The sequence below is a fragment of the Cynocephalus volans genome, chromosome 8, assembly GCF_027409185.1.
Source record: "Cynocephalus volans isolate mCynVol1 chromosome 8, mCynVol1.pri, whole genome shotgun sequence".
In the NCBI taxonomy this organism is placed as follows: domain Eukaryota; kingdom Metazoa; phylum Chordata; class Mammalia; order Dermoptera; family Cynocephalidae; genus Cynocephalus; species Cynocephalus volans.
In genome coordinates this window covers 56,914,561-57,202,918 of record NC_084467.1, presented here as the reverse complement: position 1 = coordinate 57,202,918, position 288,358 = coordinate 56,914,561, and the positions used below count along the sequence as shown (strand labels likewise).

The window sequence follows — 288,358 nt, the reverse complement described above, 5'->3', positions numbered from 1 at the left end:
TGTACATTGTGGAATAGCTAAATCAAGCTAATTAACATATGTATTACCTCATGTATTTATCATTTTTTTGTGGTAAGGACACTTAAAATCTACTCTCCAATATTTTCAAGAGTACAATGTATTGTTACTAACTATAGTCACCATATTGTACAATAGATCTCTTGAACTTATTCCTCCTGTATAACTGAAATTTTGTATCCTTTAACCAACATCTTCCCAGACACCCCTCCTCTCCCAGTTCCTGGTAACCACCATTCTTTCCTACTTTTATGAGTTTGACTTTTTCAGATTCCAATATGAGTGAGATCATGCAGTATTTGTCTTTCTGTGTCTGGCTTCAGATTATATTTTAATGATTGGCTGTATTTGCTATTTTTATAATAAAAAGTTAAAAAAAGAAAATGATTACATAATAAATGTTGCAACCACATATATGATTGCAAAGGTTTCAATCTGGTTTAAATCGACCTTGATAAACAAAATATTTTAGAAAATGGCCCACAGTCTTCATATTTTGGTGGGCTAATGTCTTGAAAAATCATGAACTTACCACTATCATTACCACTTTAATAGGTTCACGTTACTAAATGTTAACAGAAATAATAAGCATTTTTAATCTTAGGAGAGTAAGGATAATTTACCAGAATTTACATCAGTCTCTGATATAGCAAACCAAAATATACTAGAAAAAAAAATTCATCTGGAATATCTCTGAAACATATGGGGCAGTGGAATGGATGTCTGTATAAGGCTATCTCTTTTTGACACCACTGAAATGATAATACTGTTTATTAAACAATCCACAGGTTTTCAGAGTGTTTTCCTATACATTATGTATCTGGTCAATTACTGGTTTACCAGCCAGAATTCATTCATCTAATTTTTCTTTGTGCTTGCTAGTGTGCTAAGGCACTGATAAGTAACTTTGAACTAAATTAAAGTGAGAAAGGCTTATATGTAGACCTTGGGAACAACATTCATAAACTGTGGAGCCCACTTTTAATTTTCAGATGTAGAGGTTTAAATTCCCCTTCCTTCCTTACTGATCAGCTTTGCAGGGCATACACAGGGTTATTTTTTGTTTATGTGGTTTTTGTTTATAGCACATAACTAATACCTTTGGAAGCTGTTGGTCATCAGGCAGAGGTATCCAGCAGAAGTCAAGCCCTGACTTGGCTCAAACTTTTGGCGTGACACTGGGTATGTCACTCCTTCTCTATGCACTCAAGTTTCCTCCCCTGTAAAATGAGGACAGTGGAGATAATTGAGCTCTCCCCCAAATGTCTAATCTCTCTGAAACCAGACCAACATGTAAAAAAACATTATGGAAGCAACAGAGTACACCCAGGTCCTGAGGCAGGAGCCAAGGGCCGCCGCCTGCCGACAACCAGGCAAGGAGCACACTGAAAACACCACTTCCACAAAAGTGGCCTGCCATAGCCACAGCTGCCACAAAAGTGGATTGATGCCATAGCAGTATCCACAGCTACCGTGCACGTGGCCCAGCATACACTAGACTGCATTGACACAAGGAGAGTCACCAGTGGAGGCCAGAAAAAGTACATCTATTTTTATCTCAAAAGTACTCTATATTTTCTTTTCTTTTTTTTTTTTTTGTCTTTTTTGTGACCGGCACTCAGCCAGTGAGTGCACCGGCCATTCCTATATAGGATCCGAACCCGCAGCGGCGGTGGGAGCGTCGCCGCGCTCCCAGCGCCACACTCTCCCGAGTGCGCCACAGGCTCGGCTCATACTCTATACTTTCCCTGTGATTTTTCTTTTTACACATTGTTTATTTAGGAGAGTGTTAATTTCCACACATTTGTGAATTTTCTAAATTTCCTTCTGTTATTGTGGTCAGAGAACAATTTTTCTATGATCTTAGTCTTTTTAAATGTATTAAGACTTGTTTTATGGCCAAAAATTTAAGAAAATAAAAAAGAAAGAAAAAACAAAGAAAGTTGAATGTCAAAAAAAGAATTAAAAAACATTATGTATAGGATTCAATTTCATTTCAGAAATCCAGTTCATTCCCCTAAGAGCAGAATGTGGTTGTTGCCTTCTTTGCTGGGGTTCTCTAAGGAAGTACTGTTTTTTCTTTTCCATACAGGTGAGAGAGAATACTTCCAGCTCCCAAATCAACATAGGGTTTCTGAGGAAAACACAGAACAAATCCTTCCGAAAGTGGATTTCTCAGGGGAGGAACGTCTTCAGAGTGGACAAATGCCCACTGAAGGACTTTGGAAGCCAAAGAAGCATTCAGTGATGTCCAGACAAGACTTACAGACTTTGTGCTGCACTGATGGCTGCTTCCTGACTGATTTGAGTGCTCTTTGTTAAAACAAGAGCAAATACCCAAAGGGTGGCAGAGCTTTAGCATATGTTTAATCACAGTGTTTTACTGCCTGGTATAATACTTATACTGTGTCATTAAAATGACGGCTTTTGGGTAAGCAATCCTTCTTTGCCAAATGATGTGGATGAATGGTGAAAACCACAGTGAAGTATTTTCTCTTTGCCAAGGTCAATGTACTGTTCTTTTCGAATTCTAACTAATGCTTTGAAATTTTGAATGCTGTGCAAAATTGCAATAAAAATGCCATAAACCAAGCTCAGTGATTTTTTCCTTTTTAAAAAAAGTTTAAATAACTTTTAAACAGTAAACAGAAAATGCTGATGGTAGAAAAACCTAAACAATATGCACACAAAGAAAATAAAAATCAGCTGTTATATCATCATTCAAAAATAACTATTCGCTCTGAACTTTTGTGTATTATTTTACCATGTATTATTACTGAAATTTTAAACATCGATTCATGGTCAAGTATAAGAATCTAAACAATATGCTTTCCTCAAAGGACCTTAGAGTGCTCAGTAAATGTTTCCTAATACTACACAGTCCCTTCAACATTCTACCTGAGAATAGCTGGGGGCATATATGTATCAATTAGTTCCCATAAACAGCTGAAACCCAAAATATGTTTGAGTAATAAGCTTATTTCTATAATCTAGGTCACCTTGGATTTGCCTATTTATGGCTGAGCCAAAAGGATATTCTCATTCTGGAAGTTGAGAAACCAAGACCCAGATAGCCAAGTCATTGTGATGCAACTGGATGTCTTCCCAGATAAAAAGACAAAGTAAGGACATCACAAGACTATGTTTTTATTTCTAACTGTGACAGCCAACTCCCACAGAGGGTTGTAACAATAGTCAGAATCTCTGTTCATCTAAGTGCTGCTCTTATTACTACTTTAGTCTGTATTTAAAATCTATCTACTACACATCAAGCACTGAAATTGGGTCAAGGCATTGTGGATAGCATTTAAACACTTTCCTTCATGCATTTGTTGCAGGAAATCTATGAGGGCAAGAAAGTTCTTTACCACCACTTTGCAGATGAGGAAACTAAGGCTTGGTAGAATTAGGTGAATGTGGGACTGGTTGATTAGCTCAGTTGATTAGAGTGTGGCATTATAATCAAGGGTTTGGATCCCAGTATAGACCAGCTACCCCGCCCCGACTCACTGCAAAAATGAATTAAGTAAATGGGTCCTAAGTTACATAGCTAAGTGAATGTTGTTACTGGACCTAAATTTAAGCTGCTTAGTATGAATCAAGGCAGTCACACCAAACTGTACTAGTAGTCAAACTATTCATTACTACCAGGTACTAACAGTTTAAAAAAAAAATGTCAGTTTCACCAAAGAATGTCCTTAATGAAGCAGTAAAAATTAATTACATTAATTCTCAACCCTTGAATACATGTCTTAGATTTTGGCATGTGCAACAAAATGAAATAAGATTTGACAAATGAATGAACCTGTCACTTCAGGAAAACAACTGACAGTATTTGCTGCCGATGATAAAATTCAAGCTTTCAAGCAGTTTTGGAAAACTTTCATCCACTACCATGAACATCAGTAGTGATACTAATGAACTTGAATTTTTAATATTGTATAATGAATTGTGTCAACATTTGGGAGACCTGCTGAACTCAGTGAACCAATATTTTCCCAAAGATCAATGCATGATGTTACAAAATCATGAATGGTAAAAGACTTATTCAAAGCGCAGAATAAAATTTTTAATTTAACCATGCAAAAAATTCATTGACGTGGTTTCAGATTCTGCATTGCAACTAACCTTTAATAAACAGCCAATTGTCAAGTTTTTGGATAGTATTTAAAAAATCAAAATTATCTAAAAAGTTCAAAATAATCTTCCCTTTTCAACTAAATATCTATATGAGGCTGGATTTCCTTAATATGTGTCAATCAATACAACACACACCAACAAAATGCAGAAGCCAGTATAAGAATCAAGTTGTATTTATTAAGCCAACCATTAGAAACTTGTAAAATATAAAACAATGTCACTCTTCTTACTAAATGTTTTTTGTTTTGTGAAAATATAGTTTTATTAAATATGTTATTTGTGTTAACGTGGTATATTTGTTATTTTTAAATGTTAATAAATTTAAATTTCGTTTTAAATTCCAGTGCAATAAATATTGGTAGATTCAACCCATATAAATAAAAGCTCTTTGCAGTTCTTAATAATTTTTAAGAGTGCAAAGGGGTTCTGGGACCAAAAACTTTGAGAACTGCTATTCTATAATATGTATTGCCACAATTTTTTTAGGTCTCACCATAGATATTCAGATTGTTTGCAATATTTTCCATTACAATAAAGATGCAATAAACAACTTTGTTCATATATCCTTATTTACTAACACTTTTACATCTGTGGAATAGCTTACCAAATTGCTGGGAGTGGGGGGGAAATTATGTATAATTTTTTAGTGTTTTTTTTTTTTTTTAGTAATTATTATACTTATTTGTTATATACTTACATTTACTAGTTATATAAATGTATCTATATGATTTAAGTACATAGAAAAACGAAGAAGAAAAATGGGGCCTAGTCTCCTTATTTAAATAAATCTTGTAGCCACTATTTTGGGGAAATAAAGATTATGTATGTATAAGTTTAGGAAATGTACAGACAAGAGAAGTATAAAATAAAATGAAAGCCTCACTCTTCTTTATTTGGTTCTAAAGTAATAACCCTTATTAAGAGTTTCTTATAACGTATGCTAGAAATAAAAATCATGTTTATACTGAATCTATGTGCTATAGCTGCAAACATTTAGTTTGATCGATCTATCATCTATCATCTATTTTCTATTATCTACCATCTCTCTCTCTCTCTATTACCTATATCTAATTCCAGCCAATTAAATGTGAGTAGTACGGATTATGTGCTACTTTCAAGACTAGTCCATAAAATCTCCCACCCTGTCCCTCAACTTAGCAAGCAATAATCTTTGAGTTGTTTTATATTTGAGTCTATTTTTATAGTAGTTAACCTACTCTAACTAGTACAATATCTACTAAATCTGTCATTCAGTTTTATGGAGAAAAGGATCATACGTACTCTCCAACATCTCATTTTTGTTGTTTTATTTATTTCAATATATTTTAATAACGTCTCAGTATGTCCATTTACCAAGAGATTACCATCTAAAACTTTTTCTAAATCCTCACCTGTCCATATAAAATTTGCAATTCTTATAGATGAAATATTAAATATCATTTTTGGTTTAATTCGCATTAGCTTGACTATGGAGTAATCCACATTTATTGGCCACTTGTATTTCCTCTTCAGTAAATTAGTCAGTCAATATCCTTTATCTATTTTTCTATTTATTTATAATAATTTTCCTGTCAACTTTTAAAGCTTTTTTATATTAAGGATATTTGCTTTTTAACTGTCATCTGAGAAAATATTTTCTCCCCAGCCCTTTGTATGTCTGGATTTTATTCAGGATTTTTTTGACATAAAATGTCTGTCTTTTCCTTAATGGTTTCTGGATTTCCCTGCTTTGCTTAGGAATCTCCCTTACTGCAAGGTTGTACAAAAATTCTCCTGTTTTATTCAAATAATTTTATTGTTTATCCTTTGCATTTAAATTTAACCCATGTTATATTTATTTTTGTATAGTATGAGATAGGTGTTTAATTTCTATTTTCTTTCAATGGATAGCAAATTTTGCCTGCATTACTTACTATATGAACCATCCCTTTCCCATGGAAATTTCATGTCACTTTAGTCATGTGTTGTTTCCATTATACTTGGAATTATAATAGGCTCTTTATTCTGTTCACTCATCTCTTTATCCTGGGTTAGCCTCATATTACCTTGATTGCAATAGCCTTATGGTAAATTTTAATATCTAGTAAGAAAAGCTGCCTGTCATTATAGCTTTTTCTTTTTTTGTAATTTTCATGACTACTATGAGACATATTCTTCCATATGAATTTTATAATCACTTATCCTGTACCAAAAAAACCTCATTGGAATTATGATTTTAATTGCATTATATATACACAGATAGGAAACATTTACATTCCATGATACTAAGAATTCTTATCCAGAATATATTACTATAATAACATAGTATTTTATTTTTAAAAAACTTTTTATAATTTTATTTATGCAAGTCTTGTAACTTTTTATTTAAATTTATGCCTAGGTTTTTTGCCACTGTAAGACATTTCTCCCATGTTCATTTCTAAATGCTTGCTGCAATAGCAAGAAAAAAAAAAATCATGATCCTTGTATATTCATCTTATCTCCAGCCACCTTGTTGAGTTAACTTACTAAGTTTAATGGCTACTTTACTAGTACATTTGGGTTTTCTAGGTATACAATAGTATCATCTACTAATAAAAAGGTAATTCTCTCTTTTCCAATATTTAATTTAGTTTCATATTCTTGTCTTATTACATTATTCATTATTCAGTAATTATTTATTGAGAGGTTAATGTGCCAGGCACTGTTTGGGTGCTAAGGATACAGCTGTGAATAAAACAGACAAAGTGCATATTCTAATGGAAGGCTCATGTAAAGAAGAGAAATACTAGGTAGTGACTGATGCTGAAAAGAAAATAAGCCATAGAAAGGGCTTAGGAAGGCTTGGATCGGGGGTAGAGGAATTAAATTTTAGAGAGTGTGTCCAGGGAAGGCCTCACTGGGAAGGGACCACTGAAAGAATCTTAATGATAGTGATAATAGTAGACATCTCTCCCATGTTCCTAATTTTAATGGAAATGACTCAGCATTCACTACTCAGCTTGATGTTTTCCAGTTAAAACATAAATAAAATAATAAACAATAAGGTAGTTTATACTATATATATGCATATATATAATACATAATAATCTCAATCATCTAAAGAGTTTTATTCCATTACGTATTTCTTATGGACTTTTTTTTTGCTAAAAATGGCTTCTAAATTTTATACACTACCTATTTAATTTCATAATATTATGTTTTTCTCTTTTGCTAATGTGAATTATTATATTGATAGCCTTCCATATGTTGAAATATCTCTGCATTCTCAGAATATAATATAATATTCTTTTAATACTCAAAAGGACTGAATTTGATAATATGTATTTTATTTAGAATTTTTGTACCTGTGCTTATAAATAAAACTGAAACCTAAATGTTTTGGCAATAAATATTATTCTAGCTTTATAAAATGAAGGCATTATCTGTTCTTTAAAAGTTTGGAAGAAAGGGTCAAGATGGCAGAATAGATGGTCCCCAGCATCACTCTCTCCCACAAATCAACCAATTTACAACTATAAAAAAGCAATGATAGCCGAGCTGGGGCTGCTAGAGCTCAAGGGAAGAGGAGGAGAGACTTACAGAGTGCATGAAGGTGGGAGAAGCCACAATGAGAGAAAGAAAAAAACTGCGTGGACCTTTTAGAGTCCTGGCCACTTCCAGGCTGGAGCTGCTGACTACATGGAGCAGGAGCTGGCAAAAGTGGTAGCTGTGCCCTTCAGATGGAGTTGCTTGGAGGCGGCAGTGGAGGAGAGGGCCTTGGTGGCCCCAAGGCCAGCAAGACCACTAATAGGGCTCCAGTGGACCCACATAGGAGCAAGGAGCCACACTGAAGTGTTTGGAGCCCAAGTGGTGGGGGAGAAAGTCCCACAGGGAGAACACTGGGGCACAGAAAGGACAGCTCATCTGCACTCCAATCAGTGTTGGAACACTCAGAGGAGACGGGTCAGGAATATAGAACTGCATGGAATGCAGTTTGATGAAAAGACTCAGGCCCAGACCAGAGTTTCTACACAACCCAAGTGTGCCGGATTTCACCAGATCCAGAAGTACCTATAAAGTCAATCATTAAAACCTGAGCTGCACAAAAAAGCCTTCCCTAGGAAATCAGCAGCAAAGCAGCAATTTAGCTCAACCACAGAGCTCAAGTACTGGTCCCCACAGGAAGTTCCCCCATTTTAGAAGTAAGCAAAGGACAACAAATTAGTTCCAACATGGAGTTTAAGTGATGGGAACAGCAAATAATCCAACACAGAACTGAAAGAAAAAACAAAGTACCTGCAACCAGAGACAAAGTTTGATATTAACTAGTAAAGGTCTCATGTCACCAAAGAACACCTATAACACCTAGAAGGACCAGAAGTCCCCTGGGCTACCAAGCCAGAAAGGGGGAAGGGCCAGGGGCCTCAGCAATGCCCTGGACACCCTCAACCAGTCAGTCCTGGGGGTGGGGGTGCCTCAGCCACACATCCCCTGACATGCGCAGCCAACCCAGTGATGACCACCAAGCTGCCACAGGAAGTGCCCTGTGGCTCTCTCCAGCCAGGGTGGTGGAGGGCCTTGGGTCTTGGCCACGCCCCCCAGACACATGCAGCCAGCCCAGTGGTGACCACTGAGCCACATCAAGAAGGGCCCTGGGTTCCTGAGGTGGGGTGGTGGGGGTGAGGGCTTTTGCCACACCCACCTGACATCTGTACCCAGCCTGGCAATGACGAAGCCACTACTGGAAGCCCCCGGTCTCCCCTGTGGGAATGTGGTGGGTGCCACAGACCTCAGTCCCACCCCTCCTCCTTCTGCCTTCTTCCATCACATTCCCCTCCCCCTCCCCCCCAAATGCTCTGCAACAACGTCATAGAATGTAAAAAATAATATTAATAAAATTACATTTTCTTCTAAAAAAATTTTTTGGAAGAAAAAAGCTGTAATGGTATCTTTGGCCTGGTGACTTGAAAAAAATTCACTGAAGTATAATATACATACAATCAAGCGCATAACTTTTAAGTGAATTTTTACTTATTTGTACACAAATGAATTGCTGGAATATATCCAGTTATTAATAATATATTCTCTTTTTTTACATATCACTGCATTTTATTTGCTAACATTTTCAGTAAGATTTTTGCATATATTTTCATAAAAAACATTTGCCTGTAATTTTCTTTATCTGTAATATCTTTAAGTGATTTTGATATCAGAGTTAAACTAGCCCCATAAAAGAGGTGGGAGGTATTCCCTCTCTCTAATCTCTGAATGTTTAAGATTAGTATTATTTCTTCTTTAAATGAGTGGGCCCTTAGATGACTTTTACTTGTGCTTGTGAACTGGGATGCAAGCAAGCAATTTAGCTATCTTTTTTATTTTTTATTTTTAAATATATCCTACCAAAGTAAAGTTCTTGTTATGGAATACATTTCCATAAAGGGAAATATAAAGATAAAATATTTTTATAATTAACTAACAACACATAGTTTTTTTGTTGTTGTTGTTTCAAAATGAAATGATTTGTTTCTAAGATTAATATTTCTCATATGAATTTAAAAAAAACAATTTCCCAGCACCCTCTAAACAAATTAGGCTGGATATGCTGTCTTTTTGGTAGATGATTCATCCTCATCATTGTCTGTGGGAAGCAACATCTTTTCTTTTTTTGATCACAAATGTAAAGCAAATTTTGATGCTTCCCATACTGGTTATACTGGTTCCTTGCCTTGCTATGTAGGGAAATAGCGTGGTGGGTGGGTGGAGAACCATAAGTTTCAAGTTATATCCTGCACTAAAATTAAAAAAAATTTGTGTACCCTAGTTAAATTGGTGAGGGAAGAAACTGAAAAGAGATTACAGGAGATTTTAATCAGATATTTAACATACTTAAGTCTTAATAAACCTTCTAGTAATATGTGTTTATGCATATGAAGAAGAAAAGAGAACATATAAGTTCAAAGTGGGCACTCACAGAAAAAACAGGTGGCAGTAAGCAAAAACCAGGAACCAAGAAAGTACTGAAGTGGGAGCCAAGGCCTATGAAAGAAACAAGTATAAAAACAGGTAAAGGTTAGAAAAAGAGGCTAAATTTGGGGACGAATAGGATTTTATAATAAATGTGGACTTGAGAAAATGTCATTCAAAGAAAGTGGTAGCAGATGATTAAAGGTTTAAAAAAAACACAAGTAATCTGGGGTATTATATTAAAATGGTAACTAGAAATTGCAAAAACATCTGCTCAATTTTTTAGGAAACATGTTCTGCAGGAAGAAATTAGAGATCCGGAGTAAGCTTCTCCTATGGGTCAGACATTTTATGTATACTTTCCCTTTCAGTCTTCATGACAATAACACAAGCAGTGATCATAATTATAATCACTTTTACCTTTGAAGAAACTGAGGCTCAAGACACTAAACACTTTGCCCAAATTCATGCAGATAGTAAGAGTTGGAAGCTAAAGCAGATGCTTGTCTGTCAAACCTATGCTTTAAAAAATACAACAAAACAAACAAACAAAAAACCCACCTATATTACAGTGCTGCTCAAAAGAAATGAATTCAGAAGAGATCTGAGGTAGAATGCAGATGGAGAAATGTTTCGCAGATTTGGCCCGAAGGACCCTTTTACCATTTATGAGAGTTGGTGGGGATGAGAACCTGACTGCAGAAAGTGAAAGCAAAAGAGAAAGAAAACAGCAGAGAAAACCAGAGATAGCAGATACAGGTCACTCTTTTAAAAAATTTGGGGAGCAAAAAGGCATAGCAAGTTATCAATAACTATTTAATGTTGAGTTTTCTTAACACATTTCGGTAATATCTAGAAAGACTTGTCAAGTGATGGTCCCAACAAGGAAAGTGCTCATTCACTAAAACAGCTAGATTTAAAAGATCTAATTTTCAACTACTGTTTTTTAAATCACTCCCATACAATTCTGAAGAGCTTTAAAGAATGAATGAACTGAAGTAGCACTTGATTTCCCAAGACATAACCTGTTAGATTGTCTTGCAGGGCCTCCTGTTACGTGTTTTCTCTAAAGTCCTTCCAATACCCGACATGTGCAACTAGCCCACCGATGACCACCAAGCCGCCACAGGAAGCACCCCAGGCTCTCCCCAGCTGGGATGGTGGGGACCTCAGGCCTCGGCTATGCCCCCCAACATGTGCAACCAGCCCAGCAATAACTGCTGAGTCATCACAGGAAGCACCCTGGGCTCTCTCTCCCAAGCCGGGGTGGTGGGGGGCTGAGGAACTCTGCCATTCCCCCATGACACCTGCAACCAGCCCAGCAACGACCACCGAGCCACCACAGGAAGTGCCCCAGGCTCTTCCAAGCTGGAGTGGTGGGGGGCTGAGGGTCTCAGCCATACCCCCGCCCCGACACGTGCCACCAGCTCAGCAATGACCACCAACCCGCAGCAAGAAGGGCCCTGGGTTCCTGAGCTGAGGTTGTTGGGGGCATGGGCTTTTGCCACACCCCCCTGACATCTGCACCTAGCTCAGCAATGACCAAGCCACTGCTGGAAGCCCCCTGGTCTCCCCTGTGGGAATGAGGGGGGTGCCACAGGCCTCAATCCCGCCGCTCCTCCTTCCTCCTTCTTCCACCCTATTTCCTTCCTTTTCCCTCCTTTCCCTCCCTCCCAGCTGCGCTGCAACATCATGGCATGTAAAAAATAATACTAATATTAATAAAATAAAAAAAGTCCTACCAATAACAATAACAGCAGATCACAGCATTGACACTTTCATTCAAGATGCTAACATATTTTTGAGAGAACCTTTACATTTCTTATGATATTTGCCAACAGAAAGGGCTTGTATAGGAATTTTTTAATGAAGAAAAAAAGGAAGGCACCATTTAATTTTGTTTTTTGGGAAAAAATTCCCTATTAATTTTGGGGGAAGGTTTCTGGCTGATATTCCCAGAGCTAACTGAATTTTCAGTAATTTGCTATTAGTAGTGACTATAGTTGCTGAACATTCTGCTAATGAATATTTTATAAAGTAGGAAGAAGAGATTAGGTCTCAATTTGGATGACTGCTAAGTCAAAATGTCTCACCTTGATGTAGCTTAGCTCCAGTCTCACTTTTTCAGCTGCCCGAGGCTATTTCCATCTTAAAGCTCCATTATTAACTTAAATTCAACAGCGTAAAATCTAACAAATTCTTCCTGATGACTTACTTACTTTTACTACCAGGACCATTGATCTAGTCATCCACACTCAAACTTTCAATTGAAATCATTGGAGCTACTATTTATCAAGTGCTTCCTCCTGGGGATTTTGCTAAGAGTTTAGCAAACATATGTATTTAATCCTCACCAGAATCCTCTAAGGTGGGTCCCAGCATCATCATTACTTATGGAGAAGTAATTACATCCATTACAATGGAGAAGCTGTAGCTTATGAGATTAGTAATTTACTTAAGGTTATTTAGCTAGTGTCTGGGACAGAAGGATCCAGATGTAAGTCTGTGAACATCCAGAGCTTGAAACTTTCAACTGCCTTGTCATATTGCCTTAGTGTCACATTTGACTCTCCCTTCCCCTTTGCCTAATCCAATAGACACTGTCCCTATAGTGTCCAATACAATTGTCCTCTCTTTTCCCTTTTCAATGCCACTGCCTAGTTCAGCCTCTCATTACCTGTCACCTCTCCTAAGTGGTCTTCCTGCTCTTTTCCAACAGATCTGTCTTCTTGGAGAGTCACTTCACTTATATTACTAGCCTAACTGAAAACCTTCAGTGACTACCCATGGGCTGAGTATAGTTTTCTTACCTGGACATTCACCACGTGCCCTTCCAATCTTAGTTCTAACCACTTATCTTCAAGAACAGTGTTTTTTTCCAGTCTAGACTTCTTCCCATATTCCTCTGCTTGTTGAAATTCTACTTACTTCACAGTCTAGATTAAATTGCTACTTCTCTTCATGAAGCCTTCCGTGATTCCCTCAATCAGATAAAGGTATTCTGGACTTATGACAACATAGCCTAGCTTGTGGCCGTTTATGTTTTTCTCTTATATCCCTATAGGATCCTAGTACTTCAATGGTTGAATTGTATATGGCTGTTATCTGTATAGCTGGGAGTTATGTGGCACAGTGCAATGCACATGATTATTGCTTTAAAAGTAAAAATGAATTAAGATTTATTGTTAGGAGCTGTCAGGATATGTGCTCTGTGTACTCAACATGTTTTCAGTCTAATAAGGAAAACAAAATATTCAAAAATTAGCTAGAGAACTCTCAGGAACTTAACTATGAGAGTGATCAGAGAAGAGAGAGAACAGGAGGGAAGCCATGCATAGAGAAGGACTTAGAGAAAAGGTGAGACCTGAGTTTGATGCTGAAAAGTGAAGAAGTTGCTCAAGTGAAGGCGGGTGTTCTGAGGTCAGGAAAAGCACGGGTGCAGGCTCCTAGGTAGGGATGGGCACGGCTGGTCTGGGAAGAAGGATGGCACTTTAGGAATAACTTTTGAGAGAGAAAAATGCCAGGGAAGTTCAGGGTGTTTCAAAGTAAAACACGTCCTTCAAATTTATAATGTCATTTCTTTAAGTTTCCTATCACAAGGCTTTGTGTGATAACTAGCATTCTCTCAGGCTAGTCACAATTAGTAACATTTTACTGTATATTGCTATATAATTTATAGAATTCATCATTGACTATCTGAATTATAATACATGACAATATGCTGGCAAACTGTTTTCTTTTTTTCTTTTCTTTCTTTTTTTTTTTTTAACCGACATTGTGTTTTAAGGTTTCAATTCATTGTGTTTTAAGCCTGGGGCAGATAGTAAGAAATTATCTCATAGATTAAAAATTAGAACTCTAAAACAATAAAGCCATTTTTATTTTTATAATAGACTTTCTACATTCTAAAGAAATTTCTTCATTCTAATTTATCCATGCAAAATTGCTATATGATTGCCCCTGCTATTTTCCCAACAGGTGAGATGTTCACAAATGTGTAATGAAAATATGAAGCTCATTTACTTACTTATAATCATTACTTACTTATAATCTAATATACTTATAATCTAATCCAGGTTCAAAACTGGCCTATGGAGATTGGCAAATATCGGTTGTGATAAATCATTACACAGACATATTTCCACTAAAGCACTAACAGAAAAAATAATGAAAATTGACGAAATCATTTTGAAAATTCACTTCAAAAGCCAGAACAAGGCAAAGAAAAGAGATTTAAAAAGTACCCATTTTTTATTACATGTCATTTTGGGAAAAAATAAGACACCGAAACATTTTAAAATTATAAAGCATTGACTGGTTTTCCATTTGTTATATTATTTTTGATATGAATTACACATCATTTTTTTCCTTAAGACTATAGCATTGCTAATTTTCTCCACATGTGTACAATGTGTCTTTGACCTCTAACAAATGTCCTCTAGGCAGTCCACTTACCATCCAAGAACAACGTCACAGCATCATTTTACATGCACACAAAGGCTTGAAAGCTCTATTAAAATAAATGATCCGTGGTCCAAGATACATTAACCAGCAGAATAATAAGCCATTTTAGCCCCGTAAATTTTAGTGCCCATACATTCAAAACCACACTGGATCACTTTAGTATTAAATTCATAGGAACAAAATGGTAAATACACATGTTTTATTTGTTAAGCTGCCAGCTATATAATTTACATAAAAGTTCATTAGCCTAGGAAAACCTATTCAAAAGCACATTAGGCAGTGTATATTTAAAAACAGTGTCTCCTTACAATATATGATTTTATGTTACAGATACATTTACTATTAAGCATCATGTATATTTAATATCACAACGTCTACTTCAGTGCCCTAAAAAGCCTTTGCTCACTTTATAGTTTCCATTATTGAAGAGCCAACATTCAGTTCTCCCATAATTTTGTAAAGTGCAGGCAACCTACAAGAGCTTCTAGATTTAGCTTGTGGTCCTGTGGGACCACAATAATTGTTATGAAGTCATTAATTCTACCTCGGCAGTTTCAACTGTCAGGTACATGTAACAATAATTGCAGTTAATGAATGCTGCTCAATTTATTAAGTGCAAAATGAAAACCAGTATCCTTTTATATGCAGCACTGAGGCATACTGACATTTATCATTTCTGTATACCTACCATGTTGTATACCTACTGTCATTTATTGGTCAGGGCATATAACCATATATATTTTTTAAAGCTTCTTTTTATTAAAAAGTAATAGAGGAAATTCTAACTCTCTAATTAAAGAGTAATTAAAATAATTAGTACCCAAAGTAATATTTATTAAGAATCTATGTCTATGATAATCAATCCAGCAGAACCAAGACTTAGTACCTGCTTTGGATAAACAAGATTCTTTCTTGAGCCACCCCACCCACCCCCATCCTTACAAGAGTGTGAAAAATTCTAAACACTTCCAGTTGTTTAAAATATTAGTGTTGTTTCTTTTTCAAATATTTTGTCAGTAAAGCTTTTGTGTACATAGATACAGCCTGTTTCATGATTTTAAAAAGAACTAGATTTCTTATTTTTACACACATACACAAAAGATTTCTTATTTTCAATCACTCAAAGTAAACTGCATAGACACCTGCAAGAGCAAAGAGAGAAGAATTTCGGAAAACATAAGATGAAAAGGTGTCACTTTTAGGATCCCAGAGACATCTGCTTCCAATAAATATGCTCTGACTGTCTAGTTGTCCAATGTGAATAATCACAATTAGTTTATATCGTGGAATCATCAAGTCCTTGACTTGGGCTTTAATAACCTAGAAATAAAAAAAAAAATGAGTTTCCTCATTTGAAACTCAAAAATCTTAACCTTTGTCTAAATACAGTGGATTTAATTTAAGAAAATACCATAATGTATTGTAGATACTTTCAGCAACTCTTGTATAACCATAATCATGATTTTCCTTCAAGCATGAGATAGGACATTCAGGGACAAAATGATAACACCAGCAATAAATCTACACTTTCTAAGGTACGTGGAAAAACTGTAATTCAGAATACAGAATTTAATGATTATTACATTGTCTGAAAAATCCAGGTTAAGATGGCTTCCCTTCAAAGAATGTTGGCATTAGTTACACTGTCTTGTTCATGTCTAATTAAGAGACCATAAATCTGGAGTCTCTTGTAATATGACTAATCATGAATGTTTATTAACAAGTGTTATAAAAAAGAAGGTAGAGAAAACCTTGATAAAATGCCAGCACTGAGGTTGATAAAAACATAAATGTACTTAAAGATCACAATGTCTGCATTTGATAGCACAAACACATGCAAATGATGCACATAATTATTGCAGTAGACAAAAGCTTTTTATACACAAACACATACACACACATATGGAATATGACCTAATAAATATTTTCATAAAATATAAATATGCATTTTAACTGCTACTGCAAATTAATTCCCTTCGTCAAAAAGCAGCGGGTGTTATGCTTTCAGCAAATATTCTAGTTACAGTTAACACTTTGGGAAATAACATACGTACCTCAGAAATCGTTTTAGTCATCTGTCTACAGAGTTCTGGTTCATATTTTTCTTCTTGTAGGTAGTTAGTTAACACATCTTTCAAAATATCATTGACAGCGACCACAGGAAAATGTTTGGTAGGACCTGAAAATATACACAGAATTTCTTTCTAAGAAGTAATTTCAAATTATATCTACCCATCCCATAGGCTAATCAAAAGAGTATTGAAACATACAGAGACATTAAATCTTCCAGGTGGCCTCTACTTAAGGAAAAAACAAGTCCTAATTAGGTTTCTAGTGAGGTTCTCTGGGAGGGACTACAAGACAACAGACTCCTACATTTACCAAATTACCTAAAAAGTGCGCTCAATACTACTGATGTTTGACATTCAAAGTCAACCTCACACCAACCTTCCCACTGCTAGGGACTACAAAGTCTCAACATGTTTCTAACTGGCTCCCCAACTCTTGTATCTGCCCCTCCAATCTATCTGCCAGATCTCACAGTGACATTCCCCTTAACAAAGTCTAGGATTTGGCTCCTACCCAACCTCTGCGCTCTCCTCCCATCCCCAAAGCCCCCATGTGCATGGGGCTCCAATCTCCTGGACTCTGTCTTTCAAAGCATGCTCATGTGTCCTTGTTCTTGCTCTTTTCTTCAAATGGAATGCTATTCCCCATCTTTTTCATCTGAGAAAAGCCACTCATGTTTCAAGTCCAGGTAGCCTTCCTTCTCCCTTCAAGTAAAAATCATCCCTCTCTTTTCCCTACTCCTGATACACCAGGTCCCACTGCAATCCTGGCTCCTAACCCACTTAATGAGAGCTAAGGCATAACTGCATTTCTGTCTAGTGAAATGTAAGCAAGATCAGACTTTATCCTTCTCAGAATCTACTACAATGCAGAAGGCATAAGGAATGTTAATGTATGATTTCTGAATTTAAATAGAATTAAATATTTTATAGATAATAATCATTGCACAAATAATGGCTACTTTTTGTTTAACATTTTCTATGTCAGGCACTATGATAAACACTTTATATTCATTTACCTTATATATATTCCATAGATCTCTGAGGTGAATTTCACTGTTATTCCCACTTCAGAGATGGAGAAACAGAGGTTTAAATACATTGAGTAACCTGCCCAGAATCACACAGTGACAGAGCTGGGATGCACAGGAGATTTATCTGATGCCAGAGCTTATATTCTCAACTACATTCAGTCCAAGTTCAGAGCAGAAGCTTCAGATGGATCTTCTTTATCCTGCACCCCAGGAATGCTAGCCTCATCATCCCTCTGGTTATATGCTCATGTCACTGTACGACATGAACATGGTGCCCAGGCCTGGCATACAGAGGCTCAACCATCACTTGTAGAGTTGATAAAGATGATGGAGTAAGATCAAGAATCATATCCAATTCTCTTTTAACGGTCATCAGGATCTATTAAGTGTTTACTTTCAGTGACTATATCAGTCAGGGTCAAAGGAAACATATGGCACACTAAAGTTAGGACAATTCCAGGAGGATTTAATAAAAAAACCTTTTAGGAAGGTCTGGGTAAGGTGCAGGAAATCACAGGGATAGTGCATACCCCTTGGCTAGTAGAAGGGAGGGTGTTACTCTCACCACACCGAGGCTTGAGGAATCTAGAAAGGGAGCTCATACCAGATCCCAGAAGAATTATTTAGACAGGGCTCCCTTGAGAGCAGCTTATGACCTGTGGTTGAGGGAAGTAACCTGTCTGAGATGAACCCACAGGCAGGGAGCCAGGGAAATAAACACACCAACCTCACACTTTTCTCTCCCTCTGCCTTCCTGTTGAGGTTTCCCATTGGCTGAACTTAACCAGCCTGTGACTGTAGTCCAGTTAGGTCAGCCTCCCAAGGCTCAATAAATAGCATTTTTATTTTGATGATAATTAGGAATTGTTCAATTTAATTTAAATCGGGGTGGGGGATAAATCTGAACATATAAAGTGGAGACATCTGACACAATGACTCTAATAATTAACCACAATATTTATTCAGCAGGAATCTCTGTTCTGTGGGACAGAGTCAAGCAGTTATAAACCTGTGAAGGGTAGGTCTTGCTTGTTCCTGCTTCTTGGGCTCAGAGATAGGGCAACAGATACAAGTACCCCTGTAAGCAAGCTCCTGGCTACTTACAGACCTCGGTGTCACCTTCCTGTGCATCTTTTAAAAGATTTCCACTTTCATGGTCTTGTGAAATGAAGCTAAATTTGAGGGTGATTTCCCCCCCTTTTTTAAAAAATGGTACCACTAGCTTTGACTAAATTAAACAGATTAGGTCCTTTAGATTGACACCCTTCTCTTTTTCACTGCCTCCTTCCAAGCACTCACATTGCACATACCTTGCCTGACCTACATCGTTCACCTGGAACTTAATTCTGCCCTGCATTATACCTACTCGCATGCTCTGTTCTCTTCAGAAAACAGTAACTTCCGTTAGTGCAAATATTTTGTCTGCCTAGTACTCCCCGCTTTCATTTGGGAACAGGATGTCCCTGTCTAGGAACCGGTCCTTTCCTACTCTAACCAGGTTGTTCTTTCAGATTTATGACTACGTCCCATGAGGTGAGTCCAAGACCAGGGCATGGTTGGTTGACTGGGGGTGAAGGACAGGCCAATTAGAAATTTTTATTTTAAACTGGAACTAGGTAAAAAGAATTAAACTCTTTCTGGTGGAAAAAGTTATGACATGTGACCCTTAAGAATTGCTGGAGGCCATGTTTTTCATGGTGGGAAGACAGCCAGGCCACAATGAGAGAAGGAAGCTACATATAGGTTAGTACTGGAAAGAGAATCCTGGTGGCACTTGAGTCCCTACTTCCAGTAGTTCCCGTGTTCCAGCTGTACCAGTGTCCTTCCCACACTTTGCTGTGTTTTTTAAAACTCATTCACCAGATTCTGTTTTGAAAATATTTTGAAATATAGCAGTGAAATTTTCTTATTTTACTTCTTCATGACCTTTCCCTTATATATCCAGAATCACCCACTGCCTTTCTCAGATTGGGCTGTTGAGATACAAAGAGTCAATGTTCAGCTTTTGACTTCCAAAATTAGCTCCTGAAGCTACCTTCAGAGTCAGCTAATGTGAATGGCAAAGCTGCTCTTCTTCTTCTTTTTAATTTTTGAATTATTATTATTATTATTATTTTCCTTAGGAGGGAAAAATTGTTTTAGAAATCAAAAGGCAAAGACCTGAAGGGTCAAGACAAAAAAAACCCCAAAACCCTAAAAAAACAAACAAAACTTGTCTTTATGAGATTTAAGAAAGGATAAAGATATAATTAACATAACTATGCCTCAACTGCCCCGAATTGGGGGTAATAATAAGAATTACAACATATTGGTTTTGTTAGGTTTAAATTAGGTAAAATATTAAAAATGTTTAGGATAGTGCCTGCCACACAATAAACACTCATTAGATATTTATTCTTATTAGAATTTTTCCTGTTATTGTGGTTGTTGCATTCTGCAGGAGGAGATGGCATTTGCCTTGCTGAGAAGGCAGCAAGATGGAAGAGGCTGTAAGGAGATGACAGTGAGGGCCCATGGTCGGGAAGGACCCCATGGGGTGCCACAGTCAACTGAGAGAGTGGCAGGTTCTGTCTACAAACACCTGACATCAGAGACAGGGCCTGAGCACCTCATGGAAGCTGAACTCAAATGATCTCTTTCTCTCCCTCAATATTTGGGATCTACTTTCCATTATGTTGGCTTCATTCTCAGGCAGGCTATCTCGACGTGGCAGCACAGATGGCCTCCAAAAGTTCTTGTCTGACCTGGTGCTTATAGTCTGTGTTTCTAAAGGATAACACATCGTCGTTCCAGAAAAAGTTCTGTGAAGCCCTTGTTCCACAATTAATAGGAAGTTACAGTGACTATCATGGGAGGCTTTTATTCTTAGTGATATATGGTAAGGTCCTAGAGTCACTCACTTTGGGGAGCAATAACATAATGAATGGAGAAGAAATTTGAATTTATTAATTCATTTGATTCTCACAGTATCCCTATGATGTACAGACTATTTTCCCAATTTACAGATGAAGAAACTGAGATTCAAGAATGCCAAACACCTTGCTCAAACATCATTTAACTAAGAAATGGCAAAACTAGTACTTGAATTCAGATATATCAGATCCCACAGCCTGTACTTTCTTCTATGCTCTTGTTTCAGTAATTAATTAATGAGAAAATGTAAATGATGCTTTATTACAAGAAATATAGCTTCTTTTTTCCATCCCTTTTTTCTTCTCATGAATTTTACTCATGTTTCATCTCAGTTTTGGTAGCTATAATTACTTAGATAAAGGGAGGACAAACATGCTACATATTTAAAAGGCGTTTAGATGATACAAACATTATTGGATAGAATGAAAAATTGATTAAACACAATAGTGCTAGTGATTTGACTTATCCCCCGCCCCCCATTCTTCTGGCCAGTGTTACATTGGGTATCTATGAGGAAATCTTTACCAAAGGCCCACAAAGTACCTTTCACATGCAAAATAAACCCAGAAGCAAGTGCAAGCGGAAACACAGTTTGGATTGAGTATTGATAAAATGGCCAGTTGAATGCTTATGAATGTATATTGTCAAGCATAAAAGATTTTAATCATTGAATAATCCACACAGACTTTTATAAGAAAATATGAAAATATTTTATCCATACTGAGCTATCTCTAAAATTGCTTTTCTAACTCAGTTTAACACAATATTTCTAAAACTGATAAGATGACTTGGTTAGTTTACTTGAGGAAATAAGTTGTGAAAACATAGCCTCATGAAGAAGAAACACAGGGATTCACATTTCATCTGCTTTATCTTGTTGAAATCTGCACAGCTCAAAGTCATAAGCACCCAATGGCTAAGAACTTTTAGTTGCAAGTGGGGAAAAACCTGACCCAAACTTGGCTTGCCTAACTGAAAAGTCTAAGGGTAGCTAGCTGGATTTAGGACTCAAATGATGACATCAGGATTCGATTGTTCTCTCTGTTTCAGGCTCCATGTAAGGGCAAGATGGCAGAAGCTGCTATAGCCCCTACATTTGTTTGGGTTCCTGGGTCTTATCTGCTTTTCCAGCAGGCCAAACATTTCCTGAATTTCATCTCAAAGGCTTTGATTGTATTAAACCAGGATTACATGCCATCCTAGAGTCAGTCACTACTTCATCTGTGAAGCCAGTGTAAGCTACAACATAATACTACAGATCAAAGGTGGTGGTGATGGTGATGGTGGGACTTCACCAAAGGAAATTGTGTGGGGCTACCAGAAGGAGGATAAAAGTATATTGGATGGCAGGAATATTAGTTGTCCATCAAAGGCACTATGAATATACCAGTAGATTGTCTAATCATGAAGCCCTGTAATCTGTGTAGTCTTCGTGATTACTGTAGAAAACTGGCTACAAGGCCTAATGGGTTATGCTGATGGTCTGTAATTTTCTTGGGGTTAACTGGCCACAGATGAATCACCCTGGCCCACAGAGTCTTACTTTGCCCCTTGGTAAGTCTCAGCGGAATTTCTATATAGCAGTAATTATATATGGATTCAGGTAACAGTGGGAAGGTACACATTTAGAGAAAACAACTAAGTCTAGGAGGAAACATGAATGGAAAAATATACTCGCCATGGACTCCACCTGGGAGTACAGGGGCAGGTGCAAAGATCTTTGTTTTCAAAGACCTGAAACCTCAGTGGTAATGGATAAACATCTCTGTCAACAGGGGACCATAAATCACTTCCTTGAGGTTTTTTCCCCCCTCCTGTCAACAACATTGGTTTTGTTGGATAAAACATTAATGCATATCTCTTTCCTTTAATACACACACACACACACACACACACACACACACACACACACACACACACACATATATCTCCACCTGGAAATACCCAATGAACTTCTTAATTCAGTAATTTACTATACATATCAGTGTCACTCAGTGAATTGCTTTTCCTATTCATGAAACACTGGTGAAGAAAACTAGGCAATGGATATTGCTCCCATTTTGCAGAGGAAAAAACTAAAGCAGCATATCATGCTAGGATTAAAGATAATGTTAGGTTATCAGATATAATTTTAAATAAACGTCAGTCACCAAAGTAGAAATTTAAAATAGGGGTGAAAGATAAAATTACACACCCAGCTGATAGGAGTTTTCCATCTGAACTGTAAGGTGAGAGACATCATCATGCTGGTTAGGTGCATCCATATAAGACACAGTACTCATGGAGCTAAGAGCAAGGGAGAAAATAAATTTTTAATCATTTTTATAACAATGATACAAAACACAGTATTGCTTTAAGCTAAAAGGTTATAAAGGTAAAGTTTTCTCTAAACAAATTTCAAGTCCTATGTAAATATCCCAGTGACATATTTAAAGTCTAAAACATTTTAGAGATGAAAATGCTAAGATGTAGAGAAATTACGTGGAACAGGTCTCAATGTAGTGGTTGAAGCCCAGTGCAGTTACCTAGGTCATCTGATTATCCAGAAAGTGTTTCTGGGTTGATCTATGTCTATAAGGTAACAGAGTACATGTTTCAAATGGCATTGCCTGTCATGTCTCTACCACAGATGCAAAGGCTCTCTTCAAAGTACACGAAGCTCAAAAATAAGACTGGAGAATATATGAGGAAGTTTAAAATGTTGGGAAACAATTCTATACATACATGGGATATTATAAAGAGTTCACGATTATATGTACCTCACAAAATCACCTTAGTATATAAAAAAAGAAAAACTCATCTACAAGGTGAAAAAAACTGCAATTCACCCAAACTATCATAAATCAATAAGCATCAATAACCCTTTTCAACATTAAGAAAGGGTTTTGGCTTGGTTACCAAGGCAATATGAGCTTTCCCAGGTGCTAAACAAGAGACCCAAGCAAAGAGGAGCCCATAATGTCCTTCCAGCACTACTTAATTCAACTTAGTTCAGAAGAAATTCAGTAACTAATGGCAGTCTCAGAAAGCTATACCCCCAATTTTCTCCACCTGTGAAAATGGAAGTTAAGACAGATGTCATTTCAAAGGAGATATAATAGTATGTGTGTGTTTTCAGAGTGACCACTTTTCTAAGCAGGCTATAGTTTTGCTTTAACTAAATGAGAAAGAGATATTTGTTCTTAATCTTTTGGGATCTTTTCCCTCTACAAGTAGTTTAAATACTTCATTCTCAGCTGTTTGGAATTAGTGAACTTCTTGCAAATTGATATACTGAGAAAACCATGGATAATCTATTTTCAAAAATCTTTTAATACAATACAATTTACATGATAAATTAAGGTTTACCCACCCAGCTCAAGAAACTGATGCAAGAAATTCTGATTGCTTTTTTCACAATGGATTTCTGGATTAGTGATTTAGTCTTCATTCTTATAACACCTGCCTTCCTCAATTATCTGCTGCTCTTTGAAGTAGCAACCAATCTGTTTGGCCATACTGGCTGCAGGTGTTGTGGGCAGTACCAAAGATGATAGCTTCTGCTTAAAAAACCCAACGTTGTATACCCCACTGATTCTAGGATAAGCCAGTCTGCCCCAGTATCATATATGCAACTTTTAATTTTGCAAAACATTTCCCATCAATTACCTCATTTTACCTTCACAATACCCTTTGAAGTAAGTAAAGGGGTCATTATTCCACCCATTTCAGAGATAAAGGGAATGAAGCAAGGGGCTTAACATCATACTTGTAGAAAAGACAGACTTCTGTTTCCAATATCTTATTTATCTCCCAGCGACAGTCTCACACATGAGTATATCTAACAGAATGAAATAGGGGCAATGACTACCTGAAATAATTAATTACTGTCATTAAAACTTACTTACCCAAACATGTAGAAGGTATTGATAAAAACCCTATTTCTTTTCTATTGAACACCATATTAAAATTCATAGAAAGAGAAATAGAGTTGGTACAAAACTCAAATTAGCTGGTGTTAGAAGTCTAAGACAAAAAAGCTAATAGGACTTTTACAAACAGTCTTCACTATTGCTTTGCTTAGTGTTATTAAAGATTGATAATCAGTGCACTTCATAATATGATTGCTATAAAATTGGTAAGTGTCATACAGGCAGCTTAAAAACTTCACTGGTTGAAGATTGGTGTGCAAATAGAAAGTTTTACAGGCTGACTTTTTTTTGAGTTATTGAAAATGATTTCATTTAGTGCTTTTTTATTTCCACAGTTATCATCTAAACGGTGTATGCTCATTGTAAAAATTTCAAAACATACAGAGAAGTATAAAGGAGGAAGTAAAATTATACAAAAAAATTACTAACCCCAGTGGGTTAGTTTTAACATTAAAAAAAATGTTAACATTAAAAAAAAATCTTTTCAAACATGATTTTACATATGGAACTATATTATAGATACTGGGCTTATTTTTTCACTCAAAAATGTATTGTGGATAACTTTCCATGTCAACAAACAGTAATGAATATTTTAAATAATAAAACAGTATTTAATATATGAACATTCTGTATTTTACTTAACCATTTGTTCTCCAGGCCATTATTTAGGTTATTTCAAATATTTCACTATTATAAAGAAAATTGTAATGAACATTGTGGCAGGGACTGCCATTTGCTTTCCAATGTTGTTCTCTCCTTCTTTGGTAATAGAACCCTAAATTTGTGGAAACATTTTTGTACAGATTAAAGATAAATTCTTAGTCTCTTTTTGTGCTATTGTGGCTATGTGGCTTATGCACTAATGAGATATAAATGGAACTGTTGGATGGAAATTCTTAGAGAGCTCCCTCAAAAGAATTAATTCAACCAGTAGGAGAGAATCTTTAGCCTTCTTGGTGACTGGAAAGTAGATATAATGGCAACAGTGGGCAGTATTTTGGATTTTGTGATAACTTCATGGATTACAAATTAAAAAAAAAAAAAATAGAAGCCTAGATCTCTGAACTACCTCCCTCTAGACTTTTATATGAGAGAAAAATAAATTTCTATTTTGTTTAAGCTACTGTTATATAACAGTATTTATTAAAAATTATTATAAGAAGCATTAGATATATGACACAAGTTCTAGCTGATACAGAGTTTGCTTCTTAGAAGTGGAACATCACAAGTAATAAAACATGATACCTGAAGTTAGTTTTGTGGAGAAGGGGCTTTGAGGAGTAAGGTGTTTCAGATATTTTCCTGGAAACCTGGCAACTTTTATCATGCAGAGGGAAAATATTTGGCTGGTCTATTGCTTTTCTGTACCTTGAAAGGCTGACCATGTATCAATCAAGATTATAACTTCATGGAAAACTGCAGGAAAATTTTGCTTTTATAAAACCATGTTTATGGCATTTTAAAAAACTGAGATATGATAATTCCCACATTAGAATTAAATGGGTTGGCAAATGGGAGAGAGAGAAAAGAGAATAAGTTGAATAGGAAAAATATTTCTTGAGAAAAAAACAAAAGGAAGAGATAAAAAAATTTAAATGCTTGCAGTGTGGGCAAATAGCATTAAACCAGAATATGGGCTTGGTAGATTTTAGAAATAAAAGAGTTCATATATTTTAAAACTGCAGTTTAGAATATGGGCTTAGAAGAGCTTGGCTATATTTACTATTGAGCTCCACTCAAGCTCTTTGAAACCTTTAAATAAAAACATTGGAAGATGATGGACTAGAGGTACATAAGGCACATTCCTCCCACAGGATAAGATGGAAATAGGCCCACCACCACCACTGCTGTAGTCATAGGAGCCATTGTCTGGTCCCAGCATCCATCACCCATCACAGAGCAGCTCCCCACAGAGCTACAGTCCTGCGAGTGACCCATTGCTGCAGCCACAAACTCTGCAGATGTCAGGGAGGGGGAGGCTGCAACCACCACTGCTACTACTGCTGCTGCAAGTTAACCCCACTGCTAACAAGGACACTGCAGATGTGGGGGAAAGGCTGTAGCTGCCAGCACTGCTGCCACTGCCACAAGATAACTCCACTGTTGCCAAGGACACTGCCGATGCAAGGAAGACAGCTGCAGCTGTCAGTGCCACTGCTGTTCCCACGAGGTAACTTTGCTGCTGCCATGGACACTGCAAATGTGACAGAGGCAGTTGCAGCCACCAATGCTACTGCTGCCACTGCTGCAAGATAATCCCACTGACACTGTGGACATTACAGCTGCACAGGCCACTGCTTCAGATGCCACAGCCAAGCAGGTAGCCGATGCAACCACTACTGCTGCAGTCACTGCCACTACCAGTGTTGCCAGGCAGCCACCATCATTGTGCGAGCAGCCGACTGATGCTGAAGCCACCATTGCCATGCAGGCAGCTGACCAAAGTCACTGCCACAGCCATCACCACTACAAGGGTGACCTGCTACCATAGAAGCAGCCACAGCAGCCACTGCCACTGTGCTGGTGGACTGCCAACCACTTGACTGCATTGACACAAGGAGGGTCACCAGCAGTGTCCAAGGAAGGAGAGTAATAGAAGAAGAAAGTACTGTACCAGATGACCAGGCATCAATGTAGAGCTAGCAGAGATATGAAAAAACAAGAAAATATGAGTCCAGCAAAGGTATACAATGACTCACAAGTACCAGAACCCATAGAGCAGGAGACCTTTTATATGACTGAAAAGGAATTCCAAGCAACAATCTTAAGGAAACACAATGAGATATGAGAAGACACAGTTAGCCAACACAATGAACTGAGCAAAACTATCTGGGACATGAAGAAGAAAATTTACAAAGAGATCAATACTTTAAAAAGAATGTAGCAGAACTCATGGAACTGAAGGAATCATTCAATGAAATAAAAAACAAAACTGAGAGCTTAAGCAGCAGACTAGAGCAAGCAGAAGAAAGAATTTCTGATCTTGAGGACAGTCTCTTTGAAATAACTCAGACAGACAAAAAGAAAAAGAAAAAAAAGGGAAAAGAATTTTTAAAAATGAAGAAAATGTAAGAGAGATAGCAGACAACCTTAAGCATACAAATATCCAAATCATGGGTGTTCCTGAAGGAGAGGAGAAAGGAAAAGGCATTAAGAACATATCCAATCAAATAGCAACAGAAAACTTCTCAGGTATAGGGAGAGACACGGCCCTTCAGATTCAGGAGGCTCAGAGATCCCCAAACAGATTCAATCCCAAAAGGTCCTCTCCAAGACAAATTATAGTCAAACTGGCAAAGCTCAAGGACAAAGAGAGAATCCTAACAATGGTGAGAAAATTGTCAAGTCACCTATAAGGAAGACCCATTCAGACTAACAACAGACTTCTCAACAGAAGCTCTACAGTTCAGAAGAGAATGGGATGATATATTCAAAATACTAAAAGAAAAAAACCTGCCAGCCAAAAATACTATACCCAGCAAGGCTATCCTTCAGAAATGAAGGAGAAATAGTATATTTCCCAGACAAACAAAAACTACAGGAGTTCACCACCACAAGACCAGCCCTACAAGAAATCCTCAAGGGAGTTCTGTATCTGGAAGCCAAAAAACTGTAACAAATACCACGAACACACAAAGAAAAACAAAACCCAGTGGTAAAACAAAAATGCACATGAGAAAGAGAAAGAAACTGTATTTTACCACCTCCCAAAACTAACAACCCCCAAAACAAACAATAAAAGGGAAAGAAAGAAACAAAATATATTTAAAACATCAAATGAAAATGTATAAAATAGCAGGAGTAAGACAATACCTTTCCGTATCAACTGTAAATGTAAATCAATTAAATTCCTACTCAAAAGACACAGACTGGCTAACTGGATTAAAAAGCTAGACCCAGGCATATGCTATCTACAAGAGACTCACCTCACCGGTAAAGACGAACACAGACTAAGAGTGGAGGGATGGAAAAAAATATACCACACAAATGGAAATAAAAAATGAGCAGAAATAGCTATTCTTGTATTAGATAAAATTGACTTTAAACCAAAAACTTATAAAAAGAGAAAAAGAAGGCCACTATATAATGATAAAGGGATCTATCCAGCAAGATGACATAACAATTGTAATTATATATGCACCCAACATCACAGCACCCAGATATGTAAAGCAAATACTATTAGACCTAAGAAAGAGACTCAAATACAATAATAGTTGGGGACCTGAACATCCTGCTCTCAACATTGGACCAATCATCTAGGCAACATATGAACAGAGAAACACAGGATTTAAATCACATTTCAGATCAATTGGACTTGGCAGATATCTACAGAACATTTCATCCAACAACTACAGCATATACATTTTCTCATCAGCATATGGAATATTCTTCAGGATAGACCACATGTTAAGTCACAAATAAAGTCTCAACAGATTATCAAAAAGTGAAATTATTTCAATTATCTTTTCAGATCACAATGGATTAAAACAAGAAATCACTAACAAGTGAAACTCTGGAAACCACACAAACACATGGAAACTAAACAACATGCTCCTGAATGACCTGTAGGTCCAAGAAGAAATTAAACAGGAAATCAAAAATTTTCTTGAAATTAATAAAAATAAAGACACGTCATACCAAAATCTGTGGGAAACTGCAAAAGTGGTACTAAGAGAGAAATTTATTGCAATAAATGTTAACATCATAAGAATAGAAAGATTTCAAATAACCAATCTGATGCTACACCTCAAAGAACTAGAAAAACAATAACAATTCAATTCTAAGATAGTAGATGGAAAGAAATAATTAAGATTGGAGCAGAACTAAATGAAATAGAGACACAGTAAATGATACAAAATATTAATGAAACAAAAAATTGTTTTTGTGAGAAGATAAGCAAAATAGACAAGCCATTAGCTAGGCTAACTAAAAAAGGAAGAGAGAAAATCCAAATACCGAAATCAGAAATGAGAAAGGAGACATTATAACTGAACCATAGGAAGACAAAGAATCATTAGAGACTATTATAAACAATTATAGACCAACAAATATGAAAACCTGGAGGAAACAGATACATTTCTGCACACATACAAACTACCAAGATTAAACCAAGAAGAAACAGAAAACCTGAACAGACCAATAACAAGCAGTGAGATTGTAGCAGTAATCAGCAATCACCCAACAAAGAAAAGCCCAAGACTGGATGGCTTTACTGCTGAATTCTATCAAACCTTTAAAGAGGAATTAATATCAATTCTCTTCAAACTATTCCAAAAAAAATGAAACAGAGGCCACTCTCCTAAACTCTTGCTTTGAGTCCAGCATCACCCTGATACCAAAACCAGGCAAAGATACAATAAGAAAAGAAAACTATACGCCAATATCTTTGATGAACATAGACACAAAAATCTCAGATAAAATATTAGCAAACAGAATACAGCAACACATCAAAAAAATTATACACTACGATCAAATGGGATTCATCCCGGGGATGCAAGAATGATTCAACATATGGAAATCAACAAATGTGATTTACCACATCAAGAAAATCAAGGACAAAAAACATACGATTATCTCAACAGAAGCAGAAAAAGCATTTGACAAACTTCAACATCCCTTCATAATAAAGAGTCTCAGCAAATTAGGTATAGAAGGAAAGTATCTAAACACAATAAAAGCCATATACGGCAAACACACCACCAATATCATCTTGAATGGGAAAAAGCTGAAAGCTTTTCCCTTAAGAACAGGAACAAGACAAGGATGCTCACTCTCACCACTCCTTTTTAACATAGTTTTGGAAGTACTAGCCAAAGCAATCAGGCAAGAAAAAAAAATAAAGGGCATCCAGATTAGAAAAGACAAACTGTCCCTATTTGCAGATGGCATGAACCTACGTATAGAAAAGCCTAAAGACTCTACAAAAAAAAAAAAAAGCTCTTTGAGTGGATAAACAACTTCAGTAAAGTTGCAGGATACAAAATTGACATGCAAAAATCATTAGCATTTTTATACTCCAACAATGAAATAGCAGAAAAAGAGAGCAAGAAATCTATCCCATTTAGAATAGTCACCAAAAAAATAAAATACCTAGAAATCAATTTAACCAAGAAGGTTAAAGGTCTCTACAACAAGAACTACAAATCACTGTTGAAAGAAATTCAGGAGGACACAAAAAGAAGGAAAGACATTCCATGCTCTTGGATTGGAAGAATTAGCATTGTGAAAATGTCCATATTACCCAAAGCGATCTACAGATTCAATGCAATCCCCATCAAAATACCAATGACATTCTTCACATGAATAGAAAAACAATCCTAACATTCATACAGAACAACAAAAGACCCTAAATAGCCAATGCAATCCTGAGCAAAAAAAATAAAATAAATAAAGCTGGAGGCACAACACTACCTGACTTCAAGTTATACTACAACACTATAGTAACCAATATAGCATTGTACTGGCATAAAAACAGATACTCAGACAAATGGAACAGAATAGAGAACCCAGAAATCAACCCACGTACTTACAACCAACTGATTTTCAACAAAGGCACTAAGAACATACATTGGGGAAAAGACTGCCTCTTCAATAAATGGTGCTGGGAAAACTGGATATCCATATGTGGAAGAATGAAGCTAGACCCATACTTCTTGCCATACACCGAGATCAACTCAAAATGCACTAAAGACTGAAGTATAAGACCTAAAACTACAAAACTAATAATAGAAAACATAGGGGAAACATTTCAAGAAGTAGGACTGGGCAAAAACTTTATGAATATGACCCCCTAAGCACAGGAAACAAAGGGAAAAACAAAGATATGGGATTATACCAAACTAAAAAGCTTCTGCCCAGCAAAAGAAACAATTTACAGAGCAAAATGACAACCTACAGAGTGAGAGAAAATATTTGCAAACTATGCATCAGACAAAGGATTAATATCCAGAATATACAAGGAATTCAAAAAAAGTAAAAAAAACCCAACCTGATTAAACAATGGGCAAAGGAGCTGAATAGGCCTTTTTCAAAGGAAGTTGTATAAAATGTTCAACAGACACATGAAAAAATGCTCAACATCATGAAGCATCAAGGAAATGCAAGTCAAAACCACACTGAGATATCATCTCACCCCAGTTAGACGGGCTATTATCAAGAAGACAGAGAATAATAAATGCTGGAGAGGTTGCAGAGAAAGGGGAACCCTGCTACATTGTTGGTGAGGCTGTAAATTAATGCAGCCATTATGGAAAATTCCACTGCTGGGTATATGCACAAGGTTGGAAATCGTCATGTGGAAGGGAAACCTGAGCTCCAATGTTTATCGCAGCTCTATTTACAGTAACCAAGAATTGAAACCAACCTAAATGTCCATCGTAACATGACTGGATAAGGAAAATGTGGTATATTTACACAATGAAATACTACTCTGCCATAAAAAGAATGAAATACTGACATTCACAGCAACATGGACAAACTTAGAGAAAATCACATTAAATAAAATAAGCCAGGCACAGAAAGAGAAATACCACATGTCCTCACTCGCAAGTGGAAGCTAAAAAAAAGAAATAAAAAAGAAAGATACAACGATCACAATAATCCGTTGATCTTTCAAAAGGACAGAACAGAACTGAGGTTACCAGAGGTGGGAAAGAGGAAGGGGCAAGGGGATTAAGAAGGAATTGGTAAAGGGCCACAAAAAATGATTACATTGTATAATGCTGAATATACTAATTATCCTAATTTGAGAATCACATATTGCACACAGGTATTGATATTCAACTCTGTTCCCTGCAGATATGTACAATCAACTATGTCTCAATAAAAAATAATAAAATAATAAATATAGTCAAAAATAAATTTAAAAAACATGTAAGATGCTCAAAAAGTAAATTTATAATTTGTTTTATTTTATTTTAATTTATCAATATACAATGTAGTTGATTTTCGTGTTCCTTAACCAATTCCTCTTTCCCCCTACCCGCCCTGCCATCAACATCACATCTGTTCATTTGTCTTAACAAGTTCAAGGAATTGCTGTGATTGTTGTGTCTTTGCCCCACCCCGCCCCCACCATTTAGTTGTTTGTATATTTATTTTTAGCTCTCACAAATAAGCGAGAGGCCGGCCTGTGGCTCACTCTGGAGAGTGCGGTGCTGATAACAAATAAGCGAGAACATGCAGTATTTCTCTTTCTGAGCCTGGCTTATTTCACTTAATAAAATTTTCTCTAAGTCTATCCATGTCACTGTGAATGGTAGTATTTCATTCTTTTTTATAGCACAGTAGTATTCCATTTTGCTAATTTATAATTTTAATTACCAGTGCTATATACACGGCACAATAAATTTATTTAGTATATATCATAACATTACAAATAGATGAGTTTCAGTTGTCATGGTCAGACTTTCCCTAGTTTGCAATGATAACTCTTCTATACATATGATCTCATTGCAAAGGGAAGACCATAGTTAATTTTTTTTAAAATGTGAAAAATATTCTTGTTGTCTAAGTGTTTTATCCCCTTTTGGCATTTGTAGAGAAAAAATTTCAAGTAGCAAAATTTATCCGAGAGTTGTAAAGTTTTAGAAAGAAGGGTAGATTAAAAGTAATGCAGGAAAACTCAAATTCTGGCATAAAATATTGGTGAAAACACTGAACAAATTAGTTAATATTATTGCAGGGGGAAGAGTACAATTTGTAACCCAATGCAAAATTCCGTTAATACTTGGAATTGCGTGTGCTATTGCTGAGGATAGACTTAGAATTAGCCTACCTGCAGAAATAGCTCTATGACACTGGTCCAACATAACAAAAGTAACCCTCTTATATTGTACCTGGCTGACACTGGAAATGTCCCGTGCTAAGCCAATAGCCTGTGTTCTGAAATACAGGCAAAAAAAAAAAAAAAAAAGTTAAGAAGTTAGAACATGTTTACTCTTTCATGAAATTCAGTTTTCTTAAAAACCTCTTACAAATTTGCTTGCTAACCAATCCTTGAATTACTTAGAATAAATACAAGGCATGTCTTATCGCTCTGACTGTTAGGGATAGTAACAATTATTTCAATTAAATCTCACCAGCCACAATAGCATCTAATCAGTATTGAGAACTCATTTCCAGACATTTTCTCTGCTATTATTACCTAGATCTTTTGAAATTACGGTAAGAGACTATTTGAATGCATAAACCGGCCTTGTAGCCATTGAAGTAGTAGGTTAAAAAGGTCAGAATATCATCTCTTTCTTCTATTCGTAACTATGAAATGCCTGGAATTACCATATTTCGAATGGTATTAAGTATGACTTTTAAAATTTTTTTGAAAAACTGTTACTAAAGTCATGTGCTGCCTCCCAGTGGAGATATTTCAGAGTGCACAGAAAAAAAGAAGGTTTTAGGGTATAAATTTGTACATTTGTTCTTTCTATTTTTTCTTCATTCTTCCAACAAATATTTATTGTCCACAATGTGTCAGGCTATTTGGAAACTACTGATAATACAAAGAAAAATTATAGCCTCTGTGCTTGAGAAACATGATGTAGAATATAAGATAAAATATGCATAGAAACCCCTTACTTGAGAACTTTCCACCTAACAGCTTCTTAGATATTTTTGATGAATGTTAAGCTTAAGAGCAAAAACATTCCAATGCTGTGGAGATCATCAAGGAGGGGTGGGGCCTAGAGCAACAGATTTCCACACAATAAAAGAGTTCTTCTACATTAAAAAAAAAATAGATACACAATGGAATGCTTCAGCAAGTAGGCAAAAGTGTACCTTGTATTAAAATTTTGCACATGCAATTTTCTATTTGCTGTAAATGTATCTTATGCCTACAAGATGAAAGCCCTTAGTCAACCTGGACTTAATGCATACATGGACCTGTGAACCTAACTTGTTTGGGAGCAAAAAAACTTGCTTGTTCAGGAATCAATATAATGCAATAATTACTCATTCAACAATCAAAATTTATTGAGTGACTACTATGTGCCAGACACAATTCTAAGTCTTTGGGATAGAGTACTGAAAAAGACCAAATTAAGGTCACAGCTTTCATGGAACTTACACTTTAGTGAGAGAAGACAGACAATAGACAATAAAATACTAAACAAGGGAAATTTTACATTCTGTTAAAAGGTGATACATGCTGTAAGAAAAAGTAGAGCAGGTTAAGGAAGTTTGAAAGTAGGTGGGTGAGAGGGTTCCATGTGCAATTTCAAATGAAGTGGTCAAGATAGGCCTCCATGAGCAAAGAATTGAAGGAGGTGAGGAAATGAGCCAGGTGGATGGCTGATGGAAAAGTATACCAGGAAGAGAGAACAGCTCCTGCAAAGGCTTTGAGACAGGAAGCTGCCTGCTGTGTTTGAGGAAGTGCGTAGAAGCCAGAATAGCTGGAGCAGAGGCAGCAGGAAGCAGGAGGTTGAAAGAAGATGAGGTTACAAAGGTGTCAGGTGGGTAGATCATGTAGGGCTTTCTGGGCCATTGTAAACACTTGGGCTTTTACTCTAAGAAAGCAGAGCCTATAGAGCACACACATACCTGTATTTTCTAAATACCCTTAGATTTCTTTGCTGAATGGCTATATCAGTTTTTATTATCACTTGCCTTGCCAACGTTTGGTATTGTTATCCCTTCCTATGTTTTGCCATTTGGATTGGTGCAAAATGGTATCTTGATGTTTTAATTTACATTTTTTTCTGATTTCAAGTGAAATTGAGCATCTCTTTGTATTCTGCTTAGCCATTTGGGCTTTGCTTTGTAAATTGCTAACATCTCCTCTGCCTATTTTTTAAATGGTTTTCCTGGTTTTTTAAATTTTTAATGTGCAAGATTTTTAAAAATATGTATCTTCTACCAGCCTGTTAGTTGTGTCTATTATATCTTTTGTTAAAAGAAATGCTAAATTTTACTGCATTATATTTATATTTATATTATAAACTATATTATAGTTATATTTATTAAAAACAATTTTTTTGCTTTATGGTTTCGTTTCTAATTTTGGGTTCTTATTTAAGACATCTTTCCTTACCCCTAGAACACAAAGATATTCTCCTATGCTTTCTTCTACCAGCTGTATAACTTTCCACAGTTCAGTTTTCCATCTGGAGTCTACCTATGCAAATGGTGTAAGGTAAGAGACCAGCTTTACTTTCCTCCATAAAGTGACCCAGTTTTCTCCCAACACAATTTATAAAAAAATCCATCAATTCCCTATTTATAAAAATAAATGGGGATTATAAAAATGTCTTCTCTATTTAACCCACAGGTTTTTTTATGGGAAGTACATGGATATCATATGTGAAATGGCTTAACAACTTATAAAGTACAATAATAATTAGTTATTATTAATAATTAGTTAATATTTAATAATTAATAGTTCATTAATAATTATTTTTTATTGTAGTTTAATTTGGGAACATGGCCATTTCAGTTTTCCTGAGCTTCTTTCTCTTTCAGGGAGATGCTGTATCTCAGCCAGATCCTGTAGGGGCTTTAGTTTGATGTAGACAGCAATGCAACTTATTCCCTAGCTTTGATCTTCTGACCTCTAGCCTTATCCTTCAGGTATCAAAATGAGGAAACAGGCTTGGCAATGTCATTTTTAACTGCCCATAAGCAGCTCACAGTAGTATAGCTTGTAATACTATAGGTTGGAATCATACAGTAAATTTACCACATTTAAAATTACTTGTTCACTGTCTTTCCCACCAGATTCTAAACTCCATAAGAGCAGGGATTGTTTGTATGGTTCACCACTTTGCACATAGAATGCTCTCTTTGTTCAATAAACGCCTCACATGAAGTAATGAATGCATTTCCATTTTGGTCACTTTTACTGGAAAAACCTATTCTAGTATGAGAAAAAGTTACCAGGTGGCTCTCAGTTTCCTTGAAAAATGAATTTCACTAGTTAGAACCTTACAGTTATTCATCTTTATATGTCTAACATTAGCGCAATAATTGACCCATAGTAGAAGCTCAATCAATTCTGGATAAATGAATAAGTGACAGAAGTAGATGAAGTGTGACTTAAATAGTGTTATAGTGTTAGTTACCATCAGTAGGTTCAAGTGGAGAGTGGTAGGATCCATACAGAAAGTTCTGGTAACATGACATTGCTGTAATTTTGGTTTAAGGCAAAAGAAATACTTTTCATTCCCCAACCTGAGCCCTAACCTACTAGTGGAACTGCTGCCCTCAAGGATAAGAAACCTGGATATCAAGTCACATTGTTCTGGGAAAGTAACTTGACCTCATGGCTTCTATGAGAAAACCGTATCTGTTCAAACACTGTTCAATGTCTGCCAGAGGCCGATCTTCCAACAAGAAAGACATCATTGTAAATACCTGCCCTTACCCATGGGTAGGAAACAGAAAGTTCTGGTGAATGAATAAAATAGTTTTATTCATGCAAATTACACACAAATTGCCAATTTTTAGCAAATGAAAATACTTGACTGGTAAACAAAAGCACATTTGCTATTTGCCAATTCTGTAGGTTTGCAGCCTCCATCTCTCTAAAATTCTGTTTTCTTCATTTGTAAAATGGTAATAATAATATCATCTATCTTTATAGAGCAGGAGACAGAAAACATTCCTGTAAAAGGCCAAATAGAAAGTATTTTTGGCTTTGCGGGGCCTATGGTTTCTATTGCAACTACTCAGCACTGCCGCTGTAGTGTGAAAGCAGCCAGAGACAATACATAGATGAATAGGCATGGCTGTGTTCTAATAAACTTTATTTATGGGTACTGAAATTTGAATTTTTTATCATTTTCACATGCCACATAATATTGTTCTCCTTTTGACTTTTTTTTTTAACCAGGCAAAAACCATACTTAGCTAAGGGACCATACCAAAGCAGGTAGCAGACTAGACTTGGCCCTTCGGTTATAATTTACCAGACCTTGCTACAGAACTTCCATGAGGCATAAATTAGGTCCACAGTAAGGGCTCAATAAATGACAGTGATTGCCATTCTTATAATTATAAATTATGTAAGTGAAAACAAGAAAAATTCAAAATAATAGATGGAGTATTATAATAACTATGCAGAAAGAAATATGCCAACATGGTAATAGTTATTATGTTAGGATGATAAAATCCAGCTTATGATTCTTCTTCTTTAATGAGACATAAAAATTACGTTGTAAAGAAAACATAACAAATAAAAAGACTAATTCTGAAAACAGTTAACAATAATTACATTGGATATAAATGCAATCTTCCTTTCACAATTCAGAAGGTACTTCAGATATTTATTATGCTTGGGGATCCGTTAAGCATGAGCTAAAACTTTAGAAGACTGCAGACATAGAAATCGAGACTGTAGAGCTAAGTGCTGATCTTATACCACACTCAAGAAGCAACTTTTCAAGTAGATCTACCTCTATTCTTCCTTGCCTTCCTTATCAGTATGATTACCACTATAAAGGCAAATAAGTCCACAATCTATTGAGGGAGCTGGGCAAGAAAACAGCCAAATACAGGTTCATGTACAAGGAAAAACCAGCAGAAGCAGAAAAGAAGATCATCCAACTCAGTCTGGAGGCGCAGGTGTTCGTAGTTGGGTAATTAGAGAGAGCTTCCTGGAGAGTGGAGATGGAGCTAAATTCCAAAGGAAGAGGAGAAGGAAGCCGGGAGAAGAGTGTTAAGAAGAGCATTCCAGGAAAGTGGCGGTACTGCATGGGGCAGCAATTTGAGGCAATGGCTGGAGGCCAGACAGAGCACTGAAGGATTATTGAGTGTGTATGCAGGCTAGTGCTACGGAAGTAAGCAGGGGTCTGTAGACCCTGTATATGATGCTCATGATTTGGAACTGTATCCTAGTCCAAATCAAGTTACTTGACCTGTAAGCCTCAGTTATTTCACAGTAAAATGGTAAGGATGACATCTACCTAGGAGGATTTATGCTAGGGAAATTAAATGAGATAATGTATTAGGTCATCGATATACCTCAGGATATGCTTTATACTATCTATTGACATTTGTCTTTTCAAAAACTGTTTTAAAATAATTTTCAAATGAAAAGTATATGCTTTTCCATAAAACATTGCATTTCAAAACGATGCCTGCATTTGATAGCCACTAAGCTGTCAGAACTTTTCTAGTAGTTGAAGACTCATTCATGATGGAGAATCACGCCTACAGCTTGATTCCAGACAGTGAGGAAGACAAAGGAAAGCAGGTACAGGTTAGAGCTGGGAGGCAGCCTCCTAAATAGCCTCTGCCATTGCAAGGGACATGGAAGCTGTTATTTGCTATTTAAGAAAAAATAGTACAGATAGAAGATCCATCCTGATATTTTGCTTAAGAGTCAAAAACCAAAATAATTATCATTTAAATGTTGTTGGTGAAAAATCCATACTAATGTGTTTATAAAAATGATTTTTTGTATTCTTGTTACTTTTAATCTGTATTTATATTTCATTAGTAATAGGTTACAAAACAGTAATCTCTAATTCTTCAAACGTGGCCAAACTTTCATTCTATATGACTTTCTAATTTGTTTTGGAAGGGAAGAGGTAAATGAAAATTATGCAAATAGAGATGATAGTTTAGTCTTTAGATGAGAACATTTAAAAAATTCATAAGAACATTTTTCATATCAGATTATTGTTGTAAATAGTTTCTTAGAAAAAGTAAGTTGGAAGATGGCGGCGGCTGCGGAGGCTGGTGCGGAGTAGCTGAGGTGGAAAAGGTGGCCACTGGGCCTCAGGCAGCTGGGAAACTTGTGGACCTTCCTCTCGCCATCTCTTAAGGGAGGACTGCTGCTGCTGGCCGGTCGTGGGGGCTGACCGCCACTTTGCCCCCGGCAGGAGAGGCTGCCTCATTTTCAGGCAACAGCTTTGAAGTGTGGAGCAGGAAAAGAACTGTTTCTTAGCTGCAAAAGCGAGTCTCGAAACAGGGAACACGGCACCAGGGCTGCTGCGGATGCAGACAGGACCCTGGAGGCCGGGGCCGCGCTGAAGGCGGCCAGCTGCCCTATTCAGGATTCGAGGTTTCAGGCCGGCATTAAAGAAGATTCCTGGGAGCGCCCGAGCCGCGCCGCGACTGAACAGCCCGAAGCGGCAGCGGCCGAGAACTGGGAAAGGCGGCAAACCAGAGACAGAGCGAGCGCCTGACCTGGCACAGCACTGTGAGTGACCTGTGGCACAGCTCTGTTCGGGGGGGGGGGGTGGATGCCCACGCGGCTCCCGCCTACACCACCAGGCCACTCACTGCCCCGGTGCTGCCTCCATTTTCCCAGGTGCGGGCAGCTCCGCCCTGCTCGGCCATCACTGAGCCCTCCCTCTTGCTTGGCCTGGCACGGGGCTTTCCGGAGCCTGCAGACCGGCCTCCGCTCCCACTCCCTCCGCGGTTCTCTGGCGGGGCTGGTGGTGTAGGGCGTCCCCGGCCAGTGTCGGGAGAGCAAGGAAGTACGGGCGGGCCAACTGTCACTCCACCACACCCTGGACTCCAGCCCCAGGTAAACTCCCTGTTACTGGGAGGCAGATACTATCTCTGCAGCCACCAGTTTGGAAAAAAGCCTAACGAATTTCTGGTTGGGAATAGTGTGGTAGGAGAGTTCCCAGGTCCGCTTGAACATGCTGGAGACCAGGCTGCAGGTGGGCGCTTGACTCGGTTTATACTGGGGGGGATACAAAGGTGAACAAGACCCGAGAAAGATCTACATAGTGCTACAAAGGCACCCAGAGAGACCAGTCGTCTGTGCCTAGCAGAAACCTGGTAGACTTCCTGGGTGAGGCAGTGCCGAGCAGGGTCTTGAAGGCCCAGCTGATAGACGAGGGGTGCAGAAGACACGACCCAGCCCAGCACAGTGTGCACAGAGTGGGGAGACGTGCGGCCAGGGAGGCGGAGACTCGACAGAAACAACACACCCGGTGGGGTCGCCACTGCACGATCTAACAGCCTGGGCCAGAGCACACGAAACAGGGAGAAGTCCTGCACAGGAAGTGAAAGCTCAACAGAGATCACACACCCTGTGGTACGTGATCCACCAGCCCAGCAGAGTCCAAGCTGACTAGAAAGGTGGCTCCCCGGAGAAGCGCAAGACCCGAGACAACCACACACACAAGGCACTATAGGCCAACTGAGCAGTCACGGAGGGAGCCATACAAAATTGGCAACCACAGCAACATCCTACTTAGTCATTAGTCTCAAACCGGTGGACTGTGAAACCCCCTGCCACAATGAATAAACACCAAAAAAAAGATACCAGAAATACAAAAAATCAAGAAAGTACACCACCAAAAGTTAATAAATCTCAAACTCTAGATCCTATAGAACAAGAAGCCCTTGAAATAACTGATAAGGAATTTTGAGTGATAATTCTAAGGAAACTGAATGAGATACAAGAAAACTCAGCTAGACATCATGATGAAATGAGGAAAAGTATACAGGATCTGAAAGAGGAAATGTACAAGGAAATCAATGTCCTGAAAAAAAATGTAGCAGAACTTGCTGAACTGAAGAAGTTATTCAACGAAATAAAAAACACAACGGAGAGTTTAACCAGCAGGCTTGTCGAAGTTGAAGAGAGAACCTCTGAACTTGAAGATGGGCTGTTTGAAATAACACAAGCAGACAAAAAGAAAAAAAAGAATCAAGGACACTGAAGAAAATCTGAGAGAGATATCAGACAACCATAAGCGATCAAATATCCGAGTCATGGGTATTCCAGAAGGGGAGGAAAATGGAGATTCCATTGAAAACATATTCAATAAAATAGTGGCAGAAAACTTCCCAGGTATAGGAAAAATCACAGATCTTCAGATCCAGGAAGCTCAACGATCTCCAAATGTATTCAACCCAAAAAGACCTTCTCCAAGACATGTCATAGTCAAATTGGCAAAACTCAGAGACAAAGAGAGAATCTTAAAAGCTGCAAGAGAGAAGCGTCAAATCACCTATAAGGGAGCCCCAATCAGGTTAACATCAGACTTTTCATCACAAACCCTAAAAGCTAGAAAGGAATGGGATGATATTTTCAAAATACTAAAAGACAAAGATTGCCAGCCAAGAATACTCTACCCTGCAAGGCTATCCTTCTGAAATGAGGGGTAAATAGTATATTTCTCAGACAAACAAAAACTGCGGGAGTTCACTACCACACGACCACCCTTGCAAGAAATCCTCAAGGTAGTACTGGGTTTGGTTCCTGAAAAATAACTACCACTGCCATAAAAACCCAAGAAAAATCTAAACCCGCTAGTATAATAAAAATGGCATTCATGAAGAGAAAACAAGCTAACAAAAACACTATCTACAACCTAAGGAACCAACAAACACAGAAAACAAACACTAAATCAGAAATCAAGGAACAAAAGACACCTAAGACAACCAAACAACCAATAAAATGCTAGGAATAAATCAACACCTTTCAATAACAACTCTTAATGTAAAAGGCTTAAATTCCCCAATTAAAAGACACAGACTGGCTGACTGGATCAAAAAGCAGGACCCAACTATATGCTGCCTACAAGAGACCCACCTCACCCATAAAGATTCACACAGACTAAGAGTGAAAGGATGGAAAAAGATTTACCATGCAAACAGAAAAGAAAAACGAGCTGGAGTAGCTATTCTTATATCTGACAAAATAGACTTTAAACTAAAAACCATAAAAAGAGACAATGAGGGACACTATTTAATGATAAAAGGACTGATCCATCAAGAAGACATAACAATCATAAATATGTACGCACCCAATGTTGGAGCAGCCAGATTTATTTATTTATTTTTATTTTTTTTAATTTTTTTTTCTTTGTAAATACAGCTTGTTTTTTGTTTGTTTGTTTTTTTAATTTTATTTTGTCGATATACATTGTAGCTGATTAATGCTCCCCATCACCAAAACCTCCCACCCTTCTCCCTCCCCCCCTCCCCCCCAACAATGTCCTTTCTGTTTGTTTGTTGTATCAACTTCAAATAATTGTGGTTGTTATATCTTCCTCCCCCCCCCGCCCCAGTTTGTGTGTGTGTGTGTGTATGTGTGTGTGTGAATTTATATATTAATTTTTAGCTCCCTCCAATAAGTGAGAACATGTGGTATTTCTCTTTCTGTGCCTGACTTGTTTCACTTAATATAATTCTCTCAAGGTCCATCCATGTTGTTGCAAATGGCAGTATTTCATTCGTTTTTATAGCTGAGTAGTATTCCATTGTGTAGATGTACCACATTTTCCGAATCCACTCATCTGATGATGGGCATTTGGGCTGGTTCCAACTCTTGGCTATTGTAAAGAGTGCTGCGATAAACATTGGTGAACAGGTATACCTTCGACTTGATGATTTCCATTCCTCTGGGTATATTCCCAACAGTGGGATGGCTGGGTCGTATGGTAGATCTATTTGCAATTGTTTAAGGAACCTCCATACCATTTTCCATAGAGGCTGCACCATTTTGCAGTCCCACCAACAATGTATGAGAGTTCCTTTTTCTCCGCAGCCTCGCCAGCATTTATCGTTCATAGTCTTTTGGATTTTAGCCATCCTAACTGGGGTTAGATGGTATCTCAATGGAGCAGCCAGATTTATAAAACAAACTCTATTAGACCTAAAGAAGGAAATAGACACTAATACCATAGTAGCAGGGGACCTGAACACCCCACTGTCAATATTAGACAGATCATCTAGGCAAAGAATCAGTAGAGAAACACAAGATCTAAACAAGACTCTAGACCAATTGGAATTGGCAGATATCTACAGAACATTCCACCCAACAACCTCAGAATATTCATTTTTCCCATCAGCACATGGATCATTCTCCAGAATAGATCACATATTAGGTCACAAATCAAGTCTCAATAAATTCAAAAAAATTGGAATTATCTCATGTATCTTCTCAGACCACAATGGATTAAAACTAGAAATTAATAACAAATGAAACTCTGGAAACTATACAAACACATGGAAATTAAACAGCATTCTACTTAACGACATATGGGTCCAAGAAGAAATCAAGCAGGAAATCAAAAAATTTATTGAAACTAATGAAAACAATGATACATCATACCAAAACCTGTGGGATACTGCAAAAGCAGTATTGAGGGGAAAATTTATTGCATTAAACGCTCACTTCAGAAGAATAGAAAGATGGCAAGTGAACAACCTAACACTTCACCTTAAAGAACTAGAAAAACAAGAACAATCCAAACCTAAAGTTAGCAGACAGAAAAAAATCATTAAGATCAGAGCAGAACTGAATGAAATTGAAAACCAAAAAACAATTCAAAAGATCAACGAATCAAAAAGTTGGTTTTTTGAAAAGATAAATAAAATTGACAAACCATTAGCATGGCTAACAAAAAAAAGAAGAGAGAAGACTCAAATAACAAAAATTAGAAATGAAAAAGGCGATATTACAACTGATTCATCTGAAATACAAGGAATCATTCGAGACTACTATAAACAACTATACGCCAACAAATTTGAAAATCTGGAGGAAATGGATAAATTTCTGGACACACACAAGCTCCCAAAACTGAACCGTGAAGATGTAGAAAATTTGAACAGACCAATAACAATAAAGGAGATTGAAGCTGTTATCAGAAGGCTCCCAACAAAGAAAAGCCCAGGACCAGATGGATTCACAGCAGAATTTTACCAAACATTCAAAGAGGAATTGACACCGATTCTTTACAAACTATTCCAAAAGATTGAAACGGACGCAAATCTCCCAAACTCATTCTATGAAGCAAACATCATCCTGATACCAAAACCAGGTAAAGATATAACCAAAAAAGAAAACTACAGGCCAATATCCTTGATGAATATAGATGCAAAAATCCTCACTAAAATACTAGCAAACAGAATACAGCAACACATACGTAAAATTATTCATCACGATCAAGTGGGATTCATCCCAGGGATGCAAGGTTGGTTCAACATACGCAAATCAATAAATGTGATACACCGTATTAATAAACTCAAACACAAGGACCATATGATCATATCTATAGATGCTGAAAAAGCATTTGATAAAGTTCAGCACTCATTCATGACAAAGACCCTCTATAAGTTAGGTATAGAGGGAAAGTATCTCAACATAATTAAAGCCATATATGCCAAACCCACAGCCAATATCATCCTGAATGGGGAAAAGCTGAAAGCTTTTCCTTTAAGAACAGGAACTAGACAAGGATGCCCACTCTCACCACTTCTATTCAACATAGTGTTGGAAGTACTAGCCAGAGCAATCAGAGAAGAGAAGGAAATAAAGGGCATCCAGATTGGAAAAGAAGAAGTCAAACTGTCCCTGTTTGCAGATGACATGATCCTATATATTGAACAGCCTAAAACCTCTACAAAAAAACTGTTGGAATTGATCAATGATTTCAGCACAGTAGCAGGATACAAAATCAACACACAAAAATCAGTAGCATTTCTTTTCTCCAATAGTGATCATGCAGAAAGAGAAATCAAGAAAGCCTGCCCATTTACAATAGCCACCAAAAAAATAAAATACTTAGGAATTGAGTTAACCAAGGAGGTGAAAAATCTCTATAATGAGAACTACAAACCACTGCTGAGAGAAATTAGAGAGGATACAAGAAGATGGAAAGATATCGCATGCTCTTGGATTGGAAGAATCAACATAGTGAAAATGTCCATACTCCCCAAAGTGATATAGAAATTCAATGCAATCCCCATCAAAATTCCAAAGACATTTTTCTCAGAAATGGAAAAAACTATCCAGACATTTATATGGAACAATAAAAGACCACGCATAGCCAAAGCAATGCTGAGCAAAAAAAATAAAGCTGGAGGCATAACACTACCTGACTTTAAGCTATACTACAAAGCTATAATAACCAAAACAGTATGGTACTGGCATAAAAACAGACACACTGACCAATGGAATAGAATAGAGAATCCAGAAATCAACCCACACACTTACTGTCAGCTGATCTTTGAAAAAGGCACCAAGCCTATTCACTGGCGAAGGGACTGCCTATTCAGCAAATGGTGCTGGGAGAACTGGATATCCATATGCAGGAGAATGAAACTAGATCCATACCTCTCGCTGTATACTAAAATCAACTCAAAATGGATTAAGGATTTAAATATACACTCTGATACATTAAAACTTCTTAAAGAAAACATAGGAGAAACACTTCAGGAAATAGGACTGGGCACAGACTTCATGAATACGACCCCAAAAGCACGGGCAACCAAAGGAAAAATAAACAAATGGGATTATATCAAACTAAAAAGCTTCTGCACAGCAAAAGAAACAATTAAAAGAGTTAAAAGACAACCAACAGAGTGGGAGAAAATATTTGCAAAATATATATCTGACAAAGGATTAATATCCAGAATATATAAGGAACTCAAACAACTGTACAAGAAGAAAACAAGCAACCCAATTAAAAAATGGGCAAAAGAGCTAAATAGGCATTTCTCTAAGGAAGATATACAAATGGCCAACAGACATATGAAAAAATGCTCAACATCACTCAGCATCCGGGAAATGCAAATCAAAACCACATTGAGATACCATCTAACTCCAGTTAGGATGGCTAAAATCCAAAAGACTGTGAACGATAAATGCTGGCGAGGCTGCGGAGAAAAAGGAACTCTCATACATTGTTGGTGGGACTGCAAAATGGTGCAGCCTCTATGGAAAATGGTATGGAGGTTCCTCAAACAATTGCAGATAGATCTACCATACGACCCAGCTATCCCACTGTTGGGAATATACCCAGAGGAATGGAAATCATCAAGTCGAAGGTATACCTGTTTCCCAATGTTTATCGCAGCACTCTTTACAATAGCCAAGAGTTGGAACCAGCCCAAATGCCCATCATCAGATGAGTGGATACGGAAAATGTGGTACATCTACACAATGGAATACTACTCAGCTATAAAAACGAATGAAATACTGCCATTTGCAACAACATGGATGGACCTTGAGAGAATTATATTAAGTGAAACAAGTCAGGCACAGAAAGAGAAATACCACATGTTTTCACTTATTGGTGGGAGCTAAAAATTAATATATAAATTCACACACACACACACACACACACACACACACACACACACACACACAAACTGGGCGGGGAGAAGAATATATAACAACCACAATTATTTGAAGTTGATACGACAAGCAAACAGAAAGGACATTGTTGGGGGGGAGGGGGGGAGGGAGAAGGGAGGGAGGTTTTGGTGATGGGGAGCAATAATCAGCCACAATGTATATCGACAAAATAAAATTTAAAAAAAAAAAAATAAATAAATAAAAAGAAGGATGCAAGAAAAAAATAAAAATAAAAATAAAAAAATAAAAAAAATAAAAAGTTGTATAAATGGTTTTCATTAGTATAGCTAATAAGTGGCAAAGACAGAATTTATATTTTTTCAATTTCTAATACAATTTTTTTTCTGTTACTTTGCAGAAGGTAATGGATAATGAAAGTTTAAAAAAAAAATAAATAAATAAATAAATAAATAAAAAGAAAAAGTAAGTTGAATTTAAGCTAACAACTATTTTTAAATAATTTTAAAAAGAACTTGTACACTTAAATATTGGAATTAGCAGCTAGAATAGCTTAGGATCAGAAGCAAAAGTTATAAAGGTTAATTACTGTATTGTCCCACTTTTACTTCTGACATGTACTAGGATTGCTACTCCTTTATATTCAGTTTCCCCTCTACAAAAGGGAGATTGTACTTGCAATCCACAAACTTCCAGGGCTGGAAAGTGGAATTGTAAATAGGTGCATTAATACACTCAGAATAAGATGATTTTGATTACAGAATTCCAATTATTCCAGTTATTCTTGTCTCTGTTCTGCAGGACACACCAGTTTCTGCTTCCCAACCATGGGAATTAATATACTACATCCTTCAGTTTTGTGAAAACTATAAAGAAGGAAAGCCTATTATATAAATTAATTGACTGCTACATCAGATAATTTGTTCTATTTTCTTTCCAATAGCAGTCAAAAAGAAAGCATTAAACACCAATTTATCTCTTTAGGAAAGCAAATGCAGTATGTAGCAAAGCCAAATAAATGTAGCTATTATCCTTTTACCCACTGATTATATTGCTGGGAAACAACCACGCAGAGATTTATTATATAGTGAAAAAGAAAAAAAGTGGAAACAAACTTAAAATGCCCAATAATTGGAGAATGGTTAACTGGCACAAAATTACAAATTGACAAAATACATGCAGCTATTTAAAAGGATATGAACAAAGACTATAACAATCCATTATAAAATCTGTATAAAATAATGTTGAGTACATTGTATATGTATATATTGATTACAAAAATGTGAAAACTATGTAGTTATATAATATTGAGGAAAATTCAAGAGACATGTAAGAGTAGCTGGCATACATTGCATTTAGCGTTCTTTTGAGAAGAGGGGATTTTCTGGGGATAGTCTTTGAAATAGTAAAAATGCTGCTAGAATCAACATATCACTTAAGTTTTCTCTCTCTTTCTAAAATACGGCCCCTAAAGATGACCTGAACTTTGTACTTGCCCATTTTCTCTCTTTTTATGTCCCCAAGGAATTTTTTTTTCTTCTGATAAACATTATGAACCTGTTTATTCAGTAATTATATTTAAATCGCCAGACATTCAGTTACTCACGCTTTAGGGGGCCTGTGCATTTCCTTCCGGGGGAATTCATGACTACTGAGAGAAGTCATACTGCCCCTTTTCTTCAATGAATGAGCAGCTCTGTCTTTAGCAATGTCTGACATCATCATAACTTATAGAAGAAGACTCCTGGGAAAATAGCAAAAGAAAGATATGAAAACATTTTAGTTAGTATAACAGACACTCATCCCAAATAAAGTACACAGATACTTCTACCATTTTTGGAATAGGAAAGTGGGGTTTCCTCAAGAGCAATACATAGCATTTTTTGTTATTCTGGTCAGTATAACTAGAAATATGATAACTTTGAAAACTTTTATTTATGCACTAATATATTTAATTCACATAAGCAGATATTAAGCTGTAGCAAAAACATGCTTAACTGGCAAAGAGGAAGAAAGTCACTGAGAAAAGATAACCATGTGTAGAAAAAAGATGCTATCCCACACCCAAACCCAATATTTTTTATTGCCCCCTCCCATATTTAATCTTGATAAAAGTTCACTAATTAATATTTGGTGTTGTTGCTGTTACTTTAAATATTAAAATTAACCGTCTTCCCCAAAGGCTCCCCGTCCAAGCAACAGTGATTTACTTTACAAAGAGCAAACAGAACACCTTTTAACGAAGTCATTTATTGGAAAATCTACCTCCTTCTCACGAATGCTCGTTAAAAGCTGGTAGTAGCATTGGACTTCTCAGAACTTAGACCATAACTCTGATGCCCTCACTGCCTACCTACAAACTTAAGTATTCATTTAAATTATTTCACGGTGTGTCAGTCTGAGAACCCTAACAAGGAGACTCTGTGCTAGACAATAAAACAGAACTAAGACAGACAATCTCTGCCTTCAAGGGGGCTGGCAATCAGTGGGCAGGACGGACCAGAACACACCCTAAAACCCGGTGTCCTCAGCGTCAGGACAGGACAGGCCAGGGTACGCAAGGGCACACAACAAATGGGGCAGGGGTACCGTGTTGGGGAGGGAGGCAGTGCGGTGTGAGTACCCGTGACTGTGCGCCTGTGTGGTGTGTGTTCGCGAGCGTGTGTGCCGGCGCCTGTGTGAAGGAGCGTGTGCGTGTGAGTGAGTCTGTGTGTGTGTAGAGACACACTGAGCCTGATGAAGTGGGCCCTTCAGGTTCCGCTCCAAAGTCACAAGGACAGACTTCGGCCTCCTCACCTGTTTCTCAAGCTGCCCCGCAGGCCAGCCCTGTCCGGGAAAGGCCAGGTTGGAGCCTGAGGTCCCCAGGGCTGCAGCCGGCCACCGAAGGGCCGCTCAGGCCTCGCGCTGCTCAGGTTCCGAGGTGGCCGTGCTGGCCGCTGAGTTGGGCACCACCCTCGAAGCCCAGCCACGGGGGCAGGCGAGGGGCCAAAGGCCAGGACTCACTTCCAGTCCCCCAATTCGGGGTCACTCTCTCATTGGGGGCAGGACGAGGAAGGCGGAGGAGAGGTCAGAGCCCGGCAGGCTGTTTGTCCAGGCAGGGCCGCTCGTCCCCTCGGCGCGGCGCTGTGGAGAGCGTGCACACACTCACAGCAGGCCGGGCGGCCGGGCGGCTGCTCCACCGCGGACGCGGCGCACGCGTCACTCCCGCCTCCCGGGCTCCCTTCGTCCGCGGCCGTCGGCGCGCTCCCGCGGGCCTCCGCCGCCGGTCTCCAGGGCGACCTCCTCAAACATCACCCTAGGCCCTCCCGGCCCGACCCTGCGGCCACGTGGTCCTCTAAGCCGCCCTAAAGATGGAAAGGATCTCACCGTCCCTGCCCGGAGAGGGACGGGATGGCCGAGAGCTGGAGGGGGACCGCTTGGGAGGAGGACACTTGGGACTAAAGATGCAGCCCCGAGGACCCCGCATCATGTTCCTTTTCCCGCTGATGTCAGGCGCAAGAGTGGGAAATGCTGCATTTTCCTAGCACAGGACATCTGAGGAACAAGAGAAAATAAAGCAACTCCTCTTCCCGCCCCCAGACGCTGCTTTCCATCTTCCCCTCGGGGCACGCAGGGTTGAGAACAGGAACCATTGAAAGCTTATACTGCCACATACTGACAGCTTTCGTTTTATTTGATCGTCCCAACAACTCTGTCAAGAAACGGTTGTCCTGCCTTTACAGATTTAGAAAATGGAGATTCTAAGATGTTAAATAATATTCCCAGGGTCCGCTGGAATTCAGGTCTTCACTTCTGTGTGTTACATGCGGAGCTGGCTTCCCCGCTTTCCTTACATGGCTCTTTCCAGCCTATTAGTTTAAGAAGCTTTGAAAGGGAGGCATTTGGGGTTGAGGAGCTACCTGTCCAAACGAATAAGTTCTTCTTCTTAGTAACTATCCCCCTCCTAAGTGCATTGGCTCTTGCCAAACGAAAAGCAAATAAAACACACGCTATAAGGACCCTCCTGCGGTGAGCAGTCACTGCAAGTAGAAATAAGATAATGCCTCCAGGCACCTAGCCCAGTGGCTGACCCTTGAGTGTTGGCTGCAGTTAGCATTAGTTGACAATAGTAATACATCGGGATTAGAGTAGAGCACAGTGTTGGGGTAGTGTTGGAAGAAAAGCATGGAAATTTTCTGGCCATCCCAATCCCTATCCACAGAAAGATAAGAACAGGAAAGAATTGTTTTACTGAAGGTCTGCTGTGAACTAGACAGGAACTTCTAGATAACTGATAAATATCTTATATAATCTTCTCAGTGATTCAATGATTCAGAGGACATTACTTCATTTATTTTTTTCTTTAAGACAAAGAATTGGGGAATCATTGAGTGATATGCTCAGGTCTATAGTTAAATTACATAGCTGGAATTTGTCTGACATTAAAGCCCTTGACCAATGCCAGGGCTTCGGCCCACCGTCTCCACCCTAAACATGCAATAAAGTTTCCCAGGAATATGGGTAAAATTTTAAGAGGCTGGAAATAAAAGAGTTTCACAACTCAATTTATTTTATACTTATTTATTTATTTTCCAGAAAAAAAAAAATCACATTTCAATAACAACTTACTCACATATAGAATTAAACTTTGTTCTGAAATGGGAACCCTCGTTGCAGTGATGTATCATGATAAATAATTGCATATTCAAGATTTTGTGAAATGAGTGGGAAAATTATGAAGGAAAAAACATTTATAAAAATCATTATTTACAAAAAAGTGTGATAGCCACACACTTTTTTCCTAACTTATAAGGCAAGTAATGTTAAGATGATCTATGATTATTTTTAAGAAATCAATACTGCACATTCATATCTTCGTTGCTCAGCAGAGAACTTTGCTGCAGTTCTGTGAAAGAAAAAAAGCCTTTGCTTCTTTTGCTGGTTTTCTCTTGAGCACAGCACAGAAGCAGTAAAGCTTTCATCACTGACTAAGCAGTAATGGCTATCAGAATAAAGTGTACTCTGTTGAATTGGATGTGTAGGAAAAAAGGCCAGGCATTAACATTTTGATTAAATTTAAAAAGTATTTTGAGTATTTTCATTCACAATTCCTTTTATCAATATTTTATGCCCAAGTTATCTTGTGACATTATATACTCAGTACAAGATTATAAAGAAACTCAGTCTACTTTTGGCACATAGATCATAGAGAACTCTAAAAAAAGGCTACACCAAATCAAATTAAAGTACATACTGACAGCATTTTCCTTAACTGACTGAATTTCATCACTTTTAGAAACAGCAAAATATCTGTGATATTCCTTTCCTAGTTTTTCTTTTATTGTTAAAGTACAAGTTAAAAAAATCAATGTCTTACACGTTGCCGCTTAGTAGAAATGAAAAGTGAAATTCAACCATTTCATTTGTACAGATCTTTTCCTAAACAAGTGAAAAACAAAAATTCTTTTTAATTGAAACACAATAGTGTTCAAACAGCTTATAAAGCCAGCTCTATAAATTACTGCTTGGCCTATAGTGAAGCTCTGCTCATAGATTAGATTAGCATATCATCATACCAATACTTGGCTTTTTCAAGAAAAACTATTCAGCAGCAATTTTCCAATTCACTTAGACTGAGAGAGAGAGAGAGAGAGAGAGAGAGAGAGGGAGAGAGAAAGAGAGAGAGAATGAGAATGAGACAGGAGCCAATCTCTTTCATGCATATCCATTTAACACAGCAAGAACTAAGTACTGACCGGCAAAATCAACATAGCTATAAGAATTATCCTAGCAACTCATAATAATAATAATAATAAAAAACCTGGCTTTGGATCTGGGGACAGTGATCCCTGTGATAGTCAGTTGATGTATTATTTAAAATAGTTTAAAGATATGTTGTATGAATAACATTAAGCATTTGTTTTTTCAGGAAAAAAATCAATAAAGTAATATAAAACCAAATGAATGAGATGGAATTAACATTTCCATGTTATACTCATTCAATGGAACATTTTAAAGTCATAAATAGCTTATGATCTATCAGGCTGATTCACAAACTCTGAATGGATTAGGAATTAAACTATATTTAGAGATGTAAAGTGATTCAGCTTTACTCTTTTCCATCTGATAACAATTTATCCATGAATTTTTTAAAGAAACATTGTTGATTTTGCGTAAAAACAGCTGATTTGCAAAATAAAGCAAAGCAAAAAAGAACTGTGAAATGCTCATTAAAAGAGTGTAGAATCCTGTAAAATCTATGCTAAATGGTGCTAAATGTTTTTCATATAATTTCTAACAAGCTTATGTAAAAATACTGTCAGCATCGATCTATCATGATTCTTAAAGCTGTTTAATGAAACATCACCGAAGATTGTTCACTAACATTAATTCCATACTGCAAAGAATTTGGAACATCTTCAACAGATAGGGGCCTGATGTGCTGGTCATAGGTGCAGGTCTTAAAAGTAATTCTTAAAAAGTTAAAATAATTTCATTGTTTTGTTTTGAATATTTTAGATGGTATAGTTAAATTCATTAACAGGTATGAGTAAAATTTAAAACAGATAATAATTTATTTGGAATGGCAGGAATTCCCTAAAAGTTAAAACAAATCGCAAAAGAATCTTTTCAAAGCATTCTTGGTTATATTATTTGCAGTTATTGAAAGAGTTATAACTACAGTTAAAAGAAAACATTTCCTAAGCTTTTTTAAGGTGTGCTTAGAAAAAATAGTTTTTTTCCTGATCCAATAACTTTCTTAAGCTTCATTAAAAACACTAACATTTATTCAATGTTCAAGGAATGAGGAATATGATATAGAATCATTTGTTCTCAAACCACAATGAACACTTGCAAGAACTAGTAGACCTGAGCACAATTTGGAAAATAGTGGAACATTGGTGAATGCAGTCCAAATATACTTTACTTCCTTTCTTTAAAACATTAAGGAACATTTTTAAATATATTTGCTTTTGGTTGAAACATCTTTTCTTACAAGGTTAAAGATCTATTTAGGACAAGCAATATATTACTCTAGGGATAGAAGGTGGCAATCAGAAATACTATAAATCAAAGGAAAAATAACTTCAGAAGTTAAACCTAGAGAACAAATTACTATTCCCATGGTGAACGTCAACAAAGAGGCACCTTTTCCTCATAGGAATATCCATGTAGGATAGAAACCAAAATTAAACATGAGGGCCAATCAAGAGGTCTCACCATGGTTAATTCAGCAGACCCTAAAATTTGACATTCTTTTGAGAGGATATTTAGATTTCAATTAGATATTAAAAATGCAACTTTAGCCTGCAGAAGATGACAAACATGAAAGCAATGACTCAAGAGAAAGGCAAGTATTTTGCTGTTGTTTGTTTGTTTTTCTATTTGGAGACATAAGCAGTGTACCCTATTTCATTTTTACTCCATGCATTCCATGGACAAAAGGTAATGTAATGATAGCCACATGAGTATTTAATAAACGAGAGAGGACAGCATTTAGATACTGTTTGTCAAAACAAAAAACAAACAAAATAACACAAAAACAAAACAAAACAAAAACTAAAGAAGCAGGAAAAATACAAAAAAGCCTCAAGAAAGAAGCGCATACAGTAAAGGGTGATGAGGAGGGTAATAAGAAACATCTCTTGAATCAATGTAACATGGATTGGTTTGTTCACTCATATCAACAATTTTATTTGACTCATTTCACAGAAACATCATATTTACTTATATTATATTAACTTTTAAAGCTATACTTAGAGATCACTCTCATTTTGATATTATTAAAAATCATACTTTCATTTTTAAAAAAAATTGCTGATCAGAAAACCATGGGGCAAAATGAGTACATTTAGACTGAATGGGAATTTGCTCAAATGCATAATCTTTAGGGAAAGAGAAAGCTTAAACACAAACACGTACACACACACTCATCTCTTTAGTAGGTACCTGGGTTTTTTACTGTATCATTCAACTTTGACAGTCTATGATTATTTTGAAAAATGCAAAAATCAAAATGTTTGGTGCAACTCTTTTGGAATGAGGGTAATCCACACTTGTAAAGTCAAAAGCCTACAAAATAAATAGTAAATAGGGTCTACTCACAATTTAGACGTCTGAGTGTCCCTTGCAAGGAAGGGGACATTTATTAGGACTTTGTATTTGGAATGAGTGACAGCTTGCAACCTCTGTACTACTTCAAGTTTTTTAAGACATTGAAGAGGACAGAAATATGAAAATGAGAGAATGCACTTCAGGCTACTTTGAGATTGAGAGAGTGTAACACAAGAACTCCAAGGAAAAGATAGGGATTTTCCTTGAAAAAAAAAAAAAAAACTTTTCTTAAGATCAGAGGAAGTTGGATGAACTGACCAAAAAATAAACTGACTAGAAAAATGGTATTCAACTTAGAATTTAATGCTTAAAATCTGATATAATGTCAGAACTAAAAAGGACCTTAGAGATCTACTAGGGCAGTGGTTCTCAAATTTTAAATGCTTATCAAAAATACATATTCCCAAATCCCATCCCTAGAGATTTATTCATCCAATACAAATTTACTGATGTCTATTATCTTCTAGGCTCTGGAGATATAGTGTTGACTAAGTCAAAATCATTGCCCTCTTTTAATGTGATAATACAAGTGGTCCAAAAATCATACTTTGAGAAACACTGATTCTTTTTCAATGAGTTTCTTTTGGAATTATCCTTATTTTGATACTAGTTTTTTGTATTGTCTTTTACCTTGGCAATCAAAAGGAATATGTATAGTAAAATAAAACAAATGGTTTTTTCCCCCCAGAATGGACAAAGCAAAACAGAGCAAGGCACTCTTTCTGCAGTCAATGTAACTGGGTTAATTTAGCTGCAGTGTCATTTTAGGCAAATTAATTAATCTAAGCCTCAATGTCACGATTTTAAAAACAGGAATTAAAAAGAATACCTACAATTTTTGGATTGATAAAGGATTAAAGAGCTAATATCGCTAGTGGGTGGTACATGGTAAGCACTCAAGTACATATCAATTTTTAGTGTGTATCAGCCAATTACTGTGATTGGACAAGTTTCCTCATAAAGCCTCAAGAGGTGGTTAGTCTGAGTAAAGCAGAATCATGGAACTTCAGAGTTGGAAGACACTTTAGAGATTACTTGTGTGTTGTGGCGTTTAAAGGTGACCTGGGGAGCCCAGATTTAAACTGCTGGAGAAACTCCTTCATTACTTTAAGCTGTTCTACCTAACAGGATTTCGTGTACAATTTTATTAGAAAAAAGTCCTGCCATTAAGAAAAGCTTGAAAATCACTGGAAATCCCAACCCCTCATTCTAAAAATGGGGAATTGACAAGGGCGGCAACTTGTCCACAAGTGACTCAGCAGGAGTTAGCGATAGAGCTAATGTAGTTATCTGCTTCTTTGAAAAGATTTGGAAATGGAAATACATATGTGTAACTATGGCTCATACACTTTGCAGGTTGAGATGCAGTAAAAACATAAAAAAAGAGAAGAATATCTGTAGTTTGGCTTTCTGAGGGATTCCTATCCTCTCAAAACCATCTGAAATGTGAACATTCTTTCTTTATAGGCTAAGTATATTCCCAAATACCATATAGTGAATTTTTATTTTGGCTGTAGGTGTAGAGAAGAATATAACTTTAAAAATAATTTAAAATTTAATTCTTAGGAATTATAAATTCCAATTATGATAAAATTCAGACTAATTCTTAATAAGAATCTATTTTTAAAAATTTCATGAAAATATGGAATTTTATTTGAAAAGAAAAACATACTTTTCATGTTGCCAAAATAAAGCAGTATCATTCATATTTTCTGTCTTGCTAGAGCAGAACCTTTTTTAAACATAATGCTGAGAAAATGGTGTTCTGGTTAACTAGAACCCTTTTTAAAAAAATTTAACTCCTGATACTGAAAATTGTCTTAATACGTAGTAGCCCATTTTGTTCTTACTTAGGAACCAACAGTGAATCTGGCTTAATGTATTTTTGATAACTGAGACTCTTGCATTGTCTAGGATCATTTTTTAAAAGATGAATTCTTATTCTACAGTACTGTGGATATAGTTATAACAGGAGATTATAACTTACAAGATTAAAAAACATCAAAATCTAAATCCCTGATATGAACTTACTGTGTTCTTATTTGATCTCTTTTTTGAAGGGAGAAGTGGTAATTCTCTATTGAGGTTCTGGTTATTTAAGGTTTCAAAATTTTGAAATCAATGACTCCCTTTCTGTTTCATAAAGACCAATGAAGGGATCATAGGATTTCTTTATAGTTTCAAATTTAGTTCCTGAAAACATTTGGATAATGTCAGAAATTATTGTAACTTATGTTTTTAATTACATTTTTACAATATCAACAAAATTATTCCTTGCGGGGGAAAAACCCCCTTGTGTTTAATTACTAATTCAGTCTAGATCTATATAAAATAAAATATAAAGAGACATGAGAATGAAAAATATTTACACATTTTTAATATGCTTTGTGTTAATAGTCAATATGGTTTTTCATGAACTCATTACTTAAAAACACATTTTTATATTCATATGCTGGATAATTCTCAATTTTCTGCTGATTACTCTCCATTGGTTTTAGTGTTCTAAACTTCCCCGTGTTTCCTGGGATTTAAAATTTTGCATTTTTTATTTTGGTTTCAAAATCAAATTGAGTGTGTTTACTTAACATTAATCAGTTTGTTAAAAAAAATTTCAACACCAGACTGCTTTGGAGAGCCAACTGAGAGTTTGTTTGAATAGGAAGAATTCTGCTAAGGTAAAACAGATAATTTCGAACATTTTCTTGGTAGCAAGCACTGATTAAGGAGTACAAATATTATTTTTAAAAGTTCCACTACAAACAATTGCCAGTTACAATCTCATTTTAAAAGTAAGACTTAAAAATTTTAATTTGATTCTAAAATTTGAAGGGGCTAAAGATTCTTTGTCAAATTTGAGTGGATATAAAATTAAATTTAGCAACTAATGATAAGTATAACAGCTTAATAATTATAATTATTTAGTAGTATAACCTAGAATAGGAATTGGTTTGTGTTTAAAATAAGTTCTATGACTTAAAGGAAGACTAGTATTCTCAGATCTTAATGAGAGAAGGTTTTACAACTAGCACTCCTGAATATGTTCTTCTCTCTGAATTCTCATACTGTGGGGCCAGACTGAGTAATTATGGTTTTTACTATACCTTCCAACAATGAAATGACATGAATTTTTGGTAACTCTCCTCTTGATTCCTCAAGAATGGCAAAGATTTACAGTTTTATACAGTGAATCTTAATTATCCAAAAGGAAGCTTATTGCACAATAATATAAACAAAATTTCATTTATGGAGTTTTTTGATTTCTTCCCAAATGATATAAATGATGATGTTTAAAATTCTCCTTCTGGATCTGAACATGGAAACTAAAATTTTTTTCTGAGATTCCTAGTCTCAATGTTCTGATTCCTAGGGGAAAAGAGCAGGACATGAGGTTTCATTACCCCATGCTGGATGAGAGAGACCATCTGTTTGGAGTAATGTGTAAAGTTGTTAACCAGTTCAACTACGGAAAGTCTTGAAATCTTAAAATCACAATTTTTGCTTTAGTCAGACTGATTATTTAGCAGTCTCCACATTTGCTAAACTGTAGAGAGAGAGAGGGAAATAGTTAAGATGTCAACATCTTCTTTACTCTTGATTATAATTTAATATACTTAAACTTTAAATATGAATTGATTTCCCTTTTTACACAAGTTATAAAAATAAGAGGCCCTGTTTACACAGTTTGCATTTTTATGAAATTTGCAGTTTGAAAAAAAAGCTTTTTAAAAAGTGGTAATTAATGCTTTTCTTTGAATATGCTGTAACCATAGAATTTTTTTCTGAAATATTTTCTGAATTTAACACTAAACATTTGAAGATAGAAGTTTTATTTAGCACTAGAGTAAAACATACTAAGGACTGAAGAAAAGTGTTTTTTTTTTTCTTCTAGTTCCATTTAAGTTTCTTTATATGTGGCACCCCCTTTATGACAGCTATCAATATTATATTTAAATTTTATATATTGACAAAATGCAATCTACCTCTGTAAGCATTGTGCCATTCAACAGTACTACTATTAAATTTACATACCACAGTTTAAATTACATCCATTTCAGGAATGGTAAAATGCTAGAACTCAAGTGTCTAACTGCCTTACTGGAATGAGAGTACAATTTACAAATACAATAATGCATTTTAAAACCATTAACAATATTACACCTATAAGTAAATACTGTAGGACTTCTCATCATGGTATTGTGGGGGAGAAATCAACACTGAAAGTCATTGACTTTCCAGCTGATATATCCCAAGTGCAGATATTGGTTTGTTTTCATCAAACCAAATTAAAACCTGTTTCTCATACAACAGTTCTCCATTATATGAATCCTCCAAATCCTTGCATAAGATTTTATTAGTTATCTGCCAAGTACTTTCCTGCAAAACAAAACAACATATCAATAGGTTATCTGTTAGTAAAATAAAGGGATTATTATATGGGTAACATTTCTATTTCTCCTGCCCTATCCCTGGGAGCTGAACACTGCATAATTTATGGGTGCAATACTAATATAAAATACATAAAGTTTTTTAAGTTTCCAATTTTCTGGATAAGCCTTTTCACATTTCCATAGATCAACAATTTGCGGAGGTTTAGATTTTGCCCAGAATAGGTTGGGAGATTCTTTCCCTGGATATGAGAATCCAAATTATTTTAGGAAGAGTGTTCATGCTATCTATATTCCTACTGGGATCATTTTTGAGAGTGAAAGGGGTATAATTAATAATTACATCAGTACAACAGGCATAAAACCCAGGATTTATCTCAGCAAATCTCACTGGCAAGTATAATTACCCTAATATCGGAGAATCCCCCTCCTTCAATAAAAACAACAACAACAACAAAAAACTGCTATTTGCAGCAAATAAGACCTGTCTCATGGCTACGTTCATCTCATGGGTAACCAGTTCTGATCTGTCATCTAGATTCTTTAAGGTTGTTACTAAAGTGAAAAACAGATCCTCCCAGATCTCAGCTAAGCCTGACAAGTCTAAAATCTATGAAGTCCGTTAGAGAACAAAAAGTTTTCAGGTGGAAGATAAATTCAAAAGCAAACAGCATTGATCTTGTTTGTCAATATAGCGAAAGTAGGATTTACTCCATGAACCTCAGTAAACACATTTATATAATAGGAACCACTGGTCAGTCCCACATAAGAAACACGCCAGAATAAGTAGCCAGGGCCTTCCTGTTTTTTGATTTCCAGTTCATTGTTCTATTTTTAACTTCATTCAACAATTAGTTTGTTTTCTAATTGGTCTGGGGGTTCAGAGTTGGGCAGAGGAGGAGGAAGAAGAGAAAATCACAACCTATTCCTTTTGAAGGGAGAGTAGCTAAGGCAACATTATTTTTGCAAATAAAACTCAAGATGCCCACTCACCTGCAGCAAACCTTTTCTTGATGAGTGAAAATCGATACCCTGCTCCAACAAGTTCAATGTCACAGCCAGAAAGAGTGCTTCCTTCACTTGTGAACTGCACAACCAACGGGGAAGGTTTGCTTGGGCCTTCAGATAACTGAAATCTTGCCAATAAAGAACCCACTCCTAAAAAAAAGAGCATTATTGCAAGGTAAGAGTCAATGCAACATTCCGGGTATAATTTTGCAAACTGTATTCAAAAGTTAACATACAAAGTCAGATTTACTAGGAAACAGAATATGCTTTAGTGACAAAATAGTGATGAATAAAATTTATCATTGAATATTATGAGTAACTCTATTTGTACACTGGTAAAAATGTACTTCAGTGAAATGCTACTTGGAAAGCCATGATTTCCAACCTATGATTAATATTGGAAGAAAGCAAAAAAATGATCTAATCGGGGAGCATGGGATCTGGTACAGGATGAAAATATGCTTCCTTAAGAGTTTTTCTCTGTGTAAAGATGATCTGTTTGATGTGGAGTCTTGGTAGAAAAGGGGAAGAGGAGGATTCATGAGGAATTATTTGTTTTTATAGATTGAAATAAGTAAATGCAAAAATACAGTGAAATATTCTGCTTGTTTTTAGTGCTATATGAATTTTGATTAATATTTAAGTTATTAATAACTTAAAAGTTATTTCTGCTTTACATATTAAATAAAATAAGCCTGTGATTATATTACCTCCATTTTCTGACTTCTGAGAGATATCAGGAATCTTCCACAATATTCTTTGTTGTTCAGCATTCCTAAAAATAAAATCGGTGAAAGGCTTTTGCATAGGTGAGAGTCTTTGTTTAATGGATGCCATATTTTTTCCAAAAAGCACAGGTTGAGTAACCCTTACCAACATGCTTGGGACTAGAAGTGTTTCAGATTTCTGATTTTTTTCAGATTTTGTAATTTTTGCATTGCATGTGCAGTTGACCATCTCTAATCTGGAAATCTGAAATCCAAAATGCCCCAGTGAGCATTTTCTTTGAGTGTCATGCTGGTGCTCAAAAAGTTTCAGATTTTGGAGCATTGTAGATTTCAAATTTTCAGATTTGGGATTCTCAACCTGTATTAATTTTTAAAAATGAATCTTTGAAAGTTTAGCTACAATTTAAAAATTATATATCTATCTACCATACATAAATTCTCTTTTCCCTGTCCTTGTAACTGGCTACAACACTGTGAGATAAACATTTAGAGGACAATGAAGAGTTAAAAAAATTTTTTTGAACATGTCTACTGAAATAATACATGGAAAGTGTTAGTTCATCAAGTAATTTGGATAATTTAAATTGAAACAGTGATCTGGCTGACATTCTTTTTAAAAAAATGTTCTACTTTTGGCTTCTGATGGTCCTTATGGAAAAACCGGAGTGTTCTTCCTAGAACAAGTCCTTTATAACAGACTCTATTGACGCTTAGTATCTGTTCAATTTCTAGTCCCATACTTTCTCTAGTGTTCCTTTTTATAGTCCAGAGGCTAGAAAATGAAACACTACATTTCCCAGACTCCCTTGTAGTTAGGGTCCTAGATGCAAACTGGGTTCCATTAATTACGTGCACGGTTTGAGACTGGGAAGAAGGCAGGCAGGTAGAGGTCCTCCCCTGCTGGTTTCTTGCTTGTTTTCCTCTGAACAGTGACCTAACTGAGATGTGGGGATCTTCTAACAAAGGAGCACTGTAGTCTTCAGTTTTGTGAGTGTTGAGAAGCAGTTAAGGAGGTGCCAACAGAAGCTTTCTGATCCTTGAGTCAGAGTCACAGTGGTGGGTTCCACTGGTAGCCTTCTAATTTCTCTCCTATCCCCCCTTTGTGGCAGAGGTAAAAGCTCCCTGAGAGGGCCATTTCTGCAGTGTTCTGGGAAACATTCTTGGAGATCCAGCCTAAAGCCTGTTCCTCTAGAACTTCCACTATTGTATAAGCATTGAAATCCCTGTGTTAAATTATTTTCTGCTTAAAATAGCTACAGCAGTTTCTGTTTCCTGCCCTGAACCCTAATCCACATGCCTGTTGTCATCTCCTAGAGGAAACACAAATGCTAAGAAGTTGTGACCCCTTCATCCAGAAGGAGCACTTTGGTGAAGAGAAAAGGGGACTGGGAGCTTCTTACCAGACTGCTGGTGGCAGCACAGCCTGGAGCTTGGTTACGCCCCCATCTATGGGGACCAGGAACTGCACATTGTTGAGGGCCACAGCGGTTGTCATTGCATCAGTATTGTATTTGTAATCTATGCGCAGGTCAGTGCTCGCAGGCTCACATCGCCAATTCACTGCCAGGTTCAGAGGTGTGGACTGAATGCCCTGGGCAGACACCTTGCCAAATGACAGGGAAGAGAATATTTAAGCATAGACTGTTAATCTGAAACAAATCCAGAAGCTGTGACTACCTCTTACAGGAATGTTCTTAGATATCAAATTGTCATAATGTTGTTTATGCTGCTCGCAAATGAGTTCTCAGTGAAAAGCACTGTGAAGGGGGCCATATAAGAGAGAGATGCGTGCTTCAAGTAAACTGTTAAATATTAAAAACACAGGATCAACTACTAAAATTTCTATAGCACTTTAGAGTTACAATGCACTTTGTGTCACTTAGAAAAATGGAATAGCAAACTGGTTAGGTGCTGAGGACATGAAGCTAGACAGTCATGGCTTGCGAGATCTGATTCTGCCACTTATGAGCTGAGTGACCTTGGACAAATCATTAAACCTCTCTGAGTCTCAGTTACTTACTCATCTGCCAAATAGAAATTATAACAATAATATTTATCCATAGTGTTGTTGTGAAGACTGAAGAAGACGTTTTATGTGAAACATTCAGCACAGAGACTCACACATAATATGGAATCAACATTTTAATAAATGTTACCTATTTTTGTCCTTACCACATTTGCTTTTCACAACAAACCAGTGAGTTAGACAAAGCAAGTTATTATTACTCTTCTGGGATTTTCCAAAGTCAGGACTTGAACCCAGGTCTTCTAACTGCGAGGGCTACATTCTACTGTTGATTCTAGTTAGAATTAATTGTGAGTTTATCCCACCAAGAAAAAGCCAGGTTTGAAGAATCAACAAAAATTTGTCTTATCTAAAGACAATATCGATTTGAATTATGGGTCCACAGTGAAAAATTCACAATGTTATAATTTCTCTGCTGTTTATTGTGATGGTGAATAGATTTCTAGAAGATTCTCCTCTTATAAGTACATGCACACTGCAGGCACTGTGTGGGTGGTGTCTTTGCCCTTGGATTTTTATTCATGAAGTATGAGTTTTGCTTATTTTCAAGAATATAAACAACTCTCCTGGAAATGCCTTCACATATAGAAACCATGGGGAAGGGTCATGAAGGGGGATTGATCACAAGGCAGGAGTGGCTATTGCAGAAACAAGCCCAGAAATAGGTTCTTCTATAAAATAAAAGATATGGCTTTTGATGACAATTTTAGCTAGCTAGCTATTATAATAGTTTTTAAACTTTAAATATTGTCAGCAGCTCAATCCTTTCTGCTAATGAACTTTTATTTAGAAATCTATTATCTCAAGTAGATCAGAAGCAGATCAGAATCTCCTCCACCACCTCTTTTTCTGCACTCCATCCTCAGCAGTAGTTTTCAACTCGATAATAGTTCCTCTACCTGGGGAGGTGCTTTTTGGATATATGAAGGTGTTTTTGTTTTCCCAATTTCTGGGGGATATTACTGGTGGCCAGAAACTAAACATGCTGCAATTTGAGAACAGTCGCACAAAATGATAGTTGTGCTCCCCACCCCCACCTCCCAGAGTTCCTTCCATTGCTGAAAGAGAACAAAAGCACAACTAAATAACAGCAGAGGGGATTCCTCAGAACACACTGGAAAATAAAATGACAGGTCTAGAGCTACTTACATTTCACGAAATACTTTGAAATATATTAGGCTATTAGCTCCTTACAATGGCCTGTAAAATGTCTAAGTAGGTGTCTTTATTACCCTCATTTGCAGATGAGGGAACTGAGGGTCTGGGAAATTAAGTGCCCAAGGTCAGTGACCGGTAGAAAGCCTATTTAATTCCAGAATTTGATCTCTTGCCTACACTCTAATACTTTACACAAAGCTAATATTGTAATAGGTGAATTCTGTCTACTTTCTAGGTTTACTTAACAAATATGGAAACTATAAACACTGCACAGAACTGAAGAGTTTCAAAAAAATTTTTTTGTCCTAAACTGAAAATGTGGATGCAATGTTTGTAATCAGAGTTCATGAAGGAAATAACTACAGTTTATTTTCACACTTTGGGTATGAGAGCCATGTATGTACCTTGAAATTTACCTTTTCATTCAGCGAAAAAGTACATTTGGAGTTTCCCTATCTTACTGCTTTTCATTTTTTCCGCAAGCTTATAGCAGTCACTAAACATACTTAAATATTTTGGGGCAAAAAAGTTAAATAAAATACATTTTCTATTATACTTTAGTTATAAAAGTGATGATATATGTCATATCATATGTTTGTTGGTATTATCAATAATGTCCAAAGCTTAGATGATACTATTCTCAAAGGAAAAACATTGCATTTGTTTGCTTTTTTATAAATATACTATTACATAAATATTTCACTTTCAATAGTTTCCATGCAACAATTAAATAAATGTTTTTCAACCCTTATGGTGCATTAGAATAACTTGGGGGACATCAAAAATACGATATCTGGGTCTCATCCTGAGACAATTAAATAGAAATCTCTGGGAGTCTCAGGACCCAGCTGATGTATGTATTTCTTTTTAACAGCAGTCCAGAACCAGCACTTGTTTACAAGTTTCCTGGCAATTGAAAAGTGCAGTCGTGTTTGACATTTACTGATTTTTGTTGAAGTACAAATTTTTCATCCTAAGAAAAATAATCTAAGCATATTTAATCACAAAAATGACAATACATTAAAAATAATCTAGGAGTTCAAGTGACTGGGAATCAATGGAAGACTCAACGAGGCACTATAGAATTCTAATTTTTTTACACAGAAATCATTGTTTTACTGTTTTAGATCTACATGTGAGAAATTCTTAAGCTTTTAGAAGATAACATAGAAGAATATTTTCATGATTTCTTATAAGAAGAACATCTCATAAAGAAGATAGAAAAAAGCATTAAACACAAAAGAAAGAATTAATGAATTTGGGTACATTAATATAAAGACTTCTATTTATAGAATCCTAGTTTGAAGAGGCTTATTTACTAGATCAATAATAATTTGGGGTAAGAGCAATCCTAGACACAAATGGAAAGTTCTCATATACTGTATTGTGTCTTATCAAGCATTCTTTTGATCTTTAATTCTTTCTTTCTTTTTTTTTTTTTTAAAGATGACCGGTAAGGGGATCTTAACCCTTGACTTGGTGTTGTCAGCACCACGCTCAACCAGTGAGCTAACTGGCCATCTCTATATAGGATCCTAACCCGGGACCTTGGTGTTCTCAGCACCACACTCTCCCGAGTGAGCCACAGGCCAGCCCTATGTTTAATTATTTCTTAACATGTTTGTTAGAACTGTTTCATAGGACTATCACACTAAGAAAAAAAGAAACAGATTGCTTATAGTTAATCGTTTTAAATAAGAGTACAGTGATGCTGTTGACAAAACGACAGTGATCTACTTTATCAATTCTTATACTGTTAATTAATGTAATTTCCTACAACTTCATTTTTATGACATGCGACTCTAATTTTTAATAAATTTTTTACTTGTAAGTTTAAACTAATAAGGATAGGTATGAAATATTTTTGTCACTATTTCTAACTAGTCCTTTAAGGTTTCTATTTTCTTATAATTTATAGTTTTAAATAATACTAAAAGAAACATTACTTTTACTTAATATTATGTACTTTAAAATATAAATCTGTAATGTGATAAAAACACCCTGACCTTACTAATAGGCTTACCTGGTATTTGAGCATGTCCACATTATAATACGTAGCCTGGGGTTTTTGTTCAGACACTTTCTTTAGGTGAGTCATCAAATTTGGCATGTTTACCCAGAATTCCTTGGTATTGGCATCACTTTGTGTATTATCACTATTCAATTGGGAAGAAAAAATGATTTAGTAGCATCTTAGCAAATTGTGATCTAATTTCTATATCCACCTTTGACAATTGGTAGAGATTATATCATTAACGGTAGTGTAGTTTTATTACAAATTCAGTTCTGAATAGTATTATGTTAATAGATTAATACCCATAGGAAGAAACTATTGTATTGCTATAAATATCAGTGAGTACCCAAGAATATTGACCAATCATGATGATAATTGGTTGCTTTGAAGAGTGAATTATTTATTAACCCAAACTTAATAGCCCTTTCTACGTCACCACCAGGTCGTCTGATTTAATGCAATCAAGGAGCTGAATACATTGATTTCCTTTTGACTTGAACCAGCAGTTCTCAGAAATTATCCAGTTAAGTACTTGGCCAAACGTAAACACAGTCTTTATCACCAACTAAGGAGAAAAGAGTGTTACTAAAATGACCATGCTATCTTTTCAATATTTACCATGTTTTATCCAAGAGCATTAAAATAATAAAAAAATGTCACTTCACTTAGAAGATCAGCCTGGAGTTCAATGACAATAATCATGGTAGTTACAACAGAAAAGCAGAATGCATTCTTGACAAACTTAAGTTTTATATCCCTATGAGAGTCCTTAGCTTTGCTCAGAGGCCTTTCCACAGACTACTCACCCTATCTCTCTTGCAAATACTTGTCTCAGTGATAAAAAGAATCAGGCAAAAGTGTACAAAGCATCTGCTCACTTCCCACATAATAAGGAAACTGAGGCCCCGAGTGATTCAGAAACTTAACACACAACTCGTTTACTGACACTTCACTTTCAGAACATTCTATATAACATCATAGTAGCTACAATTTCTTGAGCACCCAGCATGTGCTAGGCACTCTGCTTGATACACTATAAACTACTTCACTGAAATCTACCCTGTAAAGGAAAAGTTATTATCCTCATTTTTAAAGATGAGCAAACTTATAAAAAGAGAAAATTAGAGGTTGAGAAAGGAGAAGGATGATAAAGTGAAAAAATGATAAAGGCGGATCAAAAGTAATTTGCTATGATTCAGCCTCTAGAAGGCAAACAAATCAAAAAAGCTGAGTCAAGAAATATTAGGGCCTTAAAACTGCCTTTGTTAGGAGGGTATGGCCAAGTCTCAGCATGACCCGTGAGGTCCTGTTGTGCCCTGATATAAGGTTATTGAGGGCAAAGCAAAGCTCTCTGGCTCTGGGAATAGAGGAAGGGGATGCAAAAAACTCCTGGCCCATGAGATGTTGGTTGCCCCTGGTCAAGCTGAGCTAAGGATGCTGATAAGGGCTGTCCAAACTTTTTTTATTTGAAAGTGTCTAAGTTACCCCAAGCTTCCAGAGCTGTCACTACACAAGGAAGCTGTCACTACACTAACAGAGAGTCAGGGAAATTAAGTAATTTGCTTAAGGTCACACAGCTAATAAGTAAGAGTCAGGAGTCCAGCTCTAGTCAGTTATGCAGGTCATACTCTCCCACTATACCAAAACAGAGGTTTGGAATTAATATCTAGCAACATGTCATTAATTCATAGTAAGTAGATCTGAATAATTGGGATCTATTTTAAAAGAAATGCATTTGCTGAGCTTAATAACAAATAAGCTAAGTAATATGTCCATGATTATTTCTTTAATAAATATTCAAGTAAGCTTTGCCAATCAAATGCTTACACAGAGACAGAATTCTCAGATGCTCAAGATGTCTGGAGAATTCTTTGGTCTCATACTTGGGTTAACAATTGTTCCTGAATATCCTTTACAAGCAAACCCCTTTCATAACAGGAAAGTAGATGTCATATATGTAAATTTCCATCAAAACAATTGCCATTACATGAAGTCATATATTTCATAAAAAAGGTTTCCAAGCTCATGAATTTGATTTTAAAAAGACGCTAATACAATAAATGGATTTTATTCCTGTTACTGGCCTCATTGCCCACCATCCTCATCCACTATCTACTGATAACAAGTAAAACAGACAACGAAGAAATCGTCACTAATACAGATTTTATTACTCTGTCTCCTTAACTACTTGGGATACTTGGTCATTAAAATACAAATGTGCATATACAGCTACACATACACACCCAATCACACACAGAAAACTTTGACAGCTGGTAAAGATCTGTGTCTGAACATACAAGCACACCTGAATAGTGGTAATTTTGCTACAGTGCTACTTCTTGCTAAGGTACATCCGTCCTCTAAGTACAAAGTGCTAAGCCACACATATCTCTAAAAAAATTGTGCAAAGTCATATTTACCAGCAGAGAAGTTGGGGATTTGGCAGGACGTGTTCTAACCTGCTGAAATTTATCACCCGAAAAGTCAGAGCAGCTGGGGATGGGTTGTTGGCAAAGTGTCTGGTGATGCCAGCAGGAAAGGACAGCACCATTTCTCCAGTAATCTTAACAATACATCTGGCATATCAAAACACAGGAGAGGAGAGAGAGAGGAAGCCAGGTCAATACACTGTGAATCAAAACAGCTACGAGAAAGAAAAGATTTATGTAACAATGTCAGACAACAGAAGAGATGAAAGGCAAACTCTTACAGTTTTACTCTCAACTACTAAAGAATTCCTAACTTATCTGAGACCTCAGTGGTTTAACACACCTAAAAAAAAGTGGCTATTTTGTCGACTGTGTTTTGAACTATAAGAAGAAAAATGCAGCTTTTTCCTTTCTGTAGAAAAGTTTACAGTTTTACTTCACTACTAGAATCATCTACTCTGGTGGTTCTATCTGACTTCGATTTCTGAATTTTTGGCAGCATAACTGAAGACATTAAATTGCACGATGTAATCACACTTTACTGGAATTTATTTTTGTTCTATGAGTAACCTGATAAAATAAAATTTTATTTAAAAAATGCCTTGAATATGTTTTTTTTAATATACTCATGAGGTCGAGTTCTTGCTTCCTACTTTAATGGTTCTTTATTCCATGAACTTGTCTATTTGAACAGAAAAAAAAAAAAAACAACCCTTGTCTATTTGGTCAAAACTGTAAGACAGTCATAGAAATAAACACAATAGGATTACAGTTCAAAAGGAAGAATAATTTTTTAAGGCTTTATGTTAGTATAATTAACATACAATAAACTGCACTTATTTATAGTATAAAATTCCATAAAATGGTATGATGTGAAACCATAATACAATCAAGATAATGAACATATCCATCATCCCTAAAAGTTTCCTCATGCTTTTCTGTAATCCCTAATGTTCAAATTCTCTGCCAAGTTTTTAAATTGAGTTTTCGTTTCCCTTATTGAATTTTGGGAATTCTTTATACATAGGCTGGATATAAATCATTTTTCAAAAACATGATTTTCAGAGATTTTTTTCACAATCTATAGCTTGTTTGTTTCTTTCTCTTAAGAGCAACTTTGAAGAGCAGAAGTTTTTAATTCATCAATTTATTCTTTTATGGGTTGTATGTAATCCAGCTATTTTTTTGGTGTCCTAACAAATCTTTGCCAAATGCAAGATCACAAAAGTTGCACTTATATTTTCTTCTAAAAGTTTAGTTTTATTTTATGTTTAACTTTATGGTCAATTTTTAGTTAATTTTTGTACACAATGTAAAATATGGACTTAAGTTCATTTTTGTATGTGTGTGGATATGGATATCCAATTGTTCCAGCACCATTTGTTGGGAAAAAGCTGTCTTTTCTCCACTGGATTGCCCTGACAATTTTATTGAAATTCAGTTGTCCATATATGTGTAGGTATATTTTTGGATTTACTGCTCTATTCCATTAATCTGTTTTGCCTATCTTTAAACCAATACCACATTGTCTTGATTACTGTAGCTTCATAGCAGTTCTGAAATCAATGCTGGTCCTCCAACTTTGTTCTTTTTCAGTTATTTTGTCTATTGTAAGTCCTTTCGATTTCTGGATAAAACTTAGAATCACTGCGTTGATTTTTTAGATAAAATCAATTTATTGCCTCTCAGTTCCAATTCACCCTTTACTGCCTACTCTGAGAAAATAACGAGCCCTTTATTTTTTATTTTTCCTTTGCCAACAGGCACCGTGTTAAATTTTGTTAGTAGAGGGCGCTAGAGAGTCATTGCAGAAGGAAGGCGTTGTCCTTCTCTGTTCCAGTGTGCTTGCTATGCAGGTTCCTGCAATGCACAGGGCTTATCTAGTGCAGGAAGCTTGTGTGTGCCTCAAGTAGTGCAAGTGGCTGGGCTCCCCCAGTGCCCAGATCCTGCCATGCAGGTGGGTTCTCCAGCTGCAGGCTTCTGCCACGTGTGTACTTTCTCCACTGCCAACTTGGGCACTGCATAGTAGCCAGCATCACCCACCAGCCATTAGTTTATTACTCTGGCACCTCCCTCAGCCAGTGTTGTAGTGGAGTGCCCTAGTGAGACTACTTGCCCATGAACAGCTGCTGGGAGTCTGCTCGGTTCTGCCTATGCCATGCTTGGAAACTCTCAAAAAAGTAAGTTGGAGCAGATGTATGACACTCCTCACCTCTCAGGGATCACTGTCTTTTGCCCTATGTTCACTGTGTTGCAAATCATTGTTTCATATATTTTGTCTATTTTTGAGCTGTTTCAGGTGGGAGGGTAAATTACAAGGTGGAGTCTATTGCTTCACGTTGGCTAGAAGCAGAAATCTTAAAAGGTTTATTCTTTGGGAAACAACAAATCCTTAAAATGGGTGAGCTTCTTTACAACTTCCGCATACATCTGGATAACTTACTCTTGTACCACTTCTTCAGCTCTAAGTTCTGGAATGTACTTTCCAGGGAACTTGAGGTTAATAAATGAAAACTGTTCACATCTGAGCACAGGGGACTCTGTTTTGCTCCATAGTCACGTAATTCTGTGAGTGATGAGACACACCTGGTTTAGGTGAGGTGGTCCCTGATACACATTTAAAATAACTTACGTGAGTAACTACTATAGCCTTGTATGGATAAAGCTGGGTTTGGGGTAGAGGTGGAGGGCAGGTGAGCTTCCTAAAGTTGCCATGTGTCCCTGTCTCATTCAGATGTTTCATCCACAACTTTGCACTGCTCTGAATAAGAATTCTGGTTTTCGGAAGTTTGCACCTCTCTCTTTCCTGGAGAATATTACTGATCTCCCAGTTTGATGCAAGCTGCTGTCTTCCTTTTCTACCTTTTAGCTCCATTAACCTTCTTTGTTTACTGGTGCTGAATTGATGGTTAGCTTGGAGTCTCTCAAGCTGAGTCTACTCTTAATGTTTGTCAATATTTGGCATGCAGAATATTATTTGGCAGCTCTAAAAATGAACAACAGTTAGATCACTTGTTAAACTAGATTTCAGCACCTCCCGTCACTCAGTACGTTGTCCTTAACAGTGGTGGCTCAAATGTTTTTTAACTGGTAGGAAATCTCAGTTTCCTTTCCAGTTTGCTCAAAATGAGAGCTAAGTGGTATCTTGGAAGGAGATAACATTTCTCTTTTGAAAGCAAGATGGAGAGGGGAGGAGGTAGCATTTATTGAGTTAACAAAAATTTATTAACTTATAACTATGTAAGGTTTTTGGTTTTTGTTTTTTTCCTTGGAGCAGGGAAGCAATTAAAAATTGGGCAAAACAACCCCTGCCTTCAAAGGGCTTACGGTGTTGGGCAGAAGATAGGAGGAGGTGTCCACACAGTCCAATATAAGATGCACTGAGGCTCCTCAAATATATTTCTGCATCTTAACTGTCAGAGTCAGGCCTTTGCTGATTCATTAATCCATCCATTGTCTAAGTTGATCTGAAATTTTCTTTACAAAAATTTAATATTTTCTATATTCACTAAAAGAGAATCTTTTTCTAACTTTAATGATTGCTCCTATCAGTATCCAAGGTATCTACATTTCATGAGAGTTGAATAACAGAAATTAAAAATAATGTGATATAGAACTATAAACAAACTCTTACTTTATGAATAAAATCTGAAATCATGTGAATCTGCACAAATGAAACATTTATGAAGATTGGCAAAATTTCAAAGTCAAATGGCCCAGTGACATAAATTGGGTTCTCCCGACTGCCACAGGCAGCACCACGTTAGCTGGTCAACAGAAATAATGGTCAATTTTGGTCAAGGAATGTGTGAATTCAAATTATGTGAAGTCATCAGAAATGAATCCCTCCCACAAAATGTGACTTCCATGTACCACTTTGATAACTAAGCCCACAGCCCTCTTTTTGGGCATACTTCTGTGCACATGCAGCTTCTCTTTTTTATTTATAGTCCCCTTTCACTGACTTATGTACTAGGCAAAATACTTTTTATATTACAAGATCCATTTCAAAGGAAGGCCTTTCTGAAGCTTGCCTTAATATCTTCTTCATTCAGCCTTCCTTCATTTTTCCATTCTCTAGGTTCCCTTGAACACACATACAGATCTTTTCTAGAAAACCGTGTTGTAGTTTCTTGCATAGCTTATCAACTATTGTGAAAGCCAGTACTGTGTCTTATGTTCTTGGAAGGTGAAGACACATAACACACAACTCAGAATGGATTAGGAAATCAATAAAATGTTTTAAAAATAAATTCATACATTTAACAATTATGTACATGTGGGGTACCTAGACAATATACCAGGCACTATGTAATTCACTAGAATGGGCAGCGACAAGTACGATAAACATGGTCTTTGCACAAATTTCTAGTTTAAACAGGGAGGCAGATATTGAATAAATAATTAAAATATGATGATAAGAGGATAGGATATAACTGAGAAACCTAAGTTTTCCTGGGGCATTAGAGAATTCATCCCTTTCTAGTTTTTTTTTTTTGCAACAAGTTTGTTCAAATATGAACTGATGATGAGAAATGTGTTTCCCTGACCAGTAGCAAAGGTCAAGGAGTTCTCTGCCTGTGAGCTACTGAGAAAGACTCAGATGTGAGAATACCCGTTACAGGTGCTCTGAATATTCAGGGAAAAGGGGCAACTATATTTGAATGAATTATATTCCACGGTACGTAAAATTTAAGATAGTGAGCTTTTATTTCCAATGTATGTTCTGAAAACAAATGGCTTTGACGCAGGATGAAGGGGAAATACAGGCTAAAACAAAACCGAATGTTTTTTTCTGCATCATTTTCCTAATTGGTGCCAGGGATGGCTTTATTTCCTCTGGTGATTAATCTGAGTCATTTCTTTGAAAGTTAATAACAAAGAAAGAGCAATTCAAATAATTAACTGTATGGAGATGAAATTAAATATAGAAGAACGTCACTTCATGATCTGTTCATAAATTTCAGATCTCAAAATTTTAATGAAATATATTGGATCTCCCATCTAACAGCATACAGGATATACTGCAACTATTTATGGCATTATAATTGAAAACAGACTTCCTATATATCCACAAGTCAAAGACTCAGTTAATTTGGAAGAGTATAGGAAAAGCACTAATATTAACTTGGCTCAAGTGCCACATCATTGGAATGCCAAGGCCACGGAGAGCAGGCTCACAGGTGCAGAGTGCCCTACATGCCTGTCATAGTGTGCTGGGGAAACTGAACATGGATGAAACCCTGGCGTGTAATGTGACAGGCCTACAGGGGATTGATAAGCTGCTATACCACTGCTTGGGATTTAAAAAAAAAAAAGCACTGTTATTAAGGGCTTCTTGACTCCTGTTACACCATATTTACACCTCTTCAATAGCGGCCTTTGTATAATATTTATGCACAAGTCTTATTTCCCATGTCATCCGCCTTTACCACCAATATATCTCCTGTCTAGCACAATGGGAAGCACAAAGTAACCATTCTGTAAATGTTAGGTGATTCCACTCAACTTGCCAGGCAAATGCACCTTACATACTCCATGCCAGGTCCTGTTTTAGGTGCTGAAGATACAGCAATGAACAAAACAGTCAAACTCCAGCTCTCATGTGGCTTACATTGCAGTGGGAGAAAAGACAAAATGGACAACAGAAAAAAATATGTAAGATGTTAGAGATGAGGGATACAGGGACAGTGAGGTCAGGAGTAAGTACCGAGAGGGGTGGGTTGTTGACAGTTGTTATTTTATGTAGGGTGGACAGGGAAGGTTTCTTTGATAATTTTGCTGAAGAATCATATCATGAAGGAAGTGAGAGGACAAGACATGTAGATATCTGGGAGAAGATTTCACTAAGGCAAGAAGAGCAACAAACGAAAAGACCTTGAGTTGTGGGTGGGGTTGGAGTGAAGAAAGAGAAGCATCCATGAGGCCAGTGTGGCTAGAGTTGAGTGAATAAGGAGGGGAGGGACAGAGATGAGATCGGAGACAGGAGGGGAGGGACAGAGATGAGATCAGAGACAGGAGGGGAGGGACAGAGACAGATCAGAGACAGGAGGGGAGGGACAGAGATGAGATCAGAGACAGGAGGGGAGGGACAGAGATGAGATCAGAGACAGGAGGGGAGGGACAGAGACAAGATCGGAGACAGGAGGGGAGGGACAGAGATGAGATCAGAGACAGGAGGGGAGGGACAGAGACAGATCAGAGACAGGAGGGGAGGGACAGAGATGAGATCAGAGACAGGAGGGGAGGGACAGAGATGAGATCGGAGACAGGAGGGGAGGGACAGAGAGAGATCGGAGACAGGAGGGGAGGGACAGAGATGAGATCAGAGACAGGAGGGGAGGGACAGAGATGAGATCGGAGACAAGGAGGGGAGGGACAGAGAGAGATCGGAGACAGGAGGGGAGGGACAGAGATGAGATCAGAGACAGGAGGGGAGGGACAGAGATGAGATCGGAGACAAGAGGGGAGGGACAGGGACGAGATCAGAGACAGGAGGGGAGGGACAGAGATGAGATCGGAGACAAGAGGGGAGGGACAGGGACGAGATCAGAGACAGGAGGGGAGGGACAGAGATGAGATCAGAGACAGGAGGGGAGGGACAGAGACGAGATCAGAGACAGGAGGGGAGGGACGGGGACGAGATCAGAGGCAGGAGGGGAGGGACAGGGACAGGATCAGAGACAGGAGGGGAGGGACAGAGATGAGATCAGAGACAGGAGGGGAGGGACAGAGACGAGATCAGAGACAGGAGGGGAGGGACAGAGATGAGATCAGAGACAGGAGGGGAGGGACAGAGACAAGATCAGAGACAGGAGGGGAGGGACAGAGATGAGATCAGAGACAGGAGGGGAGGGACAGAGATGAGATCGGAGACAAGAGGGGAGGGACAGGGACGAGATCAGAGACAGGAGGGGAGGGACAGAGATGAGATCGGAGACAAGAGGGGAGGGACAGGGACGAGATCAGAGACAGGAGGGGAGGGACAGAGATGAGATCAGAGACAGGAGGGGAGGGACAGAGACGAGATCAGAGACAGGAGGGGAGGGACAGAGACGAGATCAGAGACAGGAGGGGAGGGACAGAGATGAGATCAGAGACAGGAGGGGAGGGACAGAGACAAGATCAGAGACAGGAGGGGAGGGACAGAGATGAGATCGGAGACAAGAGGGGAGGGACAGGGACGAGATCAGAGACAGGAGGGGAGGGACAGAGATGAGATCGGAGACAAGAGGGGAGGGACAGGGACGAGATCAGAGACAGGAGGGGAGGGACAGGGACAAGATCAGAGACAGGAGGGGAGGGACAGAGATGAGATCAGAGACAGGAGGGGAGGGACAGAGACGAGATCAGAGACAGGAGGGGAGGGACAGAGATGAGATCAGAGACAGGAGGGGAGGGACAGAGACAAGATCAGAGACAGGAGGGGAGGGACAGAGATGAGATCGGAGACAAGAGGGGAGGGACAGGGACGAGATCAGAGACAGGAGGGGAGGGACAGAGATGAGATCGGAGACAAGAGGGGAGGGACAGGGACGAGATCAGAGACAGGAGGGGAGGGACAGGGACGAGATCAGAGGGGCGGCAACCGGGGTGGGACTGGGGGTCTTGGAGGACAGATGAGGTATGGCCTTATAGACTATTATAAAGCATTTTTCCCTCATGTGAGCATTTCCTGGTAGAATGTTGTTTTTACTTTGAACAAGATAGGAAGGTTTTGAGCAGAGGAGTGACATGGTATGTTCAGAATAGACTTTAGGGGGGCAAAAGTGGAAGTAAGGAGAACAATTAGGTCTCTGAATAAATCGGTGAATGAATGAATAAAAGTCAATAAGGAAGCAGACAAAAAATAATTCATTCTTGTGTGGTTCCCAGTGGTTTTCACTGAGGTAGACACATTCCCTTCACATTCCTATTATTATTTTTACAGGTGTGTTTTTGCAAGCTTTTCTCAATTCAGGCCAGCCTGAATTTTCTAAGGTATAGTTCGGTCTGTGATAAGTACTTCTTAGGACTGTTACGACAGAAAGTTATGAAAATTCTTTGTTTAAAGAAAATTCTACAGAACAAATGTGTATATAAAGTATATATTCAACCTAAGCTCATGGTGTCTATTTGCTTTAGCAAGTTCAAATGCATGCTCTGCATGAGGTGGCTTTCAATTTCTGTTGATATGTGGATGTGGCAAATGGCCTTCATGTTCTGAAGATCAAAGAGAAAGGACATAGGAGAAACCAGAGTTCACAATGTTTGTTTCTCTACAACATTCTGTGTCTAGAATAAGATCTAGATGTTGTTTAAAGAGGCAGGACATTTAGGGTGGTTGATAGATCCTAGTGGCTGGGTAGGACACTTACAGGTGGATTTACTCATTATATTGGTTTTCCAGTACCAATATTGTTAGATTTAGATTTTTAAAAACTAGTATTTCTGAAGTATAGAGAGGATTCATGATTAGTCATGTGAATTACCATTTAAAATATATGTAGAGATCACTGCTTCAAAAATTTTATAATATGTTCTTGTATTCTATATGCACATTTACATTTTTTTCTCTCCTTCTTATTGCCATAGATACTAAGGTTTTCTCAGTCCTAGCCCCATAAGTAAAAAAATCAAGAGCAATTCTTCCTGCACCTAGGTTTGCCCTTTATTTACTGATCAAATTCAGATCTGGAATTACATTAATGACACATTTGAAAACCAGTTTGGCTTAGGTGTTTAGTTTTCAGGGTAGACTAGTAATTACTCTTAATTTTTTTTGGGGGGGTTCATGAACCCCTTTGTTAAAGTGATGAATGCTACAGTCTCTATGGAAAAATGCACACATGTGTACACACGTAAGATACCCAATATAGTCTCAGGGACTCAACAGACTTCCTGAATCCTATCCATGGGACTCTTTATCAAGAGGTAAAAATTTAATTATATCACATATGTATTCATATCAAGTCCATTGTCAGTATGTACTTGCATAAGTGAAATCAGGCTCATGTAAATAGAGGGTGGTACATTTTCACTAGAATTTTTACTTTGCTGTGATTATAATGTTTTTCCCTTTTCTTTTCCTTTTTTTTAGGCCAGTTTTTCCTTACTTAGTATGGGTAACATATAATTTGTTCCCTTGCTTCTCTGGTTGTTTGGGGAAGGTATTTTTTCTTCCATGTTCTTATTCCAGTGCACCAATATTTCAACTTATGTGTGGTGATTCCCATCTGGGAAAGATTAAGACAATAAAAGACATGATCAGGACATTTAATTTAATGAGACAATAAATTTTCTTTTTGTTGACAGAATTGGGTTAGGGTTTTCTGTTACTTGCAACCAAAACCAAATTAGAAATTTCTGGATAGTAAGATATTAGATTATTGGAATGTTTGGTACATTTTTTAAAAGCTGTGAATTAAAATTCCTAATTAAATTTTCTCCTCTATTCTCGGTGTGCCACCTATTATTATTAACTAGAGTTTTTTGGTTTGGGGATAGGAATGAAATAGTTATATTTAGAGTGTCCCCCACCAGATAGAATATAGCTTGGAGAATACAGTGGACCAAGTCCTGGGCTTACTTGCTTGGATCTGCTCCTTTGAAGTAGGCATTGACTGTTTCTGTAAATGCTGCTGCAACAGGGAGGGTGTCCTGGGCTCCCATGGTTAGGGGGCTGGGTCCCCTAGAAGAACCTGCATGAAATGAAAAACTTTCATTTATTTTGGGCATAGGAGACACCTCAGTATATGTGGAACTAAAAGCCCATTAAATGATTAAGGGATAAAATCTATTACTAAAAAATATATAATGTGTTAAGAACAATAACTGTATATTCAACATGGAGCTCAAGTATTTAAAAGGAAATATTTGGCAGATTTACAGACAAACACACTTGAAATTAATTCACTTACATATCTTACTACAGAAAAGAAAATCCAAGCAGAAAAACAAAATCACAGAGGTTTTCGAATGTTTTGCATAAAGCATAAGGCAGTATTTGCATGACAGTTTGTACAGCAGGTGGTTAATAGAGAACATTATGTTTCCTATTTGAGCATTCAACCTAATCAGTTGTCCAAACTCAAAACTTTTTGTGTTTCTTCATTTTGAAGAGACAAACAACCAAGTGGTATCACATTACACACTGTCCTTTTCTGGATTATTTCTATTTCAAAGAGCCCAACTATTTCCAGATCAAGTTAGCTTAAGTTTACATGTCCAAAAACATAGGCAACCAAAATGTACACATTGACTTAGCATAAATACATAAATGCACTAATTCACAGTATTAAAAATAACAGCAGATCTCATGTTTATTGAACACCTGCTGCACTAGGCATTTCACTAGGTACCTTACGTAAATTATTTCACTCATGCTCCACATCAGCCGTGTGGGACAGGCATGATTATCCTCATTTTACGGAAGAGAAACAGAAACTCAGAAAGGTAAGAGATTGGCCGAAGATAATATAGTTAGTTAAGTGGAAATACAAAAATTCAAATCTAGATTTGCCTCTCTATAAAGCTCATGTCTTTCACATTATACCATACACTTTGTCCAAACGAAACAGTTTCCTGTATTGTTTTGCTATAACATGTAGCTTCCAAAAAGGATCAAAGTTTAGGATTGCTTTCTTTGTTATTAATCTCTAGGCATGGTACTAAAGAGCAAATGGTACTAAATAGGCATGGTACTAAACAGTTTTACTAATTATATAGTATTTAATTATGTCACATGGTCACTGCTTCCCCTTCCTACCAAACAAAACACACTCACTCCTTCTCACTCCTGACATAGACTACACACCTTTGTGTGATGCTTGTTCTCTTTCACCTTCAGTAACTTCTGTTCTCTTCTGCAGCTATGAAAAAACCTACCCTTTGTATACCTCTCTCCTCAGTAAAGCTTTCCTTGATCATTCTAGTTCATTCTTGTCCCCTCCTTTTCTATCTTCTCTTAGCTTTCAATATCTTGAACTTGGTAATCGATCGTTAATTTAACATGCATTTGTTTAGTATCTACTATGCATCAGGCACTATTTCAGGTGCTGTGGATGTAAAGATAAAATTAAACATGGTCCTTGTCCTCAAGGAGCTACCATTCAATGTGCTAATAGCAGCAGCAGTAGCAGTAGCAGCAGCAGCATCAACATTCACTACAAGCATGACCTCCACACCATTATCCATTGCACACTTACTATATGTTTTATAGATACAATCTATGTAAATGTTTGAAGTGAGCATTATCTTCATTTTGCAGTTGATGGAACCAAGGCTCAAAGTCTTGCACAGCTGGTACACATTAACCTTAAGATTTGTACTCAGGTACACATAAAGTTTAGGCTCTGATGACTATGTTATTTTGCCTCTTGAGTAGGTAATTACAGTACCATTTGAGGGCAAGCAATTACAGTACTGTTGGATGAGTCTTCAGTTGGAGTTTGCGTGTCTATGTCTTTGCTGCCCACAGGACTGTAAACTTTTAAAAGGAAGGAACTATGGCATGAGCTTCTTTTATGGGACCTTCACAGTCTCTAAAATAGAGCCAGGATTACACTGACCTTTTATTAAGTCTTTGAATTATCAACTGTTGGATCTCAGAAGGGTAAGGTTTATGCACATCTGTAAATAATGAAGGTACAATAAACAGAGACCATAATTTTGTAATAGTGTTGCTCAGTTTATTTGCTCCTTTATTAGTTCAAATAATTATTGAGTGATTTCTAGGTTCTGGAGGAGAATTGCTTCCCTCCCTATTAGTTAAAACTGGGCCACAGTGGTGAGAGGGCTGGAATGTTACCATCATATCAGGGTCATAGCCACCATGTGACTGGAACTTGAAGTTTGGTGAAGGGGTAGATACATCTACAATCAAATATGAAAGTGATTTGATAAACACTTTTAAAAAATGTATGAGCAAAGCTCTTAATGTTGCTTGGCTAGGTCAGGGAAGGTTTCATTAAGAAGATGACTTTGGAGCTGAGGCTTGAAGATGAATAGGACCTCACGAAGTGGAAAGGGAATAAGGCCCAGCATGGGCATACGTGTGGAGCTGAGCAGACATATGGCATTTTGAGAGACCACAGGAAGTGTGGCGTTGTTTGTGTGTGTATGTGAGTGTGGTGGGTATCAAAGGTTGACACATGAAGGTGATGAGGCTTGGGGGGTCAGGAATTAGGTCATGATGAGTTTTGTATAAATATTTAGGAAAATTTGTCTTTATATTATAAGTGATTTATAGTCATTAAATCATAGTTCTCTTTTGATACTCTAATACAAATCTATAGATACTTTTCAGAGCAAAGTGCACATATATACAATATTGATATAATTTAAAGTAGAATTATAAATTTCTTGAGTCCTTGGAGTTCCTAGAACTGAGGTTAGAATACCCTCTAAGAAGAGGGGAGGCCTCTGAAGTATTTAAAATGGGGTGGGGTGGTGGTGGTGTTCACAGTGAGTTTGAGTTTAGATCACTCTGTCTGTAGTGTGGTGGAGAATGCAGTAAGGGAGACAATAATGTGGTGAGGAGATTTCTTAGGAAGAAAAAGATAAAACTGGTGAGAAATGCAAATGTTAGTAGATAAAGAGAATGTCATGAGCATATTTTTCAATTCTGTAAATTATTTAATAGTTTTCCGTGACATTCCGTGACATTTTACAATAGTGAAAGTTGGGTGGATAATAAATAGTCTTGCCAAGTGAATTGACAGGTGAATCACAATATCTAGTGAGCGTGAATCAGTGGTTCCATGTCTATTGGGAAGGAACTCTCAAGTAGATTATCTCAGAGATCCGTTCTTTGTCTGGGCTCTTTAGTGCCTTGGATAAACTAGAAAAAATGCTCAGAAATGGCACACTGTAGTGGCTAAAAGCATGGAATTTGGCATCAGACACCTGGGATAGAGTCCCATCTCTGACACTTGTTATCTGAATGGTCTTTGACAGGGATAATGTGATAATAATCACTTTGTAGGCCTGTTCTGAGGATAAAATGAGGTAGTCTTCAGTGCAGCAATTGGTCTATAGTAAGCACTAATAACAATTAGCTATTCTTATGATAATTTTTACAATTTAAGATAATACAGAGGTTACCTTAAATAATGAGACAGACTCATCGAAAGTGCTCAAAATTTTCTCACATTTTTGAGATACTGAGCTGTAACTGATAAGAAAAATAACAGCAAAAATAAATGTGAAATTTTTATATGAGTATATCAAGATTAAAAATTAATCAAACCATTGTGGTTTGGAGAAAACTGGCTTGGTGGAAGAATGTGAGAAAAATATCTGTAGGTTTTAATTGATCAACTCTCTGTTATTGAGTTCCAAATATCTCACCTAGCTTAGGCTGTATTAGCAGTTAAGTAACAGACAGATTATTAGAAATGATACTTTTATTGCTTTTTGTTTGTGTGCTTTCTTTTAAGGCTCATCAGATGGAAACTGAAACACCTATCTACAATTTGAAGACCAGATTATTCAGTGTAATGTTTACAAAGCCATCTGTGCTCCCACCCAGATCCATCTCTAACGACCCCCCTCCTCCCGCTCCCTCCAAAAACCTGGTACTCTAGCTATATGTCCACCTCTGGGCACTATAGCCCTTACTGTAGATTTAATCAATAATTCCAGAAAAGCAGAAATACACAAAACATCAGAAATTTACAAAGAACCCTTTTACCTTAATGGATCTACAATTTACAACTCTAATTTCTTCACATGTCTGTACATTGCAGTTAATATGCCATTTTGTGTTTTATATTTTTCCACTTATTACATGATTTTCCTTATTGCTATCTGATCTGCACATCATTTCCCACAACTATATAATACTCTATAGACATTCTCCAAATGTTGGGCCATTTCTAAATAGTAATCTAAATTTCTCTTTGTATAAATTGGTCTCATTTTCCTTTTTAATTATTTCCTTAAGACATAGTTTTATTCCTACAAAGTGAGATGAGCAAATGAAAAGGCAGATCAATTTTTATTTGCTGAGAATACCAGTGTATTTTTCATAAAGATTATATTCAATGAAAATTCTACTAGTAATAAATGAATGCTTCTGTTCCCCCATACTACCTCAGAGAGTCTTTGTTTAATAGGATTATTGGAAGCCAGAGCAATCAGAGAAGAGAAGGAAATAAAGGGCATCCAGATTGGAAAAGATGAAGTCAAACTGTCCCTGTTTGCAGATGACATGATCCTATATATTGAACAGCCTAAAACCTCTACAAAAAAACTGTTGGAATTGATAAATGATTTCAGCACAGTAGCAGGATACAAAATCAACACACAAAAATCAGTAGCATTTCTTTTCTCCAATAGTGAACATGCAGAACGAGAAATCAAGAAAGCCTGCCCATTTACAATAGCCACCAAAAAAATAAAATACTTAGGAATTGAGTTAACCAAGGAGGTGAAAAATCTCTATAATGAGAACTACAAACAACTGCTGAGAGAAATTAGAGAGGATACAAGAAGATGGAAAGATATCCCATGCTCTTGGATTGGAAGAATCAACATAGTGAAAATGTCCATACTACCCAAAGTGATATACAAATTCAATGCAATCCCCATCAAAATTCCAAAGACATTTTTCTCAGAAATGGAAAAAACTCTCCAGACATTTATATGGAACAATAAAAGACCACGCATAGCCAAAGCAATGCTGAGCAAAAAAAATAAAGCTGGAGGCATAACACTACCTGACTTTAAGCTATACTACAAAGCTATAATAACCAAAACAGTATGGTACTGGCATAAAAACAGACACACTGACCAATGGAATAGAATAGAGAATCCAGAAATCAACCCACACACTTACTGCCATCTGATCTTTGACAAAGGCACCAAGCCTATTCACTGGGGAAGGGACTGCCTCTTCAGCAAATGGTGCTGGGAGAACTGGATATCCATATCCAGGAGAATGAAACTAGATCTATACCTCTCACCGTATACTAAAATCAACTCAAAATGGATTAAGGATTTAAATATACACCCTGAAACAATAAAACTTCTTAAAGAAAACATAGGAGAAACACTTCAGGAAATAGGACTGGGCACAGACTTCATGAATACGACCCCAAAAGCACAGGCAACCAAAGGAAAAATAAACAAATGGGATTATATCAAACTAAAGAGCTTCTGCACAGCTAAAGAAACATTTAACCGAGTTAAAAGACAACCAACAGAGTGGGAGAAAATATTTGCAAAATATACATCTGACAAAGGATTAATATCCAGAATATATAAGGAACTCAAACAACTTTACAAGAAGAAAACAAGCCACCTAATTAAAAAATGGGCAAAAGAGCTAAGTAGGCACTTCTCTAAGGAAGATATACAAATGGCCAACAGACATATGAAAAAATGCTCAACATCACTCAGCATCCGGGAAATGCAAATCAAAACCACATTGAGATACCATCTAACCCCAGTTAGGATGGCTAAAATCCAAAAGACTATGAACGATAAATGCTGGCGAGGCTGCGGAGAAAAAGGAACTCTCATACATTGTTGGTGGGACTGCAAAATGGTGCAGCCTCTATGGAAAATGGTATGGAGGTTCCTCAAACAATTGCAGATAGATCTACCATACGACCCAGCTATCCCACTGTTGGGAATATACCCAGAGGAATGGAAATCATCAGGTCGAAGGTATACCTGTTCCCCAATGTTCATCGCAGCACTCTTTACAATAGCCAAGAGTTGGAACCAGCCCAAAGGCCCATCATCAGATGAGTGGATACGGAAAGTGTGGTACACCTACACAATGGAATATTACTCAGCTATAAAAACAAATGAAATACTGCCATTTGCAACAACATGGATGGACCTTGAGAGAATTATATTAAGTGAAACAAGTCAGGCACAGAAAGAGAAATACCACATGTTCTCACTTATTGGTGGGAGCTAAAAATTAATATATAAATTCACACACACACAAACACACACACACACACACACAAACCGGGTGGGGGGAAGAAGATATAACAACCACAATTATTTGAAGTTGATACGACAAGCAAACAGAAAGGACATTGTTGGGGGGGAGGGGGGGAGGGAGAAGGGAGGGAGGTTTTGGTGATGGGGAGCAATAATCAGCCACAATGTATATCGACAAAATAAAATTAAAAAAAAAAAATAGGATTATTGGAAAATTGGGCTAAAACCAGAAAAGTGTCCAAGATGGTAGAAAATTCAAACCTCATGGCCTAAGAGGACTAAGAGGGACCTGGAAACTGTTTTCTAATACTGAATCGGAAATAATGCTACCAGACAGTGACTCAGGGGAGGAGAGTTTAAGGCCACAGATCTGTAAGTTAATAGTTTTGTGGCCTTGGGGAAGTCAATTAAACTTAGGTCTTTCAACCATGAAATGACAGCAATAGACTGCATAATTTCTGTGTTTTAGGATCTTATCATGTTAAGTTATTTACAGGCATTTGCAATTCTTACAGTAAGAACAACTTTCTAACAGAGAAATAAACTGCCTTAAAAACAGTATCCCTTCACTGGAGGTTTGAGTGGATCTATTGTATTACTGAGCCTCTACTATGTGTAAGGTAGTTTTGGGGACACAAATATGTAAACTTTCAAGAAATAAGACATAAACATATGGAAAACTAAATAACAGTAACATATGCAAACAAGAGCTTAAGACAATAGTTTAAGTGACAACCCTATGAGATTATTTTATCACAAGATTAATTGCCAAATGAGTGGTATATGGAATGCTATTCCATGATTTAACAAAAGGAAGCTTGGGCTCTAGACTCACACAGACGTGGGTGTGAATTTTGGCTCTTCCACTTGCAATCTGTATGACCAGAGACAAGCTATTTAATCTCTCTCCGACTCAGTTTCTCATCTTTAAAATGATATAGATAAAAATAGTATCCATGTTAAAGGCTTGTTGTGCACAGAAAAGGGAATAATTTTTGCGAAGTCCTTAACGTAGTATGCACTCAAAAACATATTATTATTGTTGGTGGTTTTGTGTCTGTTATTTTGTCAGGGTTAGCTTCTTTAAGGTTGGTGAATTAGAGTTGGTGGTTTGAAGTTGAGTAGGTTTTTAGGTAGAAAACAAAGGGAGGTGACACTAAAAGGGAATTCTTCATTGAATACAGAGGTAGACTAGAATTTTCAGGTTTCTTCCACCACTAAAATTGTGTTGTCATAAGAACCATGATTCTATGCACGCACACCTAATTTTTCACATATCACACAGGTGGCTATTATATCTGTTTAAGTTGCTTGATACAATACTTAGCTCACTAGGAGATAAAATTTGTTTAATGCATGTTTGTTTTATTCAAATAAACAAATTGATTATTTGAATAATTAATATTCATTTATTCATATGTGAGTTCCTGCAATAATTAGGCATTGTGCTAGGTACTGACGGATACATAGAAATGTATGAGGCAAGTTTCTCCCATCACGGAGCTTATAGTTTGGAAGAGGAATATAATATTAACTACAAATAAAACATAGAGCACTATATGAGGTTAGAGAACAGTTTAATATTGTAATTATTATATTGTTACTGTTAATTTATAAAGAATTCAAGGTAGAGGCAGTATTTATCAATGTGGCTCTTATGTCTGTTGTCCAATAACATCAAATATCAAACACTAATATAGCTTTATGTTCTCTATAGATTGGAGGAATAAATGAGTTCAGCATAATTACCTCTATTTCACTAGCCCAAGGTCACTCTGCTTATAAGTGGCAAAGCTGAAATTCAATCCTAGGTTTCCTGGATCTATCAACTATAGTGGTGACAGCAACTAAAACTTCTACAGTTCTTATTACGTACCAAGAACTATTCAAGGGTCTTTATATTACCTTGTAATCCTGATCTCTGTTTTACAGATGAGAAAACTGAGGTTTCAAGTCATTCAAGAGCTTTGCCATTGTCACCCAGCAAGTAAACAATCAGAACAGAACTGGGTTGCAACCTAGCACTGCCTGACTCTGGATGCTTCACTCATACCTACACGGCTCCAGGAGCGTAGGAATCAGAATAGAATTATGTCAGGCACCTGAAGGCACATTTGTGATACCCCAAGAAGGGTGCGTTGCTGCCATTAGCTTGTAGACTTCTGACAAAATAGCAATTCAAGGGTACCAGAAAGCAATTGGCACGCATACTTAGGGATTTCTGAAGAATGGAAAAGGGTACAAAGAGTCACCAGTGTGTGATTATACATTTTCTGAAACGCAGTTTTCTGTGACTCTCATTACCGAGCAAGGTCACACAAACACACAAAGATACACAGTCTGAGGCGAAAATAATTTAAATCCTTAATAACAGTATGGCATCTTTAAAAGATAAGGTCCTCAATTTCTGGAAACATTTCATGAATATTCAAATGAAATATGAATGTGGGCAAAGATTACAAACTGTATATATATAAAAACGTTTAAAGGAAAGGAAGGGAGAGAGAAGTTTTAGAAGATAAAGAGAAAGATAAGAAAAAAGGAGGAAGGAAAAAATGAAGCAAAATACATCGGTTCAGAAATTGAATAAGAGTATAAGAAGGTTTGCTTTAGAAATAAGCGAATGTTTACATACTGAGTTCAACAGAGATTCCTGATATCCCCCTATTGCCAGTCACGTGCAGGGAGGGGAAGCATGTATGTAATAGCATGTGCCTGAAGCCAGTCTGGGGAGTGAGCAACGCTAGTCTCCCCTTGCTGCACACTTTTCTCCATTTTCTTTATAATCTCTTCCATTTTGCATTGTTGAATCTTAGTATTTTCTTACATCAAAGGCAGCTGATGAAGAGGACTTATTTTCAGTTTTACGTTTAGCATGAACTTATGCCAGAGTAGTGCATCTCTTGGGGGTATTTGTAGCATTTGTCACAAAATGATCAGTAAGTCAATAAATCATTTACTGTGTCCAAATTCTGTTCAATGCTTTATATCTTTTATCTCCTTTAATTTGCACAACAATCTCACCAAATGGGTGCTATTTTAACATCACTTTCTTACAGAAGAGGAAGCTTGGAGCACATAGGTAATCAGTTCAAATTCAGACACCAAGTAACCTGTAATCTTAGTATTATGCTTTGCTGTCCCAGTAAAGAGTATAGGATTGTGTCAGCGATTGCGGGCTTCAGTCTTGACTGTGCTGTGTAGTCAACACTTTACCTGGGCAGGTCAGTGAGTCTAGCTACACCTCCATTAAATTAGGACAATGATATCAGTGCTCTCAACCTTATTTGAATGTAGGGAGGATCCGCACTACTAATACCAGGTGTCATGAGAGTTGCAAATTTTACCTTCTGTTCATCTGAGGTTGGAAACAGTCACACAGAAAGCACAATCTGAAGCATAGATAGCAGGAGAGGGTCTTCTTGTTTGTTTAGGAGACCATCCCCATCTTTCAGTCTATCCACCCAAACAACTGCCCACTCCACCAGGTCTGCTGCAGGCAGGAGGTAAATGACCCTCACGCCTAGGGATGAGAATGCAGGAGATAGAACCAACAGATGGAAGCAACAGAAAGGCTCAGAATGCATAAAAGAAGAGAGAAGAAATTCCAGAAGTTGTATGAAGCAGCAGAGAGTGGGAATTGGGTTAGCTTTTCCTTAAAAAGCTGATCATATTAGTTAGAATTAGTAAAAAGATAAATTTATATTCAGTTCTACAATAATTTATAGAGCATTTTCTCTATCATGCAGTGACAAAAAGAAAGAATGTTGGAAAGAGATTGAATTAAATTTGAATCCTGACTTTATCCCTCACTGTGTGACCCAGGGAAAATTACCTAAGCTCCCTGAGATTCAGCTTTTTCATATCATAAAATGGAGATAGTACCTTCTGTAGATATTGTGAAGATTAAATGTGATGATATAGGATGCCCTTGTTATCTGAGGATAGTCAATACCAGAGAAGTCACATAAAAATTAATATATTTAAAAATGGTACTAAAATTTCATAGTATATAATGATTGAAAGGTTTGATTGGGACTCAAAATTAGCATAAACTAAACCTGTAAAAAGTTCTTTTATTAACAAGGTTTAAGCTACAATAATAATGAGTTCTTAGAATGAACAAAAATGATGTGTGTTGATATTTGGGGCATATTTTTCTGATAAAATTATATTATAGCTCTACACACCATCCAAGGTTCATATTGGGCTTTAATTCATGATCATAAATATAGCCATTATGGCAGAACTAATTGAGAGTTTTATAAATTCCCTTAAGGACTTCTCAATTTCTTGATTTTCTTTTAAGTGTCTATGATGTAAGCTTACTTTTTTTCTCTTATTTAGTTATTAAGTTTTATCTCTCTTAAGCCCTCAATTGACAATGACCTTTGGCATGACTGAAGCAGCTTTACATCATCACTTTCATTGACTATGAAATCCTGTATCCTTTCTGAAATTGGCAATTTCACTTTGCAATAAATATGAGTATGTGCTGTATTTACATTGTAAATTCGCTGTTTTTAAGATCAGATGTTTATGGGAAAATTTATTGGCTCTGCATTCATATGATGGAAGGGGATAGATGCTAGTGTTAATTTGGGAAAAGGTATATTAAAATAAGGACTGATGTTAGAAGTAAATACTTTCATGTCACTGTGGTCTTTGCTTCCCTTCAGAATATAGTAATTGCAGGTCACCTATACTAATAAACTCTTGGGTAAGGAGGTTCATCAAGATATACAAATCACAAGTCCTGGCACACAGTAAATAATAAATTGGCAGCCATTATCATTAGCAGTGAAGAAGAATTTGCCTGACAGTCACAAAATGTAATGTGTTGTTTCAGCCTCCCCTCAACACCATAGCATTTAGCATAAAGACAAGATTAGAAGTTCTTTCTAGGTCAGTAAAAACAATTGAATCATGAGAGCTTAACTTGAAAAGGTAAATTCACTCCTGTGACCTGGTGAATTTTAGCTGAAGTGATGATTAATAAAGTAACAAACTTTTTTTTAATCATAACAGCTTTGTTTTCAATTTTTTTTTAGGATCGATTTGGGAAAAAAGGAGTCAAAGGAAAGTTATTACAAATACATTTTTAACTTTTTTCTTTTTCTCTTCATTTTGGAATATTATGATTGCAGTTGGCTTAAATTATACAAAATATATCATATATATGTATATTGCATGTGTGTGTCTGTACATGTTGTGTATAAAAATCTAAAATCTCTCTATATAACATTTTCTTAGGAATTATGATAGTCTAATGATAGTACCTGATCTAATAGATACTGTGATGAGAGCTAAACTGAGCAATGTTTTCTGAATTCCACAGAGTGCTAAATGATTTACATGCATTATCTTATTGAATCCTTACTCTTTTAAGAAAAACATATTATCACCATTTTACAGCTGACAAAACTGAGGCTTAAAAAAGTCAAGAAGCTTCCATAAGTGCTACTTAGTCTTCTCATGTCCTGAGATACGTAGCTTCAATTGATCTGCTGAGTGCCGGTAAAGAGGGAAAAGGGCAAACCTCAAAATGGGAGGAACCAATACCATTGAGCACTGGCTGCGAGCTAGACACTCTTTTATGCTTTAAGTTAAAGCATAAAAGACAGTGCATCATTTAATTATCATATAATTTATTTATCAAATAATGCATATAGTGCATCATTTAATTATCACCACAACCATGTGTTCAGATGGGCATTGCCTATCATTTACCCACATTCCTTCAGCCAGTAAGTGGTAGAGTCAGGGTACAAATCGAGGTCCACTTGACTTCATGCTTTTCCATATAACAAGCCCCATAGACCTTGTCCTGACCCACAGCAGCACTGGGAGAGTTATGCCTGCTGCGTGCTTTTCAATGTGCTAGGTGTTCTTCATGAAAATGAGGAAGAAGATGTATTTAAGAAGGTCAGATATCACAAAATTACAGCTATGCAGGAAAAATAAGTTCTAGTGGTATACAATAGTGCTAGGCATCTATAATTAACAATTATTTATTGTATGTTCTCAAACAGCCAGAAGGAAATGGCTCAAGTGTTCTCATCACAAAGAAATGATAAAGTTTTGTGATGATGAATATGCTAATTGCCCTGCCTTGATTATCAAAAGTTATATACATGTACTGAAATGGAACTCTGTATCCCATAAATGTGTACAGTTAATACATGTCAATTAAAAAAATAATAAATTCTTTTATAAAAATACGCACTTTTTAAAAAAAAGAAAGCTAGGTATCATAGAGTGGAATTAAGGATACTGAATTTCTGAGTATATAAATAGGATTAGAGTTATTTTCAGTCTTCCTCTTCATAAATCCCTGCCCACCTGCCCTGGTTATATATATATATTTCATGTGCATACATTTTTTTGCTTTTATATTCTGCTCAGTCCAAAAACATAAAATCAATTTACATTTTTCATCATGTTTTATAGAGAATTTTTCTTCAAACTGGGTCTTTGCTTAGAGTTCCTAAACTGTCATCCAAAATTAATGGCCAATTTAATTAACTTCCTAAAATGTTTGACTCAGAAAATGGGAAAATTATACTTTGCTTTTATCATCAAAGTCAGAACAAGCATATTCAACACAAGGACTGTGTTAAAAATGGACATAAGACAGGAGACAAAGCCACAATAAAAATGAAAGGAAAGTGAATGTACACTTGCTCCAATTGATTACCTCAGTGAGTATAAGCACTTACTATTTTCGTTGTCTTAGTATGAGGACTCATGCAGCTAAATCCTAGCCATTTTTACATAGACAGGTTGATCAAGCATCTGTAACTGAACCAGCTATAGCATGGTACTATGAAGAATACAAAGAATACAAAGCTAATTTATGTAGAGCACTTATATATGATGGCCACTGTGCTGCATACTTTACATGCATTATGTCTTCTAATCTCAAAACATTTATTTGAGGTGCATATCATTATTATGTATAATTCATCGCTGAGGAACTTAAAGCTTAGTAAAATTAAATAACTTACTCAAAGTAACTTACTTTACAGTAAGTAGAGGAGCTGGGACTGAAAATCAGATCTAACTTCAATTGTATCCTTAAACTCTACCCTGTTGTATGAATGTTCACCCTTACATGTTAGTGAGCTTTGCTCAGAGATCCAGCTGCATTCTCAGTGGGGCAGTATCATCACAAAGGGGTGAAAACTGCTTCAGGGATGGTGAAAAAAAAGCTCACTTTTTAAATGTATAAATCACACAGATATCCATACAGTACATAACCAGATGTACGGTACATCTGTGATACTAAAATTGTCCTACGGAAGCCATTAGGGAAATACAAAGGCCTGAAAAGGCTCCTTGGGCAAGGGAAGGGAGATAACGAAAAAGAGTTTGAGAAGCACTAATCTACAGATTCAAAAGGGCCAAGGATGTGAATTTCCCATACAACTCATCAACTCTCTTTCAAAAAAAAAAAATTAAGGCATCAATTTTGTTAAGGGATAATAGTTTCTTTCTTTCTTCAAACTTACACTGAATGAATAATATCTGCAGTGCCATAGTTATCTGTGGTCCAATCCAGATCCCCAGGGGGAAAAAAAAATCTAGTGAGACCATCTCAAGAGACTGGTCAAGCCAGGAAAGGTGTTTTCCAATGAGCAATGTAGGTAGTCTTTGAGTCTCTGCAGGAAAGATGTGAATATAGTCAGGGGACTCAAAAATGAGGAGCTAGAGAGAGCCTGGAATCAAGTAAATAAAGCACACACACGTGTGTGTGTCTGTAGAGATAAATATAGAGAGGCTTTTCTTCAAGAATTTTCACCAAACACACAAAAATATTACCACTACTAATATCTGAAGAGTGTGATTTTGGAGTATAGTCACTCTTTTATTTATACTTATATTTGTATTGTTTGAATTTTTTAGGTAATATGCTTAAATCAATATCATAATCAGAATAAAGCAAACTATCAGCTACTTGCAAATACTTTGCAATGGCAAGGGGATGTTATCATATGTTAAAATAAAACAATGCATAATTATATACTTATGATAATATAAACTATACACACACAAAGTCACATTTACATAAAAAATCTTAGAACTGAAAGACACCAAAATGATAACAGTGGTTATCTGTGTTTATTAGATTATAGACTATTTCATTTTCTTTATACTTTTCTGCTTATGCAAGTTTTCTATACTGTACATGCATTACTTTGATATTGTGGCAAACATTATAAATAGACATTGGGAATTATTTTGGGATTTCAAATAACATTGAGGTTTCTACTTTTCTCCTTTATTTATTTCTTGAATGGTTCCTTTTAGTTAAAAAGTGGATTCTGGTAATTTTGAGCACTAACAAAAGTAATTCCCTCGAAGGGGCTATCTATGAATGAAGAAGCAGGGAGAATGCTGTCTGCCACAGTCTGCGTGCCTGAAAGCCTGCTCTATGGGCTGCTAGTGGGGAATGGGCTGTGAGTAGAGTCCAGAAAAGATAAAATCTAACAAAAGGAGTAACCAACATTAAATAACTCTTTCTTCCTCTTCCTGGACTCACCTTGCATGATGGCAATTGAAACTCCACCAAAACATCCTTGAAAAATCAACATCATCCCTGCTCCCTTGTGACACTTTTTCAGAATAATCTTTTGTGTTCTCTCAGAGGCATATTTCAAGCCTCTAAATCAGATCTCAGGGGAGGCCATGCTGTCATTACTGTGAATATGAGACTAAGAAACAACTGTAAACGGCTCATGCTGCCTGTGTGAATGCGGGCCGGCAGGAAAAGAAGCCCCAAGGCCATATTTACTTGTATCCTGGAGACTTAGACAACAGAGCCAGCAGAAGAGTTCAAGTTCAAGTTCAAGAGAACAGTTCAAGTTCATGAACTCTGTCTGCAGAAAGGCCATGCTCTAGCAGAAAGGGTTACCACATGCATGGTGAAAAACAGTTGAAGAAACAAAAGGGTTAAAATGTTAAGGGCAACAACTTAACGACTCCAAATCAACCTTTGATTTAGTAAATGAAGCAACTAATAAATATAATACTCATGAGATGTCTAGCACATACTAAGTATTCATTTATGCTAATTATTATTTTAGAAAATAACTATTTGTACAGTACTTTATAGTTTGTGAGGACCTTTCACAAGTAACTGTCTAAAATCTGTTTGGGGTATAGGTGGTGCTGATTAAATACACCCATTTTAGACACCTAAAAGGACTTAAAAATGGGAGATTCTCCTGAGTCTTGACATCTCTTTGAATCACTAGTACACTTTCTTCATTCGTTTATGTCACCTCTCCTCTCTGGGATAGCAGAGGTTCATAGAAAAAGTATTTTGTAGTGGGGTAGGCAGCCTAAATCTGTGGGCAGCTCTTCTTAAAAGACACATAATCAAACAAAAGTTACAGAGGTCATCAGCCATCTATTACACGATGAAGGCTCAGAACCATCCAGAGGTGAAGCAGTTCCCCCTGGGGATTCTCAGCTTCTCCATTCTCTTCTCAGGAAGTTTGAAATTACTAGTCAAATCTGCTGAAATGCCTTGGCTTACAGATTCTTTAATAAAAGAGATGGCAACATTTTTTTCCATGTCTCCCATCAACATTAACACAGAACCCCAAGGTTCCACATCAGATATATATAATATATATTCCATATCTTTTTCTCTATTTATCTATATATACATATGTGTGTGTGTGCAACATGTGTGTATGTGTAATGAGAGTAAACTGATATAAATAAGTTGGAACTCTTTCTATTTTTAACATCTAGGATACCCAACATGCCTTTAGGTTAACATTTACACATTATATAACATTTTGTATTTGAACTACAACACGGCAACATTTTATATTTCTTCAAAGAAGACTCTATATAGGTTTAAATGTCACTCCTGTTTCCTGTATCACCCTAACTTCTAGGCCAGGATAGGTCTCCCTGCTGGGTACCTCCAAAGCACCCTATCTCCTTAATTATAATATTCTTTACATATTACTGTAACTACTTGTTTAATGTCTGGCTTCTATGCACTATGAAAACAGGAACATGTCTTTCTTGTTCACTGCTGTAACCCCAATACCTTTCATATTACCGTGCACATAGCAGGCACTCAAAAAGTACTTGGGATTGAATAAATACAGCCATAATAATATCTGTCCTGGTACCAATATTACCAAGGCCTTATTCTACAAATTTGTTCATTGTTTTTCCAATTATATACCTACCTGTTGCAGAGTTGGGAAACAAGGAAAATCTTAGCATTTTGCTGGACATCAATCATAATCAATTTTATACACATACACATAAACATAAAGACAATCCTGATTCCTGCTAAAGAATATTAATTATGAGCATGTCTAGGCATATGCATATTGAAGCTACCATGAGGAGTATTTCAAGGCAAATGCTATAATACCATAATGGGACAACTAATTCCTTCTTTTGAGCATGACTTATACATCTAAAATTACTGATGGGGTAGGTAAGGAAATTTAAAACTTTTCTCAAGAGCTCCCACCACATGAAAAGAGAAAAAATGAAGTGTCCTAGAAAAAAAAACAATTTTTTTCTAGTCATAAGAAAAGAAATAGAAAATTTCTTACTCAATTATTTTTAAAGTTTATACAAGTCATTTTATTTCTATTTGATGCATTCAACAAATATTAAAAATTCCTTCAGTCTCACATTATGTTCAGTTTTGAGTGTCTATGCATGTCAAGAGGAAGAAGAAGAAAGAAAAAAAAAAAGATTACTAAAGTAGATGAGAAGGACATACACCCAAGAGAAGACAAAAGGCTTTGATGGGCAGCAGTTAGGGAAAAGAAGCAGAGCATTATTTCTATGTTAACTTGTATTTGCAATAATAGCCATCTGGAAGCTCGTATTTTTCTTCTAGGCATGATGTCTGCAATTTTCCTACTGGTGTTCACATTGTCTTACTCAGGGTGCCACTGGGTTAGCCAGTTAGGCATTAACTCAGGCAAGGACAACTGAGAGAGACCAGCAGGAGATCTCGTTCATTAATATACTCTACAAAAACGTGAACTTTGAATATCACACATTCAAAATTAATCACTAACATTTGTGTGGCTAATTAAAGAAAAATATAATGGAGCAAGTTCCAAGTTACAATGCATTCTTATTCCAATATGGTTCCTAAATGCAGGCATGCCCCAAGGTTAAAACTGCACTTCTTTAGATTCAGTCCTTTACTCTAAGCAGGTGATTTCCAAATTTAGTTTATTTATTCTGGGACTCATACTACATGGAAGCTGTGCAGAAACATCCACTATGAGAGGTCTCCAATGCAACACATTCTTCCTGTCCAAATGTATTATCCTGGGAGATTCCTCCTTCTAGATTAACAGCACCCTTCTACCTGTGTCTCAGGATGAAAGCTTTGGGGTCAGCTTTCACTCCTTTCCACATCCTATTATATGTCACATGTTTCTGCCTCAATGATATTTTTCGAATCCCTCCATGACAACAGATGAAGCCGTCCCTGACTACTCCTCCTGAACTGCTTCAGTAAATACCCAAATTTCTCCCTACCTCTAATCCTAAAAATCAAAGATGATCATACCACTTCCTTTCTCAAACAATTCTCAAAATTCCATTCAAATTTCTTCTCCCAGTATTTGAAGCCCTTTAGAATATGATCTCTACTAACCTTTAGAGATCATCTCCTAAAACATCCCTCCCTTCAGCAGTGTTTATCATCACTGAATACAACCTAGATATTCCTTACCCTAATGCCTTTGCTCAAGTTATTCCCTTAAACTGAACACTCTTAGCTTTTTGAAGTCCTCCTGTTACCCAGCTCAAGTCCTTTTCCTTTAAGAAGTTATCCCAGAATCTTCCCAGGTAAAAAGATCTATCATTCATACTTTTCTTGAAATTTTGCAATTATACTATGGCATTTGTTACAGTATACCTTTTACAGGAAGTGCCAAACTTTTCCACTTTTTGTGCATTCCTAGAAGGTAGAAGCCATATCATTTTACCCCCATAATTCCCACACAGGGACTTGTAGCTAAGAAGAGCTCATGGAATAAATGTGAACCACTGAATGAAGAAATAAATGAGTGGATATTCTTCAACTGTTTTATTCTATTAATCATTGAACCCCAGGTTCCTTTTCCTGCTCTAGGGAACAATTTAATTTATGCTTCAGATTTCAAAATTATCTACACATAGCAACACTTCTTTTAGTGGCTTAAGGCTTTGTGCTATTCTTGTTAGTTCCCCATTTGATAACTCCATTCAGATGAGAAATCCTGTTCTAGAATCTATTTCTGTACCCAGGCAAGTGTGCCTCAGACTTAGGGTTCATCTCTGGGGAGTGAAAGTCTTCAATCTTGAGCAAAGCAAAGACTGGCCAACATTTATGTATTTTAAACCTATTGGACTGTGTTCATTTTCATTTGAGTGAGAGACACATTTAGAAACAACTGTGTGTCGGTAGTCTAGTCATGATTGCAGAATAGATGGTCCCCAGTGTCACTTTCTTCCACAAATCAACTAATTTACAACAATAGAAAAGCAACAGCAGCCAAGCTGGGACTGCTAGAGCTCAGGGGAAGAGGAGGAGAGACCTATAGAGTTCATGAAGGTGGGAGAAGCCACTATGAGAGAGAGAAAAAACTGCTTAGAGCATTTTGGGCTGCGGCCACTTTAAGGCTGGAGCTGCTGAGTGCACGGAGCAGGAGCTGGCAAAAGCCGCAGTTGTGCCCTTGGGACGGAGTTGCTTGGAGGCAGCAGAGGAGAAGGGGGTCTTGGTGGCCCCAAGGACAGCAAGACCACTAATAGGGTTCCCATGGACCCACACAGGAGTGAAGAGCCACAGCAAGTTTAAAAAAGGAGCCATTCAGAGGCCAGTGAGTCATCACAAGGGACTGGTGCATGGCCCATCCCATGGGAAGTGTTTGGAGCATGGGCAGTGGGGGAGATGGGCCCACCAGGAGAATACCGGGACACAGCAAGGACAGCTGATCCGCTCCCCAATCAGCACAGGACCACTCAGAGAAGACTGGTCAGGAATATAGAATTGCATGGGGTGCAGTTTGATGACAAGACTCAGGCCCAGATCAGAGTTTCTACACAAACCAGATGCACTGGGTCCCTGGAGAGCTTGGAAGTACCTATAAGGTCAACCATTAAACCCTGAGCTGCACAAAAAGCCTTCCCTAGGGAAACAGCAGCAAAGCAGCAATTTAGCTCAACCACACAGCTTAAGTACTGGTTCCCACAAGAAATCCCCCCATTTTAGAAGTAAGCAAAGGAAAAAAAATTAGTTCTGGCCCAGGCACACCACCAGCACCTCGGGGCCAACCCCGGAGACTGGACCCCCCACCCACAACCAGGCACTCCACCAGCACCTCAGGGCCCACCTGGGGATCTGAGGTATGGAGCCAGGGACCAGACCCCTCTTCCATAATGAGGCACACCACCAGCACCTTGGGGCCCACCCAGGGGCCTGAGGGATGGATCTGGGGACTGGAACCTCCTCCCAAACCTGGCACACCACCAGTGCCTCGGGGCCCAACCACAGATCTGAGGCATGGAGCCAGGGACCAGACCCCTCTTCCATAATGAGGCACACCACCAGCACCTTGGGGCCCACCCAGGGGCCAGAGGGATGGATCTGGGGACTGGAACCTCCTCCCACAACTGGCATACCACCAGTGCCTCGGGGCCCAACCAGGGATCTGAGGTATGGAGCCAGAAACCAGGCCCCCTCCCACAACCAGGAACAATGCCAGCATTAAGAAGAATGCCAAAAAACATCACCTCCATGTGGGTGGCCCACCACAGCCACCACAGTAACCACAGCTGCCACGAAAGTGGCTAGACATCACAACCGCCATGCAGATGGTCCACCAGCCACTGCAGTGAATCAACACAAAGAGAGTCACCAGCAGAGACCAAAGAAAAGAGGATGTCTCTCTCCACAAAGCCCATTCCAGAGTGACAGAAGAAGCATCTGCTCTATGATAATATTGGGGGACCTGAATACACCTCTCAGCATTGGCCAGATCATCTAGGCAACAAATCAACAAAGTAACCATTACTCTTTCAGAGGGAGAGAAGAAATCTAGGGTTATCAGTGGGGGTGGGAGGAAGGAGAGAGGGATAGGGAGAGATTGGACAAGGGGCATAAAGAATAAGTACGATTTGTAACAATATGCATACTAGTAGTATTATTTGATCAATACATGTCAACGTTGAACCCCCAAAATATGTATAATCAATTATGATTCAATAAAAATTAAAAAAAAAAAACGACTGTGTGCTTTGGACTGTTAAGGTCATAAGAGAAAGAAAATACAGCATCAGTGAGTCTGATGGAGATACAACAAGAAGCTCCTGGGCTTAATCACCATCAGAGACCTAAGAGGTCCCTTTAGAGGCCAGGAAAATACCAGAAGTAAGAAACAAATGCATCTTGGATACAGCACTTTCTTGGTCCCTTCCCTTATTCTCCTCATTCAGTTTAAATGCAACTTTAAAGTATAAATAATAAAAAACCCTTCATATTGTATAGTACTTTAATAAACAAAACACAATCTATCTTATTTGATTTTTCTAATTATCCTGCCAGGTGGGTATTGCACCTTCCATTTTAAAGATGACAAAACAGAGAATCAGAAACATTAAATACTCAAGATCGCATGGTTATTGAGTGGCACAACCACGACTTGAATATTATAGTGGTTAGGAACACTGGTTTTATGACTTAAAACTAACTCCCCTTGAACTGACTTAACCATTGACTAGCTAGCTGTGTTATCTTGGGAAAGTCATCTAAATTTTCAGAGCCTCTATTTGCTCATCTGTAAAATGTGAATAATAATAGTATCCACTTCATATGGTTGTTGTGTGGATTACATGAGCTTGTGGATATGGAGTGATCAGCGAAGTATGTGGTCCACATTATGGGCTCATCAGTGATATATTGAATCAACATTATTTGCAAAAACAGCAGAACCCCGGATATACTCAATCCAAGTAGAATGATATTTGCACTGACCAGGTACCCCTGGCATGATGTTGTTCTTTGGACAGACACTCTAATCTACTGTTAAACATTCCCGTATTTAATCAGGAAGAATTCTGACATGAATTCTGCACATTCATGTTCTCCCTCACACCCCATTCACATAATTTGGCCTAGACATCAGGCCAGAAATGGAGGACACTTTGCTGGATGTCTATTCTTTCACCAGCATGACAGTTACATACTAAACGTGAGGTAAATAGGGCAACTGCCTCAAAAAGCAGGAAACCATGTGAAATATCAGCATTTTGGTCAATCCCACAGATTTTCAGAACCACGCACCTAATTTACTAGGAACAAGCAAAGTGAATACTAAAATCCGTAGCAGATCGGTTTGATAAAACATTTTGCAGGTTTAGGCTATTGAAAAAAAACTCTCTGTGACCTTCAGGTATGTTAATAGAAAGGATTTTACATGTCATTTTTACAATAGAGTCAACATATAAAATCTCAGAATAGCCAGGGAGCATGATTTTAATATTTTTAATGAGGATAGTCTCATATCACTGCTTTCTTAATTTCTACATTATTACCTCAGCCTGGTTGTACTTAACACTGTAATCTGCACAGAGCAGATACTCAATAGGTTTACTGTCTTATTGATTGAAAAGGGCCTTCAGTGGGGTAGGTATAATTAGTGGGCATTTCCACTTGAAAAATATCATGAATTTAGCAAATCAGTTGCTCCCCAGAAAATTGGTTGCAACTTCCAATTTTTCTTTCTTTAGTGACTCTCAAGTCAATTAATTAGTATCCTTGTGGCCCCATGTGAAAAATTTGACCTGTTCACATCTTACAGGATTTTTTACTATGTTAGGGTAAGGAAAGTCACGTGCTGTATGAGTGTGATTGTAACTTTCCAATTACTGAGTAGAGATACTGAATAACCTGCTTAAGGAGGTCAGATGTTTAAAATGCCTGAGAGTCTGTTTTTTCACAACATAATTCCAAAGAGAAAAACTATAGCTCCTATTGTATAGACGATTAAGGACTTTCCAGAAACATATTTTTCTCCTTAAAGGTCTAATCTGGACAGAGAAAAGAACTTGAATGTAGGCCTGGGCTAGTAAACTGAGTGAGAATGGGAAAGACGTGAGAACAGATGTCTCAGTGAGGTCAGAAATAAGGTATAGTGGCAGGGAATTAGAGAGCTGGAAGGTTAGGAGATTTAGGGAAACAATCTTTGCTGTGGCTGAGTTTACGCGTGCACTGTGAATAGCAGAGTGGTCTCCAGCTTGCAGCCTGAGTTTAAATCCTTACTCTACTTCTTCCTGGCTGTGTGACCCTGTCCTGTGAAAGTTACTTATGTTCCTTGAATCTCAATTTCTTCATCAGTGAATTGTGCTGATGAAATGAGATATTAGATGCAAGGAACTTTGCACATAGTAAGTGCTCAAATGCTAGTAGTATTTTCATCTCCTTGGTCCCCCTATTTAAAATTGTGGCCCCCAGTATGCTGCATTCTCCTTCCATATTTTTTTTCTGTAGAACCCATTACCACCTCTGTACTATATACTTACCTTATTTTTAACCCTCCACATTAGAATGTAAGCTCCACGATGACAGAGAATTGTTTCTATTTTGTTCACTCCTGGGGAGTGCCTAGGACAGTGCTAGCATGCAACAGGCACTCAGTAAATATTTGTTGAATGAAGGAATCTTTGCTTAATATAGACCCTGGTACACGAGAAGGGTGACCAGTTTTAGTTATGAAATAGCCAAAATGACACTTGCCAGTGGGAACCATTTCCAGGGTATGACCAGAGGTGTGAATTACAGATCTGAGTGGAGCAGAGAATGAAAGGAAGCTGCCAGCATCTCTTAGCCCATGGATAAATGCAGAGGAATGCTCTGAGGTCAGTCGTTAATAGCAATAAGGAGTGGTAGAGTGTGGAATTATCAGATGGCTGCTCTTCACAATCAGGGAGGGATTAGAAATGGCAATGGGGGACGGGAGACTCCAAACACTGCCTCCTGGTCTCATGACATTTGGCCCACAGGAGATGGAAGGAACTCTCCATGGAGAGGGCTATAGGAGAAGTGACGGTCCCTGAAGAGAGCTGGGACATTGGTGGGTGAGTTCAGCAGAGAGACTGAACATGTAGAGAAGGGTGCTGCTAGGGCTGAGACATTCCCCATGGGAATTGGGGGAGGAAGAGCAACAAACAGAGCACAGAGCAGCCTGGAGATGAGTGTACGAGGTGAGGGGCAGCATGAACACATGATAGAGATGATATTCAGACACTAGGACACTCAAGAACTTATGGTCGCAGGTGTTTTGTTTTGTTTTTCCCATCACCACAAGCAAGATGAGTTTGTAGATAAAAAAGCTAAGCAAAGAGAGAGACAGAACATGTCAGGAAACATCTTGATGTTAAAATGCTCTAGGGAATTTTACAAATATCCAACATCTTCCATATGTCATGGAAATATCTTTCCTTCCCACCTAAGCATAATTGATAGCTACAATAGGATATACTCTTGGATGAATTTAAAATGTCATTACCATTCGTAATCTTCACCTTTTCTTTTTTAGCTCAACTTAAAATAAATACTTTATTAAGATTTCAGTAAAATTGTTTATAATAGTGAAATATTCAGAAAGGCTTTGGTACTCTGTGAGTTAGGACCACTTTCTAACACTTTTCTGCCTCTCTTGTTAAGTTAATGGTGGAAGTGTGAAGCACCTCATGTCATCTCCAAATAAACTCATAAGCCAGTGTTAGTTAATATTAGTTAGTTGATCGGTTGGTCAGTGGCTCAAACACTGACTGAAAGACTATAATGTCTAAAGCACTGTAAGAACAGAACAATGACTAAGGCAGCCTGAGGTTGTGAGCCCTATAAAAACACTCACTCCTTAGAAGTCAATAAATAATAATAGAAAATCTGTTTACAACAGGTGACTGTTTTGACATGGGAATCTTTCTTCATCTTCTACATTCCCTGAATTAAGAATTGGAGATAATGATAATTAATATAACTAATAACAAATGAGGATAAAACCAGAGTAGCCTAGAAGAATATGTTAAAGTGCTTGTTACTCAATGAAACATATTGTTTTGTTTGTTTCTGGCAGCTGGCTGGTCCAGGGATTGAACAAACCCTGGACCTTGGTGTTATCAGCGTCAGACTCTAAGCAACTGAGCCAACTGGCCAGTCAAAAACATGTTAAATGACAGTCTTTTTGGAGTGCAGTAGTCTCCCCTTATCTGCAGGGGATACATTCCAAGACCCCCAGTGGATGACTGAATCCTCGGAGAGTACCAAACCCTATGAATATTATGTTCTTTCCTATATATACAGGCCTATGATAAAGTTTAATTTATAAATTAAGCACAGTGAGAGAGATTAACAATTAATAATAAAATAAAACAATTATAACAATATACTGTAATAAAATGTGGTCTCTTTCTCACTCTTTCTCTCAAAATAATTATCCTGTACTGCCAATAACTGAAACCATGAAAAGCAAAACTGAGGATAAGAGGGGACTACTGTACAAAAATTTAGGTGGGGACACTATTCTAAAGGTAATTTAAAACGTCACCATTTCTATGTCATTTTATCATCACAGTAGAAAATTTAAAAATCCTTCTAGGATGCACTAGCTAAAAATGCCCAAGACCAATGTGTAAATGATGAAAACAAACCTTCTCCATTTTTAAAACAATCATTCTTGCTCAGGTGGCAAGGTGTCATTTTTAGGCTTCCCTTGAATTGCATTTTGATATGCTTTTATCTGTGTAAGCATTTCTTAGTGAGATAAGCAGGGACACGCACATTCATGATAAGGCTGTTCACATAGCCTCTCAGGAAGCCTCATCGAGACTCCCCAAACTTGAACAAAGTCCACAACAGACATAATACAGTACTAGAGCTTCCAATTAATTTCTATTAAGACTATTATTTTCATGATTTCTCTTGGCCCAAATTGACATGCTTAATAAATTTGGGTTCTTACTAATTAGAATGGCAATGTTACCAACTCTAGATACCCAGACATCTACTAAACAAATATATTTTCATAAAATATATGTTATTCCACACATTTATTAAATACTTACATCCGATTGATAATATATGTCTTAAAAACAGACTAACAATCAAAATGTGTTTAGATTGGTATCTTCCAAAATGGTCTATCTCTGTTTGTGAAAAGAGATCTCTAAAACAGAAGCAACTGAGATAACACGTACTCTAAAGCCAAAACCAACAGCAGCAACAAAAAGACAATGGTCAGAGTGGTTTTTGTGGAGCCCCAATTATTTGAAGATTGCCATAGTACACTACATAATTTCCTGGTTAAAACAGAGTAAGCGACAGCCTCTGCTGCGGCCAGACTGAACTAGAAAAAGGGCCTATACACATACAGGTATTTGCTATACTTCAGGATCAGCAACATATTCAGCTGTAGCTGCTTCTTTTGAGATGTGCTGATCAGTACAAATATACCCGGGCATTTTTTAATTTCATCTGATTCAAAGGGAAAGTTTAGAAGGTCACATGTTGGAGCACTTTGCATCTTGATTATTACAAAATTAATGACCTGAGGCAATGAAGGCTTTGACGTCATGTGGAAAATATACATCCTCTCCTGAAGACTGCCTATCCACCTGTGCTCGACCCAAGCCAGGACAACACATCAGGATATTTGGAAAGTCTGAAATTGGTCTGACTTTCTATGATTGTCTCTCTTTTCTGCTGCTTTCCAAGCTATTCCAAACTAAGGACTTCCATTTATAGGACCATCTTGCAAGCAAAATTCGCTGTTGAGAGAAATAAGCCACAACCATATATATCAGCCATTCTGATTTCAAAAAATGCATTAAAACACACATCCAAGTTAGGAAAATTCTTTCTGTTGTCGTGAAACACAATGACAAGTTCAATATTTAGTACTGAACACACATCCAAGTTAGGAAAATTCTTTCTGTTGTCATGAAACATGATAACAAGTTCAATATTCAATTCTACAGTAGAGTATTTTTGGCCAACTTTGATCCCAGGATAAATTTAGCTGTTTAAAATCCTAGAAAATAGGGGCTCATGTGATAAATCTTTATGTGTAAGTTGGCCTATTAATTAAGTTAAATTACTTAATTTTTCCCCACCATTAGTTTTTATCAAATGCCTGGGCTGTTGAGATGATTTAGAATTTAAAATAAAACAGAAGAATGTTAATCCTTAATGCAGAATATGAAAGATTATCGAACATTGAGGTTAGATAGTTGACATTATATTTATGTACATTTCCCTTAATCTTCTAAAATGATGACTCCATCAATAGTTGCCCAGTTCACAGCAGGCATTCCAAATGCAATTTCAGGAGATTCAAGTTGAACTTACTAAAATACTCCTTCCCTCCCGCACCCCCCATTTTCCTGATCTCCTATTCAACATTTCTCGTCATAATATATATATATATATATATATATATATATATATATATATATATATATATATATATATATATATATATACATAATTACATTTTATAATAATAGATGTTGTATCCCAAATATTAATAATCCAAAACAAGGTTAAATGCCAATATCAACCAAAAATGTCCTTATATTTGTCACATTTGCAAAAGAGTTAGGAAAGAGCCCTGGTTGACAGAGTTAAGTTCCTTGGCCAAAAAAGGTGTGTTTTGTTTTGTTTTGCTCAATTGACCACAGTTAATTCAGTAACCAATATTAACTGCAAATTAGCTACAATTTTTCAATATGAAAAATTGAAGATCACATACAAACCAAATTCATTTAATATTTTCTTTAGTATTTAATATTTTCTAAGTAGCCATAGCATTTTTTATACAGAAATGAGACCAGAACTTTTGAAGGGAACTGGGATTTTGAAATGCAGATGGAGAAACGAAGAATGAGGGGAGTATAAATTAGAATCTGGTATGCTATGTACTACTTACCTTCAAAAGTCAAATAAAACTTTCCTCTGTCAAACCAAACGAGGGAAGGCTGTTCATTCTCTGTATGGCCAGGAGTTGAAGCGGGATGGGAAAGGTTAGGGAGAGGGAGAGAGAAGGACACAATGTGAGTTACAGAGCAGGACATTACTCTCACTATGGGAAGGGACGAGGCACTGCATGCCATTAGCGTGCAGGAAAAAGGGAAGGCTGGCAATCTACGTTTTTGTTTTTTAGTTCAGGAGACAGAGAGCAAAAGCAAAGCTATGGAAGCCTAAAGGGATGGACATGTGTTGCTGGTAGCTTGATACTTGGTGCTTGTGTGTATGGAGCAAAAGTCTTCCTGGCCATGCAGGGCATCAGCATATTTTAACTGCACTAATTTGGGCAACTGTCATTCAGCAATTGCTGTATCCATTTCATCTTCAATGTCATCCCCTTCTATGTTTCCAAAAAAGATAAACTCAGAGTTAAGGGCTGTATAAAACATTAGCTTAGGTTTTAAATAACAAAAGCATTGCATATCAATTTCAAGTTCGTGGAAGATGTCATATATCTTTCGTCCCCTCCCCTGGAATCACCTTAGACATCCAGACACAAAACACCCTTTACCTATATACCAAAGAGAAAACAAGATTACTAATGGTGCTCTATTATTTTTCAAATTAAAAAGCAGTCATCGGACATACAATTCTGAGCAGCTAAATTATTCCTTCCTTTGAAAATTCACATAGTAATAGCATCTCACCTCTTTCAAATCTTTTCACTGAGAAACTGTCATGCAACGTGCTGCTTTTTTTTTAATAAGTTAACAAAAAAATTTCAGTGGCATGAGTTCCACAATGGACAGTAAATATACAGGGTGCATCTGAGAGGCACTGGACACTCATGAGGTGAGGAGCATGTCCATGAAGTTTACAGCATTCAGATGGATAATGACTTGGAATTTTAAAATCTAGATATCTAGAGATCACTTGGCTAGCACCATACCTGCAGGCGTTTCACAGCGCCTTTCAAACGAGGGCAGTTTGTCATAAAAAACATCATCTTCTGACACTACAAACCAAAGAAACATAAACGAATGGAAAACAAAAACACAAATACAAATCCCAAATGAAATCCAGCAACACACTTTACTGACTGAAACACAGGAATGATTTTAATGGAAAAAAGAAACAAAACTTCAGACACTGGGATTATGATTAGGATATAAAAAAGGGATGTGCTTATTTTATGATATTCTATGAGAAGAAATTAAAATTTTTAAAAATGCCAGGTTTTAGCATCTGTTAATTTGGCTGAAGTCAGCTCCAGGGAAGAAGTCACTCCCCACCTTCTCAGGGAGTTGTTAAAGGCACTATCATTAATAATTGACTTAGGCAAGTGTATTTCACTCCAACACAGTTCTCAAGTGGCCAGACATATGTCCATCAACAAGAACCTCTTGACAGAGCCTTGACAGCTCAACAGGATCACCCAGCATGCACTTTCCCCCACGGGGAAAGAAGAAGCTTTTAATGGGACCATAAAAAAGCAACAGTGTAAATCCAAGGTCCCTGCATGAACTATCTCATTCCGCCCTCATCAAATATCCAAATTCAATTTGCCTTGCACCTGCCTTTGGTAGTTATGGACTGTTACTTTTGAAAAGCATTATCATAATTCCCTCTTTGGCTATGGTATCCAGCTGTAGCTAAATGTCTTTGTAAATTGGTCACAATACCATAAATTGATGCTCTGGACCTCAACCATTTCAGCTTTTTACACAGTCTGTTTTCTCACCAACTAACAAATGCAAGTAATTAGGGTTTTTACTTTATGTGATTAAAATAAAAAGTATTAATGCCACAAGTCTTAAAGGCATTATTATAACTTTAATAGAAAATTGAATAAAATATGTACAAAGACCAGGAAGAGAGAGTTGTATCTATAATGAAGACAAGATAAGAAAATGGATGAGGGTAGGAAAGATATTCCATTAACAATAATGTTCCTTGGAAAATATTCTATATACTTGCCTCCTAGACTAGGGGAGTAAGGCAAGGAAGCTACTTTTTTTGTCAGTTCTTAAGGTTCTAGGATATCACCTGTCAATCACAATTTTTATTATAACATGTGGCTTTCTTGGTGGCTAGAACAAGTTAATGTAACTCCTGTAATATCTATGAGAGTATAGGAGACGGCCTTCCAACAAAATAGCATAAGGGAAAAAAAAAGGACTAAAATAAAAAGTGGAAATTTTTTTCTTGGGATATGGAATATTCACCTTCAAAGGTCTGCTTTTTTGTGTGCAGAATAATTGGCACTAATACCAGTATTTTCTTAGAAAGCTTATAGAATTTAGAATTGCTATCCAGCTTGGAGAGACAAAGTCTTGGAGGCAATATTTTATAGTTTAGATGCTATGGTTTCATTACTGACTACAAATCATTTTTACTCAAAGTTCTGAAACAAAGAGAGCATCAAAATCCATCTGATGCTCCCTTGGATGCCCATAAATAATTACTTTTTATTCATTACAGATTCCTGGGATGTTAAAGGTGCAAGTTAAGATGCATAATTACCAATGAAGAAATACAATTGACAGTGAAGAAAAATTGTCTTTATGGTGTTCTTTTTGCAATGTGGTTCCAAGGAAGACTTTGCAAACTTCTAAAAAAACTACTACAACCATAGAAATAAACGAGTAATGAATATGTATATTATAACTCCCATTATCTCTAAATGTTATCTCTTTATCTTGAAATGCTTAGGAGTTTGTTTCTTGTAATAGAATACCTTTAAACATTTTCTCTACCCCCATAAAATTAATAGGATTTTCCCCGAAATCATATAGTGTAGGTCCTGTGACTTTTCTAGTGCAAAAGTAGTTTAACTGTATTTCATTGATTCTAAGACGTGAAATTTTCCACATTCTAACCTGTCTAAAATTGGGATGGGTCTTTTAATTAATGTGATGAGAAAGTATTGTATCTTGGCTCAATTGGCAGCTTTTTTCCCTTTCTTAGTCATGTATAAAATAATAGTGCATTTTTTAATTGAAGGCGTCTTTGATTCAATAACATACATTTGAGTAGGAGCTTTTCATTATTTGAGTGTGACAATATACAGAAAGTCCTATTTTCAGGTGTGACATCAGATTTACTAATTTATAATCACTACTATCATGAAAAATTTCATACCCGAAGTCCATTAAGGTTATTTTCTTATGTGAATTGTTGTGTAGAAAGTTATTACACGCTCTTAAAAATTTAGTTCTTGAACTGCTTTACATTTGGCTTATTGGTTCTCACTATGCTGTAAGTGCCATGGATATGTCAAAAAAGTATTGTGGTGGTGGGAGGGAAATGTCAAGCCATCAGCTTCAGGGAGTTGGCTGCTAAATTCTCTATCTCCTCCAAGCCATTTGACTACATTAAGTTGGTGTTCCAAGTCAGTCATTGTTAGGTCCCTTGGTGTTGAACAGCCCAAAGCAGATCTTCTCCAGAAAGAGAGTCAGTCATTTGACAGTGGATTTACTTCAGAGGAAAGTGGCTGTCAGGTGACCCACAGCAGGAGGAAATAAAAAACAGGAAGGTGAGGAATTCAGCTAGAAGATGAAAACCAAATAAAAATAACAGAACCGAACAGACTAAATTAGTATGCTCCTCTGCAATGAAGCAATGGGACTATCCTCTTATGTGGCTTTTTTTTTTTTTTTTTTTTTTAACTCCTCTGGGTTTCATCTTGAAAGAACACATACTCGATGTGTTAGGAATCAAAGTTGCTGGCCAGGATTGGAGATGGCTGCAGCAGGGAGTATAGAAACTCGTACGAAACATGGACATAGTTCAAATTCCCTGCATGTGCAATTTTCTCTATGAATCATAGTGAGGTTTAAGAACATATTAGATGGTTCATCTGAGGTCACTTGGGGTCCACTTTCTGAGTGACAGTTCACTCTTACTTTCCTCTCTGACCAACAAGGTAAATTACATGGAGTGAGTGGACCAAATAATTTTGAGGAAAAAAACAAAACAAAAAACAAGAGCAGGAGTGAGGGGAATGGCTGTAGCAATCAAGGAGTATTAAAGAAATAATTGAAAAAATAAGGTTGGGACGTTACAAAACAAAGTAAAACAGATAGAAATGAGCTAATAGTCATTGAAAGATGGGAAGCCCCAACTTGTCCCAACTGATGATGCAGACAAGAAGTAGACTTGGCTGTATTAATAATGTTAAATATCTGTCTGTTAATCAATCACACAGAATTGGATAACTGGCTATACATTTTCACCAAATTTGAAGGGTTCTTTTGCGATGGTGTTATTAAAAGTATAGAGCATGTGATATAGATAAAATTCCCTTAAGGGGCCTTAAGAGGCACACTTTTAACTTATTTTCCTGGGAAAATAGGCATTTCTTCTCCAGAAGAGCTTTGGGCTTTGATGAAGTCACTTCTCACATGGGCAACTCTGCAGTGTGCTCTTCCATATGTAGCAGCAGGAATTTATTTAGTTTTGGTTAATGATTCTCCCAAGCAAGCAGGATGGAATCATTGGTTTATAATATGGAAGAATTGGAGGGGAGTTCAGACAATAAAGGAAGACAATGAGGAAGGGGGGCTGCAGGGGAATAATGGAATGGGAAAGCCCAGGTCAGAGATACCATGCTATGATGGGAGAGGCAGCAGGAGCTTATGAGAGGTGGGAAAAGAGACCAGCCTTGAGAAGAGGGAAGACACTCCAGGCAAAATGAGGCATTTAAACCTGGGAAAACCATCAGCTGAGTAGCCACTCTCAACTCTTCACTTTTCATCACAGCGCAAGGGAAGAGGCACAAAGGCATTTACTGAAAATGCCGGCAATGGCTTATTTCTCTGGGAAAATTGACCACGCACCACTGAACAGCACTAGAAAAAATGTCAAAGAGTTTGCTCAAGTCCCACAGTGCCAATGTTTATACCATTTGTCAACATAAGGACAACCAAAAAATGATGAAGAAATGAAAGCTCCAAGAAAACCAAGGTTCTAAATTTTGCGACTTCTGAAGTGGTACACGGTTGGACTTTAAAGAAACATTTTCCCTCAAATGAGACTGTTTTTATTATAAGAAATAATATTTAAATTACAGGACCTTCCTCGATGATTTCTTCTTTACTTTTTCAAATAGCTCTGTATGGAGTAGCATAAAAAAAAATTCCTGCAAAACACAGGTGTTCATGTTCTTTCATTTGTTTATTTGCTCAGGTAAAGCACTTTGCCTCTTTTGCTGAAAAGGTGCTTTTAAAAGAAGAATCAAGTGATAGTAGCAAACACACAGCAAAATAATTTCGACCAGAAACATAGGGCCTTGGGGATTACAGATCCTAAAAAATATCCAGTCAAAACCACAAATGGATTAAAAGAGAAGAGATAATTTTTACCAACTGTGGGAGTGGTAGCTGCACTCAAGGAATTGGTTGACGATATTGAAGAAGTGCTTTCAGCCCGGGCTAAGGGTGCTATCGGAGGAGGGCTGGAAGAATGTATGGGAGGGCTAAAAGGTCTGGACTGTAGGGAGAAGAAAAGAGATGAAAAGTTAGATACACAGGTGGTTGTAATTTTCCCCCATAATTTTAATGCCTCTCAGCCCTGGATTTGACAACTCAGCTTCTTAAAGGAGTACAGATGACACCTTTTTTACACCAAAATTGATTGTATCTATATACAGGAGCTTATGGAGTGGAGCTGGAGAAACCGCAAGCCATAAAATGCTAAACTCAATAAGAACATTAGACTTAGAGAACCTGGGATTTGTGACATGGTCAACAGGTCTATTTCAGGACTATATGCTCAAATGCCCTCGGGGACTAAGAAGGTAACACAATGTGAAAGCTCATACTCATCCAAAGTACAAAATACTATACTGTGCCAAATAATATGGACATTATCAGTTGTGACTCTTGTGTGCAGTTGCCAAAAACATTTACCTCTGCCAGAAGTCTCTTAATTGTTCACACAGAATCTTTTCCACTCCTCAGCCTTAAAACACAATGCAAGAAACTTCTGTAACAACTCATCAGGCTATCACTCTTTATATTCACATAGTGTGCCTATCACCAATAACCTATCTGTATTCTGGGGTCAGAAATCAGGACTTGCCCTCTCTTGGAGTTTTCCACAATCAAATATTGTGAAAGGAAACACCTTTCTTTCTAAAGGATTTAGCACAACTGCACATTACTTTCTTCACTTGTATCGAACCACTGTAGCAGAGCTGAGGGCCCAGGCATCCTATCCCAATCATTTCACCTTGGCTTGAAAGATGGTAAAGATTTGAGGAGGGTTGAAATGTACAACCACACCGCAGTGACTGTCTTTCAGATGCCACCTGTAAGGGGAGTCTGTACAAGTGCTCTAATGCTTAGACTGAAGTGCTATGTCCTGTGTTAAGGCATTTTGAGCTTGTCTGTCATTCTCACCATCTGTTTCTGAGCAAGCCAGGGCACAGGGGAACATACCACATCTCCGACTCCAGGCTTTCCTGGTGGTAGCTTTGGCCGGGATGGAGGCCTGGGAGGAGGTGGAGGTGGAGTAGTACTGCGGCGAGGAACCAAAGGAGTGGCTGGTCGAGCAGGGGATGATGCACCTGAAAAACAAGCTGGTGTTAAAAATGGCTGGAAACACAGGTGGCCAAAGCTCTCTCATCGCAGTGCATCACCAGTTCCAGACACTTTTTTCCCACCTCGGCACTTACTATGCTAAACACGCGCAGCATTTTTTTTTTCTTTTTTTCTTTTTTCAGTAAAGAAAAAAAAATCCTCAGTTGAACTATGGTTGATGGCAAAAGCTGAAGCTCACTGCCTTTTGTTGTCATGTGACAACAGTGAAAGGTAAATCCTTTTATTACTCTATCTGTGTCAGAAGGTAAATTCTTAAGACTTGTGGCTGGGTGGCAAGTGCCTTCCATTTCGTTCACAAACGCACCAAGCTCATGATGAATTCTTGTGCTTTTGGCATATAGTCAGAATTTATGTCCAAGGTGAAAAGGGAGGTTAGAACTTGAAGGAAGATGAATTATTTTTCCACATTAGATTTTTCTTTTTAAAATATGAATAAGAGAATTATGTTTTTGACTTTGTATCAAAATGAGTGCTAATTTTATCAGTGTACCCAAACACTTGATGGTAAGCAAAGGACAAAATACAAGAAAATAAATTAGATGTTGCATGAGTACTTTGTATTTATGTGATCTTAATAACAGAAACACATTGAATTTAGAGGACTTTATTTTGTGAAGGAGGCTGCTTAGGAATCAGTCAACATAGAGTTTGCCCATGATGGTTTTTGTGATGATCTTTGAAAGAAACGTGGATTTACTTTTCTGGCTGTCAATGACAAGCATGTGAAACACTGAAGACACACAGAGGCCAGCATGCACACCAATCAGCACACCGGTGGGGTCTCAGGAATCAGGGGCCTACCTTTAGTCATATGTCTGGAATACATTGGAAAACTACTTGGCTAAAAACTTTAAGTCAAATTGATATTGAAACAGTTCGTGTTCATAAAAGTTTCAGCTACTCCCAAAGTTTTTGTCACTTTAGTTAGAAGCACAGGTTACCAAATTATCTCAAGAAAATTCTAAGAAATCCTGCTCTAGGAAAGTACCCACATTCTACCCCAGACCCCATGCCCCCTGCTACCTCCCCCAACATATCACAAAATTGTGGTCATAGAAGAGTCCTAGACCAGCATGTCAGTCTCCAGATTTTCAGATTCTCAAAGAGCTTTGAAGTTGAACAGCAAAACTTATCACTTAAGAATCTGCTCTCATCTTAAGAGTGTCCCTGGTGTATACCTTGATTCTCTTGTTTAAACAATGTGAAATCTTGAGTGTGTTTCTCTGTGCTGGTTATTCTAAGTGTAATCACATTAGTGTGAAACCCTTCTAATTATTACCATCTCTCCCTCCCTCACTTCACCTCCCTCCACTGCTGCTATTTAATGTATTCTTACTTTTTATTTATTGGGCCAGGGTCTATGCTAGGCATTTTACATGTATTATCCCTCTGATAAGCTTTGGAGGTAGGTATAGTATCTTAATGGAAACTGAAGGTTGGAGATATTCAGTAATTTGTCTAAGATCACACTGCTCAAATGGTGGATATAACTCCAAAGTCCAAGCTCTTAAATGCAATTTCTTGTAGCTTTAAATAGCCTATGGAGCCCCACATTTTGCAGAAAGTCTGCTCTTATTTTTGCATGTTTGGCTTACACACATCTCTCTCAATATAAATGTTCCCAGTCTTTGGCTAATCTTCTGTTAAAAAAAAAGAACAAAACAGGGTATGTTTTGACAGCCCCCACTACGAAGTTTTCTTTTGACTATTATGTTAGTAGTTTTACACTCAGGGTGTCTTCAGAAGACACAAGTAACAGCACAGAGATGGGAAATAAACTTTTAAACAGCGCTGTCTTTGTCAGGAAATTTCATGAGGCATTTTTTTGTGGGGGTGAGGGGAGAGGTTCTATTCAGCTTTGGGAAAACCATGCCATAGAAATGGTCCAAAATGTCTACTCATGGGTCTACTTCCAAGAAATAGTCTTCTTAATTAATCCCACGAAGAGGTCATTTATTTATCTTTTCCCTATATGTTCTAGAAAAGAAATTTTAAAAACTTCTTTCGGTAATGCTCGGGAAAGTACTAAGAAATTGGCATCAGGCAGGTGGAATATTCAAAAATTCAATATCCCATGGGGGTGGGGGTTATGGGGGCAGTGGAGGCAGCTGGGGAGAAATGGTAAAGGTACAGGCCGTGGAATCCAACAGATCTAGGGCAGATCCTGGCTCTGCTACTTATTAGCTTTGTGACCATGGCCAAGTTACCTCTTTGAGCTTCAGTTTCCTTATCTGCAAGATGAGACTAATACAACATGATGTTGTAGGGAAAACTGGACAATCTTTCCCAAATTATGTTTCTTAGAACACAATTATACCATTTCTATGAAAACATTATTCAATATTTATGCAAATGGTTATATACTATGTTTCTTTTTTTGGTGACCAGCACATTAAAAGCCCTAACACAGCCCCATCCAGTAAAGCTTTCTGCAATAATGACAATGTTCTAGAATAGCACTGTCTAATAAGATAGCCACTGGCCACATGTGGCCATTGAGCACCTGACTTGTGGCTACTGTATTTAAATAAGTGACTTTAATTAAAATTAAAATACCCATATGTGGCTAGCAACTCCTGTATTGGACATCACTGGTCTAAAAAACTTGTAGTTAGAAACTGTATTTGCTTAATTCAGTTCCAGGTAGCTCAACCTTATTTGTTTATGAATATATGTATGTGTTTGTGTGTAACATCTTTTAATATTGCTTTAGTTTCCCAATTTGGAAAATATTGTACTGAACATTCTTTCTTTACTAACTCCTCTCTTTCCGTGGCCTCAAAACTTGCTGCAGGCCATTAAAACTCTTTTTACCTCCTGTGCCCTGGCACACAATCTACATGGGAGAAGAGACAGCCTCTGCCAAGAATCTGCGTCTACATTCCAATTAAACAATGTTCTGGCCAAACTAGGTATTTATAACATTTTGCCATAAGGAAATCAAAGTTCTTGGAGGAATTCTTAACTTCCAACTGTTTTCAACGGCGGGTAACTCTTCTGATTCACAAAGCTATAAGTACTGTGTATACTTGGTCAGTGACGGTCACTTTGCTTGCTGTGAATGAAATTTAAAAAGTGAGGATAAGGGTACCCTATTAAATATAATTTGAGAAGTACAGGAGAAATTAGTCCCATCAGGCTAAGTTTTATGAAAAGCAGGTAGTGAGGAGCATTGATAATCTTTAAAACATGAGGCCATATCCTATTGTTTCAACCCTAAATTTCTGACAGTTTCTGTCTATTCCATCAATAAAAGATTTAGCAGCAAATAAACTAGGATTTAAGAAGATAACGGTGAAAGTTTAATTTATTCATGAATTTCATTGGCCAGTTCAATCATCCACATGGAAATCCGATCCTTTAATATCATCAGCAAAGTATAGCTTTTTAAGCCAGCTCAATTATTAAGAATCAATAGTCCTTACCAGTAATATTTTAAAATAATTTCAAATAAGGAATGGAAATTACACATTAAAATAGCTCTCAAAGATTCCAGAAAGAAAACCCAAACTCCTCTCTTCTTCATTAGATTAATGGTCAATTCAATTTAACAAATATCTCCCAGAGCCTAGGGAAAGGTGATGGAGGGAACAGGTGAATAACAGAGCCACCCTGCCCTCCCCACCTTCAATGAAGATTGAAGGTGTTTACTATGCAGAGAGCAATGTGGTCCATCACAGGAGGGAGGGAGGGAAGTGGGTATTTCTTTCAGGAGACTGAGAGCCTGGCCTAGGAGAGAGCAACACAGAAAACAACAGAAGCACACCCCTCTTTTACAAAGGAAAGGAAGCTTCTTTGGGTTTGCGGTCTAAAAGCTTTCCATAGGGGCCCTTTTAATCTTTACAGGTAAGGAGCCTGTATCCCCCAGAAGACCTGAAAAAGCAATAGAGAGATGGAGGTGAGTGGTCTTACCCTCTAGGATTAGAGAGAGGAGCACAGAGGAGTACATTTTGAGGAAGATTTTGGTGATCTTGTTGATGACACTGTGCATGCAGGATAGGTGGGTGTCAGTGGCCAAATAAGTTTGGGATATTTTGTGATCAGATCTTACAAGAGTTCCTGGAAAGCACAGCAGTTAAGAACACAGGCTCAGGATCAGACACACCTGAGTGTGAATCCCAAGTCTATCACCTTCAGCTTTGTAAACTTGGGCAAATTACTTGATGTCTCTGAGCCTTAGTTTTCCCATCTGTAAAATGGGGAAAATAGCAGTATCCAGCACTTGGGGTTGTTGTGAGGATGAAGTAATGCGCATAAAGCATTTAGCATGATGCTCAGGACAAGAAACTAGTTGTTGCTGTTATTGGCAAAATAAAGGCTCCCAAATGCCTTATGGTAAAGAAATTTGCTGATTTTGTTGAATGCAATGTTTCCCAAACTTATTGAATATCGAATAGTTTTCCTTTTAGAGGGGAAAAGGGCTGGGGGCACACCTGATGAAATAAAACTTTGGTTTTGTGTGCTATACAGGGGAACCCCCAGCCATCTCCTTGACCGTCTTGGATGCTCTCACTTTAAAGCACAGAGAAATTTGCAAACCGAGAGCAAGCACTGAAGGACACTCCATTGAAAGAGGCAGCAACAATGACTGAATATTAGAACAGCGACAAATGCCTTTCCTTTCTGTCTCTTATTAGATTGAAATACCTCACATTTGCTTGCCTCTTTCAAAGTGAATGAAAAACAAATAGCACATGGCATCACCTGGAAGGTGCTTAAACTGAACCCACATACACAGGAGGGAAAGCACTGGAGGATCTTACCAGACAAATTTAAGCAACAGTGGAATAAATGACATGGAAAAAGATGCATTTGGAAAATATGCTATTTTTCTTTTCTTTTTTTTTTGGTACGCATAGCAGGTGTCTTTTCATAATTACCCTTTCATAATTAGAAAACAAAATGAAGCTTCAAATAAGAAAAACCAAAAAATTAAATGCACTATCAGAATTTGCATAGAGCGTCCCCAAAAGTACATTTCTGGTAGAGTTTTCTGTCACCTGTCACCATACTTAGAGTAGAACTCATAACCTGATGTACATGTCAAATGGTGAGATCAGAGAGCAGTTTTGTCTTCAGTGGCAGCTCGATTAGGTTGCGATGCAATAAATCACCCTGTTTCTGCTGTTTCGTAAATTCTCCTTTTGAAACCCTACTTCTTTTTTTGCTAAAGAAATTAGATGGGTTAACATGTTTCTCCCCCCACCAAAAAAAAAAAAAAAAAAAAAGAAGAAAGAAAAATTTAAAAAAGGAAAAAGAAATAGGAAAAATCCCCACATTGACCTATAAAACCTAGGGCCCTTGTGGAAGCATCTGACAAGGAGATCAGATATTTAACATGAAACCCATTGTAAAATCTCTTTCTAGAACTTTCTTGAATTTCAAACGATAACATCACCATTTTCTTTAACAATCTATACCGCCTAACTGCAGGATGGAGGGCAGGGCACTCCTAAGGGCTGGGAGTGCAAGGCAGAATGCATCCACAGACTTGGACTATGACTGCAAGCACTGCATGGACTAGGACATGCCACAGGGCCACAGGACACCGACCAGAGGAGGAATGGCTGAAGCTCTAAAGCCAAATGCCAGGCAGGAGGAGGGTGTTGCTCGCACTGCAGCAGCCATGGCCATTCCCCGTCACACGAAGCACACTGAAACAATAACACGTACCACTGGTGGTCCCCGTACCACTGCCTGAGCCAGGTCCAGGGGACGAAACCACAGTCCTGTAGGTGGGTGGTGGTGGGGGAGGTGGAGTTGCTCTCTGTCCCAACCCAAAATCTTTAGGAGATGAGATTGTTTCTAAGTAATCATCTTTAATGAAGTTCTGCTCAGCGACTTTCTTCTGGACTTCTTCTAAATTGAGCGGAGATGGTACATTGCGAGGAGGCCCTGGAGGCCCTGGGGGGCCCGAAGGGGCCAGAGGGCCAGGAAGACCTGGAGCTGGGGACTCAGCTGTGTTGTCTGATGCAGCTGGTGGGGACACCACCTTTTCCCTTGGAGTCAACTCCGGAGTAACATGTTCCGGGGACGTATCAGAAAAATGGACCCACTTTTCTTCAGCATTAACAGCAACAGACTTGGGGGACAGCACTGGGCCAAAAATGCTGTCCAAGTCATTGATTGATGGTAGTTTTTCAATTTTGACCTCTGTGGCTGACTGGTCATTTCCTGTGGTTAAAGTAGTTGATTTTAAATTTTAGTTGACTTTGTTAATATTATTTGGGGGGGGGGGTGAGGCAAAGCCTGGTAAATATACTGCCTTGTGAGGTGTCTCAGTGAGCATATTTCATGGTGTAAAAATATCTTTATTGGATGAGGAGCTGAAGGCGAGGGGAGCAGTCCCCACCTCATTGAAGACAGCATCATCTTTCTATGCTATTGTTGACTCTTTTGCCAGGGGACTGCTGTCAGCTCTTGTTACCATCATTTAATGTGCTGAGCATGACACTGCATTCACAGGCTGCTAACAAGTATATCAAGTGTGATCATTTTGAGAAGGCAGTGTTAGGTTCACAGAGAAGTACAGGCTCTGCAACTGCAAATTCCAAAAGGGAGGTCACTTTTGAAAGTCTAGCCTACTGAAATACACACAACACAATATAAAAATAATTGATAACTGAAAATCACCCTCATTTTGTAAAGATTGTCTACTCTGGTATATTAAACGAAAATGTTTGGTGAAACTAGTTATAATTAGTTTAAAAATGATCAAATTATATTTAGCTGTACGAGTATATCATCTACCTTAAATATACCAGAAACACAGTACAATGATTATTTAAATTAAAGAAATATGCCCACACAGATATTTACAAACACACACAAACATACCCCACACACAACACACATGTAGGTTATTGAGAAGGCGTTTGCTGCCTATTAGAACAGTTAAATACATACCTGTTTAAGAGGAAAGAAAATATTTTTAAAAATCTTTACAATTTCTTTTCTCATCAAGTCTAACCTGTTAACATCATAGGCATAACTGTGATATATATTTATCTGAAGTCATAATACGGAAAAGTCTGTTTTGCTTAACCATTGGCATCAGCTATTCTTTTTAATTTATATCAATAAGAGAAAAAAATTGAAACTGTCTGAGGAATTTAAAAAAATTAAAACTGAGGAGCTGGACATTTTTTACACTAAGGCTATTTAAATTAGAAATTGTTACCTAAATAACTGCAAGGTATGAGCAGAAGCCACTTCACCTTCAAATAACTCTTGGGCTATCAGAACTGGCTTAGTATTTCCATATTTCTAGTTTGAAAGGAATTAACTTTCAAGGCTCCAAGGCTACAGATAAAATGTGGCATTTTGCAAGACCCACAGTATTTATCGTTTTGTCACTGGTAGGTTTATTTATAGCTAACATAATTTATGGAAATACAAGAGGCCAAAATGGCTTGCACTTGCAAACACCTTTACTTATGAGACTCTGGATGACTCTTTACTGGGTTTGAGTCCATATAAATTTCATAAACAACTATGTCTTGCTTTCACTTTTGTTGATGAATACCCTGCTCTGTACCTAGCAAACTCATCAGGCTGCATAAATAGCACAGGATGCTGCTGCCATAAAATTCCAAAGGTGATCAAGAAACCACATTCCAAGGGCCCAGACACATGAAATGACTATTACTACTTTTGATTTGCTAGTCAAATAAGATTTGACAGATTATATATTATATGAATCTGTACTACTGATTCTAATAAAAGGTAAAGATGTGCCTTAGAAATTATCTGTCTAAAGGCATGTGGCAACTTTTTACCATATTTCATAATCTTTACACATCTCTTTGCCATGGGATAATAAATACCTGAATGACTACTGGAAAAAAAAATACCTCACCATTAAAATGCTGCACAACCTGGGAGCCATTTTATGTCTTTATAGACTACACAGTTTTAGTTCTAGCACAAGTTTCATTGATTCTTGGAAAAATACAAATTGTGCCTTGAGACTATTAATTTGTAAACAATTAAAATGAGATCCAACTAAGTGAGTGGTCAATTAATCGGTTTTCATATTGAGATTTTTTTTCCTTTCATTTTACAAGCAAATGCGGCCCTCATTCAACAAAATTATTTCAAAGAAAAATTAATTGAAATTATTTTTGTGTGTGTGAAACCTGGGAGTGATGCTTTAAAATAAGTCTGCACAATAAACTGTAATGGAAATAAAATGAAATGCCAACATTGTGATATTTTAGTGTAGCCTACAGTTTTCAACACATGAAGGGCATGTTGAGGTCTGAGGCCACTGCTGTGTTCGCCACATCATCCCAGAACAGAAAAAACTAGATCTTACCTGGTCCAACTGTTAAGGGGGAGCCTGTTCGGGGTGGGGTGGCTGGTACATTTTTTGGAGGCAGTGGTGGAGGTGCTGCAGAGATGAGAAGTCAACATTGTTGATCACGTTCTTCCTAAGTCACACAATAAACTGTAGGTAAGCAGTACTTGGGCTTTCATTCATATACCTGCTATTGGAAATGGAATAGCCACAATGGTTTAAATATTTTTAAGTTCAAAGCCAAAGGACTGAAGCAGGACCCATTTTGATTCTTCCATTTTATGAAAATAAGAGTTTGTCAGAAGAATGTCAGATAATAACAATAATGCCCCCCGTTTTATTCATTCAAATATTAGTCAACAGACCTCAAGTGTCAACTAAATCCCTACTAGGAACTAGGATATAGGGTTGAATAAAAACGGCCTCTGCCCTCAAGGAATTTAGGACTAAATAAATGAATATCAAGTTAACAGACAATTATAATGCAGGGTGTGATAATGGACATGATAAGTGGTTGGTTGGGTGAGGGGTTGTTAATCTAGTCAGGATACTATTGTCTGAATTGAGTCTGGAAAGATTTCTCAAAGTTATATGTCTTAAATTTTAGTTTATTTTTGAAAGTGGGAAGCAAAATGACTTGAATCAAGGAAGAATGAACAGATTCATTTGGTAGAAATTATAGTCAAACAAAATCCTGGGATATAAATATAGTATTATAGCCCCTACCAAGAGATGGCTTGTCACTATGTGGGCAAACTTAGAAATTACTGTTTCAACATGTACATTTTTTTCTTTCTTTCTGTAAATATATATTTTCTTGTCACTGACCACATTTGGTAGATTCAAAGTGTTCACACTAATTTTATAAACCATCCCAAACTTCAGTTGTGAATCTGAACGTGATCCAATCCTTCATAATCTAAAAGTAGAGTGAATCAGGTGGGCATGTAGCTGGAGAGATCTTGCCAGTACCTACATACTTTAGGAAGAGCCTCTTTCTTTCATTCCTTCCTCCCCCATGTCCCCCACCCCACTTTATTTATTTATTTTTAGACAGCATCCTGTTCTCCCATACAATAAGCATGAATAACAGCTCTAATCCTAAAACCTGGGAATATGTGATTCTTAATCTCAGTTATGAGCTTCTAAAAACTACACCTCAAGTGGATAATATTTCCCTATAGAAGTTAAGAATCAGTCAGGGGCTCTGCTCCTGATTAAGGATCTGGATAGTTTAGGTTTGCAAAAAAGGCTTTTCAAGGAGGTTAGAACTTTTTCACTGGTTTCATGGAGAAAGATTCAAAATTACACCACTGTGGTTCGAATCCTTTCAAAATACATTTTTCAAAGCTCAGAAGTTTAAAAAGAAGTCATTGATGATGCTGATTTTCCTATCCTCTTTTACTGATGAAAAAATCCTTGGAAAGGCTGGATCACATGGATTTATAGCGATAATATTCCCAACAAATAATCTCATAGCCTTTGATTATGAATCCCCTTGTTTAATCCCTATGACCATTTTTAGGCACTCAAAAGCAGAGCCCTGGGGATGCTGAAATGGAAAAAGTCTTAGTTGGTCTGCCATGTGAGCCTCAAGGAGTAAAATTACCCTACATGTTTCCCCTCCCCCCAAACCTTTTTGTCACATTTGATCCTCCCATGGGTATTTTAAGGAGTGCCTCCCATATGCATGCTTGGTTTAGGCAGCCTACTGAAAGAAGAATTCAATAAATCCATCAAGCAGGTGTCTTGACTAAGAGCAATCCATTTAGTCCAAATAGTCCAACTCACAGAAGGTGAAGGGCTATGAAGATTTTCAGTATCTCTTCCCAGTCATCTGCAGGTGGGTGGGGACGGGCGGGGCATGCTGAAATAAGCAGAGCTGATAGCTGCTTTGACAGAAATTTGCCCTGATCACTGTCTCAGCTTCTCTGTACCATATAGACTAATTTCTCTTGCTCTCCAATTGTCACTCTTTCAATGTGTCCTTTCTGTCCTATGCAGCCTTAGTTGTTCTGGAGCACTAGCAGAGAGCGTATATGACTTGCTCACCTCTGTGTTGTGTGATAACCCAGTGCCTAGAACTGGGCTCTGTGGGTCCTCTAGCTCACTTGCTTCTCACTCTTACACATACATATTGAATGAATGAATGAGCACGTGGAATATTGGAAGAGGCTATGATTCAAGGTTTACTTTATTTTCTTATTTTACTCCTATCTTGACAATCTCTCCTGGCCCCTTTAAAGCCTGTTAGAATAACATCTCTTCTTAATATTATACAGTTCAAGTGTTGCTTATGTAGACTTTCTAAGAGTTACCTAATTTCATTGTGCAGACAGACAGTAAAATGAGTCACTTATTTTTCCAGACAGAACAGACACATAACTTACTTCCAGTGGGAAAAGGCCTTGTTAACTTTGGCGACTCCATGCTTGGATTAATTGGTTGTCCTGGACCCCATATCTCAGGCTGATCTAAAAGAACTGGAAACATAAAAATAAAATTTCTCAGGGTGAGTTCAAAAAAGAACCCTCCCCCCTGGATTTTAGAACTTAAACTTCAATTTATTTTTATTTTTATTTTTTTATTTTAACTTCTCAGTATTCATTGTAGTTGATTTTCATGTCCCTTTGCCCATTCCTCTTCCCCCCTCCCTCACCCCCCCCACTACATCATATCTGTTCACTTGTCTTAACAAGTTCAAGGAATTTAAAACTTCAATTTAAAGTTGAGCTCCACAAAATTATTTCCCCCTTGCCCCAGCACTAAAAAATTAATTTAGGAATGTGTTGTTCCTCATGCTTTTTCAACCAGAGAATAGAAATAGGAGTGTGGTATGTGTGGGTGGGAGGGGTGTCTATGTATGTACATATACCTAAATAAAAACTTTCAGAACAGAATCTGCATTTTCTTCCCAGTTGGTCACTTAAGGACATTCTGAATATCAGTACATGTACTGGCTCCATTTCTAATACCCATTTGAAAATCCAGGAATTAATCTCATGGACATTTGTTTTGTTGTAAGTTGATTTATTTAAAATGTACTATGAATACGCTTCAAAAATGAAAATGCCTGGGTTCTGTGCAGTGGTTCCTATCTTTAAAGTATCTTGCAGGGCCTTCATATAAACCTTTTACATCACCATTAAGAGAAATTAAATTATTCTAAAAATGCTCAGTGAATACCTTAAGAGAACCAGAAAAATAAACAAGTACTTAGACATCTAAAACAAATCAAGGAAATTAGGTATTAGGCTAAAAGACACTGAATTTAACATTTCTTCTCTTTCTTTTTTCTTCTTGTTCTAAGTTTTTTTTTTTTTATTGCTAAGGAAAAACTAAATAGAGCTAGCTCTTCGCAGCACCTGTCATTTGCCAGGGACAAGGAAAGTACTGCTGTAATTTATTATAATGTAGACCACAGGCTGGAGGGTCAGTCGAATGTGGATTTAAATCTAGCCTCTACACTTACTGTAGGAACTGGGGCAAGTCATCTAACCTCTCTGGGCTTCCTTCCTTCAGTGTCCAGTGGAAATAATAAGAGCAACCTCAGAGAGTTACTAAGAGGATTAAAGGAGATAGTACATATAAGTATAGCATATAAAAAAATATATAAAACACTTATCACGAGGCCAGTAGCTGTTATTATATATTTTTAATCCTCACAATATCTCTACCAGTTTGGGGAGAGGAAACCAAGGATCAGAATGTCTAAATAACTTATCCATGGTAAAAACAGAGCAGCTAAGATCGGATCCAGGTGTACGTGATTCCAAAATATATATTTTTCCCCAGGCCTTTTAAATCAGTGATAGAAGAATAGATCAAAGAAGTAAGAGTGAGTAGATAAGTAAAGGTATTGGAAGACCTGGTGTGGTTGGTGCAAATGCTGAAATTTTACAGAATTTAGGAGCTGAAACCACCTAAAGAACAATCAAGCCAGACTCATTAACAAGTAAGTCCATGTACGTATCTCCTGTTCATCACAAATCTCAAAGATAGTCTTAGCTCTGTTTTGTTTTAACACGAAAGCAAACATTTTCCAGAGATGTGAAGTAGCATTATTTTTTTCATGAATTCAATGTAGGAAACCACCTTAATTTAATTTATTTTTTTTATGTAATAGAAATGTATTTTTTATTGGTTATGAGTATTCATGGCGTACAAACCTGACCACTCGAAACCACCTTAATTTTAAAGAACTGTTCCTATTTTTAATATATGGTTACCATATACATATGGGCTTCCTTAAATAGGTGGACGCAGGTGCAACAAATCAAATCCCACCTCTAGTCACTGTACGGTTATGTCATTAAAAGCCAGATTAATCACAGATGAGTTATTAAGACAATGAGAGCCTCATCACAAAGTCACATTTATGCAGGGATTCTAAGTTATAGACGTTTGAATCACTGGAGAAATATTTGGGGATGTTCTTTATACATTTTCCCAGCTTAAATCAATGAAAATATTTAGGTATAGCTGACTGTTGGTTATCTCCCAGAATCCATTCTCCATTTCTTTGATAGTAAAAGAGTTTTAGCTGGCCACATGGCACCAAATTCTCTCCTGTGGGCTTTGGTTGGAAGTGATGTGTGTTTCTTCCAGATTTTGCTTACAACAATTGGCAGTGAGTTTCACTGGCCCTCTTCCCACTCCCTTTCTTTTGATGGGGAGGTAATGACAGTGGGAGCAGCCCCCTTGGACCCAGAGATGAAGGTGACATTTTGAGGATGGCACAGCTCCCCTACTAGTCCTATACAGTATACTTCCAGGCTGTTAACATAAACAGTAACAAAATTCTATCTTGTTTAATTCACTGGCTTTGGGGTTTCTTGTTACTGTAGTCTAGCCTACTCATTACACTTCTAAGTCTTGCTGTTCTTAACACTTAAGGATGCTTCACCAATGGTCCTAGAAAGATAACATTTTATTATACATATACTACAGAGCCTCTTAAGCCAAACAACTTTTATAAAAACATTCTATATCACCAAACACAGCTACTGAAGATACATACATTGGACATAAACACATTTTAGGAATAGATTAGATCCCTTTTATAGAGAGTTTATTTTATATTACCAAGGCATGTGAAAATACTGCACAAAGTTTGTGGAAACGTGGAATTAAAAGATATACAAATCTTTCCATGAACATTTTGGAGTATCCTCATACATTATTTACAGCTATCCAAGAAAACATGGTTAATTTTTAAAAGTCAAATATTTCACTCTAGGAATAAATATTTAGTAGGTAAATTCAACAATGATGGCAGAAATGAACATTTTTCTCCCACAGCATTTTATTTCTCTGTTGCTCCATGATTCTAAGTCATTCCTGGGTCTTGAGCCAATACACAATGACTGTCATGAGCAATTCAATTGACACTTCCATAGATGAGGTGGAAAAGAGGGTAAAGGTCCTCAGAGAGGCTAGATCACAATGACAGAGACTATGATGGGTATAAGAATGTTGGCTTCATGCGTGCTCCTGCTACAGCTGCAAATGCTAGGTGTTTGGCTCACAGAGCATTGACTTTCTCACAGTGATTCACATAGATTTGCAGAAATCCTTACTGACCTCTTCTGAGGAATGAACTTGTTAGCTATTAGATATTTCTGGAAGGAAAGTTTTAAATCCTAAAATCATAAAGGTTTGCGAACTAAACTCCTGTTCTTAACAGCACACGTAGATCAGAACTTTTCTTACCAATGAGAATCTGATGATACATTAAAAATATGCTTCAAATACTCTAGAAAAGTTATACTTTAATGAAAAGAAAAAGTCTATAGGCATATAGGGTTTTTCCTACCTTCTGTCTTCTGGTCATCAAAAGCTGATTCTAACGGTGGGCCAAAGAGGGGAGCAAGGGCCACAGTGTCATCCGGAGGTTTTTTACTAAATCACACAAATTAAGGAAAAATACAGAGAAAGGGATAAAAAATTAATGCTCAAAAAGATATACAAGCTTTCAAATATTGTTCTTGGTGGAACAAGTGTGTGTATGCAGTTTTGTGTATGCACACAGGCATGTGTATACAAAGCTCCTGTAGGGCTAAAAAGTATTATATAAGTCTGTCAAGTGCATTATGGGAGAAGAGACTTGGCAGGAGATTGGATTCCTCGTTTTCAATGGAGGACCAAGGTGCTGGTCCAACAGAAACAAGTTGAAGAAGAAAAACTCCTTCAAAGCATCATGATTCTCTATACCCAGAAGAGATAATACTAGAAATGACAGTTGGTTGCAAAGCCCTTTTCTTCCCTAAGATCTCAATAACTATTCATATTTGTTTTTACCACATCTCAGTGTTGTAGTTAATGTAGTTTACGCTTAGTGGAAGTCAAGCATAGGGACGTTAAGCAGCAAGCCACCCAGGAAGTTTGTGTTTGAATAAAAAACTGGATCTCCCAGCTTACTTCATCCTTCTCTGCTCCTACCTGATATACTAGTTATAACCTCCTAATGCCCTAATACAGTACATCTCAGAAAGAGAAGTGTATTGAGAAATCAGGAAGAACAGAGGATATTAAGTTAAACTCTTATACTTTCTCCTTATCATTATTCTAGATAGATTATTAAGAAAAGGCTGTATAGTCTTCTCCATTTCTTCTCCAGACTTGATTTCCCTCATTGACCTTAATGAGTTCTATGTATTTGTGGTGAAGGGTGAGGAGGGGAGAGGAGAGATGTTGGAGAAGGAGAGAAAAGATTTAAAAGGACCCATCTTTTGAATAGAAATAGCAGTCTTTTTGGAAAACAAGGCACATTGGTACAATACTTAACCCAAAGAATACACTGTAAAATACAATGCTTTGTCAAACACAAAAAGCAAATAAGAGATTCCTTTGGTGTGTGGCAGGTGGAATGGATCATGAAATTTTATCCAAATAAACAGGCTTCTCTTCATATTTCAGATCATATATAATCATACTTCAGATCAGCATTCCAGACACCGACAGACCTCTTTATACAGACCTTTAGCCTTCCCATTAGTGAGGGAGCCGCACGTTGATAGGCAGTTACTTTAGACAGTGCAGAGTACTTCCCTAAAGGTCTCCCTCAGGCTGCATTTGTGAGAAATGATAACACATTTGGACCATACCATGGATATATGGACTTACATGTATAGGTAAGAGCTGAGAATTTAGCCCAAAGATTTGTTGGTTGTTAAAAATTCATGATGCCTTGCATAAAACACAACTAATGTCTTTCACTCTCACCTTATAAGTTCTGGAGTTGGTGTGGAACGCCTGGGTCTTGCCACTTCTTCACCTGATGCACAGGACAAAGGAACTTTTTAGGCATATTCTTACCATTCCCTTCTGATATGTCTTATGAACTAAGTTTGGAAACACAGATTTAAGTCCCATCAATAAACAACTCAGCATGAAAACTTTGCAAAACAAAACCTCTTCCTGGCATTGCAGCAGCCATATATTAGGCTACATATGTAGTGGCATTTTCTCTGGCATTTGTAAACCTCATTAACCAGGGAACTACTATGATAAGCCATCAAACAGAAGATTGGAATATTGCAGAGCTTAGTGGAATAGCATACCATTCTTCGAATGTCTGCTGCTTTAATTGGTTCTGCTTCCAAATTACCATAAAAGAATACTAAGCCAGGCCATATGTATATAGTACATAAATCTAGCATTTTCTGCTGTTCTTTTCTTGAAATGCCAAGAAAATGTTATATCTTTAACTATGAACCATGAATTTAGAATTCCCTAGAATGTGTTTTATGCAGCAGAGGAAAAATTTGCCCCATGTATATTATACCCTATATCATATCACTTTGAATAAAATTTCCACATAAAATAACACAGAATGGGTAAGTTGCATCTATCTTCAGTCCCTTCTGCCCGCCTCCTCTCACCACCCCCTCAACAAATACATACTTGATTAAAATCATTTCTAAAGTTAAATGATACAGCAAGAGTTGACAACTAGAGATAAAAATAGCCAAAAAAAAAAAAAAAGAGAGAGAGAGAGAGAAAGAGAGAAATAGCAATGTTTTTCCAGAAAACATATCCATTTTCAGAATTTAAACATTAATCATTCAGAACCCACAGGGGCCCTCCATCATTACAAGAATTCTTTGCTGTAAAAGTAAAAAATTTGTAAGCCTAAAAATCAAGTCCATAGTGTATAATTCCAATGTATATATACTCTACAATCCAAGGAACTATTTCTTCCTTTAAATCATACACTATTTCTGGTAGCTAAGATATACTTACTGGATAAGTTCCTTTTAATTGCACCCTAGAATTAGAAATAGACACTATAAGGTTTAAGACCACATATATGTTATGTACAATATGTATTATTTCTGTCATTTCAATTAAATTGAACTAAAAGAAATGCAGATAGGGAAAATGAAATTTTTCTCAGAACTGCATTCAAGTTGGAAATTGTAGACAAACAACCATACATCAGTTTTTCACTTTACTCAAAGATTATATAGAGAAAGGAAGGCAAATCATGTGTTCTGAATGAGAAAAAACCCTTACCTGGGTAAATTTGATAAGTTAAAGACAGATATTGAATAGCACATTAGATAAAAAAACCCAAAAACCTCTTGAACCCTAGCAGATGAAAAAGTAAATCCAAGTTTAATATATGATTGATGATTGAAAGTTGTAAAATGTATTTAGGATTATCTGTTCCCAGTCAGGTGAGGTCCCCAAGTTGCTAGTAGTAACAGTCATCGATATACTAATGCAATTTAAAAGATGTAAGTGGCAAGTGTTAAAGGGAAGGGAAACTTAGAGTCATCTGCCACTGAATGAATTGTTTTATTCAGGGAGCCAGGGAACTCCATCCTGCTCATCCATCCTTCCCCCCAATTTCTTCCTCTTGCCTGCCACTGTGCTCACCAAGCCACTAATTAGGAGTCATTTCTTTTGCTCAAGGCATTGTGATACTATGAGAATGCAAATACCACTGGCAGGAATAATCTGAGCAGGTCATCTCCAGCTTTTATAATGCCTTAGCAAAAATTTATTCAGATGATAAAAGGACTGACCAGATAAAAAGTTTTGATTAAAAACCAGAAGCTGTAAAATGTCCTTAGCATGAGATGCCTCCAGAAAAGTAGGTTACGAAGAGGGTTGTATCATGGGGTAGGACATGGCTTGGCACGGCCTTCCTCAGGGGAATGAGAGGGATAGAGTTGAGGTCAAGGAAAGTGGAGGTATAAGAAAGTATTTCAAGGGGTAAGACCGTGAATTAATTTGGTGGGTGGCCACCAAGCACACATTTTTTTCTTACTTTCTGACTTTCGTGAAGGCTCAACCTAGTAGTCATGGATATGTTTTCTTCTCTCAAATTATAACATTAACAACGTAGGAGAAGATCTAGTACCTCTGCAATAGACCTGTAAGAAGCCTCTTTCCCTCTTTCCTTAGGATATATGAGAATTTTCTGTCCCATTTTGAACTCATTTATGATAGAGGAACAGTTTCAATCTGAGCAAGCATCCATTAGATGTTTTCCGGTGGGTGGCTCAATCTCAAACTACATATTCTGGCTTGTTTTGTCTAATAATGCAATCTGTTCCCTCCTACTATGTGTGCCATATAGGGAATTATTACATTATAAGTAAACACTTTTAAATAAATATGGTCATTTAAATCTTTTATGGCCGTTATGGGAGTTTGGAACAAGTTTGCTTTTGGAAAATAAGGATTTTAGTTAGAGAACAAATTGTTTAAATGGGAGTTAAAATGTTTTTCTGGGTTATGGACCCAGACAGACAGAATTTTATTAATAAGGTCTGAAGGAAGAGATACAAGGGCTTTAGTTCAAGTAGTCAACTAAAAGATTAATAAGCTGGCATTGAGAAAATAGGGCCCACCTATTATTGTGAGAGCTGAAATCCAGGACTTAGGAGATCTCAGGGGCTGTACTGAAGATTTTTGGTCTCTCTGTCCTACTTCTTTTATTAAAAATGTAAAACTCATGAAACCAAGAAAGGAACAAAACTTCTTTTGTATTTATCAATTCCCAAGTGTGTCGACTCATTTAAAAGTTATTTACTGCTGAAAGGCAAGAAAGAAGTCCCTGTAATATTTTTATTAAATACTCCTTGAGAATGAACCATCACAAGTGCAAGCAAGACATGGCAGAAACATGCAAGAAAACTCTGTTGTTTAGAAATTAGGAAAAATAAAACTAGTATCAATTTAGGAAGCAACAGATACTCAATTGACCCGCAGCAAGTCAGCAGCAACAGAGAAAAGTCCTGTTGTCTGGGGGACTCCGCGTGTAGATCTTTGATGGCCTTGATGCTGCAGTATGACCCATCCAGAACAAGGTTAAGGTGATGTCGACCATACAAACCATGTTCAGGAAAAAAAGCCCATTGAATTCAAAATCCTCTTCCCACCGAGTGACCACATGTTCCTCCTTTCAATGATTGTTTGTTGTTATATATGCACGAGGGCACTGCAAAAAGTTTGTGGAAAAACAGAAGTAAAAGATAGTACAAATCTTTCCACAAACTTTTTGAAGTACCCTTGTATACTGCAAATTAAATTTCTTCATTTTGAATTAACGAATTTCCTCTTTCCTTTTTTTAAAAAAAGCAATTTACAATTTGAGGTGTCACCTAGCAGCTGGGTTCCACACCTGAAGAGCAGCCCCTGAAGACACCACCTTCGAACCTCAGCCGTGTAGTTTAAACAGAGAACCACCAACTTGTCCCCTGAGCAGGGTATTTGCTTTAAATAATAATTGATTAATCAGATTGGCATGGGCCTAGGGATATTTCAGAGTGTTGTTTTCAGTTCCATTTCTTCTCTTAAAGGACTGATGAGATAGATGAGAGTCATTTCAAACACAGAAAGATCCTTCTTTTTGTTGATTTAAATTCATCACACCCTTCAACCTGAGGAAAATGACTGAAATCTCACTTTGAACAATGCAAACTGACATTGGTCTACCCTTCCAAAGTTTGTCTTCAGTGATGAAATTTAGAATTATGTGCCAGCCTGGTAGTGTTGAAAGTATGTCTACTGCTCTGAAGATGGAAATTATAATTATGTACCAGCGTATACTGACCAATGTAAGTTACGGTTCAGGGACATATTTTATATTCAGGTTTAAAAATGATGTGGCTTGAAAATGTTTTCCTTAACTTTCTTTATAATTTTCTTCTTCTTTTTTTTTTTTTTTTATCACTTTGCTATCAACTTCTACAGTACTTTCTGGCCAGTCTCCAGGGCCTGGATGCATACACACACACCATGCACACATTTTTCAAACTTAGCACTAACAGTTGTGATTCCCATGTATTAATTTAGTTTGTTATGGAAAAGTGTTCTGATAATTCTAAAATATGCCCCTGACACTTAAAGGGCCAGAGGCTTCTAACCAGTAAATCAAATTCATCTACTTAATTCACACTGGGTTATCATAAATTTAATGGGAAATCAACCTGGTCACCTTGCCTTGGCAGCAATTTTCTCTATACAAGTTTAAGTAAAAATGTTGAGAGTTCTTACCGGGCTGCGCCTCTGTGATCAGCAAAAAGGAAGAGAGAACAGACACCTAGTCAGAGAATGACGGATCAGTCAACAGGCTTGGGTAATAGAAGACTTCATAAACAGCTAACCAAACAGATTCCAAATAACTGGGCCAAAGAAAGACAGACAGTCATTGTGATTAGGACTTATTTAAACCACCCAATGCTTTGGAGAACCTTAAAGAGAGACTGTATATTGTATAATACAGCTTCGCTCATGTGCATGTACCAGTTTTAGTTATGCATACGTAAGAACAAGGCAGAAGTGTACAAGAAAATTTTACTGACATTCTCAATGTCTTGTCATAAGGAGTTTTTCTCCAGTTATTTGGGGGAGGGAGGACTTAGAGAGTAGATAGTACAGGGCAAACTGTTTCCCTACACAGCAGGGTGTTAGCAAACATCATACACATAATGCATTTCCCACATAATTAGAGCCTAAAGGGAGCCTCCAAAAAATCAGAGGTAGGATTGAGAGCCCTTTTCCTTGTCTGGCTCTTCTCTTTAGTGTTTTAAGGAATGTGTGCTTATGAGGACTTTTTTTTTTTTTTAAATGTCTGTTCTTGGCCTGGTGATTTGGGCTGCCTCTACCAATGGGTAGGAGTGTGATGGGGCAGATGAGGAGCCCCTAACAAACACTGGTGCGAGTAATGAAAACTGTCCAGCATCAGCAGAACACTGGTGGTCCAGATGATGTCCGGAAAACATGATGAGCAGATGTATATCTTCTTTCACTCCTCAAGCCTTGCTTATGGCTGCTATCAATTTACCCCCAACAATCTCTGATTGCTCTTTCTCCTTACGATCTTTCTGCCATAACAAGAATGACTACAGTGTGAATAGGGAAAGAGATACTGCTCAGAGTTTCACTTTCAGAGTGTGAGCTAATCCATGCATCCACTAGAGGCTACCTTCCAAAATTCAGGCCAGGAGCACAAACACGAAAGTAGAGAGGAGGTTGCTCAAATGAAGAGAATGCATTATGCTCCAGAACACAGACTAGAAACAAAGACCTGTAGCCTTTTATACCTGGGCGGCCTCCATGGATATCTAGTCCAACTTTATGATGGAGAGAGGAAAGTGAGGCTCTGAGATACACAGCTAGAGAACAGGTAGACCCAGAGACAGAATTTGGATCTCCAATCTTCCATTCTCTTGTTCTTTCTGTGATACCAAAGCATGGCATTGTTGAACTGCTAAAGCAGAGCCATTATGGCTGCATTTGGGAATGATTATTTCTCAGACTGGGTTTGAAAGTAGCTAGTACATCAGACTTATTTACTCTTGGCAATTTTACTTGTTAAACTTTAGACTTCATTAATTGCCTTCTTTTCCAGGTACTGTTCCATATTGATCCCACCTTTCTTGTAAACATGTCTATATATGCATAAATGCAATTTAAATAAAACTAGAAAAAGAAGGACATTTATGAATATGTATTTCTGGGCTTAAATTCTCCTGTTGACTAATCCATACTGTGTTTTGAGGGAAATTCGAACACTCTTTTATGTGAAGATTTAGACTTCATTTTTCCTTAATGACCAGAATAAAGTTCTTCTCTAAAAAAGAAAATGTGGGAATTTTGTGTCAACAATCCACTTTTAAAATACAGCAAATAGAGGACTAGAAGTGACACAAGTTCCCCCAACATGAAGTTATGAGAAATCATGCAAATAAAATGCAGATTGCAACCATACGGAAGCAGAACCTTAAATACAAGAAAATTTATTAATTTAAGGTTTTCCAGAATACTTTTCAAAATAATTTCAAATATATTAATTCCCCCAAATTAAGTCATATCTTAACTTCTAGTAAGATCAAAATCTATATTTTTAATCAACGGTTCATACTTGTATTTTTTCTAGTAAAAGACCGTATAAACACGTTGGAAACTACATTTTCCTAATGCCCTCATCAAGAAATAGCTGTTCAAATTCACGTAGTCACAGGCTGATTAACCAGAATCCAAAAGACACAACTAAAAGCTGTGCAAAGTACAGATTCAGAAGGCCTCAAGGTCTTTAATTAAGAGCTATCTGAAACCTTCAAAAGGAAAAGAATTCCAGAAGTCAAATGGAAGGGAATTGTATACATTATCTCCATTAAAGAGCATAAAGCTGCTTAGTTTCTGCCAGACAACAAGGACAGCAAAATTATTATCAGCTAGGAGGAAAGGGTCTTTGCCTGTTAAAAATTTTATTTTACCCTTTCTCCTGTCATTTCCTAAGATCTTTGAAGCCTTTAGCATTCTATTTTTGTTCTATCAACATACAGAATTTGCTTTAAAAGTAGAAGGAAACTAATTCAGTATCTGGTCATGATATATTCCATAAGTTGAAAGATCTACATCCAGAGTTACAAACTCAAATGCTTGCAGGGGTGAGGAGTAGGGGTTTCTGGGAGTCAAGGCAGGTGTGAAACACAACACTCCGGTGAACTGGCCACTATTCAGGTGTACCACATGTCTGCCATGCGAAAACGTATGTCTAGTGCTGCCAGATCTTCAGAGAGAAGATGAGCATCCAGATTTTCTTTTTTAAATTTTAAATGTTCTAGTTTGAAAATGTGGCTAAAGTTGTTTTTAACTGCACAACCAAACAAAATACATATTCAGTTGCTCAGAATCTGTAGGTGGCCAATCTACCTCTGATTGCAGGCATTTGTATCACACCTAATAAACTCTCAGTAAATTCTATCTGCTATTATTAACCATCTTATACCTGATTACTCAGAGTCTTTGTAATTGGTCTACTCCAATTTCTGGAGTTTTCTGAAAATTTTCCTACATTTCTAATTAAACATTAATTGTTCAAGTCCTAGATTTCTCTTGGTGTTCTGATGCATTCTGGAGAAAGTTTTGGAAAAGGTATTCAACTTAGAGATAATACTTGCTTTGTCTATTAATGCTATTTTCAAAGTGGCTAAACACTGCTAATTTATGATATGGTCACTAGAATGAAGATCAAGCTATATTTCTAAAATTTATATAATTTTCAATATGAATATGCCTCCCAAAAAGAAAATATGGTGGCCTGTTACCTCAGAGTCTCTGCAGTGTCCTCATACCACAACATAGTTTTGTTTTGCTGTTTTTTGCAAATCAGGATTAATTTAAATTCAGTTAACTAAGATAACTCATTCTTAGTCAATATGAGTAAAGTATTTTAAAATACGTAGAAGAGGAAGTATTTGTAAGAGGAAGCAACCAAACCTAATCTGTCTAGCTTGTCAAATTCACAAAATAACTAGCCTCAGATATTGGAGTTTTATAACACCCTCATTTGCTAAATTCAGTGCTATGGGGAAACATGGAGGAAAAATGAAGAAACACAGAGGAAAATGAATGATGTTTTTCTAGCAAAGAATTAGAATATATGATCATTATGTTTATTAGGATGATTCCAGCCAATATTCCTATTTATTTTTAAATATTCTAGGGTGAAGACAATCTATCTTGCAAGCATCTATATGCCCCCCTACTGTAGGTGTTTGTCTATATCAAACTTGTTCCTATGTACATTACAAGTCAGATTACAGAGAACACCTATTATCCAATCAGACATGTTTAAGGCAATCTTCTGAAACTCCTCTTGGGAAGAGAAACAAAGAACCTGCTACTAACCAAGGTATGATTAAGAGGTGATCAGGCTGAAGAATCAACAAAATGGACACTTCCAAAGAAAAATGAGGCAAGAGAATAGGGGGAAGTTTCATCCTTGAAAATGCACACACAGCTAAAAATGAAAAGGTGTACTTGTAAGTTAAAATTGCTGTAAGGACAACAGGAGGAAAACCAATGAGGAACAGAGACATTTGAAAGTACCTCAAGCAAACGTCAGGCCACACAGTCCTTTCAATATTTAAAGTGGCCAAATTTGGTTAATTTTGAGAAAGATTCAGGTCAAGGAGAATAATCGAAATTGGCAAAATATAAAGAAAAGCTACCGAAGAGCAGGAGGCATATTGTACTGCCACACAGCATGTGATACATAGTTGGCTCTTAATTACTCAGAAGTGGGCCACTTAGCTTAGTAATAATCATAATCACAATAATAGGTGCTCATTTTATTTTTGGAAACAAAAAGACTTGGGCCCACATTTTGATAAATTTGCAATATTTTGATTTCATTTTTTGTTTTTCTGTGCCTTCTGCTACTCTTCCCTCCTATCATCTGGACTTTCTACAAGTGCAGTATCCTGCTCAAGGTGCAGAGATTGCCAGGATTGGGTCAGCGGGCAGGATAAGAGGTTATAGCACTTATTGCAGCATCAACTTAGGTGAGTTAAAAGCACCTAAGTGATGCTTTTAACTTCCCAGTGCTTGTTTACATGGAAACACAATATTTTCATATTTTCCAGTGGCGAGATCACCTGTGTCAGACATGTATCAGAATCCTGGGAATATGTTCCCAATAGCCAGGCAACTGAGAAGACAACATTTTTTTTTTTTTTTTCGAGATCTGTTTCAAGTGGCTCTAAAATGAAAAGGTATAGGTACATCATATCAGACTTGTGCTGCCACTGAAAATTGCCCACTGGCACTAAAGAGTAACATCCAGGAGGTGATTTACATTTTATAAAGATCCTCTTTTCCAGTTTCTGGCAATTCCAGGAGGAAATATTTTGATTTGCTAAAACAAAAACAAAACCCTCCAAAACTCTGCACAACTCCTCTTTCCCAAGCCAGATTCATAAGCATTCGGGATGCTATCATGTTGTACATTAAACAAAAAATTAACTTAAAAATGTTTGCCTAGCTCATGGTATCTATATGTTGCTTGACTGATTCAAGTGGAAGCTGCAATAAATGAACTTAGTACCTAAAATATTTAATCATATGCTTGTGCTTGAGTCAGAGGTGAATCTTTACAAAATTTCCCTGGGGTTTTAATAACAGGGTTGTAAAATCACTTAGCAACCAACTTCCTTTTTTCCCCCTGTGGCATAATTAGACCTTGTCCTGGTTCACAAAGGTTTGTTTTTAAAATTCAAAACCTTGTTTAGGTATTAAATACAGTCAGTCATTAGATATGCACATGGTGAAAATGAACAGAATAACGTTTGGCCAAAATGTGGAGAGGATTTTTTATTTCTTACCGGACTTTTCCTCTAAAAGCGTAGGCATGGGGAGGAAAAATAAAGAGAAAATGAGAGAGGTGAAATGTATTATTTCCAAGAAGAAACAGCTGAAGGCTCAGAATAGCCTTACTGAAAGCAGCTCTCGAAGGCACAGCTTTCATAAATGTTTCCTATGGGTATGTGATATGGTCATTCCTAGGCTGCCGTTTTTAGTTCAAGCCACAGAGGGCACAGGTGTGGCCTCCATTTGAACACATTCTAAACTTTCCTTTGAATGGTTTATTTTTACCAAATGGATTTGTGTCTTGAAAATAGAACATTATGCCTTGTAATATTAAAAGAAATTGAAAAATGCCATTAATTCATTGCAGCCAGGCATGGTCATGAAACTAAAACATGATTTCCAGAAGCTCCAGTCTCACCAGGGAACCCGGTACCTATCACCTTCTTCCAAGGCATCCGGGCTGGAATCATCAGTTCTTCTTTGATGCCATCTTTCATCTCCCCCCAGTCTCCAAGGACAATTACAAACTCTTTTCCTGGTGGTGGTCCCTGGCCCCCACAATGCCCTCTCATTTCCTCAGCAGCTGTGTTCGTGAGGGCCGCGTGGTCTAGGGGTGCCAGTGGCCCTCCACCAGGCTCCTGCGTGTGCTTCCTAGCCAGGAGTCCTATTCCAGTTTCATCTTCTAATCCAGCCCTCATGCTATCCCCAGAATTATCTTCCAAGAATAGTGAAGTGAATATACAGAGATACTTCAAAAAGTTCATGGAGAGATTCATATCACCTTTTAATTCTTTTTTTTTTCCACAAACATTTTGAAGTATTACTGTACCCTTCAAATTCTGTACCCTTCTATTCAAAAAATGGAATGCAAACTCCATTCTGTGTACTTAATGCCTTTGTGATGGGCTCGGTTTACCTCCATGCCCCGTCTTGCACTATCCTCTTTCTGTGAAGCCTGCACTTGGCTGCAGATGCCCCTTGACCTCCTGTATGTGCCGCACACTCACACGTTTCCCTGTCGTCCGCTCACACTGCTTCTTCAGCCTTCGATGGTTTCTCCCTCTCCCCCAATCTAAATCTTACTCATTCTTCAAGGCCAGCAGCATTTCTTCCATGAGAACTTTCCCAAGCCTTCTGATCAGAATAAATGGTTCTTTTCTCTGGTTTGATCACAGCATGTTCCTCTTGTTCAGAATAATAAATAAATATTGAAGGCCTTTCCATTTGCCTGACATTTATTAGCCTCAGAGAAAACAAAGGCACACCTTGCTAGTGTATTTTTGCAGTTCTTATTTTATTCTGTACTATTTAGATGTCTTCGCTCTATTTTTAGTTCACACTATTGGTTATGAATGGACTCTCTCTAGCCCCAAACATGGTGCTACACATGTAGTAGGCACTAAAAACATGTTTATGAATTCCCTTTTGGGGGGCATTGAAACATTACACAAATGTTTGAAAAACAGTGTCTCTTGAAATATGGAAAGATGGATTGCTCTCTGTAATGAGGCTGATTTGTGTATGGCCCAAGGCTGAATTGTAATGGTTACTCCACCAGTTCCTATAAATATTTCACTTAGCTGCTACTTAACTGTTAATTTCTCTGCCCATTAGTGACCTCAGGTGCTAATGCATGTTACAAAAGTTCTAAGGAAGTCACACAACTTTGCACAAACATTAGTGTAAAGTTATGTGACCAGATCTCCAGTATAGAATTTTCTCCTATAGCAAAAACAAATGCTTCCAAATAGCTGAGGGGCTGAGAGAGGCCACATCCAGGGTGCCACTTTCAGACCCAGATCCTTGGTAAGTAGCACAGGAAAATAAAAATTAACAAGGTCCAGGTACTCAATCTACAGACAAAAAGAATGTTTGGATTAAGATAAAATAGCCTCAAAGGGGTTGTCAAGGTGAGAGAAGGAGCATGAGCATTTATATATTCAAATTAACTCAACTCCTTATTTTCTGGATGCCTTCAGGCAAGTCACATTGTGCCTCAATTACATAATCTGCAAAGGGATAATCACTACCTTGTAGGATTGTTGTGAAGATTAAAAGAGAAGGGTGATATTGACAGTTGACATTTAGTGAGAACTTACTATGCTTTACCTTATGCAGTTGGTGTCATTATCATGTCTACGTTACCAATGAAGGAAAGGAGGCTCAGAGTTCCAAGATCACACGGTTACAAAAGAGCAGAGCTTGGGACCAGATCCCAGATTGGCTAATTCCAGAAAGCCTGGTGGGCTCCAAGTCCCCTAAACTGATTGAACCCGCTTTGGGGCCTTATCAGAATTGGGATCCAGAAACAACTCAGCTAAATGCTCACAGATCACAGAGCCTGGAAGATCTTGAATCTGTCTGATTGAGAGAATTAAATAGATCATGCCAGTCTATCATAGCAAGTCTCAGAGAATGAGCATCTCAGAGAGGGAGCTTTTGTTTCTAGGCATGCTTTCAGTCGGTGGGATTAAACTCTGGTTAAAATCAGCCTTTTCTAGAATTAAATGCATTTTTAAAATTAATATCAGAGGAATAAACATGAATACACAAATAACACACAAATAACTCCTCCCCTCCTCCTTCCACCTTCCTCCCCAGGCTACATGATATACCAAGCCATCTTTTGCTTTGTTAGCAGCTGCCAACACCTAGACTATGTCTTCTTAGCTTAATGGTTTCTTCAGAATGTTAAAAAAAAAAAAAAAAGAAAACAAAACAAAAATAAAACTTGATAATTCTCTTTAGGGGAAAAAAGGATATTTCTTGATTTAAATGAGCTAATAGCATCAGAGTTGATTTTTAATTATGAAAAATATGAATAAGGGAACTGGGAAAGACATACCTCTGGGCTGTGGGCTCATATGTAAATAGAAATAGAGTAAGCAAATTTTTGGACTGGACAAAACATTTACCTAAAAAATAACCATTGAATGGTCTCTAAGTGTGGGGACTTTCTTGTCTCATGGCGTAAGAAACTAGCAAATTGTTAAGAAAAGAAACAGGGAATTACTACTCATATTTTTCAACCATCCAATAAAGGAGAAAGAAATTTGGTTAAGTTGAAGGGGAAAATATGAATGAAACTGAGAACCATAAATTTGCTCTCCTTGTAAAAAAATGTAAGGAATATAAGTTGCATTATATCATAGCTAGATGCCAAGTTCCATATAATTTCTTATGGTGAAGAGCATCTATCCACCCAGCAAGTATTTTCTAAGTACCTACTGTGTGTCATTAAATGTTGTGGGCTCTAGAGGAAATGCCCCCTTGAGGAAAAAGTAAGAGTAAGAACTTGTAACCTCTGGGTGAAGGATTAGTTGTTAGAAACCCAACACTCAGTGAATTGTTCACAAATTATGCTTCTGTTAAAATCTGATTTTCCAATTGATTGCTACTTTACAGAGCCCATTGTACCCTGATTATGACCATTAGCTAATAAAAATAGTTTTAAATTCTAAACTCTACACTGGAAGGATTAATACTTACAACCAAGGCAGAAGACCTTAAAGATATAAAATTTAGCCTTTTTTCATCACGATTAACATTATAATTAAAAGCATACAATTCAAGAATTTTCTACCTCTGGTGAAGTCATCGTAACATTTTTACATGTCAATATTGTGGATACATAGTCTCTCTCATTCAATTAGATTTTAAGTTGGTACCAGAAATTAAGTGTTCGTGGTCTCCACCTGTGATGATCATGTTTTCACAAGCCCCAAATCAGATCAGCTTGCCTGAAACAGTATAATATGATGTCAGAATGTGAAGTTACACAAGGAAAATCTAACTCTTACACCTCACAAAGGAAAGCAAAATACCATGTGCTCGGGGCGGTACAACCAACGTCAATTGGAGAAATAATAGCAAAGGTGCTCCAGATTGAATATTGAACATTCTGCTCATTTCTGAAGAGATCAAAACATGCAACATCTCATAGATTTCTTCTTAGCATAGGGTGGGCATGAAATGTTTAAAAAATGATATTTAAATTTTAAAGGTCAGGAAATGGAAGCAACAGAGAATTTCCTAGGAAAAAACTTAGTAACAAAGGAAAGAACAAACACATATCAAATTCAAAACTAATTCTTCTGTAGACAATCCATAGTTTATTAAAATGTGGGAAAGAGAACAATATATTTTGAAAAAGAAAGTTGCCTTCCATTTCCTCATTTCTGTAAGGCCTTAAAAAAAAGTTTCATTTTGTGCTAACTCTGGTTGATTTTGGTTGGGCTGCCCATAGCTCTGTCTAGAGGGGGCTTCTCAGACTCCATCTGGAATCTCATTGCAATGTTTGCTGAGGGTTTAGAGGGGATGTGGCAGCTTATATATACCCCCATGTTTGATACCCTTGGTCTAGACCAACTCAAATGACATTTGCCCTATGAAGCATTCCTGATGAGTAGAACCTAAGCTGAGCCTCTGCCTCCCATCTTCCTGCACATGAAGTCTGGGATGAGCACCAGAACAGGTGCAATCTTCAGCCTCTCCTTGCACAGTGCAGTGTTTTTACCAGGCGAGAGGGCTGGCGTGTAGGAGACTGGAGCTCTCCTCCCCCACTGATGACTCTTTGTTTTTACTGAACTCAATGGGGTGCTGAACTTTCTGCCAAAGTGAGGACAGGAAAGGGGGTGGTGTTACCAAGCAGCAACAAATTCATGGATTTTGCTCCCTGGCAGGCTAATTTGGGAGTGGGAGGGTGGGTGGGCCACCTGGAATAGGCAAACAGCACCAGACTGTCTCCAGTTCAAAGCTATCTCCCCCTCCTCATATTTTACAGTTAAATAAATGCTTTATGAATTGAAAATCTCCAGGATCAAGATTAAACTAATTGCTCCTCTATGACTCAGTGTCAAGTTCTTTAATTCTTTGTATCATCAAGTTTTACGGGGAAGGGGAGAAGCACTAGCCTGCATGCCAGGGTAGGATGACTCCTACTCTCGTGTCATTTCCATCAGCCCTCTTCTCCTGACTTTGCTCAAGTCCTCCTCCGCTATTTTTATTTTCCTTCTGCCTCCCACAAGTCTTTCAACTTAAGGAAAAGGAAAGCGAAGCTGAAGGGGGAGCTGATATTTAATGGCACCTTTCCTGAATGATGCACCTAACTGTGCATTTTACATTATCTCATGTCATTCTGGTATCAAGGTAGATACTATTGTTCCCATTTTACAGACTTGGAATCTGAGGCTCAGAGTTAAGAGAACTGTCCATGGACACACAGAGAATGAGATACAGACATAAAGGTCCGTGTTCTTCCTATTTACCTTTGTGCTTAAAAAAAAAAAAAAAAAAAAAAAGTAGTCTTTCTTGGTTCTCTTGCTATACACCCAACCTGCCCCTAAAACAGAGAGCTTCCCACAGAGACTTTTAAGCCAGAGTACACAGTGGAGTATAAAGGAATCATCTTTGAGAAAAATCTCAAAGATGATTGAATCACAGGCCCTACCTTTGTATGTACTGTGAGAAAAAATATTGTGTTTTTAACTAGGCAGAAAGCGGTCCAATGCTGGAGTCGAGTCCTCGAGCCTTCTTCAGCAGCCTCTCCATCTTTCTGTGGTGGTTTCTCTGTAAAATGGGGCCATCACCACTTCCCTGCCTGTTTAATAGTGCTGCTGCTCATTGCATCCTCTTGATCATGACTGGGCATTTATAAAACATAAAGTATTATTATAATGTACCATTGACCTAAAAAGTACTTGATTAAGGGAACTGAAATGTGAGTCATAAAAAACGAGGTGTCATTCCTTAACATTTAAGACAAAGGTGCATGGAGTGTGAATATAAGATGAGAGGATTTCAAGAAATTAGAAATCACGTATGATACAGCAGCATTGAATCCCAACCTGTCAAGTATCTCTTCGCTCTGATATATGAACTACCACGGAAGGGAGAGTCTGTAGATTAACTCACTGGAAAGAAGACCTATGTGATGGGCTTCTGAGCTGGGACATGGGCACTTTAGACATCCACCAGCAGCCTTCAAAGCATTTATGAATAGTTGAAAATTGTATGTAAAATTTTTTAAATAAGCTGAGGAACTTTTCTTTTTCCTAAAGAGAGGGCCAATAGCATTCATCAAAGCTATTATAATTTAGTAGTTAAGAGCGCTGAATTAGAAACCAGACTTTCTGGGTTTAAATCCCAGCAACTTCACTGACTAGCTGTGACATCTCGGGTGAGGTAACTAATCCCTCAATGCCTCAATATTTTCATCTGTATAGTGGGGACAGTAACAGTACCTGTCTCACAGGGTTGTTGTGAGGATACATAAGTTAACTACGTGAAGCATCTGACACAGCATTCAAGTCTTCACAGCTGCCACCACCAACACCATCACCATGATAAGTTCTCAAAGTGGCCCATGATCTTAATGGATGATTTAGGATAGTCACCAGGAGACACTCTATCATTGTTCTGATTAATAATAGCTATCATTTACCAAACACCTCCTTTGGGCCTTGCTTTCATAAATTTGTTTACAAAGTACTAAGCACTTCATACGCATTACTTCCTTACTTCTTAAAGGATCCTATGAGGTGGGTAGTATTTATTAACTTATTTTACACTTGATTAAGCCTTAACCAAGGCTCAAAGAGTTAAGTATCTTGCCCAGGGTCACATGGATAATGAGCATAGAGCCAAGAGTGAAAATTTGTTTCCAACTTACTCTGGAGCAAAATTTCCTAATCACTATGGAACTAAATGCTGGTAGTTAAAAGACAATTTCTCAAGGTGCTTCTTGGCTGACCAAAGAACAAGTAAGTGGATCAATGTCAGTGCCTGAGAAAAGGAAAAGATTGCACCAAGAATTAAACTACAACATTTGTCCTCTCACTTCCATGAAAGCTATAGGAGCCACAGGTTTCAAAGTAACCAGTGAGCTCAGCACATGGCTACAGATGTGTCAGACACAGCCCTCCATGTGGGTGCTGGAAAGAATGGAGATGTTTACAGCTGAGACCCTGGGAGGGGTGAGGAAGCCAGGAGATCCTGAAATGGAGGCTAGTGGCAAGGTGATTGCAGAAGAGCACATCTTCCTTCAGGAAACTGAAGTGAAGACAGGCAGGGGTTGGACCACAGGGGCAATTTCAGCTTCCGTGTGCTTCTAGCAACATTGGCTATAAGTTGTTTGCTGATGAATTTGCAGGCAGAGTGTTAGCAAGAAGGTTGGACAGACTGACTGTGCGGTAATTCTGATACTAGATATCAGTACCTGCTACATGGAGGGTGCTCAACAAATATTTGGTAAAATGATTTGAAGTGGGGAGTAAGAAATGAAGTCGATTCTCCAACACACAAATTTGGTGAGGCATGTACAACACAGTATGCTCTTGTGAATGTTAGCCTTCAATACAGTCTTCTGAAGAGGCCCCATACTTATCCAGGGGAGATGTTACTCAAAGCAATTTCGAAACGCTTCTAAAATTACCTTCAAAACCAGTTCATAGGCATCACAAAAAAGTTATTAATACATTTTCCCTATTTGATGCTTAGGGTAATTAATTACTGGTCTTGGCTCTAAATGACTTTTGGTTAGTTGGGTCACCTGATTTATCACTATTAATGATATTCTTAAAAATGTACCCTAGGCTCTGCCAACAATTCTAACAACAAATGAGAAAAATCTCTGAATGTAGTATCCATTATGAGTGCTTTATTCATACTAAGTCATTCAACCCTCAAAATAGCACTATGAAGTAGTAATGGGATTTATCCTCATTTACAGATGAAGAAACCAAAGCACAGGGTTGGTAACATGTCCAAGGTCACCAGCTAAGAAGAGGTAGAGTGATTATGATGTCATTGGAATAAGTGCCTATTTTCATTTCCCCCAAATTACCTTAAAGCTAATTTAATTAAATTTAATGGTATGATGAATTCTGACTTTGTCGGGTTCTTTTGTAAAGGCGTATTTCCTTATAGCTCAGTCTTGCACCTGTTACTTTATTTAGCCCCCCTTGAAAAATGACTACTCTTTAAGAACAAAGCCATTTTTTGGATGATGTAATGGAGGTTTGCTTCTACCTTGAATGTAGGGAGCGCAGTGAAAAGGGAAGCAGACAGCAGAACTGCCCATCCCAGATCTCTGTTTCTATCTCCTCCTTTAGAGGAAGAGGTCTTTACTAGCAGAAAAAGATGAACATCACAGCAACCACCCTGTAAGGCAGATGTGTGTTATTCCCATTTTAGACATAAACTGAGACTCAAATAGGTTTAAGTACCCTGCCTAAGGAAGAGGTTGAGTTCGGGTCTGTCACCTCAGTTCCTTCAGGGGGTAAGTACAAAGTTTCTATTTGGATTTAAAGGAAAATAAATGTTCAGTATGAAAAAAAAAAACTGACTTAAAGGTAGTTTTTCTAAAAGGCGAATCAGATTTGGTTCAGAATTAAAGTTTGAGAGAGCCCCAAACCCCTTTAGTGGAATTCAAGCCTTGAGATGCAGGTACATTAAAATCCAGAACATGAAAACATGCTTTTAGGTGAGAAGACTGGAAATAGGGAAGCAGAGTATGACTCTTAAAAAAGATGAAAAGTCAGATTAAAAAAATATCTATCTCTCTCTATATAGATATAGATCAATAATGAAGAAACAGAAATTGCAGAGTAACAATTACGTGTCAGGTAGTTACTAGGATCTTCTGTATGCTTCATTCATTCAGTCATTTATTGAATAACTATCTGAGTGCCTAATGTGTGCCATGAACTATGCTAAGCATAGGGGACAAAAAGTCATACAAGATTTGAGCCTGCCAGAGGCTGACAATAATCTGCACAAAAATTCCATAAGGACTACTATTATCCCTATTTTACAGAGGAGGAAATAGAGGCTCAGAACAGTTATGGGGCTTGTCTTAGGTTACACAGGTAGAACTTGGTAGATCTGGGCCTGGGGTCCAGGACTGTTTGAATCCATGGGAGCTGTGCACTCACTGTTACTACACAGCTGCCTCTTTTTTCTTTTTTTTTCCTGTTTTTTTTTCAGACTGGTAAGGGGATCGCAACCCTTGGCACAGTGTTGTCTGCACCACACTCAGCCAGTGAGTGCACCGGCCATCCCTATATAGGATCCAAACCGGTGGCCTCAGTGCTACCAGCTCCGCACTCTCCCAAGTGAGCCATGGGGCCGACCCACAGCTGCCTCCTATTAACCCCCAATTTAGAACAAGTTATTTAAACAGATGGCCCAGAATGCACTTGGAAAAGAAGGAGGTAACCCAAGGTGCCAGTGCAAAGAGATAGGGCAACTAAACTCATCATTGTCTCTGATAGGGTTTCTGGTCTGTTAGATCCAGGCAAGGCTGTAGAAACTTCCTCTCTCAAATTTAGTGTTGCATTTAATAAGATTCCCATCACTGGTTTGAACAAAGGGGAAATGTGTAGCCAGGATGAGGACACATTTAGGTGAATCATCACGTGTTGAGCAAAAGGAGGCTGAGGTGTGTTATTAATGGATGGGTGTAAAGCTGGAGGGTGGTGACATGCCACAGTGCTCTGTCCTTGGCCAGGTCCTGTCCACATGTTTGTTCATTCGTTCACCCACTCACAAGCATATGTTGAATGGCAATGATATATGAGGTCTTATGTCAGGTACAGGGCATTTGTGGTGGAACGAAAATGTGCTGTGAAGATTCCCCTTCAGAAGGGTTTCTTATGCCAGCAGCTGGGAGTGCTATTGGCAGATAGCCTTCAACTGTCAACATCCCAGGATCTGCCCTGGCTGCAGAGAGCCACCTCGCCCAAGGTCACATCCCATCCTAATGTGGCCCACATTGGAGTACTGATTGATATAGCAGTATAAAGGTTATTCATCTCAGCCAAAGTTATGATAACTCTGAAGAATCATTCTAGCTCCAAAATTCCCCTGGGATCAGTGCAGGCTGTTGTCGGGTGTGTAAAACAGCTGAACTCCTCTCTCTTCCCACCCCACCCCACAGGTGGTAAGCCCAAGGTCACTCCTTAATAAATACCCTGCACTCTAAACTTGGAGTTGGAGTCAGTCTGATTCATGGAAAACCTGCTGGCAAAAGGAGCGTACTTGTCCTTTGTTCATCCTCTAAAGAGCACAACTACAACCAAGGACAAAAGTTGAACATTTGATTTAATAAAATGAAGATCTTTCTTTCAACCATGAAGCAGGCTGCCTCAAAAAGTAGTGAACTTTATAAGATAGAGGGAGCCTTTTTACTGTTGTAGGGGTATCTATCAACCAAACAAGTTGATATTTTACTGATATTTGTTTCTGTTCATCCTGCTATTAGCTAACATATATCATAGCACCACTGGTATTCAGAAATTAGTAATTAGAGATTTTTAGAAGGGAAAATCCTGGCTTCAGTATGTTCTGGGAATAATTTTGAAGACAAATTGAAAAAAATCCCATTTCTTAACGAACTCCCTGAAATAATCTGAGGTTATTTAAGATACAGTGGCAGAAACTGCCAGTGTTCACTAATGGTCATTTGTTCTTTTGCCTCTTAGTAACAGAACCCTGAGTTTTAGCTGGCTACATATCTATCCAGCAAAAGACTACCTTTCCCAGACTCCTTTGCAGCTAATGTGGCCATGTGACCAAGTTATGGCCAATGGGATCTAACTGGTGGTACTATTGATGTGTGCAATTTGAGTTAAACCCTTAAAGTAAACCACTTGCCCTTCCTTTTCTCCTTCCTCCATCTCAAGGCTGGAATATGAAGGTGCTTGCTGGTGGTAAGACAGCAGCACCCTGGGAAAGGTGAAGCAATAATGCTGAAAGTTCCTGAGTGACCTCTGGAGTAGGATTCTATTACCCACTGGATTGCCTATCAGCTTTGACTTTTACATGGAGAGGAATAAACCACCTAATTTGTTTACGCCATTATTATTTTGGTCTCTATTAAAGCAGCTCAACCAATATTCCAACTTATATAGATGCCAAATGAAAAACTAAAACGTGGTTGAAGTTCACTTTTTGCCCTGTAAGCATGGTAACTTATCAAGAGACCACAGCATGAGAATAGAAATTAACTATCTGTTAACTATTTATCTATTAGAAATTAACTATTTATCTATTAACTGTTTATCTGTTAGTTAACCCCTGCATCATTCCTCCTCCTTTTTTGGTGTTTTGCCTGTCCTGGCCTACATTTATATTGTATTTCTATATAAAAATCAAGGGCCAAGGCAAGATCTGGACTGAAATATGTTTGTCAAACTACACAGTAGGATTTTTGCCAGCAATTAAAACCCTAATTTTACATGTTGCTGAAGCTTGTTTTGAGGAAGAGCAATTTTCAGATAGGTGTATCTTGTATGTACACATAGATGTATGATTCATTTATTCATTCCAGTTCATTTCATCCATTTATTAATTTGACCACCTAGTGTGTACAGGGAAACTATTCAATTAAAAACCAATTCCTGATAAAAGAGATCAAATTGATTACAATTCATGAATATATATTTACAGATGGTGAAAAGAATATGTGAAACACAACTTTACCTTAAAAACTTCAAAAGCAATAGAAATCAGAAATCCAACATAAGTCATTGTTAGAAATAGTTTATAATTTGGAATTTTCAGTTGCTTTTGTAGCATAAGAACTACAGCCTAAATGAAATACCCTGATATGGCATTAACTGGTGTAGGCTCTATTCTTTTTCACTACCTGAAGAAAATATAAATGTCTGTTTGGCTGGAAATATCTAAAGTTGTACAAATCATTGCCATTTTTTATCTTGGCACCAACTGGATTTCAGGAGGTTATTTCTACTTATCCATTTCTGGAAATAAAGTACTGCTTGTGTCATTTATGAGATATATGTACACATAGGTTACCTAGAAGAAGGCAAAGACTGTAAAGCCAAGAATATGTTTTCAATGACGACCTCTCTTTGTACTTATGTACACCCAGAAACCTGCTCAACTTTCCCTAAAGTAGTAATAACAGTTCATTGTCCTATAATAAATATTACAAGTTACAAATATTTGGAAGTCATAGTAAAGGAAAAGCCAGGTTTTCACATTAAAAGGAACAAACTGGGGGTGTGGGGGTGGGTGGGAGGAGGAGTGGGGGGCCCTTGGTCTGAAGCATTGCTGGTATACAGAAGCAGCATAACTCCAGGTTACTTTTTCTGTATCTCCATCGAATATTCACTCTGCTTCCCCTAACTTTTTTTTTTTTATATCAGAGTCTTAACTGCATCATGTCATTATATTACCTTAAAAACAGATGTTGAAAAGAGCTCAGAGTAAACAGTCACTTTTTGTGCTACGCCCTCAGCAACATATCTGGCTGGAGGAATATCCACCATGCACATTTTCTTTGATAAAGGGGATCTGTCCTTTCCTGGATTCAACTAGCATTCAGCAAATATCTCCTATGTTTCTGGGACTGTTCTAATAAGTTTGATTTTACATAAATTTGTTCATTTAATCCCACGAACATGCCTTCTTTCACTTACCCCAGGTAGTTTCCAACTGCCCACTAAGTTTATTACACAGAAAATAAACTTACAGAAGCAGATAAAATAAACTACAGAGATGTTGACATAAACTGGTTTTGGGAATTCAGATAGGTTTTTACAGTTAAAAAAATGATTTGGTAAGTGAAAAATTATTTGGAAGATGTCAACAAAGTGAAAGTGCGTGCATTTAAAATACCCTCATTTCTAGAAATCACAGGCCAATATGTGAGTTTAAAATCTGTACCTTCCAATGCAGAAGGGAAAGAAAACTAATATATTTTATGTCTCCCTTTCAGGAAGACATCTTAAGGTAGCAGGCGAGTATATGATTTAAAACTACCTGAAATATCCTTTGCTATGGTTGGTTACTATTAGCAATCATTTTAATTGTCACCAACAGTAGCAATAAAGGCCATTATAACCACTAAGCACTAACGAAGTCATCATTATAGAATTTATTCATCCCAGGCAGGCAAAACTTTATTCTCAGAGGATGGATGATTAAAACTCCTGTTGAAAGATTAGTTGAAATATTTCCAGAAGCATCTAGAAAACGGTTCAGTATTTATTAACTACCTTATTCAGGGGGAATGCTGTAGAGAGATCATATCTCTCTAAAGAAGAAACCCGAAACATAAGCTGCTAGTTTGAGAGCCTTCTTCTGCTCTTCATAGCTATTTTTAGAAAACAACAGTGGTGTTTATCAAACAACACAGAGAAAATACTGTAAATGTTGGAACTCAGAATTCAACAACTAAATAAATTTAGTAGATGGGAATTGGGCAAAGGAAGCACAACTTATGGGAAAATACTGATTTGAATAATATAAATAGGGTAATATCTGTATATGAGGTGCCTTAAAAATGAGAGCATTTAAGACAATTTTATAATAAAATATAATGAAGAACAGGAGTTTTAATATCTATTTAGACTATGATTTTGATTAATATTACCTTTTAAAGCATAGCAATGAAAAGTGGGGTTTTTTTGCTTGTTTTTCTTTCTAAAAAAGCAATTTCCTTGGTTTTTCTTCCACGTGTTTTTATGTGGTATATCATAGAAAAGGAAACTAAGATGTTTAAAAAAAAAATCACTGTAAGTAATTCTGTGCACTATGTTTTTAATCATTAAGTTTCCTTCAAAAGTAAGACTGGATAATCCTTTGGTTATTTATTTTTCTTTCTTTTTATAATGTTTGCAGGCAAATAAGTCAAAAGAAAATGAGGCTCCATGCATGTTTACCATTTTGGAAAGCACAAGAACTGCTCTATAAAATGCATGAAACTTTAAGCTAAAATGAGCTGTTTAAGGTTTATAGCATTCATAAAATGGTGACCACATGCAGCTTTCAATTTAAGGGGTTTCTGATCGACTTAATACACATGGGCAGAATGCAGCACTCTGTCCATTCTCACGGAAGGTGAACATAAGCCACTCACCACTGGTGATGGGGAAAGCGCGATGTTGCCTACTGATGCCTTCAGTTCGTCTACAGTTGCAGCATTCTTAAGAATGTCTTTAGATTGCAATGGTTTAATTTTGATATTAAATTTCTTGTGTGATTCTTCTTCCTCTTCCGATTCACTCGAAGAATAAAAGTGCTTTCCTTTGGTAGGTAGAACACAGTTAAGGATACATAGCTCTTTCTTCTACTGTGATATCTTCCAGCATGGTGAGTATATGATGACTACGACACAGTATGATTGCACATAGGGACCGCAGAAGTATCCTTAGATGGCAGAAAACCAAAGCAAAACCAACAACAAAAATAAAAGAGGAAGGGGTTAGGATTTACACACCTTTCCTCAGAACATGATCAAGGATGGTAAATTTCAAGGAGCCGTGGCTATAACGTCCCATGTTTTTGCTGCAGTTGGCCATTTGTTGTGTCACACTTGGTACACACACAGACAAGCACAGGTGAGTTTACTCATCTACAGAAAAAGGAATGCTACTTTATGGATGATCTGTGATGAATCTTAAGCACTTGAGTGTGACATGTTGTGCCCAGAGATGAATTACAGGGAGAAGACAGTAAGGGCTATTTGGTAGTCACCAGTCACATACTCATATCAGGTTTTAACAAACAACCCAGTACCCACAATTTGCACAAGTGTTTTTCAGCACATTTTTCTCTGTCTCCTCTCTCTTTTCCATGAATAGATTAAAAAAAAAAATGCCTGTTTGTTAGCAATCAGGCTGTTCTCTGTGCTGTTTATTCATCTCTAATATTAGGAATAACAGGACTTGGGAAGCTTAGGTTATTTCATCATCTTTGTAAAATCTGAATTTATCTTACTGTTTTCTGAAAGACTAAAAATTAAAATAAAAAATAAAAAAAGGATATAGCCGGGTTCCTCAGGTCTGATGCTGTAGCCTTCTTCATCCAGCTCAGGTGAGTTCTATAAAATACGAATGCACATTAAGCAATTATTATCTGATGATGACCAAGGAATTACTCATTTTCCTTTTAGAGTTATCTTTTAAAAGATATAGACAAGTCTCTTATTTTAGGAGGCTAAGATTTTTATCTTTTGGAAGTGAATGCTGAGCAGTATATGTTTAGATATTTACTCGGGGACACTTGGAGAGTCTCCTACTGGGAAAATAAATGAAGAATCAACTGTCAATGAAAGAAAGCATTCAAGAAGAATTTATCACGCATTTCCTGAAAGCCAAGCACTGTGTTAAGCAACATGGGGGAAACAAAATGCAAATTACTTGTCCTCAGGGACATGAAAATGTATTTTGGTAGACAAAAATAAATAAGACACACACACACAAAATATAAAACACTAGTGTTAGATAGGAGTTAAAAGGAAGAGGAAATTAGTGAAGTTTGAGAAAATCAGGGAGGCCTGTATGGGCTTTTCAGTGCAGATAGGAGAAGGTGGAGTGGGAGTCCCTTCTAGGTGGTGGGGAAGGAAGGGCCTGTGCTGACACAAGGCAGGAATGGACAGCCTAGGATTCAGATGGGGAAGGGAGAGGTGACAAAAAGAGATGACGTGACTGGAAAAGGAGCTGTACAGCAGGTGGGTGGGAAATAAGACCATTGTGCCAATGGGCTAGGGGAAGGGTTTGGGCTTGATAGGGCTGCTGCAGCTTCTCAAGTGGGGAGCGACATGCTGAAAGCAGAATCTTAGAGTGTTCTGGAAGTATGTGCCAGGATAGATTGGGGGCAGAAGAAACTGGAGAAAGAAAACCTAATTCAAAATGCATTCATCAATTTAGGCAAGATGTGCTAAGACTATGGATCAAGTTGGGATGGGATGGGATGAATCGAGGACATTTGAAAGGACCAATTGTTAGTCCTTGGTAGCAGACTTGTCATAGGAGAAAAAGGAGAGAGAGGGTTCAAGAGTCTGAGGTTTCTATCCTCAAATCCCAGGAGTGTGCTGGTACTCCTGGCTGAACTAATTCTATAGCAGACCACTAACATTTTTGAGAAAAAGGCAGGAAAGATAAAAGGCAGTTTGCATTGCTGAGATTAGCATTGTCATATTTGAGTTTCTATTATATAAAACTGTGACCTATGCTTTATCTCACTGAACCATATAACAATCATATGTAGAAAGAAATACCCATTTACCAAGGAAGAAACTAGAGGAAATCAGATGTTGTTTCTCAAGGAATCACACCCAGCAAATGGCAGACCTGGGCCTTGACCCCAGGCATTTTGAGACTATATCTTCTGCCTAGAGGGGAAGAAGAGGAAGAATACAAAGGTGGCCCTGCCGAAGTTGAGGACATAGTCCTGGCAGTGAGAGGACAGAGCTGGAGAGATAGTTTCACGAGTCATTGAAGCAATAAAAATGCCATGACCATGAAGACGAGGGCCTGAATGCTATGAAAAAACCAGCCTTTTTTTTTTTTTTTTAAATTTTATTTTGTCGATATACATTGTGGCTGATTATTGTTCCCCATCACCAAAACCTCCCTCCCTCCCCCCTCCCCCCTCCCCCCCAACAATGTCTTTTCTGTTTGCTGTCGTATCAACTTCAAGTAATTGTGGTTGTTATATCTTCTTCCACCCCCCCATTTTTTTTTTTTTTGTGTGTGTGTGTGTGTGTGAATTATATATTAAATTTTAGCTCCCACCAATAAGTGAGAACATGTGATATTTCTCTTTCTGTGCCTGACTTGTTTCACTTAATATAATTCTCTCAAGGTCCACCCATGTTGTTGCAAATGGCAGTATTTCATTCGTTTTTATAGCTGAGTAGTATTCCATTGTGTAGATGTACCACATTTTCCGTATCCACTCATCTCATGATGGACATTCGGGCCAAACCAGCCTTTTTAAAAAAAAATTATTTTTTTATATATTTAAGGTGTACAACTTGACATTTTGATATATATATATATATATATATATATGATTATGAAATGATCACCACAATCAAATTTACATTTCTGTCACCTTCCACAGTTACACTTTTGTGTCCATATGTGTGGTAAGAGCACCTAAAATCTACTCTCTTAGCAAATTTTCATTATACAATACAATATTCTTAACTATAGTCCACATGCTGTGTACTAGATAGCTAGGCTCATTCATCCCACCTCATTGCAAATTTGTACCTTTGACCTCCTTCTTCAGTTTCTTCCCTTTCTGCCTCTAGTAACTACTGTTTTGCTGATTCTATTTATTTGACTTTTTCTTTTTTTTAGATTCTGCGTATAAGTGAGATTATACAGTATTTTTCTTTCTGTGTCTGAAGGTGACCGATTTTTGAGTATTTATTGTGGTTGCCCTCTTTTCCTCCTCCTTTAGTACTCAGAGTTAATTTTTTTTTTTAATGCAAGTGTATTGAGGTCACTTCCCTGCAAAACAACAACAACAACAACAACAACAACAACAACAACAACAACAAAAACCCCTGTCCTGGCTTCTCACTTCCCTTAGAATAAGAGCCCAGCACCTCTGCGTAGCCACCAAGGCCCTGATGATCTGTCTGGCTCCTGCTCCTCTCTTTAGTCTCATGTCTGCAATTCTCTTCCCTTGATCCCCACTCAGCCCCACATTCTTCTTCCCATTCATAAATGCCGTTCCCTCTGCCTGAATCCTCTTCCCTCAAATGTTCAGCCAGTTAACCTCTACTAATACGTACAGGCCTTTGCTTAAAGGTCATCTCCTCCTTGAGGCCTTCCCTGCCACAATCAGGATGATATAACTTATTAAGAATAGATCCCTTCTTATTACTTAGAGAAAGTGCCATCTAATGCATAATCATCCAGCAATTCCTGATATGATTGGTTCTTAATACTAAACAAATTTGTGGGAAGTTATACTTCATTTAAGTACTCATTTGTTGACGAGGGACACCACTAGATTTTAGGGTTTGTGTGCTAGACGGAAGGTAGTATGTAGTATTTGATGAGTAATTTGGTGTAAGGGGATCGCAACCCCCAGCACGGTGTGGTCTGCGCCACGCTCAGCCAGTGAGTGCACCCGCCATCCCTATATAGGATCTGAACCCGCGGCCTCGGCGCTACCAGTGCCACACTCTCCCGAGTGAGCCACGGGGCTGGCCCTAATTATCACACTTCTTGTTTGCTTAGAGTATACCATTCTTGTGTGTTAAAGAATCCTATGAATATAACAGAATCTTTCTAGGTAAAAAAAAGAATTAATTTGGGGAAAAGAAATTACTCTTTTTTAATATCTAGTAGCTTCCCTTATAACAATATTTGTGAACAATTTGGATTTAGGGTAACTTAGGGGCTGTCATACTTTCTAGGGAATTGAACTGCTAAAAACATCAAAAAGATCTCAATCCTGGAAAGTAGATGTAAGAGAGGGCCAGGTAATAAGTTGGATGAGTGATATGTTTTGGAGTGTAGGGGTGGAAAGCATGAGGAATTTAACCTGTCTGAGCCTCATTTTTCTCTAAAATCCAGATAGTGTAGTATTTACCTATTAAAGTGATAAGGATTTAATAGCATTTAACATTATAACTGACAAACAGCGACTATTCACTAAGTGATAGTATCATTTATCATAAAAATAAAATTATTAGCAAATATGCAAAAGCTTTAACATGAAACTTAACTTTTATGAAAGTGGAGGTTGGGCCAGGACAGTCACCTAAAGAATAAGAGCAAAGGCATTTTGTGGGGATCATAAATTTGCCCACTTACTATGGAATAGAAACAGCCTTCTGTGCAAATACGGACTGCATGTCTACATGATTAGAAATCCAAGAGCAATCCTGGCTGAATCTAACAGGCTGTTCTGTTGTGGTTGGTGAAGTGTGTGGTGATAATGCTAATCAGTTTCTGAGAGAATTAAGGGTAAAGTTTCGGTCTCAGCTGGCATTCACCCTCACTCCCTGAGAAGCAACAAGTGATTGTCATTTGACCTGGAAAAAAACTGTACCATGAGGCTATAGTAGCTGTTATGAAAGCAAGGCTCAGAGGTTAATTGATTTGCCTTGATTCTCAAAGCTGCTTAGAAATAGAATCAGGGCTAAAACACCCAGAGTTAATATTAGAAAAAGCATTTTTTGAACATATACTCTAGGCTAGGCAGGTTATTGAAATATTCTGAAATAATTGTCTCATTGAATCCTTGCAACAATGATATAAGGCAACTACTGAGCTTATTTTTGCTGGCCAGCAAGTAACTAGCCCAAGGCCACACACAGCTGCTGTATGGAGGGGCTAGGTCTTAAACCCAGCACTGACAAACTCTAGTGCTCTTAACCTCTGTACCATCCCAAACATGACAGGCACTTCCTAATGGGATAGAGAGTGTTTCACTTATTTCTATGTCCTATTATAAATACAAGTATAAAAATGCCTCACCTCATTTTTAGATTGTGAAATACTTAATAAAGAAAAACAATCTTCTAATACTCACATATCTTTCCCAGTCAATTTCTGCATAAAATCCATTTGGTGCCCCATTGCTTTTCTTCTGTAATAAATTTGAAAATAAATTTAGAAAGGAAACATTTGAATGAAGAAAACAACAACAAAGAACACTTAACTCATCTGTATTTAGCAAGCGCTATCAAAATTCAGCACTTGAAATGCAAATTAGAGCAGCTTATTAAGGAACCCCATTGATGCAACACTGAATGATAAATTTAGCTGCCGTGACACTGCATAAAAGAGCCTATGTACTTATTTCATAAAAGATTGTAAGATACCTAGGCATAGGGATATTAACAACTACCTGTTCAAATTTTATTCAATTACTAAAGAATTCACAGCAACTACATTATAATTTACTCCTCTCTACCTTCAAGGGATATAACTACATATATATATATATACATAATTTTTAAAAATGGAAATGTTTTGACTTCCATGCTGCTATATAGTTAGTTCCAACATATCCAAAGAGTACTCATCCAGGTCATTAACTAATCTTTTAGCATTTCTAACACTGACTCAATTTTTTTCTAACCACGCCTTCAATAAAATATAAAGAAAGTCAGCTCCAAATTAGTAAATTCGGCTCCTAGTTATTAAATGCAATGACTATATTAATTTCAAATGGCTTTTCTTATCAAATTATTAAAACAGAATTCAAAGAATAATGGTGGCTTTCTGTCATCCGTGTATTCTATGTTTCCATGAGCATATATCATTATAAATTGACTGCTTATCAGCATTACTGTCTTGATTATCTCAAAGTTTTTTTGGTCCCTAGTATAATCATGACATATGGTCACAAGCACTTGAGCAAGGACGTAGCATTACTGAAATAGAAATTACCAAGATTCTCTATGTTTTGTGAGCAAAGGACAAAAACACACATCAGATTGGTAATGGAGGGTCCATCCAACAACATTCCTGTATTTAGCACATTAAGCAATGGTATGTCACTGAGCAATAGCAGATTTCAGAACAACATATATTAAATGGTAATGCATGAGGCTTCAGGACAGGACCTTTAATGTTGTGATCACAAATAAAGTCCGCTTGAACTACAATGTAAACAGCTTACACCCAATTTGACAAATAAGTGGAGAAGTAAAGTTTTTATGTATGCATGTAGGGTCACTAGATAACGCAGAATAACCATCATCATTGATTAACACTTACTGAATGTTGACTGGGCATTCTAAGAACTAGCAGCAGTTTAGCAAGAATAAACAGTAGGCAAAGAGTAGACGATGTACTCATGCCCTCTCTCTTCCTAATCACTACCACTGCACTAGTATTTACAATTACAAGAACTTTGCCTCCATAGACCAGCACACGGGAACATAGAGCCTGTGCCTGTCTCCATTTCTGCTCTTGACAAAGATTATTTGCACTCAGACTCCATCATTTTAATCTTCGCATAAAATTGCCTTCATTGAATTAGTGCTTCAGTGATATTCCTTCTATTTTGAACAAAGGTCTTTTTAAAAACTTGCCACATCAACTCTGTATATGTACACCTTATGAAGCTGCTGTTGAGAAAATGGCCAATTAAAGAATGTGCCACTTAATAATAAAAATTGTTCTCTTCCCTGGGAACGGATATGGTTATTATCTTTTTATCATATTTTATTTCTTTTTTAATTCCTGCTTTACCAATCTGTTTGTAAATGGCTTCTTTACAAAATGCTCCAACTCCTCCTTAGAGAGCCCATATAACAAACAAGTTCAATATAGACATTTAATGTATAATAATAAGAAATCAAATAAACTAAGTTGATTCCAAAGAAGTAAATTCATGAATTTTACGATCAGTATAGTACTGCTATCAATATACCTTTTAGTTCTTAAATAATTCCTTGATACAGAGGATTATGATCTAAAAATCAAAGAGATTAGGTAAATTACTGAGTTCAAACTTTTCAAAGTTCTACAATGTGCTTTCATGATAATCTCATCCAAATAACTAAAGCCCTTCAAAACCAAGATCGCTTATATGTTCAGCTTTCCTGACAACATATATCCAACACCATGGACAAAAAAGTTCCTAAATTTTTAGATCTGGACTAAATGAAAATTTTCTAGTTTTCATGGAAACCAAAGGAAGATTAAGATGAAGGGGAAGAAAAACCTATAAAATGTTTTTCTTTTAAAATAGAAACATTTCAAAAACAAATACTAAACACAAACAACAAATCATAACAATAAATTTTTTTTGGCAGGTATTCAACACACACACAAACACACTTGGCTTTATTAGAAAAATGGGCAGTCTGGTCTCTTTCGTGCCAGTGGATTCTTACAAACAACTTTGGTTTCACAAGTGAAAATTATCAAGTTAAAGTTAGGTCAGAGCCTGGATGAAATTCATCTGGCCAAACCCCAAGAAAAAATCAATTCTCGTGGTTTAACCATTGAGCAAGGTGCAGCTCTTAGTAGCGGCAATAGTGAAGGTAATGACTCTATTGATTTTTAAATGGGAAACTTTGAAGAAGCGAAGAATAGAAGTGGGGAAACAACATGTAAAAAAACTAGGCTTAACAGTGAAAACGACAGTAGTTATTCATCAACATATAAACAGTACTTTTCCTTTTGAGTTGGAGTTTTATATTCTTTTACTTCATCCTTTTCTGTATTTTCTAAAATTTTACCCTTAGTATAAGTGACTTGCATAACTGGAATATATGATTGTTATTTAAAGATAATTGAGGCTTACAGTGATGTTAATCTTGTTTTAATAGGTATTTTACTTTGGTTAGTCTTATTATTTTTTCTCAGATAATATGATTGGTTAAATCAATAAATATAGTAACAATTTTGTTCAATTATACACTCATCAGAGTTCCCAATTTCCATTGCGAATGCCTCTCTTTTTCAAGGTCATCTAATGGCCACCTAGTGATCCTTGGGTGAAAACTGTTAAAAATACATGATGTAGTGCCTAAATATTATCTTTTCTCCACCAACATAGACTCGATTCTCTTTGTAAATAATCATTACTGAACAGCTTGTTGAATAGAACTGTGAAGATGGAAATGCTCTGTGTGCTATCCAATATGGTAACCACTAGCCACAAGTGGCTATGAAGTACATGAAATGTGGCAAATGAGACTGAGGAACTGAATTTCAATTAAACAGCCACATTTGGCTACCATATTGGAAAACACAGCTATATTTATTGCATAGTCTAGGCTGGGATCAGCATCCCTGACTTGGCAACCTTTGGTCAAGTCACTGGTTCCTACAGACCAAGGTCCTGCCAAATTCCTGAAATTATTGAGATAGTGCTTATCCTAACAAATGATTATTCAATTTGAGTGGTGATGTTTATATTACAGCCAAAGCCCTCTTTTTAGATAGCAGATTATTTTTTAAAATTAAAATACCTGTCCTTTGTCTAAGACAAACAAAGCACATGTCTTTTTTGCCTGATCACTCTTTAAAAGTATATTCGGATGTCAACACATAAAGTCTCTATAGTTGATTTAAAAATTGGCCCCAGGTATTCAAGAAGTAATTGGGAAATATCTAAGAAAGAATCTTCTTAAATGTAGTAAGGAAAAACTATTGTGTTTTCCAAATTTTAAATTGGAATTTTACTCACTGTTTCTACAACCCCTTGGAAGTTTTAAACTAAAATCTGTTTCCTTACCGAAACTTTTTTTCCTCCTTCACGCGCACACTCTGCTTTGTTATTGTAGGGTGGTTCATGTGGGCTGGGCTGCTGGAATTGATTGTTTTCATGTAGAAAAAAGTTGTTAAAGGATCTGTTTGTTCTTCAAGACACATATAAAGAATCACATGGAATCAGCAAACATACCACAGAAGAAACCATTTCTAGGCCAAATTGTATGGCCTACCAATCTTGGCAGGGTTCCTTGAGCAAAAAGTGGACTTTGGGGCCCATAATGAGGCTCTATTCAGCAGGCCAGCTCGGCTAGGCCAGGAGAAGGAAGACGGAGGAAGATGCGTCCCAGGCACTTGACACTATGCAGATCAAGTCCTCATTCAGCCAGCACTTAATTTACAAGTAGAGAATGGACACCAGGACACACAAGAAAAGTCTGAATAAGAACGGTTGTAGTTCTAATCTAAGAATGAAAAGTTTAGCTCCACCATATTTTCCCCTGAACCAAAGCCTTCCTGAGGGTCATTCATACATGCAGCACACACAGCTGACAGCTCCAAATATGTGCCTTTTCCAGCACACCTGTTCAGGATGAGCAGAAAATACCTCCTTACAGCAAGGCCTGTGACCCTGATGCCGAGTGTATGTGTGGAGGGAAATCAGAACTGCTTAGAAAAAAGGTTAAATTGTACGCTGCACAAATTAGTTTGTCTCTGGGTTAGAACATATTGTCACACACAGATGCTGAACCACGACAAACAGCCCTGCAGCGATGGGTACATTCGGCAAGGCAAGCCCACCTGCATAATGCAGCCCTGCCACGAAGCTTCTACAGGTTAAACCTCTCAAGCATGTCACCAGAGATGGGCTTCAGTGGATTCTGAGAAAATGAAACTAAAGCCTCAGTACATTAAAACTTTTGTGTAGCCCCTGTGTTTATCAAGTAATTTATAAGCACTAGGTGGGTATAACACTGTCTGTAGTTTATAAAGCCACATTAATAAAACCATATATTTTAACTTCTAACATTTAAAAGGCAATAACTTGGAAGCTGTATCAACCATGCAAAAGTGGACTGGGTCCACAGATACAGAGCCTTAAAAAGAATCAGTCTGTGTTTGAAAGAAAATCAGGTTGAGATCTGTAAGGACTGAATGCAAACAGATCACTGGTTTTCAAAATCTGATGACTGTAGTAAGTGGGAAAAATTTGGGAAACATTTCCAAATGATAAAACTAGCAGCTGGCTAATAATTTCCCATTACCTATAAAGTTATTCCAATATTGCCTATAAATAAAACGCATTTATTTCAGGTGTAGTCTTTTTCAGAACTGGTCTGTGTAAATTTCCCGAGAAATCAGAATTAAATAATTCCTCTTTCCTAATAATCATGACCAGTGATATTTATGGCACTTCTAATCAAGAGGGTACGACTGCTAACAAATAACTTTATATGACTTAGAATGGTGGCAGTAAAGGAGGACTCAGGGAACTGGGGCATGACGCCCTGACCTCAGCTGGCTGAATCCCCAGAAAGACTGCAGGGTTCATTAATGCAGCACACACTCATAGTTCCTGCTATTCCAGCTGCAGTACCAGGCGCTGCTCGGCAGGAGACAGAGGACAGTGAGGTAGCAATGGTGCCTCAGAAACATTGAGCAGGGGAGTTTGAAGAAAGAACAACAGGACAAGACAGAGTGGCAGAGGGACAGAAGCAGGAAATAGCAATCCAGTCTGGGAGCAGCAAGGGTAGAAAGCAGAATAGTTAACAGAACCTTGCAAAGGTCAAAGTGGAAGGGACAAGAGAACTCAGGGAGGGGACCAAGCCAGAAGCAGAGAAAAGACACAAGCAGAGAGTACCTGAGACAGAGTTAACGAGAGGGCTCTGAGCCAGAAGCAAGAGGTGAGGAGAAGCTGAGTCTTCTGGGTCTTTTTTTTCCCCTGCTGAATAGAGCCTTGATTATAGTGTTACCCAATGTCTGATAAATTTCAGTCTATTAACATTTCATGGCAAGAACCACATGAATGCAAAAGGCACCCCAAAGCTATGAACCTTGAATCAAGTGTGGGAGAAAAACTCCTTCCATAGTTGCAATTAACTCCCCAATTTAGGTCAAATATTATAAAGGGTGATTTTTCAAAAAAAAATTTTTTTTTACCACCAGGTTTATTTTAGTTCCCTCTCCATCCCAATGATCCTAATGTGAGTCCTCTTTTTTTGTTCAGTAACAGCTGTTCTTTTGAACCTTCTGAATAGGCATCTGATTTAGATCTGACGGAAGTCATTTTAGAAGTTGGTGCAGACTCCCATAAGCACAACTCGGATAAATCTAAGCCTGTGCAACACAGACTTCTTTAAAGAGCAAGAAATCTGGTGGCCAGCAAGGAGTTAAAGTTACTATTAAATCTAAACCCAGTGGACACGTTTTCTTCCTTCAGGCTGTAAATTCAGGCATAAGTGGTTTCAAGACTATTCCCTACTTTTGAATTTAATATAAAAATGTATCTGCAGCACAACTACTAAAGGAGAAAGACTCTTTCAATTTTATTGGATCTCAGCTCCATTATGACTTTGTGGTCTCTGTTGCAGAAAAACATTCTCAGATAATGAGCTTCTACATCATTAAATTGGAAATGAAATAGCAGTTGTTGGTAGCAGCCACTGCATGAACTATCTGGCTTTTGACCCACCATCCTGATGACTGGTTTACTTGCCCACTCTGGGGTAGGGTTTTAGGTGAATGCAATAAATAAGTCTAAGTTGACCAAGACTACATTTATGTCCCATGCAATTACTATAGAGAATTACAACAATGACAGGTCTAAAAAGTCATTCAAGCTATTTTTTCCCTATAGGAAAAAAATAAAAAAAGAAATGGGGCCTTAAGAAATTTAAACATAGCATATATTGAAGTGCAAACCCACCACAATGGCCATTTAAATACTTACAATTCCATCTCTATCTGGTGAACCTCTGTAACAGAAAGAAATTGATAGCTGTTATGAAAATGAATCTTTCTTGCTACACAGATTAAAGTACAATACCCACCACCCTCGCTCTCCCCATGTTCCTGCCCCAGTAAATCTGGCTAATGAAAACTAAATCAAAACAAACTAGTTGAATAATATTTGAGTGTGGGGTATGTGCATGTGTGTGTGGGAGGGAGATTCTCATTTAAAAACTGAAATCCAAAAGGCACAAGTTGGTTGTGCGATGCTTTGGCCCACTTTTGAGAGGAGAGTTCATTAAAGAATCTGTCCAGTCTAGCTGGCTTCATTTAAAACCACCAAAAGGCATGTTAACCAGTTTGGTTTCTCATTGTTTCACCTGTAAGTGGTTCTGAATTGTCTCCTATAAGGTGAAACTTCTGTGGTATTTTTCAACTTATTTTGAGAATCTGTAATTTCTTCCAAATTTCTATATTTACCTCTCCTCCCCCCTGTAGGAAAGCAGGAAACGGTGGGCAATATTTTGCTAAATGACTCCCTCTATGACTAAAGTCCAGAATAGCTGTTCTATGGTGGCCCTGTGCTGTGGTGGTTAGGAGCAAGGGCTTTAGAGTAAGATAAATCTGGATATCTGGACTCTATCACTTAATAGTTCTGTGACCTTGACCATGTTATGTAAATTTTCTAAGCCAGTTTAAATAAGATAACACATATAAATAACTTATAACAGTTCCTGACTCATACTCAGTATTCAAAAGTTTTACTTAATTATAATTTCTTTATTTTTCCCATGATGTCTCTTCACTGGGAACACAAAACTGCCCACTTGCAGCCACACTGGACTCTGGAGCAGTGAAGGAGAGATGTTATAATACTACTTTGGGAAACTGAACTGAAGGGGCAGAGGAACGGAGAAGCAACAGGGTAGCCAGTGTAACTTTGTAACATCCTATTTTAATTCACTCTGTAAGGAGCTAAAACAATGTCACTCTATTAACAAGGGGACCAGAATTATTCTTGAAAGGGCCCTGCATTGTTTGGAAGAAAACTTTAGTAAATGCTTGGGGGTGGACTGTGACATCTTGAGGAGTTTTGTGGGGTTGCAACTATTCTTTAGGATGAGAGACCAGGTAAACATAATTTTTATTGCTTCATAAGCGGGGCCAATGACAGGGGGGAGGGAGGGAGAGAGCGGGGAGAGGAGAGAGAGAGAAATGCAGAGTTGGTGATGCAAGAGTTGTGGTATGCCATCTGGGCTCCAATATGTGATCCCCCTCCCCCATCAACACCCCTTCAAAATTAGCAGAATATTCTACTTGGATTATAAAACACTTGATGGAGTGCACCATTTTCATAATTAGTGAGTTCTGTGTCCACACAGATGTAGGTGTGAATCAGTGATACAGGGGCAAAAAGCAGAGTGGACCCTGATATTGAAAAACCATGGGGGTTGACAGAAATCTTGGGATCTTTGGATATTCCCTGGACATGGGAATTAAACAGTTCAAAGAAATTCCTTCCCAAATAGAAAGATGGGAAGAATCTCAGCTGATAAAAGTTATAATTTATTGAGCAAATATTGAGTGCTCATAACAAGCCAGGAACTTGGCCAGGACCAGGGGATAAATATAATGAGGAAGGCATGCTTATCACAAAGGCACTGCGACAGGCAAGTAAATCTAGTGCGTTATCGTGGCCATAATAAGCTCAGGCTAGAAGGAAAGCAGAGAGGACTGGTACCAACCCATACTCAGCAAAACCAACTTTCCTTTTCCTATCTATATACTACAAAAAATGAGCATTTCTTACTAGGATTTCAATCCCTGCAATAAGAGTTGGGAGGTGATTGTATTGAGATTTCGAGTAGAATATGTTCAAAGGCACTGATCGTTGTGGGGATGCTTTTGGGCACAGCAAGCCATAGATAGGGGGAAAAGAAGGCTCTGGAGAACAGCCTGGCTGTGGTGCTGCCTGCAGATAGTCTAGGTACAAGGGGTTATCAACAGGGGACTGAAATGGGAGGCCACTTGATTCATGTCTACTGCAGCTATTGGAATGGTATCTTACAAATTTTTATCAGAAAATCTGTAATTACACATAGCAGCGTTGGAGTCCTATCCTATCCTTTATCTTATCCCTTGATGGGGCTGGTGCTTCCTTGTAAGGAGGCAGTAAACATGGTAGCTAAGAACGCTAGCTCCAGTGCCCAACTACCTGGCTTCAATCAATGTAGGATTTCTTAGCTGCATAAACTAAGGCAAGTTACTTCACCCCTTTTTGTCTCAGTTTCCTCATCTATAAAATATCCATAATAATAGCATATACCCCATATGGTTACTAGAAGATTCGATGAGTTAATATAAGCGAAGAGCCTGAAACAGTGCCTAGAACATAGTAAATAATCATGAAATGTTATAGAGAATGATAATTATTATATAATTTGACCTAGGAGAGGGAATGGAGAGATTTTAGCAGCCACAGACATTTGGACATGTATTCTAAATTTATTTCCTAATTCCCTTATGAAGTTTTATATTTTATTTTGAAATAATTTTTTTAATGGCAGACCCTTATATTTACTCATTTCTACTTTATTTATTTTCTTTTTTATTGTAACATAGTTAATTATTCATATCTGTGGGGCACAGAGTTGAATATCAATACCTGTGTGTAATGTGTGATGCTCAAATCAGGACAATGTATTCGACTTCTATTTTAAAACTAATTATGTACCATGGACCATGGCCTCTATTTTGAAACTACTTTCACAGTGACTGCCTTTCTCTTTTACTGTTCTGTTTGTCTAGATTATAATTTTGCCTGATGCTTTTTCTTCTTGGTAATAAAAGCATAGGCACTAGAGTCTAGACTAGAATACTGGCTCCAAGTCTTATTTTCTGGATAACCTTTAGCAAGTTACTTAATCCCCTTTGGCACTGATTTCTCATCTCTAACACTGAGATATTACTATAACTTGATTGAATTACTTTGAGGATTACAAAGGATATCAGTGCAACAAAATATCTTGCCCAGGGCCTGCTACTTAGTACAGGCTCACTCCCTTCCTCTCTCTATCAGCCATTGTAATGAGATCAAATCAGGAAGCTCTGATCCTAACCCCATTCTCTATCTGTCTATCTAAGGAGGTTCAATCAGCCGAAGTTGGTGCTGGCCTCTACCCTAGCAGGTTGCTTAGCAACCCTGAGCAAGTTGCAACAACCCTGAACATAGTTTGTACCAACAAGGTTTCAATGATCACAGACCAACATACGAATTCACCGAAGCTGAAGGGACAGCAAATTGCCAGAGCGTATCTCCACCCCTTCACATTTATGTTTCCTTTTCCTGGAATGATATGTGATCCAGCTAGAGTGGGCGTTCATGGAAAGCAAAGGCTTATACAAGACAGTTTGTCCTTTGATCGTCGCTGGTGGTGGAACCAGTGTGCAGCTAATTTGCTATAAGGCAAGTAATTTGGGGCACTTGAATGATAAGAAAAGGAGAGATGCTGGGACTCTACAAGGTAATGTGTCATTAGAGTATCTCAGAGAAACTGGGCATCTACCCAAAGCCACAAGGAAAAACTTGCTTATTTTCATATCTTTAGAAATGGTGATGGAAGAGCTGTGCTTTGTTTTTTTTTTTTTTTTTTTTTTTTTTTTGGGCTTTAAGTACTTTTATTAGAATTTATCTTTGTTTTTTGTTTTTTTTTTAATTTTATTTTGTCGATATACATTGTAGCTGATTAATGCTCCCCATCACCAAAACCTCCCTCCCTTCTCCCTCCCCCCCTCCCCCCCAACAATGTCCTTTCTGTTTGCTTGTTGTATCAACTTCAAATAATTGTGGTTGTTATATCTTCTTCCCCTCCCCCCCCCGGTTTGTGTGTGTGTGTGTGTATGTGTGTGTGTGAATTTATATATTAATGTTTAGCTCCCTCCAATAAGTGAGAACATGTGGTATTTCTCTTTCTGTGCCTGACTTGTTTCACTTAATATAATTCTCTCAAGGTCCATCCATGTTGTTGCAAATGGCAGTATTTCATTCGTTTTTATAGCTGAGTAGTATTCCATTGTGTAGATGTACCACATTTTCCGTATCCACTCATCTGATGATGGGCATTTGGGCTGGTTCCAACTCTTGGCTATTGTAAAGAGTGCTGCGATGAACATTGGGGAACAGGTATACCTTCGACTTGATGATTTCCGTTCCTCTGGGTATATTCCCAACAGTGGGATGGCTGGGTCGTATGGTAGATCTATTTGCAATTGTTTAAGGAACCTCCATACCATTTTCCATAGAGGCTGCACCATTTTGCAGTCCCACCAACAATGTATGAGAGTTCCTTTTTCTCCGCAGCCTCGCCAGCATTTATCGTTCATAGTCTTTTGGATTTTAGCCATCCTAACTGGGGTTAGATGGTATCTCAGTGTGGTTTTGATTTGCATTTCCTGGATGCTGAGTGATGTTGAGCATTTTTTCATATGTCTGTTGGCCATTTGTATATCTTCCTTAGAGAAATGCCTACTTAGCTCTTTTGCCCATTTTTTAATTGGGTTGCTTGTTTTCTTCTTGTAAAGTTGTTTGAGTTCCTTATATATTCTGGATATTAATCCTTTGTCAGATGTATATTTTGCAAATATTTTCTCCCACTCTGTTGGTTGTCTTTTGACTCTTTTAATTGTTTCTTTTGCTGTGCAGAAGCTTTTCAGTTTGATATAATCCCATTTGTTTATTTTTCCTTTGGTTGCCCGTGCTTTGGGGGTCGTATTCATGAAGTCTGTGCCCAGTCCTATTTCCTGAAGTGTTTCTCCTATGTTTTCTTTAAGAAGTTTTATTGTCTCAGGGTGTATATTTAAATCCTTAATCCATTTTGAGTTGATTTTAGTATACGGTGAGAGGTATGGATCTAGTTTCATTCTCCTGCATATCGATATCCAGTTATCCCAGCACCACTTGCTGAAGAGGCAGTCCCTTCCCCAGTGAATAGGCTTTGTGCCTTTGTCAAAGATCAGATGGCAGTAAGTGTGTGGGTTGATTTCTGGATTCTCTATTCTATTCCATTGGTCAGTGTGTCTGTTTTTATGCCAGTACCATACTGTTTTGGTTATTATAGCTTTGTAGTATAGCTTAAAGTCAGGTAGTGTTATGCCTCCAGCTTTATTTTTTTTGCTGAGCATTGCTTTGGCTATTCGTGGTCTTTTATTGTTCCATATAAATGTCTGAATAGTTTTTTCCATTTCTGAGAAAAATGTCTTTGGAATTTTGATGGGGATTGCATTGAATTTGTATATCACTTTGGGTAGTATGGACATTTTCACTATGTTGATTCTTCCAATCCAAGAGCATGGGATATCTTTCCATCTTCTTGTATCCTCTCTAATTTCTCTCAGCAGTTGTTTGTAGTTCTCATTATAGAGATTTTTCACCTCCTTGGTTAACTCAATTCCTAAGTATTTTATTTTTTTGGTGGCTATTGTAAATGGGCAGGCTTTCTTGATTTCTCCTTCTGCATGTTCACTATTGGAGAAAAGAAATGCTACTGATTTTTGTGTGTTGATTTTGTATCCTGCTACTGTGCTGAAATCATTTATCAATTCCAACAGTTTTTTTGTAGAGGTTTTAGGCTGTTCGATATATAGGATCATGTCATCTGCAAACAGGGACAGTTTGACTTCATCTTTTCCAATCTGGATGCCCTTTATTTCCTTCTCTTCTCTGATTGCTCTGGCTAGTACTTCCAACACTATGTTGAATAGGAGTGGTGAGAGTGGGCATCCTTGTCTAGTTCCTGTTCTTAAAGGAAAAGCTTTCAGCTTTTCCCCATTCAGGATGATATTGGCAGTGGGTTTGTCATATATGGCTTTAATTATGTTGAGATACTTTCCCTCTATACCTAACTTATAGAGGGTCTTTGTCATGAATGAGTGCTGAACTTTATCAAATGCTTTTTCAGCATCTATAGAGATGATCATATGGTCCTTGTGTTTGAGTTTATTAATATGGTGTATCACATTTATTGATTTGCGTATGTTGAACCAACCTTGCATCCCTGGGATGAATCCCACTTGATCGTGATGAATAATTTTTCGTATGTGTTGCTGTATTCTGTTTGCTAGTATTTTAGTGAGGATTTTTGCATCTATATTCATCAAGGATATCGGCCTGTAGTTTTCTTTTTTGGTTATATCTTTACCTGGTTTTGGTATCAGGATGATGTTTGCTTCATAGAATGAGTTTGGGAGATTTGCGTCCGTTTCAATCTTTTGGAATAGTTTGTAAAGAATCGGTGTCAATTCCTCTTTGAATGTTTGGTAAAATTCTGCTGTGAATCCTTCTGGTCCTGGGCTTTTCTTTGTTGGGAGCCTTCTGATAACAGCTTCAATCTCCTTTATTGTTATTGGTCTGTTCAAATTTTCTACGTCTTCACGGTTCAGTTTTGGGAGCTTGTGTGTGTCCAGAAATTTATCCATTTCCTCCAGATTTTCAAATTTGTTGGCGTATAGTTGTTTATAGTAGTCTCGAATGATTCCTTGTATTTCAGATGAATCAGTTGTAATATCGCCTTTTTCATTTCTAATTTTTGTTATTTGAGTCTTCTCTCTTCTTTTTTTGGTTAGCCTTGCTAATGGTTTGTCAATTTTATTTATCTTTTCAAAAAACCAACTTTTTGATTCGTTGATCTTTTGAATTGTTTTTTGGTTTTCAATTTCATTCAGTTCTGCTCTGATCTTAATGATTTCTTTCTGTCTGCTAACTTAAGGATTGGATTGTTCTTGTTTTTCTAGTTCTTTAAGGTGAAGTGTTAGGTTGTTCACATGCCATCTTTCCATTCTTCTGAAGTGAGCATTTAATGCAATAAATTTTCCCCTCAATACTGCTTTTGCAGTATCCCACAGGTTTTGGTATGATGTATCATTGTTTTCATTAGTTTCAATAAACTTTTTGATTTCCTGCTTGATTTCTTCTTGGACCCATAAGTCATTAAGTAGAATGCTGTTTAATTTCCATGTGTTTGTATAGTTTCCAGAGTTTTGTTTGTTATTAATTTCTAGTTTTAATCCATTGTGGTCTGAGAAGATACATGGGATAATTCCAATTTTTTTGAATTTATTGAGACTTGATTTGTGACCTAATATGTGATCTATCCTGGAGAATGATCCATGTGCTGATGAGAAGAATGAATATTCTGAGGTTGTTGGGTGGAATGTTCTGTAGATATCTGCCAATTCCAATTGGTCTAGAGTCTTGTTTAGATCTTGTGTTTCTCTACTGATTCTTTGCCTAGATGATCTGTCTAGTATTGACAGTGGAGTGTTCAGGTCCCCTGCTATTATGGTATTAGTGTCTATTTCCTTCTTTAGGTCTAATAGAGTTTGTTTTATAAATCTGGCTGCTCCAATATTGGGTGCGTACATATTTATGATTGTTATGTCTTCTTGATGGATCAGTCCTTTTATCATTAAGTAGTGTCCCTCATTGTCTCTTTTTATGGTTTTTAGTTTAAAGTCTATTTTGTCAGATATAAGAATAGCTACTCCAGCTCGTTTTTCTTTTCTGTTTGCATGGTAAATCTTTTTCCATCCTTTCACTCTTAGTCTGTGTGAATCTTTATGGGTGAGGTGGGTCTCTTGTAGGCAGCATATAGTTGGGTCCTGCTTTTTGATCCAGTCAGCCAGTCTGTGTCTTTTAATTGGGGAATTTAAGCCTTTAACATTAAGAGTTGTTATTGAAAGGTGTTGATTTATTCCTAGCATTTTATTGGTTGTTTGGTTGTCTTAGGTGTCTTTTGTTCCTTGCTTTCTGATTTACTGTTTGGTTTCTTTGTTTGTTGGTTCCTTAGGTTGTAGATAGTGTTTTTGTTAGCTTGTTTTCTCTTCATGAATGCCATTTTTATTGTACTAGCGGGTTTTGATTTTTCTTGGGTTTTTATGGCAGTGGTAGTTATTTTTCAGGAACCAAACCCAGTACTCCCTTGAGGATTTCTTGTAAGGGTGGTCTTGTGGTAGTGAACTCCCGCAGTTTTTGTTTGTCTGAGAAATATACTATTTGCCCCTCATTTCGGAAGGATAGCCTTGCAGGGTAGAGTATTCTTGGCTGGCAATCTTTGTCTTTTAGTATTTTGAAAATATCATCCCATTCCTTTCTAGCTTTTAGGGTTTGTGATGAAAAGTCTGATGTTAACCTGATTGGGGCTCCCTTATAGGTGATTTGACGCTTCTCTCTTGCAGCTTTTAAGATTCTCTCTTTGTCTCTGAGTTTTGCCAATTTGACTATGACATGTCTTGGAGAAGGCCTTTTTGGGTTGAATACGTTTGGACATCGTTGAGCTTCCTGGATCTGAAGATCAGTGATTTTTCCTATACCTGGGAAGTTTTCTGCCACTATTTTGTTGAATATGTTTTCAATGGAATCTCCATTTTCCTCCCCTTCTGGAATACCCATGACTCGGATATTTGAGCTCTTGAGGTTGTCTGATATCTCTCTCAGATTTTCTTCCATGTCCTTGATTCTTTTTTCTTTCTTTTTGTCTGCTTGTGTTATTTCAAACAGCCCATCTTCAAGTTCAGAGGTTCTCTCTTCAACTTTGACAAGCCTGCTGGTTAAACTCTCCGTTGTGTTTTTTATTTCGCTGAATAACTTCTTCAGTTCAGCAAGTTCTGCTACATTTTTTTTCAGGAAATTGATTTCCTTGTATATTTCCTCTTTCAGATCCTGTATACTTTTCCTCATTTCATCATGATATCTAGCTGAGTTTTCTTGTATCTCATTCAGTTTCCTTAGAATTATCACTCGAAATTCCTTGTCAGTTATTTCAAGGGCTTCTTGTTCTATAGGATCTAGAGTATGAGATTTATTAACTTTTGGTGGTGTACTTTCTTGATTTTTTGTATTTCTGGTGTCTTTTTTTTGGTGTTTATTCATTGTGGCAGGGGGTTTCACAGTCCACCGGTTTAAGACTAATGACTAACTAGGATGTTGCTGTGGTTGCCAATTTGGTATGGCTCCCGCCGTGACTGCTCAGTTGGCCTCTAGTGTCTTGTGTGTGTGGTTGCCTCGGGTCTTGGGCTTCTCCGGGGATCCACCTTTCTGGTCAGCTTGTACTCTGCTGGGCTGGTGGATCACGTACCACAGGGTGTGTGATCTCTGTTGAGCTTTCACTTTCTGTACAGGACTTCTCCCGGTTCCGTGTGCTCTGGCCCAGGCTGTTAGATCGTGCAGTGGCGACCCCACCGGGTGTGTGGTTCCTGTCGAGTCTCCGCCCCCCTGGCCGCACGTCTCCCCCCTCTGTGCACACTGTGCTGGGCTGGGGCGTGTCTTCTGCACCCCTCGTCTATCAGCTGGGCCTTCAAGACCCTGCTCAGCACCGCCTCGCCCAGGAAGTCTACCAGGTTTCTGCTAGGCACAGACGACTGGTCTCTCTGGGTGCCTTTGTAGCACTGTGTAGATCTTTCTCGGGTCTTGTTCACCTTTGTATCCCCCCGGTATAAACCGAGTCTAGTGCCCGCCTGCAGCCTGCTCTCCGGCAGGTTCAAGCGGACCTGGGAACTCTCCTACCACACTATTCCCAACCAGAAATTCGTTAGGCTTTTTTCCAAACTGGTGGTCGCAGAGATGGTATCTGCCTCCCAGTAACAGGAAGTTTACCGGGGCCGGAGTCCAGGGTGTGGTGGAGTGACAGTCGGCCTGCCCGTACTTCCTAGCCCTCCCAAAACTGGTCGGGACGCCCCACACCCCCAGCCCTGCCAGAGAACCGCGGAGGGAGTGGGAGAGGAGGTCGGCCTGCAGGGTCCGGAAAGCCCCGCGCCAGGCCAAGCAAATGGGCTCAGTGATGGCCGAGCAGGGCGGAGCTGCCCGCACCTGGGAAAATGGAGGCAGCACCGTGGCAGTGAGTGGCCTGGTGGTGCAGGCGGGAGCCGCGTGGGCATCCACCCCCCGAACAGAGCTGTGCCAGGGATCACTCACAGTGCTGTGCCAGGTCGGGCGCTCGCTCTGTCTCTGGTTTGTTGCCTTCCGTGTTCTCGGCGCTGCCGCCTCGGGCTGTTCAGTCGCGGCACCGCTCGGGTGCTCCCAGGAATCTTCTTTAATGCCGGCCTGAAACCTCGAATCCTGAATAGGGCAGCTGGCCGCCTTCAGTGCGGCCCCAGCCTCTGGGATCCTGGCTGCATCCACAGCAGCCCTGGCGCCGTGTTCCCTGTTTCAAGACTCACTTTTGCAGCTAAGAATCAGTTCTTTTCCTGCTCCACACTTCAAAGCTGTTGTCTGTAAATGAGGCAGCCTCTCCTGCCGGGGCCAAAGTGGCATTGAGCCCCCACGACCGGCCAGCAGCAGCAGTCCTCCCTTAAGAGATGGCCAGAGGAAGGTCCACAAGTTTCCCGGCTGCCTGAGGCCCAGTGGCCACCTTTTCCACCTCAGCTATTCCGCGCCAGCCGCCGCAGCCGCCGCCATCTTGAAACTCCAAGAGCTGTGCTTTGACCACATGTAAATCACACGTAAATAAGCCTAGTAGCTTTTTTTTTTTTAAAAAAATTTTTCACACGCCAGAAATATCTGGTGCGGTCACTTAGAGGCACTGTCTTCATAGAAAAACGGATCTGGTTTCTGCTGCTGATGTTCTCTTGAGATGCACGTAATAGTGTTCCACATGACTCGTGGCACATTGTCAACAGACGTTGCCAACAGATTGACTGCTACAGTGTCTGACCCTGTAGGGAAACTAGATTCCATCTAGTGCAAACCTTTTTTTATAGGTGAAGAAACTGAGGCCCACCAAAAGAAAGTGTATTTCCTGAGGCTGTGGAGCTATTGGCAGTGCCAGAACTAGAGCCTAGATCTTCTGACACTACAAAAGGGACCATCACTATAGTGGGAGGTTAATGTTCAGAAAATGGCAAATTTCTTAAGAGACAATGTAAATTATATAATCTTCAGAAAAATATTCCTAACTCAGTTATTTAGAAAAATTTGCAGGACTATAGTAAATGTAATTTCCATGAAATATTTACCAAAATAAAAAGAAGGAAATATAGGAACAGGAGACTTAACATTTGTTATCTAGACAAAAAATAACTTTGTTCCCCCAATCCTTTACACTCTCTGGCTTAAAAACCTTTAAGGTTTCAAGGTGGCCCATTGCCTGAGGAAGGAAGCCCAGACACATGGGTCAGGCCCTGGGGCCCTTCCTACTTGGCCCTGATCTTTCCAGCCTTCCCTCCCATTATCACCCTTACCTTTAGCCTCCAGGTGGACAAACTGCCCCATTTGTCTTGTCCTAAATGCCTACTGGACTTTTCCACCTCTCGGCTTTTGCTTTCGATATTCCTTTAGCATAAAATACATATCCTCATCTTCTTGAAGGCCAAACTTAAAGCTCCTTCCTCCCTGCAGTATCACTGAGCATCAGTCCAAATATGAGCATTCTCATGCTAAAATTCCCATAAAATTCCATTTTAATTGCTCATAAGGAATTTGTATCAGCAATAATAAGAATAGTAGCAGTTGCCATTTACTAAGTACTAGGTACCATGTAGGCATTTCAAATACATTGTCTTATTTAGTTGTATGAAAGATATTTTAATTTATTTGGTAGATATTTTATCCCATGAATTATAGGTTGGAAGACAATAACACAGGGAAATGCTCAGCACCTTGTGATAAAATTTATGCATGATAAAAATGTACAGAGTGAAAAGCTAAAGGTGAGAATAAAAGTGGCCCTCTTCATTTTTACCTGTGTCCAAACAACGACTGATTTTCCTATTTTTAAACTTACTTTCAGGGATCTAACCAAATGAGAGGTTTAATGGGCTCAATTCTGATATACAGCAGCCCACGCCCGATGTGCATTTCTCCCCAGTCACAACCAGCTGCAGCTGAGTAGTGGTGCTCTCCTTTGCTGGTCTTGGGCTGGAATCCCAAGCTCCTAGCCAGCTAACTTCTTGTATTTCAGTTGCTTGCTTAGCTCAGAAAGACACCTGAGATTTTACATTAGAGCCAAATACTTCTGAAGGAGAATTCAAGAAGGTCAAATAAATGGAGTAAAACTGTTATGTCCTTGGACATTTTCAAGGGTCTGTCAGTATCTTTGGGAAATTGATTCTCTAGGATATAATCATTTAAACATGTAAAAGCATCCTCATAGTTGTTTCTGGCATTGACTTCTCATTCACAGCCAAAATCCTATCACTTCTGTGAATTCTGTGAATTCTGTTGATTGACAATTGGGCTGGTATAAAGTCTCGGCATCTCAAGTAAGAGCTTTGGGATGTTTTATAGTCTATGTTTGTTTCTGGCTAGGCCTAATCTACCTAAACAGATGTTTTGTTGTTTCTTCATTTCAGACTCTAGGAGCAACCCTGAAAGCGGTCATGAATGCTTTTAGTCCCCCACAAAAGCAACAGTCATATTTTCTGCCTCCCAAGGCTGCTGGAAAGTTTGGATATCAGGTTGTAAAAAAAATAACACATGATGAAAAACTGAATACATGATGAAAAATCTTCACCTTTTTAGCACAAGCCCAAGAGCTGTTTATGACAAACAACTACAGTTTACCCAGAAATGGGGAGAGCTACAGAATAGTACACAATATCCAAGAAAACTCTGCAGCAATCTTAAAGGGACAGTGATAACGGCATCCCTTTTGCAAGTAGATTTTGGGGGGAGGCAAACTCTTAAAGTACATACGTAGAATCAGTGTCCTTTTCTTTCTTCCGTATTCCAAAGGCCTTTCTTGTACGTTTTTTCAATCCTGTGGAAAAACAGCAGAGGGTTAAAGAAATCTATCAGCAACATTCAAGAGAACATATATTTTGAAAGCTGCAACACACCAGTTGAACTTAAATGTTCAAAAAGCAAGGAAAGTTCCTTCAGTTGTATGTATATTTATATGTGTATGCATGTGGATATGACTCACTGTTACATTTTCAACAGATGTTTATCAGGGGCTTGGTACTGTAAGTTCTTAGCACTATAAGCAACATAAGGATGTATGGGTACGGAGAAGATTGAAAGCTTTTCTTAGACCACTATTATTCATCACCCAAACTGTGGCTCTGCCAAGAAGCAACATCACAGATTTAGAAGAATATCCATTTCCAGGTTGGACAAATTCCTGAGACTGGGATAATACCAAGACACAGATTATGTGAACCATATCAAGACAGCTACACTGGCCGTCATGACACGTCTTTGTCTCCTGGACTAGATTATTAACCATTCTCTGAACATACCCCGACATTTGCATTCCAATATCTCTTTCTTCCTTGTGGGGTCCTGACCTCTTCTTGAAATGTTTTCCCTATTTTGTCAACATTTAGAATTTCAATTTGTCCTTAAGGCCTGGGCCAAAGACCACCTCCCCTGTGAGGGCCTCTCAATCCTAGTGGTACAGGACACTGACTATTCTTTGGTCCCCCCAAAATGTTGCTCTTATATGTGTTATAATATGCCAAACAGTACCTCTTACTCGTTTCTGTGTCAGTTTCCCTCAGGCTAAGAGCCTTTCCAGGACAGAGGCCAATACTCCCTCATTTGTATGTTCCCTATGTCTAGTACAGGTACCAGATAATAACCTGTTGATTTAAAATATCTTCCAGGAAGCACCATTCAGGCAGCACTGGGATAAGAAGACCCCTTTCTTCCATCCAGACAAAACAAGCCCAGTCTTGGTTCTTCCATTCTTAACCTGTCAAGCCTCTGTTTGGTCTTCCCATCTTCCACATGTTTCATAGTTACACAAAGGGCTTATGTTTCTTATGTTAGCCAGCATTATTCAAGCATACTAAACGCCTATGTATTCAAAACCCTAGACTTGTCACTGGTGATTTCGAAAATCTTCTTGGAAATTGGAGCTAGAAAAGCCACTGGTATTTCAGGATTTGTTTGGCACTGCCAGGTGGGACAGAGGGAAAAAACACTGACAGAATCACTGATTTGATGACACCTTCTTCCAAAACATGTGAGTCAGCCCCAACCACTCAGATTATCTGAGTCATTTATTATCTGACTCTTAGGACTCTACTCAAATATAATCTCTAAAATGTCTCTGTGCAGCCTAACTTTGCATTTTAATAATCATTCCATTTAAGACATTTAGGTCTTCAAAATGTCAATGTTTATTTTTTAAAAATAATCTCCTCCCACATAAAGCTATTCTCCATTACTCTCCACGTGATCAGTTTATAGCAGAGCATATTGACATTTAAAACTACCCACCCATAATATTTAGAAACACTTTTCTCCTTTCATTTTAAATTTTGTTTGTTAAAAATTTTCTTCTTCTTCACCTCTATTGCCTTATTCCCTTATAGGGACAAAATATCATAGTTATATAATCATAATTTTCTTCCTACCATTTTCCTTGGGTTTCAAGCCTCTTAACTGGCTTCTCTATTCTTCTAACTTAGCTTTGAGTTCACAATGAATGCTATATTCACCAATCACTATTGGATTTTATAGGACTAAATAACCATTGCTGTTATTATCTTATGTTTTCAAGTGTTTTATTTTCTGTAACTCGACGTATGAGATAAGAGAAACCATGCCCTAACACATAGATCACAAAAATACACAAGGATTACAGTAATTCTTGTATTAAACTAGAAACAGAACAGACCCTGTCCTGTTTCTGGCTACCAGATTTGGACAATAGCCAATATGAACCAGGTCATGAACGTCATGAGTTGTCCATATTCCAGTGAAAGTGTATTGCATCAGGAATCAGGAAACATGAAGTCTATTCCCAGCATCACTTCTAATAGTGTAGCTTTATACAAGTTCCATTCTCCTTGCCTCAATCTTTTAGTCTGTAACAAATCAGCCCATGATAAAAGATAAAAGAATTTACACACCTTCCCCAAATTCTATGCCCGTCTGTCGCTTTAGTTTCACTGGAAGTCATGTTTCTAATACATGTAATACATTTACACATGGAATATAAATAGGAATATACTAAAGATGTAAAATTCCAGAAAAATAAACTAATCGAATTGTCAAATAAGAAAAAGCATTGAAAACATTTTCCCCCGTGAAAAGTGCAAGGACTTGAGAAATTTAGAAAAGTCTGAAGAAAAGTTTGAAAGAGTAAAGCAAAGTTATAATATGTAAAAGTTATTCATATCTTAACAGATCTTTGAGACGATCTAAGAAGAAGCAATCACAACAACTGCATTAAAAGTGAATGGTCATGGTGTGGTCATGTCTTTTGAAAGTTTATCAAAATATATTCAAAGAAACTCTTCAAACAAGCAATGATAGTCAAGGATCCTGTAGGAATAACAGCTTTAAGACACTGTTTGATAATTTGATAAGCTTAAAAACACTATATCCAATGATTTTCCACTCCTGAGTCCATAATGCCATGAGGATTTTAAAGTCAATTTCTACAGTATAATTGTTTCTGGGGTCAGTTATGAGTTTTCACCAACTATTTTTTACCACATATGGGATGGCAAAATTAAGTGTTTTTGAGAAATGAAGTGACTTTTCCCTTGCCAACATGAAAACAAAGAAATCTAAAGGGGAAGAATTTTATTGACCTGACAATCTGTAGCTAGAAAGGTTCTCTCTCAAGCTGTGGAACTGAGAACACCTTCCTGTGTGGACCCAGAACTGCAGTCTTGGATCAGCCACACTGACAGCTGGCCTGTGTCTCTAACTTCACCTAATTTGTATTCCTTCAGTTTCCCTTGGCGTTACAGGAAAAGCTAGTGAAATTTAGAAACAACAACAACAAAAAGCCACAAAAGAGTTAAAACTAGACTGATGCTTAAGAGGTTGAAGTGCTTATTTAAATCTAGGCAGTCCTGGATGTGATGTTATAAAATAATTAAATAGAGCTCAGCATGTATTGAAACTGATGATGGTGATAGCACAAAAACTACATTCAGAGTAGGAAGAAGTTTCATCATTGTAACTCTACTAGCCACCATTTCTGAGGTCCTACCTATGAGCCAGGTACTAGTTGCTTTGCATATGTTGTCTCATTTAATTCCCTTACAAACATTGTGAAAACATTGGCTATGTTTTCTTCTCAAGTAATGAGCCTGAGGGTTTGCCTCAGTTAGGTTTCATCATCATCATCATCATGATCTGTGGTGAGAAAACCGATGGTCCTCTCTTCCTCTGCTGTTCCCCCAAATGTTGGGGTTCTTTAGGGCTTTGTCCTAGGTTCTTCTACATTCATTCCCTGAAGCAATTTTATCTGTTCACTTGGTTTCATTTACCATATGTATGCAGATAAATCCTGAACCTATAAGTGAGGCCCAGTGCTACCTCATGAGCTTCTGAAGGATAGTACTTTTCCTACTCTGGCTTCTATGGAGACACCATATTTCTGCAAAAGCCTTTAGGCTCTACTTATAATATGTATATGTAATCAAGGCTGTAAAGGTATGCCCAACCATTAGTTTCAGATTATTTTGTGAACAAAATTTACCTTAAAATTAAATAGTTCTCCATCCAGTGATCAATGGATAAACAAAATTTGGTATGTCCATATAATGGAATATTATTCAGTCGTAAAAAGGAATAAAATACTGATACATGCTACCTATGAATGAACCTTAAAAACATGCTAAGTGAAAAGAGCCAAATGCAAAAAAGCCACATATTGTGTGATTTTGTTTATATGAAATATCCAGAACAGGCAAATATATGGATGTAGAGAGCAGATTGGAGGTTGACAGGGTCTGCGTGAGGAGGCGAATAGAGAGTGACTGCTTTGCAGGCACAAGGTTTCCTTTTGGGGTGATAAGTTCTGAAACTAGATAGTGGTGATGGTTGTACAACATTGAGAATGTACTAAATGCCACTGAGTTTTACACTCTAAAATGGCCAAAATAGTATTTGTATTTTACCACAATGAAAAAGAAATGAAATAGTTCAAGCCAGACAATTCTGTGATAAGGGGGGGAAAGATGGGAGGGAGTGGGGAAGAAAAGGGAAAAACTAGGCAGATTGGCTTAAAAGCTTGGGATCTCTGTTACTGTTTTTGTTTTGTTTTGTTGTGTTTGCCAAAGTCGTCAAATATTTAGTAAAGAAATAAGGACTTATATCGTCAAAAATTTGTGTTCATAGTGACCTCCACTATCAAGAAAGTAATATTTCCATAAGAATTTACAACAGAACATCTAGCTTTCTCTTACATGTGCCAGATGTTTACCAAGTTCTTCATAAACATATTTTATGTTGCTTGCTCCTTTGATCTTTTCTCATAAGATCAAAATATCACATTAATCCCACTAGATAGTAAGCTGCATGAAGTCAGCAACGTTATCCATGTGGGTGTCTTGTTTATTTCACCTTTGGATAGTATCGCATGGATAGAACATTCTTTAAAATCACTTGCTCGATTGTATTGAAGGAGAGGCATTATTTCTCAATTCCCTTTTCAAACTTCAAGGTAAGCCCCACTGGAAGCTTATGAAGTCAATTTGTCAGGGTGAAACCTCCATTTTAGAAATGAAAAAGAAACGAAAAAGTAAGTGTGCATTGCCTATAGAAAAGATAAATACTGTTGCATAAAACTCTTGGCTTCCGTTGTAAATGTGGTAAGAGTTTGCAAACCGGGTGGCGATGTAAGATAAATTGCTTATGATAGGTTACAAGTGAAAAAGTTTGAAAGTCTTTTTATTAAAAACTTTCTCTTTAAAAAGATTGTTTTGGGGCTGGCTGGTTAGCTCAGTTGGTTAGAGCATGGTGTTATAACACCAAGGTCAAGGGCTTGGATCCCCATACTGGCCAGCTGCCAAAAAAAAGAGAAAGAAAATTTTTAATTTGAAACACAAATTTTTGTGTTTACTGGTGATCTTCCTTTGAAGCTTCCCTAAACTAATTAAAAACACACACTAAACTTTTTACTAAATATTTGACAACTTTGGCAAAAGGAATGAATAGATACCTGAGAACTTCCTGGCTTTAAGAGTATATATGCCTGCAGACGAAGAAGAAACAGTATAGCAGAAAAACATTACCTCTATTTTCTATTTTCTTTTCTCCTGAGTACAACTGTACTGTAGGGATTCATTAAGTAAACGCTAATTCTGAATTTGAGCCATCTTTAAATGTTACACTGAAAATAGAATTGTTCAGAGAGAACTTCCAAAAGGGAAGTTTGGACTCTATAGTATATAATAATTTTAAGTAAAACATCAAAATTTGTTACTCAAAAGAATCTATGGGGTTTTTACTTGATTGGTTTTATATCTTCTGTTCCATTTATCATACCAGAAATGTTTTTCTCCCTAAAAATGAAGACTGGTTCTGTAGATGGACAGGTTGAGGTAACACTCCTGGAGCTGAGTCCCAAACAGGAGATATCAAGGTGTTAGCGTCCTGTAGGCAGACGCTGAGGACCAGCTGCACAGAAGACATTGCTGGCCTTAACCAGGGATGCTATCCTGTCAAGTAGAAGTGTGAGTGTGGGGTCCTGCCAATAACCCCTCCTTTCTCTCCTCGTTCTGAATCCCTCCCTTCCACATGCTAGCTGGTAAGACAACAACAAGGAGAGACCAAAAGTGGAATGGATGCCTCCCCCTCAGCATCTTGGCAGCAATTGGTTTATCATCTGTGTTATCTTAAAGAGGCTGGGATGGGAAGAGATGTGGGGCAGGTGCAGCTGACAGAAGAGCCCAATACAAAGCCCGTTCTAACACTAGAGGTGGGTTGAGGGGAGCCTGCAGGTAAGGATGTTCTGTGTTTTTGATTGTTGGAGGAGAGAGCCCCTTTGAAATCACTGCTTTTTGCCAACCTTCCTTACTTATCTCACAGTCTGGCTTCCTTGAATAGCTGTTTATTGTGATGTTAAAACCCCCATGTAAACTTACTGCCTTTAAAATTGTTGAAAAGGCACCACTTTTACAGATCATGCTCCTGGGGTGCACTTGCTCCTCCTGCTCCCACCCCTTCCCATACAGTGCTTTTGAGCAAAGCTTAGAGCAGGCAGGGACTAGGAATAAAGCCAGCTCCACGAGTGCCCTAGAGCTCTGAGGGGAGAAGAGGAGCCTTTGGAAGAGGAGGCAGAGCTGCAGCTATGTCTGTTTAGGATCAGCTTTGTATCTCATGAACATTCATAACCAATAAAAATAAATAAATAAATAAATATTATATGACTTACTTGTAAAATTAATAAATTATATTTACCTGTAAAATTAAAAAAAAAGGAACATAGTTAATAGAGGAACGCAACCCATCCCTTCACCCTCACGTATCTCCTCGGAAGCACATAAATGTGCTCTCCCCAAAATAGAAGCAGGGAGACAGGGTGGAAGAGAGCAGAATGCATGGCTTTCTTTAGAATCCAAAGATCTGGGTTCGAATCCCAGTTAGAATACTTGCTGGCTGTCATTTGCAGCAACACTGACAGAGAATCTAAGAGGTGCTAGTTTCCATATAAGATTCATGTCCTCACAGGACATGGGGTTTGGAGAAACAACCTCTATTTCTCTTTCTGTTATCACTAGGATTGAGGGTAAGGCAGCTCTTGTTTACTGAGTACTTTGTAAGCGCCAGGCACTGTGCCCTTTGTACAGACTAGTCCTCTGAACAGTGCCAGAAGGTATTACTAACCCCTTATTTATGGACTAAGAAACAGACTCAAAGTAAGTGCCTCTTCCAAAGCAAAACAAACAAGTAAAAAGACCAAGATTTTGAGCCAGGTGTGTTTGGCTCCAAAACCAAGCAACTTCTTATAGAGTAGTCGTAGTGATTGTTGCTGTATCCAGAGCAATGCCTGGTACAAGGTGAACACATCATCAACATTTGTTTAATAACTTTTTAAAAAAGTCCACTCAGTGTTTGTATAATAATTAAATGCTCAATATCACTCAACATCCAGGAAATGCAAATCAAAATCACACCAAGATACCATCTCACTCCAGTTAAGATGGCTAACATCCAAAAGACTGAGAATAGTAAGTGCTGGAGAGGTTGTGGAGAAAAAGGAACTCTCATCCACTGTTGGTGGGGCTGCAAAATGGTGCAGCCTTTATGGAAAATGATATGGAGATTCCTCACACAGTTACAGATCAATCTACCATATGACCCAGTGATTCCACCGCTGGGAATATACCCAAAGGAATGGAAATCATCATGCCAAAGGTATACCTGTTCCCCAATGTTCATCACAGCACTCTTTACAATAGCCAAGAGCTGGAACCAGCCCAAATGTCCATCATCAGATGAGTGGATAAGGAAACTGTGGTACATCTACACAATGGAATACTACTCTGCTATAAAAAAGAATGAAATACTACCATTCGCAACAATATGGATGGACTTAGAGAAAATTATATTAAGTGAAACAAGTCAGGCACAGAAAGAGAAATACCACATGTTCTACTTATTTGTGGGAGCTAAAAATTAATAAATAAATAAACAAACAAACAAATAAAGGGTGGGGGTGGGGGAAAGAAGACAGAATAACCACAAAAATTCCTTGAACTATTTAAGTCAAGTGCACAGATACGATGGGGGGAGGGGGCGGGGAGGGGGAGGAGAGGAATGGGTAAAGGGGCATGAAAATGAAGTACAATGTATTTTGAGAAGTAAAATTAAATTAAATTAAATTTTTTAAAAAAGTAATGCCTTTTCAATCCATATGTTTGCAATCCATGTTCCATTGAAGTTCAGGTTTTTGATTATTCACTTGAGTATACAGAAATATTAGGGAAGGAAAAGGAACCCCAACCTACATGTGGTGGACCCGTCTGAATGTGCACACATTAGGCCAGGGAGAGGGGTGTGCTGTGACCCCATTACATTTTAGATGGAGAATGTGCACAATGGTACTTAGAAACCCTTGATTCTGCCCAAGACACATGTTATATAAATGAAAACAAATAGACACAATTTACTGATTATTTACGGTGTTTCAGGAAATTTGTCAGGAACTTCCTTAACTTAGCCCAGCATAACCTAATAAGGCAGGAGCTATTATCGTATTGATTGTCTACTGGGGGCATGAGAAGTGACTGGGGCCAGGTCACACAGGAAGTAAATGCAGACCACAATTCACAGTCCCTCAGCCCAAGTTCAGAGTCCAGGCTCTTCATGACTTTGCAGTATCACAACTCATCTCACCCTCTTATTAAAAATGAAAAACAAAAACATGATTTTTAAAAAATAAAAAGACATTTTGGGCAAATTAGGACATTCTTAAATATGAAGATGGTATTTTGCATGTTTAAATCTTTATATGCTGCCCAATGAACATAAGGAGATCCCATAAATGTTAGCTAAGTGGATTATTTCTGTAATAAATGTAAATTTTCAGCTTGAGTCTTCATCAACTTAAAGGGTTACTAAAAGGTGAATCACATGTAATGGAATTACTTATTTTCTGCAGGAACCCAGGCCAAATATTTGGTCTCAGTAATAAAAAACAGACAAACATAATTGCACTGGGCATAATGCCTCATATTGACAGCAACTCTAGACTGGCAAACTCTATTCATTATGACGTTCACTGTATTTCTGTCAGGAAATATTAAGTAGCTTCGCATATCAGCTTTTCCCATAAGTTTTAAATATAGTCACTGTAATCCAATTCAGATTCTTTGTCATAAGAAGGTCTTACAGAAAGATATAAGACCAGTTAAGATGGAGGCTAGTCCCTCCCTTGATTTTTAATGATATTTATGATTTCCAGTGCCTAGGATGTAGAAGATGCTTAATAAAGGCAAGTACTAGGAAACAGGAAAAGTCAAGTTCAGTGTCTAGCAGTACCTAGTAAATGGTAGTCACTCAATAAAGGCTTATCAGCTGCTCTACATATTTGCAATTCTAACCAAAATGAATTGTTTGAAGTTGGTGGGCATGTGCTCTTTGGTCTGAATGCTTTATTGCAATTTTTATGTGACTCAAAGAAAATCCAGGTGCTCTTTGTACTTATTAAGCACAAAGCCTCTTTACCAGATGGTGCCCCATCATGCTGACCTGAGCCTGCTGGGGCAAATCTTAATGATATACTCTACTAGCAGTGGATTGCAAAAGGGTCTGATAGAGATGGCACCTTGAAGTTCAGACTGATATATGGAAATTCATTCTAGGAAACTAAACTGGAGATTTCTAAAAGGCAGTGAAGGGGATAATTGCCTTTAAGGGGATAAAAATAATGACTTTTTATAAAAGGAAATATTTGACTTTTTGGTGACATGGAAGATACCGTTGAAGAAAGTGGTCATGGAAACAAAAGGACTTGGTGTTTGCTATGACAATATTTAATGTAAAGATGGAGCTGAATGGAATTAGGGATAATTTTAAGCAAGTGAACAACTTCTATTAAGCTGTAAGTAATGTAGCAAGATACATGGAAAAAATACCTAGTTGTAAATAAAATATGAGCTGTGAGCTCCAAAATACTTTGGTTCAGATCTCATCTTCACTACCTCCGTGGGCAAGTTGCTTAACCTCTCAGTCTTAGTCTTCTTTGCTATCTACTATAAAAGATTTTCACAAGGTTATTAGAGTGTAAAAATCCTGTATAAAACCTAAAACACATTGTTCATCACTTTATGCAGATTTCTCTTGCTTTTCTTGGAGTTTTGATAGTTATAAAACATCTAGAAATCAGCTGTTTTAACTGATTACATAAGAGCAACTAAATGCCTGATTTCAGCACTTATAGCAGTCCCAGAGTTCTATTCCTTAGAAATAAAAATACAACATCAAAATTTGAGAGTAATCAAATTTTCAAAATCTCAAGCTTCACCTGGTTACAGCAATAATAACAAAAGCAAACTTGGTCTCAAGATATAAAATTGACTAAAATCTACCCTAAAAGATAAGTAGGTTAGTCAATGGGTACAAAGTTAGTTAGGAGAAATAAGTTCTGGTATTCCATTGCACAGTAGGGTGACTATAGTTAATAATAATGTATTGGACATTTCAAAATAGCTAGAATAGAGAATTCTGAATGTTCTCACCACAAAGAAGTGTTAAATATTTGAGGTAAATTTGCTAATTACCCTGATTTTATCATTACACAATGTATACATGTATCAAAGCATCACATGGTATCCCATAAATATGTACAATTATTATGTGTTAATTAAAAATAAAATAAAACCTAAGAAAAGATAACTAGGGATTAAAAGACACAGCAAGAAATATACCTTTCTCGTGCAGCAGGAAGATACAGCATTGCTGAAGCCTTTTCTAAGCACGAGTCTATTACAAAGTTTAATTAATTGATTGGTGTTCCCAGTGTGATCTGAAAGTAAGCTAGTGCTATTTCTAGTCGGGTTAGAGGTACAGTCATCCCTCTTAGTTCCAGGACCCCCTTGAATACCAGGGATTAGTTCCAGGACCTCCTTGGATACCAAACTCTGTGGATGCTCAAGTCCCATATATAAAATGGGGTAGTATTTGCATATAAATTATGCACCTCCTCCCATATACTTTAAATCATCTCTAGATTACTTACAATGTCTGTGATGATTAACTTAAGTGTCAATGTGACTAGATTAAGGAATATATAGAAAACTGGTAAAGCATTATGTTTGGGTGTGTCCAGGAGGGTGTTTCTAGAAGAGATTAGCATGACAGCTTGAGTGGGAAAGCTCCACACTCAATATGGGCAGGTACCATCCAATCCACTGGAGGCCTGGAGAAAACCAAAACCGTGGAAAAGGAGAACCTCTTGCTCTATTTCCTCTGGAACTGGGATACACTCTTCCCTCCTGTCCATGGACATCTGAGACTCTTCAGCCTTTGGCTTCCAGGACTTACACTAGTGGCACCCCCAGCTCTCAGGCCTTTGGCCTTGAACTGAGAATCACACAATCGACTTCCCTGGTTCTGAGGCTTCTGGACTTGAACTGAGCCACACTACTGACATCCAGTGTGCAGACAGCCTGTGGTGGTACCCCTCAGCCTTCCCAATCACATGAGCCAATTCCCCTAAGAAATCCCCTCTCAAACATTTACATAGATATCCTATAGGTTCTGTCCCTCTGGAGAACCCTGGCTAACACAATATCTAATACAATGTAGATGCTATGTAAATAGTTGTTATACTGTATTTTTAAAATTTGTATTATTTTTATAGTTTTGGTTTTTTTAAAATTTTTGATGTGCTGTTGGTTGAGTCTGTGAATGGGGCACCTGTGGATATGGAGGGTTGACTGTATATTGAATATGGAGTTTCCTGCTCACATCCTAGTAGGGAGACACACAGGCTCTGCTTGGAGAGTAACACTTCAGACACTGGAGAAATTAATTTGACCTGCTCCACTGGATCCTTGATCTGTAAAGTGGTTTCCCTCCTATTCTCTTTCTCTCCTTCATTCTCTCTCCTCACGCTCACTGATTTTTTTCTCTCCCCTTCATCTCCAGTCCCTCCCTAGCCTGACACTGACATGTAGACAGCACTGAAGTTAATGATTCTGCTCAGATCGACTCTGATTTTCAGGCATAAACGGAAAAATTCAATTAAATTGTAACTCACCTATCTCATATTTTTAAAAAATTCCATTTTCAACAAGAAAGTTAATCCAAAAGAAAGCAAATTGGACATTAACAGAAATGCTTTTCATATACCCTTGCCTTTTTATACTTCATCCCGGGAGAAAGGAGCAAGTCCTTTGGTAAAATCTACAAATGGTTACTACATGTACCATTTAATGCTGATTTAAGTTCTTCAAAGGGCAATTAAAAAAGGAGGCTGGAACATATCCTCCACTGAATTATTTTGGTTCAATTCTAATCTACTACATGGAGGCAGAGAGGTAGATGAGGGAAAAGATTTACATGGTACTTCCCTTTCAACATATCACAGCTATTAGCCAATTTTACTTAGTAAAGATTCAGGAAATGTACTTCCAAAAGTGGATGGAAATGGTTTAAAAAGTTAAAAATATATAAACATGGAGTTTTTTTTTATAAAGATCAGCTATCAGATAAACACACATAAAAAGGTTTAAAAGGGAACTAAATATACAATTTAGCTTTAATTTCTTTAGAGAGGCCTTAAAGGCCTCTGGGATGCATGCAGATTGATTGTATTTGCAAGATTTACAATAATAATAATTATTCATGTATTTATCCACCTGTCCTTCATCCATTTATTCTTTGGCTATAAGTCCCAATAGGTAACAAAGTTCACTGTCATGAAATTCTTCCTGTTGGATAACATAAGTCGATCAAGTTGCAATGAAAACCTGGTTTCCCTCAGTCTTTTCTCAAGCCAACGTTTTTGGAAAATTAACCCTTTGTAGGTTTCCAGATTTATTAAGCCACCCCCTTAGCATTCTTCGACTAAATGATCACGTCACTGTTTCCTTTCTTTACTTGTAGATCTTCTATTTCAAATATTTAAATTCATGTGTGCTGATCTACTAATGATTCTCTGGTTTACCTGGCAAGCTCAGAATGGCAATTTTTTCCATCACTGGTCAGTATTCTTTTCATCAGTCTCTCAGTATTGGGCAGGGATATAATTCTAGCACATCACTCAATGCTCAGAGTCATGCAAGCTCTGGAGTATTTGAGATCACTGTCAGAAGATCCCTTCATCTTCTCATTTACTGTTTGAGAGAAAAGGAATCTGTTGAGCATCTATTATGGGCTAGGGATTCTTCTAGGACAGAGATACAGCACCTAATATTACCCTTGAATTATGGAAGATCAGAGATCAGTTATTACAACCCTAAAACTCCCCTTCCATTGGGGAGCTGTCACCCACTTTAGCCCTTCCTTATCTACTGATTGAAGAAACATATAGGCAAAATTGTGTGGGGTTTGAGGTAAAGAGCGACACGAGTTGAGGTTGTCAGAAGTTTGTCATGCAAGTTCTTGAAGGTCAAGTTAAGGACTTTAGATTTTAAGTGGAATGGACTGTCATCAAAAGCACTGGAGCAGGAAAGTAAAATCATCTAAATATAGCCCCCCCCAACATTGTCTATTACCTAGTATGAAAAAGCTCCAGGGCAATAGCAATTTACTTCTATGTTCACTAAATAAGCTAAATAAATAACTAGAGTGCTTTCTAGATCACCAAAAGACAAAATTACATTAAGTATTGTTTTAGTGTTAAAAGTACTATGTCATTTAATTATTTAAAAACTAGCATTTGAGTTATGGTACATATTTGAGTTAAGACACAAAAATTCTATCTAACCAAAATATTTTATTTACCATAACGGCTGAACACCTGAACATTTCTTAGCTCTTAAGAGTTTTCCAGTTATGACAGTATGCAAATATGCCCATTTTGATTCAAACTAATGTAGATCCTTGTGTTTAAACCCCCATAGCTCCTGAACTCAAACCTGTCACAGAGTTTTGTTAAATTTGCAGTCAGAACTAAAATCAGATTCTAACTTTACCACTAATTAGCTATGTGATGTTGAAAAAACCATTTAATCCCTCAAGAATTCAGTTTCTACCTACACATATTATTGCATTAAATGAGAAAATGAATTTAGACATGTAAATAGAGTGCTACCCCAGCAAAAATTAATATCATCATCTATTCATATAATTATTATTATCATTTTAGTTTATGGTTGAAAAATTGTAAACTGTAACAGTACATATCATATAAAAGAAAACCATCCAGCCCAGTGCAAATAGTAAGGTCTCTCTGTCTTCCCTTGTTAATGTAAAAAGGGAAGGAAAATCCATTTCCCCTCATAAACCATCTAAGAGTATATTTTCCAATTCCTTCTGTTGCATAATATTAGCTCTTAAGATTGTATAAAATCTTTTTAAATTTTCAACAACCTATCAAGATAATCATAAGTGTTCGCCCGAGGCATGTATAATCTAAAGCTGAACTCATCACCTTCCTCCCAAGCCAGTTCCTTTGCCAGGGTTCCCTCTCCAAGTAAATCTGTGCTATCATCCCCCAAGATTCTCCATCTAGACACTTAAAAGTAGCTTAACCCCTCCTTTCCCTTCCTTTCCACAGCCAAACCATCAGGGAGTGCCATTAACTCTCTTTCTTGTGTGAATTCAGTCTGCTTGCCCAGGATCCTTCCCTCCCAAAGCTCTCACCTTTCAGACATTGTCTCCAAGACTGCCATAGAAGGGAAGGGAAGAGAACATGAAAAAGTCATCTTGGATACTTAACCACCTCAGCCAAGACGGGACAGAGTTCTGCTTATATACTATTGGCCAGAGAGGTTTGGCTTACATACCACATTGCCTTACCTAGACAGAAGAGATGCTGGAAAACAAAGCTCCTGGCTCTGAAGCCACTTCCCAGCAACAGGTCAGCACCATGGAAGGGGAGCTTGGCTCTTTGGAGGTCAGCTAGCTGTCTCTCCCTACCTGTGCATGAAGGAGCCATACCATCCAGTATCACTTCTTTGCAGTCTTGAGCATAAGTCCTACATAATTAACTGGTTCTGTCAGTTTCTACTTGTGTTACTATAAATACATTTATACCTCTCTCAGCTTCAGTATTCATATCCATAAAATGGATCTTATCTCATAGGCTTGCTATGAAGACTAAAGAAATCATGCCTGCAATAAGCTTATCGAAATCAATGGCTTACCACAATCAATACTTTCTAGAAATAGAGTCTGAATATAAAACTGACCCCAGGATAAATCCTTAAAATTATTGGAATAAAAAAAATCTATAGAATGGTTTACTGAATTACTTTTTTCCCCTAAAGGTGATGGTTGAAGAAGACTTTATAAGTTCTTTGTTTCCTGCTTTCCCCACCTAAAATCACAAATTAAGCAAAAAATTCTTGTTCTTGAGTGGAGATTTTTATTTATTTATTTCCTTTTTTTAATTATTAATTTTTTTTAATTTACACATTGTAATTGCATATATTTATGGGGTACAATTTGATATTTTGATACATATGTTGTATAATAATTGGGTCAGGGTAGTTAATGTATCCATCACCTCATGCATTCATCATTTATTCGTGGTAAAAACATTCAAAAATTTCTCCTCTAGTTATAATGTTTTATACAAAACAACTCTTAACCATAGTCACCCTATTGTGCAATAGAACATCATATGCCTCCCATCTAACTGTAATTTTGTACCCATTGGCCAGCCTCTCCCTGTATTCCCTCCCCAGTTTCTGGCAAACAGTGTTCTACTCTCTGCTTCTATAATAACTTTTTTTCTCTCTCTCTTAGATTCCACATATGAGTGAGGTCATGTGGTATTTGTCTCTCTGTGCCTGGCTTATTTCACTGAAGGATGGGGACTTTTAATTAGCTTCCATTAAAGAACTAGAAAGGGGAAATAACATGACACATCAATTAGGCAGTTAAAATGTAGAACACCAGGATAGAGATCAATGTCTGGTTTGGTAATAGAACAAAGGGGTGTGTGTGTGTGTGAGAGAGAGAGAGAGAGAGAGATGAATAAGTATATATAATAATATAAAATATAAATATATATGTGTCTATGTCAGGAAAGAGAAAATGACAACTATATATCTGTCCTCTGTAGTAGTCTAGCATACTGAGCAGTTTTAGGTTTTTTGAGTATGGTTTTTGCTTCTACTTCTATTATAAATGTATCTTATTACTTTCTAAATATCTAGAACAGTGTGGTGAACCTCTACGTGCTTGAATAGTATTACCCCAACGATCTGAGTCACATTTCCAGTGACACTAATACATTTTTAGCTGAAGTTTGCTTTAGTATTTTGATTGCATTTTTCTGTTAAGTACTCTAAAAAGACTTTTCAATTTATGAGACTATAACCTCATAGGCAAAAGGAAAATAAAAGGTGACTTTAATAATAAAAAAAACCCAAAACAAAATAGAATAAAGCATCAGTAGAAATGGGTCTGTAGAAATGCCAAGTTCAAATGCTGAATCTGAATTAAGCTAATTATGTGATGCTTTCCACAAATGTATTTTGTTCTTCCTGGAACAGTCAAATTTACAAGAGAAATTGTATGCTTAATTCAAAGGTTTGCTAGCATCTCAGTCAACTGGCTAAGATATTTCTCCTCTGAAACAGTTGAAACCCGAGGCCAGCTCTAGTCCCTTCTTTTGTCTGTTTTGATAGCTATCTAAATATGAGCATGCACCTTGTTCTTCTCTGCCATTTGGTTTAGGAAGAGCCCCCCTCAGTGATTTCAGCAGAATTCAATCTGCTCTGAACTCACCAGAAGACAGAACTACCTACGGTGGCATTAGTTCCTGGTCTATCACATTCCTCCAGTTTTATCTGTCACTATAATTCTTTAAACATTCTACTCCGCAACCAGATGTAAATTCTCTCCATTTTAAACCAGTCTGCATTTTTGTGTCCTATATATTTGCTTCTGTTTGGGTGACTCTCTCTTTGGATGACCTTTCCCTCAAAGCTGACTCAGAAATGCCCCACCACACCTGCAGGAAGTTGGCCTTCAGAATTGATATTTTTCCCCTTGGATTCTTCCAAACTTCAAGTAAGACTTCATTATAGAACTTATACCATTTTGCTCCATATTACAGTTTAACATTGTCTTTGTTCTTTTAGGTGTTAAGATACTTGAAGGCAGGATCCACTTTTCATTTGTCTTGTGTCCTGTTGGTGAACCTAGTTCAGTGTCCAGCACACAGTACATGTAACATTCACTGAACTGAGAAGAGGGTTCTAGGCCAGGCTCAAGTATCAAAAAAGGCCTTCTCCATCCTTGTGGGGTATGTGACCAAACAAGGAACTTTCAAGTTAAGACATCTTCCATCACTGAGAAAAGAACCTCCACTAACTACTTGTTTGCTAATATTCGCTTCTAAAAGAGCATGTATCATAAACACTGTCAACATCCTGAGAATAAAGCAAAGTAAATGAAAAAAAAAAAAAAACAACCCAGAATGAAAGCTGAAATAAGGGGTGACAAGTCCAGGTACTAATGCTTGCGTACACAACATGGAAGAGACCCTCAGGCTCTTACTCAGTGCCTCTTCCTTCTTGTCTTAAGGACAGAGATACATTTGTTAATCTCCTTTTCCAGACTAGAAAAGCAGCGGCAAATTAGAAGGGCTCAAAGAAGCAAAGTTAAACATAAGTAGTCATGGCAGCCACCAGAGAAGAGATACCACATTACACCCCTCAGAAACCCAGAGAGCTTTTATCTCCAGGCTACTAGCCCAAAGTGTAACAACAGTGCCTGATAGCTATATTGAATTATAGCACAGGGCATTCATTGATGTTCTAAGCAATGATAAATATAAAAAGTACATATTATATGCTCTTGGTTTGGAAGAATCAACATTGTGAAAATGTCCATGCTACCCGAAGTGATCCACAGATTCAGTGCAATCCCCATCAAAATACCAACGGCATTCTTCACAGAAATAGAAAAAAAATTCCTAACATTCATATAGAACAACAAAAGACCATGAATAGCCAAAGCAATCCTGAGCAAAATAAATAAATAAATAAATAAATAAAGCCAGAGGCATAACACTACCTGACTTTAAATTATACCACTAAGCTATAGCAACCCAAACAGCATGGTACTAGCATAAAAATAGACATTTAGACCAATGCAACAGAATAGAGAACCCAGAAATCAACCCATAGACTTACACCAACTAATATTTCACAAAGGCAACAAGAACATGCATTGAGGAAAAGATTGTCTCTTCAATAAGTGGTGCTGGAAGAATTGGACATCCATAAGCAGAAGAATGAAACTAGACTTGCCTTTCACACCATATACCAACATCCACTCAAAATGGATTAAAGACTTCAGTAAAAGCCCTGACACTCTAAAACTACTAAGGGAAAATATAGGGGAAACACTTGAGGAAGTAGACTGGACAAAGACTTTATGAATAAGACCCCAAAAGCACAAGCACCAAAAGAAAAAATAAATAAATTGGATTATATCAAACTAAAAAGCTTCTGCACAACAAAGGAAACAATCAATAGAATAAAATGACAACCTATAAAATGGGAGAAAATACGTACAAACTATACATCTGACAAGGGATTAATATCCAGAATGTACAAGGAACTCAAGCAACTACACAGTAAAGAAACAAATAACCCAATTAGAAAATGGGCTAAGGAGCTACATAGACATTTTTCAAAGGAAGACATACAAATGGCCAACAGGCACTTTTAAAAATGCTCTGCATCACTAATCAGCAGGGAAATGCAAATTAAAACCACACTGAGATATCATCTCACCCCAGTTAGACTGGCTATAATCAAAAAGACAGAATAACAAATGCTGGTGAGGATGGGGAGAATGGGGAATGCTCCTACACTGTTGGTGGGACTGTAGATTAGTACAACCACTATGGAAAACAGTATAGACATCTACAGATAGATCTACCACACGATCCAGCAATGCCACTTCTGGGTATATACCCAAAGGAATGGAAATCATCATATCAAAGGGATACCTGCACTCCATGTTTGTCGCAGCTCTATTTACAATAGCCAAGATATGGAACCAACCTAAATGTTCATTGACAGATGACTTGATAAGGAAAATGTGGTATATATACACTACGGAATACTACTCTGCCATAAAAAAAAAAAGAATGAAATTCTGCCATTTGCAGCAACATGGACGAGCTTGGAGACAATTATGTTAAGTGGAATAAGCCAGGCACAGAGGGATAAATACTGCATGTCCTTACTCATAAGTGGGAGCTAAGAGAGGAAGAAGGAAGGAAAGACCACAGTGGTGTGTTGACTTGCAGAGGGAGAGAGCACACCTAGGGTGGCGGGCCGGGACTGGGGAGAGGGAGAGATCAGGGAATAATTGGGTGGGGGACATGGAATAATTGCAATTTGTGGTAATGGGCATGCTGATAGAATTGATCTGATTATCTCATCTTGGGCGCAGGTGGTGAGTCAGCTTTGTACCCTATGAATATGCATAATCAATTTTAAAAAGCACTTTTAAAATTGTTTTTAACCACTATAAAAATGTTACTTTTCTTCATCCCCAAATAGGTTAATTTATGTTTGATGACCTTTGTTTAAGAAATGTATGTGTACATCCATGTATATATGTTTATATATTGCATTTTAGGAATAGCATAATCAAAAATGAGGTTTTAAAAGGATGCATCTCAGTTTCTCAAAAATTTATATTCTGTGAAATAAGAACAGCTGGCCTTAAGGTAGCATTTATTAAATGCCTGCCTTGCACTTTTCATGCATTCTCACGTTAAAACTCACAGCGCCACACTGGGAGGTGAGTACAATCACCTCCACTTTGCAGATGAGAAAGACCTTTCCGAGAAGTTCCGCAATTTGCCAGTACAGCATAGATAGCAAGTGATAGGCAAGGGCTCACACTCGGGCTCGTCAGAACCACAAGACCTGTGTTCTTGACCCATGTGCACGCTGTGTGATCGAGAGCACGTCGTGTTCTCAGTGCCCCAGCGCGCACCCGCTGATGTCGCTCCCGCGCTCCATGGGCGTCCCCAGGCTTCCTGATACTCCTCTCCCGCACTGCTGCGAGTGTCTGCTTTAGCCCGTCTGTTCTCTCTGCTCTACTGTGTTCTCTTGCTAGCATTATTACAGAGGAAGAAGTTTACATGAGGAGGAAGACAAAAAGCAATAGCAAGAATTGTTAGTGGTCGGCATGTGGGGGCTAACTATTCCCTCTGTCACCAAGTGCTAACCTTTTAAGTAGTTTTCACCTCTCAAGAAATTGAGGAGGTCGGTCAGGCATCTTTGTGACAGGGTGTCCCCTGGGGGGGGGGGGGCGGGGGGTGCAACCAGATCGTGTAGACCTTTTAGGGCTCCCCTATTATAGAATAGATTCAGCCACACAATCAGAGGGCAAGGGGAAAAGAAGAGAATGTACTGTTTCGATCTCTGAATTGTCAGTTTTTATTTTTGTGGTAGAGACAGTGACTTTAGCTTCTTCACTTCAAATTTCCAGCAAAACACACCCTACCACTATGGTGCACCCTGTGTCACTCAGCTAATGCCAGGGCGAGGCAGGGAGGTGGCAGGGAGATGTCTGAAGTGGCTTGCTGTTTCACGTATTTAGCAGGATTTATTCATAAGTAATGTATATGCAAAAATGCTGGGCTACCTGGACACTGTGTATGATAAAACTCCAAGCCTTGGTTCCTTCTCCTCAAGGAACTTGTCATTTGAGATAACCAAACAGTTAATATTTAGCTTTTGAAATATGAGAGAGTGACAGGGAAAGTCTATGATTAGGAGAAGAGTATTATAAATTCAAGCATGTTTCGTCAAAATTAAGACGAACCTTGGAATGTCTGTTTGAATTCTATTACTGAGAAACGAATGCAGAAAAGCCCATATTACAACACAGTTACAGCTCACAGAAACAATGTATGTCTCCAAGCCAGTTTTCATCAGGATATATGTTTGGGGATTGCAGGAAAAACATACTCATGAAAATGGTCTCCTTAGCTGTAATAAAGTCTTTCACTATGTAGCATGGCTCTTAAACTCTTTTTCGTCACAGATTCCATTGAGAATCTAATAAAAGCGATGGATTCTCTCCTCATAAAACAACGGCATGCACTTATATCTGCACATATATCTGTGTGTACTATTTCTGGGAGTTTATAGGCTGCCTAAATGTATCCACAAACACCAAGTGAAGTCCCTTACTTTGTAGGAACTCAGTATTTTTTTTTCACTAATGTGTAATGACAGTGCATAATAAATGATCTTGGTAGAGATGACCTACCTATGCTGAGCATTATGGTGAATCTTCATCAGGTATTAAATGAGTCACTCAGCACCTTGGAATGAATCAGGCCTCAAGTCAGGCTTAGAATACACAGTATCTGTCCCTGGACGGACAGTGATGGATGCTCTAAATTACAGTCAATCAGCTGAGGCCTCTGTCATGTCTCCCTCATGCAGCCTCCCTATTTTTCCTCTGGCTGGTCTAGTCATCCATCTGTTTCTATTACAAACAGCTGCAGTGCTTTTGCTGGACCTGCAGCTTTCAAAGCTGAGTAGAAGAAGAAAACACACATACACACAAAAAAAACCCTCAAACTAAAAAACCATTTATTTCAGAAGCAAAAATAGAAATGAAGAGCTTGGTCATTAGCAATGGAGATGAAGGATAAAAACGGGAACAGTTCCTACTATGTGCTAATTACAATGCTGGGCCCTCTCACATGGCTTATCTCATTTAGTCCTTAAATCAATTCTGCTGGGCACGAATCATCCATCCACTTTTCACATGTAGATAGCCAGAGGTTTCGAGAGACTACCTGATTCATGTAAAACCCCATGGTTAATAAATGGCACTAAGATTTAAATATATTAGTGTCTGACTCCAGGTCTAGTATTTTTTTCCTACTATATAACGCTTTTTAAAGTACTTATTTTAAAAGAATGGAGGTTTAACTCCATACTTCCTGCATCTTGAAATTGTCTATGTCTGAGAGACCCCAAAGCCTCCCCAGATTAAAAGATTTGCATGGAAGGATGGAAAAAGGGGACCTACACCTTCTAGAATACTCAGATGAATTCCAGTACTAAGGTCACATGGTCATGGCTGAGCCACAAAGCAATTGAAACCTTACCTAAAGGACTGGACTTCATCCAGGAGCATTCAGACTCCCGCTGCCTTTCCTGTCAAGGCATGGCTAATTAACACAATGACAATCAGTGACATCAGGCACTAATGATGAAACTTCATATCCTCTTTCCATTTACCCTCAGACACCAAATTAGCCTTCACCTGTACTTCCTTTTGGATCAAAAATAAAAGCCTTCATGAACTGTCATGACCAGGATATCAGCTTGTTTAGGACTATAAAGAGGCCATGAGTCATTGCATGGGTTGTATTTGTTAAGGGCTTTGGGAAACACCAGGAAAGAGTAGTTTTGTGGCATCTGGACTGATTGCATCCTCTCATATCCTTTTAAGACACTCTGGTATAATGACTGTGGCATCAGTCTCCTTACATTCATTTCAAATGTCCAGGTTGAAAACAAAGCCACATAACAATTCTTTAGGGAGATGTCTTGGAGGTGTCACATTTCTTTGGTCTTCTTTGACAACTTCCCATTTCTACATCTTTTATTTCTCTACTCCTTGGATGAGGTAACTGGGGTGAGGTAAACAGCCAGTCTGGGAGTCTGTGTGTCCAGAGAACCCTACCCATGGAGCTCTACCTGGGGAATTACTGCCATTGAGCAATTGTCTGGTCAGATAAGAAAGCTTCGAATGTCTACTCAGATGATGTCTTCCAAAGTCACACACAGAAGAATGAAATGGGTGATGTGTATGGAAAACTAAAAACAACTAGATCTTTGTTATTAAAACTAAATAAGGAGACTGACAGGAAATGGGGCTAAAAAGATAGGTAAGGATCAGGTCATGGGGGCCCTTTATTCCATGGAAGTGACTTGGACTTCATTCTGTAGGTTACTGAGAAGCAAATATAGGCTTTCAGCAAAGCATTTACATGGTTAGATTTGTATGTAGAAGGGAAGATGGTTTGAAGAGGGAAGACTAGAGACAAGGAGACCAGTTTAGAGACCATTGCAAGTCTACTCCAGAGATATGATGGGGGCCCTAAAATAGGGCAGTGTTATAGAAATGGAGAGAAAGAGTGGGTTAAATAACTACTTGGAAGATAAAGTAAGAAAAACTTAGTGAATGACTAGGTGTTGGATTGAGGGGGTGGGAAGAACTCAAAATACCTCACAGTCAGCAGTAAGGGGCTATAGGTTGACCAGGGAAGATTGAGCTGTCTCAGATTATACAACCAACTAGCCAGCCCACGGCTGATCTGATGCATTAACTCACATTTTTACATAGTGATGATAGTTTGTTAGATAGTCATCCCATCACATACTTGATTCTCCCAACTGTCCTATGAGATAAGTATTATTTTGTTCATTTCATGGATGAAGATATGGGTTGAGGGAAAGTTAAACGGACTTGGTCAAGGTCACATAACAAAACAGTTGTAGAGTGAGGGCTCAGGATCAGGTTTATACAGCTAGATCTAGACAATGATTTCTTTTTAAGTTAAACCACAAAAAATTGTCCATTTTAGCTATGTTGGTAATTTCGTATGATTCAACCTAATACTATGCTATGTTGTTCCTCGATGGAGGTATCTCACTGTCTGAGATGTTCATAATGGAAATGTTAGCTGCTTCTTCATTCATTATTTCAGAATCTTTCTATTCTAGTGTATCTTTGTATTCTAGTGGTTTCTTGCATAGAATATTCTGCTACATTATGAGATGAAACTCAGAAACATGGGAATAAATCCAAGGAGTGAGCTTTATAATCCTAGTCACTTCTTTGATCAGTAGAAGAGTTTCCTCATTTCACTAGCACTTTCCCTTCTCAGACATCTCGATATCTTTCCAGAGACAGATCCTACCTACCTCACTATGTGTCCATGAAGATCAAATAAAATAACATATGTGAAGGGGATCCATAAACTATAAAGTTTAGCCCAACACATATTATTGTGTTGTTATTCTCTGGTCAGTAATGGAACAAAAGGAAGGAGGGAAAAAAAACTAGTCAGTATCCTTCAGTCTCCTTTCTGATTCCTAGTATATTCCCCACATCAGCATATTCCAAAGTTCATCCAAAGTTGACAGTGCTGCTAGATGTTGATTATATATAGCAATGGAAAATGAAAAAAAAAAAATACTTCATAGCAATTTTTTTGTTAAGATAGATAAAGTTGGAAAGCAATTGTTTAGACACAAGTCTATTGAAGATGATAATCTTAACCATCCTTAGTACTGCTCTCTTTTTCGATTTTTATTTTTTCTTCCATTTTAAACCTTACCTTGCCTAAAAAGATTGTGATTTCCTACCTGAAAATTTACATCAAGCTTTTAATAAAGGGTCTCTCAGTGTGTTTCACAGCTTCAGTACAGTGTGGTCTGTGTGACTGGCTCTGCTTATTCTATTTTATACATAGATTTACACTTCAGACTTTCTATCAGAAGCCATACAAGTGAATATTCTAATTCTAGCCTTTTAGTTTCAGCTTAAAAATTTTTCTTATAATATTTTAAACCATTGAGAAAGCATTATTTGCTAATTTTTTAAATGGAAATTTAATTCTATAGACCACTAACAATAGACAATGTCCAAATTCACTCACCCAGAAAGTATGAGATTTGATATGTAAATCATACTCTGGATGTTATTTTATATATAAAGCCTATTATATATCCTATGTTATTAAATAGAAATCTTTACTTGAGAAGCACTATTAAAGAACTGAAATCAAGTTTTTTTTCATAAATTGCCTGAGAGAACACTTAATACCTTCTCAAAGACTGAACATTCTATTTTCTTCTCTTTTTTCAAGATAAACCCATGTCAAAAAGCATTAGCTTAACATTTATCATCTATTTTAGGAGTGATTCATTTAGGCTTCGCCCACCGATAAGATACGCAGTACTTTCTCATGTCTTTCTTCTGATACACATTTGTAAAAGAGGAGAAAACAAGTATACACACAAGAAATGCCATTGTTTCCCATAGGTAATAACCAGAGCACATTATGTTATTTCAGAACATTATTTTATTTCAGAAGGGCCACCAAAGTTCTTACTGAGGGTTTCATTTTGTAGTACTTCTAAAAATGTATGTGAAACACTTTTTCTAAGTTCTAGGAAATTTCTGGTGTTACCATGAGCAAAATGTGCAAACTTATTATAAGAAAAGTTCTCTCTTTTTATACATTGTTATTATAAGTAATTTTCATGGTGAGCAAGAAGAGAGCATGCCAATTGGGAGATAATCTCATGCTACTTTCTGTTGCACTTTGGCAATTTGGGTTTGTCAGTTATACTCCGTCTAAACTTTGTAGTTGACTCTGGAATTTCAAAACAATAAAACATTGCTAATTTGCCCTGACTGGCAAGAAAAGCTAGAAGACCCTTTTATTGGTTCCTTATATCTGTAGGGCTTTGGACTGTTGGGGGGATTTTACATACACTATTTCATTCATTCCCCATAACAACCATGGCAGGGAGGCAGATCTCATGACTGTTTTCTAGAAGAAGGTCCCAGGGTTCAATAAAGCCTGAGTCAGAGGTTTCCAGTCATGGTCACATGTGGATCATGCAAGGAGATTTAAATATGTTCATGTTCCCTGGCCTCATCATTTGGGGTTGAGGCCTGGGAATTTATATGTTAAATGTTTCCCCGGGTGATTCTGATGCAGCTGGTCCATGGCTCAGTATTTGGGAAGCTCAGGTCACATGAGCCAAGTCTGGTGATCAAGGGGAGGAGGGAATTGAGGAGGGGCAAGAAAACTAGAGTGCTGAGGACCAAGTGGAAGGAATGACCGTGTGAGAAGGGTGATGCCAGTAATAGCTGGAATAGAGATGAGGGGGTAAAATTAAAAAATAAAAGTAAGAGCTAAGATTAGCAGGACCTTATTGAATGGTGGCAGAGGACGGACTTACAGATTTCTATTTTAAGTAACTAGGATAAATAATGATGCCATTTATTGTGCTGTGAATACAGGAAAACCAGAGAATAGTAAGTTTAAGGGAGAGTTGATTTCATAAACATGTTGACTTTGAGATGCCAGAGGGATAAGCAAATGGAAATATCCAGCAGGCATTTGGGTTTACTACTCTGAGCCTCAGGGATAGAAACACCAGAATAGAAGTAGTGCTTCAGCCATCGTGGTAGATGAGAGCTGATCACTGTAATGAGTTCTCGTTAATCCTTACAACAGCCCTGTGAGATAAGCCATATAACTCCCAGTTAAGAAATTTAAAAGCCGAGGCTGAGAGAGGTTAAATAACTTGCCCAAGGTCCCACAGTAAGATTCCAATCCAAGCCTGATTGCAACTCCAAGCTCTTCCTCTATGCATACTGCTTCTGGAGAAGAGACTCAGGAAAAGATCTGATCGGTGGAGTATATTACATATGAAGGGTAGACATAAGGGGAAGAACTATTTTCTCTGTCACATGAAAAGACTGGTCATGTTTCTGCAGCTTTATAAAGGAGAATACTGCAAAGAGAAATTTGCAAATGTAGCTGGATTTTCTTAACATAACATCTGGAACATCTTTTGTAGTAAAATGTGAGATGGGAACTAGTTTTGAGCAACTATAATTATATCATAATATGAATAATAATATTAAATATTATTTAACAAAATTAAGATTAAATAATATCAGGTAATTTTCACCACTCTATGAAATATAATTAATTATTATTGACCTTTTACAGATGAGAAAAACAAAGATTAGAGTTTAAAAGATCATTGGAAAAAAAGAAAGGACACAGATAGATAGCATTTGAGCTCATGACTGTCAAACTAATGCTATTGTGCTTTCCCCCATGCCATGTGGCCTTCCAGTTGCAGCATGAGTGAAGGGAATAGCAAACAGACATGCAGAGAGTGATCACCAAGTCCAAAGACAAAGCCTTGAGCAAGTTCAAGTTGGTGAGGTTGGTATATAATGCCCTTTAAAAAAATTACTTTGAATAATATTTGAATTCTTCTGACAGATTAAAATGCAATTTCCAGTAAGGCCCTAGTATCAGTCCAGCCCAGTTATTCCTGTCCTATTCAGTGACAAGTGACATTTACAGCTCTCCCCCAAGGGGCAGCAAGATCCTGCAGTAGTTCTTCCCTGTTTGGGTTTCTTACTTGTTCCAAGCTACTCTCCACACCACTGGCAGAGTCATTTTTCAAATTTGCAATTCTGATCATGTCATGTCCCTGCCTAAAATCAGTCCATTCTTTTCCTCATAAATTCCATTTGTTTGCATGGCCTGCAAGGCCCTTCCTTCTCCATCACAACCTAATCTACTGGCTTTACCTCCTGCTGCTGTCCCTTTGACACTCCACAATCTAGTAAGACTCAACTGCTTCCATCCTCCCTAACAACACGTTATTTCAGCCCCTGGTTTCCAAGCACTCTCTTCTTTCTGCATTAAATTTCTTTTCTCAACATATTCACCCAGCAAAACTCCCACTCAAGCTTCAGGATAAAACATCATCATCATCTCCTTTATAAATGTCACCCTGGTAGCATCATCTGAGTGAAACTGGTTACTCTTTCCTTGCTGCAAACATCAGAATTTGCAAATACTATATTATTGCAACTACCACTTGAGTGAGCATAACTTTTCATTTACGTGACTTCCATTTATAGGAGGAGGTCTGTGCTTGCTCTCCTTTGACTCTCCAGTTTCTAACAGGATGACTGGCAAATAACATATGAGGATACTTCAAAAAGTTCATGGAAATATTCGTGTTATTGTTTTATTTTTCCTTGAACTTTTTGAAATACCCTCACATATTCGATAAGTATTTGAACAAATGAAAGTTATTCAAATCAAAGAAAGATTCAATCTTAAATACAATTTTTTTGCTAAATGTGTGTCATATTAATAACACAGCTTTGTAACGAATCTTTTTTAAAAGTTAAATTTCTATAGGTTTATTGAAATGAGCCCAAAGGCACAAAGACTGACTATTTGATGTGCTGTTTATACGGCTGCATGTTAAATGCCTCTGAACAAAAGCAATGCAAAAACTCCAGCAGCTGGGGAAAGCTGTGTTTTAAAATATCCTTTAAAATAGTGTCAAATCTTGTAAAGGTTCTATCAGCAACATACTGCCTGCCTCTCTGGGCTAAAAAGATGGTATCAGGATAATTTCTGTGGGGGTTGAAGGGAAAAATGCAGACTCTCTTTAGTGTTAAATTGGATGGAGCTCACCAGGTTGAAAATAGATCCCAAGTGTCCAATACTCTGAAAGGCAGGATCAGCCATTTAGCTAAAGGAAACCCAAGGAGAGGACAATGTTCTCTGTTAAGACCTCAGGGTCTCCTTAGTTACAGCAGTTGAAAGTTGTTTTAATATTGTTTTAGCATTTATTCAGACTGAATACAAATCCTCAGGCCATAATAACTTGTGTGTTTTCCTCACATACTCAAAATCAAGAGGAGCAGCAATTAAATCAGCACAAATATTCTTGTAGTTAAATAAGATATGTATGAGGGGTCTTCAAAAAGGTCATGGAACCACTTATTTTTCTAACATATGAGGGTACTTCGAAGAGTTTTTCAAAGAGTTCATGGAAAGATACAAATTACCTTTTAATTCTATTTTTCCACGAACTTTTTGCAGACCTTTTTGAAGTAACCTTGTGGAACGGAGGTCCACTTCTTTATGTTGTAAAGTTGAACTTGTAAAGAAGACAAATGAGGATTTGGAGAGAGGAGAATCGGGATACCAGGAATTTGATTTAGTTCTGCCTCTGATTTCCTGTAACTTTTTAGGTGTGTCATGTAGCCCCTGCAGCCTCAATCTCTTACCAGAGGTGTGAACTTGGACAAGTCACGAAAAATCTGCAAATCTCAATTTTTTCAAGTGTAAAATAAGGCTGATCATACCTACCTTAAGGGATTTTATGAGGAATAAATGACATAACATGTGTGAAGTGTATTCCCAAGGCCCTAGAGCAGAGGTTCCCAAATCTGCTTGATGTCTAAATAATATTTTCATAAAACAGAAATACCAAACAGTTCCATTCTTTAAGTAGTAAGGCCCAAATAACCTGATGAGCATTTATGTCCTTAACAATTTAGTAGTTGTTTGGAAAAAAAAATACACATAAAGTGAAAAAAATAAAAATTTTATTATATTTTTAAATAACCACAATTACTTACTAAATGGGATGTGTATGTTTGTTGGGCCCTGCACAGAACAGTGTCTCCTTTACACTGTGTTCCACAGTGATTTTTGCATCATGCTTTTTATCACAGTAACTACTGAAAACCCAGCTTTGAAAAGATATGAAGTCATCATCTAACAGATATTGCTGTGTTTCCCTTGAAAAGTTAAAGTATTCCAAAGTTAAAATTAAACCTGTTACACAGTTTGGGAACTATATATACCCTAGTACGTGATGGGTATTCAGCAGGTATCTGAACTAGATGAATTATCTCTTTCAGGTAAAGCATTCTATGATATATTAGTTTTCAGTGCTTTTCTTATACTAGTCTGGATACAGAATACATAAAAATTGATTAAAATCACCCATTTTTCTCTTTATTCTGGATTAAAAGACACCTTTATTATCAAAACAAGTTGCTGGTGTCAGGATCTAGATACTGATCATTTTTGACACTTAAGGTTGTCAGTATGTATTAATTACTGCAAAAAGGGGCACAAACCTTTAAAAATGTACACTTGCCCAAGAGAACTTACTTTCCTTCATACTGGCCAGTTGTGCTTCTTTTCTGTTTGAATTATAAAGGAACTTAAAATCTGTTCACAATTTACTAGCTGCATATGGCACTACTTTTTTAGGAATGTTGTATTTAAATGCAAAAACATTTGATTTGGGGAGTTTTTATTTATGAAAGATGAAAGCCTTTCAGCCAGCGTATGACTCATGCTTAGATGAGGTAAAGCTGGGGGAGGAAACAAAATGTTAATGCATAAAATCCTTTTTATTTGGCATGGATAGGGGATAGAGTACGTTAGAAAATCCCATACTTTGGGAAGGAGAGTTAGCATAGAAATGCTGTCTCAGGGGCTCCATCTTGTGTCAATGGTGACTTACTGTTAATGACTACCTGAAGTGTGTGTCAAGAAGGATTCTGAGGAAACATTTAGGCTCTTCAGAAAATTAAGTGCCATGATCAGCTAATGATGTCTGTCATAGACACGTTTGCCGTCTCTGGTTGAAATGTGTAGTACTCCAGAACATTCCTCTTTCTCCCTTCTTAAGGGGAAAAAAGTGCCTCTCTCATTTTTGCTTACTTATTTTACTTTCATATTAAAAATATAAAATAAAACAAATAATTATAAACCAATACTCTCTCAAGTTTTCAATGAGGTTCTCAGGCTCATAAAATGTTTGGTAAATAGTTTTCTGCTATAATATAGATGACTCAGGCCAGATGAGGAGCTAATATATCTTTAGGAACCATCCCCAAATTAGAAATATTAGGAAACTTTAAGGACCCAGCCACTTTAAGTTTGAAAACAACTGAGCAGCCTTTTCTTCAATTATTCTAAGGAGTAATTCCTTTCATTTGATACTTAATGGCCATAAGATACAGTCGCAATTCTTCAAATGCTCATGGCAGACCTTTTATAATTCTTTTGAGATGATTGTAGATATAACAAACGTATACGAATGTAGAAATAATAGAGACCCCAAATACCCGTCACCCAGTTTCCCGTTCCAACGGTAACATCTTTTGTAACTACAGTACAATAGCACAGCCAGGAAACTGACATCGACACCATCCACCCACCTATTTAGATTTCACCAGTTTTACATGCTTGTGTGTGTGTGTGTATTTGTACTTTTTAAGTGTACTTTCATAACATGTAGATTCTTGTGACTGCTATTATAGTCAAGCTACAGAACAGTTCGATTACAAGGATTCCTTGTGCTACCCCTAATCACCACAGCTGCCTCCTTCCTTCCCCTCTTCCTAATCCCACTATCTCTTTTCCATCTCCATAATTTTGTCATTTCAAGAAGACTATATAAATGGAATCGTATAGTATGTAACTTTTTGAGATAGGCCTTTTCAACACAGTGTAATTCCCTTGAGATCTACCACTGAGAAGCTATCACTGAGATCTATCACTTCTATCTATCACTGAGAAGTATTCCATAATATAGGTTCCATAGAACGGTTCGTTTAAGCAATCATCCTATTGCACATTTTATGAAGAGGTTAGGGAAGCCAGTAAAGCGAAATGCCAAAAGTACAAACTTCTTCACAAGCACAAAACTTGATAGTGGCACTCAGAAGTTTACCAACACAAATTTATTTTTAACCTCTCATAAATTGTGAAGTCATGAAAGGTATTTGGATGGTCCCCTAAAATCCCTTAGCATGGTGAAAACCTGATTAATGAAAACAGAACACAGCGATGAGAAAGAAAAAAATGTGCTTAAGCTAAAAGCAAGGACTGGTGACTTAATTGTAGACTATTCCCAGGATGACAAATACACTTCACTCCCAGGAAAAATCATGAGCAATTGGTAGTGGCTGCCTGGTGGGCAGTGATGAGAAGAATTAAGGGGACGGCGAGTCCAGGCTCAGCAGGGGCAGAACCGGTTGACTCCTGATGTCTGCCACAGGCACTGGCAGAGATATGGCCACATCCGTGCCAGGTGTTCGTCACCAGTGGTGTTAACAGAGCTAACAAAGACCACATCAGCTGAAAGGTCAACGACCAGCATGAAGTACATAAAAACAAGATTTACAAAAATGAACCTGGTAAGTGTGTCTTTAGCATTGTTCAGGCAAGAAAACAGGAGGCCACCAGCAAATTTATCTCTGTAGTGGGAAAGTGTGGCTCAAGCCAGGAACTCCTTCATCTACAATGTTCTGATTCCTTTTCATTCTGACTCTACGCACATCAGTGAAATACCTCATTCTGAGAGAGAAAGCACCGACCGAAGTAGCCAGGAATTTTCCTTTCCCCTATCACTTGAGTGTTTAGTAAGTGACAGGCGGGGTGGTAATGCCTTTTATGTACATTATCTCATTAATTCTCACACGAGCCTGTGGAACTGGGTCCTACTATTATGCCCATGTACAGATGAGGATGGAGATTTACAGAAATTCAGTAACCCACCCAAGCTAGGAAAGGGAAGCCCTCAGCACCCGTCTCCACCACCTCTCTTTCGCCTTGGCCTTTTCTTTCTTGGTAGAAGTGAGTTAACTGGAGTTATGCTTTATACATACATCTCTGTGAGTCTGGGTTGCACAATCGTGCCCACATTCCCAGAACCCTCTTATTTCCAGGCACTGGTAAAATCAAGTGCCTGGATCTGCAAGGTCAAGGAGCAGACCTGGGAAATGGAGACCCCAGTGAGTCTTCTGAAGCCACTTTGCTGAGTCGTGCGCCAGTCTTCCTTAACCACACCCAGTCTTCCTTAACCACACCCTTCTGCGTCACGCTAACAAACTGCGACACAGGTCTCATCACAAATGATAAAATTACTGGAAAAAGGTTTCTGTGAGCATTTTCTTAGCATTTACAGGGTAAACAAGTATGTTCATGTTAATAACAACAAGTCTAACAGATTAGAACAAGTTTCCCAAGATGTATGAGGGAGTAGAAAGAAATAATTTTGAGGACTAAATAAGTTGTTAGGAGTCTTAAATAGGTACAAACCTTTACATTTAAGAAAAAAAAAGTTTCTGGTTTTTTCTTTCACATAGTTTTTTCTCATTAGACCATCCCACTAATAATCTTCATTCTCACTTCTAGATTTGATAGCTATAAAAGTATTTTTAAATTTCTAAATTTATACCCACATTGCACAATTTTAAGTTGTGAAGAAAGACACACTCTTGTTATTAGGCAACCATGAATAAGATTCTTTTATTTCACTTTTCATTAAGAAACTTGCAATGCTTATCAGAATATTCCAGTCTTTAATATAAAAATATTATTAGATAAATATTCCCTAAAATATATTGGTATCTCAACGTTATTTAGAAAAGGAAAACAAAGCATACAAGACATTTTTTAAAAAGCTAGGCAAATTGCATAGCAAAGGAGGATTAGAATTGGGTTTCAGCTGGGTCTGTTTTGACCTATCAAGTGAAATTCATTGTGTCTTATAGCTCAGAACAGATTCCATTTTCCTAAATGACTAGAAGAGACTCTTACAATAGAACCTTGTGCCTAATCAGACACATGTTGTAGGAAGTGCTATGACTCAACTGACTCCATCAGTACATGTGAAAGTGAACAGAACTGTGGAGCAACAGGAACCCTTATTCACTGGTGGTGGGAATGCAAAATGGTAATCACTTCGGAAGACAGTTTAGCACCTTCTTACAAAACTAAACATATTCTAACCATATGATCCAGCAATTGTACTCCCTGGTATTTACCCAAGTCAGTTAAAAACTATGTACACACAAAAACCTGCACACGATGTTTATAGCAGCTTTATTCATAATTGCCAAAACTTAGAAGCAACCAAGATGTCCTTCAGTAGGTGAATGGATAAATATACTGTTGTATATTTAGGCAATGGAATATTATTCAGTGCTAAAAAGAAATGAGCTATCAAGTCATGAAAAGATGTGGAGCAAACTTAAGTGCATATTACTAAGTGAAAGAAGCCAATCTGAAAAGGCTACATATGGTATCATTTCCAACTGTATGGCATTCTGGAAAAGGCAAAATTATAAAGAGTAAAAAGATCAGTAGTTGTCAGGGGTTGGGAGTGAGAGGGATGAATAAACAGAGCACAGATTTTTAGTGCAGTGAAACTACTCTGTATGATTCTATAATGGTGGATAAATGTCATTATACATTTGCCAAAATCCATAGAATGTACAACACCAAAAATGAACTGTGATGAAAACTATGGACTCTGGGTGATAATGATGTGTCATTGTAGGTTCATTGATTGTCACAAATGTACCAGTCTGGTGCTGGATGTTGATAATGAGGGAAGTTGTGTGGGGTGGTGGGGAGCAGGGATAAAAGGTATATGGAATATCTCTGCACTTTCTGCTCAATTTTGCTGTGAACTTAAAACTGCTCTAAAAATAAAGTCTATTAAAAAGAAAAAACAGTGAGCAGAACTGGCAAAAGAAGTGACTTTATCAAAATGGGGAACAGGGAGAATCTGTGTCCATCACCTAGACCTGATCATTCTAACAGGCTTATGTTGAGCTTAATAGTCATATTCTTGGCCTGAACCAGCTACAATTATCAGAGAAAATTTTATTGTTAATAATTGGCTACAAATTTCTTCTAAGGAGGAATTTGGCATTGTTAGGAAAATGATTTGATGAGATGCTTTAGGAAGTACTTTGGTACCAAATATAGAACATGGAAAGAGGCTGTGGGATAGAGGGGAGGGTTAGAGACCTCTTCTCCCTCCCTGAGGTAATGTGGCCAATGCTCAACTTCAGAAAAAAGTCAATGAACACAGAATATTTCAATTTTACTGCTGGTGCATGATATAAAAGTGTCTTCATTGTCCCTAAAAATGTGCAAGTTTTACATCACTCACCAATATAGAAGCATTGGTGAGAGTAGATTTTTTGTTGGGGCACTTTGTAAAAGAGGATGAGTGGGCCATTGTCTCTGGGCTACAGAAATATAATGTATTCCTCATTTTAAGGAATTCTGATATACAGAACCCACACTTATAAAGCCCATAATTTAGATGAAAATTATTTTCTAACATGTCCTCCAATTTTATAGAGATTTACTACAGGACTCTGTTAATCAAGCAGATATTGGCAGATTTCAATTGCTCCTAGGAACGCACAAGAAGGATAATATTTGTTTTTATCTCCAAACAAATCAAGATGACACATTAGGCCATCTATGCATTTGCTTGGGGCACCAAAGTCTGGGAAAAAATTTTTAAAGAATGACATTTCCCAAAACAAGTATGGAAAAATTTGAAATTTGCTAGAATTTCACATATACAGATTTGATTGAATAACTTCAATTTGTTTTGAGTTAGATGTGGTGGTGGTAGGAGATGCCAAAATCTATTTATTACTTAGGGTCCCTTGAGGTCTTAATCTAATCCTGTCCCCAAAGAATTTAAAATCTGGATGGGGGAGTAACACATACAGAAAACAAAGAGAGAATACAAAGCATCCTGTCACCATGTGGCAAACTGTGTGCTACTGTCTGTAAATGCAATAGAAATTTTATAAGACACTGGACAACAGTTTTATAGAAGAGAAGAGACTTAGACCAGATAGAAAGGATTGAGTAGGACTTTGACATTCAAATGGAAAAGTGGAACTTTTATAGCCATGGAGGGTTTAAATAGCCAGACACTTCCATGATGTCTGAAGACGAATCTTATAAAGTCCTTATATACAGATAATGTTTTATGAATATGTTGTCAAACATCCTCACTTGTTGGGCCTTCAGGGGTTGGCGGTCATTCAACATAAAGGGATGGGTGGTATGTACCACAGGCATCATTGGAAGCCAAGTGGTGGGAAGGGATAAAGTCCCTTCAGAAGCTGGAGAGCCCCTGGAAAAACCCATTTTCATGGAATGTATGGCCTAGAAAGAACAACAGTATGAATTTGCTTTAAGAACTCTCCCCTTATAGTCCAGCATTTATGGAACTTGTTTTGTTTTTTAAAAAAGAAGAGAAATTGGGGGTATGGACAGAGGAACATTTTGTGCCCAAATGACTTAAGAAAACAAAGTCTAAAATAGGCAGGTCTTAGCCTCTTCAGTAAACATTAAGTTGATTCATTCTATTTCCTTCCAGTCATGAGAAATCCTTGAACCCTTCCCCTTCTCTTTACCCACTTCCCTATTTAAAAAAAAAAAAAAAGAAGTTACCAAGTAGGTATTCAGAATCTAAGTGAAAAAAAATTAATGATGATATATTTAGATGCTAAACAGAACATAAGATATAATTTAATGTTGATTAAAGCAGGCCTGTGTTTTGCTGCTTGAAGAAAAATTAAGAAAAAATTGAGGAGGTAAAAGTTTTGCTTCTGTTTTTTGAGTTAGGTAGGAGGATTTTTGTCTTATTACATTTCTATCAAATTTACTCAAAGTTCTTGAATCAAAAAGGCAGCATGTTCACCTTATTTAAAAACTTAAAGGACTTATAATAATAATAAAGTTTTGGTTCTTTGTAAGAAAATATTCAACTGAGAATTTATTGCTAATGCTCTGCAAAGAATAAGACACCAACTAAATGTGAAATCAAAAGGATGGTAAGAGTGAAGAATGTCAATGGGACATTGTGAAGGCTCACCGCACCATTCACTGCACTGAGAGTTTTCTACATTACAGACTCAGAGTGTAATGGAAGATACAGGAAGAAAGACTAACCGGAACGAGTAAAAAACTCTCTTCCTCTTATTTCTTTTCTTTTACTGTAAAGATCAAATTAGCCTAAGTACATCTCCACCTTCAAACACTTAGCCTCAGATATTGAATCTTGCATATTAACACATCCGTCCTTCATAGAACATTGGAACACCATTGCTCCACTTTTCTCCAATGGTTCAGTGAAGTAGCAGAGGTTCTAATGTTTTCACATTTTGCAGGTGGAGATGCTGAAGGAGAATAAAGGCAAATATCTTCCCAGACACTGTACAGTGAGTCAGTGGCCACTTTGGGCATAAGCAACAGTACATGCTATTATTTTACCACTGCACTCTAATGCTTCAAGGGGAAAATATATATATACAGCAATTCCATCTGTCTTTAGTTAGTGATAATAAAAGATGATCACATTGCAGGCTTTCTAACTAAAGAATAAAACATAGCTCCTTTGGAAGTTTAATAACTGAAGTTAATATGAAGGATCTAAATAACAAATAGAGCATGATACTGCCATAAATACTTCAGCAGATTTCATTTGTAAACCAAAAGGCTAATATTATAATTCAGATAAAGTAACACCCCAATATTTTTATTGCTATTGTTGTTACTGTTGTTGTCTTGTTTAATGAAAAGAAGTTCAAAAAGTAAAAAGTGTGGGAAATAGGGGTCCCAGGTAAAGGTTAAAGAAAGTAAATGCTTTTATTGGAAGAAACTTAGGGGTAAATAATACCAAGTTTTACAAGGGTTCTTTCTTTTCTTCTCTCCTCCCTCTTGGTCTCTCCATCTTCCTTAACTTTTTGAAGATAATTAACAAAGGATAAAAAAAAAAAGAGGGAGCTTATTTTAGGCAGGCAAAAATAATGTGGTTAATTATGTAGGATGATTGCTTCACTATCAGAAGGATGATTCCCTGGAATGTACTACAGTAACATCAACTGGAATTAGGAATATTCTGGAAAGTCCACATAAGCACCAGGAGTCTAAGAACCTAGCTATTCCAGAATTAAGTAATGAGCCTAACTTGAATCTGTTATGGACAGAAGCTTCCAACATACAGAGATCACTGAAGGAAGTGATACAAACATGGCAAGGGTTGGATTTGAAAGCTGATTTATCCCATCTATAAAATAAAGTAACTGAAATAAAAAGAGCAGTGGATAAGCTCAACAGCAAGAAAGAATCAGTGAACTGGAAGATAGGACAATAAAAATGACTGAATCTGAAAACAGAGAAAATAGACTGAGGAAAAAAAATGAACAGAGCCTTAAGAACATGTGAAACTATAACAAAAGAACTGTCATTTTTGTCATTAGAGCCTCAGAAGAGCAGGAGAAAGAAGGCATGGCTAAAAAAGTATGTGAAAAAATAAGGATTAAAATTTCCCCAGTGACAAGAGACATATACCTACAGATTCAAGAAGCTAAGAACATTCTAAAAAGGATAAACCCAAAGAAATCCATAATGATACATGGCAAAACTGAACATCTGAATGCTAAATACAAAGAATGAATTATTAAAAGCAGCCAGAAAAAAAAATGACACCTTAGTTATAGGGGAAAAACAATTCTAACGACAGTGGATTTCTTATTTGAGACTAGAGGAAAGTCGCACAACATTTTTTACATGCCAAAACCAACCAAACAACAACAGAAACATCCCATCAACCCAGAATCCAATCCCCAGTGAAAATATCCTCCAGGAATGATGGAAAATCAAGATGTTCTTTGATGAAGGAAAACTGAAAATTTATCACCAGAAGATCTACCGCAAGAGAATAGCTAAGGGAAGTTCTATATACAAATATAGAAGGGAAAGATAAAAGAAGGAAACTTAGAACATCAGGGAAGAAAAAAGTGGTAAATGCGATGGGTCTTCCACCTTCTCTTGACTTTTATAAATTATTTTTGATGGTTAAAGCAAAAAATTATAATGCCATCTGATGTAGCCCTAAAAGTACATGGAAAAAATATATAAAACAATTATACTATAAATTGGGGAGGTTGGAAGGATATAAAGGGAAGTGAGTTTCCTACATTTTACTCTAACTGGTAAAATGATGATACCAGTTTACTGTAATAAGTTATATAGAGCAATTATGAGAAAAGCTATACGAGTTACACTAAAAACATTATAGAATTCTAAAAAATGTTCAAATAACCCTCACAAAGGCATGAAAAAGAAAACAGAGAAAAAAACAAAATGACAACAAAAAATGGCATATTTAAGCTCTAATATATCAATAATTAAATTAAGTATAAATGGTCTAAACAACCAACTAAAAGATATATTGGCCAAGTGGATAAAGAAAAAGACCATTCTACATGCTTTCTACAAGAAACTCACTTTAACTACACTGACATAGGCAGATCAAAAGTAAAAGGATGGAAAAAGATATATTATGAAAACATTCATCAAAGGAAAGCAGAAGTGACTATATTAATATCAGATAAAGTACAGAACAAGAGAAATTACTAGACCCATATAATAGAAAAAGGCTCTTTTAGCAGAACCTTTGGACACATTATAAAAATTTCTGTAACATACACTCTTCAACAGGCATGGAACTTGGTATTCACTGGCTACTTATAGAAAACTCCAAACTCTTTATTTTTTTTTTTTTAGAAATAGCACTGCCCATAGGGGAGGACTTAAAGAGTCACTCTGCTTTCACAAGGACTTTTTAAAGCTGCAGATCCAAGCTAACATAACCTGATATCTTAGACGCATTTCTTGCAGAGAAAATGTAACATGTCACATCACAGAAATAAAGTCTACCCAAGTAAGACTTTTAGTTCAGTATCTTTTTCAAACATTAACCCTTATGTTAACGAACTAAAGCCATGCAACAAAATTTTACTGAGTGCTATTATGTGTTGACTATTGTACTAAGAAGTTTGGAGTCAAAGACAAATAATTTTTTTTCTTCATAGTGCTAATAGTTAGTGGAAGAGACAGGAAATAGTCCTGTAAACAAATGCATTACCACGTGACAAAGAAATAGGCAGAAGAAAGACAACACTAACTGAGAAACAGGAAGGAAATAGATGGGAAACAGGAAGCCTTAACCAAGAATGTAAAACAAAACAGCTAAGAAAGCACAAGAGTTTTCTCTTTATCTTGCCTAATAAAAGGGTATTTGGGCTCAGAGAATTATGCTTAAACATATTTGATTATGCACTAAGGAACTTGGATTTTTAATTATGAAAATAAAAATTAGGATCATTAATTTCTGCTAAGGTGAAACCCAGCCTCTACAGAAATAGTCAATCCCAATGACTGACAAACTTGAAGGTGTATAAGAACAAACTAAGGAACTTAATGCAATGCAGTTATTGGGACCCACTCTCCAAGATGGGTCAACCTGAATTTATAAGAGGTACTTCAGAGAATTCTGATGCAAGTAGTTTATGGACCACACTTTGAGAATACTTTGGATGTATTCCACTTTTCCTATTACTAGAAAAAGAGCTGATGGCTTATCTCTCATACAAATCCATCTTCCAGTCTCATCAAAACCACTTAGACTTTTCTGGCATACTACTATAGCTCGGCATATTATTTGAGGAACCATATATTTTGAGGTGCCTATAGGCATATCTGTCACACCTTCTCCTTGATAAATAATTTTAAGGCAGGGTTTAAAAAGCAATGTGTAGTTTAGATATTTATGAATCAATTGATGTCAGACACGATATATTAAGGAATTTTATAAATATGTGTGGAATAAAATCACTCTCTAATTTACATTTTTGCACAAATCTGAGTTAAGTTGGGTTTGCTCTAAAGTGACATATACCTTTAGATTATATCGTTTTTTTCTAGCCTAGTACAACCAGTTGCCACTCAAAGTAAATGAAGACCCAAGGATTTAAGAATGAGATTTTGTGGCTAATTTATGTTAACATAATCTTAGATTATTCAAGCTGGATCATCTTTTTAGCTTAATTCATTCACTGATGTCTCTAATTCCTTCCTGCATCTTTGAGTGGAAAGAGTTAACTGCTTTTCCACTGTCACAAAATGGCAAAGCCTTGTACAGAAAAAAACAAAAAACCTTCTGCCTGTGAAGTGTGTTTTCCCCTCAGTCAAAAACTTAGAGCTAAATGTCTTTCCCCACATTACCCAGAGAACAATGACTCTCCATTCATATTTGCAGGCCTGGGACCTGACCCGTTTTTGTACAAAGTATCCCTGAAAGGCATGCTGAACAGCTGAGTCCTTCTACCTTCATTCATCAGTTCATCTGGCTACTGCCCCTGAGAAAAAAGTGCCTCAGAGCAGAGCCATTCATTTTCAAAGGGAACATTACAAAATAAGTGATGTTTTATATCATCTACCTTGTTACCATTCTAGTCTACTTATTCTCATTCAGCATTTATGAGGCCTCTTAAAATCAGGATGGCCTTTTGCCAGGTTTCCAGATAACCCACAACTTCTTTTACTAGCCCTAAGTGCATGGCAGAGTAGAAAGAGCATTGAGTAGACTTCGGGAGATATGGATTCTGACCCTGTCGCCACCACTCATGGGGCAGTCACTTCTCCTTTCTGTGAGGTCTGAGTGATTTAGGATCCATCATGCTCCTTTCTGAGCTATAGTCAACGTTTCTCTCCCACCACTCCCCCTGCCCCCCCCTCCTTTTTTTTGGTATAATTTTCCTGATGCCAAAGTTGTCGGTTACCTGGCTTTGTTGCTAATAAGACACCTACTTGTGGGCAGTGCTGTAGCTTTTCTAAGTACACTCTGTTTGCCAGGTCCCGTTTCATTCGTTACAAGCACCCCACACATAGACTGAAAGAGCTTGTCTCTCCAGAGCCCGTGTGGACAGTCAGATGATGGCAGGCAATGGAACTTTGTGAAGCAAATTCTAATTAATGTCTCATGTCTTTCTTCATTTGTTAAAGTAAAATGTGGTAAAAGTCTCCAGTCTTCTTTTTTAATGGTGAAATGTTAATTAAGTCAGGACAAAACTTACATTTGATGCCATGTATTGCTGGGACAATCATTCTTCAGTTTGCAGCACTGAACCCCAAATCAATCTCCATTAATTTGGAGTGTTCTAGTGGTGAATATGTAGTAACTCATCTTGGGCTGAGCTGAGGATGTGTCAGGCAAAGCATTTTAAACTTAAGTGAATATATGGACCTCAATACACGAATAATTTTTATAGAAATGGATATAAATCATAAATAGTTTTTATTTATTCTTTGAGTCAAGACTGGCAGAACCATTAGGAGATTCCTTGTAATAGTTATGTACAATTAAAAGTAATAAAAACTATATTTTATAATGACAATGACAATAGCTAAGATTGAGCTCCTACTATTTACAGGACACTTTTTATGTGTTTTATAGATATAAGTCATTAAATCCTTTCATTAACACTATGAGGTAGGGATATTATTATCCCTATTTATATACAAGAAAAAGAAAGGTTAACAACTTGCTTACATTCACACAACGAGTAACTGTTCAAGTTGGAATTTACAAATACACTGAGTGCAGAATCTCAACTTTTAAATCCCTGGCTACACTGCCTTAAATGGACTAATAGGCAATTTAAGCTGACTGGGCTTTATTGGCTAAAACAGAGAGGTTTAATTATCTGCTCTCATGTTTCAGAGTGTTTCAGTACAGTGAGAAGGTCTTGAGTTTTTGACCACGAATAAAACAAGTAATTGTGACAAGAAGAAAAGTTACAAAATAAAATTTCTTCAATTTTTTTCCCATACATTTTCTTAAGCTTTTGATATATAAGATGGGTTCTCTACAGGTTAGAGCTGACAGTTTTCAGAAAATGAAGAAATAAATACATTTTAATATAAAACTTAGAAACAGCTGATTTTTAGTCATAACAGCTCATTTTTTTATATGTGAGTGTTTGCTGTTGTGATTTTACATCTTATGCATAAAGTTATATATTCTGGGAGTAAAACTAGCAATTAAGTATTTCAGCATCTCATGGTGCCTCGTAAAAAGCCATCTGTAGTCATCCATCAATCAAAACATTCATTGAGTACCGACTATGTGCCAGGTACTGGAGATAAAAATGATTAAGAATTCCTGTGTAGTTAAGAAAAATCGAATATACAAAGAAATAACTCCAATAACCGTTACACTGAATGCTTTTATTAAGTCAGTCAGTCATTAGATACACACTATATATGAATACTGAAGTCAGTGGTAACAAACAAAACGCTTGCTGTGTATGGAAAGACAGATGATGAACAAATTATTTATCTGTGTCAGGTGGAGAAAAGTAGTATGAATAATAAAATGCAGATTTAGGTGGATAGGAAGTTTTGAGGTAGTGGTTGCTGTTTCATGTAGTATGCTCAAGACCTCTTAGGTGATCCCTGAGCAGAAGCCTAAATGACGGAAGGGAAGGTACCACGTGGTTATCAGGGGAAGGGGGTTTCAGGCAAGAAGAAGAGCAAATGCAAAGACCCTGAGACAGGAACATGCTTGACAGCAGGACCTTCATGTGGTTGGAAAGAGGTACAAGAGAAAGTTGGAGAGAGTTGGTGTCCCAGGTTATGCAGGGCCTTGTAGACAATTGTTAGGAGTCTGGATTTTTTTCTGAGTGAGATGGGAGGCCATTTAAGTATATTAAAGACTCACAGCATGGTCTGCCTCATATTTTAAAAGAAATGCCCTGCCTATCATGTCCATAATCCATAGAAGTGGGGCTAAGATGGAAACAGAGAAGATAATTAGGAGGCTATTAAGATAAATCACCGAGAGCAGATTGTGACTTAGACCAGGATGAAAGCTTTGGAGATGGTAAAGAGGGATTTTATTTGAGATATATTCTGACAGTAGAGATAATAGGAGAATTGGTTGATTGGATATGGTATGTGCAAAATGGAGAGGAGTTGGAGATGACAAAAATTTTGGGTGAGAACAGCTGAAAGAACAAAGTCACCATTTACTATCATGGGGAAGAGGAGAAAATGACCAGTTGTATTTGAGTGGAGTGTTGCCAAAAAAGGCTTTGTAAGAATAAATAACACTTGAACAAAGTCTTGAGTAGGTATTATAAAGTTAGGGAAGGTCATCCAGGGCGCATGAACAAGGATGATTATATTCATCAGACTGGGTGCCATGAGCCAAGGCAGGGGCAGATGAAAAAGTAAGAATGTTGTGAGAACTACAAGTAGTCTGTTAGGACTAGAACAGAAAGACTGGGGAGGTCAGCAGGGCCCTAGAAATGAAGAGCCTTTTATTTGCACTAATGGGCTTGGACTTTACAGTTGCCTTGACACATTCACAGAATTTAAGAGGCATAACTTTAAAGTTTTCTTATGTGAAGTCTGCCCTCTGCCATAATCCCATATAGATCTTTTTCTTTTCTGTGAAATGTCTATGTCTATCATGTTAGAAAATCTTACAAATACTTCTGATAATGGGCCTCCCCATGTTCACCATCTTATAACTATCATCTCATACTTAATGGGTATCCCCAGAGATACTAAAAGAAAGGTCTGGGCCAGTGAAAAGAGGGTGAGGCTGAGCACATGTAGCTTTGGGAAAGAGCGTGTTGAGTACTGATATAGTGGGAGGACAGGGCAATCACTCTCTTCATCTTAGCTTCTAGAAAGAAAATAAAAATAAACAACAGTGAAACTTGGCTAGTCCTACCAGTAAACATGTATGCAATTTTAGGAACCCAAAATAAACAAAAGCAAAAACATACTCCCTGGAACACTTCAAGAGAAAGAGAAAAAAGTCTTGCTACTTTTTAGTCATTAGAGTTCCATCCAGATAACCTGGGAAACACATGGTTACAGACGTGACTCGGGGTCATCAGTCTCATTTTACTTGGAGATGTACCCCTCAATTCTCTCTGCTTGCTCTTCTAGATATTCACTTCACCATGAATGAATACCTTGGACCAGTGAGTCATTTTTTACTGTTAAGTGCATGGGACATGCATGTTCAAAGCTGGGCTCAGTCAGGTCTTTGGGTTTCTTGGAGAATCAGTTAATATCTTTGCCTCAATACCCATTTTAAAAAAATGGAATAAAATCTGCCTTACCTACCTCATAGGAGGGATGGGGTATATGAGAGCACTTTGTGAAATACTCAACAAATGGTAAAGCACTTTAAACATGTAAGGTATTTCATAATATAATGAAATCTTTCGAGTTATTTTTTTCTTACATCTGATATTCCTGAGCAGCTTATAAACTCTCAGTGGGTAGGACCTAATCTTTTGATTCCATTGTTCCCACACCAGTTGCTTATTAGCCCCATTTGGGGAGCTTTTTAAAGATACTCATTCCCAGCACCTGACCCATCCCAGATATCCTGACTCAGAATCTCCAGGGATGGGCTCAGGAATAGGAGCTCCCATGTGACTTGGAGATCAGCCAGATTGGAGAACTATTGCTATATGACTCAACCCTCGGATAATGCCCAGCAACAGTAGATAATAGGAATTTATATCAGATAATGGAGAAAGATTAAAACACAAATGTCTCTGCAAGAGGTAATCTCTTGAAAAAGGCACACTAATTTATAATGACAATATGATATTTTAGTTAGAATAGGTCTTAATAGGGGAATGATTCATAGAGAACAGCCTTGAAGCTAAAATTGATCTGGTCTTGAATCCTGACTTCAGATAGCAAGGGAAAGTGTAAAAAAAGTAAAGAAAGAAAAATTTCTTTTTTTAAAAAAATATTTTGCTTTATTTTTTGTGGGGGAGGCTGGCTGGTATGGACATCTGAACCCATGACCTTAGTATAAGAAAAATTTCTAAATGTAAGCTAGGACTAAGCCTGCTTTCATTGTGTCTTTCCTATTTCTCCTTTTCTTTCTGAGTATGCAACACTCACACACACACACACACACACACACACACACACACACACACACGGAGGACTGCATCAGTATCACTTTTCTAGATTGCTAAGTAAATTAGCTCATCAAATTAAAATTATTAATCATTTGAGCATGTCAGCACTCGCTATGTTCAAAGCTTCATTTTACATGGAAAAACAAGTCTCTGAAATCTTGCTTAGGGGAGAGAAATAAGATAAATAAAATTGTCACTATGATACCAGTGAACGAAGGTAATATCCATCAGTTGAAATAGCCCCATGACATTTCTCCTTTTTGTACTTCAATTATATGTGACCAGCCCCCTATGTGGTCAGAATTAGAAGCCAGGAGGGATAGAATTAATTAGTGACTTAGATAGAATTAAGTATCAGGGTTAGTTTGGATTAAATCAGAGAATGGTTTTCAAACTGAAATATATAAATACAAGCAGATTAAAAGAAATTGTTCAGGGTCAGTCTGTGAACAACAAACATTCTTCAAGGGGTTCTTTTACATGAGGAGGCCCTAGATACTTCACCAGATTAATCAAGGAGACTTAAAGATACAAGTCCCTGCTATAAGCTCATGCTATGAGCTCAAAGGGAAAGGGAGTACAGAAGAGAGACCAAACAAGGCCTTCATGGAGAAATTGATATTTGAAAAGGACTTTGAAGAATGGGAAAAATGTTTAATAAGAGAGATCGGAGGACGATGGGCTCAGTAGCAATTTGAGCTTTATCTGGGGAAAAACTACCCTGTCAATATATAATGCATAGGTAGTTATTCAAGACGCTCAAGTATATACCAACCCATGGCAGTTGCCCTTCTCGAAAAAAGAAAAAAAGAAAAAAAATTCTGAAGCTTCCTCGGCTCTGGTTGCTGCAGCTGCAGTCCAAGCACCAGGCACGACCCAGCTGATGCTGCAGCCCTGAGCAGGCAGCAGTTCTGCCTGGGGAGTAGGTGGGTGGAAAGTAAGACAATAATTCTCCTTGTCTAGTTTGTACTCACTGAAGAGTAATCCCCAGATCCAGAACTTCAGATGACACATGACTAATCTGAAGGCATATTCTTTTAAGAATAGTTCGGCACATGGCCGCTACCCATTGTTGCCTACTCTGAGAGGAGGGACCAGAAAAAAATAAAAGAGGTGAGGAAGAGGAGGAGAAAGAAAGAAAAAAAGTGCAAATTGTTCCAGAAAATTTAAACAAATGGATTTTTGGAGCAAAAGTGGTAAAGATAGAAGAGGTCGATCCAGGAGATCTTGGGAGGTGTGTTAGAGGTTGGCATGGTAAGAAAAATGGGTATCAACTCCTTGAGTGTTTACCACATGCATTGCTTTCATCATCTCTTTAAATTCTTACTGTGACCTTACACTATCATCTCCATTTTATAGATGAGGATGCTGAGGCTTGCAAAGGTAAATAACCCGTACAATTTCATAAAGCTTGTAAGTGGCTAAGCCAGACTCTGAACCTAGATTTCTGGCTTCAGAAACCCATGCTCCCAACTCCACATTATGATGGGATTGGGTTCAGCAATTGGAAGCAACTTGGTTACAATTATTTCCATTCACCCAACAGAGAAAGGTTTTCCATTCTCCCTCAACTTCAGTGATTCCAAATTGATACTGCACTAGCACCTTCTTTTCAAGAAGAAAAATGCTAATGCTAATACAGTACCTCCTTCCTTGTTAACAGTTTTAAAAACAATATTTATCTTTATGGATTTAAAAGGACTCATCCTGAGTCCCATCTTCATTTTGTTACTGTGAATTCTTATTTTCTGACCTCTTGCTGCAATATATAAATAAATATTGGCCCACTTCGGATCTCTGCACCTTGACTCCCAGCTCTGCTCCCCCACATGTTCCTAGGAAGAAAGGTCCTCGAAACTAAACAAGTTGCACATTGCTCTTAATGTAGTGATAAAACTGCTACTAAAGTCTGCATCTGTTGGAGCATGAATCACTGATAACAAAAGCAAATTCTGTCTCTACTTGTCTTTCCAAGATATCTAAATGACAGATGGTTTTTTTTTTATGCTTTAAACACACACACACACACACACACACACACACACCCCACACACATATTTTATTTACTTTGAAGTTTGTCAAATTCTAACCATGGGTAGAACACAAAGCCCTTGATATAGTACCATGAAGTACATATCCACCAGGCATTAATAATTTAGTGTATACAGTATTACAAATGAAGAGATGTTAGAAATCAGACTGACCCACTTTCATTTTTCTATTGGTGAAAACTGAGCCCCAGTGGGCTGGCATGAGGACCTGTACAAGGACCCACATTTAGCCAAATACAGGATGTCAATATATGCGGGTTTGATAGGTTATACATTTACTATATTTAAATTTGTGCCATGAATACATAGGTTCAATTTTGAGGTTTTTGACTTATTTTTTAGTGGCTTATTCCTAAAACAACAGCACGTAGAGAGGATTTGGGGTTGCATCTACAAGTAAATGTAAGATACAAGTTGGATCTAAATGTAAGGCCAAGTAAATATAAGAGTGAAAAGTTAGACTGTAGTTAGGACTACAGCTATAGTTCTTCTATCACTAGCAGTCTTAAGGGAAATTCACACACAGCCTAGTATAAAACCTCCCATCCTCTTTGCAACACTTCCTAAGTTCCTGAAAGACCCTCCACTCTTATCCCCATGAAATACATATAGATAGACATATGTAAGCCTTCTAAGTAGAAGTTCAAAATTATACAGCATGTGACCAGGACTATGGAGATGATGTACCTTCCAAGTGTTCTGTGAATGGCAACTTTATAAACTCTTCTCTCAAAAGACATCTTCTTAGAAAGATCTATGGTTGTCAAAGCACATGCTTGCCCACATTTTGACAAATTATAAGGTTAAATCTATTTTGGAATGGAAGGACATTTTAAAAATAATCAACTAGCACCGTGATTTCATAAAAAAATAATATTTAACACCCCAAAATGTCAGAAGGATATAATCTCTAAGTAAATTTCTTGAGCAAGTGCAGTTGGCAATCTTACATCAAACACATACATGTGCACACATACATACACATGCACAGACTATGCTCCCTTAATTTTGATCATTTCACCAGGGACTAAAAGCAGTCTATAGATAGGCATGTGAAAACCACAGCTATAAGCCATAGGGAGCCAGTGAATGTTATAAGAAGGGGAAGTAACAAGAACAGATTTGCTAAAGAAAGATATGTCTGATGACAAAGGCAATGGATTAAGAAACAGGTCGGTAACTGTCATGTGCTTAACGTAAAGCAAACCATACTTTCCATCCCCTTTAAGGATAAAAAACAATCTAATTGTTCTCATAGATGTGCACCATATGTATATAATACAGAATTATACTAGGTGATGAGTAAAACAAGACAAACAATTGGAGATATGCACCAATAAGCTGGGGAGGTGGGGAGGATGAAAGTACTGGGAAGGGTGGAAATGCTATGGCAGGGACTGGCTTGCTACTCATATTTGCCAAACCAGTTTTCTCTTCTTCCCAGATACATAACTAAGTTACATTTCCAGGAGTCCCTTTCAAGTAGATGTGCCACGCAACACAGTGGAACTCGAGTGGAAGTAATATGGGTACTCCCAAGCTGAGAGGGCCGAGAAATGGATATACCCCTTCCCACTTCCTCTCCCCATCTACCAGCTGAATGCAGAGGACTCTGAGATCCTAGAGATGTAAGATGGAAAGAACCTGGGACTCCAAATGACTGCACGGGATGTTCCTCGCCTACCAGGAATGTCAGCATTGGACTGTTATATGAAAGAAGAAACAAACAAATTTGCTAATGTGGAGCCACTATAACGTGTGGGTTTGTTGGTTACACCAGCCAGCATTACCCTAAAAATACTGTATCCAATTCTTATGCCTAAGCTTAAAAACAAACCAGCTTTATTGAGATATAATTCATACACTATAAGTACATAATTCAATGGTTTTTAGTATATTCGTATATACTAAACCATCACTGTTATCTACTTCTGAAACATTTTAATTACTCCAACAAGAAACCTCAAACCCATTAAGCAAATAGCGGTCTCTCCCTATTTCCACCCAATCCTCACAGCCCTAGGCAGTCACTAATCTAGTTTCTGTCTCTACAGATTTTGTTTGCCTATTCTGGACATTTCTTACAAATGGAATAATGCAATATGTGGCCTTTTGTACTAGCTCCTTTCACTTGGTGTAATGTTTTCAAGGTTCACCCATGTTGTAGTAGCATGTGTCAGCACTTCACTCCTTTTCATTGCTAAATAATATTCCATTGTAGGGACATATCCATTGTAGTTGTCCATCTTAGTTGGTGATTCATATCCAAGCTTTTATTATCTTTGTTGTGGGCTCTTTAAATATGCTAGCACCACACTAAAGAGGAAACTCATTTATCTAGAAGATGCATATTCAAAGTATCGTAACTTACAACTATCCACAGTTTACCAAAAATAAATAAATAAATAAAAAGTTAATTTTACTTAAAACCACTCAGAAAACTTAAAACTACCGTCAGATTGATAGTATACAAAGTTCCCAAGAGTGAGGAAAAAAAAAAAAAAAAAAACAAGAGGAAAGCACATAGTTTCAAACCTTTTAGTTCAAGAATTAAGGAAAAAATAATGTGTTGCAGCCGAACAGCCTGGGAGCAGCCTCCATGAAGATGTATTTCAGGGAGGAACCCAAGGAAACAAATCTAATGTCAACACTAAGCACTTAAGTAGAAATTAGGTATTGCTGGGTCAGGAAAAAATGTTCATTAAAGGATTCAAGTCTCAGTGTTTTTTTAAAAGATAAATCCCAGCTATTCTAAAAATCATTAAACCTTAATTAATGACAGAGTTAATTTGTTGGTGGTGTTTACAAATGAAATATTAGCATATTTCTGTAGCCTGGGAATTTAGAACTGTGATTACCTTTCCATTGTAGAGAAGCTAAATCTCTGAAAAGTTTTTCAAGATAGAAGGAAAACACTGTGAGACAGAAAAATGCTGTTTCTGAATTTGCTCTCTTTATTCACAAAGACAGGATCTACTCTGCAGGCATTCATCTGACAGACAATTATCAAGCACCCCTTGTTTACAGGGCACTATGGTGGTACTGGGAATATAGAGATATAGAGCTTGGTAATTACAAAAGGATGTAGCAAGACCTGTAAGAGAGTCATGGACAAAGGGAAAACTTGGGAAGAATGACTAATTTTGACTGTGCTCCATGTCACAGTGGAAAATATTTTGTGCAAAGCCTTTAGGGATGAGTATATTAGCTACATGAGGACAGCAAGGAAATCCTAGATAGTGGGAATGGGATGCACAAAGACTTGGAGTCATGAAAGGGCATGGTAGGTTTAGAAAAAAGGGAGAATTAGGGGGAATGTAGAAGTAGGTTGAAAACCAGTCAGTTTTGGGCCAGCCCGTGGCTCACTCGGGAGAGTGTGGTGCTGATAACACCAAGGCCACGGGTTCGGATCCCATATAAGGATGGCTGGTTAGCTCACTTGGGAGAGCGTGGTGCTGACAACACCAAATCAAGGGTTAAGATCTCCTTACCGGTCATCTTTTAAAAAGAAAAAAAAAAGAAAACCAGTCAGTTTATAAAGGGACTTGTATGATAAGCTTAAGAGTTTAGATTTTATTCTGTAGCCAGCAGAGAATTAGCAGATTAAAAAATATATAAGGTTACATGATTGGACTATTTAAAAACATGTATACAGAACAGAATAATATAAAAATTACCATATACATATTAACCATTCAACACTTGTCAAGATTTTGCCAATTCTGCTTTATTGTACTTAAATGATTTTTAAAGCAAACTTCTCACCTCATTTCATTGCACCCCTACTTCTCTGCATATGAATACATTCTTATCTGACGACAATCCATTTCATAGCTAACTAAATTAAAAATATTTTATTGACATAATTTAACCAGCTCTACACTCAAATGTCCTCAATTATATCATAGATATCTTTTTTAGAATACGTTTGCTCAAATTAGGTCCCCAATTAATCTCCCATGTTGCCCTAGGTTGTCACCATTCTTAGAAATCTTAATTGGAGCACTTCCTCTTAACCTTAAACTCTTTGATTCCCCATGCCATTGACTTACTGAAGAAACCCAACATAATGTCCTACAGACTATCTCACATACTGCATTTGTCTGTTTGCTTCCTTGTTGATGTTATTTGACTTTTTCTTCTATCTTTCCTGTTTCCTATAACTGGTAGTTTACTCTAAAAGTCCTAATTAGATTCAGTTTCAATCTTTTAAAGGCAAGAATACTTCACAGGCCAAAATCACTTTCACAGTGATGCTAAGACTGATCATCAGATTTGCTTTTGAGAAGAAAACTTTACTGATAATTGTGCAGAAAACCGACTCTGGTGAAGCTACTTTGGTAGCAGGAAAATCAGGCATTACATTATTACGGGAGAGATGAAATGAATGTGATATAAGACAGAAACAGTAGAGAAGCAGAGAATTTCAGATTCAAAAAAATAATTCCTGAATAGCTTTATTGGATGATTGGAAATTTACTGCAAGTTTAAATGGAGGGGAATTGGGGTGGGTGAGCAAGTGCTGAGGACAAAAGACTATAATATGCACTATGACAGCAGAGAACTATGTGTGTTTTGCTCAATATCAAACACTTAATGCTTAGCATGGTGCTTGGCATACAGTAGATACTAAATATTTGTTAAATACATATATAGATGATGGTTGGATGGATAAATAGATGTATGGCACTAAAACTTCTAAAACAGAAAACTAGTTGGGCGTTCACACCATTATCAGAGATCAAACAGTTGGGAAGAGAACATAGAACTTCCTTCAAATTTGACTTGTCTGCAGGATATTTGCTTATTGACTATTTTCATAGAAAAAAACAAGAGATTTTTTATATGAAATATATTAAAAAGTTCTCCTTTCCAAATTATCAGTTGTTATTCCAAATATCTCTGAAATAAAAATGATAGATGGAATGAGAGTCAGATCCTAAGAAAGTCACTGGCCCCAAGAGACAACAATTGCTCATTATTCACATAGATCTTAAAAAGATCCCATGACTCAAATAGCAGATTAGCTGGCACAGTATGCTGAGGTGGGTTGCTTACCACTAGAGAAATCACCCTGGTGTCCTTCTAAAAGTAAGATTTACACAGTTTCTGGTTGTTCCAACATATTCTAGCTCAATGGTTAATTTCTCCCGATAAAAGAAAAAAATTAAAACGACTATATCTTTCATTCAGTGTGACAACTGGCCTGAGTTTAACCTAACTGACGTCGTAAGAATCTGGAATAATTTACTTGAAATAAAATTTGCTTTTAATAAAATGGGCTGGCAAATGGGAATGAGATGACTGCTTGCAAGTCAGACTAGATTATTCCATTTCAGTACCTCTTGCTCTTTGCTTTCTTCTAGAAGTACAACATGTAGTAGTTCTAATACAAAAACTAGCAATGCTTTTCTTGACAAACTAGATTTTAAATCCTACAAGGGCAAAGACCATTCTCATTGTACTCAACACACGGTACCTAAACAGGGCCTAGCACAAGGGAAGTAAATAAAAGTGTGTTGAATAAATGGATAAGAAAATAATTTAACTTTTTAGAGGAGCAAGAGTCTTCCAGCTTTTGGATTCCATTGTAATACATTTTGTTTTCTGGAACTCTAAGCCCAAATTTCAGAAAGTTCTTCCCAATATAACCTGCAATTTTAGAAATCTATAGCCATCTTTAGAGCTATGTTGTATTTTCTGCCCATATTCCTCTCACTTGGAATTTATTTACTACGTCATCATTGTCATGTATAGATCTTACTGTATTCAATTAAACTGTAAATTTTTTGATGCCAGGAACCTTGGTTTATTCTTTTATACTCCCTGAAACTTAGTACAGTCCTAAAATACTTAAGTTTGAATTTCTATCTGTTTATGATAACGTGGGCAGTTTTTGAAAAGACATACCCAATACAGTAAGACGTTTAAAACATAAAATAAATAAAAGCCAGGCCACAGAAAATAAGAACCCATGTAAATGGAAGAAGAAGGATAAATTATTTTAGACTTAATTAGGTCATTATACTTGGGTAATAAATACAGTTTAAAGTTTTTTAGCACTAAAACAAAAAGGGAGACATCAAAATGTCAAAAGGTATGCATTAGATGATGCATGGCAGAAATATTTCTTCCACGAAATTAAATTCAAGTAGAAATTTATCAGGTCATTGTAGTACAGAGCAAATTGGCAGTGGAGTCAGGTGGTTCTGGTTTTATTTTTTGCCCCTTTCCCAATTGTGTGACTTTGGGCAAGGCACATAAACTCTCCAGACTTCAGTTACTTTATCTGGAGAATAAAGACTTTGATAAATATAAGCCCCACAGGGTTATTATAAAGAGTGTTGCTATTATGCTAGTTACATATTAAAAATAATAGCTAGTACTATTGTACGCTTACTATACTCAGGCCTAGGCTGAGGGCTCTATGTATAATATGTCATAACCCTCTAATTTCCATTTTGTGATGGAGGGGACTGAAGCTCAGGGGAAAGTAACTGGCCTAAGGTCCCCACAGGTAGGAGACTGGGTGACTCAGCACTCAATCATGGTTAATTCCCTCGCCCTTTGTGTGGCCTGGTGAATATCTCCCACCACTACATTTTTACAAAAAGAATAACTGATGCAGTGCGATTTCTTACTTGTATTGTTTCCTCAGGATTGAAGGGCATCCTTGGACTGTATTTGGGCCAATGTAAATAGGAAATGGCAGATGACACAGAAATCTCAAATTTCTTAAGAATTATACTAAATCTCTCTCTTTTTTTCCCCTTTGGTGCCTCCTTTGTGTGTTTGCGTGCATTTGTCTAGATCAGTTGGGTCAAACCACAGCTTCCTCTGACCTGACCTCACTGAATTTTCCCTGTTTACTGGACACAGTAACATATTGCCTGTCCAACCACATCCTGTCACTCTCTGTCTCCAAGGAGATTTTAGTTCTAGGTGAGGCTTAAATTACAAGAGCATTTTACCCCTTCAGTGAGTTAGAGAGGGTTAATGGACAGAACCTGAGGACACCTGAGTTCAAGTCCAGCTATACTACGTGTTAACATAGGATCTTGGGAAGGGTCTGAAACTTGAGTCTAAGCATTAATAGAGTGAATCAGCTGGATTACTTTAGTAGTCTTCAAATTGCTTCTTTAGAGACCTGTCTCAGAAACTGTTACACAACACCAGGGTAAGGAGGAGATTAAAATATTCTCAACCCTTTACCTCAACCTGAGCAGCTCCAGTTTTATTGGCTTTTGTTTATTGGGTGTTGTCTTTAATTTGGTTTAATAAAAAGCTTCTGACCCACTGAACTTGATGACTGCTAGTGGTCTTGGTTTAACAATCTGGTTTGATAATCTCTGAATGCATATCCTTTCCTGGCAGTACTGGCTGCCTTAGATGGGACCTCTTTGTTATAATCTGCCACTTGTAGTAAGGGGTAACTGCTTACTATGAGACATTAGGGAAGACACATTAAGGTATTAATGTCAAGGAAGAGACATTCTTCCTTTTCTTTGCTAGCTTCTGAAAAGAAGTCAAGTATTCAAATAATATTCCCTCTCTGAAACTAGCCACAGGAAGACATTGGTTAGAAGTAAGACCAGATGAACTGGGAAATTATTTACTGCTTCCAGCAAGTTAATTAGGGGGAGGAGGGGAAGAACGAAACCTTTCTCCCCTTTAGAACTGTGGGGAGGAAGTAAACAAAACATTCCATGCGATATGATTCAGAATTTCCCAGCTGCTAAGCCAATCAGCCCACTGGAGAGCTCTAAATCACTAGCACTTTCTCAAAACATCCTCAAAGCACAGAATCATCCCTTGTATAGAGGCACGGGCAGAGTGGACTGAGAGCCAAGCTCATAGTCAGAAGATACAACTGTGGTCTTTCCTCTGCCTCTCCTTGGTTAGAACTGGGCAAGTCACTCTCTTCTCTAGTCTTGGTTACCAAATCTGTTAAAGGAAGGCTTTGGACTAGATATGTGTCACAAAAGTCCCTTCTTGCTATAACATATTCTGTTCCTCCAAATAACCCAGCAATCAGCCAAATGGACAAGTCCTCCAGCCTTATGTAATACTTCTAGTATTGTAGTCAAAATTCCTCAAGCCCCAGCCCTATGGGCCATGATACACCCACTGACCCTCCCCTCAGCACCCCAAGGTTTGCTGGGGGGTTAAATTTCTTTTAGGCATATCATGTTCAGATTGCCTATTCTATACCAAATTCTTGTTGTTTTTTCCCACTTTTTTTCTCTCCAATTCATGCTGTTTCAAGGGTTTGAGGACAATGAGTCTCCCTCACACATGTTTTTACCAATTTCCCATAAATACCACGTATAAAAGAGTAGTTGGTAATAAACTTCAACAACGACAACAACAAATAGGGAATAGCGAAGGAAGGGTTACATTTCAGCAAAGCGGGTCGCTCGAAACTGAAATTCAAACATTTCTGTTTTTAAGAATTGCAGGCCATTACTGTCACAGAGAACCTTTCACCTGCCAGACTTTATTGCCCTTAACCCCTCACCCTTTGTAGATCATTGCTCACTCCCCTCCTTTCCAAGGCCCCTCCTGGGCAATTTTTGGATACTTAACATTTTTCCAACTTCATTTTATAGAGCAGTTCAGCTTTCTCTTTCTCTCCCCATGATTCTCTTTGGCCATGTCCCAGGGCTACTTTCCCACATCAAAAAAGGCCCAAAGTATTTTTGCAAGAGAAAAATAAATAAATAAACAAATGGAGCCACAAGTCTTGGTCCTAAGAATACGCTGCTGCTGGTGATAAAATACTCTACTACCCCTCCTTGGCAAACAGACTGGAACTTACCCAGTCTTCCTCATTGTCAAGGGTATCTTTTCCCAGCTTCATGCACCCACTGCAGCCTCTATGCCAGTCTTCATTGGTCATATACTCCTTCTATTTCATCTGCCAGGATTTCTCCCTTCCATTGTGTTAACCCCTTTTAAAATGCTACCAAATATAGAACTTTTTTCCCTTTAAAAAAGGAATCCCATTTTCCTGAAACCTTCATCTAGCAAATGTCATTCTTTTAAAATTTTCTCCAAGATCTATTACATTTGGAAAAATGAAATGAAAACTTAAAGTTCGCTACTATGCAAAAAGTTCAGGCTTGAAGTTGCCACTCTCCAAAACTCTGCAAAGGCAGAGACCATGTCTACCTTGTCTGTCGTGCACACTGGCACTTTGCTGAGTGTTTAACACAGAGTAGGCACTCACTAACGTTATGTCAGTGAGTGAAAGCCAGAGATTTTGGCTGAAAGAAACTCCTATACCTACTCAAAACTGATACAGAAGTAATCTCTCTGAGCATTGAGAAGTCCAGAGCTGTCATCATTTGTAACTATCCTCTATGACTCAAAATTTTATCTGGAGTGGGCAATCAAAAGCAAAATAGATGAAAACTGGAAGCAAAATTCAAGCCTCTTATATTTTAACTGGTCTCATTTATGGACTTAATTGTAACATTACCATGAAGCTGACTGTAGAAATGAGTTATAATAAAAACATTTATCTGTTTTATACATTGGGCCCCAGTATAAAATCTTATTTGAATAAAAGGGCTCTACTACCTACAGTTGTAACAATGTTGATCTAAGATTTCGACATGGTATCACTTGACTGGCAAGAAGGTCCAGCGTGTGTGACCGGGCCTGTCTTCTCACGTTATCAAGACAGTGCCTCACTACGTCTTACCACGGGCACTGCTCTTTAGCCAGTATCTATAAAGCAGGTCCTACTCAAAAGACAATTATTTCACAGACAAAGAAACAGAAATACCACATGTTCTCACTCATAATTGGCTGCTAGGAAGGAAGGAAGTGGGGGGGGGGGGAAGGAGGGAAGAAGGAGGGAAAGAAAGAAAAGGCCACAACAATACGTTGAACTTTGAGAAGGAGAGAACAAACCTAAGGATACTAGAGATGGGAGAAGGGAGGGGGTTTGGGAAGAGGTAGGTCGAGCAAAGGGCATAAAGAAATATCACGATTTGTAAAAATAAATGTGCTAATAATAAATAAAAATTTAAAATAAAAAAAGGCAATTAGTGCTTTAATTTAGTTCAGTTAAAATTTAGAGCTTTGTAGACTCAAGGTTCTATTAAATAGTTACTTGCTATTATTAGTACCCTTTTAAATATAACTCTTCATTTTCTCCAGTTCTGCTGTATTTTATTGATCATTTATCCCTGATGTCCCACACTGTGTCTGACACAGAGTAGATTTTACTACCATGCCTGTTGACCAAACTGAGGGAAGGGAATATGGGGTAGTGGAAAGATTGTGAGCAAGTCATTTAATACCAGAATCTACATACACTCATCTGGAAGGTAGTGTAAAGTTAAACATGTGAGATTCAAGCTGACTGAGTGTCAGTCGCAGTAATGTCGCTGACAAAGTCAATGTCATTGAGTAAATTAATGGATCCCTCTGTGCTTTTCTTTCCTCATTTTAAAATGGGAAAAATCATATTTCTGTGAGCCATTGTGAGGCTTCAATGAGATAATGACTGATCACCAAAACAGTGCCTGGCACATAGTAGGTGCTCAATTAAGCCAGCTGTTATTAGCTATCAGTATTTGCAATACTAAGTAATCTTTCAGGATTGTTTTGAGAATTGGAGACAATGTGTGTAAATTCAGGCCCTGCCTCATGGAAGGCATATAAAAATGTATAAATGTGTTTATATTTACAGAGAGCTTACTCTGTGCTAAGGAGTCTTCTATTTATATGCACACTTAATATTCACAACAAGCCAAGAGAGGGAGTTGCTATTATCCTCATTTCACAGATGAGAAAACCAAAGCATAGGAAGGTTAAGTAACTTGCCTCACAGCTAGTTAGTGGTATAAATGAGATTTAAACCCAGGTATTCGGGCTTCAGAGTCTGTGTTTTTACCCACCATGTTGTCCTGCCTTTTTTGTAAAATAACACTTGTTAGTAAACGATGACAAAAGGTTCATTCAATGCATGGTCTAACTATAGGAATTTAATTAAGGAACAAATTCTCTTAACAAATTTTTTAAAATAGTTTTCGGCAGGTCACTGGGGCTTCCAGGAATGTTATCAAGAAATCTGGTTGTTTTGAATTGCTTACTGTAAAATTTATCTAGTGTCTAAACAGAGGAAACATGATGTACAATGCTGAATCAAGAAAGCACATGGGACTTCAGAGTTCCCTCCTTTTGTTTAGTTGTGAATTACAAGGATGAACTAAGAGGTTGGGCCTGAAAACCATTAAGTATTTCAATCAAGAAAAGCCAACAACAAAATTCACCGTGTACTTACTTTGTAGTCACACCATCGTTCCTGTCCTGCATGGTAATTAAGCATCGATGATCAGCTGCCCAGTAAAGGGTTATTTTTTCAAAGTCAAACCAAACATGTTAGAGGTCAGCTTCAGGGAGGTTAAGCCCAGTGAAGGCAGAGAGAAAGTTTGGGCCTCCAGGCTCCCTGCTGCAGATCTGCAATGAGATGGACTGTCACCCTTCTTCAAATAAAGCCCTTTTGTTGGGGAGTTTATGTGAGTAGACACTTGGGTGATTGCCAATACAGTCCCCACCCATTCCTCCTCCCCCAAATCATCCTACATTTTCTCTTTCCAACTTAACCTGGACTTTTTTCAGATGTCCACACCTCCACATATCCATGTGTTTCAAGGGACTCTGGCCCCCTCCTCCCTGACTCTTGCAAGTAGACTCTAAATATCTGCATTAAGCTAAGCCAGTCACAGTCATCCCATTTTCCTGGCTAAACGATTGGGTTAGGCACAAACCCACGACATGAAATGTGAGACATTTGCTTGGGAAATGCACCTGAGTTCTAAACAGAGACATTAGAGAGACAGCTCCTTTCTGCCTCTGAACATTGTTTTAGCTGAAGGAGATTCCTGTAACAGGCACAGCCATGTTGCAGTGCTGAGGATGGCAGAGTAGAGAGAAGAAAGCCTGGGTCTTTGATGACACTGTGGAGCCACATACTCTACTGCTCTTGGAGCCTGTTTTTGACTCCCTCTGCTCTTTCAGTTGTGTAAGATAAGAAATCTCCTCATTGTTTAAAGCAGTTATTTTCTTATTTGAAGCTGTAAACATCCTAAGTCATAGCACACATGCATGCATTTGTGCAGGCAGGTATGTATCAGTACATGTTATTAGGATGACAGGATAAGCCAGACTGCTTTTAGGAATGGTAGTGTCTCCACCAAAAGACAGGATGAAACAGAAATTCAGAATCTGCCTCAATACTTGAAAAATGTCAAGCCTGTCAGCTTGCTACCCAAAGAATGGTCCCTGGACCAGCAGCATCAGCCTCACCTGTAAGCTCATTAGAAATGCAGAATCACAAGCCATACCCCTGACCTACTGCATCAGAATATATATTTTAACAAGACTGGTAGGTGTTTCCTGCACACATTACAGTTGGAGAATCATTGTCCTAAAACACTTGAGTCCTAGAAGAGAAGCGGGAGAAAGGGGCCCAGAAATATGGGTCCCCTAGAAATCTCTAGAGGAGTCTTCAAGTTCTCAGATTCTTTCTCCTTTCCCTCATCCCCAACTGGATGGAAGGGCCTGGAAGTCGTTTATACATGCTATCCCCTCCCTGGGTCCCCTACTCTAAAGATCGACCACTTTGACTCTTTGAAACCAAATCACAATCCATGCATGTTAGGATTCTAGGATTATTCATCTAGAACCCAAGTGACAAGAGATGCCTCTCTCTGATAAAATGAATGTTGTAGAGAGGGCTTTAACTAAATAAAGGGGACCACATCCCCCAAACCCAGTCAGTATTTGTGAATTCGACTTGGGGCAAGAAAAGCCAAACTGGAAGGACAGGCTAATCCACAGCTGCCAGTCTAGCACAGTGTGCATATTAGGTTTTCAGGCAGGATGGGCTACCTAATTCCTGGGGCTTGATGCAAAATGAAAATGCAGGGCCCCTTGTTCAAAATTTATTAAGAATTTCAAGAAGGCAACAGCAGAGCATTAAACCAAGTATGGGGCCCCTGTAAGGACAGTCCTTAATGCAACTGCACAGGTTGCAAGCCCATGAAGCCAGGCCAATTTCAGGATTAAATGAGCAGAACAGAGATGAATGCAGCTGTCTCTAATTTCAGAAAATTTCTCGCAATCGAAAGAAATTGTCATCTGAACACATCTATGATCAATTCATGGTGAATAAGACTTCAGAGTCTTCATGGATAAAACCATTCTTACAAATATCATTTCTTCATTTCTTCATTCAAACTTACCATATGCAAGGCATATTGGTAGTTTCTTAGATGCAAGTTAAAAATAAAAAAAGGTATCCCCCAGTCTCACCGAGCTCACACTCCAGTGGGCAAATCAACATGCATACAGGCCTGTAATATGAGGCACCAAATTGCTGTGATGGAAGTATCCAAAAACGTTAAGAATTTGACATTGAATCACAATTCCACAAAATTTAAGTATATTCTACAGATTAGTAAATTTCCTCTCCTAACAAAAGTTAATTTGGGGTGTGACAAAATTCATAAATGAGGCCAGGAAGCAGGCTGTTCTAGGGCACCACGAGTCGAGCGTGTAGTTGGCACCTCATTTTGCCTACATGGAAATTTTGTCTAGCATGTGCCCACCTATTTTTCTCCTGCATGAAATCTGGCCCCTACTCCTCCCTTTCTTCACCTACTCCTCCCAAAACATCTATCCCGTTCCCATTGCCAATGGTGGGCAGACCAAATAAAGTGAGCCGTTTCCTGACATGTTTGGAGAACGCTCAGCAAGATCTGTCTGAGAGACCCAAGTGTGTGTAGGAGAGAATAGAGAATCTGTATTTAATGTCAGGCTCAAATTAAAAAGATTTTAAAAAGCAGCAGCTTATTTTAGATCTGCCAAAGCCCAGCAATAGTGAGCGATTTTCACATCTTCAAGTACCAAATCCAATTAACCTTTTGTAGAAGATTCTAATGCAGAACACATTTGGCCAGTGCCATTGATTAATTAGAAACATCTGCCCTGAGTGTGGAATGAGAAAATTTCAAAAGCCTTATGTCACAATCATTTGTACAAAAATCTAAAGCTATTTTACTGATTCAGAAATACAGTTTACCCATGACATTTGGATGAGAGTCCCTCAATTATAGTCACTACTCAAGAGAACATCAGAGTGTGTTGTGATGTGAGTGCTGGATGCTCGGGTAGGTCTGTCTTTTAATTGACCCCCACCTAAACCTTTGCATCCATTAAGTGGATGATTTATAGTCACACCTCAGGAAGCTAAAAATTACTCTTCGTTCTGACCCTACAGTGTATTGTATGAACACTAGAAACCTGAATGTTAAACTTGTAAATATCAAGGTACTGCTGTAACTGTTGTTTGTCAAGCAAGAACTCAGAAAACATAATTTAACCAGGCTGACATTCTCTTAAATAACTGGCATTCACATGATTGAGATCTGGGCTATTCTGTAGAAAAAGTTTTCAAGTAGAGCTAAAATATGAAGCTTGAATAACCAACAGGGGGACAGTTTAGGACATCTTGTTTTACAGATCATTTTACCCATGATGGATGCACTCACCCTTTACAAAACCCTTTCTGATCTGCACACTCATTTGAACAGGATCCAGTTGGCATCAGAAATAGGGCATCTTGCACAAATCATCCCATGACTTGTGTGGGGGTTGGAGGTGGGAGTTCTGGAACCTTGGTTTTAAAGGGTACCAGTGACACATATCCAAGGCCATGCTTTGCAAGAAAGCTGGGCACACAGCCTCTTCTTCCTCCAGCTCCATTGCAAGCCTGGAAGCAAGCCTGTCTATGCTTTTGTGAATTTGATCCTACATTGGGTTGAGCCAACTCAGTTGGTGGAGAAATACAAATGCCCACTTCATTTTTATGCAGCTGACCAGAGGCTTGCAGTGAAGAGCTTCCTAGGACAGCATGCCAGACAAGCTCCAGGAAGTAGGGCTTCCTTAAAGAAAGCACATCCCGCCTTTAGCCATATGGCATTTCAGAGGGCTGGAGTATTCCCTTCAAAGGAAAAAGAGAAGTTCCAGCTAGGGCGAGGTTGTTATCATTTAATGTCAAAATGCAAGAGCGGATCTAGTCATAAACAGCCAGGAGAGCATCTTACCAGGGATTACAAATAAACAAGAGCTGAATCTAAAGGGCTATCCATTCCTAAGAAGATAATACTGTGCTCCATTAGTAGAGGCTGACTTAAGAGCTTTTTTGTTTTTCAATCATGGGGTTAGTCTGTGAGCTATTCAATATTCTCCTATGTTTTGCAGCGGTGAGAGAGGTAGCATAGGATAATGCTGACGATTGCATGCTCTGTGGCCAGAATCTTTGGGTTTGAATCCTCGTTCTATGTGGTTCTAGCTTTCTTATCTTGAGCAAGTTACTTAACCTCTCTGGACCTCAGTTTTCACATCAATAAGATGGAGATAATATAGCAGCTACCTCACAGCGTTGCAACAGTTCAATGAGTACAGCACTGATAAAGCACTCAGAACGGGGCCTTACACATAGGAAGTGCTTCTGTCTTCAGTCTGTGAGAGAAATGGCCATGGCTAGTATTCGTCCCATTCAAAACCTTCTTCTGGTTTTATTGATTTTAGTTTTCCTTAAGAGAATGAAAAGAAATCAGCTCTCTGAAACTACATGATCATAGATCTGCTAAATTGCTGCTCTTGGCGTTTACAGAACCCTGATATGAAGCAGGCTGAAGTAGTCTGGCAAACCTCAGTGGAAGGGAGTCATTTGTTAATTCAACAAACATTAACTAAGTGCTCGTTAGGAGCCCAGCCTTGTGCTAGTGCTTGGGATACATCCCCCTTGATGAACAAGACCAACAGGGCTCTTTTATACTTGGGCTGGGCCTTGAAGGATTTTAAAGAATTAAATGAAAAGAACTGCAGAAAACAGCCTTGGCAAAGGTTCAGAGATAAGCTAAAGATGGTGGACATGGGAGAACAGAAAGTTTCTTTCAGGTGGTTTCTGTTTATGGAAGCCCAGAGAACTTGATAGCAGAGGTGACAGAGAAGGAACAAGTGAGGTTTCAAGCAAAAGCAAGAAGTGAACACGTCTGTGTATGAGGAGGACACACACAGAGGACTGGGAGGGAACTGGGCAGAGCCTGGGAGTAGGGACAGCTTGGAATCTATTTCAGGATTCCGTGAGTGGAATGATGTCCAGATTTACAGTGGTGGTGACAGAAATAGGAAGGAAAAAACATGGAGAGGCATTTTGAAGAGAGAACTGATGGTTCTCATTGACTAAACCTATGATATAAAGCAGAAAGAAGAATAAACATGATTCAATGTTCTAACTAGTTAAGATGATTAAAGCATTAACTTGGTTCAAAATAGAGAATTTCCGAGATTATTCAGTTTAAAGATAATCAATTTTACAGATTGATTTTATAGATGAAGAATGCCTTAATCAAAACAACATGTTAAAAATTAGTAGCAAAGCTGGAATGGTATTTCCAATCTTGTGACTCTTTCTACTACCACAAAAAAGACAAAGGTCACAGGATCATGAAAAAAGTGTAGGCAGACTCAGGTTTGAATTCTCTTCATAAGCTATGGGGCCCTATCCTGTCTAAGCCTCGGAGAAAGTATGTAATTTCACAAGGTTGTGAAAAACAAAGCAAAAGATATTTAACTCAGAGCTCAACAGTTTCTAAGTTTCCTCTTTCCTACACTTGGTTCCAACCTCATTAAGACTCTATGCAGCATCTTTTCTTCTTCTGAAATTATAATAACTTGTGGATCAAGGCAATACACATTACACAACCACTGGAAGAGAATTCTTGGAGCTCTACTGGATTCCTTAGAGGATTTGCTTAGTGGTAATGGAACAAAATATGTTTGGTTGGTACCGGAGACATGGTAATGTAAGCTGTGATGTAATTCGGTAACAGAGTCACAGACAACTGCAGCCTAAACCAAGCAGGAGTGAGTAAATGGGACCTATCACTACACACTGGACGGACACACAGAAAGTGACTGCTGGCAATAGTACCTCTGAACTCAAATGCCAGCCCCAGATGCCAGAACGTCAGAGCTGAAAGCTTGCTTTTGCTTGAAACCTCAATTGTTTCTTCTCTATCATCTCTGGCATCATGTTCTCTGGGCTTCCATAATCACCAAAATCACTGTGCCAAGACCTATCATTTTACAGATGAAGAAATTGAGGCCAGGAGAGGGTAGTCTAGGAAGGAGAATGTACATCAAAGTGAAGGGAGCAGGATTGTGAGGTTGTTATGAACCTGGGTGTTGGAATCAGGTAGATCTTATTCAAATTACCTAACTTCCCTCAGCCTTATTTTTGGTGACTATTTTTAAAATGAAAAAAAGAAAAACTATCTATAACAGAAGACTATGAGCATCAAATTAAGTGCTTTATGAAAAGTCCTGCCTGCAGCTGGCTCTGAGGATCATTTTGAATTCTTTACTCTCCCCTCTCTCCACCTGCACACAGTTATATCATACATGCCCTGATGCCTGACTGTTGCGGTGCAAGTGCACGGGAAGCTGTCATTCCCCCAGCTTTCTGCCTAGCCTCCTGCAAGACTGTAAGCCTTGGGTCAACCACGACCCAAATGGGGAGTTATCACTAAGGTGATAGCTCACTACTATGATATGATAGATAGATTCATCACTGGAACATGGGTGGTTGGGAACTGGAGAGGCAGCAATTGCAGGAGTTAAGAGTAAAACAAAACTAGGCTGATGTATTGGTCTCTGAGGTCTCAGTAGCAGTTGGCCAACTCACTTTGTTGTGGCCAAGGGGAACTTGAGAATGGGAAGCACCTTAAAGAGAAAACTTGTTTTGTTTTCTTCCTGGGGGAAGGGTTTTCCTTGTAGTGGTTAAGTCATTTCTATCTCAACCAAATGATGGGATTTCCTGATATAAATTACCTGTCATTACGCAAATGTAAACAAAAAGAGAAAGAAGAAGATTAATTAGGCGAGCAATTACTATGTGCCAGGCACTAAGCTACTCACTTTACATATGTTAACTTACCTCTCACAATAATTCTATGAGATAGGCATTAGTACTGTAATATTGACTTTAAGGCTGAGAAAATAGGAAACAGAGGTACAAAGAAGAGAAGTAAATTAGCTAAGATAGCACAGTTAGGAAGTGAAGTGGGGTCACAATTTAAAGTCAACAGGCTGCTGTCTCATCGCTGATGCTCTACCGCTACTAAAAGAGGGAAGCAGGAAGGGCAGAGACCACAGAACAGGAACACAAGAAGCAGCAGCATAGTGCAAACCAGGTAGGAGAATAGGAGGAAAAAATGGGAAAGAAGAGAAATGTTAGCGCGAATTAGCACACAACGTAGAAAAGAAGGAGGAAGTGGAAAAACCAAGGGTAGCACAGTTCTGAGAACTATGTTGCTAAATGAATTTGCTGAAGTCTGTGAAGGCTCTTGAAAATACATAGCCAACAAAACAGGCATGTTCAAGAGCTCAGATGAGGCGGTGAGCAGTGATAAAGAGGACTCACATGAGTCTTCGCTCAAGACATCAGACGAGAGCCTCACCAACTCACCTTCCTCAGATCAGCCCCACGATGTTGGTTGGCAGGAACACAGGAGTTCAGAGATCATTCGTGGTCTCTGAATCAGTGATCCCACCCTGCTCTGCTACTCCCTAGCTCTACATGTGACCTTGAGCCTCAGTTTCCTGATTTATCAAATGGGCTTAAGATTTGTCAAATGGGTTATGGTGAGAGACATGTGATCCACCGTTTATGAAGCCCCTCACTCAGAGTCTGGCACACTGATAAACTGTACAGTTTAATTAATAGTGAACATTATTAATACCAACCTTGGGTGACTGTGGCCCACCTTTTAATGAGTCAATTTTATCCTCAGAGAATCTACAGTTTCGAACTTTTGTACACTTTGGGGGCATGTGCTTTATATATGGAGTTCATCTATACTGCTATTTTTCCTGCTCTGACTGAAGAACTTGTGATGAGAATAAGAAATACAGCATGCAGGTAAAAAGGCAACACCTAAGGGCTGTATTTGTATTTACTGCAGAGTAGATAGCATACATGCTCTATTTTGGGTCCATAAATAAACTTGTAGAGGATCTGAATATTTTTACACATTTCTAAAATGCATTTTATTATAGTTATTGAGAACTGAGCATCTGTTAGGAATATGCAAGTCAAAAGCAATGTTAAGCCTTGACTACAAAGAAGCCATTAATGTGAAGTGGGGAATGACTTTATTTCTCATTTTAAACTGAAGTCAACTGATGATTGAATTGCCTCTGAAATGCTATAAAATAAAAATTCTATTATAACTGAAACTAGGAGATGTGCCCAATAGATTGTTAAGCAATACAGGGAAGTAGATTTCCCATTCTAGCACAGGGGAATTGCATTCAGTATTGAAAAATGCATTGCAAATTTCTCCAAAACATCCAACATAGTTCATTGAGCTTGCTTTAACATACGATGTCATAGAAACCTCTAAAGTAAAATGTGATAAATGAAAAACCCGTGTGATTAAAAACAATCAGAACCAAGACATCCTGGATAATAGTTTTGTTACCTCTATAATCATGTATTCCTTTTCTATTAGCCAGCATTTTTTATATGCAGTAATATAGAACCAAACATGACTCTTTTCAAAGTTTCCATTTATATGGTGAGCCATAAACTCGCTGAGCCTCAGTTTTGTTATCTATGTAAGAAGGATACTTATCATAGTATCAGCCTCATAGAATTGTTGTGAAGATTAAATGAGGTGAATGCTTACGGATAATTTAAGAACAGTTTCTGGCATGTAGCAAGAGTGCAAGAAATAGTAGCTATTTTTACATTAGTAAATCTGAACACTAATTGAACACTTCTCTTCTTGGGAAGGGGCTGTGGTTATAGCTGTACCTACTTGTTAAGAGAAATTCTGGAACATTTCAGGGATAATGTTATTCTCAGTCTTTCCTATTATGCAATATCCAGAGGATTAGGGTTGTTCTGGGGCAGCTATCTTTTAGTAAGGTTTAATTAGAGAATGGGAAGAAAAGGAAAGAACTAAAGTTAGTTAAGATAAACTTTGGTAGAAGAGGTGATTTAGAGATAATGGCTATTAAGAGCTATTCCTCTCACCAACTGGCTGGGGAAATCAATGTATATAGGTATATGTAACACGTATTCACTGACAATATCAAAATTTTAAAAACACAATTTCAAAGGCTTTGGTATGGAGAAAGGATAAAATCTGAGGATTAGATTTATAGCCTAGGTCTTAATCCAGAACTGTTGCTTATAGTGCTGGGTGGGTGTAGCGACGGTTTCTTCAAAAGATTTAAACAGAGAGGGAGATACATTCCTTTTCTTTTGGAAAAATTTCTAAAAAGTTCCTGCTTCCTTCTAGAACAACACAGAAACACGACAGTTGTCATATTGAGATGTGGAGGACATTCATTTAGAGGATAGAGCAATAAAATAAAGAACCTTCTAAGGAATCTGGGAAGGTCAAGGCATGGATGGAAACCAAAATATGAGTGGCTAGCTCAGATACCAGGTCAGAAACAAGGGTGCTGGCAGGAGACAGGAAGCACAGACACAGAGCAGATCTAGGCAAGAAAGCAAGAATACAGTAAATAGATGTCTTTGGAACACCTCGTAGCAAGTGGTGGAAAAGCTCATCAAACCAAGGAAATGTAGGGCACATGTGCATGTAATATTAACAATGACAACAGAAATGATTCTGATAACTATAACAACAGCTATAATCAACTGAATGCAAAGGTAACAGAAAATATGCTTGGCTCTACAGGGCGGAGTGTCATGTAATGCTCGCAACAACTTTGACCCACTCCCACCTTACCAGGTGGGCATGTATTTAAAAAGCTCTTTGAGAATCCCATTCAATGCTTCCTTCATAGCACTTTGCTCACCTATAATCATTTAGTTATCTGTGGTAATTTAATACCTTTGTCACCAAACTGTAAGGTCCACAAGGTCTGCTTCTTTATGTCTGCTCACCATATCCATCTGATATCTAACACAATGTTTGGAACCTCAATAAATACTTGCTGGCAATCTTGTGAATTCGTGATAGATTAAAAAGCTAAGGAAGAAAGAAAGAGGAATGGAGGGAGGGAGGGAGGGAGGGAGGGAGGGAGGGAGGGAGGGAGGGAGGGAGGGAGGAAGGAAGGAAGGAAGGAAGGAAGGAAGGAAGGAAGGAAGGAAGGAAGGAAGGAAGGAAGGAAGGAAGGAAGGAAGGAAGGAAAACTTGAAGCTCAGGTTTGCTAATAGGCACACAGCCAGTAAGTCACAGAGCCAGAATCTGAACTCAGATAGGTTTTAACTTCCAAGTCTGTGCACTTAGCTGCTAAATCATACAAGCAATTAGAAAACAAAACCAGAGTTCTTGGTACAAAGAAGACTGGAACAGAAACAACTCCCACCTACAGGAAGTCTCATATATGTTCCTCTTGGGTACAAATGCATTTCAGAGAATAGAAAGTTTGAGCAACTACAGGTAGGGAGAGAGAAGCTACAGAGTTGGAGAAGCTCACAGGTGAATGTAGTTAAGGTGGACAGTAGGGATTTCAGTTGAAATTTAGAGAGGACACAATAAGTTTTAATGGAAACATTTGTGGAGAAAAATAGAACACGGAAAGGTCGACCTCTGTCAACAGCAAGATCTCTTAAGTACTTTTATCTCTCTGATCTGGCCTACAGAGAAAGAGCCTCAGTGATAAAAGCCAGCCTAATAAACTAACTGGTTCAGTATCAAAATGACTATCAAAGAACTGAATTACTTCAAAACCATTTTTTAAAAAAGTACATGATATACTTGGATCTCTAATATCTTTATTTTTTCCACACGTCAACATTCCTCTGCAAAAGCCTAATTTAGCCAGAACCATTTGGGTTAGATAAAGAGTTTATTCAATAGCTGAATTAAACCTTCACTTTGAACCCTCAGATCTCAATAATGCCTGTGCCAATGAGTGGCTTGGGGGAAGGGTACCACGATCCCTTCCAATCTCCATCAGCTTTCCTGCAAATAAACATAAAATCTAAGTAAAATCAGAATAGTTATTATTCAAACACAGATTCAAGAAAATTCCCCCTCAAAAAAAAAAATAATAATAATAATAAAGTCAAAATGCCATCTGTAGTTACTGAAATCCATCCAACATCCAAAATAATTGTTTAAAGTTGAAAACAAGAGCGTGACCTTATCTTTAACCTCCTCCAGGGGCTTTCCATTGCATCAGAATAAATTCCAGATTCATCTCCATTGTTCACAAAGCCCTGCCTAACCTGGATCTTGCTGTTCTCTCCTGTCTCTTTCCCTTTCTTACTGGTCTCTGGCCACACAGGCTTTCCTTTTGTTCCTTGAACTTACCAAGTTCCAGGCTCTTTCCCTTGCTGCTCTCACTACTGAAATGCTGTTCCCAGACAGTCACATGTCACAACGTGAAGTCTCAGCACAAATACACCTTCTCAGAAAGGCGTTCCCTGACACCCTAAAGTCGTATTCTCCACCACCTGCTTCCAATTCTTTCTTTTTTTTCCCCATTGATTTCACCACCATCTGAAATCATCTTGTTTATTCATTTGGTGTGTTAATCTTGTCTCCTCACACTAGCACACCAGCTCCATGACAGCAAGGATTCTGTGTGTCTTGCTCACCTGTGTCCCTCACCTGGACCCATGACTAGCTCATAACCTTCCACTGCCACTAAAACACTTCCTTTCTATCTGAGTCAAAATTTGATTAAGAGTTCAAGGAGCTCTGTTCTTCAATGTCCCAACTTGAACTGGGTTGCCATGAAGACAGAAGTAGAAGAAAACTCAAGAGAAAGAAATCCAGATTAAACAATTCAGTCTGGCATTTAGATTGAGAGGATTAGACTTTGCTGATATGGTATTCAGAACTATATTTGGTTTTGTAACTAGGCCAAGATAGATTTCAGTTGAACACATTTTAAACTGTATTTTAAATTGTCGCACTATGTGTTCATTATTAATAACAATATTTTTACCGAGTTTAACAAAATTCTGTACAGCCTTCCCCATTCAAATAAATAATTTATCAAATTAGGTATCCTGGTATCCAGAAATGAAAAAAATCATTGGGAGGCATGAAAGGTGGAAGGTGAATGGAAAAGGGTTTAACTATAGCAGGAATTCATCATAGAATCTTAAAACTAGTTAGCACCTTCAAAATTATTTCACCCAACTCTCCAATTGAAAACAGAGTTTCCAAGATACTAAAGATAATAACAACTCTAATACTCCATTATACTTATATTAAAATTCTACAGTTTTCAAAATACTTTTACATATAATTTGCCCTTTGATATTTACAACCCAGTGAAAAAGTCAGGAACTCTCATATCATTTACCATTTTACAGATGAGAAAATAGAGAAGTGGTGACTTGCTCAAGACACACAGCTAGGACTTGCAGAGAAGACATCAAAAATTGATTTCTACCCACCTAGCAATTTTTTAGCTTCATCCTAATAACTAAAGAATGGTGACAGGAGATGTTAGAATTTTTAAAATTAAAACAAAGTTCTTTTTATTACCTTGCTTTCTCTCCTCAGTGTTAAGTGGCTTGTCCAAAGTCACTTAGCTGGCTGGGGCAATGACAGAACTAGAACCCCATACAGAACTCTCACCACTTCCCCAAGGTAGCTTATTAAACAAGAGCCAAAAATTCCTGCCATATCATGTGACTCAAGATGAGCAACTCTAGCTCAAAATATAAATCAAGCTTCCACTAACAGTTTAAATGTCTGACAACAGGGGAATAGTAAAATAAATTATGCTGCAATGGAATACTATGCAACTAGTAAAAGTAATGCTTTTGCAGATTATTTCATGGTGATAATAATGAAAGATAACATTTATTTATTGAGCATTTACTCTATACCAAATTCTGTTCTTTATATATATATATCAGATATATAATACATATTTTAATAAAATAATAATAAATATATTGAACTCATTTCATCCTCACAATAACCTTTTTGGGTAGGGATTATCTTGTACAGAAGAAGAAACTGTGGTACAAAGAAGAAACTGAGGCACAAAGGGATTAAATAACTTGAATGAGTTCACACAGTTGGCAAGTGTAGGAGGTCAGGATTTGAATCTGGGCAATTCACCTGCACAGCCTATGCTCTTAATAAATATAGACACTGCTTAAGATAGTGGTTATAATCTAATATAAAGAGAAAGTCACATGTGTGTGTATACACATATATGCATGTATGTATATGCATACATATGTATATATGTACTGAAAAAATTGTGGGTTTTTGCATAAATATGTATTTTGACCATAAAGCTATTAAGAGCAATCATTCATTGAATGCTTACTTAATAAGATCAGACTATACATGATCTCATTTCATTTTGCCAACAATCTTATGTGGTAGGTGTTATTTCACCTACCTTACTGATGAGATTGCTGAATTAAGAAACTTCAGGTTGTCTGTCTCCAAAGTCCATGTTCTATAGTCAACAAATTATAGCGGTGGTTGGTTATTTCCTAACAAGGAGATTTTTGGTGATTTCCATTTCTTCTTTGTATCTTCCTATTTTCCAAGTTTTCTACAATGAAACCTGGTCTCTCAAAATTAGAAGAAAACAATTAAAGGAGACAGGCAGACATGTGTGAGATACTAGATTAACTGCACGCTCCTGGAACCAGAGTGTGGCTCTCAGCCAGAGTGATCCTACGCAGCAGATGGGTGCTTTGGGGACAGCAGAGAGAACACAATCCAGGTTACCACCTGGCATCCAGGAACCATACCAGAGCCTTTGATGCACCCATTAGAGTAACATTTAAGAAGCCGTTACTATGGACCAAATACTCTTCTAAATGTTCTGCATATATTAACTCATTTAATTCTCATGATAACTATATACTAAATGGTTAGACTATTACCCCCAAAATCTGTGATCCCCACACAGGATTCATTTGCTGAATATTTATTGAGCACTTACACATGCCACACACTGGGAACACCAAAATGAGTAGAACATCATTCCCACCCTGGTAGAGTCCTTGGTCCTTGGGCAAGGAACAAAGTAGGTATAAGAACGTGACGTGCCTAACAAAGTAGCAGTGAAGAAGATTGATTGAGAGTTTTAACACTTTGCCTCAAGACTGCAGCATCAAACCCTGTCTGAGTTGCCAGCCTCCCCACCCACCCTACAAATTGTGGACTTCCATGCTAGTCTCCACAATCATGTGAGCCAATTGCTTAAAAGAAATCAATCTCTCTTGATATAGATATGGATATTGACACAGATATAGAAACAGGTGATACAGATATGTCTCCTATTGGTTTGGTTCTGTCTCTCTGGAGTTCTCTGAGTGCTACCAGTGCACATTCTGATTTAATTCTTACAACCTTACATGATTAAATTACCCAAGAAAGAAATTGTTACCCCTTCCATTTTCCTTATGAGGAAACAGGTTAACTAGCTTCCCAAGATCGTTCACATGGGGTTTCACTTAGGCCAGTCTGACTCCAAAGCCAGTGCTTTCCAGCCTTCTGCTAGGTGGCCTTGGAGGTCAAGAACTGAGAGCTCTGTGAGCACATGGAAGGGAGCACCTCTCTCTCAACCTGCTGCATATGGGAAGGCTTCACTGAAGAAGGGCACTTTTGTTTGACCTTGAATGATAATGATAGACTGTTACCATACAGAGAAGGGAAGGAATAGCATATGCAAGGGAAAGAGAACGGCAAGGAGAAGCTCTGTCTGGCTGCGACAGTGAGAGGTCAGGCTATAAGGCAGCCTGTGAGTGGAAGCCTTGCATAGCACACTAAGACATTTGGATTTAATCTTAGAAGCATGGGGAACAATCAAAAGCGGGTGAGGAAACTGATCTCTTTGATGGCTGTGAGGATGATATACTGGAAGGTGGAAGCAGCAAGTTCTGATCAGATGTGTTAGCAGGGGGTGAAAGGGAGAGAACAGTCAATGGCTATTTAGGAAGGATAATCTACAGGTCTTGAAGATTTTCTGATGTGGGACAAAAAAGGAAGGGAGAATCAGGAATGAACTAAGCACTGAATCTAGCTTGGCAACCTGGTAGATATAGTTCTTCAAATTAGAAACACAAGGAGGCTAAGAAAAAGTTGATGGTTAAAGTCAGTAGCACAGGAGTAGGGTCCTACCTGCTACTGGGCTTAAAGACCATTTCCTATTATTGTTACCATAGCTAGTGATGTGAGTGATTTTTCACATGTCATTTTCAATGTTTCACTAAGGGCATTTGTAAAGGTAGGTGCACAGATAGACCACCTACATTCCAGTCTTATCCACTGAATTTAAACTTTGGAAAATTGTCCATAATAGAGAAAGCAACATGGTACCATCTCATGTGCCAACTCCAGTTCACAGAGGTGTCTTGGAAGAGAATGTGGAGATAGATGCTGAAGGCAGAGAGAAATATGGCTGTGATTGATTAGTGACACCATCTATGGTCAAGAAAGAGGTAGTACAGCACATGGACACGGAGAATAAAGGGTGATAGAATGTGTTAGTAAATTAATAGTACAGTGAAGAGAAGAGAGAAATCCGCAACACCTATCTGCAGAAGAGGTGCAGCAACAATCTACAAGGAAAGCAAAATAGGAAGCAGTAATGTCCAGCCTCTGAATGCTGAGAAATCCACAAGTAACAACCAAGCTAAGAAAGAACCAGCTGAGGAAGTAGCTGGCATTTGCAACACACTCTTTCAGATGTTTTCATATCTATTATCTCATTTGATCTTCACAACTGTATTGGTAGGGAGCCAGCATTATTCCCACCTTACAAATAGGGACACAAAGCAGTTCCAGACTCACTCAAGGTCAGACAGCTAGTGAGGAGGTATAGCTGCTCTTCACGTCCTGGTTCTTCCCACCACACTGGACTGATTCACAGAGAGAGCCATGGAAGCAGAGGAGAGAGCTATAAATGGTCACTTTGTATGTGTACTCAGTAGAATGATGGCCCTGGGGACACATTCATTTGTGTGTCTTTTGGCAGTCACCCAACCAGCCTCAGCACCTTTGATCGTGAAAGACACCACCGGTTCCAAATCTTTGTCTATTCACATTTTTGGAATCATTACTGAAATAAACTTTGACTTGTCCTCTTATATAGAGAATAAAACTCCTTGGGTAAATTGTTTCATTTGGCCTTAGTTTCCTTAACTGTAAAATGAGGTTGGATCCCGTTCAGTTAATCTTCAAATGATAGCACACACTATCACATTTTCGTGATCATGGCCAAGGCTTTCACAGAATGTCAGTGAATATCACGCTGTCCTTCTCAGGGGAGAAAGGGCTTTTGTTCATAGTGGGAGTGAGGCTTTTTGATAAAATGTATTGTAGAATGTAAGCTGTGAAAGTTTAGAGTCCACTGAACTAGTCACATCACATCATGACCCTTCTCATGATAAAATCCTAAGAAAACAAGGAGTGCTACTGAAAGGAGCCCATTGGGAGATAACACTCCTGTGTTGGGTGGCCTTCCTCAAGTTGATGACTGTTCTGAAGGATCATGACCTGATAATAAAATTAACTTGCTGTGTTGTGAAGAGGGCTTTTGAAAGACCATATCGAATTTAGTCAATCTGCTGCTTGTTGGTCAGCCAGAGACCCAGGCCAAACAATTTTAGACATGAGCAGGACTTTCCACCATTATACAAATAAAGAGCACATGATTGGGAATCAATTCCAGCTAATAGGAACCTGTGAGTCCCTTTCAGTGGTACAGGTTAAGTGACTTGTATAAGTACTAAGACGAACAAGCCACTTAACCTCATTGGGCCCTAGTTTCCTCCTGTTTGAAATAAGGATATGTCCATGAGTATGTGCTATCATGCTCACACACTAGACTCTATGCCTCTGGACAAGAACCATGGTTGACATTTTTTTTTCTGTCATTTTCACAGCACCTAGCACAGAACCTGAGACTAATGGAAAAGCTCCAGATGTACCTGTTGAATAAATGAACCATTTTAAAACTTTTAAGCATGTGCAAATATCACATAATTTTATGACAAAGTTTTAAGTGAGAAAAATATTTTCCTCCTTAGTCTGTTTGTTAAAGATGTTTAACATAGGTACCTTTACATGGGCTCTTAGAAAATCCCAAAATAATAGTCCTGATACATACTAGAAGTGAATATGAACCAAAAATAAAAATAAAGGTCTTTAGTATATGGCCAAAATATTTGTGAGTTGATGTGTAATTCTGATTCTGAAGTGACACTTACTAGGGGATTACATCTTTTCTGTTGGAAATGTGAAAGCCTAGAGTGGTAGCTGAGCTCTCAGCTCTAATTTGGGTTTTGAATCATGAACTAAGGCAAGGACACGATATTCATCCATTTATTTAAATGTGTGGGAAGAATAAGTCCAAGAGGCACTATCATAAGACATTCACAGGACCAGCAGCACAATGCCAGCCTTCTGAATACCCACTGTCACTTGAAACATGGGTCACACAGGTTCATGCTGACCTACTGCTGCAGAAGAAAACTGTACCACTGAAAGGGACTCGTAAGAGCCTATGTGGATATGATGTTTGAGTCCCTCTCCTGATCACTCCCCTTTCTTCTGCTCTAGACACAATGGCCTCCCTGCTGTTTTGCTGACATGTCCAGAACACTCCCATTCTGAGACTTTGTGTTTGCTCTTTCCCCTGCCTCTTGGACTCTTCCTCCAAATAATTACATGGCTACTCACTTCCTCTCCTCTTTTGAGTCTTTGCCCAAATGTCTCCTCATTGAGGTCATTCATCACTGCTCTGTTTTCAACAGCAACCCCATCCACCCCACTCTATTCTCCTCCAAAGTACTTATCTCCACCTAAAATACTCTGTATTTTCTTTTTTAAAAAAATCTTCTCTCTCTTGCACCAGACAGGAAGATCCATATAGAGTTTTTATCGTTTTATGCATTCCTGAATTTACAGTACCTAGAACAGTTCCTGACATCTATTATGCATTTGATAGATAATTTTTGATGAATAGAACAACAGTTTTATACTAGGAGCTATAGAGAACAGTTGTATAAAGTCACGCTTTGTCTTCCAATACAGCAAAGATGCAAAAATAACTTGTGCCATACACACAAAACAATAGAAGAAGATTAAACCAATAAATGGCAGATAGTAATGCATTTGAATTATTTGTGTGTCAGGGACAAGTATAATTTGAGGTCAGAGGAAGAGGAGTCAATCATTGGAATTCAGACCCTGGAGGGAGTAGATGTGTGGAATTCAAATCATTCAGCAAATGTCAGAGTCATCTTAGAGCTAGATGTTCTAGAGGTATGGCAGGTCAATTGTCTCATTTTATTTGCAAGAAAACAGAGCCCCAGAATGTAAAGTAACTTTCTCAGGGCATATAGCCAAGCAGTCACAACGCTTAGACTTAAACCCAAGTCTGATTTCTGGGTCCATGTTCTTTTTACTAAAAAGCTCTAACTGCACAAAATAAACAAACACATTGAACACCTAAGATTAACAAATTCTCCAACCAGGAATAATTTGGCATCTGCAAAACCTCACAACCTGACATTGCCCCTGAACGTACAAATGCGTCATACAACATTACACGCATTTGCATTCGTTTATTTATTTAAAAATAGTTTCCCAGATTCCAAATCATACCCTCCAGCTCTAGAAGCCATTCTTTTCAGGTTTGGTCACAAACCAGAGAAAAGGAAAGAGAATCCAGGAAGGGAAAAATGGAAGAATGAGAAAAGTGGAGAAAGGAAAGGTAGAAATACAAGGAAAACAGAAAAGAAAAGAAGAATATTGAAAAAACTGAGTCTGGGACTTTGGAAATTTCTTTGAATAGCTGTGCACATCTCATTCCATTATGAAATGATTTCCTTGAAGCTAATCATCTAAATAATTCAAGCTCAAGTACATCTTTTCAAATGAACCATTTTTTCTTTTGTTTCTCAAAATGTATTATCTATATCTCATAATTTAGTATTTTATGAAACGTTTTCTTACTTCCTAATTGCTTCATGTTGATAGCTTTTGTTTCTCTAGTGAGAATATAAATTTGAGCTTTTATTTTTCTTATATCTATCATAATGCCCCAAATAATACCTGTAATGTGCAGTATGTAGTCACCTGTGTCATTCATACCTAGTTTTGCTCTCTTATTCAATAAATAAACATGCTAAGCGTTTACAGGGTGTCAAGAGCTAAGGATACAGAGGTGAATAAGATAGACCAGATTCCTGCCCTCATGGAGCTTACCTTTAAGCGAGGGATTCAGCTCATATACCAGTAAACAACCACAAGTCATAAGCATGACTCTGAGGAGAGAGAGGGACTGAGATGGACTCAATGGCCAGGGTGTGTGTTTGGGATCTTGAGATGACAAGATAGGGAAGGCCTCCAGAGGAAGTGGCAGTTTTGTTGGGACCACAACAGAATCTGTAAAAGAGCTGGGGAAAGAGTGTTTTAGGCAGAGCAAAAGCCCTGAGGCAGAAAAATGTTTATTTTACACACTGTGAGACAGGCAGTGTGGCTTTCAGTGTGAGTGAAGCATCCGATGAGCTTAAAGAAGAATAGCAGGCCAGAGAAGGCAGGCTCTTGTAGGCTTTGAATTAAGAGATATTTTAGAGAAATGGGAAGATATTGAAGTTTTTTAAACAAGGAAGTAACATGATGTAAGGTATTTAAATCTAGACGCTGAATACCTTTCTAATATCCTGCAGATGCAGTTAACTGACATGCAAGTTCCAAGAAACATCCTTCCCCAGTAATTCTTCCAATGGTGGGCTTGTCCTTCTGTGCCCATAGATATAATTGGTCGTCAGAGCACAAACCGGTTAGACCCAATATTTCTACCCACACCCACTTTCTCCTCAGGGGGATCCTGACCTTACCATGCTCCCCAATTCTCTTCTATCTAAGACCTCTTCCTTATTCAGTTGACTTCTCCTCAGAGACGTTTTCAGACAAATGAGCCCAAATTCATCACAATCCCTTATCTTTCTTCTCCCTTTCAACTCCTTTACAGTCATCTCAGTAAATTCTCCCTCTCTTAATTCCATTTGTGAATTTACGTAATGACGTGACTCAGAATTTAACAGCAATTCATACGATAAAACTGAATTGAGAAAAGGTAAGCCAAAAGTACGGAAATAAAATTGAACATCATTGAAAAATCGTGTCATGAATCTCTACAACTTCTGAAAATACCTAAAAGAATTTTTGGAAATACTTTCAGATTTTCTCTCCAGCTTCTCATTGTCCTGTAATTAAACTTTCTTTCCTTGAAACAGCAACATTAGAAATTAAAAACACAAATGCTGTCATTTTCTTCTGGCTAATTACTGTGGTAACCTTACTGTTCTTTATGTACTTCATGGAAAATATGTAGTATTTCAGCTGTATGTTGGATTAATGGTCTTTGATAGACTAATGTGAAACTAACCATCATTTACACTTATTCCTAAGAGAAAACATGGTCTAAGCAACCAAACTCACAAAGTTTCAGAAACATAAAAATCTTGCTTTTTGAAACATGGATATCATATGTGCCAAATCCAATGAAAAGAATTATTCAGAGTCTTCTGGCATGGTTTAAGTTAATTTTCTAAAAGTCTACATATTCTTTTTAGAGATTTAAAGTTGACCCCTGGAATTGAATGGTAACTTATACATCTAAAGAAGCTCTTTCTGACACAGAGACCTGAGGAAGAAGAGAAATTACATAAGTGATGGAACATACTCATATATTAGAATCTGATGTGCATGCTTAGATTTTCTAAAGTAACTTCACCATTAAAGGAAAGGGAATCAGTAAGAGAATTAGAAACATTCCCTTTAAAACTTCCTAGCTAACTATAAAATGGACAGCTCCAACTTCAAGATGTTTTGTTCCTTTTTGATCACATCAAAGAATCTTCCAAATATTATAAAATTCCATTTCTAGATAGGAAAAAAAAAAAGCCTTTACTGTTTATAAGGCTTATTGCAACAACAGAAGTTCAGTTAATCTAAAACTGTGCAAAATTTTCTAAATAATGATTTTGTACATAAAAGGCATTAATAAGGAATTAAAGGGTATTGTTCTGTGAATCCTCATATTCAAAATAGAGAGAGACAGAATATGCAACCAAAGAAACTAAGGCCTATTTTTAATTAGGTTAACATTTCCACCCTGATACAAAGTAAAACGAAAAGTTTCCTCCTAGAGGATCAAAAATATGAGGGTTGTTGTTAAATAAATTTGGATTCAAATTCCATTTTACCATTTTACTGCCTCAATGTACTATTTTTTATTTTCAAAATTTAGTAAAAGTACTGCAAAAGTACCATATACAAAATACACTTATTTACAGGTTGTTGTGAGTATAAATATAAAAAAACTTACGAAATCACCCTTAACATTGCAATTAAGCCTAGAAAGCCCTTAAAAAACACGCTTGTTGATTTTTAAGTTGTTGTTGGCACCCAGAAACTTATTTTTCTAGTACAGCACCTAAGAGCCTGACTATGGAACTAAAAACACAAAGCACCTTAGGTCAGTTCTGCATGAACAGGGAAAGTACTTTCCAGATAGCCTCATAAACAAATAGATATCGTAAGAATTCCTGACTTAGTTTCACTTATCTAAGGAAGGGTGGCTAAAAAGTGCCATTTAAAATTTTTAATAGTAATGCATATGTGTGTGTGTGTGTGTGTGTGTGTGTGTGTGTGTGTGTGTGTGTGTGTGTGTGTGTGTGTGTATAAAGTGCTTGAATAGTTGCCCTAGCCACATAGATTGCATTGTAAGCTTAGCCAATTCAGAGCAAGAGCAATTCAGAGGTGAAATGCTGGCATGCAATATTAGAAACATAAAGAAATATTCAAAAAGACTGTCACATCCCTTAGCAAGTAATTCCCTTTGCTCATCATCTTTCCCTTCACACTCATACTACATAAGCCTCCACATCATGTAGCTTTCTTCAGAAAAGAAACAATACCAGACACTGCCAAACAATAAAGAGTGCAGGAAGCAATGAATCAAGTCCCTTAAAAAATATATATTTTTAAATAAAGTTATTTGAAATAAAACACGGAGGCACAAACTACTGGTAACTTGTTTGAGGTCTCTGCAGAATTATTCACTGCCTTCCATGATATCAGAATCACTGGGGAGGTAGTAACAGGCCTCATCTGTGACCAGGATTGCCAATAGCTATTGAATGAATGGAGCCTAATCCTGTTCCACACAAATGAAAACACAAAACTAAATGATGAGCCATTCTGCCGAGTATTTGTTTACTCTTGTTTAATATAAAGTAAGAGAAGTGACTTTGAAAGTTGCCATGGCCATGCTTTTTCTGAGCAGCAGACTGAGACTCTAAGCAATGCATAAATGTACACACATGAGTGCAAACGTATGTTTTCTCCCTCTCTAGAAATGTGTTTGTGTGGATGACCGTGTACGTGTGAGACACGTGCTAGTTGAGAACAGACATCATTTTAACTACTTAGATGTTTGCTGGCACATTTTCAGAGTCCTCTGATGTTTCAGCAGAGGGCTGCCATGACAGAATTTTTGGGTGCCCTTTAGGGGGTTCCTAATCTTTGCAAGGTTATAGTGATAGATGAAACAGTCTGGCTTTCTCTGGGGATAAGTTAAGTGGAAATAATAACTGCTATACCACTCCTTAAGAGTAAGAACAATTCAGAGGTGAAATGCTAGCATGCAATATTAGAAACATGAACATATATTGCCTAAAAGACTGGCAACTAAGTTGGAAGGCCCCTGATAAGCAAATGGATTTCTGGTTAAGACTCCTACCTGCTGAACCATTAAGATAATAGGGCTTGAAAAGCACTTAAATAGGAATTAAAGGTTAAAAAAAAAATTTACTAGTTTCATTTAAAGTTTTAAAGCAGTAAGAACACCTGTCCAATTTTTCTTGCAAAGATCTGATAGAAGGCAATTGTATCCACAGTGTCACCTCTAATTCATACCAGTGCTAAGATAACATCCTTCTTTAGGTAAATTTGGCAAACCCAGAGCAATAGTGCTAATTCAGCTCCAACACAAGTCTTTGTTACAGTTCTCATTTCAGCTTAGGCAGCTCAGATAAGCTTATCACAGTGCTTTGAACTGATATTCTGGAATGGCACAATAGACCATATTATCAAGGAGAAACATTAATGAGTATCAATAAATGTTACTACCTTCAAAGAAGACACTTTATTTAGCTCCAGAGTGTGCAAGGCAAGAAGTAAAATGAAAGATCTCCAAATTCCCTATGTATGATTAAAATCTAATCAGAATATGTGCAGATGCATTTTTAAGATATGCTACATGAAATTTAGCTGGAAAAATATAGTACTTCTATAGACAAGATCTCTTTTTTTCTGAAGAGAATAATCCACATGAGCATTTAACTTAAGTGTATATAAATAATACTCTTTCTGTTTGTCTTCCCTTGTTATTCAAAGATTAAATCCATTTTGAATTAACGAAAATGATTTAATCTTAAAAGCATTAGCAATCTCAATTTGGGCCTGTATTGAAATTATTAGCTTGAGAGCCCTTTGCAAACAAGGCCAGGCTCTATAACAAAATGATACCCAATGTCTCTTCTAAGGTTGTTTTCTAAAATCCGTGGGTTTTGATTCAAGAAGTCTTCATTCTCCCAAATCACATTAAAAAGGTTTGACATGATGACAGAGAGAGCAAAAAGAATTAATTTCTGCCAAATATGTACAGGCTACACTGCTGTTTTTTTGAAATCATCCTCCTCTTATTTTGTTTTGGTGAATTTCTAAGGGACATTTAAAATCCGTAGGACAGACCTTGGCTCAAGAGGTGGCCTCTCTGCCATTTTTCATGGCTGATTTGAGACCCATTATGCACTCGATTCTGCATTGTGAAATCCAGGCTGGGGACAAATTTCTGCCTGTCATCTTAGGAAAGGCCAGGAGTTTTGCACCATCCTGTAGTGTGAAAAGAGAAAATCAAAGGCAGCATTGAGCTGCCTGCTTCTTTCCTGATCAACTTGCTGCTTTTTTGAGGCAGTCTTGGCTGTCACTATCTCAGGCTGGGAAGGGTAATTTAGTAGAATAAAATATAGTTTAAATAGCATCTCCCCAAGGAAAGTTCTTCCTTACACTTAATATTGAATTCAGAAAGATAATCAGCAAGTAATCGTTTGATGCTTGGATAAGAACCAATGCACAGAGAAAGCATTCCGGAAGCAGAAAATCCGTTTTTATCCTGATAAGACCCTGAATCTGGAGCGAAGAGGCCAGGATATTTTCTTCATATTGCTCATTCTGTTGCAATGACATCCCCATAAAACTACAGTTTATGGACCAAATTTGCTGCACACCCTCACTCCACTAATATGATGTTAATAGCAGAGATAAAAATACATTACAAGAATTTTTAAAATTTTTAAACAGTTCACCGAAAATGACAGTGTGGATAACTCTGTCAATGACCTCTCCTGTCTAATGTCAGTTTCAGAAAACAAGTTTCCATCGTCAATGTTTAATCAGTGTAGTCCCAGGAACCCAGCACAGAAAACCTATCTTCTCTCCCAACTTATCTGCTCTGCAAGCTCTTTCCTAGGTCTGTCTCAGCTCCCTACAAATACTTGAGGCTTTTTTCTCTCAAAGGAGCCAGGCAGAAGCCCTGTGGTTTGACTCCATTAGTCTGAGCCTTGATCCTCGGCAAGCAAACTGCAGCATTTCTGCTTGCAAAACCCTGGCACCCAGGTTCTAGAACTGCCACACGCCGGCTGCATACATTCTTCGATATTCTGCTCAAACCTTGCCTGAAGCCAGTCAGCCACAGCAGAAAGCATCCTACCTTCCATCATGGTGGCAGAATTGCATTCCTTAATTTCCAAGGAGTCTGAAAAAGCACAGGAGGATACGATTCCAGGGTCCAGCTAGGTCCTCACACCGCTGCTGCTGAGGTCTGCTCTGTCCGCGGCTGAAGCCAAAGGAGACAAGTGTTAACCCGAAAGACAGGCCACGGGTGCTGCTGGTGCTGCTTCACCTACAGGCTTCCAGGAAGATGCTGAGAGAGAAAGGGCGAGGAGCGGCAAGCCGGCCCGGCCGCACCGCCTGCGCCGCCTCGGCCAATCCCTTCGGCTCCGGACCGCGTCACATGGTAGCCAGCCTGCATCTCCTGACACAATACCCCCGGAGAGCACACTGAACCTCTTTCCCGTCCCCGCTCCCCGCCACCCCCACCGTCTCCCGCTTGTCACCAAATGCATAGACCCTTCCCCACCTGGTGACGCACTTCCCCCCGCCCCTCCTGGTCGTCGTCTTAAGCCTATGGCAGCGCTGGGTGCCCGAGATTATCAGGCGCTGCCACCTTAACAGAGGACTCTGACATGAAAGGAGCACCCAGTGGCTCGCTGCGGAGGGGATTTTTCTTTTTTTTTTTAAAGAAAAACTTCTTAATAATTCCGTGCAGCCCGAAGTCCCAGCAGCACGCTTTTAAGTTCCCATTTCAATCTCCTTTTGCTCTGAAGGAATTCCAAATGTCACTGTCTGTGCCCCCCCCCCCTCCGCACACGACTGTGAGTTTCTCTCTCTCCTCTCCCCCCCCCCATTCAAGAGAGAAAAATCAATCTGGCTGACGTCACGTCATAAACAATTACCCCCAAAAGGATGATGCAGAAGAAGCAGAAGAAATTTCACCCCAGTTGCCTTCAGAGAGCCAGGGAATTAATTGCGCATGACAAGCCGAAGGGCTGGGAACTGTCATTAAAACAAAGAAACAAAAGAACCCACCCGAGTGGGGCTCTGGAATCAAACTGGCACGCTCGAGATCGTCTCTGGGGCGGGAAACGGGAGGCAGGAGAGCAGGAGCCGAGGCCTCAGCCCGGCCGAGGACAGCTGTGCACGCGGGCTTCCTCCCACTCCGACCCGGGCCAGCCGGGACCCCGCGGGGCGCCGCTCCACCACCGGGTTCGAGTCCCGCCGCCACCGCGTGGTCCCCGCCGAGCGCACACGTGAGCCGCCTCGCTTGCCCAGGTGGGGAGCCGATCTCACAACCGGCTGTGGCTGCAGCTGCCAACTGCAGTCCCTGTAGGAAACGGACTTTCTTCTACGTGACAAGTTGTTCGCGACACGCCGCCTGCATCTAGAGTCGCCTTCAAGCCCATTCGTTGGCCTCAGTGGAAACAGGGAGGGAGGCAATTGTGCCCGGTTGTGGCCTGAGGTTGTGGCCACAGGCTTTTGTATGGGATGGGATCTGGATGCTGTGCAGCTGCCTGAATGGGAAGCGTTATGGCACCTGATCTGGTTGGGTTGACAGTCTGTCACCTGACTGCTCCTGGAAACCCCAGAGGTCTTTCAGAGGGTCCTAGGGTCCAGCAATCCTCGGTTCCCTTCAAGCAGGCTCAGACCCCTAAGGAAGAAAAGGTCAGGGCGGCCTAAGAGAGGAGAAGGAAGGCAGATGCGAGGGAAGGGAAAGACCTCTTTAGAACCCTGGAGAGGCAACAGCAGAAGTGGGCATATCTCCCTCTACAACTTCCCAACATGTCTAGGAGAAAAGCCATTACATTACAGAGCAGTTATGAGCATCACATGAAAATGTACTCCAGGTAACTTGAAGAAGATGCATTACATGATCAGGGTTGAGTCTCTAACACTATTATTGATCACTTCTATTATAAATATACCCATGAGCTTTTAATATTGCTCAGCCCTTGAGATACCAGAGCAAATATGAGGTATTTGTGGCTGAGAAATACTAAAGAAAATATAACAAAAGAAGCTGACTAAAGTATGATATTAATAGCTAAAAACAAAATACAAAAATTCCATTCCTTAGCACCTTAGAAGTTTTTAAAAACCTATTGTTCTCCCTAAGGACACATATTTCAGGGGACTCCAAATTCCAAAATGAAAATCTCCAGGGAGATAAAAATACCTGTGACTTTTTCCTTATATCTTTAAGGCAGTTGAATTTTTAAAGGGGAATGAATCCAAGGTAAAACTTGCCTTGAGTACAATTTACACTGCTCTGAAAACTGAAGGGGTATTATTTCAAAAGGATTGATTAGTATTACGTGTGTATTTAGCAATTTTTTTTTGTAATGGTTAAGAAAAGGGATAGATATTGGTGTCAAACAGACAGGATCAATTTCTGTCTTGAGACTTAGTGAGCTCATGACCCTGGGCAGGTTATGTATCTCTCTGTGCCTCCCAGTTGCCTTATCCATGAAACAGAGATAATAATAAGACCAAGTTCATTGGGCAATAAATAGTAGTAATATAATAAGCCTATATTAATGGTTTATTGTGTGTCAGGCAGTGTTCTAAATATTCTGCAAGTAAATTACTTAGCATTGAATTTGGAGTATAGTAAGCACTCCATGTTAGCCTTTTAGTATTAGTGTTATTAGCAACAAAGGGCTGGCAGGTGCAATGGAGAAGTTTGCAGTCTACTGGAAATTGTACCACATGCACGAACAACTTAGTGAAAGACCAGGTGATGCATCCAGAGGTGGAACATGTTAGAGTTCTGAGAGTCTGCTAAGCAGAAAGGTGATTAGAACTAAATGAGGTTAAATTAGGGAAGATCTTCTTACAGAGATAGAACTTTAAAGTTCAAAAAAAAAGTTGGAACAGGCTTGGAGTGGCAATTCTAAAGTCAGGGACTTATAAATAAGAAAAAAGTCTCATGTAAAATCTGGAGGTGAGTGAGAGCACTGAGCTGCAGGAGGGGGGACCGTTCTTAGAGACATAAAGGAGCAGTGGAGCCAGGGAAACCCAGGCTGCCTGCCTTCCCCCTCCCAATGTCAGCTTCACAGTGGGTTAGGGCAAACCTCTCAGATAGATTTAGTTTGTGAACACACCAGTTTCATTTTAGACTTGCAGCAAGGCAACCAGATAGAGACAGAAAGTCAGTTCAAAATTTCTTTTGGTCAGTCAGTGTTTATAGAAAAAACAATAGTATGTTAATAGGATTGTCAAAGAAGGACCAAGAAAGGGATGTGTAGTTATAAATAGTAAGGCTAATAATCCCAGGACTGGATAAACTTCACTGCAACTTTATCAGCTGTGTGTGTTGCACACTTTAAAAAGAAGATCCTATTGCTAATTATAAGACTATCCAATAAATAAAGTTCCACTTCATATAATTACTTAAGTATGTTATCAGAAAAGATTAAGCATCCTAATTTTGTCTTCTCATAGGTTTTGGGGTGAAATGGTTTTGTTCAAGAACAAAGACAGTACTTGAAATTGTGGCCCAAATTTCATCACTTCATAAGTATAATTTTTTCTTGCCAGCAAGTAAAAAAGAGAATTTCTAGTTGCTAAAATGATAGAATATTTTTTGCATGTCTGCAATGGAAGTCAAAGAATCTGTGGAAAAGATTGGGTAAATTGTTGACTCGCATCAAAGTGCATGGATTGCTGAGGATGGTGAATGTGTACCCAGATCATACCAGGCTCTCAGACAGTGCGTGTGACTAGACTAAGACCAAAAACTTAATTGCCGAAGTGATTATACATTTAAAAGTTTTTTGCTGAGATAATATTTGTATGGTAGTGATGCCCTGTTATGTGTATGTGTTTTGGAATCAAATCCTGTTATATTCTTACTATAAACATTGAATTTCTTCACTATCTCCCAATTTTGGTGTTTGGGGGAAAATCTGTTTATATTTTAGAAAGAGAAAGAAGAAAATGAGAATTGAGTCATAAAAGAAGGCTGAAAGAAAATTAACATAAGGGGAAAGTTTTAAAAATGGATCTACATATATATGTATATATATATTTTTCCCAAGGTAGTGATCGCAGCACTGGATTTGACTCTGCCCCTTGTGCTATTCCCATTGAGGTAATTCAATGAATGTAGAAGGGAAAAAATTGTCCACGCTCTGGAAATTAGCAAAGGCTCTCACTTGAGGGATTGGATTTCCATGTGATGATATAGGTGAAAGAGAGATATGAGGGTACTTCAAAATGTTTGTGGAAAAATAGAATTGAAAGATAGTAAGAATCTTTCTATGAGCTTTTTGAAGTATCCTTGTACATATATCTGCCCATACTCACTATACTCTTGAGAAAAACGAAAGAACTTCAACTTGAACTAACGTGGGCAAAAAGGGGATTTTGGGGGGTAGCTCACAGAATTATAGGAAGAGTTGAGCAGCTGAGGAAAAGCATAAACCAGGACACTCCAGGAAACTTTGTTTCCAGAACCAAATACTCAGAACGCTCTTTGTTTCTCCTGGATGTCAGCTCCTTTTCTCTTACTAGTTTGTCTCCACGTGACCAGGAATCTGACCATTAGAACCCTCTAAACTCACGTCTTCACAACTTGACTATCCAAGATGTCCTTCCAAAAAACTTCCAGGAAGGACTCTGATTGACCTGGCTTGTATCATTTTTCACCCTTTGGACCAATCAATGGGGCCATGTTGATGAAGTTTCATGATGGTTCTATTCAAAACAAACTTGCATTGGACTTAGCACGTGTCCACTTCTATAACTAAACTTGGGGAGGAAGAAAGACAAGTTTCTACGACAGACTACTCTTAACAGTATGAGCCCCTACTATGATTGGAGGGGTAGACGAAACACTGTCAAAGGAAAGAAGGGTGCTATTATCAGAAAAAGAGGGGAGAGAAACCATGAAACAAAAACTATTCGCCACATAGGCATTACTCAGTGTACCTAAGATAGAGCTCACAAAAGGACTCATGGTTGCAGAAGGACTCAGAATGCCACATTAATCCCATGCAACATACTTGGGAGGCTATTTATACAAGCCCACACATTACATCTAGAGAGAGACCTGAAGACCCTGTAGTCATCCTCCTCCTCAGTGGGGGACAGGCCCTACTTGCTGGCCTACTTACACCAAAGACAAGACACGCCCTGGTATGCTCCCCACCATTGGTCCATCCCTGCTCAGAGAGCCACATAATCAATCATACCTACGTGAGTGCTGAAGGAACCTGAACAGTTCAAGAGACTAGAAAAAGAGAAAAACCTCCAAAATTCACTTTAAGAATTACAAAACATGACAAAAATAATAAAAAGTAGACGATAGACCAATCTCACCTATGGATATTGATGCAAAAAAATTTAAACAAAATAATAGCAAACACAATCCAGCTTTTCAAATACATCACATAGGTATATACATATATATATATGTATATATACATACACATATATATATGTATATATACATATATATATGTATATATACATACACATATATATATGTATATATACATATATCACAATATATTAGGCTTTATTCTAGGAGTAGTTCAACAGTAAGAAATCTACTAGTATAATTTAATTCACAACAATAATCCATCAAAAAAAAACATATCATTACATCCATGGTTGTTGAAAAGATATTTGATAAATTTCCACTTATATTACTCATTAAATAAATAAAAATCTCAGCAAAGAAAGAGATCACTTTCTTAGGAGATAAAATACACAAATCTCTACTCCATATCCACCATGTTGTTAAATGGAGACATAATGAAAAATTTTTATTATCAGGAATAAGACTTAAATGTCTTTTATCATCACTGACTGCTATTTAATATCTAATACTATTCTACAGATGCCAATCAAAAAGTTAGGAAGAAAATAAATAAAATTGCGTACAGTGACACACGCTCATCACACCATTTCTTCTATCTGGTACACAGAAGACTGTATTTGTCAGTCTTCCTTGCATCTGGGTGGGGTCATATGACTAAATTAAGGCCAATGGAATTTTCCAAGCCTAGCCTTTACAAATATCCTGCATACTCTCCATGCCTTTCTTCCTCTTCCAAATGTCAGAGAGCTGCCTGATCGTCATCAGACTTTGAATGTGTGAGAACTGAACTTTCATTGTGTTAATCTCTATATATTTGTGTATATCATGTATATAGATAATTACATTTGTATGCACATTGTATGTGTCTTAGTCCATTCAGTTGCCATAAAATACCATAAATTGGATAGCTTATAAACAACAGAAATTTATTTCTCAGGAGGCTGGGAAGTCCAGGATCAAAGTGCAAGCAGACTGAGTGTCTAGTGAAGGCCTGCTTTCTGGTTCATAGATGGTGCCTACTCACTGTGTCCTCACATGGTGAGTCCTTCAAGGGATCTCTCTGAGATCTCTTTTATAAAGGCACTAATCTTATTCATGAGGGCTCCACTTTCATGCCCTCATCACTTCCCAAAGGCCTCACCTCCTAATACAATTACCTTGGAGGTTAGGATTTCAACACATGAATTTCAGGGAGACATAAATATTCAGTCCATAGCAATATGTATGTATAATGTTTTATGGATTATACATTAAAAAGTATATATCGTCCACCAAGAACTAGAGCCAGAGTAATTCAAACAGAGGAAACTCCAAGTGTAGAAGCCACTGAAAAGGAAAGAACTGGATACGCTGTGGAATCCAGAACTGCACTGCATAATATGGTAGCTACTTGCTACATGTGGCTATTTAGCATTGAAATATGCCTAGTCTGAATTAAGATGTGATATAAGTGTAAAATACACACGATACTTCAAAAAGAATACTAAACAAAGAGAATATAAAACATCTCATAATAATTTTTACATTGACTACATGTTAACAAATATATTTGGGTCAATAAAATATATTATTAAATTAATTTCTATTGTGGCTGACATTATAGAGGGTACTTCAAAAGTTTGTGGAAAAATAGAATTAAAAAATAATGCTAATCCTTTCATAAACTTTTTGAAGACCCCTCGTATTTCCATTGGACAGTGCAGCTCTAGCTATTGACAGAAAGCCAACCCAGTAAACAATGAGAGCAAGGGGGATGGGTTAAGTTCAAGAGGTTACGTGTTAAAGATTCATATTACCACCATACTCATGTTCATTCATTTGTTTATCCAAGAAAGATAGTTAAGAATTATCTCCCAGGCAGTGTGTCAAGTTTGGGGATACAAAGGGAGAAAGACACAAACCTTTCAAGAAGCTCATAGTACAGGGAGTAGCAGATGAGCAAACCAACAGTCATAGCACAGATTTATGAATGTTCAGAGCCAAGGCAGCACAGGGAAGGAACACTTGGTTACAAGGGAGACAAAAAAAGTCTTCCTAGGAGAGGTACTGCTGGAGCTGCCCTGACAAGGTCAGGAAAAGTAAATATTCTTACAGACCTATCCTTATCCCGCCCCACCCTCACCCTCATCTCTCCCTAACTTTAATGTATCCTCCAATAACCCTTTCAGTGTTTTGCTTGGCTATCCTATTCAATGGTGGACAAAAACTCCTGTAGTTAAACTTTAGCATCTACTTGCCTAAATTCAATCCCTGTGTTCCTTCAATGATATATTCTCCCTCTTTCCTCTACATCCACTCTAGTGGAGGCCATGTCCCTTCCCAAACCCTACTCTTCACCCCCAACTCACTGGGAGAAGAGAAAGGATTGGCATTTTCTCAGCTCCTCACCTCAGCTTCCTTGCCATTCACTTATTGTCATTGTCAAAAGTGTCTTCTAAGGTGCACCCTGCCTGCTTCCCCTCATTTTGGTTGTTTTCTTTTGACCAACCCCAGACCAACTCCAGCTTAAACTTACCTCTGTGACTTCAGCAACTGTGGCATGGTCCTCTTTATCTCATCACCTGTCCTCATCATTCATGACTTCAGCATCCCTTCCATGATCCAACACATCTACCTTATGGTTCCTTGACTTTCTCAATTTCAGTACTTTAGTTTCCATTTGTCTTAGTCACCAAAAGTATAACCACATTTTGGGCCTTGTCTTTGTTAATATTTATGATTTCATACTATATATTCCCCTTATTTGACTATTTACCCACCCTTCTCCACCCTCCATGTATAATGGTATACATGGTATACATATACCTTAATACATCTTGTATCTGCTTTTGTTTCATATTTTGACTTCTAGGGCTGCTGATCTTCCTTGCTCACCTCCCACAGTCTTGGGAATAAAATGTGTATAAAGATGGGAGGGAGTTATATCTCCCCAATAGCTCCATAACCTGATCCATTATGCATGCTATAGCTATTTTCTCCTGACACTGCACTGACCTGGAATGCCTACCTTTATCTTGATAAGTGTCATCCTTTCTTCAAGGTCAAATTCAAATCCTCCCCAGGGAAAACAAGCACATGGATCTTTCCTTCTCTTAACTCCTACTGCCTGTACCAAATCAGCTTTTGATTATATAGCCTATAGTAGTCACAGTTTTTCAGAGAAATAGAACCAATAGTCTATAGATAGATAAATATAGGGAGATTTATTATGAGGGATTGGCTCATAAAATTATGCAGGCTGAGAAGTTTCATGATCTGCAGTCTGCACGCTGGAGGCCCAGAAAGCCAGTGGTATAATTCTAGAACAAACTAAAGGCCCAAGAACCCAGGAGTCAATGTCCAAGAGTAGCAGAAGATGAATGTCCCAGCTCAAACAGAGAGAATTCAGCCTTCTTTTGCCTTTTTGTTGATTTAGGCTCTCAATGGGTTTGGAGATTCCCAACCACATGGGTGAGGGCAATCTTCTTTACTCGGTCTACTGACTCAAACGGTAATCTCCGGTAACACCCTCGCAGATACACTCAGAAATAATGTTCTACCAGCTATCTAGATAGCCATTAACTGGGCCAAATTGACATATAAAATTATCCATCACATAGCCTTAATCAGCTCTTAATTATTTCATGTATAGTAATCATCACCCCAAAAGAAATCTACAAGAAAGGGACCATGCCTTCTATTTCTTTGACATTTTCTACAACAAGCAACATAATGCTATACACATATTGGTGCTCAATAATTATTTTATAAACAAATATGTCATGTTCTATTTTGCTATATAAATTCAAAAAAATATATTGTTCAGCTTATTCTCATTTTCTTTTTGTCAGTGAAAAAATTTGAGGAAGCATAAACATTTCTTGTTTGGTCTCCCCAGAGAGGCCTGGGAAAGTCTCAGTAGGATTATAAGCCCAGCAAATTGCCTCTCAGATTGGGTCCCAGAAGCCAGACCTGGTTGGGTGGGGTTGTTATTAGAGAAACCAGGAACAAAAGCCACAGAGCACCCTATAATATCCAGAGTTTATTAAGCATTTTCTATAGGTAGTCTGCTAAGTACTTGTAACCTTTGGTTCATCTATTTCCCCAAAACCTGTAAGTTAGATAGTCCTTTCCCATTGTACAGATGAGAAAATAGAAGCTCAGAAGTAGTAAATGGCTTCTCTAAGAATATAGCAAGTATCAGATTTAAGGTTTGAACTCACATCTGTCTGACTCTAAATCTCATGACCTGACTTAGATGAGTATAATTTGTTTTGTAAACATTAATTGTTTTGGGGGTCCAATATTCTTCTTTTCCTCTGGTAACACAGCTCCCCTTTTTTTGTGTGTGTGGGGGGGATTCTCACTATATTCCTTCATGAAGAAGAAATGGCTGTTGTCATCTGCCAACATGACTATACCTCCTTACCCACAATGTTCAGTTAAGAGGGAGGTATCCAGCCCAAGCTTAACCAATAATACCTTATTTCCATGGCTGTAAACCAAGCTGGCCTAGTTAGAATTCTTCCCTGAGAGTCAAGAAACTGAGGCTGGGAGTGATGAGACTTTTCCTCTTAGCTACTCAAGCTGCAAGAATATAAACTTAAAGCCATGGGTAGTTACGTCCTTCACCTCCTGGAAAAAGCCTGTGTGCAGAAGAGAATGAAACTGACACTGGACAGAGAGAGAGAAAGCCAGCCCTGTTGACACATGAGCCCCCCTTTTTTTCCTGTTGCTTTTGACCTTCCCATGGTTAGAGAAACTGTCTTTGTTTGTGCTGCTGTAACAAAATATCACAGACTGGGTAATTTATAAGTGATAGAAATGTATTTCTCACAGTTCTGGAGGCTGAAAAGTCCAAGATCAAGGTGCTGGCAGGTTTGATGTCTGGTGAGGGCTGCTCTCTGTTTCCAAAGAAATCCCTTGTTGTGCCTTGTTGTGGCATCCCCCAGAGGGGACTAATGCTGTACATCACATGGTAGAAGGGTAGAAGTGTTGAACACTGCATGAAGCCTCAATACCATTCAGGAGGAAGGAACCCTTGAACTAATCACCTCCTAAAGGCCTCATCTCTTAATACTACTGCATTGGAGATTAAGCTTCAACATGAATTTTGGAGGACAGGCATACATTTAAACAATTTCAGGAACCAATAACTTTCTTATTTTGCTCGAGCAAATTCAGGTGGGCTGTCACTTGCAAAGGAGTCCTAAATGATTCAGCCCATCCCAGGAAGTGCTGAATGAAGGTCAAAAATCAGTGGTACTGGGATCAAGAAATGAAATGCCAGAAGTAGGAGACAAAGTTAAGAAGGTGTAAGTCAGACAGTACCAAAGGTGGATTAGGGAGTGAGAGACAATTCAAGTGAAGTCATCTAAGTCCATTTACACTGAAAGACCTCTGTGAGACCTGAAGTTCTTTTCTTTTTAAAGGTCACTAGCCAAAATAAGAGTCAGTGGGTCAGCTTAGTTTAAAGACGTGAATGGAGTAAGAGCAATAATCAGAATTTCATAAGATAAAATCATTCCTTTTAAGAATCAAGACCAAAGAAAGCCTTCCCCATCCTAAAATAGTGTTTTCCACCAGTATTCTCTATGTTCTTATTATTGACCATTACAAACTGAAGAAATTATATGCTAGACCAAAGGAAAAACGAAAAGGAAATCAACATGTCATATTAGCTGAGGAATTCAAGTCACATAGAATTAACCCGTAAATGAAAAAAAATAAAAATCCTTGGCTCTTGGTAGACCTAATTTCACTAAGATGATGTGTTGAGGTTTAGATGAGAAGATAATCGTTCTTTGACAATGGACCAGAGAGACACACACCACCTCTAACTGTACGGCTGTAAAAAAAGATTTTTCACTCTGCATTTTCATTTTGGAAATATAATTGCATGAGCTTAATTTCTTAACTGGGTTTAACTGGGGATCAGTGTTAAGCAGTAAGCTCTAAGATGTCAATAATTCATTGGTTTATCTTGTGATTGCCATAGCTACCAAGGACTTTAGTTCTCTGACCTCTGGGAGGGAGAGGTGAAGGCTTGGACTGAAGCTTTATTTAGCAAATCCTTTCCATTCAAAACCCATAAGCTCCTTGTCCCTGTCAGCAAGTGTCCAGAAGGGGCCTTGTCAACAGATCCCATTCAAGGGGGGCATGGCTGGGAGAAAAGAGAAGGGCGAGGAGCCTTGGGAGCCTCTGCTACAATCAGACCTGTCAGGTGTGGTATGTGTGTGTGGCATGTGTGGTGTGTACGTGTGCATGCACACATGGAAGTGTGTTTTTCAACTGAAATTGAGCAATGTATTCAAATTGCATAGTCCAATAAAAGTAGACCTCCAATTGCTTCTCATAAGTTTTGTGATTATTATTTGGAACAAGAACAGTATCCAACCCAACTCATTGCAGAATCTATCATCAATACAGTCAAATAGTATGACCACATTTGCTTGAGGGCTGCTAATTTGAATGGATCAATATGTGTTCAAGCTGTAATATAAATCATGCACCCTATTCACTTAGGGCTTTAAAGTCTGGGAGTGGTTAAGGGTTTACACAGCAAAATCAGAGATGCTTACATAATTACTTGTTTTCCCCTTTACGAAAACGGTTGTGCTCCTATTCAGTCACTTCCCTGGAAATAGGTCACAGTAAAAACATTTCTACTGTAAAAGGGACAAATTACTTAGTTCTCTACTCTTATCTCTTTTACAGCTGACAATTAAACCAAATTATTACACTCATAAAATGGAATAAGAGAAAAGTCTTGCCAAATAAATCATTTCAATTTCAAGGTTGCTTGATAAATAGCAAAGGGGATATAAATTCTATTAAGTGAAAAACTCTACACTCTAAATTGGATACACATGGTGAACTTGAAAAATGGATTTTAGATGAGAAATATATTTCTTTGTGAACCAGTTATGTAGTAATTGCTAATTTCATTAAGGAAGTAGCTGGTTATAATTCAGTGTGTTAATTTAATATTATGGATGAAAAGCTTTGTCATGGTTCAAGTGCTGATTTATCACAACCTTGGGTGTATTTGTACCTCCCTTGTCAGACCATGCCTTTTTCAGTCCCTTTGAACCAGCATGGTTGACACCTTTGCTCTGTAGCTTCAACGGCACTGGTTGTGAGACTACTCTGACAAAAGCAGGAAAGAATTTTAGGAGTCGCATTCATTCCAGCCAGCAGGTGAAACCTGGAATTATTTGTGCTTGCAGTGTGCAGAGGATGAACTCTGGGATCTGGAGCACCTTCTACCATTTTCTCCTGGTCCTTTTGCCTGATTTCCCTTAGTCTTCCTGCTGGCTTCTTCAGAGGTCCTGTAACCTTTTCTACACTTACCAAACAATCTCCCTGGTATCTATTTTTCACTTGTAGTTTTACATTACCAGACATAAGTGCCACAAAGGTCATCAGTACTGAATACAACAAGTGGTAGATGGTCACTCATTGCATTAGTCTGGGTTTGTTCTAGAAAATAGAGCCACTGCAAGTTTTTATGGGTATAATTGGGTGTAATAAAGAAAACAGGGCTTATGCAAATATGAGAAGAGCTGGGGGCATTTTAATCTAGATGGCTGAGGATGGAGAATCAAGAAACAGTCACAAATGTCAGACTGAAACACAGGAAAAAGGAAAGAGTAGTATCACTTATGGGGCAGTTTTCAAACCTCTATGACTGCTATGTAAGAACTTGTGAAGAATTCTGGGAACTTCCCATATGGGATTGTATGACTTTCCAAAAACTCATTTATTTCACTTTTATCTTCCAAATTTCATACAAATTGTTCTTATTGGTAAACTCTAATCCTGGACCACATAAGGAACAAAATTTTAGGAAATATATTTCCGAGGCTCAAAAGGGAATTATCAAGGTGTTATCAAATTGACAACAAACAATCTAGCAGAATCTATCTCTTCGGAAATTTGACACTTATTCCCATATCTTTTAAACACATTTAACTCCTGAACAAAGAATATAACAATATTATGCTTTTAATTAGTACAATGCAACCATCCTTTAACAACCAAAGACCAATAAACCCTCTTCCCACAGAGGAGATATAAGTCACACAAGTCATTTTAACTCTCTCTAGATGATGCATCTACCTCTTTAGCTGAGTTACACTCATCCTTTTGAAGTCTTGTAATAGAAATACTGAAGAGTATTCGTAACAATGATTACATTATTTTATACCAGGTAGTATGAGGTTGAAGACAGGAAAAAGAAAAGAATAATTCATTAATGTATGCAAATTTGAACAAATCAAAGCAATAAAGAAAATGAGCATATTGAGATATCATCTCACCCCAGTTAGACTGGCTCTTCTAAAACAGACAGAGAATAACAAATGCTGGCAAGAATGAGGAGAAAGGGGAAGCTTCCTACACTGTTGGTGGGACTGTAAACTAGTGCAGCCATTATGAAAAACAGCATAGAAGTTCCTCAAACAACTACAGATAGAACTACCATATGACTCAGCAATACACTGCTGGTTATATACCCAAAGGAATGGAAATCATCACGTCGAAGGGATACCTGCACTCCCATATTTATTGCAGCTCTATTTTAAGTAGCCAAGAATTGGAACCAACCTAAATGTCCATTGACAGATGACTGGATAATGAAAATGTGGCATATATACTCAATGAAATACTACTGTGCCATAAGAAAAAATGAATTTCTGCTATTTGCAGCAACATGGATGAGCTTGGAGAAAATTATGTTAAGTGAAATAATCCAGTCACAGAAAGAGAAATACCACATGTCCTCACTCATAAGTATGAGCAGAAAGAAAGAAAGAAAAGAAAAGAAAAGAAAGAAAGAAGAAAAGAAAAGAAAAGAAAGAAACAAAAAGACAAAGAAACAAAGTAAGAAAAAGAAAGAAAGAAAAGATTACAATAATATTTTGAACTTGCAAAAAAAAAATAAATAACAGAGCCGTGGTTATTAGAGGTGGGATAGAGGGCAGGGGAGGTGGATTAGTGAGAAACTAGTTAAGGGTCACAAAGAGTGATTACATTTTGTAAACGTGAGTAGAGCAATTACCCTGATTTGATCACCACATATTGTACACATGTACTGATATTCGAATATGTGCCCCGCAAATATACATAATCAATTATGTTTCAATAAAAAACTGTAAAAAAAAATTGAAAATTAGCATAATTACTACAATTATTGTTTCTACAACCAATGATCTGGCCATATTTGGTATTTATATCTTTCTTCTTCTGCTAAGCTTTCTTTAATCCTTTTGTTCTCAGTACGCGATTCAGTTGGTTATAGCTCTTTGCCCAGTGGAGTTGCCCAAATTTTCCTGAGGAATCTCTGTCATTGGTGGTCCTGTCCGTATTAGGCTCCTGTAGTTTCCCATTATCTTTTGCCACAGAACATAGTAGTACTAAGAGGCACCTCACAGAATCTTCTGGGTTCTAGTAACACCCCCTTTATGCCCATTTTGTAGTAGCAACCTAATTTCCCCTTTAAAATCATGATGGATTTCCCCAACCATTACAGTAGCACCCTACTTTGCTGTTGGTTCAGTGGTGTGAGGTGCCCATGTGGCCAAATAGCTAATTCATAATAACTCTTGTCTGTCCACTGATCTTAGAAATTAAGATCTTCAAAGCAGCAAACCCAAGATGCAAGAAGGTAAAACAAAAATTTTGTAAGTGGATTTTTAGGGGTAATAATGAGAGGAGCTGGTTCCATTTCCGTCTGTGATTCCTAAATCCATACATCCTGGCTATGGGTGAAATAACATCATATAATGATTGCTGATTCAGAGCACACATAGCAACCTGAGGACACTTCCCCAGCCCTGTGAAGTCTGTCAAGCAGCTAAAACCCTGTGTCTTCAAAAGGTCATGCCAACATTGTTTCAAGTCAGCTGCTTCAAGATGATGGGAAACATGGCAAGACAAGTGAATTCTGAGGACATGAGTCCACTTCCATACTCTACTCACTGTAAAATTATTTCCGTGGTTAAAAGCAATGTCTGTGTGGAATAACTAGACAGTGAATAAGGCATTTATAAGTCCACAGATGGTGGTTTTAGTAGAAGCATTGTAAGCAGGGAAGTTAAGTCTACATATATACTGAATAAATGTTCATTTCAGAAAGAACAAATCACTGCCACCAGGCAGCTGGCTGGCCATCCCAGGGAATGGTGGTATACTGGGGAAATTAGTATTGATCTTTGCTTTTGGCAAATTGATCACTGTAGTGGATTGAACAATGCTACCCCCAAATTCACTGAAGCTTGAATTGTGTCCCCCAAGTTTTATGTATTAGAAACTTGGTCCCCACTGTGACTGTTAAGAGGGTGGGAAAACCTATTATGGTAATTGAAAGGTGGAGCCTTGATGAGGTGATTGGATTGTAGGACCGTGTAGCAATGAACAGATTAAAAATGGTGGTCAGGGGCGTGGCTCTGAGGGCTTTAAAAGAAGAGAGAGGAGAGTCTCTCTCTGCTTCCACCATCTTGCAATGTGAGACCCCTGGGTCGTTGTCACCACCACCAGATGGACTTGGACTTCCCATCCTCAGAAACTGTAAGCATTAAATTTTGTTTTTATTATAAATCACCCAGTTTTGCATATCTTGCTATACACAGCAGAAAACAGACTAATACAGTCACTCAGTATAGGCTATAGCCAATAGCCTTGGTGAGTGTATAGTCTTCATCCCTGCTGCTGTAGGCATTTTGATCATAAGCACATTGGGCAAGGAAAGGTGTGGCTGGAGAAAGAGGCTGACTGACATCTACGTGGAGGGTCATCTTGTCCCTGTGATTATTGAAAGTCTCCTCTGTTATGGTAGCCCTTTCACAGGTATTTACACAGGACACAAATATCCTGATATTCTCTGTCAACTTGGAGAGTGTTATCCACATATCTCCTCTGCAGATCTCCTGTAAACAATTTTCCATTTTTGTGCCTTCCAGATCCTCAACCATGGAGCTAAACTGTTAACCACTGCCCACAAAATAGTATATTTCCATTCCTCTGCCCAGAATTCCCTCTGAGCTACATGAACAACAAGGAACATTGCTCAAAGTTTCTTTTCACTACAGGATTTCCTTCCCTACCATTCTTCAGAGTCCCCCCAGGTGATGTCACAGTGTTGCAGCTGTCCACTTCCAATTGTTACCAGCATATAATGCAGGACCATCTGTAAATAAACTTTGTTTTCATCAATGAACTGGTCATAGGGACTCACCAAGAGGCCATGGGTGCTAACTGAGGGAAATGAAGTCTTGCAACTGGAAAAGGAACCGTAGGAGGCTGAGTCGTTTGCCTGTGCAAACTGCTTGTGCCTTCAAGACCTATTCAAGCCCTATTTTGTGTACACTACTTCTACTTGATGAAATGCTGTTGTACACCTCCAAATTTATAACTTGGTGATCCTGGAAATAAACATTTTATGATGAGAAACTTAGTTCACATGAAAACTTGGTATCCAATTATCAAGTATTCAGTCTCTTCTAGGACACAGGAGCAAGTCAAAAGCTATTTCTCAAAAGGAATATGTTTATCACAGAAGATAACATGGCTTTACGCCAACATTCAAAATGTTTGCCATGTTAATTATCTATAGCGACTTGCCAAAGACTCCATTCAACATTCATATCTGTTACAGGCACTTTACCACCACTGGATCTGCAGGGTTATGTGGCTCACGTGGCTGAGTAGCTTGAACAGCAGCTGGAACAGCAGCCTGAGCCTGTTGCAGAGCCTTCTCTTGCTCTGTATCGCATTCAAAACTGGCAGTCTATACAGGTTAGTCAGTAAATTGATCAAAGCAGCATAACAAAATGAGGTACAGATTGCCTCCAAACCCAAAGAGGAACCCTAAGTGTTATGACTTTTCTGGTGGTTGAAGCCACTTGTCCTTTACTTTGTATGGAATATCTCAATATATCCCAGACTACAGAACTTCTAGAAAATTCACTGAGTCTGCAAGCCCTGAATTTTGTGATCCTACCACTTGGCATGCCTAGGTATTATTATTATTATTTTCTTTTGATGTCCACATGCCGTTATTATTTTTATTTATACATGTTTTTGGGGAACAGAGTTGACTATCAGTATTTGTGTACAGTATGTGAGGATCAAATCAATGTTATTAGCATGTTCATCATTATAAATCAAAATTTCTTTTTGTGTCCCTTACCCAATTGTTCCCTATTCCCCTTCCCTCTCCTCCATTCCCACCTCTAATAACTGTAGATCTGTTGTCTGCTTCTGAAAGTTCAAAGTTTTGTTGTGGTCTTCATTTCTTTCTTTGTTTCTTAGCTTCTATTTATGAGTGAGGATATGTGGTATTTCTCTTTCTGTGCCTGGCATATTTCACTTAACATAATTCTCCCCAAGCTTATTCATGTTGCTGCAAATGGCAGAATTTCATTATTTTTGATTGCTCAGTTGTATTCCATTGTGTATATATGCCACATGTATTTTTACCAAGTTGTCCATTGATGGACATTTATGTTGGCTCCAGATTTTGGCTATTGTAAATAAAGCTGTGATAAACAAGGGAGTGCAGGTATCCCTTCGACACAATGATTTCCATTCCTTTGGGTATATAACCAGCAGTGGGATTACTGGGTCATATGGTAGTTCTATCTGTAGTTGTCTGAGGAACCTCCATATTGTTTTCCATAATGGCTGTACTAATTTACAGTCCCACCAAGAGTGTAGAAGAGTTCCCTTTTCTCTACATCCTTGCTAGCATTTGTTTTTCTCTGTCTTTTCGGTAATACCCAGCCTAGCTGGAGTGAAATGATATCTCAGTGTGGTTTTGATTTGCATTTCCCTGATGATTGGTCATGTTGAGCATTTTTTCATGTACCTGTTGGCCATTTGTATGTCTTCCTTTGAAAAATGTCTGTTCAGCTCTTTTGCTCATTTTTTAATTGGATTATTTGTTCTTATTAAAGTATAAAAAGATATTAGCTACTTCCTGTTCACCAGTTCCAATCAGCTTGATATCATCAATGCAATGAACCAGAATAATGTCTTGTGGAATTGCTAGACAAACAAGATCTCTGAGAACTGGATTATAATAGAGGTCTGAGTTCAGATAACATAGTAAAAGTATATTGCTGACCCTGCCATACATGAAAGAAAACTTTTGTCTGATTGTGCTTACTAACAAGTAAAGAAAAAAGTATCCACTCGATCAATAGCTGCATATCAGACATCAAGGGCTATGTTGATTTGCTCCAGTAAAAACCCATATGTTGTCAATAGCTTCAATTGAAATCACCACCTGATTAAGTTGATGGTAATCCATTGTCACATCCAAGATTCTTTTTTTTTATTGAAACATAATTGATTATACATATCTGTGGGGTACAGAGTTGAATATCAATACCTGTGTACTCTACGTGATACTCAATTCAGGATAATTGCTATATTTGTGATTACAAAATGTAATCATTCTTTGTGACCCTTATCTCTGCACAGGCCAAGTGGATAGGTTGAATGGGTAAAGTCGTAGGGACCAATATCCTTCCATATTTTGAGTCTTTGATATGCTATTACTTTTGGTTTACTATTTTAGTAGGAAGAGGCCTTTTCTACAAGAATATCAGTCACTCCACAGATCAAGAAACTAATGAGAAATATGAGTATGCCTTTTTTCAACTGTACATTCCAGAACTAGGAAAAAAGCCATATGCTTGGAGATATAATGGGCCTACAGCGAGACAAATATGAGCTAAAACTTAACCACCCTACCTCTATATGTCCCTACTTTGATTATGGGACCACAGTAGCATCTGGATCTCTAGGAATGAGCATTAGTTTAGAGACAGGCTTTTTTGGTTTGTTTTTTAGTTTTTTTTGAGACAGTTTCTATAAGTCCCTGGAAAGTTCGGCTAGTTCACTTTCTTCAGAGCACAGTCATCTGGGTAAATGGACAGAAGTCCCTTTGGGAAATGTTGGGATGAAGATTTACAGCATAAATTTTACTTTTTTTTTTGCTGCTGGCTGATATGGGGATCTGAACCCTTGATCTTGGTGTTATAACACTGTATTCTAACCAACTGAGCTAACTAGCTACCCCAACAGTATAAATTTTTATAAGTGTAGCACAGCCTTTACTTAGAGTGACCTAGTATATTAGTTTCCTGTGGCTTTTGTAATAAATCACCACAAATATAGTGGCTTAAAATGACACAAATTTATTATCTTATAGTTTTGGAGGTCAGAAGTCCAAAATTTTAGTCTCATTGGACTAAAATTAAGGTGTTGGTGGGACTATGTTCTTTTCTGGAGGTTCTAGGGGACAATCTGTTTTCTTTTCCAGCTTTTAGAGGCTCGTTGCCTCCTTATATTTTCAAAACCATTAGTGACCAGTAGAATCTTTCTCACAATGCCATCTCTTTCATTCTGACTCTTCCACTTTCCTCTTCCATCTTTAAGGACTCTTATGATTACACTGAGCCCACCCAGATAATTCAGGATAAATCTTTGTTTTAGGTCAGCTGATTAAAAAATCTTAATTCCATCTGCACCCTTAGTTTCTCCTTTGACATGACACATTCACAGGTTCTGGGGATTAGGATGTAGACATTTTGGTGGGGCATTCTTTTGTCTACCACATCTTTTTAAAAAGGCTCTAGATCTGTGATTTCACTAAAGTCAGGATTCATTGAGAAAACATGATTATCTATTGTAGTAATTCATGTCAGACCTCTGTCACTGGATCAAGTTTTGTTTTTCCTTTGTTTGTTTTGCTTGTATAAATCAAACAAGACTCTACTGGGAGGTTCATTATGATCTAGGGACCCTGTGATAAATAATTCACCACCAAAGAGCTCTATAGGCCAAATTATTCTGATTACTTTTTGGATCTTGTCATCCTGGGATCTCATCATCCATTGAATTCAAGGAGTTCATTTCCATAGCAGCATCTCTTATTTTCTTTTCAGAGAACTGCCACTACAGAGACTTTCAGGGATGTTGATACCGCCTTCACCAATTTAATTCTCAAAGCCTCAATAAAGTGTGTGAACTCTGGACTCTCTCCAGTGACATAACCAACAAATGGGAAAGCAAGCCACTCATAATAAGTCCACTTCAGCATTCATATCTCCATAAAGCTTTGGATGCCTTTTTCTAGAGCAGTCGTTTTCCACTGGGGACAGTTTTGCTCCCCCAGGGGACATTTGACAATGTCCAGAGACATTTTTAGTTATAACTTGGTGGAGGTGCTACTGGCATCTAGTAGGTAGGGTCTAGGATGCTGCTAAACAGCTACAATCTGTAGTTCTCCACAACTCTCAACAAAGAATTATCTGATCCTAAATGTCAATAGTGCCAAAATGAAAAACTGCTCTAATGTATACCAAGGGAGTTTTGAGATCTTAGCTTCATTAACTATAGGCCACTACTGGGTCCAGATTTCAGTCAATCAATCAAGAAACTGTTAGAGTCATCCCTGGCTATTTGAGCTAGTACATTAAATTCACAATCTCTAGTTAAAGTGTCCATGCTAATAAATTCTGCCTGATCCAATATTGTATTCCTCCCACCCCGATCTAACATATTTAAGAACTCTTCTCATTCATATCTCCCAGGTTTCTACTGATATAAATTGATAAAACCTTATACTTACTGCCTGTCCGTCTGGGATGTACTGGGCTCTGAGTCATGTTACAGGTCTAGAGACAATAGAGTTGGTGGGGGTTGGTCTTAAAGATCAATATTCACCTACATGAAAACTATGCCTGGAGTAGTCATTTCATGTTCCGTGGGCAAGAAGAGTCTAACCTTCTTACACAGGGAAGGAAAGACTGCTTCATCTGGCAAGGGAATTCAAAGGTAATTTAGATATCTAGAGTCTCAGCTTAACTAAAATCTGGAGAGATAACCTCATCCCAATTTTTAGGGTCTGGCGCTTTTCCAATCAATGCCCTAAATTTAACATGAGAGGCCCTGCATGAACATGGACTCAAATTGCATTGTAGTTCAGCCACCCACCGGATAAGACTCTGGATTTGGTTTTCAGAAATTTTAAGTTTGAGGCTGCAGGAGATAGGGTTTCTTTCGGGACAGTTACAGAAGTTTTCTGATTATTTATCTAGCCTCCAGTTGGAATTTTAGAGCCCTAAGTAGATCATTTTCTGCCCTCCAATTTCTCTATTACATTTAGAAGCAACCAATCCATCCCACAGAGCTTATACACATTATTTGCACTATGATGTTCTATTGCAGCAGCTAACAACATTGACTTCTATAGATACTTGGGGCTAAATGACTACAGTGATCATCTAAGCAACTGTTTTGCCACCACCTGTCATAAACTACCAGTGGCCTATTACCACTGAAAATGAAGGTTACTAATACCTTTGAATCTAATCAAGTCAAAGAAGCAATACAAAATCCCCATCCATAAGTTTCTGTGCACTTAAGACTACTTTTAATTCAAAAAGTTATATTAGATTAGGGTTGGATAAGAAAACAGAGCCATGACAAGTATTATGAGAATAAGCATTTTAATATGAGAATTAAAGCTTACAAAAATTGGGAGACTCTGGGGAATTTGAAATACCTGGAGTGCTAAGGCTGGCCAATAGTAGAAAGTTTCACTGTGGCATCAGGGAAAGCACTGGAACAGAGAAAGCTGCCTCTTGTGGGCAAGTCTGCAAATCACTGCAACTTAAAAGTAAGAGCTTGTGAAGTCTGGAAGCCTGTCAGGTGTAACTGCCATGATCTTCCAAATATGATGGCTTCTGCTTCCCTTCTGCTTTCCAAATCTCATGCAAGTTCCTTCATTTGCAAATTCTAACCCAGAAGTTTACAGAGAAAGGAGTTCTGGAAATGTAGTTCTCAGTCTTACAAGGGACTGGTGGTGATGGCACCACATTGAGAACAGCAAACGCAGCACACTTATCAATTTTACAATTACTCATGAGCCCCACTGTCACACGGCTACACATAACAACCCTGGTGTTCCCCGTACTTGCTTGTTTGATTTCAGTCTGCTTTCGAATACTCTTCCTCGTGTTAGTGAATTAGCTCCTCAAAGTAACTGCTGAGCATTTGATCTTAGCATAGGTTTTAATTTTTCTTGTCAGAACATTACACTGACTTGGGGGATCATGCTTCTGGACTGAACTGGTTGGTGTATGTGTTTCAACCTGGTTTTGGCTTTGATATCCTCTGGGCTCTTGGCTGCCGAGTCTCGCAGCAGCCTCAGGTAGGAGCCGCTCTGCTTTTCCTTTGCTCTATGGCTCCACCACTCACACATATTTTAGTTCAAACATCACTTGGAGAAGCTTAACCTGATGTTTACAAATCTAATCTACTCTATCAGGTCAAATTGACTATATTCTCATAGCAGCACTGTGTAGTTTTTATAGCACATATTACAGTGTGTAATTATATATTTATGTAATTATTTGGTAAATGTCTCTAACTCCCATTGAACTATGAGTACCAGGAGTACAGAGGTTATGACTGTTTTGCTTACCATGACATCACAGTGCCTGACACATAATAGGAGGTTAGTAAATATCTGATGAACCTGTCATGTGATTGCACCATACCATCCCCTGCACAGGTGACAGCATGATGTAAAGAAAGGAGTGCTCAAGTGAGCTCTGTTCTACTTCCGGCTCAGTTTCTATCTCGTTAGATGACCTTGGGCAGGTGACTCAAACTTCCCTTGTTTCAGTTTACACATCTGTAAAATGAAGCAGTTGAACAGGAGGGAAGGTACATTATAGTTAATGTCCTTGTATGACTGAGTATTGTACATAGAATTCTTAAAATGTGATGTTCCATCATATACCTACATTGAACATAGGGGGTGAGGGCGATGGAGGATACTGGGAGGACGCCCAGGTTTTTAGCTTGGGTGAGTGGTGCTTTTTATATAAACAACAGCAATCAAAGTCCGTAGCATGAGACAGGAATCTTTCTTTGGATTCAGGATTAATGATGCCTTCCTTATTTTTACTAATTTTCATTCATTTGTTCACTTTTTCACACTACACTGACACTACTATTTTTCTTGGAAGGTAGCAGCAGTTTTCATAGCAAAGGCCTGGGTCTGGGAATCATAGATCTTGTTTCTAATTCTGATTCTTAATTGATAGTCACTTGATCTTGATGAAATAACTTCACCTCTGTGAGCCCCAGATTCCTCCTTTATAAAACGAGAATAAGAATGATTGCCCTGTAGAATTCTTATGAGGATGAAATCAGGTCATTTTTGTGAATATTCAAGTCTGGTTGCTGTGATATGGGAAACACTCAATAAGTAAACTGAATTTACAAATGAGGAAATCGAGGGAATAGGGAAATTATGTGAGAGTGTGTGTGCACGCGTGCGTGTGTGTGTGTGTGTGTGTGTTGCTCAAGCACATACAACTAGAAAGAGCATGTTGTACAGAGTCCAGTAGGCCTTGAACCATTGCACATTCAAGAGCCACACTACAAACTTCATCAGTAGCATTTTCACCTGGCTTCGTCTTTGGTCCTCTAACAAACTTTGAATCTTCTCCTGAATTGATATTAAGCTAGCAGGCTTCCAGCATGTATGCTGAATCGCTAGCCACACTTAGAAGGTTATCCATTTTGCTTGTGTTTCCTCATGTATTGCTGAAGCTCTGCACTTATTATCTGTGGCATGATTTAATCTTTGTCCTTTATAATCTTTCCTTCTCACCATAATGCAAATTCACTCATTTGCAATATTCATAATCTTCTCACCACTCTCTAGTTTTAAACATTGTCTCCTTTTTCCATTGAACCACGTTTACCACATACTGCCCATGGTAACTAGAGAAATACAGAGCAATTGTCTGAAATCCTTAAGGATCCACTTGAGGTTCTCGGTCAGGAATTTAAGGTGATTTCTGTTAACATGGTTGAATGTTTTCCCCTAAGCATGCAGATGTGGAATAGTGAAGACTTGGATTTAGCCAGGGTTATGGTTTCGCCTGCCGTAAGATGAAGAAACTGCAAGGAGTTGAATACATGCAAGTGGTAAGTGGCTATAAATATTGACTTTGGAATTTTTAAGCTGGGTAGGGAGCAAGAGAGGATATTGAATTATTGAGGATAGCGAAAAGGTAGAAATGATCAATTGATTGGAGGTACCTTGAAGAATCAGAAGATTGTTGGAACCAGCAGTCAGGCTAGAGAGAATAATCTGTAAAGATGAAAGGTGGTGACCAGAGAACGGGGTAGGATATGGCTAGATTGCAGTTAGCAGTTTTGACAAGGTCTACAGTGTGACTTGGGGAGTGAAGAGACTGAGGTAGAGTGGACAACAAAGTCGTTGTGGGAGAGGCATTAAGGGTATGAGCAGCTGGGCTGTGAAAGTATCTTGTACGCATGTATTGAAACCACCAGGAGTGAAGATATAAGTAGTATGGATAGCATGAAAGCGAACTAGGAGCTGAAGTCAAACAAACGTGAGGGCAGGGTGATAGCCTGGGGTGCAGTAGATAAGCTTCAATTCCATTAGACATGATAATAATGTTACTATAAAACCTCAAAACTGATCATAAAATGCAACAAACACAAGTTCGGGCAGAAGTCAGTAAAATACTTATATTATGAATTAAATCAAGCCCTTTGATGTTTTTATCTAAAAGACAACACACTCAAAATTTGTTTTTTAATTAGTTGCCAACAAATAAAAACAGGGAGAAATCTCATAAATATCTAGGTTTCTACCTTCTCTTGGAACATGGAAAGTTTTGTCAACATTAGGCTCAAACTGACATGTGGGAATAGGAGCTAAGTGCTGACTGTCCAGGTAGACAGGACACAATTTGCCATGGTGTCCACCACTCCCTCCTGTGTCAGACCTAGCCTCTTTCACCAGTTACTTATCCATCTGAACTATAGGCCTTTGAGCTTTCAATCCTATGTTAAATTAAGACAATATTTTTACCAGATGACTATGCAGTCCTGCTAAAACTATACATTCATAAGGAATAAGTAAGGGTTGACGCACTTTTCCTGTGGAATCCTAGCTTTTTTTGATTTTTCCAAGTTCCTATGTTGAATATTTGGAAATAAAGAAGTTTCAGAATTTCTCAGTTGAAAACTGAAATAGAGAAGCTTTTGAATATTTGACATGAGATCTGATTTGTTTGTTTTTTTTCTGCAGTTAGCCTGTTTTTCTTAAAAGTGAAGTTAAGAGAAGGAAAAATATCTGCATATCTTCATTTCAGTTAGACTTCAGTTTAGGTTTACTAAAGTTTTACCACATTGCCCCACAAATTCACAATTAGACACATGGAATGAACATTCCTCAATCGTAATTTATTTCAAATGACATTCTAAATAATTTCTTTAAAATTATATGTTCAATTCTCAACTTATAAGAGAACAGAAGGCACAGGGAGTTAAAGGACCATGTCTAAGGTCATGCAGCCATACTACATGGCAGAACTTGAATTCAAATACTTGTCTTATCCTCAGAATTATAATTTATTTAATTTAGGGTCTTTGGAAATACTTTTATTGTAAAACATTTTGAACACAGAAGTTTACAAAGTTTAATGAATTAATATATGTATACCTATCACCCAACTTTATTAAATTTAATATGCATTTAGAATTGCGATGAAATACTACAGATAGAACTGAAGCCCTTCCCCCAAGTTCTCCTCTCAAATTCTCGTCACCTCTTTCCTTCCTCGTGGGTCATGTCAAATTTGGCATTTTTCAGGAACCCCTTTAGAAGCCCCTATAAAAGGAAATGAATTCTAAAAGTTATTACACTTATGAAGTTTTTATTCACATTGAGATATCTGATCCTCTAATGTTAAAAGGAGAACGCAAATAGAGTCTATTTACAAACCAGAATCATCTAATGGAAGGTAACTTAGCACCCCAAATATGCCTCCCAGAGAAGACCGAAACTTGAACTAAACTTTATTGAATCCAGGTGATACATGAGAGACTCTTTGGTTTCAATAATGAGAACCAACTCCTGTTTCTCTCAGGGTGAAAATGGAGAGAGGTGCTTTGAGGCAGGGCCAGCTTCATGGGAATGCACACTGTGCAGTTACACAAGCTCCATAGCTCACAGGGTCCCCTGCTTGGTTTAAGGTTCTGTTATTGTTGTCTCAAAATTCCAGGTAATTTTCATACAAGTGGTCTCATATTTTTATTCTGCCCTGGCTCTACCCATTACATGGCTGGTTTTGGTCCCAAGGTAAGTGGCAGCCAGCACTATAGTTACCAGAGGTGGAAAAGGGGGAAGAAGAAGAGGGATTAGGGAGTAATTGGGTAAGGGACACAAAAAATAAGTACGATTTGTAATGGTGAACATGGTAATAATATTGATTTGATCATCACATACTGTACAAAAATACTGATACTCAATTCTGTGCCCCATAAATATGTATAAATAAACAGAATAAAAGTATTAAAAATAAAACAAAACAAAAAGATATTTTCAATATATTCTAGATGAGTAAAGGTTTTCTTTCCATATTTAGGGCTGTACTCCACATGGCAGTGATTTTTGTGAATCATGTGAGGTAAGAGTTCAGTTTCATTTATTTTCTTGAAATATTGACTGTACCAGTACATTTTACTGAATCTTCTCCTATGTCTTTTATATATCAGCTTTCCATAAACACGGGCTGTGTTTCTGCATTCTCTATTCTATTCCACTAGTCCATCTGTCTCTATAGTAAAACCACTCTGTCTTAATTAACATGGCTTTATAGTAAAGTATTAATATTATTTAGAGCACCTTGTTTTTCTTCAAACTTGTCTTGCCTATTCAAGAGCCATTTTTCCTCAATATAAAATTTTAGAAAAGTCTTACCAAGTATATTAGTTTGCTAGGGCTGCCATGAGAAGTACCATGTACTGGGTGGCTTAAACAATACAATTTATTTTTTGACAGTTCTAGAGGCTAGATGTCCAAGATGACGATGTTGACAGGGTTGGTTTTTCTTGAGGGCCATAAGGAAAAAAAACCTGTTCAAAGCCTGTCTTCTTGGCTTAAAAATGGCCATCTTCTCACTAAGTGTCTACATGCCATTTTCCCTCTATACCTCCTTGTGTACAAATTTCCCCTTCTTATAAGGACACCAGTTATGTTGGATTAGGGCCCACCCACACAACTTCATTTTAACTTAATCCAAATAAAGACCCTATATCCAAATACAGTTAGAGTTAGAATTAAGATCTCCATACATGAATTTGGGGGTGCACAATTTAGCCCCTAACATCAAATTCTGTGGAAACCCCTGTTGGGATTTTATTTTTTATCTTTTTGAATTTATAAACTAATTTGGGGGAGAATTGACATCCTCTAAGTCTTCCAATTCATAAACATGTATTTAGGTCTTTAAATTTTTTCAATAAGAGTTTATAATTTTTCACATAAAATTTTTATACATATTTTGTTGGATTTATTTCTAGGTTTCCCATATTTTAAGTAGCTTTTGTTAAGAATATCTTTTTAAAATACATTTTTTATGTTTATTTCTGGTCTTAAATTTCTCTGTGCATGTGTGCGTGTGTTTCTTTTCTCACCTAGATCTAAGCTCCTTATTCTGTAAAATTACAAAAATCTCACTGTAATTTCTGGTATTTGGTATAGCAGCTCAATTCATTATCTCCCCTCTACTGTGATTTAAATTTAAAGTGCCTCTGCCGTTTCTAAACCAAAAGCATAAATTCACTGACTCAATGTGCCAGGTAGACTTTTCCATTCACAAGCAATCCTATCATATGTTCTTTGAATAAATTACTTTCTTTTCATATATCAAAAAATATCTCTAGATAAAAATAACATCAGGTTAAGAGACAGATACTGAGTGGTCAAGTAACCTTACTCAATCAATAGCTCTATGAACTTAGTAAAGCATTCCTACAGGTTTTCACACAAATGAATGCTCCAGCAAAATTCCACCTTTCTCCATGTCAGAGCCTTTGAGCTGCTTACAATGATGTAAGTCATGAATTTATGAGTGCTAAGGTGCTGTTTTGATAGTAAATGCTGACATTTAATGAGTGTTTAATATATGCTAGGCATTGTTTTAAGTATTTTGTACACATGATCTCTTTTAATCCCCACAAACAGTCCTATGAAGGAGGTACTATTATTATTATTATCTTCATTTTACAGGTGGAGAAACTGAGGTCCAGAAAGTACATCTCCCAGGAAGGGATGAAGTTCGTACTGATAATTTCTCTTGAAATGCCAGATAATATTTCCTTTACCCATACTTTAACCCATTATATAATGTGTGTGGTTTTATATTGGAAGGAACTGAAATGTGGAGACTTGGTTTTTTGCACTGTGAATAGGGTGTTCAAGACTTAATTAAAAGAATATTCTTGTGAAACAGGCCTGGGCTGCTGCTAGTCTCTTGTTAGTTCTTTGGTGATCAGCTAGATAGGTCTTTTGCTTATTTTAAATTGATCTAGGATATTAAAAGCTCCTAAATTCTAAAAGAGGAGGGACTTATTAATTCTGGTAGCCAAGTATCAGAGAGCAATGTTTATTTGTTGCTACAAGTGGCTCATAGGCACAGACCCAAATTCAGGCTCTATTTTCAGGTTATATCCTTGCCCAGCTCCAGGCCTGCTTCCTTTTGGCAGGAGGCAGTTTATCCTCTTTTGCCACCCCAGCACTACTGGAGAAACCCTAATTATACTCCACATTTCCATGTCTCAGAGAGCAATAGTTACCAATCAAAATGAAATAAGATTTTTCAAATTCTAAAGGCTCCCACTTAAACCATTGCACAATAGTCATCCTATTTGTACAGAACTCTACTCACACAGAGGTGAGATCTTGTTGAGAATTTCATCTGAATTACTTTTATTCATGAAAGCATTTTGTCAACCACCCAATCGTATTTCTCTAAAAATCTTAACATTTAAAATATATTCTGGAACCACAAATCTTTATTAAATTTTTTCTTGATTGAGTTATTATTACAATTATTAGTACAGCATTATTTCTCAATTTCTTATCCAAAAACATGAAATTCAAAAATAAATTTGAAAATATGAAAAATAATACATCTTTCTAAACATATAGACATTGTTTTAAGTATTTTGCACACATTGTGAGCCAGAGAAGGAAATTGCAGATAGGAAAGTTGTTCTAAAATTTTGCTGGTGGTGGCTCAGAACTACAGACTAGTACTATAAACTCATGATCTCCTTGAGGTTTTATATTTGCCTATATCCTAGGCTCTATGTAGGAAGAACCACAGAGAACAATGGGATGAGAGTTTGCTTTTTTAAAAAAAATAGAGTTTTCAGGAATCTCGATTCAAAAAGAAAATACCAAGAAATGATGAATCATCTCCTGGAGTAGTGTATGTTTTAGAACAAGTAAAATAAATCAACTTCTACTCCCTTAAACAAATTATTTTGGGTAAACCAATATAGGGAATATGTTGTGAACCCTCGCTACCTAAGTACTGTGCATCCTCTAATATGTGATCTGATTTCTGAAACGCTCAAATGAAACCAACCTATAGGGATCTCCATTTTGTACTAATTTGTTTATGATTAATTTCCACAACTGTATACTTTGTCATTCCTTCCATATTGTCTTTAGACTTCTCTTTGGGAGTTGTAATAAATTGTTATTAATTATGGACAGTTTGTATTTAGCTTTACAAATGTTTATACCTTTTACCACCCGTGGGATTTTAAGCAGAAGTATTAGGAGCTCCTGGAGATGGGAATCAAATCTAAGGCTCCTTTGAGTCATCCTGAGTGTTCCATGAGGTGTCACACAGAACCGACCCAATCAATGTATGTCAACAGGTTCAGTTATACCTCTTGGTGTCTTCCTTGTCTTCTTGACCATTTAGAGAAGCTATCTTCTTTCTCCAGTTTCTCTTTTAAACATATATTAGTTTCTATCTTTAAAAAGACAGTTGAGTGGTCAAGTAAAGGTGAAGAGAGATGAAGGTGGCAGCCAAGGACCCTTGATTATGTCTCTTTT

At 37.8% G+C, this 288,358-nt stretch overlaps 3 protein-coding genes across 3 annotated transcripts in view; 1 reads left to right on the top strand and 2 right to left on the bottom strand.

Moving 5' to 3' along the window:
* Nucleotides 1-2,340, top strand: part of INSL5 (insulin like 5) — a 3,515-nt gene extending 1,175 nt beyond the window's left edge. Inside the window, 2 exon segments of the mRNA XM_063103681.1 lie at nt 2,043-2,054; nt 2,120-2,340. Coding sequence (XP_062959751.1) covers nt 2,043-2,054; nt 2,120-2,340 — 233 coding nt within the window.
* Nucleotides 2,341-15,663: 13,323 nt separating this feature from the next.
* DYNLT5 (dynein light chain Tctex-type family member 5) lies at nt 15,664-48,202 on the bottom strand. The gene is made up of 4 exons (XM_063107163.1): nt 48,084-48,202; nt 22,758-22,849; nt 16,602-16,726; nt 15,664-15,867 (listed from the first exon to the last, which is right to left on the bottom strand). The coding sequence occupies exons 1-4, from the start codon at nt 48,200-48,202 to the stop codon at nt 15,664-15,666; spliced, it is 540 nt and encodes a 179-aa protein (XP_062963233.1).
* A 10,720-nt stretch (nt 48,203-58,922) lies between these two features.
* SGIP1 (SH3GL interacting endocytic adaptor 1) lies at nt 58,923-240,244 on the bottom strand. The gene is made up of 25 exons (XM_063105768.1): nt 240,238-240,244; nt 175,370-175,433; nt 162,686-162,710; nt 156,095-156,151; nt 151,580-151,634; nt 150,672-150,847; nt 136,801-136,812; nt 131,684-131,695; nt 128,417-128,441; nt 127,397-127,448; nt 125,988-126,073; nt 122,563-122,655; nt 120,191-120,265; nt 117,547-118,047; nt 111,712-111,839; nt 110,635-110,761; nt 106,221-106,286; nt 105,234-105,293; nt 77,888-77,999; nt 68,311-68,466; nt 65,900-66,032; nt 62,093-62,295; nt 60,675-60,739; nt 59,950-60,114; nt 58,923-58,945 (listed from the first exon to the last, which is right to left on the bottom strand). Exons 1-25 carry the CDS (start codon nt 240,242-240,244, stop codon nt 58,923-58,925), a joined length of 2,478 nt encoding a protein of 825 aa, XP_062961838.1.
* Nucleotides 240,245-288,358: the final 48,114 nt, after the last annotated feature.

Excerpts from the sequence above, each read along its gene's own strand:
- SGIP1 (XM_063105768.1), bottom strand. Across the intron at positions 110,762-111,711 it reads AGCCTGGAGTCGGAGATGTG|TCCAGACCTTTTAGCCCTCC; the intron begins GTATGTTCCCCT and ends TTCTCCCTACAG. Across the intron at positions 60,740-62,092 it reads GTGCTGCCACCAGCAGTCTG|GAATGCTGAACAACAAAGAA; the intron begins GTAAGAAGCTCC and ends TTTTATTTTTAG.
- DYNLT5 (XM_063107163.1), bottom strand. The coding sequence starts at position 48,202 with ATGATGATGTCAGACATTGCTAAAGACAGAGCTGCTCATTCATTGAAG. Across the intron at positions 22,850-48,083 it reads ATGCACAGGCCCCCTAAAGC|CTCCATGAGTACTGTGTCTT; the intron begins GTGAGTAACTGA and ends CCTTGCTCTTAG. Across the intron at positions 15,868-16,601 it reads TGACTAAAACGATTTCTGAG|GTTATTAAAGCCCAAGTCAA; the intron begins GTACGTATGTTA and ends TTTTATTTCTAG.